Source organism: Engystomops pustulosus, chromosome 3 (assembly GCF_040894005.1).
Source record: "Engystomops pustulosus chromosome 3, aEngPut4.maternal, whole genome shotgun sequence".
NCBI lineage: Eukaryota > Metazoa > Chordata > Amphibia > Anura > Leptodactylidae > Engystomops > Engystomops pustulosus.
In genome coordinates this window covers 234,088,328-234,340,640 of record NC_092413.1, presented here as the reverse complement: position 1 = coordinate 234,340,640, position 252,313 = coordinate 234,088,328, and the positions used below count along the sequence as shown (strand labels likewise).

At 50.1% G+C, this 252,313-nt stretch overlaps 4 protein-coding genes across 9 annotated transcripts; 3 read left to right on the top strand and 1 right to left on the bottom strand.

Annotated features, from left to right (window-relative positions):
- The first annotated feature begins 81,386 nt into the window (after positions 1-81,386).
- Positions 81,387-201,058, top strand: LOC140122800 (uncharacterized). Of its 4 annotated transcripts, none has more exons than XM_072144003.1 (5): positions 81,387-81,571; positions 126,056-126,244; positions 189,935-190,456; positions 190,541-190,664; positions 197,810-201,058. In XM_072144003.1, the coding sequence occupies exons 2-5, from the start codon at positions 126,173-126,175 to the stop codon at positions 199,798-199,800; spliced, it is 2,709 nt and encodes a 902-aa protein (XP_072000104.1). In that variant the 5' UTR covers positions 81,387-81,571; positions 126,056-126,172; the 3' UTR covers positions 199,801-201,058. The 4 variants fall into 4 exon arrangements, with proteins under 4 accessions (XP_072000104.1, XP_072000103.1, XP_072000101.1 ...); XM_072144002.1 differs by lacking the exon at positions 81,387-81,571 and adding an exon at positions 114,300-114,437; XM_072144000.1 differs by lacking the exon at positions 81,387-81,571 and adding an exon at positions 114,300-114,437 and having other exon boundaries at positions 126,029-126,244.
- LOC140122809 (uncharacterized) lies at positions 96,807-107,626 on the top strand. 2 transcript variants are annotated; one of them, XM_072144033.1, is made up of 3 exons: positions 96,807-96,946; positions 103,416-103,466; positions 105,689-107,626. In XM_072144033.1, the coding sequence occupies exon 3, from the start codon at positions 105,754-105,756 to the stop codon at positions 106,993-106,995; it is 1,242 nt and encodes a 413-aa protein (XP_072000134.1). In that variant the 5' UTR covers positions 96,807-96,946; positions 103,416-103,466; positions 105,689-105,753; the 3' UTR covers positions 106,996-107,626. The 2 variants fall into 2 exon arrangements, with proteins under 2 accessions (XP_072000134.1, XP_072000132.1); XM_072144031.1 differs by lacking the exon at positions 96,807-96,946 and adding an exon at positions 97,021-97,148.
- LOC140122816 (uncharacterized) lies at positions 134,436-136,064 on the top strand. Its single transcript, XM_072144046.1, has one exon. The coding sequence runs from the start codon at positions 134,468-134,470 to the stop codon at positions 135,662-135,664; it is 1,197 nt and encodes a 398-aa protein (XP_072000147.1). The 5' UTR covers positions 134,436-134,467; the 3' UTR covers positions 135,665-136,064.
- Positions 201,059-210,581: 9,523 nt separating the features above from the next.
- LOC140122805 (uncharacterized) lies at positions 210,582-238,704 on the bottom strand. 2 transcript variants are annotated; one of them, XM_072144020.1, is made up of 9 exons: positions 238,518-238,704; positions 230,306-230,407; positions 229,996-230,220; positions 229,788-229,911; positions 217,781-217,857; positions 217,627-217,702; positions 217,431-217,528; positions 217,197-217,305; positions 210,595-214,726 (listed from the first exon to the last, which is right to left on the bottom strand). In XM_072144020.1, the coding sequence occupies exons 2-9, from the start codon at positions 230,375-230,377 to the stop codon at positions 213,492-213,494; spliced, it is 2,016 nt and encodes a 671-aa protein (XP_072000121.1). In that variant the 5' UTR covers positions 230,378-230,407; positions 238,518-238,704; the 3' UTR covers positions 210,595-213,491. The 2 variants fall into 2 exon arrangements, with proteins under 2 accessions (XP_072000122.1, XP_072000121.1); XM_072144021.1 differs by lacking the exons at positions 217,627-217,702; positions 217,781-217,857 and having other exon boundaries at positions 210,582-214,726.
- Positions 238,705-252,313: the final 13,609 nt, after the last annotated feature.

The window sequence follows — 252,313 nt, the reverse complement described above, 5'->3', positions numbered from 1 at the left end:
GGGGCTCTGGGGTTTCATCATGGGGGAGGTGCTGGTGCTATGGGGCTTTATCATGGGGGGGTGCTCTGGGGCTTCACTTCATCATGGGGGGGCTCTGGGGCTTCATCATGGGGGGGCTCTGGGGCTTCATCATGAAGGGGGGGGCTCTGGGGCTTCATCATGGGGGGGGGGCTCTGGGGCTTCATCATGGGGGGGGGCTCTGGGGCTTCATCATGGGGGGGGCTCTGGGGCTTCATCATGGGGTGGGCTCTGGGGTTTCATCATGGGGGGGCGTTTGGGGTTTCATCATGGGGGGGGTTTGGGGTTTCATCATGTGGGGTCCTCTTGTGCAGATGTTTCCAGGCGCTGATGCCATTCATCCCTGCTCTTCATACATCCATTGTACCGGCCTGTACCCCTCCCCCACACACAAAGTCATCGCTCGCTATATATGAAGTAAACTCTCTGTGCCCTTCTCCTGCGCCGATGATTTGTAGGACTTTCCGGTGTTTGTACACGTACGGTGCAGAGACGGACCCCGCGCCACATTTATCATGCAGGCTCTATGATATAGTGATGGGAAGTCCGGCTCTTCTTAGCGAGCTGGATCATTAGGCTCTGCTCACTAGGAAGAGCCGGTTCTATAACTTGAATAATAGGGAGTCTCCCCACACCGCTCCACTACTAATCCGATTATATCTGGCTAAAGTGGGTGTGGTGAGCCGATCAGGCACGGGGTTAATGAGCTATCGCCCCACAGAAGTGAGCCGACTTCTGTCATTCACACCGCGCTCCGTGACCCAGCACTACTATGGTAAAGGTGCACCAAAAAAACTGTTGGATTTGGAGCAGTGCAGAAGGAGCCAGATACATGCAGAATGTGCAGTACAATTCACGAATCTGTCGCCCCTGCACATAGTACACAGGACACTGCACATAGTACACAGGACACTGCACATAGTACACAGGACACTGCACATAGTACACAGGACCCTGCACATAGTACACAGGACCCTGCACATAGTACACAGGACACTGCACATAGTAAACCCCCTGCACATAGTACACACTGCACATAGTACACACCACAAGTAATACACACCCCTGCACATAGTACATCCCCTTCACATAGTACACACCCCCTGCACATATTACACCCCCTGCACATAGTACACCCCCTGTACATAGTACACACCCTGCACATGGTACACACCCTGCCCATAGTAAACCCTGCACATAGTAAACCCTGCATATAGTACACCCTGCATATAGTACACCCCTTGCACATAGTACACCCTGCACATAGTACATAACCTGCACATAGTACACAGGACCCTGCACATAGTACACAGGACCCTGCACATAGTATACCCCCTGTACACAGTACACAAGACCCTGCACATAGTACACAGGACACTGCACATAGTACACAGGACCCTGCACAAAGTACACACTGCACATAGTACACAACCTGCACATAGTACACACCTCCTACACATAGTACACACTGCACATAGTACACACCCTGCACATAGTACACAGGACCCTGCACATAGTGCACACCCTGCACATAGTACACATCCTACACATAGTACACATCCTGCGCATAGTACACAGGACCCTGCACATAGTACACCTCCTACAAATAGTGCACACACTGCACATAGTACACCCCCTGCACATAGTACACAGGGCCCTGCACATAGTACACAGGACCCTACACATAGTATACCCCCTGCACACAGTACAAAGGACCCTGCACATAGTACACAGGACACTGCACATAGTACACAGGACCCTGCACATAGTACACAGGACCCTGCACATAGTACACAACCTGCACATAGTACACATGACACTGCACATAGTACACAGGACCCCTGCACATAGTACACACTGCACATAGTACACACCTCCTACACATAGTACACACTGCACATAGTACACACCCTGCACATAGTACACAGGACCCTGCACATGTACACACTACACAGGTCCCTGCACATAGTACACACACCCTGCACATAGTACACACTGCACATAGTACACAGGACACTGCACATAGTACACACTGCACATAGCACACAGGACACTACACATACTACACCGGACCCTGCACATAGTACACAGGACACTGCACATAGCACACACTGCACATAGCACACACTGCACATAGTACACACTGCACATAGTACACAGGACCCTGCACATAGCACACAGGACCCTGCACATAGTACACAGGACCCTGCACATGGTACACAGGACCCTGCACATGGTACACAGGACCCTGCACATAGTACACAGGACCCCTGCACATAGTACACAGGACCCTGCACATAGCACACAGGACGCTGCACATAGTACACAGGACGCTGCACATAGTACAGAGGACGCTGCACATAGTACACAGGACGCTGCACATAGTACACAGGACCCTGCACATAGTACACAGGACACTGCACATAGTACACAGGACACTGCACATAGCACACAGGACGCTGCACATAGTACACAGGACGCTGCACATAGTACAGAGGACGCTGCACATAGTACACAGGACGCTGCACATAGTACACAGGACCCTGCACATAGTACACAGGACACTGCACATAGTACACAGGACACTGCACATAGTACACACTGCACATAGCACACAGGGCCCTACACATAGTACACACTGCACATAGTACACAGGACACTGCACATAGTACACAGGACCCTGTACATAGTACACAGGACCCTGTACATAGTACACAGGACCCTGCACATAGTACACAGGACACTGCACATAGTACACAGGATCCTGCACATAGTACACAGGACACTGCACATAGTACACAGGACACTGCACATAGTACACACTGCACACAGGACACCCTGCACATAGTACACAGGACCCTGCACATAGTACACACTGCATATAGTGTACACAATGCACATAATACACACATTGCACATAGTACACACTGCACATAGTACACAGGACACTACACATACTACACCGGACCCTGCACATAGTACACAGGACACTGCACATAGCACACACTGCACATAGCACACACTGCACATAGCACACACTGCACATAGTACACAGGACCCTGCACATAGCACACAGGACCCTGCACATAGCACACAGGACCCTGCGCATAGTACACAGGACCCTGCACATGGTACACAGGACCCTGCACATGGTACACAGGACCCCTGCACATAGTACACAGGACCCTGCACATAGCACACAGGACGCTGCACATAGTACACAGGACCCTGCACATAGTACACAGGACCCTGCACATAGTACACAGGACCCTGCACATAGCACACAGGACCCCTGCACATAGTACACAGGACCCTGCACATAGCACACAGGACCCCTGCACATAGTACACACTGCACATAGTACACAGGACACTGCACATAGTACACAGGACACTGCACATAGTACACACTGCACATAGCACACAGGACCCTACACATAGTACACACTGCACATAGTACACAGGACACTGCACATAGTACACAGGACCCTGTACATAGTACACAGGACCCTGTACATAGTACACAGGACCCTGTACATAGTACACAGGACACTGCGCATAGTACACAGGATCCTGCACATAGTACACAGGACACTGCACATAGTACACAGGACACTGCACATAGTACACAGGACACTGCACATAGTACACAGGACACTGCACATAGTACACCCTGCACATAGTACACAGGACACTGCACATAGTACACACGACACTGCACCTAGCACACAGGACACTACACACTACAAAGGACAGTGCACATAGTACAAACTGCACATAGTACACAGGACACTGCACATAGTACACACTGCACACAGTACACAGGACACCCTGCACATAGTACACAGGACCCTGCACATAGTACACACTGCATATAGTGTACACAATGCACATAATACACACATTGCACATAGTACACACTGCACATAGTACACAGGACACTGCACATAGTACACAGGACACTGCACATAGCACACCCTGCACATAGTACACAGGACATTGCACAAAGTACACACCCTGCACATAGTACACAGGACCCTGAACATAGTACACCCCCCTGCACATAGTACACACTGCACATAGTACACACCCTGCACATAGTACACACTGCACATAGCACACACTGCACATATTATACACTGCACATAGTACACAGTACCCTGCACATAGTACACACCCTGGTCCTAGTACACAGCACCCTGCACATAGTACACACTGCACATAGTACACACTGTGCTGGTTCTGATAATTTGGACCTCTCTGTGTGCCTTTCCCCTTCTATCCTTCTGTTTCTTTCTCTGAGACAGCTCTAGAGCTTCCAGTTCATGGACCTCTGATCCAGAGCTGGGGAGAGTCCACACTTTATGGGAAGGTTGTCCAGTTCAGTGTCTAGTATGTGGAAAGGCGCCTCTAGAGGAGGACAGGAGGTCCCTGGGCAGGTGCTGACAATAAAGCATCATGGAGCTTTGGGGGTGCTGCACATCACAGGCTGCAGACGCCCCTCGCCCTCTCCTTTTATCCCGATCACATGCGGCCCCAGTATGTGCCACAGGCCGCCCTCCAGAGCAGTCTGGACTGGACAAGGGAGGGAATAGAGGTCTCTAGAGGAGGACACATGATTCTGGGGACATATATGGTAGGGTAGTGCCGGCTCTCCCCATACTTCATGGTTACTGAGCTGCACCTCTTTACCTCTAAGTATTACCAGCTCTCTGAGAGCTGTGATAAGGTCCCTGATGTGTGGCTGCAGCTCCTGACATGAAGGACACAAGTGGCTGCTGGAGGAGCTTTGATCTTGGAGTGGATGGAGGATGGGGAGCAATGCTGGTCCTGTGATGTCGGAGAGATAAAAAGGGAGGAAAACAAAGAGCTGGAGATGATGTGACCCAGGGATGGTGGGACCACAGAGCCGGAGATAAAGGAGTCATGTGAGATATGGAGGCTGGAGAGCCCACACATCACTGAGGACCGAGGGGGCACCTACCGACACCCTCCAGATGGTGGTCTGTGTGACAGAGGGCAATGGGAGAGCAGCGGACTTACTAGTGCATGAGCCTCGGACGTTTCTCCAAACCTTCATCCCTCGACTGCTAAGGAATCCCCATCTTCCAGTGGCAGCTATTCTCCAGTCACAAGGCCACTCACCGGCAGTCACCATCCTCCTCCTCCTGGGCAATAACATAGCCCCTGCCGAAGGGCGGACTTTCTCTTTACCTTCCCAACCTCCCAGGCCACCATGATGACTTCCCCGGATTCCTTGCTCCTTACTCCTGCAGCCGCTCCCATGTTCTTTAACCACATGAGTTCAGACCCCAGACCAGACCCCTAATAACTGTCCTACCAGCCTCAAGCCCTAGAAGACAGAACTAAATCTCCCTAATCCGTCATATTGTTGGGCCAGACTTGAGAATGTGTTGTGATTCCTAGACTAGACCGACCACAGACCGGATCACTGACTAAACTCACAATCCCTAAACCGGTCCTGCAAGAACAGAACCAGGGACACCCCAGACCGGACATCTCCACAGCTGCGACTATCTACCCCTCTGCCTCCTGGTTACTGCCCTCTAGGATATCCAGTAGTAAGGTTAGGTGAAGGACCTCTACACAAATGGTCCTGTAGCCTCTTACAGGTCCTGAGAATCACTGAACAATCACTAAAAACACTACAGAACCACAAGATGCATGAAGCCTTTGACGACTTTGGTTGACCATGTTTCCCCTTGGAACGCCAGGATTTGGGTGGAGACTCGAAACACCGACATTATAATCCACCACTGCACACATGCAGACAGAAACAGAGACCTAGCGTCAGGAAGCTGCTGCCAAGGCAAATAAGGTCCTGGAATGTATGAAAGGTGGTGGAGAATCAGGATTATGGACAGAAATAATTGAGCCATCAAGTGGCAGACATTAGCACCATACAGGACCCTCATTATACGGCCAGAATTGGTGGTAATGTGACACCATGAAGCAAGGACTAGGGGTTCCGACACAGCGGTGGAGTACAACTGCCTCCATTGTCCATGCTGTCACCCGATCCTCTGTATAGCTAACGGCACATCTGTCACAAGCCCCTGGGAGAGGACATGGTACACCGCTTCATACTTATTTGGTGTTGAGCTGAAGTTCTGGAGATCCTGGAGCCTCTTCACCCTAGAATTCATTTGAGTAGGTGATCCCCAAGTTATTATGTTATGTCTGAAGGGGCTACAGATACAAATATGCAGCAGAGAGCTCAGTGAGATAGACAGCTGCAGAGGTCAGGACCATGGGAGGTCCACAATATGGAGCCAAGCAGAAGGTCAAGACGACTGCATGAGCATAGCAGTGGAAGGCTTAGAGAGGGAAGGGGCTGAAATGTGACATCATCAGTAAAAAGGATGTGAGAAAGACAAGACAATGGTCTAACATAAGTACAGGATCATTTGACTAAAGGAGACATGGCTGCTGAGCATGGGGTGAAGAGAACACAGCAAAAGGATTTATATGGAAAAATATGGAGAAATGGGTAGACAGGGGTCTGACAGAGGAGGACAGGACAGGGTAAGGGAGGAGACGAGGACAGGGTAAGGGAGGAGACGAGGACAGGGTAAGGGAGCAGACGAGGACAGGGTAAGGGAGGAGACGAGGACAGGGTAAGGGAGGAGACGAGGACAGGACAGGGTAAGGGAGGAGACGAGGACAGGACAGGGTAAGGGAGGAGACGAGGACAGGGTAAGGGAGGAGACGAGAACAGGGTAAGGGAGGAGAGGAGGACAGGACAGGGTAAGGGAGGAGAGGAGGACAGGGTAAGGGAGGGAGGAGACGAGGACAGGGTAAAGGAGGGAGGAGACGAGGACAGGGTAAGGGAGGGAGGAGACGAGGACAGGGTAAGGGAGGAGACGAGGACAGGACAGGACAAGGGAGGAGACGAGGACAGGACAAGGGAGGAGACGAGGACAGGGTAAGGGAGGGAGGAGACGAGGACAGGGTAAGGGAGGGAGGAGACGAGGACAGGGTAAGGGAGGGAGGAGACGAGGACAGGGTAAGGGAGGAGACGAGGACAGGGTAAGGGAGGGAGGGAGGAGACGAGGACAGGGTAAGGGAGGAGACGAGGACAGGGTAAGGGAGGAGACGAGGACAGGGTAAGGGAGGAGACGAGGACAGCGTAAGGGAGGAGACGAGGACAGGGTAAGGGAGGAGACGAGGACAGGGTAAGGGAGGAGACGAGGACAGGGTAAGGGAGGAGACGAGGACAGGGTAAGGGAGGAGACGAGGACAGGGTAAAGGAGAAGACAGGGCAGGGTAAGGGAGGAGACGAGGACAGAGTAAGGTAGGTCATCAGGACAACGTAAGGGACGATAACAAGAAAGAGCAAAAGTAGCAAACCAGGACAGAGTAAGGTAGGTCACCAGGAAAGTGTAAGGGAGGACACCAGGACAGAGTAAGGTAGGTCATCAGGACAGTGTAAGAGATTATACCAGGACAGAGTAAGGTAGGTGACCAGGACAGGGTAAGGTCGGTCACCAGGACAGTGTAAGGGAAGATACCAGGGCAGAGTAAAGTAGTTTATCAGTGTCAGGGGTGCCCCTGAGATCCACTTCTTGGATTGCAGGGGCCCTCTCCCCGATCCGGGATCACTTACCTCTCCACGTTCCTGCTCCTGTCCCGGCTGGTTCCCTGCTCCCTAGGGCCTGCTGGCACTCGCAGATTTGATTGGTGCTGGCCACTTCCAGGATTCTTGAAAGGCCGGCTTCTTCCAGCATCCCCCACCGGATCCAGATTGTTGCCTATGTTCTGACCTCCCGTTGGGACCCTGGAACTTTCCTTTACTTTGCTCCTCTGCTCTTGGCGCCTGTGGAAGGACCTGGGGACACCACGCCGCAGAAAGACCAACCCGCGTTGCGGCAGCTCTGGTGAAGACCAGGTGGCACTTAGACTTCACTGTGTGATATTTGTGGTACTTGTGGCTGAGAGAGGCTAAAGGAGGAGGGCGAGAGAAGGTTAAGGAGGAGGCCGAGAAAGGGTAAAGGAGGAGGCCGAAAGAAGGTTAAGGAGGAGGCCGAGAGAAGGTTAAGGAGGAGGCCGAGAGAAGGTTAAGGTGGATGCTAAGAGTGAAGGACTCGGCACACAATAATAATAATCTTTATTAAAAAATCAGGATGTAGTAAAACGTGTTGGATGAGGGTCGCTGGAAGGGTTCACTTACTTCCACACTCAACTTTATTTCTTGGACAATGATTAAAACTTATAAAAGATAACGGAGGCTTTGAAAGGGTTAAACACAGAACAGCTGCAAAGTTTTTGGGAAAGAGATGAAGAACCTGTCCCATCCCTGACCAAGAGCTTGAGGTAAGTCAGCGAGATAACTGCCCCCCAATGCTGATGGCTGATAGTGTTCCTCCCTCTGGGGGTGTCACTGCGGGGGCTCATGTCCTTATACATAACAAATACAATAATCCCACCTGACCCGATATTCTGTGAGGTCCATTTCATCATCATAATGATACTGATTCACGGCTCTGGGACTGCAGAAGGTCCACATTCCATGTAGCGATGGATCTATCAGGTCCACTCCACCGCCATGATCATATCCATTTCAGGTTCTATATTGGATGTCTACGTAGTGATAGATGTATGAGCTGTACTCCACCAGTGTGAGGTCATCTATATCAGGCAGATAGACGAGCACAATCCTATGGACCACGATATCTATATCAGGTCCTGCAGCAGGTCCTGCAGCAGGTCATCCCCTGTCTCCTTCCCTCATGGATCTGTACTGTGGATTTTGGCCAGTCTCCTGGCAGCTGTAGACTGTTATGAGGCCGGACTTGGCAGTGAGTCAGGTGCATATTTCTGGTTCTATATTTAGCGCTGTAATGGAGGGTGTTATGGGTGCCCTGTAATAGATCTGATCCTCTGGAGCGGAGGCCACTGCTTCTCATCACAACATTTAGAAGAATTTCTGGAACAATTAGGAAGGATTACCAGGCGAGGGGTCAATGAGCAGAAAATGCCAGATGATATGAGTGTGAAGGATGTGAGGCCGGGGACCTTCTCACTGCAGCAGGACTCAGCAGGACTCCATGACTAGGACCTCAGGGATCTGCTAAGACCTACAGCGGCCCAGTGTTTTGATGCTGTGGATGTCATGAACATCTCTACTCTTCCTATTCAGGGATTCTCATGGACACCTCCAAAATAACTGCATTCATATAATACATAAGTGTGGGAAAGCAGCACATCCATCCACATTCTGGTGGGCAGGCCGACCTCTACAAGCAGGTGGGCAGGCCCAAGCTACACAAGTACCTGACATGTTCTATCCTCCTATACACATGTGATACACAGACATCAGCTACACAAGTACCTGACATGTTCTCTCCTGCTATACACATGTAATAGACACAGACATCAGCTACGCAAGTACCTGACATGTTCTCTCCTCCTATACACATGTGAGAAACACAGACATCAGCTACACAAGTACCTGACATGTTCTCTCCTCCTATACACATGTGAGAGACACAGACATCAGCTACACAAGTACCTGACATGTTCTCTCCTCCTATACACATGTGATAGACGGACATCAGCTACACAAGTACCTGACATGTTCTCTCCTCCTATACACATGTGAGACACAGACATCAGCTACACAAGTACCTGACATGTTCTCTCCTCCTATACACATATGAGATACAGACATCAACTAGACAAGTACCTGACATGTTCTCTCCTCCTATACACATGTGATACACAGACATCAGCTACACAAGTACCTGACATGTTCTGCTATACACATGTGAGAGGCACAGACATCAGCTACACAAGTACCTGACATGTTCTCTCCTCCTATACACATGTGAGAGACACAGACATCAGCTACACAAGTACCTGACATGTTCTCTCCTCCTATACACATGTGAGAAACACAGACATCAGCTACACATGAATCTGACATGTTCTCTCCTCCTATACACATGTGATACACAGACATCAGCGACACAAGGACCTGACATGTTCTCTCCTCCTACACACATGTGATACACAGACATCAGCTACACATGAATCTGACATGTTCTCTCCTCCTATACACATGTGATACACAGACATCAGCGACACAAGGACCTGACATGTTCTCTCCTCCTATACAAATGTGATACACAGACATCAGCTACACAAGTGCCTGACATGTTCTCTCCTCCTATACACATGTGAGAGACACAGACATCAGCTACACAAGTACCTGACATGTTCTCTCCTCCTATACACATGTGAGAGACACAGACATCAGCTACACAAGTACCTGACATGTTCTCTCCTCCTATACACATGTGATACACAGACATCAGCTACACAAGTACCTGACATGTTCTGCTATACACATGTGAGAGGCACAGACATCAGCTACACAAGTACCTGACATGTTCTCTCCTCCTATACACATGTGAGAGACACAGACATCAGCTACACCAGTACCTGACATGTTCTCTCCTCCTATACACATGTGATACACAGACATCAGCTACACATGAATCTGACATGTTCTCTCCTCCTATACACATGTGATACACAGACATCAGCGACACAAGGACCTGACATGTTCTCTCCTCCTATACACATGTGATACACAGACATCAGCTACACATGAATCTGACATGTTCTCTCCTCCTATACACATGTGATACACAGACATCAGCTACACAAGTGCCTGACATGTTCTCTCCTCCTATACACATGTGATACACAGACATCAGCTACACAAGTAACTGACATGTTCCCTCCTCCTATACACATGTGATACACAGACATCAGCTACACAAGTACCTGACATGTTCTCTCCTCCTATACACATGTGATACACAGACATCAGCGACACAATGACCTGACATGTTCTCTCCTCCTATACACATGTGATACACAGACATCAGCTACACAAGTGCCTGACATGTTCTCTCCTCCTATACACATGTGATACACAGACATCAGCTACACAAGGACCTGACATGTTCTCTCCTCCTATACACATGTGATACACAGACATCAGCTACACAAGTGCCTGACATGTTCTCTCCTCCTATACACATGTGAGAGACACAGACATCAGCTACACAAGTACCTGACATGTTCTCTCCTCCTATACACATGTGAGAGACACAGACATCAGCTACACAAGTACCTGACATGTTCTCTCCTCCTATACACATGCGATACACAGACATCAGCTACACAAGTACCTGACATGTTCTCCTATACACATGTGAGAGGCACAGACATCAGCTACACAAGTACCTGACATGTTCTCTCCTCCTATACACATGTGAGAGACACAGACATCAGCTACACAAGTACCTGACATGTTCTCTCCTCCTATACACATGTGATACACAGACATCAGCTACACATGAATCTGACATGTTCTCTCCTCCTATACACATGTGAGAGACACAGACATCAGCTACACAAGTACCTGACATGTTCTCTCCTCCTATACACGTGTGAGAGACACAGACATCAGCTACACAAGTGTCTGACATGTTCTCTCCTCCTATACACATGTGATAGACACAGACATCAGCTACACAAGTAACTGACATGTTCTCTCCTCCTATACACATGTGATACACAGACATCAGCTACACAAGTTCCTGACATGTTCTCTCCGCCTATACACATATGAGAGACACAGACATCAGCTACACAAGTACCTGACATGTTCTGCTATACACATGTGAGAGACACAGACATCAGCTACACAAGTACCTGACATGTTCTCTCCTCCTAAACACATGTGATAGACACAGACATCAACTACACAAGTAACTGACATGTTCTCTCCTCCTATACACATGTGATACACAGACATCAGCTACATAAGTAACTGACATGTTCTCTCCTCCTATACACATGTGATACACAGACATCAGCTACACAAGTACCTGACATGTTCTCTCCTCCTATACACGTGTGAGACACAGACATCGGCTACACCAGTGCCTCACATGTTCTCTTCTCCTATACACATGTGAGACACAGACATCGGCTACACAAGTACCTGACATGTTCTCTCCTCCTATACACATGTGAGAGACACAGACATCAGCTACACAAGTACCTGACATGCTCTCTCCTCCTATACACATGTGAGACGCAGACATCAGCTACACAAGTACCTGACATGTTCTCTACTCCTATACACATGTGAGAGACACAGACATCAGCTACACATGTACCTGACATGTTCTCTCCTCCTATACACATGTGAGAGATACAGACATCAACTAGACAAGTACCTGACATGTTCTCTCCTCCTATACACATATGATAGACACAGACATCATCTACACAAGTACCTGATATGTTCTCTCATCCTATGTACATGTGAGAGACACAGACATCAGCTACACTACTACCTTACTTGTTCTTCCTCCTATACACATGTGATAGACAAAGACATCAGCTACACAAGTACCTGACATGTTCTCTCCTCCTATACACATGTGAGACACAGACATCAGCTACACAAGTACCTGACATGTTCTCTCCTCCTATACACATGTGAGAGACAGACATCAGATAGACAAGTACCTGACATGTTCTCTCCTCCTATACACATGTGAGAGGCACAGACATCAGCTACACAAGTACCTGAAATGTTCTCTCCTCCTATACACATGTGAGACACAGACATCAGCTACACAAGTGCCTGACATGTTCTCTCCTCCTATACACATGTGAGAAACACAGGCATCAGCTACACAATTACCTGACATGTTCTCTCCTATTATACACATGTGAGAGACACAGACATCAGTTACACAACTACCTGACATGTTCTCTCCTCCTATAAACATGAGAGAGACACAGACATCAGCTACACAAGTACCTGACATGTTCTCTCCTCCTATACACATGTGAGAGACAGACATCAGCTACACAAGTACCTAAAATGTTCTCTCCTCCTATACACATGTGAGAGACACAGACATCAGCTACACAAGTGCCTGACATGTTCTCTCCTCCTATACACATGTGGGAGACACAGACATCAGCTACACAAGTGTCTGACATGTTCTCTCCTCCTATACACATGTGAGAGACACAGACATCAGCTTCACAAGTACCTGACATGTTCTCTCCTCCTATACACATGTGAGAGACAGACATCAGCTACACAAGTACCTGACATGTTCTCTCCTCCTATACACATGTGAGACACAGACATCAGCTACACAAGTACCTGACATGTTCTCTACTCCTATACACATGTGAGAGGCACAGACATCAGCTACACAAGTACCTGATGTTCTCTCCTCCTATACACATGTGAGACACAGACATCAGCTACACAAGTGCCTGACATGTTCTCTCCTCCTATACACATGTGAGAGACACAGGCATCAGGTACACAATTACCTGACATGTTCTCTCCTATTATACACATGTGAGAGACACAGACATCAGTTACACAACTACCTGACATGTTCTCTCCTCCTATAAACATGTGAGAGACACAGACATCAGCTACACAAGTACCTGACATGTTCTCTCCTCCTATACACATGTGAGACATAGACCTCAGCTACAAAAGTACCTGACATGTTCTCTCCTCCTATACACATGTGTGACACAGACATCAGCTACACAAGTACCTGACATGTTCTCTCCTCCTATACACATGTGGGACACAGACATCAGCTCCACAAGTACCTGACATGCTCTCTCCTCCTATACTTATGTGGTAGACACAGGCATCAGCTACACAAGTACCTGACATGCTCTCTCCTCCTATACACATGTGATAGACACAGGCATCAGCTACACAAGTACCTGACATGTTCTCTCCTTCGATACACATGTCAGAGACACAGACATCAGATACACAAGTACCTGACATGTTCTATCCTCCTATACACATGTGTGAGGCAAAGACATAAGCTACACAAGTACCTGACATGTTCTCTCCTCCTATACACATGTGAGAGGCACAGACATCAGCTACACAAGTACCTGAAATGTTCTCTCCTCCTATACAGATGTGAGGCACAGACATCGGCTACACAAGTGCCTCACATGTTCTCTCCTCCTATACACATGTGAGAGACACAGACATCAGCTACACAAGTACCTGACATGTTCTGTTATACACATGTGAGAGACACAGACATCAGCTACACAAGTACCTGACATGTTCTCTCCTCCTATACACATGTGATACACAGACATCAGCTACACAAGTACCTAAAATGTTCTCTCCTCCTAACACATGTGAGACACAGACACTGGCTACACAATTGCCTGATATGTTCTCTCCTCCTATACACATGTGAGAGACACAGACATCAGCTACACAAGTACCTGACATGTTCTCTCCTCCTATACACATGTGAGAGACACAGACATCAGTTACACAACTACCTGACATGTTCTCTCCTCCTATAAACATGTGAGAGACACAGACATCAGCTACACAAGTACCTGACATGTTCTCTCCTCCTATACACATGTGAGAGACAGACATCAGCTACACAAGTACCTGACATGTTCTCTCCTCCTATACACATGTGAGAGACAGACATCAGTTACACAAGTACCTGAAATGTTCTCTCCTCCTATACACATGTGAGAGACACAGACATCAGCTACAGAAGTACCTGACATGTTCTTTCCTCCTATACACATGTGAGAGACAAACATCAGCTACACAAGTACCTGACATGTTCTTTCCTCCTATACACATGTGAGAGACACAGACATCAGCTACACAAGTACCTGACATGTTCTGTTATACACATGTGAGAGACACAGACATCAGCTACACAAGTACCTGACATGTTCTCTCCTCCTATACACATGTGATACACAGACATCAGCTACACAAGTACCTAAAATGTTCTCTCCTCCTAACACATGTGAGACACAGACACTGGCTACACAATTGCCTGATATGTTCTCTCCTCCTATACACATGTGAGAGACACAGACATCAGCTACACAAGTACCTGACATGTTCTCTCCTCCTATACACAAATGAGACACAGAAACTGGCTACACAATTGCCTGATATGTTCTCTCCTCCTATACACATGTGAGAGACACAGACATCATCTACACAAGTACCTGACATGTTCTCTCCTTCTATACACATGTGAGACACTGACATCAGCTACCTAAGTACTTGACATGTTCTCTCCTCCTATACACATGTGAGACACAGACATCAGCTACACAAGTACCTGCCATGTTCTCTCCTCCTATACACATGTGTGAGACAAAGACATCAGCTACACAAGTACCTGACATGTTCTCTCCTCCTATACACATGTGAGAGGCACAGACATCAGCTACACAAGTACCTGAAATGTTCTCTCCTCCTATACACATGTGAGACACAGACATCAGCTACACAAGTACCTGACATGTTCTCTCCTCCTATACACATGTGATACACAGACATCGGCTACACAAGTACCTGACATGTTCTCTCCTCCTATACACATGTGAGACACAGACATCAGCTACAGAAGTACCTGACATGTTCTCTCCTCCTATACACGTGATACACAGACATCAGCTACAAAAGTACCTAAAATGTTCTCTCCTCCTATACACATGTGAGACACAGACACCGGCTACACAATTGCCTGACATGTTCTCTCCTCCTATACACATGTGATAAACAGACATCAGCTACACAAGTACCTAAAATGTTCTCTCCTCCTATACACATGTGAGACACAGACACCGACTACACAATTGCCTCACATGTTCTCTCCTCCTATACACATGTGAGAGACACAGACATCAGCTACACAAGTACCTGACATGTTCTGCTATACACATGTGAGAGACACAGACATTAGCTACACAAGTACCTGATTTGTTCTCTCCTCCTATACACATGTGATACACAGACATCAGCTACACAAGTACCTAAAATGTTCTCTCCTCCTATACACATGTGAGACACAGACACCGGCTACACAATTGCCTGACATGTTCTCTCCTCCTATAAACATAAAAGATACAGACATCAGCTACACAAATACCTGACATGTTCTCTCCTCCTATACACATGTGAGAGACACAGACATCAGCTACACAAGTACCTGACATGTTCTCTCCTCCTATACATATGAGAGACACAGACATCAGCTACACAAGTACCTGACATGTTCTCTCCTCCTATACACATGTGAGACACAGACATCAGCTACACAAGTGCCTGACATGTTCTCTCCTCCTATACACATGTAAGAGACACAGGCATCAGCTACACAATTACCTGACATGTTCTCTCCTATTATACACATGTGAGAGACACAGACATCAGTTACACAACTACCTGACATGTTCTCTCCTCCTATAAACATGTGAGAGACACAGACATCAGCTACACAAGTACCTGACATGTTCTCTCCTCCTATACACATGTGAGAGACAGACATCAGCTACACAAGTACCTGACATGTTCTCTCCTCCTATACACATGTGAGAGACAGACATCAGTTACACAAGTACCTGAAATGTTCTCTCCTCCTATACACATGTGAGAGACACAGACATCAGCTACACAAGTACCTGACATGTTCTTTCCTCCTATACACATGTGAGAGACAAACATCAGCTACACAAGTACCTGACATGTTCTTTCCTCCTATACACATGTGAGACACACAGACATCAGCTACACAAGTACCTGACATGTTCTCTCCTCCTATACACATGTGAGACAGAGACATCAGCTAAACAAGTGCCTGACACGTTCTCTCCTCCTATACACATGTGAGACACAGACATCAGCTACACAAGTACCTGACATGTTCTCTCCTCCTATACACATGTGAGAGAGACAGACATCAGCCACACAAGTACCTGACATGTTCTGCTATACACATGTGAGAGACACAGACATCAGCTACACAAGTACCTGACATGTTCGCTCCTCCTATACACATGTGAGACACAGACATCAGCTAAACAAGTGCCTGACACGTTCTCTCCTCCTATACACATGTGAGACACACACATCAGCTACACAAGTACCTGACATGTTCTCTCCTCCTATACACATGTGAGAGACACAGACATCAGCTACACAAGTACCTGACATGTTCTCTCCTCCTATACACATGTGAGAGACAGACACCAGCTACACAAGTACCTGACATGTTCTCTCCTCCTATACACATGTGAGAGACAGACACCAGCTACACAAGTACCTGACATGTTCTCTCCTCCTATACACATTAGAGAGACACAGACATCAGCTACACAAGTGCCTGACATGTTCTCTCCTCCTATACACATGTGAGACGCAGACATCAGCTACACAAGTACCTGATATGTTCTCTCCTATACACTTCTGAGAGACACAGACATCAGCTACACATGTACTTGACATGTTCTCTCCTCCTATACACATGTGAGAGACACATACATCAGCTACACAAGTACCTGACATGTTCTCTCCTCCTATACACATGTGATAGACACAGACATCAGCTACACAAGTAGCTGACATGCTTTCTCTTCCTATACACATGTGACAAACACAGACATCAGCTACACAAGTACCTGGCATGTTCTCTCCTCCTATACACATGTGAGAGACAGACATAAGCTACGCAAGTACCTGACATGTTCTCTCCACCTATACACAAGTGAGAGACACAGACATCAGCTACACAAGTATCTGACATGTTCTCTCCTCCTATACACATGTGAGACACAGACATCAGCTACACAAGTACCTTACATGTTCTCTCCTCCTATACACATGTGAGAGACAGACACCAGCTACACAAGTACCTGACATGTTCTCTCCTCCTATACACATTAGAGAGACACAGACATCAGCTACACAAGTGCCTGACATGTTCTCTCCTCCTATACACATGTGAGACACAGACATTACGCTCACAATTGCGCTCACATTACACAAACAGCACTGCAGCCCTCAAGTTACACACATGCAGCACTGTAGCACTCACAGGCTGCAGGGGGCGCCAGCACCAGGAGGTTTACATAATTATACATGCTGTCAGTCATGTGTATAGGAGTATCTCATACACATACAGGCTTCAGGGGGCGCCAGCACCTGGAAGCACATGGAGGAGCCATTATACCTCACACCATTATACAGGCTTTTAGTCATGTGTATAGGAGCATCTCATACACACAGGCTGCAGGGGGCGCCAGCACCAGGAGTGTCACATCATTATACAGGCTGTCAGTCATGTGTATAGGAGTATCTCATACACACAGGCTGCAGGGGGCACCAGCACCAGGAGTGTCATGGAGGAGCCATTACACTATTATACCTCACACCATTATACAGGCTGTCAGTCATGTGTATAGGAGTATCTCATACACACAGGCTGCAGGGGGCGCCAGCACTAGGAGTGTCACATCATTATACAGGCTGTCAGTCATGTGCATAGGAGTATCTCATACACACAGGCTGCAGGGGGCACCAGCACCAGGAGTGTCATGGAGGAGCCATTACACTATTATACCTCACACCATTATACAGGCTGTCAGTCATGTGTATAGGAGTATCTCATACACACAGGCTGCAGGGGGCGCCAGCACTAGGAGTGTCACATCATTATACAGGCTGTCAGTCATGTGTATAGGAGTATCTCATACACACACAGGCCGCAGTGGGCGCCAGCACCAGGAAGCACATGGAGGAGCCATTACACCATTATACCTCACACCATTATACAGGCTGCCAGTCATGTGTATAGGAGTATCTCATACACACAGGCTGCAGGGGGCGCCAGCACCAGGAAGCACATGGAGGAGCCATTACACCATTATACCTTACATCATTATACAGGCTGTCAGTCATGTGTATAGGAGTATCTCATACACACAGGCTGCAGGGGGCGCCAGCACCAGGAAGCACATGGAGGAGCCATTACACCATTATACCTTACATCATTATACAGGCTGTCAGTCAAGCACTGGGGGTGTGGCTGTACCTCTAACTCAAGGATAAGATGGACAGCTGAATATGATAATGACTCATTGGACATCTCACAGGTCATTTGCATACAGCTTTCAGACGTGAATGGTTTAGTTTTCAGGGCCGGAAAAGGGATGATGAAGGGACAGGGGCAATGGAGGTTTATTATTTCTATTGGAGGTTTATTAAATATGTTTAGTTTTGGGGGTTAATTTGCCTGACAGGTTCTCTATATAACCAGTGCGGATAGGATGGTGATTTGAAAATTCACAAGGCAGAGGTAGAAGTGACCGATGTAGGAGGCCGGTGAGGGTCACTGTACATGGTGATGGTATATGCCAGTGACAATCCAGAGCGATCTGTGTATTAGTAAGGGGAGACGTGTCACATATTTACATACTCTGAATTTTTCCTTTTGACAGAACATCTGCTCCTGCAGAGCCCCCCAGGCACCGGACCCCCTGCTAACAAAGAGGACATAGAGGGTATTAATTATAATACAGATGGTGGGGGGCGACCCCCAGTAATGACAGGGCACCACAGCTGGGCGATGCATCATGTGCTGGGGTGCTCCGTCCCATGATTCAACCTGGGGTGAGAAGGCACCCATCTCTGATCAATAACACATACCGCGCTCCAACACTCGCATTACACACAGTGCCGCAGCTCTCCCAATACACACACACACACTGGAGGAGGACAGAGGAGCCTGGAGGAGGAGGAGGACAAAGGAGCCTGGAGGAGGAAGAGGACAGAGGAGTCTGGAGGAGGAGGACAGAGGAGTCTGGAGGAGGACAAAGGAGTCTGGAGGAGGAGGAGGACAAAGGAGCCTGGAGGAGGAAGAGGACAGAGGAGCCTGGAGGAGGAAGAGGACAGAGGAGCCTGGAGGAGGAAGAGGACAGAGGAGTCTGGAGGAGGAGGACAGAGGAGTCTGGAGGAGGACAAAGGAGTCTGGAGGAGGAGGAGGACAGAGGAGTCTGAAGGAGGAGGAGGACAGAGGAGTCTGAAGGAGGAGGAGGGCAGAGGAGTCTGGAGGAGGAGGAGGGCAGAGGAGTCTGGAGGAGGAGGAGGGCAGAGGAGTCTGGAGGAGGAGGAGGGCAGAGGAGTCTGGAGGAGGAGGAGGACAGAGGAGTCTGGAGGAGGAGGAGGGCAGAGGAGTCTGGAAGAGGAGGAGGGCAGAGGAGTCTGGAAGAGGAGGAGGACAGAGGAGTCTGGAAGAGGAGGAGGACAGAGGAGTCTGGAGGAGGAGGACAGAGGAGTCTGGAGGAGGAGGAGGAGGACAGAGGAGCCTGGAGGAGGAGGAGGCAGAGGAGTCTGGAGGAGAAGGACAGAGGAGTCTGGAGGAGAAGGACAAAGGAGTCTGGAGTAGGAGGAGAACAGAGGAGTCTGGAGGAGGAGGACAGAGTAGTCTGGAGGAAGAGGAGGACAGAGGAGTCTGGAGGAGGAGGACAGAGTAGTCTGGAGGAAGAGGAGGACATAGTGGTCTGGAGGAGGAGGAGGACAAAGGAGGAGGAGCACAGAGGAGTCTGGAGGAGGAGGAGGACAGAGGGGTCTGGAGGAGGAGGAGGACAGAGGAGTCTAGAGGAGGGGGACAGGGGGGTCTGGAGGAGGAGGACAAAGTAGTCTGGAGGAGGGGGAGGACAGAGGAGTCTGGAGAAGGAGGAGGACAGAAGAGTCTGGAGGAGGAGGAGGAGAACAGAGGAGTCTGGAGGAGGACAGAGGAGGAGGACAGAGGAGTCTGGAGAAGGAGGAGGACAAAGGAGTCTTTAGGAGGAGAAGCACAGAGGAGTCTGGAGGAGGAGGATGACAAAGGAGTCTTTAGGAGGAGGAGGACAGAGGAGTCTGGAGGAGGAGGAGGACAGAGGAGTCTTGAGGAGGAGGAGGACAGAGGAGTTTGGAGGAGGACAGAGGGGTCCAGAGGAGGAGGAGGACAGAGGAGTCTGGAGGAGGACAGAGGAGTCTGGAGGAGGAGGACAGAGAAGGAGGAGGACAAAGGAGGACAAAGGAGGAGGAGGACAGAGGAGTCTGGAGGAGGAGGAAGACAGAGGAGGAGGAGGACAGAGGGGTCTGGAGGAGGAGGAGGAAGACAAAGGAGTCTTGAGGAGTAGGAGGAGGAGGACAGTGGAGTCTGGAGGAGGAGGACAGGAGGTGTATAATAATAGTGATTAGCTCCTGTTACATTATATAGTATTAGCGATGCGCCCGCTGGGGGTCTCCCTGTGTGGAGGGAAGGGGTTAATGGGCTGCACATGTGACCTCCCCATCTCCCCTTATTTTGGGCCTGAACTCTGCGGCTCCTCATATTTTCCATGTACTGGGATTAACTATGTCAGTGCTGGAGCTGCTGCTGCACCTTCATGACACCAGCTGGAAACAAGGCAGAAAGGGGCCCAACCTCACCCAAGGGACCCAACCTCACACCAGGGGCCCCATTCTCTGATTACACACAGGCTCTGCTACTAGAGGTGATGCCAAGAACAGAGACTACTGGAGGTCAGTGATGATAGAAACCGCTTATTACCGAGGCCACTGATGGCAGCAGCAATGATGGAAGGGCCCTCTAATATTAGATTTCACACACAGAGACTTTCAAACGTTCTGAGGGGGTGACATCAGGTGGCGATAGTGAGGTCACCTCCCAAAAGCTGCTGAGATGGAGTAGCCTCCAGCGGTGGGGACCTCTTCTGTCCTATCATTTCCCTCTCCCCGGTTATCACCGGATCCTCAGGCCGCAGTCACACGTTCAGCCGTGATCTGCCCATCCACCTTCTGCCATCTCCTGTGGCAAGTCTCATGTTCCTGCATTTCCCCAGTCTCTCGGATACCTGGAGATAAGTAATGGACGTGCGGCTGGAAAAACTTAACGTTCCTCTACGCCTGAGATGACGAACACATCTGAGAACAAAGGAGGCCTTGTACCTCAGGAGAGCCGGGTCAGCGAGCAAGAACCGCTCAGGAAGCGCGAAACATCTGCTCAAAGCCAGGAAAACAGAGAAAATGTGTAACACAACTACAGGAGACGTGTCCATATACAGGAGAGGAGACGCGTGTAGTGCGGGGTACGCCTGACTATGTAAGGAAGGTGCCTCTAGACTGGTGGCTGCGTTTTTTCCTGGGGTTATTTCAAGTTTCAGGTCAGGGATATGTGGCACTTTAATTAGGGGTGGGTTAGTAGCTTATCTCCACCCTTGCTACCTCAGCACTTTTCCACGCACACAGGCGCATGTGGATTTAAGCCGGGAAAAGGGGGTGGGTTCCCTCTCTTCTTGTCAAGCCTGGCACGAAGCGGTGAGAGTTGCTGTGTCCAGGTCTGACGCCTGTGTATAATGTAGGACACTCTTGCAGCGGCCTTCCGTGCCTGCATGCAAACGGAGGGTGAAGGCTGGCTGCATCAGTTTTTGGCGGCCGTCCAAGCTCATGATGCGGCACCCGCAGTAGGTCCCAGTGGCGGGCGGCCGGCTCAGCCCCTCTCCCTCCCCCCTGGGTTCCCACGGATCCTTACCGGGTCTGGCGGCTCCCGTCGGTCGGGCAAGTCTGCGCGCCTCCGCGACGATGCTCCGGCGCGCGCCAGCTCTGCAGGTGTGAGCATGCCCCAGGTTTGTAGCGTGGCTCCGCTCCAGTCTCTCCTCCCCGCCCCCTTCCGGTCACCTGAGCCACGAGCGGAAGCACTTGCTGAACTGTCCACCATTTTGACTGTGACACGCGGCCCCCAGCCAGGCATGGGCAATAACGCCAGCTCCGCTCCTTCCTCTTCGGAGACCTCCGCACATTCACAGCTGGATGGCGGGATCTCAGCGCCAGGGCAGCTTGTGGTGGCGGGTCCGGTGCCGACTGCCCCTCCTCTTCAGAACCCCCCCCCCCCGACGGCACTCTCCCTTCGGTCGCGCAGGTGTCACTCCAGACCTGCGGCCCCCACAATCCTGCCCCGGTATGTCTCCTCAGCCCCACAGGTGCCGACATCGGCTGCATTGGCAGTACAGTCCCTTCGGCCCCCATAACAGCCCCAGGGGCCAGTAGTCATGCACCTTGAAGTACAGCCTGCTGCTGAGCTATGCATCCCACCTCCCCCTCCGGGCACTCCCTTGTCCCTTCCGGGGTTTTTTTGTTCGTGGGACCAGCTGCGTCCCTGGTTTGTTCCCACCTTTTGAAGTCCTTCCAGTTTTTCATGGCACGTTTCGGGGTCCCATTGTCGGCGGAAAAGACAGAGGGCCCTTGCATGGTCTTGTGCAACAACCCCCACCGGGGCCTAGCCCTTGAGGTGAGGCCTGGAGACAGCCGGGCCCGCGGTACCGGAGTGGCTGGCGGTTGCGGCCTAAGCACGCTAGTGTCACGGTGCTTGGTACGGGGGAACCGGAGGGCTGTCCTACAGCCTGGCAGGTCTCCAGCAGGGTGGTGTTGGCAAGAAAAGATGAGGGAGAGGCTACTATAGCGGATCTCCCTGGGGCAACCCCTTGATGTCCCGAGTATGAGTCTCTGGGTGATGGACAGGGTGCCGGTGATGAAGGCAGCCGTATTAGCAGGGACCAGACGGAGACAGAAGTTGAAGAAAACAACTTACAGTTCTTTATTTGAACCGGCAGGAACCGCAGCAACGTGCCTTTAACAGGTAGATGGAGTGCTGAGATGTGAGTTGGAGGGAGCCTCAGGAGATAGTTCGCCAGCCTGGAAGTAGAGGGCAGGCTGGGAAGGCAGCTGTGTCCTGGTAGGAAGCTTCAGCTTGTCCTGTAGGGCTTCAGGTATCACCTTTAAAGGTAAGATGATACCCCTTTTCCTCACTACACTAACTCTAGTCTTAGACTCCACTCTTCAGAGGCAGGGGCTAGGCTCTTCCTGCTCTGGTATGGGCTAGACAGAGATTACTCACTCACTCACTGATCTCTAGGATTCTCCTACACTTGAATGTCTCTGAAAGAAGATCTCATCCCTTCTCATCTGGGAGAGACTTCTCTGAGATCTGAGACCTCTCTAGGATTCCTTGGCCAGGGGTTTTATTAACTCCCCTTGGTCAGGTGGTGGCTGCTCCTCCAATTACCTCTCAGCTCACAGAGACAGGATGTAACACAGATCATTGGATACTATACTCTTACATCATACACAGATTAACTTCTGCCTTGCCAGGCAGGATTAACCACTGCAATGTCCCCTGTGTAATGTGATAACATGCTGTGGGGCTTATTCGCAAGCACTCCTTCGCCATTGCATCGGCGAGGGTGTTGCACTTGTCTTTTCTGGGTATAGAGCTTGATTCCGAGGCGATGGTGTTCCGTTTGCCTAGGGAGAAGCTTGACAGGCTCTTGGTGCTTGTGGAGGGTTTTTGCTCAGTTAAAAAGGTTACACTGAGGCAAATGCAATCCTTATTGGGTTTGCTGGTCTTTGCATGTCGGTTCATGTCGAGTTTTTTCTCGGCGTTTGTCTTTGGCCACAAAAGGGGCTCTCCTTTTTTGGATACATTTCAAAAAATTGTTACGGATGATGTCATGAAGAATTGGGACGCGTGTAAAGAAGTTAGACGCAATAACCTATCGAGACAAGAACGTGGTGCATTATCTAATTTAAAAAAAGATCCATCGATCATTGTGAAAAAAGCCGACAAAGGCGGTGCTACCGTGGTTATGAATAAAGAAGACTATTGCAATGAAGCTCTTAGTCAACTGGCAGATCAGTCAGTATATAAAAAATTAGAAAGAGATCCAACCACTGAGTTTAAAACATATATCGATGGTGTACTGGAAGAAGCCCTAAATTCTGGAATAATCACGGATGACATATATAAAGCTTTGATTGTTGACCTCCCCAGGGTCCCTATCCTTTATTTGCTTCCGAAAATACATAAGGGGCTAAGCCCCCCCCCGGGAAGACCGATCGTGTCAAGTGTCAGCTCTATTCGTCAGCCTTTGTCTGTTTATGTAGATTCGTTTCTGCAAAAAATCGTTACTAAATTGCCAAATTGCTTGAAAGATACTAACGGTTTCCTGATAAAACTTGACACTGTGAATTGTTCAGAGGTTACATGGCTATGCACACTGGATATAAAAAGTCTATACACCAACATACCCTATGAAGAAGGGACTACAGCTGTCCTGGAAGCCTTGAAGAAAGAAAGCTCCCTGAATAATAGAGACATTAGATTCATCATGTCATTGCTTGACATTATCCTTAAGAAAAATTATTTTAGATTTGGCAGTGATTTTTACTTGCAGCTACAGGGATCCTCGATGGGGGCCCCTGTGGCTCCAAGTTACGCCAATATTTTTATGGCGTTTTTTGAAGAGAATTTTGTTCTACACAGTCAATGGTCCAGACATATTGCTTTATGGACCCGTTATGTGGACGACGTCTGCTTAATGTGGACAGGTCCCGAAGAAAGTCTAGATGAATTTATTTCATATTTGAATCAGTGTCATACTCTTAGTAAGTTTGCAGCAGAAAAGAATAATAGTATATTGCATTATCTAGACGTGGAAATTAGGAGATCTCAGGACCGCTTCATTACTACACTTTACACAAAGGAGACCGACCGCAATAACTTACTTGCATTTGACAGTCATCATTCCCCACAGACCTTTAAGGGCATCCCCAAAAGCCAATTTATTAGGGCTCGTAGAATATGTAGCAATAATGAGGAATATGAAGTACAGAGAAAAAAACTCGTGAATAAATTTGTAGAACGGGGGTACCCACCGGAAGAAGTAGAACAAGTGGGATTAGAGGTGGCGAATATTCCACGTGATGAAGTTAGGGTATCCAAGACGAATAAAAAAGTGTATGACGATCGCCCTGCCTTTATTTCTAAATACGACAAACATGCACAGTTAATTAAAAGATCAATTGTAAAAAATTGGAGCATTTTGACTCATGACCCCAAATATGGTAAATTGTTTAAAGACCCCCCTAAATTCATTTATAGGAAAGGTAAATCTATAGCTAATGAATTAATCAGATCCGATTTTGTAGACAAAAAAACATCCCGTCAAACTTTTCTGGCCGCAAGGAGGAATGGTACTTTTCCATGCCTCTCCTGCCAGAACTGTACCGGCATCATTAAAGGTGATTCATTTTGTCACCCCAGCAAAGGGACCAAAATTCTGATAAAAGGTTTCTTTACGTGTAACACCTCCTCTGCCATATATATGCTTAAGTGCCCATGTGGGCTAGCGTATGTTGGCCAAACTTCTAGACCTATAAAGACTAGGCTTAACGAACACAAATCTGTCATTAGACAATTTTTGTCTCTTAGTGCTGAGGAGGTTAAGAAGAACGTTGAAAAAGCTAAACACGAAACGGGTGTAGCTAGGCACTGTTACGAATTTAAACACAAAGTATGTGACATGCGATGGTTAATCTTAGAAGAAATCCCACAGGGTAATGATATGAAAAAGAGGCTGCTACAACGAGAAGTATACTGGATTACTAGATTAGATACGTTACAACCTCGAGGTCTTAATGAGCAGTGTAGTTTTAATGTATTTTTGTAAAGAGTAAATGTATTTTCTGTAATGAATAATGTAGGTTTGTGCAATATGTATTTGTGAAGTTTTTGTGCCTTTCGTACGGTATTGGTGATAGGGAAGAGGTTTGTACTGCCATGGGTTAATTGTGGAGTACTGAAGATTTAAAACCCACACCTAGGCGCTACCGCGCATGTCTGAGGAAGGAGGGTTCCCCTCCGAAACGTCATAGGACTCACCTGGTGCTCGTTGTCTCAGTGAAGCCATGGAAGTTTGAGTGTGGACTGTGCAATACTACTACGGCATACTACAACCGAAGAGGGGTGAAGTACTTATGCCAAATGTACCATTGTATATATGCTGTTGAACGATAAAAAATGTTTGTTCTGCAAAAGAATCTTTGTGGTCTAGAATGTAATTACTGAATGTCGACTGCTAGGAGGGTGAGAGACTCCGAACCATAGACCAGTGTACACACTCAGGAGAAAAGAAGGAGCGTTACATGTTCTAAAAGTTTGTCACAAAAGGGGCTTGCCACCCCGAACACCGGATCCGGATTTCCGCCCCGCTTCAGGCGGATTTGCAGGTATGGAAAAGTTTTTTGCTAACATATAACGGCATAACGTGCTGGCAGGCCCCAGGGGTCCCTAACTCCGAAATCTCGCTGTTCACTGATGCCGCGGGCGCCCACGGTTTTGGCACAATTTTTGGGTCGGAATGGTGCGCGGAGCCCTGGCCGCCTGAATGGTCGGCTTCTGTGTTGGTTCGCAATTTGACTTTGTTGGAGCTCTTCCGGTTGTAGTGGCAGTCGGCTATGGGGACCTTCATTTGCAAATAGGCGTATTTGTTTTTGGACTGATAATTCGGGGGTTGTGTTTGCTGTTAACAAACTGACTTCTTCTTCCCTCCCAGTGTTGGCGTTGCTGAGGCATCTGGTCCTGAGATGTCTGGAATGGAACATAATGTTCAGGGCCCAGCATGTTCCAGGCGTTGACAATGTACTTGCTGACCCATTATCTCGACTTGATTTCCAGGTTTTCCGGCAGCGGTTCCCGGGAGTGACATTGGAGGGGAGTCGGTGCCCTCCCCATATGTGGAATCTGATCCGCGTTTGATGGCGATGGTGCGATCCTCGGTTGCACCTGCAACATGGCAGCAGTATGGTAAGGCGTTGCAGGCAGCTGGGGGCAGGGGCGTTTGGCGGGATCCTGCTATGAGAACGAGGGTTACACAGGATTACTTGTTGAGCATGAGGGATGCAGGTTTGTCGGGAGCGGTAGAGCAACGTCGCTTAGCCAGGGTGTCTTTCTTTCTGCAATTTTTCGGGTTGGCTGACCCTGCAAAACCTTTTGTCATTAAACAGGCCTTGAAGGGTTGGCGGAGGGAGCATATCCTTGCCGAATCACGACGGCCGGTATCCTTTGCCCTGCTGTGTGACCTGATTAGAGGATGTTCCGTAGTTTGCTCCTCTCCCTTTGAGTCATTACTTTTTTCGACGGTGTTTAGCTTGGCCTTTTTCTGAGCTTTCCGGGTTGGCGAATTAGTCCCTCCTTCCGCTTCTAGACCGGGTGGGCTCCTGAAGGCTGACGTGGCTTTGGGTTCGTTTGCCTACGCATACGACATTCTAAGACTGGTGTTTTCGGTAGGGGCGCCTGGATTCGCTTAGTGTCAGTCGAGGGTCCCTCGTGCCCTGTTTCGTTAGTTCGCGAGTTTTCATCAGTTGCGACATCGGGCACACATTTTCTGGTCCACGAGGGCAGTTCCCCCCTTACACGTTACCAGTTTCAGGCTATTTTTTGGAAGTACCTCGGGGTTTTGGGGGTGGATCAAAGGAGTTATGGCACTCACTCATTCTGTATCGGGGCAGCGACGGAAGCAGCCAGGGCAGGCCTCCCCGATTCTGAGGTGATGAAAATCGGCCGGTGGAATTCGGCGTGTTTTTCGCGCTACATACACCCACATTTATTGTAATGGGTTTGTTCATTTCTTATTTTGCAGGAATTGCTTTTACGGTGTGTCCAAGGCCGGCAGTTTGGTTACTGGGCCATTCCTATGTTTTCTGGGTGGGCCAGAGGGCCGCATGTTGTCCGGGAGGCCGCAGCCTCGGGTTTCATCAAGCAGACGTGTGTTGGAGAGGCATTCAGGGTTTGAGATGGGTGCTCCCAGAAGCGGTGTCAATCAGCAGATCTACCTCTGGCCCAGTGGTGTTGGTATTACATGCGGGTGGCTGAGTTGCTTACATTATGGGTGGCTGAGTTGCTTACATTAATGCGGCAGGACCTTGAGCGTATATACAGGAGCGGAGGAGACATGTGTAGTGTATATACAGGCAGTAGATGGGACATATGATGGGATATTTGTCTCTCGCCTTGATACAAGATGGTGTCCTCATGTTTGCACTGATCCCATCACTTCCAGAATGACCAAAATCACAACAATTTGTGTTAATTGTGCAACACCCATGCCAATGCATGGGCAGAGGAGGCCATTTATCTGTATCTCCCCAGCAGGTAAGACTGTGAAACTCACCTTAGGGATAGTACAGTTATTGTTAGGCATCAGCAGCTGTAGATACTGCCTGGACAGGCAAGGGTTAAGAGATGTGTGATGTCATCCAATTATATTCCTTTATGTGAACTGGAGTGTGATTGGAGAGTGAGCCACCACCTGACCAGGAGTAAGCAAAACCCCTGGACAGGGAGGAGCAAAAGGTCTTTTACCACAGGTCTGCTCTCTGGACCGACCTCATGAGGTCTTAGGCCGAGCCTTGCTTCTGAGCACATGCTCCCACCACATGAGGTCTTAGACCCGAGCCTTGCTTCTGAGCACATGCTCCCACCTCATGAGGTCTTAGGCCCCAGCCTTGCTTCTAAGCACATGCTCCCACCACATGAGTAGCTCTTAGGCCCGAGCCTTGCTTCTGAGCACATGCTCCCACCACATGAGGTCTTAGGCCAAGCCTTGCTTCTGAGCACATGCTCCCACCACATGAGTAGCTCTTAGGCCCGAGCCTTGCTTCTGAGCACATGCTCCCACCTCATGAGGTCTTAGGCCTGAGCCTTGCTTCTGAGCACATACTCCCACCACATGAGTAGCTCTTAGGCCCGAGCCTTGCTTCTGAGCACATGCTCCCACCACATGAGCAGCTCTTAGGCCCCGGCCCTCCTAGAGAGCAGATCTTCCAGAACAACCACTGAGAGGAGACAATGGGGCACATTTATTTACCCGGTCCTGTTACGGTCCCCGATGCGGACGGTCCAACGAAGATGAAGTCCGGCGTGATACACCAAGATCATGCGCCCGAGATCCTGTGTCGCTTCCCAGCTGAGGTCCCCCAGAGTTCACCTTCTTCTTCCCGGTGTATGTGAGCGCATGTCTTGTAACACAATTTGAGATGTTAAATCCTGCGCATTGTCCGAATGTCCAACGGGGCGGCCCTCGATTTGTGTCGCGTGAAAGCAGGCGGCAATGCGCCAAAATCCAATCGCGTGTGCCAATTCAATGTGGCGCGAAACACAAAAATTTTGGGATACCCGACGGAAATGCGTTGCGCGGACTCTTAGTAAATGTGCCCCAGTGTCTGTGCACATTTAGCACAGACACACAGCAAAACCGAGGACAAGGGCTGCAGCATCCACATCTGGACACAGCTACCTCCCAGCTGGCATCTACCACCAGGCTGGTGAATCTACTCCTGAGGATCACTCTCCATGACCACTCCAGTAATCCGGAATCTCAAACAACCCAGCATCTGTTCGGAGATCATTTTGGCCCTTTGCCTGCAGTTGTTCTAATAAAGAACCGCGAGTTATTTTGCACAACGTTACCTCCGTCTGATCCCTGAATGCGGCTGTTACCACCACGGGTTTCCCATCCATTACCCAGGGACTTATCTTACAGACACTCAGGGGCTGCCCCAGAGAGATCCAGTACATCAGCTTCTACCTCCATATCTCTTGCACACACCACCTGCTGGAGAGCTGCCTGACTGTAGGACAGTCCTCCGGTCCCCATACCAAGCACCCTGACATCAGCGTGCCCTAGGCCACAACCGCCAGCCACTCCGGTATTCTGGGCCCCAGCTATCTCCAGGCCCCAAGAAAAGCCCCAGTGGGGGATGCTGCAATTATAATCTTGATTCTCTCTGTCACATGAACAAAACATCTTTTTGTTTGTCATGGAGGCTTCTCGAGCAGTCATTGATCTCTCACCAGGAGGCAAATTACCAAAAAATAGCCCCGAGAACCTTTTGTATAGGGCAGAGGGGGAATCTCTGTCACATTTTGCCTGATCACATCTCATTGTCATCACTAGAAGGGATGTTCCTGGTCTTGTAGATGGAGCTCATCTTCTGATCACGACCTGGTTGGCCCCTTTGGACGGCTCCAGGGCCCCTGGGCCTGATATTCCTACGCTGGGATACATTCTGGTGCATTCCATCTTCTGTGAGGAAATGTGCTATATGAGGCGTTTGCCCCGTATTCTTCATCCAATATGAGGCCATTGACGGCTCGTTTATCAGTAAATTAAGTAAAAAGACATTAACCCCTTGCGTGGTGCTGATCATGTGTTCATCATATCTGGTAGTTGTGGCCTGTGCGATGGGACTGACATCTAATCATACGTTTCTATTCCTGGTGGTTGTGGTCAGTATGATGGCGGTTACTTTCCCCTCCATACATACCACCATCTATGTACCCCCATCTATACATACCACCATCTATGTACCCCCTCTATAAATACCACCATCTATGTACCCCCATCTATTAATTACCACCATCTATGTACCCCCCTCTATAAATACCTCCATCTATGTACCCCCCTCTATAAATACCACCATCTATGTACCCCCCTCTATAAATACCACCATCTATGTACCCCCTCTATAAATACCACCATCTATGTACCCCCCTCTATAAATACCACCATCTATGTACCCCCCTCTATAAATACCTCCATCTATGTACCCCCCTCTATAAATACCACCATCTATGTACCCCCCTCTATAAATACCACCATCTATGTACCCCCTCTATAAATACCACCATCTATGTACCCCCATCTATTAATTACCACCATCTATGTACCCCCCTCTATAAATACCACCATCTAAGCGTCCCCTCCAAATACCACAAAGCAGCTGGCCTCCACTACAAATGTCACCAGCCTGTAGGGCTCCTTTTAGGACCACTGGATGTTGCATAGGAACGCGGTGATTCGAGTACCTGTACAATCAGATAGTCTCTAGTTCTGACCATCAGTGCTGATCCGATTAGGACCATGCTGCCCTGCACAAGGTGCGGAGGCCCCATCACAGTTGTCACATCCCCCTGCAGGTGGAGGCTCAGTGGAAGCTTTCATCTGCCAGTAGTAGGTGGTGGAGGAATCCCTCGCGAGTCCCTCACCTCCATCTGATTCATAACCCGGTGCTACTGCTGGGCAGGAGAATGAATGATCTGGTCGCAGACTAAATATTATTATTAGGGGCATAACATTCACAAGACGTCTTTCCATCTATGGACAGGAGAGTGAGGGATCTTCTACAAATCTTCTCCCGCAGAGCAGGAGACATTCTGTTATAACGATTGTTATCAATGACTATGGGTGACCTTCTCTTGTGTACAGGCCACGGTAACTCTAGTGGTAGAACCTTTTGTGGCCCTCACGTCTTACAGTCTACAGATTGGAAGGCAATGACCGGGGATGTGGTTATATACAGGGAGGGGTTGTCTTCATTGTTGCAGGTGCAGACATAGTTTCAAAAACATATTGGGGTGGACGTATGTCACTATGGTTTAGATTGGAGAACTGGCTCAACGCTGAGGTCATCAATGATGGCCACATGGACCTGGCTGTGAGGCAGAAGATACGTCTGCAGGATTGAGGCCTGGTGACCGTGACATGGAGTGCAGAGCTCCCACCAGATCCCATCACACATAAACACTGAGCTGCTATTCCCAGAGGGAGGCCTGAGGAGCCATAAATACCAAGATCTGGAGATAGAGCAGATCCGCCTAAGCCTACAGGGTCCCATCCCCCAGACTCAGATAAATCACAGCAACATCTGTTCCCGGGCAGGATGAAAGGCCACAATTCTGGAGCTCAGGCTGGAAGGGCTTGGGTCAGTGTAGGCCTCGGGCTATTTACCAAGGAGAGGTCTCCAGAGCCAGGAGCCGCAGATCATAAACAATCAGACACATTCCTCAGCACAAGGCTCCGTATCCTACACAGCCCACGACCCCAGGGTCACGCACAGAGGTGTCACACAAGGCAGAGAGGAAACATATGTGCAGGCAGGACCCCCAGACAGCCCGGAGGCTCCATGTTACCCAGATATTCCTCCTCTGGGGCGCCAGCTCCACGGGCTCTGCACGTTTTTGATTGGTTTATCTCAATGTTTACAGATCTCCTATCTAGCGATTTATACGTCACTTTGGGGATCAGTTCTCATCCAGGGTCTGTACCTTCCCCACATTTCACCCATCAATAATACCCAAGACTGTCCCCATGTCGCCTGAAATCCTGCAGTGTCACACACCCCGTGTTATAGGTGCACCAACAAAAAAAATTGGTGAACTCTGTTGGAACAGTGCAGAACCAGATTCATGAAGAATGTGCACCAGAAATCCTGAATCTGGTGCCCCCTACACAACACACTACAAACAGTACACCCCCTGCACATAGTATACCCCCCCCCACCGCACATAGTCCACCCCCCCTGCTCATAGTACACAGGACCCTGCACATAGTACACACCCTGCACATAGTACACAGGACCCTGCACATAGTACACAGGACCCTGCACATAGTACACAGGACCCTGCACATAGTACACACCCTGCACATAGTACACAGGACACTGCACATAGCACACAGGACACTGCACATAGCACACAGGACACTGCACATAGTACACAGGACACCCTGCACATAGTACACAGGACACTGCACATAGTACACAGGACACTGCACATAGTACACAGGACACTGCACATAGTACACACTGCACATAGCACACAGGACACTGCACATAGTACACACTGCACATAGTACACAGGACCCTGCACATAGTACACACCCTGCACATAGTACACAGGACCCTGCACATAGTACACACCCTGCACATAGTACACACCCTGCACATAGTACACAGGACCCTGCACATAGTACACAGGACCCTGCACATAGTACACAGGACCCTGCACATAGTACACACCCTGCACATAGTACACACTGCACATAGTACACAGGACCCTGCACATAGTACACAGGACCCTGCACATAGTACACAGGACCCTGCACATAGTACACAGGACCCTGCACATAGTACACAGGACACTGCACATAGTACACAGGACACTGCACATAGTACACAGGACACACTGCACATAGTACACAGGACACTCTGCACATAGTACACAGGACACCTGCACATAGTACACAGGACCCTGCACAGAGTACACAGGACACCTGCACAGAGTACACAGGACCCTGCACATAGCACACAGGACACTGCACATAGTACACACTGCACATAGTACACAGGACCCTGCACATAGTACACATCCTGCACATAGTACACAGGACCCTGCACATAGTACACAGGACCCTGCACATAGTACACACTACACATAGTACACAGGACCCTGCACATAGTACACACTACACATAGTACACAGGACCCTGCACATAGTACACACTACACATAGTACACAGGACACTGCACATAGTACACAGGACCCTGCACATAGTACACAGGACCCTGCACATAGTACACAGGACCCTGCACATAGTACACAGGACCCTGCACATAGTACACAGGACCCTGCACATAGTACACCCTGCACATAGTACACAGGACACTGCACATAGTACACGTCCTGCACATAGTACACACTGCACATAGTACACAGGACCCTGCACATAGCACACAGGACACCCTGCACATAGCACACAGGACACCCTGCACATAGCACACAGGACACACTGCACATAGTACACAGGACACACTGCACATAGTACACAGGACACACTGCACATAGTACACAGGACACACTGCACATAGTACACAGGACACCCTGCACATAGTACACAGGACACCCTGCACATAGTACACAGGACACCGCACATAGCACACAGGACACTCTGCACATAGCACACAGGACACTGCACATACTACACAGGACCCCTGCACATAGTACACCCTGCACATAGTACACAGGACACTGCACATAGTACACCCTGCACATAGCACACAGGACACTCTGCACATAGCACACAGGACACTCTGCACATAGCACACAGGACACACTGCACATTACACACAGGACACTGCACATACTACACAGGACTCCTGCACATAGTACACCCTGCACATAGTACACAGGACACTGCACATAGTACACGTCCTGCACATAGTACACCCTGCACATAGCACACAGGACACCCTGCACATAGCACACAGGACACCCTGCACATAGCACACAGGACACCCTGCACATAGCACACAGGACACCCTGCACATAGCACACAGGACACCCTGCACATAGTACACAGGACACCCTGCACATAGTACACAGGACACACTGCACATAGTACACAGGACACACTGCACATAGTACACAGGAAACCCTGCAAATAGTACACAGGACACCCTGCACATAGTACACAGGACACCGCACATAGCACACAGGACACACTGCACATAGTACACAGGACACTGCACACAGCACACAGCACCCTGCACATAGCACACAGGACACTGCACATAGTACATAGGACACCCTGCACATAGTACACAGGACACTGCACATAGTACACAGGACCCTGCACATAGTACACAGGACACTGCACATAGTACACAGGACACTGCACATAGTACACAGGACACTGCACATAGTACACAGGACACTGCACACAGCACACAGCACCCTGCACATAGTACACCCTGCACAAAGGACACTGCACATAGTACATAGGACACTGCACATAGTACAGATGACACAGCACACAGCACCCTGCACATAGTACACCCCCTGCACATAGTACAAAGCACCCTGCACATAGTACATAGGACACTGCACATAGTACACAGGACCTGCACATAGTACACCCCCTGCACATAGTACACAGCCCCCTGCACATAGCACCCTGAACATAGTACACACTGCACATAGCACACATGACCCTGCACATAGTACACAGGACACTACACATAGTACACCCTGCACATAGTACACAGGACTCTGCACATAGTACACCCCCTGCACATAGTACACAGCACCCTGCACATAGTACACCCCCTGCACATAGTACACAGCACCCTGCACATAGTACACACTGCACATAGTACACAGGACACTACACATAGTACACCCCCTGCACATAGTACACAGGACTCTGCACATAGTACACCCCCTGCACATAGTACACAGCACCCTGCACATAATACACCCCCTGCACATAGTACACAGCACCCTGCACATAGTACACACTGCACATAGTACACAGGACCCTGCACATAGTACACAGGACCCCTGCACATAGTACACAGGACAATGCACATAGTACACAGGACACTGCACATAATACACAGGACACTGCACATAGTACACACTGCACATAGTACACTCTGCACATAGTACACACTGCACATAGTACACACTGCACATAGTACACACTGCACATAGTACACACTGCACATAGTACACAGGACCCTACACATAGTACACACTGCACATAGTACACACTACACATAGTACACTCTGCACATAGTACACAGGACACACTGCACATAGTACACAGGACACTGCACATAGTACACAGGACACTGCACATAGTACACTGCACATAGTACACAGGACACTGCACATAGTACACACTGCACATAGTACACAGGACACAGCACACAGCACCCTGCACATAGTACACCCCCTGCACATAGTACACAGAACCCTGCACATAGTACATAGGACCCTGCACATAGTACACAGGACCCTGCACACAGTACACAGGACCCTGCACATAGTACACAGGACCTCTGCACATAGTACACAGGACACTACACATAGTACACAGGACCCCTGCACATAGTACACAGGACACCACACATAGTACACAGGAAACTGCACATAGTACACCCTGCACATAGTACACAGGACCTCTGCACATAGTACACATGACTCTGCACATAGCACACAGGACACTGCCCATAATACACAGGACACTGCCCATAGTACACACTGCACATAGTACACAGGACACAGCACATAGTACACCCCCTGCACATAGTACACAGCACCCTGCACATAGTACATAGGACCCTGCACATAGTACACAGGACCCTGCACATAGTACACAGGACCCTGCACATAGTACACAGGACCTCTGTACATAGTACACAGGACACCTGCACATAGTACACAGGACACTACACATAGTACACAGGACACCACACATAGTACACAGGACCCTGCACATAGTACACAGGACAATGCACATAGTACACCCTGCACATAGTACACAGGACCTCTGCACATAGTACACAGGACACTGCACATAGTACACACTGCACATAGCACACACTGCACATAGTACATAGGACCCTGCACATAGTACACAGGACACTGCACATAGTACACAGGACCCCTGTACATAGCACACAGGACCCCTGCACATAGTACACAGGACACTGCAGAGAGCACACAGGACACTGCACATAGTACACACTGCACATAGTACACAGGACCCTGCGCATAGTACACAGGACCCCTGCGCATAGTACACAGGACCCCTGCGCATAGTACACAGGACCCCTGCGCATAGTACACAGGACCCCTGCGCATAGTACACAGGACCCCTGCGCATAGTACACAGGACCCCTGCGCATAGTACACAGGACCCCTGCGCATAGTACACAGGACCCCTGCGCATAGTACACAGGACCCCTGCGCATAGTACACAGGACCCCTGCGCATAGTACACAGGACCCCTGCGCATAGTACACAGGACCCCTGCGCATAGTACACAGGACCCCTGCACTTAGTACACAGGACACTGCAGAGAGCACACAGGACACTGCAGAGAGCACACAGGACACTGCACATAGTACACACTGCACATAGTACACAGGACCCTGCACATAGTACACAGGACCCCTGCGCATAGTACACAGGACCCCTGCGCATAGTACACAGGACCCCTGCGCATAGTACACAGGACCCCTGCGCATAGTACACAGGACCCCTGCGCATAGTACACAGGACCCCTGCGCATAGTACACAGGACCCCTGCGCATAGTACACAGGACCCCTGCGCATAGTACACAGGACCCCTGCACTTAGTACACAGGACCCTGCACTTAGTACACAGGACCCTGCACTTAGTACACAGGACCCTGCACTTAGTACACAGGACCCTGCACATAGTACACAGCCCCCTGCACATAGCACCCTGAACATAGTACACACTGCACATAGCACACATGACCCTGCACATAGTACACAGGACACTACACATAGTACACCCTGCACATAGTACACAGGACTCTGCACATAGTACACCCCCTGCACATAGTACACAGCACCCTGCACATAGTACACCCCCTGCACATAGTACACAGCACCCTGCACATAGTACACAGGACCCCTGCACATAGTACACACTGCACATAGTACACAGGACACTACACATAGTACACCCCCTGCACATAGTACACAGGACTCTGCACATAGTACACCCCCTGCACATAGTACACAGCACCCTGCACATAATACACCCCCTGCACATAGTACACAGCACCCTGCACATAGTACACACTGCACATAGTACACAGGACCCTGCACATAGTACACAGGACCCCTGCACATAGTACACAGGACAATGCACATAGTAAACACCCTGCACATAGTACACAGGACACTGCACATAATACACAGGACACTGCACATAGTACACACTGCACATAGTACACACTGCACATAGTACACACTGCACATAGTACACACTGCACATAGTACACACTGCACATAGTACACAGGACCCTACACATAGTACACACTGCACATAGTACACACTACACATAGTACACTCTGCACATAGTACACAGGACACACTGCACATAGTACACAGGACACTGCACATAGTACACAGGACACTGCACATAGTACACTGCACATAGTACACAGGACACTGCACATAGTACACACTGCACATAGTACACAGGACACAGCACACAGCACCCTGCACATAGTACACCCCCTGCACATAGTACACAGAACCCTGCACATAGTACATAGGACCCTGCACATAGTACACAGGACCCTGCACACAGTACACAGGACCCTGCACATAGTACACAGGACCTCTGCACATAGTACACAGGACACTACACATAGTACACAGGACCCCTGCACATAGTACACAGGACACCACACATAGTACACAGGAAACTGCACATAGTACACAGGACCTCTGCACATAGTACACATGACTCTGCACATAGCACACAGGACACTGCCCATAATACACAGGACACTGCCCATAGTACACACTGCACATAGTACACAGGACACAGCACATAGTACACCCCCTGCACATAGTACACAGCACCCTGCACATAGTACATAGGACCCTGCACATAGTACACAGGACCCTGCACATAGTACACAGGACCCTGCACATAGTACACAGGACCCTGCACATAGTACACAGGACCCTGCACATAGTACACAGGACCCTGCACATAGTACACAGGACCTCTGTACATAGTACACAGGACACCTGCACATAGTACACAGGACACTACACATAGTACACAGGACACCACACATAGTACACAGGACCCTGCACATAGTACACAGGACAATGCACATAGTACACCCTGCACATAGTACACAGGACCTCTGCACATAGTACACAGGACACTGCACATTGTACACATGACTCTGCACATAGTACACACTGCACATAGCACACACTGCACATAGTACATAGGACCCTGCACATAGCACACAGGACCCCTGCACATAGTACACAGGACACTGCAGAGAGCACACAGGACACTGCACATAGTACACACTGCACATAGTACACAGGACCCTGCACATAGTACACAGGACCCCTGCGCATAGTACACAGGACCCCTGCGCATAGTACACAGGACCCCTGCGCATAGTACACAGGACCCCTGCGCATAGTACACAGGACCCCTGCGCATAGTACACAGGACCCCTGCGCATAGTACACAGGACACTGCACATAGTACACAGGACCCTGCACATAGTACACAGGACACCCTGCACATAGTACACAGGACACTGCACATAGTACACAGGACACTGCACATAGCACACACCCTGACCAGGTTCCATCCAGTGCCGTAAATACTGGGGCCAGTACTGACCAGGTTCCATCCAGCACCGTATGTACTGGGGCCGGTACTGACCCGGTTTCATCCAGGGCCGTAAATACTGGGGCCAGTACTGACCAGGTTCCATCCAGTGCCGTATATACTGGGGCCAGTACTGACCAGGTTCCATCCAGGGCCGTATATACTGGGGCCGGTACTGACCAGGTTCCATCCAGTGCCGTATATACTGGGGCCGGTACTGACCAGGATCCATCCAGTGCTGTATATACTGGGGCCAGTACTGACCAGGTTCCATCCAGGGCCATATATACTGGGGCCGGTACTGACCAGGTTCCATCCAGTGCCGTATATACTGGGGCCGGTACTGACCAGGGTCCATCCAGTGCCGTATATACTGGGGCCAGTACTGACCAGGTTTCATCAAGTGCCGTATATACTGGGGCCGGTACTGACCAGGTTCCATCCAGTGCCGTATATACTGGGGCCGGTACTGACCAGGGTCCATCCAGTGCCGTATATACTGGGGCCGGTACTGACCAGGTTCCATCCAGTGCCGTATATACTGGGGCCGGTACTGACCAGGATCCATCCAGTGCTGTATATACTGGGGCCAGTACTGACCAGGTTCCATCCAGGGCCATATATACTGGGGCCGGTACTGACCAGGTTCCATCCAGTGCCGTATATACTGGGGCCGGTACTGACCAGGGTCCATCCAGTGCCGTATATACTGGGGCCGGTACTGACCAGGTTCCATCCAGTGCCGTATATACTGGGGCCGGTACTGACCAGGTTCCATCCAGTGCCGTATATACTGGGGCCGGTACTGACCAGGTTCCATCCAGTGCCGTATATACTGAGGCCGGTACTGACCAGGATCCATCCAGTGCCGTATATACTGGGGCCAGTACTGACCAGGGTCCATCCAGTGCCGTATATACTGGGGCCAGTACTGACTAGGGTCCATCCAGTGCCGTATATACTGGGGCCAGTACTGACCAGGGTCCATCCAGTGCCGTATATACTGGGGCCGGTACTGCCCAGGATCCATCCAGTGCCGTATATACTGGGGCCGGTACTGACCAGTTCCCTCCAGTGCCGGTGGGCCCCACCGGGGAGATGCCAGGGGGCCCACCGGGGAGATGCCAGGGGGCCCCACCGGGGAGATGCCAGGGGGCCCCACCGGGGAGATGCCAGGGGGCCCCACCGGGGAGATGCCAGGGGGCCCCACCGGGGAGATGCCAGGGGGCCCACCGGGGAGATGCCACAAGAGCTTCCAGTCTATGAGGATGAGGGGGGGGCACAAGAGCTTACAGTCTATGAGGATGAGGGGGGGACACAAGAGCTTACAGTCTATGAGGATAAGGTGAGGGCACAAGAGCTTACAGTCTATGAGGATGAGGAGGACACAAGAGCTTACAGTCTATGAGGAAGAGGGAGGACACAAGAGCTTACAGTCTATGAGGATGAGGGGGTGACACAAGAGCTTACAGTCTATGAGGATGAGGGGGTGACACAAGAGCTTACAGTCTATGAGGATGAGGGGGTGACACAAGAGCTTACAGTCTATGAGGATGAGGGGGTGACACAAGAGCTTACAGTCTATGAGGATGAGGGGGGGGCACAAGAGCTTACAGTCTATGAGGATGAGGGGGGACACAAGAGCTTACAGTCTATGAGGAAGAGGGAGGACACAAGAGCTTACAGTCTATGAGGAAGAGGGAGGACACAAGAGCTTACAGTCTATGAGGATGAGGGGGGGGGGCACAAGAGCTTACAGTCTATGAGGATGAGGGGGGGGCACAAGAGCTTACAGTCTATGAGGATGAGGGGGTGACACAAGAGCTTACAGTCTATGAGGATGAGGGGGTGACACAAGAGCTTACAGTCTATGAGGATGAGGGGGACACAAGAGCTTACAGTCTATGAGGATGAGGGGGGACACAAGAGCTTACAGTCTATGAGGATGAGGGGGGACACAAGAGCTTACAGTCTATGAGGAAGAGGGAGGACACAAGAGCTTACAGTCTATGAGGATGAGGGGGGGACACAAGAGCTTACAGTCTATGAGGATGAGGGGGGACACAAGAGCTTACAGTCTATGAGGATGAGGAGAACACAAGAGCTTACAGTCTATGAGGATGAGGGGGGACACAAGAGCTTACAGTCTATGAGGATGAGGGGGTGACACAAGAGCTTACAGTCTATGAGGATGAGGGGGGGGGGCACAAGAGCTTACAGTCTATGAGGATGAGGGGGGGGGGCACAAGAGCTTACAGTCTATGAGGATGAGGGGGGGGGGGCACAAGAGCTTACAGTCCTATATACAGAATCATGGAGCCTGGTATCTGGTGGTTGCTGGATAACAGACGGGAGGAGGACACAATGTTGGTTAGTTAAGAGACAGTTGACATTTCATGCAGTTAGCGGGTGATAGATTTGTCTAAAGATTTGGGTTTTAATCTTCAGAGGTTGGGTATCAGTGATGACAGCAGGAGAGAGAGAGAGAGAGAGAGAGAGAGAGAGAAAAAGAAAGAAAGAAAGAAAGAAAGAAAGAAAGAAAGAAAGAAAGAAAGAAAGAAAGAAAGAAAGAGGCAATGAACAATATACATCTCTATAGACGGCCGTCTGAATAAGCCCTCGTCCTGTGCCCCATTGCCTCCTCCCTCCTTCACTCCGTTACATGGCAGACTTATCTTGTGCTGCTGTGTCTCCTACCTCCTGTAATGTATAACTGCAGCAGCATACTTGTCAGAATATTATACTGCAATGTATAACTGCAGCAGCATACTTGTCAGAATATTATACTGCAATGTATAACTGCAGCAGCATACTTGTCAGAATATCATACTGCAATGTATAACTGCAGCGGCATACTTGTCAGAATATTACACTGCAATGTATAACTGCAGCGGCATACTTGTCAGAATATTACACTGCAATGTATAACTGCAGCGGCATACTTGTCAGAATATTACACTGCAATGTATAACTGCAGCGGCATACTTGTCAGAATATTACACTGCAATGTATAACTGCAGCGGCATACTTGTCAGAATATCATACTGCAATGTATAACTGCAGCGGCATACTTGTCAGAATATTACACTGCAATGTATAACTGCAGCAGCATACTTGTCAGAATATTATACTACAATGTATAACTGCAGCAGCATACTTGTCAGAATATTACACTGCAATGTATAACTGCAGCAGCATACTTGTCAGAATATCATACTGCAATGTATAACTGCAGCAGCATACTTGTCAGAATATTACACTGCAATGTATAACTGCAGCAGCATACTTGTCAGAATATTATACTGCAATGTATAACTGCAGCAGCATACTTGTCAGAATACCATACTGCAATGTATAACTGCAGCAGCATACTTGTCAGAATACCATACTGCAATGTATAACTGCAGCAGCATACTTGTCAGAATATTATACTGCAATGTATAACTGCAGCAGCATACTTGTCAGAATATCATACTGTAATGTATAACTGCAGCGGCATACTTGTCAGGATATTACACTGCAATGTATAACTGCAGCAGCATACTTGTCAGAATACTATACTGCAATGTATAACTGCAGCAGCATACTTGTCAGAATATCATACTGTAATGTATAACTGCAGCGGCATACTTGTCAGAATATTACACTGCAATGTATAACTGCAGCAGCATACTTGTCAGAATATTACACTGCAATGTATAACTGCAGCAGCATACTTGTCAGAATATTACACTGCAATGTATAACTGCAGCAGCATACTTGTCAGAATATTATACTACAATGTATAACTGCAGCAGCATACTTGTCAGAATATTATACTACAATGTATAACTGCAGCAGCATACTTGTCAGAATATTATACTGCAATGTATAACTGCAGCAGCATACTTGTCAGAATATTATACTACAATGTATAACTGCAGCCTCATACTTGTCAGAATATTATACTGCAATGTATAACTGCAGCAGCATACTTGTCAGAATATCATACTGCAATGTATAACTGCAGCAGCATACTTGTCAGAATATTATACTGCAATGTATAACTGCAGCAGCATACTTGTCAGAATATTATACTGCAATGTATAACTGCAGCAGCATACTTGTCAGAATATTATACTGCAATGTGTAACTGCAGCAGCATACTTGTCAGAATATCATACTGCAATGTATAACTGCAGCAGCATACTTGTCAGAATATCATACTGCAATGTATAACTGCAGCAGCATACTTGTCAGAATATTATATTGCAATGTATAACTGCAGCAGCATACTTGTCAGGATATTATACTGCAATGTATAACTGCAGCAGCATACTTGTCAGAATATTATACTGCAATGTATAACTGCAGCAGCATACTTGTCAGAATATTATACTGCAATGTATAACTGCAGCAGCATACTTGTCAGAATATTATACTGCAATGTGTAACTGCAGTAGCATACTTGTCAGAATATTACACTGCAATGTATAACTGCAGCCACATACTTGTCAGAATATTATACTGCAATGTGTAACTGCAGCAGCATACTTGTCAGAATATTATACTGCAATGTGTAACTGCAGCAGCATACTGATCAGAATATCATACTGTAATGTATAACTGCAGTCTCATACTTGTCAGAATATTATTATACTGCAATGTAACAATCTAAGAATGCAAGCTTCTTCTGCCTTTGTTTTTAAGAATAAAAAACTTTAAAAATTGTGTAAATGAAAAACCAATGGAGGCTGGAGGCCCTCAGGCTTTTTTGTATCATTTTAAAATAATTTTTTGTATAAACCAGAGAATAGGAAGCTTAATGAGCAGCAGATCCTGCTACAGAGAGCACGCACCAGTAGAAAAGGGTCACATGATAAAGAATAGACCCCTGCAATACAAAGGTAATTACCAAATATATCCCGGAGTAGGGTCACTGTTTGTAGGGTTAGTATGAAAGTCAGTTCTTTACTCTTAATATAAGGGTAAGAGTTCTCTGGGGAGTTTTCTGGGGGGGGGGGGGGGTCACGGCTTGTAACGTTAATATTAGGGTCTATTCTCAGTTCTGGGGGGTCACGGCTTGTAAGGTTAATATTAGGGTCTATTCTCAGTTCTGGGGGGGTCACGGCTTGTAAGGTTAATATTAGGGTCTATTCTCAGTTCTGGGGGGGGTCACGGCTTGTAAGGTTAATATTAGGGTCTATTCTCAGTTCTGGGGGGTTACGGCTTGTAAGGTTAATATTAGGGTCTATTCTCAGTTCTGGGGGGGTCACGGCTTGTAAGGTTAATATTAGGGTCTATTCTCAGTTCTGGGGGGGTCACGGCTTGTAAGGTTAATATTAGGGTCTATTCTCAGTTCTGGGGGGGTCACGGCTTGTAAGGTTAATATTAGGGTCTATTCTCAGTTCTGGGGGGGTCACGGCTTGTAAGGTTAATATTAGGGTCTATTCTCAGTTCTGGGGGGGTCACGGCTTGTAAGGTTAATATTAGGGTCTATTCTCAGTTCTGGGGGGGTCACGGCTTGTAAGGTTAATATTAGGGTCTATTCTCAGTTCTGGGGGGGTCACGGCTTGTAAGGTTAATATTAGGGTCTATTCTCAGTTCTGGGGGGTCACGGCTTGTAAGGTTAATATTAGGGTCTATTCTCCGTTCTGGGGGGGTCACAGCTTGTAAGGTTAATATTAGGGTCTATTCTCAGTTCTGGGGGGTCACGGCTTGTAAGGTTAATATTAGGATCTATTCTCAGTTCTGGGGGGGTCACGGCTTGTAAGGTTAATATTAGGGTCTATTCTCAGTTCTGGGGGGGTCACGGCTTGTAAGGTTAATATTAGGGTCTATTCTCAGTTCTGGGGGGGTCACGGCTTGTAAGGTTAATATTAGGGTCTATTCTCAGTTCTGGGGGGGTCACGGCTTGTAAGGTTAATATTAGGGTCTATTCTCAGTTCTGGGGGGTCACGGCTTGTAAGGTTATTATTAGGGTCTATTCTCAGTTCTGGGGGGGGTCACGGCTTGTAAGGTTAATATTAGGATCTATTCTCAGTTCTGGGGGGGGTCACGGCTTGTAAGGTTAATATTAGGGTCTATTCTCAGTTCTGGGGGGGTCACGGCTTGTAAGGTTAATATTAGGGTCTATTCTCAGTTCTGGGGGGGGGTCACGGCTTGTAAGGTTAATATTAGGGTCTATTCTCAGTTCTGGGGGGGGTCACGGCTTGTAAGGTTAATATTAGGGTCTATTCTCAGTTCTGGGGGGGGGTCACGGCTTGTAAGGTTAATATTAGGGTCTATTCTCAGTTCTGGGGGGGGTCACGGCTTGTAAGGTTAATATTAGGGTCTATTCTCAGTTCTGGGAGGTTACGGCTTGTAAGGTTAATATTAGGGTCTATTCTCAGTTCTCGGGGGTCACGGCTTGTAAGGTTAATATTAGGGTCTATTCTCCGTTCTGGGGGGGTCACAGCTTGTAAGGTTAATATTAGGATCTATTCTCAGTTCTGGGGGGGTCACGGCTTGTAAGGTTAATATTAGGATCTATTCTCAGTTCTGGGGGGGTCACGGCTTGTAAGGTTAATATTAGGGTCTATTCTCAGTTCTGGGGGGGTCACGGCTTGTAAGGTTAATATTAGGGTCTATTCTCAGTTCTGGGGGGGTCACGGCTTGTAAGGTTAATATTAAGGTCTATTCTCAGTTCTGGGGGGGGGGTCACGGCTTGTAAGGTTAATATTAGGGTCTATTCTCAGTTCTGGGGGGGGGGTCACGGCTTGTAAGGTTAATATTAGGATCTATTCTCAGTTCTGGGGGGGTCACGGCTTGTAAGGTTAATATTAGGATCTATTCTCAGTTCTGGGGGGTCACGGCTTGTAAGGTTAATATTAGGGTCTATTCTCAGTTCTGGGGGGGTCACGGCTTGTAAGGTTAATATTAGGGTCTATTCTCCGTTCTGGGGGGGTCACGGCTTGTAAGGTTAATATTAGGGTCTATTCTCAGTTCTGGGGGGGGGGTCACGGCTTGTAAGGTTAATATTAGGGTCTATTCTCAGTTCTGGGGGGGGGGTCACGGCTTGTAAGGTTAATATTAGGATCTATTCTCAGTTCTGGGGGGGTCACAGCTTGTAAGGTTAATATTAGGGTCTATTCTCAGTTCTGGGGGGGTCACGGCTTGTAAGGTTAATATTAGGGTCTATTCTCAGTTCTGGGGGGGTCACGGCTTGTAAGGTTAATATTAGGGTCTATTCTCAGTTCTGGGGGGGTCACGGCTTGTAAGGTTAATATTAGGATCTATTCTCAGTTCTGGGGGGGTCACGGCTTGTAAGGTTAATATTAGGGTCTATTCTCAGTTCTGGGGGGGGTCACGGCTTGTAAGGTTAATATTAGGGTCTATTCTCAGTTCTGGGGGGGTCACGGCTTGTAAGGTTAATATTAGGGTCTATTCTCAGTTCTGGGGGGTCACGGCTTGTAAGGTTAATATTAGGGTCTATTCTCAGTTCTCGGGGGTCACGGCTTGTAAGGTTAATATTAGGGTCTATTCTCAGTTCTGGGGGGGTCACGGCTTGTAAGGTTAATATTAGGGTCTATTCTCAGTTCTGGGGGGGGTCACGGCTTGTAAGGTTAATATTAGGGTCTATTCTCAGTTCTGGGGGGGGTCACGGCTTGTAAGGTTAATATTAGGGTCTATTCTCAGTTCTGGGGGGGTCACGGCTTGTAAGGTTAATATTAGGGTCTATTCTCAGTTCTGGGGGGGTCACGGCTTGTAAGGTTAATATTAGGGTCTATTCTCAGTTCTGGGGGGGTCACGGCTTGTAAGGTTAATATTAGGGTCTATTCTCAGTTCTGGGGGGGTCACGGCTTGTAAGGTTAATATTAGGGTCTATTCTCAGTTCTGGGGGGTCACGGCTTGTAAGGTTAATATTAGGGTCTATTCTCAGTTCTGGGGGGGTCGAGGCTTGTAAGGTTATTATTAGGGTCTATTCTCAGTTCTGGGGGGGGTCACGGCTTGTAAGGTTAATATTAGGGTCTATTCTCAGTTCTGGGGGGGGTCACGGCTTGTAAGGTTAATATTAGGGTCTATTCTCAGTTCTGGGGGGGTCACGGCTTGTAAGGTTAATATTAGGGTCTATTCTCAGTTCTGGGGGGGTCACGGCTTGTAAGGTTAATATTAGGGTCTATTCTCAGTTCTGGGGGGTCACGGCTTGTAAGGTTAATATTAGGGTCTATTCTCAGTTCTGGGGGGTCACGGCTTGTAAGGTTAATATTAGGGTCTATTCTCAGTTCTGGGGGGGTCACGGCTTGTAAGGTTAATATTAGGATCTATTCTCAGTTCTGGGGGGGTCACGGCTTGTAAGGTTAATATTAGGGTCTATTCTCAGTTCTGGGGGGGTCACGGCTTGTAAGGTTAATATTAGGGTCTATTCTCAGTTCTGGGGGGGTCACGGCTTGTAAGGTTAATATTAGGGTCTATTCTCAGTTCTGGGGGGGTCACGGCTTGTAAGGTTAATATTAGGGTCTATTCTCAGTTCTGGGGGGGGGGTCACGGCTTGAAAGGTTAATATTAGGGTCTATTCTCAGTTCTGGGGGGGTCACGGCTTGTAAGGTTAATATTAGGGTCTATTCTCAGTTCTGGGGGGTCACGGCTTGTAAGGTTAATATTAGGGTCTATTCTCAGTTCTGGGGGGGTCACGGCTTGTAAGGTTAATATTAGGGTCTATTCTCAGTTCTGGGGGGGTCACGGCTTGTAAGGTTAATATTAGGGTCTATTCTCAGTTCTGGGGGGGTCACGGCTTGTAAGGTTAATATTAGGGTCTATTCTCAGTTCTGGGGGGTCACGGCTTGTAAGGTTAATATTAGGGTCTATTCTCAGTTCTGGGGGGTCACGGCTTGTAAGGTTAATATTAGGGTCTATTCTCAGTTCTGGGGGGTCACGGCTTGTAAGGTTAATATTAGGGTCTATTCTCAGTTCTGGGGGGGTCACGGCTTGTAAGGTTAATATTAGGATCTATTCTCAGTTCTGGGGGGGTCACGGCTTGTAAGGTTAATATTAGGGTCTATTCTCAGTTCTGGGGGGGTCACGGCTTGTAAGGTTAATATTAGGGTCTATTCTCAGTTCTGGGGGGGTCACGGCTTGTAAGGTTAATATTAGGGTCTATTCTCAGTTCTGGGGGGGTCACGGCTTGTAAGGTTAATATTAGGGTCTATTCTCAGTTCTGGGGGGTCACGGCTTGTAAGGTTATTATTAGGGTCTATTCTCAGTTCTGGGGGGGTCGAGGCTTGTAAGGTTAATATTAGGGTCTATTCTCAGTTCTGGGGGGGTCGAGGCTTGTAAGGTTAATATTAGGGTCTATTCTCAGTTCTGGGGGGGTCGAGGCTTGTAAGGTTATTATTAGGGTCTATTCTCAGTTCTGGGGGGGTCGAGGCTTGTAAGGTTAATATTAGGGTCTATTCTCAGTTCTGGGGGGGGGGGTCACGGCTTGTAAGGTTAATATTAGGGTCTATTCTCAGTTCTGGGGGGGGGTCACGGCTTGTAAGGTTAATATTAGGGTCTATTCTCAGTTCTGGGGGGGGTCACGGCTTGTAAGGTTAATATTAGGGTCTATTCTCAGTTCTGGGGGGGGTCACGGCTTGTAAGGTTAATATTAGGGTCTATTCTCAGTTCTGGGGGGTCACGGCTTGTAAGGTTAATATTAGGGTCTATTCTCAGTTCTGGGGGGGGTCACGGCTTGTAAGGTTAATATTAGGGTCTATTCTCAGTTCTGGGGGGGGGTCACGGCTTGTAAGGTTAATATTGGGGTCTATTCTCAGTTCTGGGGGGTCACAGCTTGTAAGGTTAATATTAGGGTCTATTCTCAGTTCTGGGGGGTCACAGCTTGTAAGGTTAATATTAGGGTCTATTCTCAGTTCTGGGGGGGGTCACGGCTTGTAAGGTTAATATTAGGGTCTATTCTCAGTTCTGGGGGGGGTCACAGCTTGTAAGGTTAATATTAGGGTCTATTCTCAGTTCTGGGGGGGGGGTCACGGCTTGTAAGGTTATTATTAGGATCTATTCTCAGTTCTGGGGGGGGTCACGGCTTGTAAGGTTAATATTAGGGTCTATTCTCAGTTCTGGGGGGGGGTCACGGCTTGTAAGGTTAATATTAGGGTCTATTCTCAGTTCTGGGGGGGGGGTCACGGCTTGTAAGGTTATTATTAGGATCTATTCTCAGTTCTGGGGGGTCACAGCTTGTAAGGTTAATATTAGGGTCTATTCTCAGTTCTGGGGGGGGTCACGGCTTGTAAGGTTAATATTAGGGTCTATTCTCAGTTCTGGGGGGGTCACGGCTTGTAAGGTTAATATTAGGGTCTATTCTCAGTTCTGGGGGGTCACGGCTTGTAAGGTTTTTGTTAGTGTTGGGTCTGATGTTGGAGTTTTCTTGCAGACATCTAGGACTCTGCTTGGAGACATCTGGATCCCATCATGGGAGGCCCAGGCCTGACTTCTGGGAAGCGTGTGGGATCCCTTTGGGAAGTTTGCGGTGTGAGGAGCAGCGTCCCGCTCTGTGTGCATCATGTCCCTCCAGGCAGGACGTCACACTTCTGCTTGGATGGGCACATCAGTGCGTTTAGGCATAATTTTCTTGCACAATGTACCGTACTATTTATGAGGCTGCGGTCATGGAGAGATTTATGGGGCATCTGATACAAGGAGACAGATACCACAGTGGGAAGTCATCCATTTTATCCTGCATATGGAGCATAAGATCCATAGGGACCGGAACGGGGTCAAGCAATGGCCGGAGGTGGAGACATCTCAATCCTGGTCTCCCCATAGACTGTGGAGGACTGGGACCCTCTGGATCCGGGGCACAGAAAGTAAATTGAGGGGTAAAGACAACTGACTCGCATGTCTACTCTACTGACTATGTTATGTCTCACTATGCCTGAGCCTCTGCCTCCAAAACTCCTGGGATTAAGTCCCCATAGAGTCTAAGAAGACATGAAGATTCCCAGGAGACCGCTGACCCCCAATATATACACTAGATCAGTGATGGCTAACCTATGGCACTGGTGCCAGAGGTGGCACTCAGAGCCCTTTCCGTGGGCACTCAGGCCATCACCAGAGATGACTCCAGGTATCTTCCTGCAGTCCCAGACAGCCCAGGACTTGCTGTGCACAGAGCTATTATAAAGTGACAGAGCTACGTGGGACTATTTCCTGCTTTATTGGTGTCCTCAGGTGCTGGTATCAATGAAAACTGTGACAGAGAAGGGAGTATAAATCACAAATTACATTTCTGTGTTGGCACTTTGCGATAAATAAGCGGGTCTTTGTTGTAGTTTGGGCACTCGGTCTCTAAAAGGTTCGCCATCACTGCACTAGGACATGGGATCCCATATAATACATTGGGACATGGGTGTCAGAGGATTATGGGGTGTCCATCACAATGTACATACCTGCATCTACTCACGTGTTGGTCCACATCCCCAGGGTCCGTCACGTCAGCTTAACACAGTTTTCATAGACAATCCCTGGATGCACGGGCTCAGGATGTGAGAGAGATAATGGCCGCCCACATGACCTCCGGGGTGACAAAACACTCACAACCCTGAATGGCTGAGAGACTCTGATCCCCATCCCTGGCAGGTCCTCGATAGGTTTAGGTCCAGTCTAGGACCAGAAACCAGCCAAGGTAACTTATAATGTCAATCCAAGATTATGAATGTGTGGAAGAGATAAATGAGCAGCCCAGGTCACATTTGGCACTAGACATAGCACCATGTACACACTATATACAATGGAGTGGGGCGAGCAGCTTACAGGTTTCCTCCACCGTGATCTCCTCACCAAGAGAATAACAGCTACAAGACTGATGGGAACTTAACCCCTTGCAGACAACCTATCTGCCCTTAGGAAGGTCCTAGTTTCCCTCCCCTGAAACTTCTCAAACCGAAAATGGATCACAATTCTTTACCTGAAGGTCATAGGGTGGAGGGACTGGTGCTATTGAATACGTGCGACCAAACAAGGCTCCACTACTGCCCTGAGGAGTTCCTGGGGCTGATTGAGACCCAGGTGAACATTTGTCTGACTGTCCAGTTCTTGGAGACAGAACTGATACACAGCTCCAAGGTTTCATAGCTCCATCACCCTTATACCATTACGGTGCCATCCCTCTAGATCAGTGGTGGCGAACCTATGGCACGGGTGCCAGAGGTGGCACTCAGAGTCCTTTCTGTGGGCACCCGGGCCATCACACAAGCACATCAGACAGGACTCGAAGAATCTTCCTGCAGTTGCAAGCAACTTAAAAGATGCTACTGTCATTTATATATTTAAGTGATACTTTGCTACTTGGGTATGTATGAAGAGGGCGAATGAGTAGACAGGGCCGAATAATCTTTGGAAGACCTTCTGCTGGCCCCACGATTCTCTGTCTACAGAGAGACACTGGCAAGAAGCTAAAATGATAAAAAAATTACCTTCTTGTCCTCAGGAGGCTAATATGATCAAAAGTTGTTGAAGAACAGGGAGCAATCAGTTACTGCTTTTCGGTTGGCACCTCGCAATAAATAAGAAGGGTTTTGGGTTGCAGTTTGGGCACTCGGTCGCTAAAAGGTTCGCCATCACTGCTCTAGATGAACAGCATGGACCTCTTACAGGTGCCCTGGTCTTCTGGAGGCTTGCACATAAGACCACATGACCTGACAGAATGTTATAATCTCATTTTATCCTCAAGGGAAAAAACTAAATGGAGAAGACGGATACCAGAAAACAACCCTGGCCAACCCCAATGGTACCTGAAATTCGGATATCAGAAGGTTAGAGTTCTGTTGGTGGGTTACGCCCCAGAAGGCGTCTGCTCCCCGGGGCCCCCAGCATAAATCCTATGGGGGACCTCACACTCGTTTCTCAGCATACGGCTGCAGATCTCTCCCTTTCTACATGAGATTTATTTCCAGGATTCCTGTCTTCTGAATTCCACCAAGAGGGAAACATTTGGTTTTGTTTAACTGGAAACAGAGAAGAAAAGATTAATTCTGAAAATTAGGGACCGAGGCGAGAGCAGTAGCAGCCAGAAGATGAAGGAAAACAGGAAATGTGGCGGCTTTACCCGGCTACCAGGAGAGGGAGGAGGAACCTGGGCTGTGTATCCAGAGACACGGCCAGAAATAGCAAGAAATAGAAAGGACTCCCCACTGCCGACATGGCCTCTAAAAGGGGGAACCTGGCCAACGAGTGACCCCAACACTAAAACAACAGGACATTGTGCCCTAGGCAGGCAAGCACCATCCACCACCCCAAACCAAGTAGAGAAGAGGTTAAAGAAAACCATTTTCATAGGGTTCTAACCATTGCAGTAGTGAAATAAAAATCCAGCACACAGCTGTCATAGTGACTGAGGTAGAGCTTCCGCTTGCTTCTCCGAGAAGACATTGGCAAAAGTCCATATATGGAGCAGGTAGACCCATCAGAGGCTTGGAGGACATCGGAGAAGAAATGGTAGACACAGGACAAGGTACCACCAAACAGCGTGACTGGAATTCCAGTCCCCAATGGACAACTTCCCCAGTCTGCCAGCTGAACACGGGTGCGTGGTGCTGCAAACATGGAAGAGCAAGAAGTATGGAAGACGTGGACCAGGGTAGTGTCAAGGCTCAGGGTCAGTGAACCCCCTGGACCACCAAGGGAGGTGGTACTGGCTGACACCTGGGACCGGAATCTAAATGGCACCTGGTCTTCACCTGAGCCTGCCGCAAATTAGGATGGTCTTTAAGTGGCGGGGTTCCACCAGGTCGTTCCACAGGTGCGACTAGCCCGTGGTGGCAGCCAGGGTCGAAGTACAGAAACACAATCCATGCTCGAGGTCAGACACAGGCGGGCAGTCAGGGCAGGTGGCAGAGATGCAGAGGTCAGGTCTGGAGTCTCAACAGGAGATCAACGCAGGAAAGGAACCCAGGAGCAAGGGATTCACAAAGGAAGCTTTCTCTAAGTATGGTAGCTCAAAGATCCGGCAGGGAATGATGGGAACAGCCGGCCTTTAAGGAAAACCCGGAATTGCCAGCACCAATCAGCAGCACGCTGGCCCTTTAAATCTTCAAGAGCCGGCGCGCGTGCGGTCCCGGCCTAGGGATGGGAACAGGAGTGTGGAGAAGTGAGTTCGGGCCGGAGGGCACAGCGCCACAGAGAGGGGCACGGGTGTGACAGTACCGTGACATGGATCGCAGGGGCACACGTGACAGTACCCCTCCCCCCCACACCTTCGGCCTCCCCCTCTTCTTGGTCCCAAGAAATCACTTTCTTGGGCTACGGTTCAGAATATTCTCCTCTGGCTCCCAGGATCCCCCTTTGGGTCCGAACCCCTTCCAGTCTGCAAGATAGAACTGCGTACCTCCCACAGTCCAACACATCCTTAACCTCATAAACATCTGGGGAGTCAGCCTCAGGAGCAGGAGGAGAAGATTGCTGAGAGACATGGAAGGAGTTCTGGATGTGCATAGATGGAGAGAGCCGGAGTTTGTAGGCCACAGGGTTGATGCGCTTGATAATTTCAAAAGGACCAAGGAAGTGAAGCCCAAGCTTGTAGCTAGGTATCTTTAGCCGGACGTATCTGGGAAATAACCCCACCTTGTCACCTGGAGAGAAGACAGGCTTCTTGTCAGCCTGGGTCTTGGTGCAGTCTGTGGCTCAAAGAAGAGACTGGCGGGTCGGATCCCAAATTGATTTGAGGTCCTGCACCAGATCCTCTACCGCAGGGACATCAGAGGGAGTAGACAGCAGAATAGGAGGTCAAGGGAATGTCCGTAGACCACAAAGAACGGAGCAGCACCAGCAGACCCAGAGTCCAGGGAGTTATAGGAAAACTCAGCCCATGGTAGCAAATCAGCCCACTTATCTTGACAGGCTGAGACAAAGTGGCAGATGTAACAGCCCAAAGTCTGATTCACCCTTTCTACTTGACCATTCGACTGTGGGTGGTACGCAGAAGAAAAGTCCAGATTAACTTGCAGCTGGTTACACAAGGAGCACCTGTTGGACACGATGTGCAGCGGGAAGATATGCTGGAAGAACAAACTGGCAAGCTGTGGAGAAGACGGAAGACCTGGAAGGGGAACAAAATGGGACATCATGGAAAACCGGTCCGTCACCACCCAAATGACGGTATTGCCAGACAAGAAAGGAAGACCAGTGACAAAAGTCCATGGCCGCGTGAGACCACGGGTGACTAAGTATCAGCAACAGAAGTAACAGTCTGGTCGGTTTGAAACTTTGTTATGGCCACAGGAGGAGCAGGAACCCACGAAATCCCGGACGTCTTTGGCCAGGTCTGGTCACCCGTGGGTGCCCAGCCAATCGTGAAGAATGTGGAGGTAGCTGCTGAAGATCCACCAAAGCTGCAACAACAAGTTGTTCAGGAGAGATGATATCCCGAGGGACCGGCTCTTCTCCAACTACATCCAAAGCACGGGACAGGGCGTCAGCCTTGATATTCTTGTCTGCAGGACGGAAATGGATCAGCAGTTTGAAGTGTGAGAAGAACAACGACCAAATGGGCTTGCCTGGGATTTAGGTGCTGGGCTGTCTGGAGGTACAGTAGGTTCTTGTGGTCGGTGTACACTCAAACAGGATGGAGAGCTCCCTCCAGTAGATACCGCCACTCCTCCAGAGCGACCTTGGCTAACAGCTCTCTGTCACTAATAGAGGAATTTCTCTCTGCAGGAGCAAAAGTCCTGGAAAAGAAGCCGCAGGTGAGACTTCGGCCCTTAAACCCTTTCATCTTGAGTTTGATGCATCCTCTGTAGGAGCTGGAGCAGTGCTCACCAAGAAAGGGGCTCTCTGTGCAGGCCTAGTGAGAACAGGAGCCGAGGCAAAGGCAGACTTCAACCTGGAGAAGGCGTCCTAAGCCAATATATAAATAGACAAAGCTTTGTGGAGGGAAACAGATAGGTAATTGGTCTAGGACTAGAGAGTCTCCATAACCTCACAAAAACGCATCAATGAATAGTGTCCTACAATTAGACCATGGGCGGAGTTATCTTCTTTAGGCATAAATTTATTAAATACACAATATTTACACTTCAGTTATTTTAGTCTTCATACTTTTGTGACAGACAATAAGATTGCAAAAAGTCTTCATAACCTTGTACACATAGCAATAAAGGCTTGTTTAGATTGTATCCAAGGGTGTCACTATAACAACATCATTCCGTTTATTTAGCGTAGACTCAGTCTTCAGACCTCGGGCAGAGACGTATACTCACGAGACCGCTAAGAGCAGCAGTATCAACTGCATGACCTAAGGTTTTGTAATGTAACGTATTTCTTCTATCACCATCCATCTTGGGTCGGAAACATTGGGGATCATTTACTGAGGGCCCGAATCGTGTTTTTACGAAGGGTTACCAGAATTTTACCATTTTGCACCGATTTTCCCTGAATTGCCCCGGGATTTTGGTGCATGCGGTCGGATTGTGGCGCATCGGCGCCGGCATGCAAGCGACGGTAATTGGGGAGCGTGGCTGAACGAAAACACAATGGATTCGGAAAAACCCGCGCTTACCTGCACCCAGCAATGGATCGTGAACTCCAGCGGACCTCGGCGGATTTCAGCGCAGCAGCGACACCTGGTGGACATCGGAGGAACTGCCTTAGTGAATCGCCAGAAGATCCGAATCCACCGGGTAAGTAAATCTGCCCCAATGTGTTTACATTCAGTAGTTTCACCATATTTTTTAATCGCAGTAGCTTTTTCCTCTTCCTTGTGTGAGCCAGTGTCACGTCTGCCAGTCTCATCGCAGACCTGTGCTCATTAGGTGGGATTTTTACTGCTCTTGATGTCTGTCCAATATATATTTTGCCACAAGGGCATCGGTGCGTACAGATGACATTTTTACTATTCCATGAATATCTGTAGCTTTCGTGGGATGAGGAAATTTACCGCCTTTCATGATTGACACGACGGGCAGAGGCGCCATCATGTTGTGCTTCCAGAAAAGTTTATTAGGAGCCTTTTTCCTCACATCTGCTCTAATCAAAAGATTTCCCCTCTTCTATATACAAAGCGTGGATTATCTTTACATAAAACTCCATATTTAGGGTCACAATGAAGTGAACCCCAGTGTTCCAATATGGTGTATTTTACCATTGTAGAGCGATTATCTGAAGTAGAGACAAAGAGAAAGTCATTCTTCTCATCCTTCTGGCGACGGTCCAGTCGATTCTCTCTCAGTTTTTTTCCCATCTTGTTGTGCTTCATCTCCAACTTTAACTATTTTCTGACTGTAGCCCTTTTCAGTACATTTTCTATTCATTTTATTCTTATTCTTCTCCTATTCTTCATCACTATTGCATATACAACGGGCCCTAAGGAATCTGCAGGTTTAGAGTATAGTGTAGTAATAAGGTTTTCCTTCTCTAATAATTTCTACATCAAGATAATGGATCTTATTAATGTGCTATTCTACTGTAAAATCAATAAGTGGATGACACTGGTTCTAAAATACAACCCATTGTACAAGCTCGGTGTCGCTGCCCCATAGGATGGCCTGTCCACTGAGGGGGTGTTCTTCAAACACTGACATAAAAATATTAGCATAACTAGGTGCCACAGAGATCTCCTGAAGTGGCAGAAAAAATTCGCTGTCAAATCGGAAATTGTTTTTCTTAAGTACGATCTTTAGGAAAAAGGCTCCTAATAAACTTTTCTGAAAGCACAACATGATGGCGCCTCTGCCCGTCGTGTCAATCATGAAAGGCGGTAAATTTCCTCATCCCACGAAAGCTACAGATATTCATGGAATAGTAAAAATGTCATCTGTACGCACCGATGCCCTTGTGGCAAAATATATATTGGACAGACATCAAGAGCAGTAAACATCCCACCTAATGAGCACAGGTCTGCGATGAGACTGTTTGGCAGACGTGACACTGGCTCACATAAGGAAGAGGAAAAAGCTACTGCGATTAAAAAATATGGTGAAACTACTGTAGCAAAACATTTTTCTGAATGTAGACCTGGGGGTCATTTACTTACCCGATCCAGTCGCGATCCAGCGGCTCGTTCTCCGACGAGGATTCGGGTCTTCCGGGATTCACCAAGGTCGTGCCTCCAATATCCAGCAGGTGTCGCTGCTGCCCTGAGGTCCGCCGGAGTTCACCTTCTCCCCTGTGCATGTAAGTGCTGATCTTGTGACACAAATAATTTTTTAAAGTCCACGTTTTTCCCGAATCTGTCGGGTTGTTCGACGGCCACGCCCCCGATTTCTGTCGCGTGAAAGCCGGCGCCGATGCGCCAAAATCCGATTGCGTGCGCCAGAATCCCAGGGCAATTCAGGGCAAATCGTAAATCGTAGGGAAACCCGACGAAAGTGCACGATTCGGACCCTTAGTAAATGAGCCCCAATATTTCCGAACCAAGATGGATGGTGATAGAAGAAATCGGAGGTGTCAATAAGGAAGATACATCATTACGTTTATTACAAAGAGAAGTTTCCTGGATTAACAGACTTGAGTCCATGAGTCCAAAAGGGTTAAATGAGGATTGTAACTTTAATGTATTTTTGCGATAGGTTCATAGTGATGCTTATAATATATCATATTTATATGAAACATTGATGTTATATTCTCTATATGTATGTAAGTGACTTCTTCCCCCAAGGACTATACTTTATAGTGATTTTATGATAAAGATGCATAATTGTATGTGTTTATGATGCTTTAGATAGTAAGGCTAATATCGTACTTGTAGTACTTCCGGTGACCTCCGGAAGGAGGGATAAAATTAGTCCAAGTAGGTGTGTGCCGGGCATGTCAGAGGAAGGGGCCGTTTCCCCCCGAAACGTTACGTCATGCAGTTGATACTGCTGCTCCTAGCGGTCTCGTGAGTATACGTCTCTGCCCGAGGTCTGATCCAAAGGGAGTCACTAGGTACTCAAAGTGCCCATCACAAGGGTTAAATGCCGTCTTCTCCTTCCGGGAGAGTTACCCGGAAGGAGATCCACGGGGCAATGATAAGGACGATGCGGTGGCAAAGTCTCTGCCTGTGTTTTGGACAAAACATGGGCAAAGTCCCAATAGCATGCCGGAGACACTCCAGAGACTTGGGAGACACAGAAGAAGTCCGGACAAGTAGAAGTGTCACCATGCACCGTGACATTCTGCTCTCCGTCGCAGGATCTCCCCAGTCCTCCAGTTGAGGATAGGGGTGTGAAGTTGCAGCCATGGAAGACCCATGAGAAGAGATGAGGTGCAGCATGGCAATAGAAGAACAGTCGTTCCTTGTAAAGAGGTCCAACTTGAAGACGGGCTCAGTGTGGTACCGCGTCATTCCAGGAGAGCTCAGAAGCCAGGGTAAGGAACTTCAAAGCATATTCACCCACGGACGAGTCCCCTTAGCGCAGGTTCAGAAGCGTTGTTTCAGCTGAGGAGGCTCATGGGGGTCCCTCGAATATGGACCGAAATTCAGGCTTTCCCCGAGAGAAGACGGAGGACAAATGCCATCAGGCATGGAGAGTCTGAGCCATGGTTCAGCCGCCGGTAGACAAGCCGGTGTGACTGGAGAAGTCGCAGACTTTCTCTAAGGCCCGTAGCTCAAAGATCCGGCGGGGAATGATGGGAACAGCCATTAAAGGAAAACCCGGAAGTGCCAGCCCCAATCAGTGGCGCGCTGGCCCTTTAAACCTTCGAAAGTTGGCGCGCGTGCCCTAGGAAGCGGGACTGCGCAAGTGGCCTAGGCAGGACTGGAGAAGGAGCATGGAGAGGCGAGTGCGGGCCGGGGAGCGGAGCACCATGGAGAGGGGCACGGGTGTGGCCGCAATCCATAACATGGATCACGGGGGCACACGTGACGGCAGTCTGTGACAAAGATGTAGATGAGGTTCTAGAGACTTTTGAACAAATCACTAGATATAATAAAACCTCTAGGTACAGGTAATAGATGGAGTAACCCTCTAGGTACAGGTAATAGATGGAGTAACCCTCTAGGTACAGGTAATAGATGGAGTAACCCTCTAGGTACAGATAATAGATGGAGTAACCCTCTAGGTACAGATAATAGATGGAGTAACCCTCTAGGTACAGGTAATAGATGGAGTAACCCTCTAGGTACAGATAATAGATGGAGTAACCCTCTAGGTACAGATAATAGATGGAGTAACCCTCTAGGTACAGATAATAGATGGAGTAACCCTCTAGGTACAGGTAATAGATGGAGTAACCCTCTAGGTACAGGTAATAGATGGAGTAACCCTCTAGGTACAGATAATAGATGGAGTAACCCTCTAGGTACAGGCAATAGATGGAGTAACCCTCTAGGTACAGGCAATAGATGGAGTAACCCTCTAGGTACAGATAATAGATGGAGTAACCCTCTAGGTACAGATAATAGATGGAGTAACCCTCTAGGTACAGATAATAGATGGAGTAACCCTCTAGGTACAGGTAATAGATGGAGTAACCCTCTAGGTACAGGTAATAGATGGAGTAACCCTCTAGGTACAGGTAATAGATGGAGTAACCCTCTAGGTACAGGTAATAGATGGAGTAACCCTCTAGGTACAGGTAATAGATGGAGTAACCCTCTAGGTACAGATAATAGATGGAGTAACCCTCTAGGTACAGGTAATAGATGGAGTAACCCTCTAGGTACAGATAATAGATGGAGTAACCCTCTAGGTACAGGTAATAGATGGAGTAACCCTCTAGGTACAGGTAATAGATGGAGTAACCCTCTAGGTACAGGTAATAGATGGAGTAACCCTCTAGGTACAGGTAATAGATGGAGTAACCCTCTAGGTACAGATAATAGATGGAGTAACCCTCTAGGTACAGATAATAGATGGAGTAACCCTCTAGGTACAGATAATAGATGGAGTAACCCTCTAGGTACAGGTAATAGATGGAGTAACCCTCTAGGTACAGGTAATAGATGGAGTAACCCTCTAGGTACAGGTAATAGATGGAGTAACCCTCTAGGTACAGGTAATAGATGGAGTAACCCTCTAGGTACAGATAATAGATGGAGTAACCCTCTAGGTACAGGTAATAGATGGAGTAACCCTCTAGGTACAGATAATAGATGGAGTAACCCTCTAGGTACAGGTAATAGATGGAGTAACCCTCTAGGTACAGGTAATAGATGGAGTAACCCTCTAGGTACAGGTAATAGATGGAGTAACCCTCTAGGTACAGGTAATAGATGGAGTAACCCTCTAGGTACAGATAATAGATGGAGTAACCCTCTAGGTACAGGTAATAGATGGAGTAACCCTCTAGGTACAGATAATAGATGGAGTAACCCTCTAGGTACAGGTAATAGATGGAGTAACCCTCTAGGTACAGGTAATAGATGGAGTAACCCTCTAGGTACAGATAATAGATGGAGTAACCCTCTAGGTACAGGTAATAGATGGAGTAACCCTCTAGGTACAGGTAATAGATGGAGTAACCCTCTAGGTACAGGCAATAGATGGAGTAACCCTCTAGGTACAGGCAATAGATGGAGTAACCCTCTAGGTACAGATAATAGATGGAGTAACCCCTCTAGGTACAGGTAATAGATGGAGTAACCCTCTAGGTACAGGTAATAGATGGAGTAACCCTCTAGGTACAGATAATAGATGGAGTAACCCTCTAGGTACAGGTAATAGATGGAGTAACCCTCTAGGTACAGGTAATAGATGGAGTAACCCTCTAGGTACAGATAATAGATGGAGTAACCCTCTAGGTACAGATAATAGATGGAGTAATCCTCTAGGTACAGATAATAGATGGAGTAACCCTCTAGGTACAGATAATAGATGGAGTAACCCTCTAGGTACAGATCATAGATGGAGTAACCCTCTAGGTACAGGTAATAGATGGAGTAACCCTCTAGGTACAGATCATAGATGGAGTAACCCTCTAGGTACAGATCATAGATGGAGTAACCCTCTAGGTACAGATCATAGATGGAGTAACCCTCTAGGTACAGGTAATAGATGGAGTAACCCTCTAGGTACAGATAATAGATGGAGTAACCCTCTAGGTACAGATAATAGATGGAGTAACCCTCTAGGTACAGGTAATAGATGGAGTAACCCTCTAGGTACAGATAATAGATGGAGTAACCCTCTAGGTACAGATAATAGATGGAGTAACCCTCTAGGTACAGGTAATAGATGGAGTAACCCTCTAGGTACAGATAATAGATGGAGTAACCCTCTAGGTACAGGTAATAGATGGAGTAACCCTCTAGGTACAGGTAATAGATGGAGTAACCCTCTAGGTACAGATAATAGATGGAGTAACCCTCTAGGTACAGGCAATAGATGGAGTAACCCTCTAGGTACAGATAATAGATGGAGTAACCCTCTAGGTACAGATAATAGATGGAGTAACCCTCTAGGTACAGATCATAGATGGAGTAACCCTCTAGGTACAGGTAATAGATGGAGTAACCCTCTAGGTACAGATAATAGATGGAGTAACCCTCTAGGTACAGATAATAGATGGAGTAACCCTCTAGGTACAGGTAATAGATGGAGTAACCCTCTAGGTACAGATAATAGATGGAGTAACCCTCTAGGTACAGGTAATAGATGGAGTAACCCTCTAGGTACAGATAATAGATGGAGTAACCCTCTAGGTACAGGTAATAGATGGAGTAACCCTCTAGGTACAGATAATAGATGGAGTAACCCTCTAGGTACAGGCAATAGATGGAGTAACCCTCTAGGTACAGATAATAGATGGAGTAACCCTCTAGGTACAGATAATAGATGGAGTAACCCTCTAGGTACAGGTAATAGATGGAGTAACCCTCTAGGTACAGATAACAGATGGAGTAACCCTCTAGGTACAGATAACAGATGGAGTAACCCCTCTAGGTACAGATAATAGATGGAGTAACCCTCTAGGTACAGATAATAGATGGAGTAACCCTCTAGGTACAGGTAATAGATGGAGTAACCCTCTAGGTACAGGTAATAGATGGAGTAACCCTCTAGGTACAGGTAATAGATGGAGTAACCCTCTAGGTACAGGTAATAGATGGAGTAACCCTCTAGGTACAGATAACAGATGGAGTAACCCTCTAGGTACAGATAACAGATGGAGTAACCCTCTAGGTACAGGCAATAGATGGAGTAACCCTCTAGGTACAGATAACAGATGGAGTAACCCTCTAGGTACAGATAACAGATGGAGTAACCCTCTAGGTACAGATAACAGATGGAGTAACCCTCTAGGTACAGAAAATATGAGCAGCCAGGTTCTTGAGGGCACCTTGCAGGGGTGTGGAGACTTCTAGCCATTGATGCTTCACTAGAAGATCCTGGGAAATATGCTAATAAGTTTTCCAGAATGCGATAAGGAAAACAATTTGACAGCTAAAGTTTCCCAGGAAGCAGTAACGAGAGCCTCATTATTCTAGGTCAGGTAAGTGGCCAGGGTGCCAAACTAAATAACTAACTACTGTCCATGTCCCTACAACTGTAATAATTAGCACAGAGCAGAGGAAACTCTACCACCCGATATGATGGAGGTTCTCGTCTTTCCGTGTCTTGAGGGGGGGGTAATTCTCGTTCTGCAGAGGAGGAGATGTCTGCATAGTAATGTGCTCTGCTTTCCTCATCATGTACCGTGTCCTCAGTGCCGAGGCTCCGATGGAATGTTCTGCAGCACACGATGATGTCAGCGCAATGGTCGCGTCTTGTCAGATTTGGCTCCATGTGGTCGCCATGACGGATGGGAAAGAGATTAACAAAATAAATCCAAATCTGGACAGAGATAGAAGGGCCCTTCCTGGATGGGGGTTATCTCGTAATGGAGGGGGTGGGCTCCCACTGAGCCCGATCTGTGCAGAAAAAGTATGTGCCCCCTGTGTGAAGTCTCTTGTATTACTAATCAGGACATAATAACCATTCACACATCAGATTATCTTATAATAATCTTATAACAACCCGCAACATATTCTGTAGCATGTGGGAGAAACTAAGCGCCTTGAGAATTAGGGATTTGGTTCTCTTTTCTCATTTCCTATTAGTTCCATTCAACTCAAGCTACATTCATACTGCCGCTGCCCGCTGTACCGTAGCACGGCCGTGCTGGGGAGACGAGGAGGGGGAGAGCGCCACCCCTCTCCATAGGAATATATGACGCCCAACGCCGTATGCCTGACAAAGATAAGACATGTCCCAACTTTCTACGGGTCACAGAGCGGTACGGTGCCGCACGTGTACCTCTCCCATTGGGCACCGTGCGCCCATTGACATCCGGCATTGTGTATGTAGCCATAAGTGTCTCGCTCCTTCATATATCACCGGAGTAACAAACATCCCTCGCTGATACTGATACCTCCTCGCCCCTGGCAGCAGCACCAGCACTTCCTCGCGCAGGCGACAGCCCAACCACCTCCTCGCCCCTGGCCGCAGCACAACCGCCCCCTCGCCCCTGGCAGCAGCACAACCGCCCCCTCGCCCCTGGCAGCAGCACAACCGCCCCCTCGCCCCTGGCAGCAGCACAACCACCTCCTCGCCCCTGGCCGCAGCACAACCGCCCCCTCGCCCCTGGCCGCAGCACAACCGCCCCCTCGCCCCTGGCAGCAGCACAACCGCCCCCTCACCCCTGGCCGCAGCACAACCGCCCCCTCACCCCTGGCCGCAGCACCTCCTCTGTGGGAGCTACACCTCCTCACCCCTGGCAGCAGCACCTCCTCACCCCCGGCCCCAACACAAACGCCCCGGGCCGCAGCACAACTCTCTCCTCACCCCTGGCAGCAGCACCTCCTCGCCCCGGGCCCCAACACAAACGCCCCGGGCCGCAGCACAACTCTCTCCTCACCCATGGCAGCAGCACAACCCCCTCCTCGCCCCTGGCCGCAGCCCAACCCCCTCCTTGCCCCTGGCCGCAGCACAACCCTTTCCTCGCCCCTGGCCGCAGCACAACCCCCTCCTCGCCCCTGGCCGCAGCACAACCCTTTCCTCGCCCCTGGCCGCAGCACAACCCCCTCCTCGCCCCTGGCCGCAGCACAACCCCCTCCTCGCCCCTGGCCGCAGCCCAACCCTTTCCTCGCCCCTGGCCGCAGCACAACCCCCTCCTCGCCCCTGGCCGCAGCACAACCCCCTCCTCGCCCCTGGCCGCAGCACAACCCCCTCCTCGCCCCTGGCCGCAGCACAACCCCCTCCTCGCCCCTGGCCGCAGCACAACCCCCTCCTCGCCCCTGGCCGCAGCACAACCCCCTCCTCGCCCCTGGCCGCAGCACAACCCCCTCCTCGCCCCTGGCAGCAGCACAACCCCCTCCTAGCCCCTGGTAGCATCACAACCCCCTCCTCGCCCCTGGCTGCAGCACAACCCCCTCCTCGCCCCTGGCAGCAGCACCTCCTCTGTGGGAGCACCACGGCACCACTTTGTAACCATGTTCTTTAGCAAAACTTGCATCCTCCACCCATGCTACTTTCTCACAAGCATATGGCCAACCATCACTTTCCTATTTGGCAGATTCTTGTGTTACACATCCCTGCAACACCATGAATGTCCTCTGTGTGGCGCCACTGTAAACTCAAGATGGCCTTGGTGTCCCTGAACAGACTGAACATTAATATTTTAGTGTCCTCCCGCTGCACTAGCTACAAAACTACACACACCTTTGCCAAGGCCAGCATCTGCCTGCCCCCCGCCCCCAGAGTGCATTGGTGGTCCACGTGGCCAAATAGGGACAGCTTATATGCTATGATGATGGAGGCGATGAGAGCCATGTGTTTCCTGCCCTCTCACTTCTCACCGGATGGTCGCACCCCATGTTACAATATCCAGTGCTATAAATTCAGGTCTTTGTCCTTGTCCAGGCCATCAGCACCATGGAGCAGACACTTGTCAGGACCATTATGTATCACGGCCGTCAGACGGATGGAAGTCATGAATCATGGCATGGCATGCTGGATCAGTCACTCCGTATGTTTCCTGTTGGGCCCCAAACACCTGAGCGCAGTGACGTCATGTAGATAAACATAGAGAGGATCCTGGAAATGGAGCCAGAAGATCTGCTGGAGGAAGCGGGATGAGGCCGGAGCTTCCTCCCGTCTATTCCTGTCTCCACGGACATCTGTGCTATTCCCATACTCAGCGTCTTGTGGGAAGCTGTCAGGTTTTGCTGGTGACGGGTTTGGGTCACATGGACATCACAAGGATCATTTCATCGATTTGTAACATTTAGTGAGACATGTTCTGCAGCGAGTGAAGTGGTCGATTTCCTATTACAACAGACCAGTTCACGAGACTCCAGTTCATTGCCCTGCGTTGGCCTCTGTCAGTGAGGAGATCTGTCACCCTGTCCGGCAATGTCCTGCTTCACTTCATGGCCAGACACGTAGTCACCAGAGGCTTCTCTGAACTCCATAATCCCCCAGTCCTGGCAGATCCCGTCCCCAGGGACATCAGACTCCAGGCCTTGGATAAGTCGCACATGTTCTTAACATCTGGGCACAGTGTCAGCAGCTTGGCTTACATGGTGTCTCTGTGGTCGCGCTCTTCTCAGGTCCTAATGCTGCGGCTGTCTAATCTCCTCCTGATGTGCACATGATGTGCTGGGCCTCCAGCTCCTGAAATCATCCAGCCTGCAGCTCACAGCCCTAATACACTAGGGTTACATGCACTTCTAGGTGTAAATATATCGATGGTCAATCCCTACATCACAGGTCAACAAGATATATTTCTCAGAAAAATTCTTTAAATCCAAACACAGCTGAATGTTATGGTCACTTTGCCCATCTTGTCCACCATGACCGCGTCTTCCAAACCTGCTGCTTAGACTTCTCTAAGATCTAGATTCTGAAATAGTAAAGGGCTATTGTTGGTATAACACCAGATTTCTGCCACTTCTTGCCCATCTGTCTCTTGCCTGAGAGGTAACAGTATATCCCCCTGACACTATCACAACCTTATGACCCCTAAAAATTCTCCTTCCCACTACAGAACCCCCAACAATTCCCCATTGTGCCCCAATTATTAGTCTTGTGTACTTTCTTTTTGAGGTCCCTCATTCTCGATTTACTTTCGCGCGTCCTGCTAACAGTCTGCCCACTAGTCCTTCCAGAGCAGTCCTCCTCCTCCTTCTAGTCCTGTCCTCCTCCTCCTTCTAGTCCTGTCCTCCTCCTGCTCCATTACTCTGCCTCGAAAAGGACAAATATTTAAAATTTCTAATTTATCACCAACCAACAGAGCGTGTCAGGTCCCCTCACTGCCAGTACCGTCTAGATCACATCTCCCCTAATCTCCTGATATATATCACATGTAATCTCCAGTCCTCCCCCTGTCCTCTCCATACATCTCTCCTAATCTCCTGATATATATCACATGTAATCTCCAGTCCTCCCCCTGTCCTCTCCATACATCTCTCCTAATCTCCTGATATATATCACATGTAATCTCCAGTCCTCACCCTGTCCTCTCCATACATCTCTCCTGATCTCCTGATATATATCACATGTAATCTCCAGTCCTCACCCTGTCCTCTCCATACATCTCTCCTAATCTCCTGATATATATCACATGTAATCTCCAGTCCTCCCCCTGTCCTCTCCATACATCTCTCCTAATCTCCTGATATATATCACATGTAATCTCCAGTCCTCTCCTGTCCTCTCCATACATCTCTCCTAATCTCCTGATATATATCACATGTAATCTCCAGTCCTCCCCCTATCCTCTCCATACATCTCTCCTAATCACCTGATATATATCACATGTAATCTCCAGTCCTCCCCCTGTCCTCTCCATACATCTCTCCTAATCTCCTGATATATATCACATGTAATCTCCAGACCACACCCTGTCCTCTCCATACATCTCTCCTAATCTCCTGATATATATCACATGTAATCTCCAGTCCTCCCCCTGTCCTCTCCATACATCTCTCCTAATCTCCTGATATATATCACATGTAATCTCCAGTCCTCCCCCTGTCCTCTCCATACATCTCTCCTAATCTCCTGATATATATCACATGTAATCTCCAGTCCTCCCCCAGTCCTCTCCATACATCTCTCCTAATCTCCTGATATATATCACATGTAATCTCCAGTCCTCCCCCTGTCCTCTCCATACATCTCTCCTAATCTCCTGATATATATCACATGTAATCTCCAGTCCTCCCCCTGTCCTCTCCATACATCTCTCCTAATCTCCTGATATATATCACATGTAATCTCCAGTCCTCCCCCTGTCCTCTCCATACATCTCTCCTAATCTCCTGATATATATCACATGTAATCTCCAGTCCTCCTCCTGTCCTCTCCATACATCTCTCCTAATCTCCTGATATATATCACATGTAATCTCCAGTCCTCCCCCTGTCCTCTCCATACATCTCTCCTAATCTCCTGATATATATCACATGTAATCTCCAGTCCTCCCCGTGTCCTCTCCATACATCTCTCCTAATCTCCTGATATATATCACATGTAATCTCCAGTCCTCCCCCTGTCCTCTCCATACATCTCTCCTAATCTCCTGATATATATCACATGTAATCTCCAGTCCTCCCCCTGTCCTCTCCATACATCTCTCCTAATCTCCTGATATATATCACATGTAATCTCCAGTCCTCCCCCTGTCCTCTCCATACATCTCTCCTAATCTCCTGATATCTCCTCACATGTAATCTCATGTCCTCACCCTGTCCTCTCCATACATCTCTCCTAATCTCCTGATATATATCACATGTAATCTCCAGTCCTCCCCCTGTCCTCTCCATACATCTCTCCTAATCTCCTGATATATATCACATGTAATCTCCAGTCCTCACCCTGTCCTCTCCATACATCTCTCCTAATCTCCTGATATACATCACATGTAATCCCCAGTCCTCCCCCTGTCCTCTCCATACATCTCTCCTAATCTCCTGATATATATCACATGTAATCTCCAGACCACACCCTGTCCTCTCCATACATCTCTCCTAATCTCCTGATATATATCACATGTAATCTCCAGTGCTCCCCCTGTCCCCTCCATACATCTCTCCTAATCTCCTGATATATATCACATGTAATCTCCAGTCCTCCCCCTGTCCTCTCCATACATCTCTCCTGATCTCCTGATATATATCACATGTAATCTCCAGTCCTCACCCTGTCCTCTCCATACATCTCTCCTAATCTCCTGATATATATCACATGTAATCTCCAGTCCTCACCCTGTCCTCTCCATACATCTCTCCTAATCTCCTGATATATATCACATGTAATCTCCAGTCCTCCCCCTGTCCTCCCCATACATCTCTCCTAATCTCCTGATATATATCACATGTAATCTCCAGTCCTCCCCCTGTCCTCTCCATACATCTCTCCTAATCTCCTGATATATATCACATGTAATCTCCAGTCCTCCCCCTGTCCTCTCCATACATCTCCCCTAATCTCCTGATATATATCACATGTAATCTCCAGTCCTCCCCCTGTCCTCTCCATACATCTCTCCTAATCTCCTGATATATATCACATGTAATCTCCAGTCCTCTCCCTGTCCCCTCCATACATCTCTCCTAATCTCCTGATATATATCACATGTAATCTCCAGTCCCCCCCTGTCCTCTCCATACATCTCTCCTAATCACCTGATATATATCACATGTAATCTCCAGTCCTCCCCCTGTCCTCTCCATACATCTCCCCTAATCTCCTGATATATATCACATGTAATCTCTAGTCCTCCCCCTGTCCTCTCCATACATCTCTCCTAATCTCCTGATATATATCACATGTAATCTCCAGTCCCCCCCTGTCCTCTCCATACATCTCTCCTAATCTCCTGATATATATCACATGTAATCTCCAGTCCTCCCCCTGTCCTCTCCATACATCTCTCCTAATCTCCTGATATATATCACATGTAATCTCCAGTCCTCCCTCTGTCCTCTCCATACATCTCTCCTAATCTCCTGATATATATCACATGTAATCTCCAGTCCTCCCCCTGTCCTCTCCATACATCTCTCCTAATCTCCTGATATATATCACATGTAATCTCCAGTCCTCCCCCTGTCCTCTCCATACATCTCTCCTAATCTCCTGATATATATCACATGTAATCTCCAGTCCTCCCCCTGTCCTCTCCATACATCTCTCCTAATCTCCTGATATATATCACATGTAATCTCCAGTCCTCCCCCTGTCCTCTCCATACATTTCTCCTAATCTCCTGATATATATCACATGTAATCTCCAGTCCTCCCCCTGTCCTCTCCATACATCTCTCCTAATCTCCTGATATATATCACATGTAATCTCCAGTCCTCCCCCTGTCCTCTCCATACATCTCTCCTAATCTCCTGATATATATCACATGTAATCTCCAGTCCTCCCCCTGTCCTCTCCATACATCTCTCCTAATCTCCTGATATATATCACATGTAATCTCCAGTCCTCCCCCTGTCCTCTCCATACATCTCTCCTAATCTCCTGATATATATCACATGTAATCTCCAGTCCTCCCCCTGTCCTCTCCATACATCTCTCCTAATCTCCTGATATATATCACATGTAATCTCCAGTCCTCCCCCTGTCCTCTCCATACATCTCTCCTGATCTCCTGATATATATCACATGTAATCTCCAGTCCTCACCCTGTCCTCTCCATACATCTCTCCTAATCTCCTGATATATATCACATGTAATCTCCAGTCCTCCCCCTGTCCTCTCCATACATCTCTCCTAATCTCCTGATATATATCACATGTAATCTCCAGTCCTCCCCCTGTCCTCTCCATACATCTCTCCTAATCTCCTGATATACATCACATGTAATCTCCAGTCCCCCCCCCCCTGTCCTCTCCATACATCTCTCCTAATCCCCTGATATATATCACATGTAATCTCCAGTCCTCCCCCTGTCCTCTCCATACATCTCTCCTAATCTCCTGATATATATCACATGTAATCTACAGTCCTCCCCCTGTCCTCTCCATACATCTCTCCTAATCTCCTGATATATATCACATGTAATCTACAGTCCTCCCCCTGTCCTTTCCATACATCTCTCCTAATCTCCTGATATATATCACATGTAATCTCCAGTCCTCCCCCTGTCCTCTCCATACATCTCTCCTAATCTCCTGATATATATCACAGGTAATCTCCAGTCCTCCCCCTGTCCTCTCCATACATCTCTCCTAAGCTCCTGATATAAATCACATGTAATCTCTAGTCCTCCCCCTGTCCTCTCCATACATCTCTCCTAATCTCCTGATATATATCACATGTAATCTCCTGTCCTCCCCCTGTCCTCTCCATACATCTCTCCTAATCTCCTGATATATATCACATGTAATCTCCAGTCCTCTCCCTGTCCTCTCCATACATCTCTCCTAATCCCCTGATATATATCACATGTAATCTCCAGTCCTCACCCTGTCCTCTCCATACATCTCTCCTAATCTCCTGATATATATCACATGTAATCTCCAGTCCTCACCCTGTCCTCTCCATACATCTCTCCTAATCTCCTGATATATATCACATGTAATCTCCAGTCCTCCCCCTGTCCTCTCCATACATCTCTCCTAATCTCCTGATATATATCACATGTAATCCCCAGTCCTCCCCCTATCCTCTCCATACATCTCTCCTAATCTCCTGATATATATCACATGTAATCTCCAGTCCTCCCCCTGTCCTCTCCATACATCTCTCCTAATCTCCTGATATATATCACATGTAATCTCCAGTCCTCACCCTGTCCTCTCCATACATCTCTCCTAATCTCCTGATATATATCACATGTAATCTCCAGTCCTCCCCCTGTCCTCTCCATACATCTCTCCTAATCTCCTGATATATATCACATGTAATCTCCAGTCCTCACCCTGTCCTCTCCATACATCTCTCCTAATCTCCTGATATATATCACATGTAATCTCCAGTCCTCCCCCTGTCCTCTCCATACATCTCTCCTAATCTCCTGATATATATCACATGTAATCTCCAGTCCTCACCCTGTCCCCTCCATACATCTCTCCTAATCTCCTGATATATATCACATGTAATCTCCAGTCCTCCCCCTGTCCTCTCCATACATCTCTCCTAATCTCCTGATATATATCACATGTAATCTCCAGTCCTCCCCCTGTCCTCTCCATACATCTCTACTAACCTCCTGATATCTCCTCACATGTAATCTCCAGTCCTCCCCCTGTCCTCTCCATACATCTCTCCTAATCTCCTGATATATATCACATGTAATCTCCAGTCCTCCCCCTGTCCTCTCCATACATCTCTCCTAATCTCCTGATATATATCACATGTAATCTCCAGTCCACACGCTGTCCTCTCCATACATCTCTCCTAATCTCCTGATATATATCACATGTAATCTCCAGTCCTCCCCCTGTCCTCTCCATACATCTCTCCTAATCTCCTGATATATATCACATGTAATCTCCAGTCCTCCCCCTGTCCCCTCCATACATCTCTCCTAATCTCCTGATATATATCACATGTAATCTCCAGTCCTCCCCCTGTCCTCTCCATACATCTCTCCTAATCTCCTGATATATATCACATGTAATCTCCAGACCACACCCTGTCCTCTCCATACATCTCTCCTAATCTCCTGATATATATCACATGTAATCTCCAGTCCTCACCCTGTCCTCTCCATACATCTCTCCTAATCTCCTGATATATATCACATGTAATCTCCAGTCCTCACCCTGTCCTCTCCATACATCTCTCCTAATCTCCTGATATATATCACATGTAATCTCCAGTCCTCCCCCTGTCCTCTCCATACATCTCTCCTAATCTCCTGATATATATCACATGTAATCTCCAGTCCTCCCCCTGTCCTCTCCATACATCTCTCCTAATATCCTGATATATATCACATGTAATCTCCAGTCCTCCCCCTGTCCTCTCCATACATCTCTCCTAATCTCCTGATATATATCACATGTAATCTCCAGACCACACCCTGTCCTCTCCATACATCTCTCCTAATCTCCTGATATCTCCTCACATGTAATCTCCTGTCCTCCCCCTGTCCTCTCCATACATCTCTCCTAATCTCCTGATATATATCACATGTAATCTCCAGTCCTCCCCCTGTCCTCTCCATACATCTCTCCTAATCTCCTGATATATATCACATGTAATCTCCAGTCCTCCCCCTGTCCTCTCCATACATCTCTCCTAATCTCCGGATATCTCCTCACATGTAATCTCCAGTCCTCCCCCTGTCCTCTCCATACATCTCTCCTAATCTCCTGATATATATCACATGTAATCTCCAGTCCTCCCCCTGTCCTCTCCATACATCTCTCCTAATCTCCTGATATATATCACATGTAATCTCCAGTCCTCCCCCTGTCCTCTCCATACATCTCTCCTAATCTCCTGATATATATCACATGTAATCTCCAGTCCTCCCCCTGTCCTCTCCATACATCTCTCCTAATCTCCTGATATATATCACATGTAATCTCCAGTCCTCTCCCTGTCCTCTCCATACATCTCTCCTAATCTCCTGATATATATCACATGTAATCTCCAGTCCTCACCCTGTCCTCTCCATACATCTCTCCTAATCTCCTGATATATATCACATGTAATCTCCAGACCACACCCTGTCCTCTCCATACATCTCTCCTGATCTCCTGATATATATCACATGTAATCTCCAGTCCTCGCCCTGTCCTCTCCATACATCTCTCCTAATCTCCTGATATATATCACATGTAATCTCCAGTCCTCCCCCTGTCCTCTCCATACATCTCTCCTAATCTCCTGATATATATCACATGTAATCTCCAGTCCTCCCCCTGTCCTCTCCATACATCTCTCCTAATCTCCTGATATCTCCTCACATGTAATCTCCAGTCCTCACCCTGTCCTCTCCATACATCTCTCCTAATCTCCTGATATATATCACATGTAATCTCCAGTCCTCACCCTGTCCTCTCCATACATCTCTCCTAATCTCCTGATATATATCACATGTAATCTCCAGTCCTCTCCCTGTCCTCTCCATACATCTCTCCTAATCTCCTGATATATATCACATGTAATCTCCAGTCCTCCCCCTGTCCTCTCCATACATCTCTCCTAATCTCCTGATATATATCACATGTAATCTCCAGTCCTCCCCCTGTCCTCTCCATACATCTCTCCTAATCTCCTGATATATATCACATGTAATCTCCAGTCCTCACCCTGTCCTCTCCATACATCTCTCCTAATCTCCTGATATATATCACATGTAATCTCCAGTCCTCCCCCTGTCCTCTCCATACATCTCTCCTAATCTCCTGATATATATCACATGTAATCTCCAGTCCTCACCCTGTCCTCTCCATACATCTCTCCTAATCTCCTGATATATATCACATGTAATCTCCAGACCACACCCTGTCCTCTCCATACATCTCTCCTAATCTCCTGATATATATCACATGTAATCTCCAGTCCTCCCCCTGTCCTCTCCATACATCTCTCCTAATCTCCTGATATCTCCTCACATGTAATCTCCAGTCCTCACCCTGTCCTCTCCATACATCTCTCCTAATCTCCTGATATATATCACATGTAATCTCCAGTCCTCCCCCTGTCCCCTCCATACATCTCTCCTAATCTCCTGATATATATCACATGTAATCTCCAGTCCTCCCCCTGTCCTCTCCATACATCTCTCCTAATCTCCTGATATATATCACATGTAATCTCCAGTCCTCACCCTGTCCTCTCCATACATCTCTCCTAATCTCCTGATATATATCACATGTAATCTCCAGTCCTCCCCCTGTCCTCTCCATACATCTCTCCTAATCTCCTGATATATATCACATGTAATCTCCAGTCCTCCCCCTGTCCTCTCCATACATCTCTCCTAATCTCCTGATATATATCACATGTAATCTCCAGTCCTCCCCCTGTCCTCTCCATACATCTCTCCTAATCTCCTGATATATATCACATGTAATCTCCAGTCCTCACCCTGTCCTCTCCATACATCTCTCCTAATCTCCTGATATCTCCTCACATGTAATCTCCAGTCCTCCCCCTGTCCTCTCCATACATCTCTCCTAATCTCCTGATATATATCACATGTAATCTCCAGTCCTCCCCCTGTCCTCTCCATACATCTCTCCTAATCTCCTGATATATATCACATGTAATCTCCAGTCCTCCCCCTGTCCTCTCCATACATCTCTCCTAATCTCCTGATATATATCACATGTAATCTCCAGTCCTCACCCTGTCCTCTCCATACATCTCTCCTAATCTCCTGATATATATCACATGTAATCTCCAGTCCTCCCCCTGTCCTCTCCATACATCTCTCCTAATCTCCTGATATATATCACATGTAATCTCCAGTCCTCCCCCTGTCCTCTCCATACATCTCTCCTAATCTCCTGATATATATCACATGTAATCTCCAGTCCTCACCCTGTCCTCTCCATACATCTCTCCTAATCTCCTGATATATATCACATGTAATCTCCAGTCCTCCCCCTGTCCTCTCCATACATCTCTCCTAATCCCCTGATATATATCACATGTAATCTCCAGTCCTCCCCCTGTCCTCTCCATACATCTCTCCTAATCTCCTGATACCTCCTTACGTAATAACACAGTAGGTCTACACATTGGCTGTACGGCCTGTAATCTGCTCCGGGGGGGTATTTATTTTGCCTCGTAGATGTAAGATGCTTCAGTCTCTTGATGTATCTGGTGGGGTCTTGTATCTCTATGTCAAGCCCTGCCTTTTATTTCACACCCGAAAAGTCCGTGCCCGGCCGCCCCCCCCCCCCTCCCAGGTCTCGAGGTTTTAGTCGGTTCAGTCCGCATTTTCCTTCTGTCTGGACTTTCTAGTACTCGTTCTCCTCCGCAGCACCTGGACTTTATTATTCTGACAGCTGCTCTGATTTCCAGGGAACTTGGTTTTCCCCGGATTATATATTCCCTTATATGGAGAAAATGATAAAGTAACAAGAGGCTGGAGAACGTCATAGACCCAGAATAATACAGCGAGGAGGAAGAGGGGGGCCGGACCGTGTATACAGAGGAGGAGGAGGAGGGGGGCCGGACCGTGTATACAGAGGAGGAGGAGGAGGAGGAGGAGGAGGAGGGGGGCCGGACCGTGTATACAGAGGAGGAGGAGGAGGAGGGGGGCCGGACCGTGTATACAGAGGAGGAGGAGGGGGGGCAGGACTGTGTATACAGAGAAGGAGGAGGGGGGGCAGGACTGTGTATACAGAGGAGGAGGAGGGGGCAGGACTGTATATACACGGTATAAATGGCAGCACTCAGGGGCTCCGCATTGTCCTTTAGTCCTTTCCCCTACTATGTGGAAAGGTCTTCGTGTTCAGAGAGAAATTGTCACTGCCCATCCGCCGCAGGCAGGGACCGGCTCAGCCTCAGAGTAGGGACAGATTTCCCTCCTGGTTTCTCTAGTTCTTGCTGCTTAATGTGACAGTACGCAGCCCAAAATACGCTGTTACACCACGGAAACCTGGAGGTTCTGGAGGTTTAAGTGTGAAGGTCGAGCACCTGGAGCAGCTAGTGATCCACGTCTGCACCTCACAGAGCAGTGGCACAAAGGCGGGACCCGCGGGGACCTTCTACCGGGGACCGGCGGGGACCTTCTACCTTCTTGGGGATGACCCGGGGTATAAGTGATGGTCCTTGCGTCAGGGTAAGATGGACGCTGAACCCTCTTGTGCTGAATGCTGCAGGTGCTCGGTAGATGCAGCTTGGAATTCCTCTGCAATAAAAAGTTGTTTCCTGAAAGGGTTAAGTAATACAAGTCTCATGGTCGCTTTTCCTAGATCGGTACCTCTGGAGGACGCCATGACATCAGCTATTCGGCGTCTTAGACAGAGGATTCTGGACCGACCTGCCCAGCGGACTCTGCGGAGCCCATGCAGCTCGGAGGTGAGGAAAGTCGCTCTGCAGTCCAGGAGGGAATGTAGAAGACTCTTCCCAGGGATGTAATCCGGTTATAAAATCTTCTGGAGTTTGTTATCTGCCAGATCTCACCCGTGTAGTAACAGGAGGAGACTGTATAGGTATAGGGGGGCCTAATCTACCTGCCGGTATAGTATAGGGGGGCCCCAATCTACCTGCCGGTATAATATAGGGGGGGCCTAATCTACCTGCCGGTATAATATAGGGGGGGCCTAATCTACCTGCCGGTATAGTATAGGGGGGCCCCAATCTACCTGCCGGTATAGTATAGGGAGGGCCTAATCTACCTGCCGGTATAGTATTAGGAGGGCATGATCTTCCTGGCGGTATAGTATTAGGAGGGCATGATCTTCCTGCCGGTATAGTATTGGGACTGTATAATCTACCTGCCGGTATAGTATTGGGAGGGCCTAAAATACCTGCCGGAATAGTATTGGGAGTGCCTAATCTACCTGCCGGTATAATATAGGGGGGGCCTAATCTACCTGCCGGTATAGTATTGGGAGGGCCTAATCTACCTGCCGGTATAGTATTGGGAGGGCCTAATCTACCTGCCGGTATAGTATTGGGAGGGCCTAATCTACCTGCCGGTATAGTATTGGGAGGGCCTAATCTACCTGCCGGTATAGTATTGGGAGGGCCTAATCTACCTGCCGGTATAGTATTGGGAGGGCCTAATCTACCTGCCGGTATAGTATTGGGAGGGCCTAATCTACCTGCCGGTATAGTATTGGGAGGGCCTAATCTACCTGCCGGTATAGTATTGGGAGGGCCTAATCTACCTGCCGGTATAGTATTGGGAGGGCCTAATCTACCTGCCGGTATAGTATTGGGAGGGCCTAATCTACCTGCCGGTATAGTATTGGGAGGGCCTAATCTACCTGCCGGTATAGTATTGGGAGGGCCTAATCTACCTGCCGGTATAGTATTGGGAGGGCCTAATCTTCCTGCCGGTATAGTATTGGGAGGGTCTAATCTACCTGCCGGTATAGTATTGGGAGGGCCTAATCTTCCTGCCGGTATAGTATTGGGAGGGTCTAATCTACCTGCCGGTATAGTGTTGGGAGGGCCTAATCTACCTGCCGGTATAGTATTGGGAGTGCCTAATCTACCTGCCGGTATAATATAGGGGGGGCCTAATCTACCTGCCGGTATAGTATTGGGAGGGCCTAATCTTCCTGCCGGTATAGTATTGGGAGGGCCTAATCTAACTGCCGGTATAGTATTGGGAGGGCCTAATCTACCTGCCGGTATAGTATTGGGAGGGCCTAATCTACCTGCCGGTATAGTATTGGGAGGGCCTAATCTACCTGCCGGTATAGTATTAGGAGGGCCTGATCTTCCTGCCGGTATAGTATTGGGAGGGCCTAATCTACCTGCCGGTATAGTATTGGGAGGGCCTAATCTACCTGCCGGTATAGTATAGGGGGGGCCTAATCTACTTGCCGGTATAGTATTGGGAGGGCCTAATCTACCTGCCGGTATAGTATTGGGAGGGCCTGATCTTCCTGCCGGTATAGTATTGGGAGGGCCTGATCTTCCTGCCGGTATAGTATTGGGAGGGCCTGATCTTCCTGCCGGTATAGTATTGGGAGGGCCTAATCTACCTTCCGGTAAAGTATTGGGAGGGCCTAATCTACCTGCCAGTATAGTATTGGGAGGGCCTAATCTACCTGCCGGTATAGTATTGGGAGGGCCTAATCTACCTGCCGGTATAGTATGGGGAGGGCCTAATCTACCTGCCGGTATAGTATTGGGAGGGCCTAATCTACCTGCCGGTATAGTATTGGGAGGGCCTAATCTACCTGCCGGTATAGTATGGGGAGGGCCTAATCTACCTGCCGGTATAGTATTGGGAGGGCCTAATCTACCTGCCGGTATAGTATTGGGAGGGCCTAATCTACCTGCCGGTATAGTATTGGGAGGGCCTAATCTAACTGCCGGTATAGTATAGGGAGGGCCTAATCTACCTGCCGGTATAGTATTGGGAGGGCCTAATCTACCTGCCGGTATAGTATTGGGAGGGCCTAATCTACCTGCCGGTATAGTATAGGGAGGGCTTAATCTACCTGCCGGTATAGTATTGGGAGGGCCCAATCTACCTGCCGGTATAGTATTGGGAGGGCCTAATCTACCTGCCGGTATAGTATTGGGAGGGCCTTATCTACCTGCCGGTATAGTATTGGGAGGGCCTAATCTACCTGCCGGTATAGTATAGGGGGGGGCTTATCTACCTGCCGGTATAGTATAGGGGGGGCCTAATCTACCTGCCGGTATAGTATTGGGACTGTATAATCTTCCTGCCGGTATAGTATTGGGAGGGCCTAATCTACCTGCCGGTATAGTATTGGGAGGGGCCTTATCTACCTGCCGGTATAGTATCTCTTCCTGATGGAATATCCGGCTTCCATGATGCGATTAGTGAAACCTTTGCCGCCCCATCGGGAGTCCGACTCTTCTATCGGGTTTGTCCCTGGCGCGTCTGTGCCCAAGAGTCGCCTCTTTCACCCGTCTGCACCTGAACGTGAGGCATTAGACTATTCAGCCAAAACTTTGGAGGGGGTAGAGGTTTCCTTTGTAAGGATGAAGGTCGGAGGCCTCTATGTCCGTCTTTGGATTTCCAGGAAATCGCTGCCTTTGTCTCCGATCTCGGGCTCTGGGGTTCGTGTCCCGGATCTTTTGGCTTGTGCCACGGATGTCTCAGTGTAAGGGCAAATTTTCTCACTCCTCTCACTATCTACATCCTCAGCGATAGACAGCGATGAGCCCTGATTGGGGACATTACTGGGGGCTGTCACATGATCATATATGGAGCCGCCCTGGCTGTGGCATAGCATGTGCACATTATTAGGAAGGGCCTTACCGGGGGGGGTTTGGGGTAGCAGCAGGATTACATTGTTAGGGGACCGAGATGATGGGGACAATGAAGAACAGAAGGGAGGACATGAGGCTGGAGATGAGCCGGCGCTGGAGGCAGCACATAGGGATTTCTCCTGTGTTTCCGGTGGCTGTACGTGTTGTGTACAAGGGGGGGGGGTCATTACTGTAAGTGTGATACATATACATTGGGGCTTGGGCCCAACCCTAATAAAAAAAAAAAAAAATTGAGCCGTCACATTTGTGTGAAGATCACGTGGTCCCTAGGACGGAGGGGTGGGGTAACGGCTCAGCCGGCGCCTTCTTACGGACTCTGCGCAAGGACACGGCTGCTGTGGAGGACGGGGCGAGCCGTGACGGACTCTGCGCAAGGACACGGCTGCTGTGGAGGAAGGGGGCGAGCCGTGACGGACTCTGCGCAAGGACACGGCTGCTGTGGAGGACGGGGCGAGCCGTGACGGACTCTGCGCAAGGACACGGCTGCTGCGGAGGACGGGGCGAGCCGTGACAGACTCTGCGCAAGGACACGGCTGCTGCGGAGGACGGGGCGAGCCGTGACGGACTCTGCGCAAGGACACGGCTGCTGTGGAGGACGGGGCGAGCCGTGACGGACTCTGCGCAAGGACACGGCTGCTGTGGAGGACGGGGCGAGCCGTGACGGACTCTGCGCAAGGACACGGCTGCTGTGGAGGACGGGGCGAGCCGTGACGGACTCTGCGCAAGGACACGGCTGCTGTGGAGGACGGGGCGAGCCGTGACGGACTCTGCGCAAGGACACAGCTGCTGTGGAGGACGGGAGCGAGCCGTGACGGACTCTGCGCAAGGACACGGCTGCTGTGGAGGACGGGGCGAGCCGTGACGGACTCTGCGCAAGGACACGGCTGCTGTGGAGGACGGGGCGAGTCGTGACGGACTCTGCACGAGGACACGGCTGCTGTGGAGGACGGGGCGAGCCGTGACGGACCCTGCACGAGGACACGGCTGCTATAGAGGACCGGGCGAGCCGTGACGGACCCTGCACGAGGACACGGCTGCTGTGGAGGACGGGGCGAGCTGTGACGGACTCTGCACGAGGACACGGCTGCTGTGGAGGACGGGGGGAGCTGTGACGGACTCTGCATGAGGACACGGCTACTGTGGAGGACGGGGCGAGCCGTGACGGTTTCCTCTTGTGGATTTGCATGTGAGGTCCACAGGTCTGAGCATCAGTCGGAGCGCACGGCCTCATACACAAGTCTGAGTGTAATGTGAACGCCGCTCAAATCCTTCTCCCCACCAGAACTTACCCAACATCCTAGTCACTTCCTGTCTGCTGTTACTTCACACTGATTGGCTCACAGAAGCCGCCAATCATCAACTGCTCGCTCTTATAAACTGGTCACAAGTGGTGACATCATCACAAGTCTTCAGACTCTACTCTCACTACTGAGCTCCGCCCCCTTGTACTGGTCACATGGTGATGACATCATCACAGGCCCTTCAGCCTCCCCTGTCACTGCTGAGCTCCGCCCCTGTACCGGTCACATGGTGGTGACATCATCACAGGTCCTTCAGCCTCTCCTGTCACTGCTGAGTTCCGCCCTGTGTACTGGTCACATGGTGGTGACATCATCACAGGTCCTTCAGCCTCTCCTCTCACTTCTGAATTCCGCCCCCCCCCCCCCCCCCCGTGTACTGGTCACATGGTGGTGACATCATCACAGGTCCTGCAGCCTCTCCTCTCACTGCTGAGCTCCGCCCCCTGTACTGATCACATGGTGGTGACATCATCACAGGTCCTTCAGCCTCTCCTCTCACTGCTGAGCTCCGCCCCCTGTACTGGTCACATGGTGGTGACATCATCACAGGTCCTTCAGCTGTTGCAGTGCAGGTCCTGGTGGGTGGTCGGGGCTGTTGTCTCTCTGTTATCAGCCATTATCAGAGGATATATATACACATATACAGCACTGGCTGCCGGCGCCACTCACACCCACACCTGCCCCCAGTGACCCCGCTATAAGGTAAGAAGACACCGGGGGAGGGGATATTATACACCGGGGAGGGGCTGGAGGTTATTATACACCGGGGAGGGGCTGGAGGATATTATAGACCGGGGAGGGGCTGGAGGATATTATAGACCGGGGAGGGGCTGGAGGGGGAGGATATTATAGACCGGGGAGGGGCTGGAGGGGGAGGATATTATAGACCGGGGAGGGGCTGGAGGGGGAGGATATTATACACCGGGGAGGGGCTGGAGGGGGGGGATATTATACACCGGGTTGGGGCTGGAGGATATTATACACCAGGGGAGGGGGGAGGATATTATACACCGGGGAGGGGCTGGAGGGGAGGATATTATACACCGGGGAGGGGCTGGAGGGGAGGGTATTATACACCAGGGAGGGGCTGGAGGGGAGGATATTATACACCAGGGAGGGGCTGGAGGATATTATACACCGGGGAGGGGCTGGAGGGGAGGATATTATACACCGGGGAGGGGCTGGAGGATATTATACACCGGGGAGGGGCTGGAGGGGGGGGATATTATACACCGTGGAGGGGGGAGGATATTATACACCGGGGAGGGGCTGGAGGGGGAGGATATTATACACCGGGGAGGGGCTGGAGGATATTATACACTGGGGAGGGGCTGGAGGGGGAGGATATTATACACCAGGGAGGGGCTGGAGGATATTATACACTGTGGAGGGGGGGGGATATTATACACCGGGGAGGGGCTGGAGGATATTATACACTGGGGAGGGGCTGGAGGATATTGTACACTGGGGAGGGGCTGGAGGATATTATACACTGGGGAGGGGCTGGAGGATATTATACACTGGGGAGGGGCTGGAGGATATTATACACTGGGGAGGGGCTGGAGGATATTATACACTGGGGAGGGGCTGGAGGATATTATACACTGGGGAGGGGCTGGAGGATATTATACACTGGGGAGGGGCTGGAGGATATTATACACTGGGGAGGGGCTGGAGGATATTATACACTGGGGAGGGGCTGGAGGATATTATACACTGGGGAGGGGCTGGAGGATATTATACACTGGGGAGGGGCTGGAGGATATTATACACTGGGGAGGGGCTGGAGGATATTATACACTGGGGAGGGGCTGGAGGATATTATACACCGGGGAGGGGCTGGAGGATATTATACACTGTGGAGGGGGGGGGGGATATTATACACCGGGGAGGGGCTGGAGGATATTATACACCGGGGAGGGGCTGGAGGATATTATACACTGGGGAGGGGCTGGAGGATATTATACACTGGGGAGGGGCTGGAGGATATTATACACTGGGGAGGGGCTGGAGGATATTATACACTGGGGAGGGGCTGGAGGATATTATACACTGGGGAGGGGCTGGAGGGGGAGGATATTATACACCGGGGAGGGGCTGGAGGGGGAGGATATTATACACCGGGGAGGGGCTGGAGGGGGGAGGATATTATACACTGGGGAGGGGCTGGAGGGGGAGGATATTATACACTGGGGATGGGATGGAGGGGGAGGATATTATACACCGGGGAGGATATTATACACTGGGGAGGGGCTGGAGGGGGAGGATATTATACACCGGGGAGGGGCTGGAGGGGGGAGGATATTATACACCGTGGAGGGGGGAGGATATTATACACCGGGGAGGGGCTGGAGGGGGGAGGATATTATACACTGGGGAGGGGCTGGAGGGGGAGGATATTATACACCGGGGAGGGGCTGGAGGGGGGAGGATATTATACACTGGGGAGGGGCTGGAGGGGGAGGATATTATACACTGGGGATGGGATGGAGGGGGATGGATATTATACACCGGGGAGGGGCTGGAGGGGGGAGGATATTATACACCGGGGAGGGGCTGGAGGGGGGAGGATATTATACACCGGGGAGGGGCTGGAGGGGGGAGGATATTATACACCGGGGAGGGGCTGGAGGGGGGAGGATATTATACACCGGGGAGGGGCTGGAGGGGGGAGGATATTATACACCGTGGAGGGGCTGGAGGGGGGAGGATATTATACACCGGGGAGGGGCTGGAGGGGGGAGGATATTATACACCGTGGAGGGGCTGGAGGGGGGAGGATATTATACACCGTGGAGGGGCTGGAGGGGGGAGGATATTATACACCGGGGAGGGGCTGGAGGGGGAGGATATTATACACCGGGAAGGGGCTGGAGGGGGGAGGATATTATACACCGTGGAGGGGCTGGAGGGGAGGATATTATACACCGGGGAGGGGCTGGGAGGGGAGGATATTATACACCGTGGAGGGGGAGGATATTATACACCGGGGAGGGGCTGGGAGGGGAGGATATTATACACCGGGGAGGGGCTGGAGGGGGGGGATATTATACACCGGGGAGGGGCTGGAGGGGGGAGGATATTATACACCGGGGAGGGGCTGGAGGGGGAGGATATTATACACCGGGAAGGGGGGAGGATATTATACACTGGGGAGGGGCTGGAGGAGGGGAGGATATTATACACTGGGGAGGGGCTGGAGGGGGGAGGATATTATACACCGGGGAGGGGCTGGAGGGGAGGATATTATACACTGGGGAGGGGCTGGAGGCGAGGATATTATACACCGGGGAGGGGCTGGAGGGGGAGGATATTATACACCGGGGAGGGGCTGGAGGGGGAGGATATTATACACCGGGGAGGGGCTGGAGGGGGAGGATATTATACACCGGGGAGGGGCCGGAGGGGGAGGATATTATACACCGGGGAGGGGCTGGAGGGGGAGGATATTATACACCGGGGAGGGGCTGGAGAGGGGAGGATATTATACACCGGGGAGGGGCTGGAGGGGGAGGATATTATACACCGAGGAGGGGCTGGAGGGGAGGATATTATACACCGGGGAGGGGCTGGAGTGGGCGGATATTATACACCGGGGAGGGGCTGGAGGGGGAGGATATTATACACCGGGGAGGGGCTGGAGGGGGAGGATATTATACACCAGGGAGGGGCTGGAGGGGGAGGATAATTTATACCAGGGAGGGGCTGGAGGGGGGAGGATATTATACAACGGGGAGGGGCTGGAGGGGGAGGATATTATACACCGGGGAGGGGCTGGAGGGGGAGGATATTATACACCGGGGAGGGGCTGGGAGGGGAGGATATTATACACCGGGGAGGGGCTGGAGGGGGTGGATATTATACACCGGGGAGGGGCTGGAGGGGGGAGGATATTATACACCGGGGAGGGGCTGGAGGGGGAGGATATTATACACCGGGAAGGGGGGAGGATATTATACACCGGGGAGGAGCTGGAGGGGGGAGGATATTATACACCGGGGAGGGGCTGGAGGAGGGGAGGATATTATACACCAAGGAGGGGCTGGAGGGGTAGGATATTATACACCAAGGAGGGGCTGGAGGGGGGAGGATATTATACACCGGGGAGGGGCTGGAGGGGAGGATATTATACACCGGGGAGGGGCTGGAGGGGAGGGGATATTATACACCGGGGAGGGGCTGGAGGAGGAGGATATTATACACCAGGGAGGGGCTGGAGGGGGAGGATATTATACACCAGGGAGGGGCTGGAGGGGGGAGGATATTATACACTGGGGTGGGACATGCGGGGGGAGGATATTATACACCGGGGAGGGGCTGGAGGGGAGGATATTATACACCGGGGAGGGGCTGGAGGGGAGGATAATATACACCGGGGAGGGGCTGGAGGGGGAGGATATTATACACCGGGGAGGGGCTGGAGTGGGGAGGATATTATACACCGGGGAGGATATTATACACCGGGGAGGGGCTGGAGGAGGGGAGGATATTATACACCGGGGAGGGGCTGGAGGGGGGAGGATATTATACTCCGGGGAGGGGCTGGAGGGGGAGGGGATATTATACACTGGGGAGGGGCTGGAGGGGGGAGGATATTATACACCGGGGAGGGGCTGGAGGGGAGGATATTATACACTGGGGAGGGGCTGGAGGGGGGAGGATATTATACACTGGGGAGGGGCTGGAGGGGGGAGGATATTATACACTGGGGAGGGGCTGGAGGGGAGGATATTATACACTGGGGAGGGGCTGGAGGGGGGAGGATATTATACACTGGGGAGGGGCTGGAGGGGGGAGGATATTATACACCGGGGAGGGGCTGGAGGGGGAGGGGATATTATACACTGGGGAGGGGCTGGAGGGGAGGATATTATACACCGGGGAGGGGCTGGAGGGGGGAGGATATTATACACCGGGGAGGGGCTGGAGGGGGGAGGATATTATACACCGGGGAGGGGCTGGAGGGGGAGGATATTATACACCGGGGAGGGGCTGGAGGGGGAGGATATTATACACCGGGGAGGGGCTGGAGGGGGAGGATATTATACACTGGGGAGGGGCTGGAGGGGGAGGATATTATACACCGGGGAGGGGCTGGAGGAGGAGGATATTATACACTGGGGAGGGGCTGGAGGGGGAGGATATTGTACACCGGGGAGGGGCTGGAGGGGGAGGATATTATACACTGGGGAGGGGCTGGAGGGTGAGGATATTATACACCGGGGAGGGGCTGGAGGGGGAGGATATTATACACCGGGGAGGGGCTGGGAGGGGAGGATATTATACACCGGGGAGGGGAGGATATTATACACCGGGGAGGGGAGGGGAGGATATTATACACCGGGGAGGGGCTGGAGGGGGAGGATATTATACACCGGGGAGGGGCTGGAGGGGAGGATATTATACACCGGGGAGGGGCTGGAGGGGGAGGATATTATACACCGGGGAGGGGCTGGAGGGGAGGATATTATACACCGGGGAGGGGCTGGAGGGGGAGGATATTATACACCGGGGAGGGGCTGGAGGGGGAGGATATTATACACCGGGGAGGGGCTGGAGGGGAGGATATTATACACAGGGAAGGGGCTGGAGGGGATGGATATTATACACCGGGGAGGGGCTGGAGGGGGGAGGATATTATACACCGGGAAGGGGCTGGAGGGGAGGATATTATACACTGGGGAGGGGCTGGAGGGGAGGATATTATACACCGGGGAGGGGCTGGAGGGGAGGATATTATACACCGAAAGGGGCTGGAGGGGAGGATATTATACACCGGGGAGGGGCTGGAGGGGATGGATATTATACACTGGGGAGGGGCTGGAGGGGGAGGATATTATACACCGGGGAGGGGCTGGAGGGGGGAGGATATTATACACTGGGGAGGGGCTGGAGGGGGGAGGATATTATACACTCGGGAGGGGCTGGAGGGGGAGGATATTATACACCGGGGAGGGGCTGGAGGGGGGAGGATATTATACACTGGGGAGGGGCTGGAGGGGGGAGGATATTATACACTCGGGAGGGGCTGGAGGGGGAGGATATTATACACCGGGGAGGGGATGGAGGGGAGGATATTATACACTGGGGAGGGGCTGGAGGGGAGGATATTATACACTGGGGAGGGGCTGGAGGGGAGGATATTATACACCGGGGAGGGGCTGGAGGGGAGGATATTATACACTGGGGAGGGGCTGGAGGGGAGGATATTATACACCGGGGAGGGGCTGGAGGGGGAGGATATTATACACCGGGGAGGGGCTGGGAGGGGAGGATATTATACACCGGGGAGGGGAGGATATTATACACCGGGGAGGGGAGGGGAGGATATTATACACCGGGGAGGGGCTGGAGGGGGGGATATTATACACCGGGGAGGGGCTGGAAGGGGAGGATATTATACACCGGGGAGGGGCTGGAGGGGGAGGATATTATACACCGGGAAGGGGCTGGAGGGGATGGATATTATACACCGGGGAGGGGCTGGAGGGGGTGGATATTATACACCGGGAAGGGGCTGGAGGGGAGGATATTATACACTGGGGAGGGGCTGGAGGGGGAGGATATTATACACTGGGGAGGGGCTGGAGGGGGGAGGATATTATACACTGGGGAGGGGCTGGAGGGGAGGATATTATACACCGGGGAGGGGCTGGAGGGGAGGATATTATACACCGGGAAGGGGCTGGAGGGGGGAGGATATTATACACCGGGGAGGGGGGAGGATATTATACACCGGGGAGGGGCTGGAGGGGGGAGGATATTATACACTGGGGAGGGGCTGGAGGGGGAGGATATTATACACCGGGGAGGGGCTGGAGGGGGGAGGATATTATACACTGGGGAGGGGCTGGAGGGGAGGATATTATACACCGGGGAGGGGCTGGAGGGGAGGATATTATACACCGGGGAGGGGCTGGAGGAGGAGGATATTATACACCGGGGAGGGGCTGGAGGGGGAGAGGATATTATACACCGGGGAGGGGCTGGAGGGGGGAGGATATTATACACCGGGGAGGGGCTGGAGGGGGAGGATATTATACACTGGGGAGGGGCTGGAGGCGAGGATATTATACACCGTGGAGGGGCTGGAGTGGGCGGATATTATACACCGGGGAGGGGCTGGAGGGGGAGGATATTATACACCGGGGAGGGGCTGGAGGGGAGGATATTATACACCGGGGAGGGGCTGGAGGGGGAGGATATTATACACCGGGGAGGGGCTGGAGGGGGAGGATATTATACACCGGGGAGGGGCTGGAGGGGGGAGGATATTATACACCGGGGCAGGGGATATTATACACCGGGGAGGGGCTGGTGGGGGAGGATATTATACACCGGGGAGGGGCTGGAGGGGGAGGATATTATACACCAGGGAGGGGCTGGAGGGGGGAGGATATTATACACTGGGGAGGGGCTGGAGGGGGGAGGATATTATACACCGGGGAGGGGCTGGAGGGGGGAGGATATTATACACTGGGGAGGGGCTGGAGGGGGAGGATATTATACACCGGGGAGGGGCTGGAGGGGGAGGATATTATACACTGGGGAGGGGCTGGAGGGGGAGGATATTATACACTGGGGAGGGGCTGGAGGGGGAGGATATTTTACACCGGGGAGGGGCTGGGGTTGTTGAATTATACGTCACATGACCGCGGCCCCGCCCCCTCTCCTCTGGTTTGCAGGTTAATGATGTCACATTCAGAGCATTAAAATTGTAATAATAAAACCTTTTACATAGAAATGATAAAATAACTGATCAGATTACATCAAAACCAAAAGATATCCCAGTCCTAAGCTTAGTACATACGCACCGGGCCGGAACCAGGCCTGCCACGTATATACACCGGGCCGGAACCAGGCCTGCCACGTATATACACCGGGCCTGGAACCAGGCCTGCCACGTATATACACCGGGCCGGAACCAGGCCTGCCACGTATATACACCGGGCCGGAACCAGGCCTGCCACGTATATACACCGGGCCGGAACCAGGCCTGCCACGTATACACCGGGCCTGGAACCAGGCCTGCCACGTATACATCGGGCCGAAACCACGCCGGACCCACCAATGGAGAGGGTCCACCCACAGGGACAGGGTGCCTCCGGTGGTTGCTCTCACCGCCTGGGGCGAGGTGCTCTGGAGCCTTTGGTATAGTCTTTTTGGGGTGCTGGCAGTGTCCTATGTGTCCCCCAGCAGTTCTGGTCTGAACCCAGAAGTTTGGCGTCACATGCGCTGCAGCTCAGGAGTCGTCTTCCAGTTGGATTGTCTCGGACCAGTCATCTCCTGCCCGGGGCTCCTCCCCTGGTCATAGCCGTCCCCTGAGGATCGGGTGATGTCATATGGGGCCGGGCTCCGGGTGCCACCTCCCTCCAGAGCACGGATGGGGCGGCAGAATTACGAGCTCCGCGCTGCTGATTATACGTCTGTCACAGTTAGCACCGGACAGCGCCGGGATGAAGACGCAGAGGAGCCGAGGATTTCTACGTTTTATATGTGGTTGATTTCCTCTAAACCTGATCCTGCCTTTCCATGAAAAGAGGTCCCGGGGTGTCGCAGGTCTCGGGGCGTCGAAGGTCCCAGGATATCGCAGGTCTCGGGGCGTCGCAGGTCCCGGGGTGTCGCAGGTCCCAGGATATCGCAGGTCCCGGGGCGTCGCAGGTCCCGGGGCGTCGCAGGTCCCGGGGTGTCGCAGGTCCCGGGGTGTCGCAGGTCTCAGAATATCACAGGTCCCAGAATATCGCAGGTCTCGGGGCGTCGCAGGTCCCGGGGTGTCGCAGGTCCCGGGGTGTCGCAGGTCCCGGGGTGTCGCAGGTCTCAGAATATCGCAGGTCCCGGGGCGTCGCAGGTCTCGGGGCGTCGCAGGTCTCGGGGTGTCGCAGGTCCCAGGGCGTCGAAGGTCCCAGGATATCGCAGGTCTCGGGGCGTCGCGCTCCTGTTCTTTAATTGTGTTGTAATATCTGGATGGGTCAAGTCTCTGGAGAAAGTTGTTTGTCTTTGGAGCTTCTTCCTGTACTGTGCCTCTTCTCATGGCCTATTCCTCTGTCGGGCTTCTTCTCCCTGTAACGTTCATGCCCAGGACCACAAGGACCATGGCAGCATCTCAGACCTGTACCCGATCTACACCTCACATCACACCTGTACCCGGTCTACACCTCACATCACACCTGTACCCGATCTACACCTCACATCAGACCTGTACCAGCTCTACACCTCACATCACACCTGTACCTGGTCTACACCTCACATCACACCTGTACCCGGTCTACACCTCACATCACACCTGTACCCGGTCTACACCTCACATCACACCTGTACCCGGTCTACACCTCACATCACACCTGTACCCGGTCTACACCTCACATCACACCTGTACCCGGTCTACACCTCACATCACACCTGTACCTGGTCTACACCTCACATCACACCTGTACCCGATCTACACCTCACATCAGACCTGTACCTGGTCTACACCTCCCATCACACCTGTACCCGGTCTACACCTCACATCAGACCTGTACCCGATCTACACCTCACATCACACCTGCACCCGATCTACACCTCACATCACACCTGTACCCGGTCTACACCTCACATCAGACCTGTACCCGATCTACACCTCACATCACACCTGTACCAGCTCTACACCTCACATCACACCTGTACCCGGTCTACACCTCACATCACACCTGCACCCGATCTACACCTCACATAACACCTGTACCTGGTCTACACCTCACATCACACCTGTACCCGGTCTACACCTCACATCACACCTGTACCTGGTCTACACCTCACATCACACCTGTACCCGGTCTACACCTCACATCAGACCTGTACCCGATCTACACCTCACATCACACCTGCACCCGATCTACACCTCACATCACACCTGTACCCGGTCTACACCTCACATCAGACCTGTACCCGATCTACACCTCACATCACACCTGTACCTGGTCTACGCCTCACATCACACCTGTACCCGATCTACACCTCACATCACACCTGTACCTGGTCTACACCTCACATCACACCTGTACCTGGTCTACACCTCACATCACACCTGTACCCGATCTACACCTCACATCAGACCTGTACCCGGTCTACACCTCACATCACACCTGTACCCGGTCTACACCTCACATCACACCTGTACCCGGTCTACACCTCCCATCACACCTGTACCAGCTCTACACCTCACATCACACCTGTACCAGCTCTACACCTCACATCACACCTGTACCCGGTCTACACCTCCCATCACACCTGTACCCGGTCTACACCTCCCATCACACCTGTACCCGATCTACACCTCACATCACACCTGTACCTGGTCTACACCTCACATCACACCTGTACCTGGTCTACACCTCACATCACACCTGTACCTGGTCTACACCTCACATCACACCTGTACCTGGTCTACACCTCACATCACACCTGTACCTGGTCTACACCTCACATCACACCTGTACCTGGTCTACACCTCACATCACACCTGTACCCGATCTACACCTCACATCACACCTGTACATGGTCTACACCTCACATCACACCTGTACATGGTCTACACCTCACATCAGACCTGTACCCGGTCTACACCTCACATCAGACCTGTACCCGGTCTACACCTCACATCACACCTGTACCCGGTCTCCACCTCACATCACACCTGTACCCGGTCTACACCTCACATCAGACCTGTACCCGATCTACACCTCACATCACACCTGTACCAGCTCTACACCTCACATCACACCTGTACCCGGTCTACACCTCCCATCACACCTGTACCCGGTCTACACCTCCCATCACACCTGTACCCGATCTACACCTCACATCACACCTGTACCTGGTCTACACCTCACATCACACCTGTACCTGGTCTACACCTCACATCACACCTGTACCTGGTCTACACCTCACATCACACCTGTACCTGGTCTACACCTCACATCACACCTGTACCTGGTCTACACCTCACATCACACCTGTACCTGGTCTACACCTCACATCACACCTGTACCCGATCTACACCTCACATCACACCTGTACATGGTCTACACCTCACATCACACCTGTACATGGTCTACACCTCACATCAGACCTGTACCCGGTCTACACCTCACATCAGACCTGTACCCGGTCTACACCTCACATCACACCTGTACCCGGTCTCCACCTCACATCACACCTGTACCCGGTCTACACCTCACATCAGACCTGTACCCGATCTACACCTCACATCACACCTGTACCCGATCTACACCTCACATCACACCTGCACCCGATCTACACCTCACATCACACCTGTACCCGGTCTACACCTCACATCAGACCTGTACCCGATCTACACCTTACATCACACCTGTACCTGGTCTACGCCTCACATCACACCTGTACCCGATCTACACCTCACATCACACCTGTACCTGGTCTACACCTCACATCACACCTGTACCTGGTCTACACCTCACATCACACCTGTACCCGGTCTACACCTCACATCACACCTGTACCCGATCTACACCTCACATCACACCTGTACATGGTCTACACCTCACATCACACCTGTACATGGTCTACACCTCACATCAGACCTGTACCCGGTCTACACCTCACATCAGACCTGTACCCGGTCTACACCTCACATCACACCTGTACCCGGTCTCCACCTCACATCACACCTGTACCCGGTCTACACCTCACATCAGACCTGTACCCGATCTACACCTCACATCACACCTGTACCCGATCTACACCTCACATCACACCTGCACCCGATCTACACCTCACATCACACCTGTACCCGGTCTACACCTCACATCAGACCTGTACCCGATCTACACCTTACATCACACCTGTACCTGGTCTACGCCTCACATCACACCTGTACCCGATCTACACCTCACATCACACCTGTACCTGGTCTACACCTCACATCACACCTGTACCTGGTCTACACCTCACATCACACCTGTACCCGGTCTACACCTCACATCACACCTGTACCCGATCTACACCTCACATCAGACCTGTACCCGGTCTACACCTCACATCACACCTGTACCCGATCTACACCTCCCATCACACCTGTACCAGCTCTACACCTCACATCACACCTGTACCAGCTCTACACCTCACATCACACCTGTACCCGGTCTACACCTCCCATCACACCTGTACCCGGTCTACACCTCCCATCACACCTGTACCCGATCTACACCTCCCATCACACCTGTACCTGGTCTACACCTCATATCACACCTGTACCTGGTCTACACCTCACATCACACCTGTACCTGGTCTACACCTCACATCACACCTGTACCCGGTCTACACCTCACATCACACCTGTACCTGGTCTACACCTCACATCACACCTGTACCTGGTCTACACCTCACATCAGACCTGTACCTGGTCTACACCTCACATCACACCTGTACCTGGTCTACACCTCACATCACACCTGTACCCGGTCTACACCTCACATCACACCTGTACCCGATCTACACCTCACATCACACCTGTACATGGTCTACACCTCACATCACACCTGTACCCGGTCTACACCTCACATCACACCTGTACCCGGTCTACACCTCACATCACACCTGTACCCGGTCTACACCTCACATCACACCTGTACCAGCTCTACACCTCACATCACACCTGTACCAGCTCTACACCTCACATCACACCTGTACCCGGTCTACACCTCACATCACACCTGTACCAGCTCTACACCTCACATCACACCTGTACCCGGTCTACACCTCACATCACACCTGTACCCGGTCTACACCTCACATCACACCTGTACCCGGTCTACACCTCACATCACACCTGTACCCGGTCTACACCTCACATCACACCTGTACCCGGTCTACACCTCACATCACACCTGTACCAGCTCTACACCTCACATCACACCTGTACCAGCTCTACACCTCACATCACACCTGTACCCGGTCTACACCTCACATCACACCTGTACCAGCTCTACACCTCACATCACACCTGTACATGGTCTACACCTCACATCACACCTGTACCCGGTCTACACCTCACATCACACCTGTACCCGGTCTACACCTCACATCACACCTGTACATGGTCTACACCTCACATCACACCTGTACCCGGTCTACACCTCACATCACACCTGTACCCGATCTACACCTCACATCACACCTGTACCAGCTCTACACCTCACATCACACCTGTACCCGGTCTACACCTCACATCACACCTGCACCCGATCTACACCTCACATCAGACCTGTACCAGCTCTACACCTCACATCACACCTGTACCCGGTCTACACCTCACATCACACCTGTACCAGCTCTACACCTCACATCACACCTGTACCCGGTCTACACCTCACATCACACCTGCACCCGATCTACACCTCACATCAGACCTGTACCAGCTCTACACCTCACATCACACCTGTACCCGGTCTACACCTCACATCACACCTGTACCCGGTCTACACCTCACATCACACCTGCACCCGATCTACACCTCACATCACACCTGTACCAGCTCTACACCTCACATCACACCTGTACCCGGTCTACACCTCACATCACACCTGTACCTGGTCTACACCTCGCACTTTCCTATTTTCAGTATCAAAGTTTATTGACAAAGAAAATGACAGATAATGGGAAACAATACAAAGTACAACAATGTAAAGGCCGTATAAAGTCTGCGTAGAATATTACCACTCGGAAAGGAAACCTCATAGTCCTGTTTGTTATGAAGGAGAATAACACTAAGCCACCTTGGCAAGTCTTCTCCTTTCTTAAAGCCTGCCCCAGCCATGGAGCCACCTAGGTGGTGCTCGGATCAGGAGCTGGACGCACCTTCGCCAGAGTTTCTTCTTTCCATAACCCTGGTACAGGTTTGCATTGACGAGGTCACCAGCGTGTTCTTTCTAATGAACCAAATTGTAGAATTTGCACCCCCTCCCCATATTGTAGCATTTTTTCGGGTGGGTTTATTTTGTATGCACAGGGCGGCTTGTTTTATCTGCATGGAAAACTCCTGACCCCATGTTTTCTTCACAGCAAAATCTTCCAAATACAAGCAGCGCCCCCCAAACCTACCCCCGGCCTTTTATCTGCTTAATGGAGAATGACATAATGAAGGAATTGCCCTCCCAGGTCCATGAAACAGCCCAGGAGTCAGTTATATAGAGGAGTCTCCATTATATAACCTGAAAGGAGCAGATTTCTGGTGTTAGACCATCGTCATTAGCGGCTCGTTGCACCTGTGGGATGGGGCAGTGGATTTTATTAGTTATACATTTTCCAAATTCACAAAACAATAACCATTCGTCTGCAGATCTCGCAATAACTTTCCTTGTGCTGCCAGCAGTGCACAGTGCGGCTGCGCATACAACGATGTTCTTGTGCATGCGCGAGATTTGTAGACAACCGACTGACGTTGCCGGCCGTGAGGAGCCGGGGTTGGGGGAGCGCATAATCTGTGGACAGCGGAGCCAAGAGGAGCTCAAGTGACGTCACACTGAGGGCCTCGGCCTCATTTACATAGTTTTACAAAGTTATTTTCTCGGAAATTCGGAAAAGGTGTAAAAAAACACTTCCCGCATCCCCCCGAGGTAACGAGCAAGAGAATGAGGCCCGTGTACCACCAGTGATCTGGCTGTAGATTTACTTTAAGTAAAAAGGTAAAAAACTACTTTTGTGTAAGTTTCCAAACGTGGCGTGAAATTTCCTTTAACCCCTTAATGCCAAGGCCCTTTTCCATTTTTTGAATTTTCATTTTTCACTCCCCACCTTCATAATTCCATAACCTGTGCTGAGCCGTGTTTGGGCGTGTTTTCTGCGTCACACATATTATTCCGCACCGTTTATTGGGACGCGGGAAAATATTCCAAATGCAGTGAAATTGGTTAATAAAACGCATTTGCTCAGTTTTTTCGTGGGCTTTTACGGATTTCACTGTGACTTGTATACTTTATTCTTTGGGTCGGTGCGATGGCGGGGATGACACATTTATAGGTTTTATAATGTTTTATACATTTACATAAATTCAAACCTCCTGTATGAAAAACATTCCCTGTATTTTGCCATTTTCTGGCGCTAATAACTTTTTCTCCAGTGCCGGAGCTGTGGGCGGGGTCATTTTTTTTTCAATGCTGCCATTTTGTGGACCTACGTAATGGTCCTAGTCATGGTCTACCCGTTACCATTGCCATTTAGACAACATTTAAAAGACTAAAGAGGTTACGTCATGTTGAAAAGTGGCGTGAATACCGGAAATGACATTGTATCTGTGCTAGAAGTTGTATTCGTTACCTTTGCATATAAGTTCTAATAGAAATACACGGTATCAGTTCTCTTATCCAGTATATCTCCCTGTTTCTCAATTTGGGTAGCTTGTCTCCGCCTCTTGCAGGGGCGGTATTTTTTTCTATTGCCGCAACTTGTAAACCCGATTAGTTGTGTAACGGGGTAAATGGCTGGTGATGCATCCTTTGAATAGGTTTTTCAGTTTTCCTCTTTGATCTTCTGGATCTACTAAAGATTCCAGATCCTTCCACATCCAATCAGTGGGAGAGACACAACCGTCTTCCCATTACCACAAGACTGTGACCAGGAGGATGGAGGGAGGGTAAGAGCCGCCTGCAGTACTAGACCCTCCAGCTCATCCAGTTTCCTCATCTTCTCCTCCAGACGCTCCTTATCCTGAATGACCACCAAGGATGGACCAGGACGAGATCACCAGAAGAATATTAAACTTCAGCCTGGAGATCATCTACCTGCTCAGCGGAGAGGTAATCGTCTCCAGAATTCTAACATAGTCTGAAAGAGACCCGGATGTGTGGATTCCCCTCCCCCATAAATGTCCTTTCCCATACACAGGCTTATACATTAGTGCAGAAGACATCAGATGACCCTGAGGCTCCCAGTAGCCATCTCCAGGAGTCAGGAGGATGGAGTTGGAGCCCAACCACAAAGCTTCCTCCTCACCCCCAGATCCATGAGCAGAGGATCCTAGAACTGACCATGAAGATGACTGCGCTGCTGTCTGGAGAGGTGACACTGCTGGGGATGCTGGGAAATGATCCGGCACTGGGGGGGTCTGGGTGATGACTGTGTCATTGTGTGTGTCAGGTTCCTATAAGGAGTCAGGACATCGCTGTGTATTTCTCCATGGAGGAGCGGGAGTATATAGAGGGACACAAGGATCTATACCAGGACGTCATGATGGAGGACCCCCGGCCCCGCACATCACACGGTAAGAGGAGAATTAGATCCTCTCTCCATATATACAAACACTCACCGGCCACTTTATTAGGTACACCTGTCCAACTTCTCGTTAACACTTAATTTCTAATCAGCCAATCACATGGCGGCAACTCAGTGCATTTAGGCATGTAGACATGGTCAAGACAATCTCCTGCAGTTCTCCCGAGCATCAGTATGGGGAAGAAAGGTGATTTGTGGCCTGTGAACGTGGCATGGTTGTTGGTGCCAGAAGGGCTGGTCTGAGTATTTCAGAAACTGCTGATCTACTGGGATTTTCATGCACAACCATCTCTAGGGTTTACAGAGAATGGTCCGAAAAAGAAAAAACAAGTGAGCGGCAGTTCTGTGGGCGGAAATGCCTTGCTGATGCCAGAGGTCAGAGGAGAATGGGCAGACTGGTTCGAGCTGATAGAAAGGCAACAGTGACTCGAATCGCCACCCGTTACAACCAAGGTAGGCAGAAGAGCATCTCTGAACGCACAGTACGTCCAACTTTGAGGCAGATGGGCTACAGCAGCAGAAGACCACACCGGGTGCCACTCCTTTCAGCCAAGAACAGGAAACTGAGTCTATAATTTGCACAAGCTCCTGGAAATTGGACAGTAGAAGATTGGAAAAACGTTGCCTGGTCTGATGAGTCTCGATTTCTGCTGCGACATTCGGATGGTAGGGTCAGAATTTGGTGTCAACAACATGAAAGCACGGATCCATCCTGCCTTGTATCAGCGGCTCAGGCTGGTGGTGGTGGTGTCATGGATCCATCCTGCCTTGTATCAGCGGCTCAGGCTGGTGGTGGTGGTGGTGTCATGGATCCATCCTGCCTTGTATCAGCGGCTCAGGCTGGTGGTGGTGGTGGTGTCATGGATCCATCCTGCCTTGTATCAGCGGGTCAGGCTGGTGGTGCTGGTGTCATGGATCCATCCTGCCTTGTATCAGCGGCTCAGGCTGGTGGTGGTGGTGTCATGGATCCATCCTGCCTTGTATCAGCGGGTCAGGCTGGTGGTGGTGGTGTCATGGATCCATCCTGCCTTGTATCAGCGGCTCAGGCTGGTGGTGGTGGTGTCATGGATCCATCCTGCCTTGTATCAGCGGCTCAGGCTGGTGGTGGTGTCATGGATCCATCCTGCCTTGTATCAGCGGCTCAGGCTGGTGGTGGTGGTGTCATGGATCCATCCTGCCTTGTATCAGCGGCTCAGGCTGGTGGTGGTGGTGTCATGGATCCATCCTGCCTTGTATCAGCGGCTCAGGCTGGTGGTGGTGGTGTCGTGGATCCATCCTGCCTTGTATCAGTGGGTCAGGCTGGTGGTGCTGGTGTCATGGATCCATCCTGCCTTGTATCAGCGGCTCAGGCTGGTGGTGGTGGTGTCATGGATCCATCCTGCCTTGTATCAGCGGCTCAGGCTGGTGGTGCTGGTGTCATGGATCCATCCTGCCTTGTATCAGCGGCTCAGGCTGGTGGTGGTGGTGGTGTCATGGATCCATCCTGCCTTGTATCAGCGGCTCAGGCTGGTGGTGGTGGTGTCATGGATCCATCCTGCCTTGTATCAGCGGCTCAGGCTGGTGCTGGTGTCATGTATCCATCCTGCCTTGTATCAGCGGCTCAGGCTGGTGCTGGTGGTGTCATGGATCCATCCTGCCTTGTATCAGCGGCTCAGGCTGGTGGTGCTGGTGTCATGGATCCATCCTGCCTTGTATCAGCGGCTCAGGCTGGTGCTGGTGGTGTCCTGGATCCATCCTGCCTTGTATCAGCGGCTCAGGCTGGTGGTGCTGGTGTCATGGATCCCTCCTGCCTTGTATCAGCGGCTCAGGCTGGTGGTGGTGGTGTCATGGATCCATCCTGCCTTGTATCAGCGGCTCAGGCTGGTGGTGGTGGTGTCATGGATCCATCCTGCCTTGTATCAGCGGCTCAGGCTGGTGCTGGTGGTGTCCTGGATCCATCCTGCCTTGTATCAGCGGCTCAGGCTGGTGGTGGTGGTGTCATGGATCCATCCTGCCTTGTATCAGCGGCTCAGGCTGGTGGTGGTGGTGTCATGGATCCATCCTGCCTTGTATCAGCGGCTCAGGCTGGTGGTGGTGGTGTCATGGATCCATCCTGCCTTGTATCAGCGGCTCAGGCTGGTGGTGGTGGTGTCATGGATCCATCCTGCCTTGTATCAGCGGCTCAGGCTGGTGGTGCTGGTGTCATGGATCCATCCTGCCTTGTATCAGCGGGTCAGGCTGGTGGTGGTGGTGTCATGGATCCATCCTGCCTTGTATCAGCGGGTCAGGCTGGTGGTGGTTGTGTCATGGATCCATCCTGCCTTGTATCAGCGGCTCAGGCTGGTGGTGGTGGTGTCATGGATCCATCCTGCCTTGTATCAGCGGCTCAGGCTGGTGGTGGTGGTGTCATGGATCCATCCTGCCTTGTATCAGCGGGTCAGGCTGGTGGTGGTGGTGTCATGGATCCATCCTGCCTTGTATCAGCGGCTCAGGCTGGTGGTGGTGGTGTCATGGATCCATCCTGCCTTGTATCAGCGGCTCAGGCTGGTGGTGGTGGTGTCATGGATCCATCCTGCCTTGTATTAGCGGGTCAGGCTGGTGGTGGTGGTGTCATGGATCCATCCTGCCTTGTATCAGCGGGTCAGGCTGGTGGTGGTGGTGTCATGGATCCATCCTGCCTTGTATCAGCGGGTCAGGCTGGTGGTGCTGGTGTCATGGTGTTGTTGCTGCCCATGCCCATCCCTTTATGAGCACAATGTACCCTGTAACATCTGATGGCTACTATCAGCAGGATAATCCGCCATGTCATAAAGCTGGAATCATCTCAGGCTGGTTTCTTGAACATGACAATAAGGTCACTGGACACAAATGGCCTCCACAGTCACCAGATCTCAATCCAATAGAGCATCTTTGGGATGTGGTGGAACGGGAGATTCGCATCATGGATGTGCAGCCAACAAATCTGCGGCAACTGTGTGATGCCATCATGTCACTATGGAGCAAAATCTCTGAGGAGCTTCCAGCACCTTGTTGTATCTATGCCACGAAGAATTGAGGCAGTTCTGAAGGCAAAAGGGGGTCCAACCCGTTACTAGCATGGTGGACCTAATAAAGTGGCCGGTGAGTGTATATACGACTTGTTCTACATGTCTGGAGGAGAAGGTGAGATCCCCAGGCAGTTCTCCATATACGTCATATACATGTATGTGTCTGGTATTAGCTGTACGTCCAGGGGCTCCGACAGGATCCAGCATCTAGTACACTTACACTATTTGTGGGTAGCATGATGACGTGGAGGTGCGATAAATTACAACAGTAGGCTCACAAGAGGGGGGCAAAGACGCCACCAAAATATCCACAAAAATGTTTTCCTTGGATTTGGTGGTTATAAATGAAATAAAAGCCAAACTCCGTATATCCACCCCCCCCCCTCTCCCCTCCTCTCCCCTCGGGTGGGAAACTCCCGGCAGTGACCTGATGTATGGTGCCAGTGCACGTGTCCTTAATCTCCATTCAGGTTCTAGCATCAGTAACATCTTTTGACGATCTCTTCTAGAAAATCTTATTGACACATTAAATCCCTGTAAATCTCCGAGTAGTGGGGTCTCCATTCTGGGCTTCTCTTATAAATTGACCTAATACAGAAGGAGCACATGTACCTACCTAGTCCTGTCGCGATCCCCGCTGTGCGACAATGTGGTGCAGTATAAGAGGCCTGTAGCTGTAAAGTGATTACTGCCTCCCCAGTGGTCGCATAATCCCTCACTCATCTAAGATTTAGTGCATGAAAATAGTAATAGAACAAAACCTCCTACATAACTATAACATAAATGTATTACTTGAGGACAGCATCAAAGCCCATTTTACTACATACATGCAGCAACGGAATCAAGCTTACTACATAGATAGGTTACCAGAACAAAGATTACTAAATGGATACAGAACTGGAAACAAATTACTACATAAAAACAGCACCAGAACAAAGATTACTGCATAGATACATAACCAGAACCAATGTTACTGAACTGATACTGTAAGAGAACTAAATAGAGACTGCGCCGAACAAGCTTCCTCCTAAGTACATGACCAGAACCAAGCTTCCTCCCGAGTGCAGGGCCGGGACCCAGCTTCCTCCCGAGTGCAGGGCCGGGACCCAGCTTCCTCCCGAGTGCAGGGCCGGGACCCAGCTTCCTCCCGAGTGCAGGGCCGGGACCCAGCTTCCTCCCGAGTGCAGGGCCGGGACCCAGCTTCCTCCCGAGTGCAGGGCCGGGACCCAGCTTCCTCCCGAGTGCAGGGCCGGGACCCAGCTTCCTCCCGAGTGCAGGGCCGGGACCCAGCTTCCTCCCGAGTGCAGGGCCGGGACCCAGCTTCCTCCCGAGTGCAGGGCCGGGACCCAGCTTCCTCCCGAGTGCAGGGCCGGGACCCAGCTTCCTCCCGAGTGCAGGGCCGGGACCCAGCTTCCTCCCGAGTGCAGGGCCGGGACCCAGCTTCCTCCCGAGTGCAGGGCCGGGACCCAGCTTCCTCCCGAGTGCAGGGCCGGGACCCAGCTTCCTCCCGAGTGCAGGGCCGGGACCCAGCTTCCTCCCGAGTGCAGGGCCGGGACCCAGCTTCCTCCCGAGTGCAGGGCCGGGACCCAGCTTCCTCCCGAGTGCAGGGCCGGGACCCAGCTTCCTCCCGAGTGCAGGGCCGGGACCCAGCTTCCTCCCGAGTGCAGGGCCGGGACCCAGCTTCCTCCCGAGTGCAGGGCCGGGACCCAGCTTCCTCCCGAGTGCAGGGCCGGGACCCAGCTTCCTCCCGAGTGCAGGGCCGGGACCCAGCTTCCTCCCGAGTGCAGGGCCGGGACCCAGCTTCCTCCCGAGTGCAGGGCCGGGACCCAGCTTCCTCCCGAGTGCAGGGCCGGGACCCAGCTTCCTCCCGAGTGCAGGGCCGGGACCCAGCTTCCTCCCGAGTGCAGGGCCGGGACCCAGCTTCCTCCCGAGTGCAGGGCCGGGACCCAGCTTCCTCCCGAGTGCAGGGCCGGGACCCAGCTTCCTCCCGAGTGCAGGGCCGGGACCCAGCTTCCTCCCGAGTGCAGGGCCGGGACCCAGCTTCCTCCCGAGTGCAGGGCCGGGACCCAGCTTCCTCCCGAGTGCAGGGCCGGGACCCAGCTTCCTCCCGAGTGCAGGGCCGGGACCCAGCTTCCTCCCGAGTGCAGGGCCGGGACCCAGCTTCCTCCCGAGTGCAGGGCCGGGACCCAGCTTCCTCCCGAGTGCAGGGCCGGGACCCAGCTTCCTCCCGAGTGCAGGGCCGGGACCCAGCTTCCTCCCGAGTGCAGGGCCGGGACCCAGCTTCCTCCCGAGTGCAGGGCCGGGACCCAGCTTCCTCCCGAGTGCAGGGCCGGGACCCAGCTTCCTCCCGAGTGCAGGGCCGGGACCCAGCTTCCTCCCGAGTGCAGGGCCGGGACCCAGCTTCCTCCCGAGTGCAGGGCCGGGACCCAGCTTCCTCCCGAGTGCAGGGCCGGGACCCAGCTTCCTCCCCTGTGAGCTCATGGGTAATACCAGCACTTACTATAAATCTGGTAACAGATGACGTCTGTAGGATTTCTGTTTGTCTCATATAGTCAGTGTAGTCACAGGCCACCTCTTGGCATCGTCTTCCCTCTGGAGCGTTGCAGATGACACTTCGTCAATGGACCTTGGTGTCCTTTGACCCGTCCCAGGTCATCACACATCACCAAAACTGCCATCTCCCAGTGTGCACGGGCATCCGTTGAGAGGGATGTGAAGCAGTGAACTCCAAATTAGTTCACTCCATCCAGAGGTAGCGCAAAACTGAGTCTCTGGGGCTCATTCCCCCTATTATGGTGGGGCCATCGACAGTCACAAAATCTTCCCCCACCACTCCCCTCCATAGTGGCCCTGTCCATACAACAAAGGCTTTGTAGACACAAAACCGATCTCTTGTCTTCTAAAGCTTCTAAACATTTTCCTGAGGTTCATGATGGCTTCTTTTTCAAGAGGGGATTGACCTCAGAAACTACCATTCCTATTCCCAAATCTGACAAACTGTCCATATGTTACGGATAGAAACATCCAATTCATCCATGCTCCATGATTCACAGGAAGCTATTGAACTTGTATATTTCCTCAAACATAGCTAAAATAGTTTCCAGTGTAAAAGTGACCGGCAGACCCAATGCAGAACCACTTTTTTGCTGAATTTTTGTGAGGAACTGCCCATTGGGATTTTGAGTCTGAGCCGTTCTGAGAGCTACTCATTTTCATTTGCTTCTTAACAGAGTCTGAAGTCTTGTCTGAAGATTCACAGTCCAGTCCATATTCCATCTCTGGTAAGTGTCTCCTGACCTCTGTCATGTATCATCAGTACCATGCACCCCCCTCCCCCTCCATAACCCTCTACCTCCAGGATATGGAGAACAGATGGGGCTGAGCACCTCATTTCATTAATTTCCCACACCCCACAATCTTCCCATTTCTGAAGGAATATGGTAATTTCTTGAAGATAATGGATCATCAATCCCTTTAACATATATGTTGTACCCCTATTAGCTAGAATGGGGTACACACCAGAACCAGAAGCTCCTTCTATAGGTGGTATCTCATCCATATCGATCACATTTTGTGCACCTCGTGAGAGGATGACATGAGGAAGTAAGTGTCAGAGAATTGAGCAGTCACAGAATGTTTTGGACATTTCTGGTCTGGGTACCTAAGCTCTGCACACCGGATAATAATCTGATAAAGCTTTCTACAATCTTTTACAAAGATGCCCCCGGGGGGGCTGTATAATCTCCATTATCTGTGGGCCATTGCTAGATGGAGACTCTCAATTGTCAGAATGTATGACAACTTCTCCTCTGCTAACAATGAACCCAAATGGGACCTTAATCTTCTGCCTAGTAGATTGTGTGGTACAATTCACCGGTAACATAGTTTGGCTAGTTCAGGGTGTCTGGGTTTTTTCTCACACACTGGCGCTGAGGTGGCTGGTTGGGCGCTGAGGTGGGTGATTGGGTGCTGAGGTGGCTGGTTGGGCGCTGAGGTGGCTGGTTGGGCGCTGAGGTGGCTGGTTGGGCGCTGAGGTGGCTGGTTGGGCGCTGAGGTGGATGGTTGGGCGCTGAGGTGGATGGTTGGGCGCTGAGGTTGATCTTGCCATAATTCTGGCACAACACAATCTGCCAACTCCACATGTGCCGCATATCAGATATTGTGGCTCCTGACATGGCTTCCAGTTCTCACAATGTGAACACATGTATTAAGGACTTGCTGTCCCATAAGAGAAGTCACTTCCATTGTGGACAAGAAGGGACACCTCTGTAATCCGAGTGATGAGACTGTTTGGTCTCTGTAGCATTTTGTGGAACAGCAGGGACATGGTAAGAATTGAGAACTTGCAGTGACATGTCAGGTCATAAAATGTGTCCTTATGAAAGCGAAACAATGGAGGCAAAAGCGAGGAGCCATATTTGTTATACAAATGTGATGGGGGCCAGGCCAGAACGCATGTCGCCAGTACTGTCACTCTATGATCGTCTGGTGAGAAGTTCTGATCTGCCATTGGTTTAGGAATATCCAAGGACTCTACTCAAGAAGAGGGAAAATCGTAACCTACCGGGGCGGGCAGGTAGTGTCCACAAAGGGGGTTAAATGCCCAAGTGAGACTTGTTATTCTCTGTTGTCTTTTGGGGAGAGCGGTAACGGCTTGTCCACTCTTCTCCCAGTGGCACAGCACAAGACCTGGTCACTTACACATGGATTCTGCTCACTTGCTTGTCCACTGTTCATGAATGTCAAAATCCATCCTGATAATCCAACCAGGGACAGTTACTCATTGATCCAGGCACCGAATAGAAGTTCCCCCGGTTTATCATGGATTCTGATGGTAGATTTCCTTTTAAGGCAAGTTTATATCTGAATCTACCTTGGGCAGCTCTAGTCTATTGCTCCCTGAACCCTCACGTCCATGTTCCTGGTCTAACCTTATACCTTGTACGCTACCTGGGCTGCTTTCTAGCCTTATCAACCTACCCCGTCCAATGAGAAGCTGGTGGTAATTGTACCGGGTGACTGGGGCTGGTGATGGGGGTCTCCGGACTATTACACAATGCTGGACTTGTCCTTCTTGTTCATCCAGGGGGCGTCTGTGAGCTGACCGAGTGTTCCCCTGGGGGAGGGGATGTCACAACGTGTCATATGAAGTTTGATCATAACTCTAGATATCATTTCTTGATGATATGAAGATGTTGTGCGGTGATGTTGTGGCTGATTATAGACTTGTGGGAAGTGAAGACGTTCTACACGAGAGCAGTAGGAGCGTCAGGACTCCTCAGCCCCGGATCACTGCTGTAAATAAACGTCAGCCATGATATCCGAGGCTTGATCACACTTCATGCTAATGTTGTAGAGAATAGTGAAGATGTGACTGAGCCGGAGACACGATCTGCCCACCACAAGCTCTAGGAAGTAGACAGCGACTTACAATATAAGAACATTGGGTCACATAGGAACGTGGCAAATGTATCAACACTTGTTTGTTTTCTCATTCCAACAGAAAATCCCAATGATAAATGTGGAGAAGATGTTATAGTAGTTGTGAAAGTAGAAGATGAAGATCTCATGGAGGACTCTGCGGGAGAATATTATAACAACGAACCTCTGGGACCTCTCAATATGGATCCTTCATATGAATTTCCTATGTATGAGGAATCTTCTCCTGACCCGTCACACATTGTCACCACAAGTGCAGGGCAGGAAGGGGGTAAGAAGCTTCAATGCGGAGAATGTGGACTACAGTTTACCAAAAGATCAATTCTTAAAACACACAGAAGAACCCACACAGGAGAGAAGCCATATTCATGTTCAGAATGTGGGAAAGGTTTTACTCAGAAAGCAGATCTCGTGTCACATGAGATAATTCACTCGGGGGAGAAGCCATATCCATGTCCAGAGTGTGGCAAATGTTTTGCAGACAGATCAAGTGTTTACATACACCAGAGAATTCACACAGGAGAGAAACCATTCCAATGCTTAGATTGTGGGAAAAGCTTTACATATAAATCAGGTTTTATTAAACATCAGCGGAGTCACACAGGAGAGAAACCATACCAATGCTCCGAATGTGGAAAGTGCTTCATAAGTAAATCCGATCTTGTGAGACATCAGAGAATTCACACAGGGGAGAAGCCGTATCCATGTCCAGAATGTGGGAAAAGTTTTATAAGCAAATCAGATCTTGCCACACATGAAAGAATTCACACAGGGGAGAAGCCGTATCCATGTTCTGTGTGTGAAAAATGTTTTTGTACCAAAACAAAACTGAAAAACCATCAGAGAATTCACACGGGAGAGAAGCCATTTAAATGTTCAGAATGTGGAAAGTGTTTTACTGATAATGCAAATCTGGTTACACATAAGAGAATTCACATAGGACAGAAACCGTATTCATGTTCAGAATGTGGAGACCGCTTTCTGTATAAATATGAATTTGTTATGCATCAGAAAAGTCACAGCGGAGAGACGCCGAGTGCGTGTCCTGAATGTGGGAAGTTGTTTATATGTAAATCAGATCTTGATAAACACATGAGAATTCACACAGGAGAGAAGCCACATTTATGTTCAGAATGCGGAAAATGTTTTACAAATCGATCAGATCTTGTGAGACATCGGAGAATTCACACAGGGGAGAAGCCTTATGTGTGTTCAGAATGTGGCAAATGTTTTGCAGATAATTCAAATCTGGTCATACATCAGAGGATTCACACTGGAGAGAAGCCGTATTCATGTTCACAATGTGATAAGAGCTTTGCTACAAAAAGTAGTTTTTCTTATCATCAGAGAATTCACACAGAAGAAAAGTAGTATTGGAGCTGAACGAGTAGAAATTCATCAGCAGCTCATCCCGAGTAGAAGCCGCATTCCTGTTTGAAAAGTAGAAAATCCTGTATCTAGGAAGAAAAATGTATTCGACGCATCAGTTTAATCACAGACAATGAGACCAATTGCCCAATTTAATAAAAGACCGATGAGAGGGTTTAGATTTGGCTGCAATCGACCCGGATCGGCAAGACCCACAAATCCAATTTCCTTTGTGTCAGCAATGAGCGGGTCCATGGAGGAGAAGTCTTGTGGATGGATGGAAGGAAGAAGAGAAGAGCCTCGATCACTAGCGATTGTCCCCGGCAGCTTCTTATTCCTGGTGTCACACGTTCCCCGCAGGAGAGGAAGGACTCAGCGAGGAGATTGTTCCACCATCTGGGCCCTACATCTGATCTTCACTCACACAAGATACAAAGATAAAGCTACAATGTCTCTAGTTTAATGAATAAATAAAATATCTTGAATATACAATTTCCTTCCGTCTCTTCTTAATTTTCTGCCTTTTATCTTAAAAATATCCAGAAAATATTTTACATAAAACCTTGTTCACGCTTTTGCCTTGTTCACGCTTTTGCCTTGTTCACGCTTTTGCCTTGTTCACGCTTTTGCCTTGTTCACGCTTTTGCCCTGTTCACGCTTTTGCCCTGTTCACGCTTTTGCCCTGTTCACGCTTTTGCCTTGTTCACGCTTTTGCCCTGTTCACGCTTTTGCCCTGTTCACGCTTTTGCCCTGTTCACGCTTTTGCCCTGTTCACGCTTTTGCCCTGTTCACGCTTTTGCCCTGTTCACGCTTTTGCCCTGTTCACGCTTTTGCCCTGTTCACGCTTTTGCCCTGTTCACGCTTTTGCCCTGTTCACGCTTTTGCCCTGTTCACGCTTTTGCCCTGTTCACGCTTTTGCCCTGTTCACGCTTTTGCCCTGTTCACGCTTTTGCCCTGTTCACGCTTTTGCCCTGTTCACGCTTTTGCCCTGTTCACGCTTTTGCCTTACAACTCTGTACTTCACCTTGGCCGCTACCGTGGACAAAGTCATGCCTGTGGAGCAACCTGGTGGTACCACGCTGCAGCAAGTCCAACACGCTTTGTGGAGGGCTCTGGTGAAAACCGGTTACCACTCAGACTTCACTTCCAAGTATCGGCTCAAGTCATTGTCCACGGTGGTCAAGTGGGTCCACTACCCCTGGTGCCTGCCAGTAAGATTACGCCATGGATCCCGCCAAGGTTCCGCAACCTGACCTGGCTGATCTTACCATCATTATGGCTCAACCGTCTCAACAGCTCTGTTCAAGGTCAGCAATTTGAACCAGTCACCGCCATGTTGCAGCAGTTATCTACCCAGCACCAGCGTGCGGTACCTCCCGTTTCCACAGCTGCATTGTCTACTCCTGAACCCAGGCTGCATCTTTCCATGCCCTCCAAGCCTGACGGTGAAGCCAAGTTATGAAGGGGCTTCATTACCCAGTGCTGCTTACATATCAAACTGATCCCTTCCTACTTCGCCACAGAAAGGGCTAAAGTGGCTTTCGTGATCAGCCTTCTTTCTAGCAAAGCCCTGGCATGGGCTACCCCCCACTGGGACAGAAACGATCTAGTTCTAGCTACTCTCATCATGTTCCTCACTGAATTCCGGTCTGTCTTTGTACTTCTTCTTGCCCGCCACCATGGACAAAGTCACACCTGTGGATCGACCTGGTGGTATCGCACGGCAGCAAGTCCAACCCGCTTTGCGGTGGGCTCTGGTAAAAACCCGGTACCACTTTGACTCCACTCCCTGGTGTCAGATTATGCCATCAGCTGCGGTGGTTCTGTGGGTCCACTACCCCTGGTGCCTGACAGATCCCTGCAAACATCATGATAAGGTTTATTCTGTATTGAACAGGGATAAGAAGAGCTTTGCTGACTATAATTGACTGCATTATGGATTCTAGTAGGCAATGAACTTAAAGATGACCTGTCAGGGCAATTTTGGACACTAAACCACCCATTAGTCCTAACGGACCAGTGGTCTAGTGTCCCAAATTAAGTCCCTAAGTGGGCGCTAATATATAAAAAACATTTATACTTCCCTTGTTCAAGTGCCCCATGTGCAGTGAAGCCGATGTACTACAGTTATGGCGCTTGTGTGATGAACCAGCGGTGTAGTGCTCTGGCTTCACTGAAGAACTACGCAGGTGCGGGGAGCACAAGAGATGGGTCCGATGCACCTTATCGGACTCATCTCTAGGTAAGTATAAAGTTTTTTATTTTTGATAGCAGCCACAGAGGGACTTGGTAAAAGAGCGATTTGGGACACTAAACCATCCAAAGCACGGGAAAGGGCATGAGCCTTGACATTCTTGTCAGCCGGGCGAAAATGGATCAGCAGGTTGAAGCGGGAGAAAAACAATGACCACCGGGCTTGCTTAGGATTCAGGCACTGGGCTCTCTGGAGGTACAGTAAGTTCTTGTGATCAGTGTACACACTAATGGGATGGAGAGCTCCTTCCAGAAGATACTGCCATTCTTCCAGAGGAAGCTTGATGGCCAACAGATCTCTGTCTCCAATCGAAAAATTTCTCTCAGCTGGAGAAAAGCTCTTGGAAAAGAAGTCACAAGTGAAAGTTCGGCCCTTGGGCCCTTTCTGGGTGAGCACTGCTCCAGAACGTATCTACCTCAAGATGAAAGGGTTAATTCATGTCAGGCCTAGTACTGGAGCCGAGGCAAAAGCGGACTTGAACTTGGAGAAGGCCTCTTCAGCTGTAGGAGACCAGGTACGTGGATTGGCACCCTTCTTGGCGAGTGCCACGATGGGAGACACCAGAGTGGAGAAATGCAGAATAAACTGCCGGTAATAGTTTGCAAAACCCAGGAGCTTCTGTACGGCTCAAAGGCCTTCTGGGCGTTGCCACTGAAGAACTGCAGACAGTATTGCAAGGTCTCTGTCGGAAATTATGTAACCGAGGAATGGAAGGCTGTGCTGGTGAAACGCATTTTCCCAGCTTGGCATAGAGATGGCACAAAGTCGACCAAGAACTTGATGTTTATGTGTCTGGTGGGAATCAAGGTCCGGAGAGTACACCCAGATGTCATCTAGGTAGATCACGACACCCGTATAGAGATGGTCCCGGAAAATGTCAATGACAAACTCCTGAAAGACAGCAGGAGCATTACACAGTCCAAAGGGCATCACTAAGTATTCAAGGTGCCTGTCATGGGTATTAAATGCCATCTTCCACTCGTCACCTTTGCAGATCCAGATAAGATTGTGAGCACCACGGAGATCCAGCTTGGAGAACACCCTGGAACCGCGCATAGGCGATCAAAGAGTTCTGTAATCAATGGCAGAGGGTAGCGATTTTTAACCGTGATCTTGTTCACCCCATGATAGTCTATACAGAGAGGTAAGGAGCCGTCCTTCTGGGTGACAAAGAAGAAACCTGTACCAGCCAGTGAGGAGGACTTGCGTATGAAACCTCTCTGCGTGTTCTCCTTGATGTATTTTGACATGGTAGGCTAGACCCGACCTCTGGGAAGAGTGGCACCCAGAAGGAGATCCACAGGGCAATCATAGGGACAATGCGGTGGCAAAGTCTCCGCTTGTCCCGGTAACAAGCTGCAAGACACAGAAGAGATTGGCATTCAGGGCTCCAACGCAGGATCTCAAAAGTCTTCCAATTGAGGACCAGCATGGAGTTGACGCCAAGGAAGACCCAGAAGAAGAGCTGGCAGGATATAGAACGCCAGTCTTTCTTGTGTAGGACTCCAACTTGAAAACAGGTTCCGTGTGGTACCAGACCGGAAAGAAGCTGTCCGCTTACTGAAGAAATAACTAGGGGTGACTTGAGGGGAACCACCGGAATGAGTTGCTGGGAGACCAGAGCAGCATCCACAAAGTTCCTTGCGGAACCAGAGTCTAGGAATGCTGAGACCTGCATGGGAGAGCCAGTACCGACACTGAGGAGCACTGGAACAGTCAGGCGTGGAGAAGCTGAATTCACACCTAAGGACACTTCTCCCAGAAGCCCTAGGTGATTCAACTCTTTAGCTCATTCCAAGAAGCGCTCGTCTATCCGAGTGGCCAGGGTGATAAGACCACTCAGAGTAGCCGGCAGCTCACGGGGGCCAATGCATCTTTAACCCGTGAAGACAGTCCTTTTTTAAAGGTCCCAGATAAGGCTACGTCATTCCAGGAGGGCTCAGACGCCAAGGTGAGGAACTTGACAGCGTATTCACCCACAGATGAGTCTCCTTGGCGTAGGTTCAGTAGCGCTGTTTCTGCAGAGGAGGCTTGTGCGGGTTCCTCAAACACAGACTGGAATTCAGCCAGGAAGGTAGTATGGGTGGCCGTAACTGGATTGTTCCTGTCCCACAGGAGTAGCCCAGGCCAGGGTCTTCCCGGAGAGGAGGCTGAGGAGGAATGCCACCTTGGAGCACTCTGTGACAAACTGAGATGGCATTAACTCTATATGCAGCAAGCACCGTGTGGTGAATCCTCTGCACAGTTTGGATCTCCATCGTATTTATCAGGCATAGATAGTCTTAGTCTAGGTTCTGGTGCCGGTGGACAAGCCGGGATGACAGGAGAAGTCGCAGGGGCAGTCATGGGAACTGCCACAGGAGAAGTCACAGGAGCCTGATGCTGAGGCCGAGAGTCAAGCAGCTGTTGAAGGGCGGTAGCAACTTGGCCTAGAAGTTCTCCTTGCGACACAATCTGCTGAGACTGCCGGGCGACAATACCGGAAAGTCCAGCTAGTATCTGACGTGGCTCCTTGGTGGGGTACATGGCCGGATCTTACTGTCAGGGTTTTGAGTCTGTGGACCCACTGGACCACCGAGGGAGATGGTACTAGGCGACACCTGGGACTGGAGTCTAAGTGGGTACCACCAGGTCGTTCCACAGGTGCGACTAGCCCGCGGTGGCAGCCATGGTAGCCATACAGTCAGTACCCAGGGTGACAGCGGGAGAACAGCACAGGAAGGAACACTAGGACTCACGTCAGGAACACAGGAGCTGGCACACGGAACAGGAATGCAGGAGCAGGATCAAGGGAACACAGGAGGAGGAACTGGCACGCAGGATACATGGGAACAAAGGGGGAGGAACTGGAAAGCAGGAGACACAGGAAGGCTGTGGGGAATGATGGGAGCGACTGGATTAAATACAGACCTGGAAGTGGCAAGCGCCAATCACCTGTGTGCTGGCCCTTTAAATCTCTGAGCACTGTCGCACACGCCCTAGGGAGCGGGGATGAGCGGGGCCTAGTCCGGATGGGAGCAGGAGAATGGAGAGGTAAGTCCAGAGCCAGGGCAGCAGGGCCAGCTATCCATGACATGGATCCCGGAGGTGCCCGTGACATGTAAATCGCTATTAAAATAATTTATAATACTTCATGCTAGACACTGTACAGTATACAGGGGGGACATATTCTATAATCCAGACATAAATGAGTGTCTCTAATATTTTTCATTTGGTGAGGGCGGTTTATGCTACAACTGAGATACATTGTATATATTTTTTGAGGAGGAGCTTTATGTACTAAATTGTGCATCTCTCTAGCGCAAGGGACCTGAGAGCGAGGATTTGTCACCGTTATCTTTGTTTTCTTCTGGGGAAACATTTGCATTTGAGGAAACCTGGTATCAGGCCCGATATGTGGTATCCTGCCGCAGCAAGTACAACCCGCTTTGCTGCGGGCTCTGGTGAATACTGGGTGCCACTTAGACTCCGCTCCCAGGTGTCGGCTTATGTCATTGTTGGCGTAGGATTTAGGACATCCCCTTTTAGTGTGCATTGGCTGCGTGTTTCTAATCAATAAGCATGTGTGCACATCGTAAGAAATAATTCAGACAACATTTGCTCTTGCCCCGGGCAGGTTGGCACTGCGTAAGCTTTATTTGGTTTCACAAGTCTATATAGAAATTAGGAAGAAGTAGAAGGGGGCGGAGAATTCCCAGCTCGTGTGGTCTCTTGATTGGAGAACTTCCTTGATGTCAGGATAATGCATTTCTGAAATTCTTTAGCTTTGATTGTTTTGGTTATGATCACGATGCCGGCGCCATCTTATAATGAAGTCTCTGTTACAATGCTTTTAGGAAAATAAGACAAGTAGAAATGACAGGGTTTGATCTATCAGCGAGGTTTACCTTAACATCATAACTGGCGGTGGTTCAGTGGGTCGTCCACCTCCGAGCCGCTCACCTGTCTTTGTTTCATGTGTTTTTCACTTGTTTTTTGGACTGTTATAGTCCGCTTGTATTATTATGGGACACTTATGTTTGTTCCTCTGGTAGTGTGCAGCTCTGCCTGTTCTTCGGATTTCGTGGAGCCCCTCCCTGTTATTTGGATAATTTGCTCATCTCCCTCATGGCCGATGTTGTGACCTGCATTGTTTCAATGATAATGGGTCGTGGACACACCAATACCTTCATTGTGGATAATTCCTAAATTATACGAGTGTTTGGGACGTTTGGTAGAAGACATTGAGCTTGGATTGATCATTGATGGACTGGTGCGGGGTGGTCAGTAGTCACGGCCCCCTCTACCCCCTCGTTACTTGTCAGTCATTGACTGTTCTCGATTCTTTATTTGATACGGACACTGACAAAACACACGGCGGAGCTTTGCTTTATGGTTCTCCTTCTCTTCTTGTGTCCTATATTACGGTTTGCCTTGTGCCGTAGATGAGGATTGCGGGTTTTCCCGTCAGTATTGAGGCAGATATATATATACACGTCTTTCTTGGGCGGTGATTATTCGTGGTGCTGGCGGCCGCTGCTCGGTGATTCCTTTGTTACTTTTTCAGTTGCTCCTGTCATTGCTTTACCTGTATAATAGATCAATCTATATCCAGGGATCCAAATCCTTCTATTCTCTCCTGTCACTGCTGAGCTCCGCCCCTTGTACTGGTCACATGGTGGTGACATCATCACAGGTCCTTCAGCCTCTCCTCTCACTGCTGAGCTCCGCCCCCTGTACTGGTCACAAGGTGGTGACATCATCACAGGTCCTTCAGCCTCTCCTGTCACTGCTGAGCTCCGCCCCCTGTACTGGTCACATGGTGGTGACATCATCACAGGTCCTTCTGCCTCTCCCCTCACTGCTGAGCTTCGCCCCCTGTACTGGTCACATGGTGGTGACATCATCACAGGTCCTTCAGCCTCGCCTATCACTGCTTAGCTCCGCCCCCATGTACTGGTCACATGTTGGTGACATCATCACAGGTCCTTCAGCCTCTCCTCTCACTGCTGAGCTCCGCCCCCTGTACTGGTCACTTGGTGGTGACATCATCACAGGTCCTTCAGCTGTTGCTGTGCAGGTCCTGGTGGGTGGTCGGGGCTGTTGTCTCTCTGTTATCAGCCATTATCAGAGGATATATATATACACATATACAGCACTTGCTGCCGGCGCCACTCACACTCACACCTGCCCCCAGTGACCCCGCTATAAGGTAAGAAGACACCGGGGGAGGGGATATTATACACCGGGGAGGGGCTGGAGGATATTATACACCGGGGAGGGGCTGGAGGGGGAGGATATTATACACCGGGGAGGGGCTGGAGGGGGAGGATATTATACACCGGGGAGGGGCTGGAGGGGGAGGATATTATACACCGGGGAGGGGCTGGAGGATATTATACACCGGGGAGGGGGGAGGATATTATACACCGGGGAGGGGCTGGAGGATATTATACACCGGGGAGGGGCTGGAGGATATTATACACCGGGGAGGGGCTGGAGGATATTATACACCGGGGAGGGGCTGGAGGATATTATACACCGGGGAGGGGCTGGAGGATATTATACACCGGGGAGGGGCTGGAGGATATTATACACCGGGGAGGAGCTGGAGGATATTATACACCGGGGAGGGGCTGGAGGATATTATACACCGGGGAGGGGCTGGAGGATATTATACACCGGGGTGGGGGGAGGATATTATACACAGGGGAGGGGCTGGAGGGGGAGGCTCGCTAGCTCCACTTCGGGGAGGGTATTCAGGGGGCGCTGGGGCATTTTGTTTGTGTACATTCCTTTGTGTTCTGGCATCCAATAGTATTAGACTTCCGGGGTCGGGACACCCAGTAGCAGCGGCCGCCGCCTGTGTACTTACACCCCATGTGATTCTCTATATGAGGGTCCGGTGAGTGAATCCTCAGTGAGGACTGAGCGTCTCCTCTGTGTTACTCCGCTCCAGCGCTGGAAACAAAGACTCATATAATCCGGAAGTCGCCTACAAACCGGACGGACGGGGGCCAAAGCCTCGGGGATCCGCACATCCTTCTGGTCGTCCTTAATAATCCATTCTCAGATCGCGTTAAGGAGTTCATAGACGGAGACGACGTTTCTTATAAATTGCAGAACAATTTGTGGTCCCTCCTCCTCAATGTAACGTCCCGAAGCCGCGGTCACATGTTCTCCTCATGAATCAATCATCAAAAAGTCACTAAAACAGAAATGACCATCACAGTGATTTCAAACATCAAAAAGTAAGTGCACCCCTGAAACCTCCCTCCCCCTCACTCCTCAGGCCCCTCCTTCCTCAGAGCTTTCCCGCCTCTGCAGATGGCGCAGCATAGATTAGGGCCAAAATTATCCGATAATCCCTGCGGCAAATATAAAGGTATAAAGACTACAAAAAGTGTCAGAAATGTGCAGCCGATTCACCCACAAGCTCCTCCCACCTACAGCGGGGGGGGGGGGGGGGTCAGGATATTCTGTCCTATGGGGTGAGGCTGGAGGGTATTTTATTCCAGGAGGGAGGGGGGTATAGTATGGAAAATAAGACTGGAGAGGTCTCTAACTTTCATTATCACTTCAAGTGTAAAAAGTCTTTGATCACCAACCCACAAGAACTGTCTCTCTCAGACCTGAAGCTCCTCCTACTCTGCACTCATTACCTGTATAAAAGCCACCTGTCCACACACTCCAACCTCTGCACTATGGCCTGAAGCCCAGAACTACACAGGAGGACCCGGTCACTGACCTGAAGCCCAGAACTACACAGGAGGACCCGGTCACTGACCTGAAGCCCAGAACTACACAGGAGGACCCGGTCACTGACCTGAAGCCCAGAACTACACAGGAGGACCCGGTCACTGACCTGCAGCCCAGAACTACACAGGAGGACCCGGTCACTGACCTGAAGCCCAGAACTACACAGGAGGACCCGGTCACTGACCTGACCCCCAGAACTACACAGGAGGACCCGGTCACTGACCTGACCCCCAGAACTACACAGGAGGACCCGGTCACTGACCTGACCCCCAGAACTACACAGGAGGACCCGGTCACTGACCTGAAGCCCAGAACTACACAGGAGGACCTGGTCACTGACCTGAAGCCCAGAACTACACAGGAGGACCCGGTCACTGACCTGACCCCCAGAACTACACAGGAGGACCCGGTCACTGACCTGACACCCAGAGCTACACAGGAGGACCCGGTCACTGACCTGACACCCAGAACTACACAGGAGGACCCGGTCACTGACCTGACACCCAGAACTACACAGGAGGACCCGGTCACTGACCTGACCCCCAGAACTACACAGGAGGACCCGGTCACTGACCTGACACCCAGAACTACACAGGAGGACCCGGTCACTGACCTGACACCCAGAGCTACACAGGAGGACCCGGTCACTGACCTGACACCCAGAACTACACAGGAGGACCCGGTCACTGACCTGACACCCAGAACTACACAGGAGGACCCGGTCACTGACCTGAACCCCAGAACTACACAGGAGGACCCGGTCACTGACCTGAAGCCCAGAACTACACAGGAGGACCCGGTCACTGACCTGAAGCCCAGAACTACACGGGAGGACCCGGTCACTGACCTGAAGCCCAGAACTACACGGGAGGACCCGGTCACTGACCTGAAGCCCAGAACTACACGGGAGGACCCGGTCACTGACCTGAAGCCCAGAACTACACAGGAGGACCCGGTCACTGACCTGACCCCCAGAACTACACAGGAGGACCCGGTCACTGACCTGAAGCCCAGGACCACGCGGGAGGACCCGGTCACTGACCTGACCCCCAGAACTACACGGGAGGACCCGGTCACTGACCTGAAGCCCAGGACCACGCAGGAGGACCCGGTCACTGACCTGAAGCCCAGAACTACACAGGAGGACCCGGTCACTGACCTGACGCCCAGAACTACACAGGAGGACCCGGTCACTGATTAGAATCCCTGAACTACGCAGGAGGACCCGGTCACTGACCTGACCCCCAGAACTACACAGGAGGACCCGGTCACTGACCTGACCCCCAGAACTACACAGGAGGACCCGGTCACTGACCTGAAGCCCAGGACCACGCGGGAGGACCCGGTCACTGACCTGAAGCCCAGGACCACGCGGGAGGACCCGGTCACTGACCTGAAGCCCAGGACCACGCGGGAGGACCCGGTCACTGACCTGAAGCCCAGGACCACGCGGGAGGACCCGGTCACTGACCTGAAGCCCAGGACCACGCGGGAGGACCCGGTCACTGACCTGAAGCCCAGGACCACGCGGGAGGACCCGGTCACTGACCTGAAGCCCAGGACCACGCGGGAGGACCCGGTCACTGACCTGAAGCCCAGGACCACGCGGGAGGACCCGGTCACTGACCTGAAGCCCAGGACCACGCGGGAGGACCCGGTCACTGACCTGAAGCCCAGGACCACGCGGGAGGACCCGGTCACTGACCTGAAGCCCAGGACCACGCGGGAGGACCCGGTCACTGACCTGAAGCCCAGGACCACGCGGGAGGACCCGGTCACTGACCTGAAGCCCAGGACCACGCGGGAGGACCCGGTCACTGACCTGAAGCCCAGGACCACGCGGGAGGACCCGGTCACTGACCTGAAGCCCAGGACCACGCGGGAGGACCCGGTCACTGACCTGAAGCCCAGGACCACGCGGGAGGACCCGGTCACTGACCTGAAGCCCAGGACCACGCAGGAGGACCCGGTCACTGACCTGGGAGAGAACTTGCACTCAACGTTACCCAGAAATGGACGGAAACCTGAAAGATCTGGAGAAGATCTGTATGGAGCAGTGGGACAAATTACTAAAGGAAATCGTTGACCTTCATGCAAACAAAGCTCTGAACAAAATATTGGTTTCTGTTTTTCCATTTTATGACATACGTCATGCATTAAAATGAATTGGGATTTTCTGGATGTTTCTTCAGCTTCTGTCCCTCACAGGAGAAGTGTAACCTACAATCCACATTTATAGATCTATTCACTCTTTGTAGGTTTTAAAACTTGCAAAAATCTGCCTCTGTTTGGCGAATGCGAGAGAACGCGGCATCTGGTCATGTGATCTGAGCATGTGACACATCGCGTTCCACGAGCGGCAGCATAAAAATATAGCACAACGTTCCGTCTTTCCAATAGACAATTGTCGCTAAAACTAAACGACAAATAACAATAACGATTGATATGTAAAATAGGTGGTGACATCATTTATAGTGACAGCAATAACCTGCACAGTTCAAGGAGCTTATACACGGGACCAACATAAAAGTTATCGGTGAAAGGTGTAAAACGACGAAGAATAAATAATTTGTACTAAAAATAGACAAGTGGGAACCAATAACTAAACACAGAATGGAATAAAGGACCGAGCGTCAGACGTCCAGCAATTCCTCATCTGCAATCTATATACGGGTTACCTACAGGATCGGTGCTGTAGGTTTGTTCTTAAGTTGAGTTTGTATGTAAGTCGAAACTGTATATTTTGTAATTGTAACTATAGAAAGAATTTTTTTGGTGACAATTGGATTTTAAAAATGTTGGGTTGTCATAAGAACCAGGATTAAGACTAAAGCTTCATTGCAGTCGCCTGTGAAAATTGTTATAGATGATTATTGTAGTCTAAGGCTCAAGTGCAGGAAATTACCAACATCCAGAGGTCCATTTGTAACTAGGGGTCATTTGTTCTTAAGTAGGGGACTGTCTGTATACAGGGTGTGTGTATACATATAGCAGTGATATAATAGTGATGTCCAATATTCAATGCAAAGTGTAGTGCGGCAAACGCTCCTATAGAGGGAATGTATATGCAACACCCCTGCCGATGCAAGGCAGAGCGGTTTTTGCAAATACGTCCCAATATGTAGCTCGCAACCTGTGTGGAGTCTGATCAACCCCACAGCAGGTCACTACACAACACGGGGAAGACCGCAGCGGTAGATCCTGCCTGGTAAGGCAGGAGTTAATTGTTTAATGTGATGTCTTTCCACCCGCCAATCACATCTGTTCTAATATTGTATTGTAAGCTGGGATGCCATTGGAAGAGTAACCACCACCTGACCAGCGGAAGTAATAAAACCCCTGGTCAGGAAAGTTCTAGAGACAAGTTAGTCTGAAAAGGAGACCCAACTCTCCACACAGAGCAAGCGGGAGAGAGCAGTCAGTCAGAGTAGGGAGACAAAGTAGAGCAAGAGAGCTCAGCTCACTGCTGAGCAGCTCTGATGAGTTAGTGAGAGGAAAGGGGTATCATCCTACCTTCCAGGGTGGTATCTGAAGTAACCCAGGACAAGCTGAAGCATCCTACTAGGACACAGCTACCTCCCAGCCTGCCCTTGCATCCAGGCTGGTGATCAATCCCAGTGCATCCCCAGCATTCTACCATTGTCAAGATTCATTTGGCAAGTTATCCACTTTTCCTGTTGGTTCCAATAAAGAACTGTAAGTTACTTTTGTACAACCTCTGCCTCCGTCTGGTCCCTGCTACTACGGCTGTCACCATCACGGGCACCCTGTCTACCACACAGGGACTCATACTCCAGACCCCAAAGGGTTGCCCCAGGGAGAACCGCTATAGCAGCCTCTCCCTCATCATTTCTTGCCAACACCACCCTGCTGGAGACCTGCCAGGCTGTAGGACAGTCCTCCGGTTCCCCAGACCAAGCACCGTGACACCAGTGTGCCTAGGCCGCAACCGCCAGCCACTCCGGTACTGCGGGCCCCGGCTGTCACCAGGCCCCAAGAAAAAGGCTAGGCCCCGGTGGGGGGATGTTGCAAGTGGCGTCACGAACAGGATTTCTACTTCTGTGCCTTATTCTGGCACTATAGACTGTACTTTATTACAAATCTACTGTGCTGCCTAACCCTGCTTCCATTCGGGTTTAGGCCCAAGTGACTTTGTGCTTTTCCACATTGATATCACATTGTGATATACTGCTGCCACATGCTGTCGAGCTCTGCTCCAGCACTCCAGAGGTTAATCCCTGTCACAGAACTCTGCCAGCTCTGCTACATCCGGACCTGCAGTGCCCGAAGCCTTTACCTCAGGGGATTGTGGCGCAGCAAGTAATTCCAGCCTGCCACTGGCTGGAACCCACAGTCTGCACGGGCTAAGCTCCGCCCCCTGCGCACATGGCGCGAATCCTGCCTCAGACCGCTGTGGCGCATGAGAAAATTCAGCACGCCACAGCTCCTGACGGGAACGACTCAAGCTCCGCCCTCTAGCGCGAAACTCTCCCGCGCTGCAATGCCAGTGAGAGCCCATGAAGTACCTCAGAGTCAGCGCAGCCGCCATCCAGCATCAGAGGGGTTAATCGGCCATCTTGGATTTCCCCACATGCTGTCTCCTGTCCTGCCGACATTCCACACAGCCGCCGAAGTGAGGAACCAAGTGTCGCTCACGAGCCTCGGGCACCTCCATCTGCTGCACCACTTACTGCTGTCTCCCGTACGCAGTCTCCAATGGCGGATTCTCCACAGCGGCTGCCTCCTCCGATTCCGGCGCTCCAGAGGACCACCACAAATGTGAGTACCATGGCCCCCAGGGCCTATATCACAGTGACTCTCACTATATCTCCCTTAGCCCCGGCTGGGGTACAGTCCAGCTGCCCTGCAGAGGGACAACATCTCCCCATTAGGAGGCCCGGCTACAAAAGGGATTCTTAAAGGGGCCTGACCCCTTACCTAATGAGACTGACCAGCCTGCTGAGTATCCAGGACCACCTGCTAAGAGGCCCAGGCTGTCTGGTGAGAACGCCCTGCCAGCTACAGAGGTTACCAGCGCAACAGCGCCCCCAAGAGCTACAGGTCAGTCCAGGAACAACAATCCTTCAGCTGTCAACAATGAAGAAGTTCCAACTCCTGCAGTAATCATCATGTGCTCCACAGCGCCCCCAGCTATTGAAGGTCAGTCAGAGAAGTGCCTGCCTCCTTCCTTTGCTGAGATGCCTATCACCGCAGATGACCTCCCTGCTGTTCCAGCTCCAGCTCCTGGGTGTTCCATGTCAGCAGTTCCAGTTTCTACCACCAGATGTCTTCAGGTGACAGATTTCAACACTGCTTTCTTCACCCAGGCTGATGATGTCCCTGCTGCAGTTTCTGCTCCCATGCCTGCAGCCATTGCTCTTGAGCAGCAAGAATAGTAACCCTGATGGGCTGTAGCCCTTACCAGGCACTGTGTATTTATTGTAAATAATACTTTATATTTCTTCTACTACTCCCAGTTGGGCTGAGTGCCCATATACCTTGTAGAGCCAGAGACTCTTTCCCCTATTTATTTATCTCAGTCAAGAGACTCTCCTTGAACTGCTCACCAGTATTATGTGCAACATTAGCATCCACCTCTGCTGAAGCCGAGATAACTACCAAAGGATTCTGTCCCTTTACACCCAGAGGAGACCCTTTGTTTGCTGCACTTTTCCCCACATCAAGGGCTGTACCCAGAAGATGGACTTTTCTTCAAAAGCCTTCTGAGAGACTTAGCCGGTTACTTCACAGAAAAGTTGCTATTCATTTTATCGTATTGCACTTAATGCCTTCCTTTTTAGGTACGGACATTTTGCTTGCATTTTTCTATGCCTTTCCCTTTTTATATAGGAAAAGAGACATCTTGTATCCTGCTACTCAAAGTAGCCTGTTCCTGTAACGTTTGCACCGTTAATGTTAGAAGATGTGTACCCATTGTGCTCCTAAGCCAATGAGCGTTTACAAATATGTTTGCACCACTGTCAATGTTATGCCAGTAGTTTGCACTAACCTTTTATAGGCTTTTCAGATTGTAGTGTGGCTGTGTCGGACCGTCTCTATGTAAACCCTGACCGCTATCTTATGCCTCAAACCGAAGCTTCGTAAGTGGGGGTAGTCCGTAAACTGCGGGTCCTTAGGGAACCGGGGGTGCTAAAGCTGTTGCACCTGGTGCCACTCACACAGGTGTAAGAATGTCAGTCGGCAGGTACCTTGTACAATGTCTTATTGTGTCACATATGCCAATGTAATGCACATATACTATATATTTGTCGCCAGGGAAGAAGTGTTCATAAACAAATATACAGGCCTTGGTGCAAGGAGTGGATTACAGTACATGACACCACGCCTTTCATACTGTACAAATGTGTTTAATGGCGTCAGCGACCAACTGTCGTACTTAGAATACGCATGTCCTTGTCTTAGTCCGACAACAACCCAGGTGCCTGTCTCCAGGACCATGGGCGGCTTGTCCGTACAGATCACTTAGCCTACACTTCATGGAAGTGTAGGCTAAGTGCCCCAGGGAGAGCTACTCTAGCAGCCTCTCCCTCATCATTTCTTGCCAACACCACCCTGCTGGAGAGCTGCCAGGCTGTAGGACAGTCCTCCGGTCCCCATACCAAGCACCATGACACTAGCGCGCCTAGGCCGCAACTGCCAGCCACTCCGATATCCCGGGCCCCGGCTGTCACCAGGCCCCAAGAAAAAGGCCCCGGTGGGGGATGTTGCATATACAACGACACGGCGTATAACAAAGCTCCTATAGAGGGAATGTATACAATGACACGGCGTATAACAATGCTCCTATAGAGGGAATGTATACAGTGTCATGGCGTAAAAAAATTCTCCTATAGAGGGAATTATACAGCGACACGGCGTATAACAATGCTCCTATAGAGAGAATGTATACAGCGACACGGCTTATAACAACGCTCCTATAGAGGGAATGTATACAATGACACGGCGTATAACAATGCTCCTATAGAGGGAATGTATACAGCGACACGGCGTATAACAATGCTCCTATAGAGGGAATGTATACAGCGACACGGCGTATAACAATGCTCCTATAGAGGGAATGTATACAACGACACGGCATATAACAACGCTCCTATAGAGGGAATTATACAGCGACACGGCGTATAACAATGCTCCTATAGAGGGAATGTATACAACGACACGGCATATAACAACGCTCCTATAGAGGGAATTATACAGCGACACGGCGTATAACAATGCTCCTATAGAGGGAATGTATACAACGACACGGCGTATAACAATGCTCCTATAGAGGGAATTATACAGCGACACGGCGTATAACAATGCTCCTATAGAGGGAATGTATACAGCGACACGGCGTATAACAACGCTCCTATAGAGGGAATGTATACAGCGACACGGCGTATAACAATGCTCCTATAGAGGGAATGTATACAACGACACGGCATATAACAACGCTCCTATAGAGGGAATGTATACAACGACACGGCATATAACAATGCTCCTATAGAGGGAATGTATACAGCGACACGGCGTATAACAACGCTCTTATAGAGGGAATGTATACAATAACACGGCGTATAACAACGCTCCTATAGAGGGAATGTATACAACGACACGGCGTATAACAACGCTCCTATAGAGGGAATGTATACAACGACACGGCGTATAACAACGCTCCTATAGAGGGAATGTATACAGCGACACGGCGTATAACAACGCTCCTATAGAGGGAATGTATACAGCGACACGGTGTATAACAATGCTCCTATAGAGGGAATGTATACAATGACACGGCATATAACAATGCTCCTATAGAGGGAATGTATACAATGACACGGCATATAACAACGCTCCTATAGAGGGAATGTATACAATGACACGGCGTATAACAATGCTCCTATAGAGGGAATGTATACAGCGACACGGCGTATAACAATGCTACGCACCACCACCGCCATAACTATAGTGTAACCTGAATGGAGCGTCCAATCCGTGGTGGAAGCAAATGCTTGAAACTTGTCTCATGATTTCCCATATCGGTCATTATTGGAAGGAAGTTCCTATGAGTCCTTCACGTATATGTAAGAAAAATACTTGGAGATCTGGGGGAGAGGGTCACAGGAATGGATAGCACCCTGCTATACATGGTGTCTGCAGGACGGGGCGATGCGTCCTTATCTCAGGACCACATGTTCTCACCCAGCGAGCACTGCACAAGTTACACAAAATGGCTGACGGGGGACAAGATGGACGCCCAGCACATTCATTAAGTCCAGAGGGGCTGAGTGTACGTAAGGTCCACTTCCATGTGGTTGAGCTATAGGACCTCCTGTGATGTTGGTTCTCATGTGTTGTGTAACCGTCATCTCCCTGGACGTGAGGCTGATATGGATTGTGTTGCTAGGACGTATAAGATACCGTAGGTTTTGGTGACCTTGTGATGTAATTACAATTTCCTTCTGATTTGTGGAGTCTACAAATCTGTCATCTGAACCTATATTGGGGCGGCTTCCACAAGCATCACACCCCCAATGGCCCCGGGGGATTTCCTCCTCCTCCTCAAAGGGACTTCAAACCGAAAAACCCGTCAGGTTCTTAGTCTATCCTCAGCCTTTCTACCACCTTTCACCTATAACTTTATGTTGGTCCCGTGTATTGTGCAGGTTACTGCTGTCTCTATAAATGATGTCACTACCTATTTTCATATGAATCATTATTGTTATTTGTCGCTTAGTTTGTATATTGGAAAGACGTCACATTATATTTTTATGCTCCCCCTGTACAGCCAGACTCTGATTTATGTGGATGCCGCCTGTTTACACCTATCGGAAGCTCCAGTCTGTTATCTGCCCCCACTCGGTGGGCTGGCGCTGGTGCGCATGCGCGGACGTGGATGCGCCTCCTTGTTCCTATATCAGGTCACATGGTGCATTGTGTATGTGGTGTGGTGTGATGTGTCACATGCTCGGATCACATGACCGGAGCGCCCAATATAGAGGCTTCAGCCATTATTTCTTATATCTGGTGAGAACAATTCTCCTTATTGTCTGTTTCTACCTCTGCCTGGTTGACGTTACCACGTGTTGGGGTGTCGTGGGCACCCAGCATTATAGGTAAATGCATGGGGCACTTCAATGTTGGAGCAGCTGAAAAAGACGATATGTTTAATGGTTGTATACGTGCCCTGTCTTCAGCCTCAGCTCACCCGACCCTCACACGGCCAAAGCGGGTGCCAAAATATAGAAACAAGACCATTGCGTTGGCTGACGTAGTGTATGCTCTATGGATTCTAACAAATAACCCAATAAAGATTTTCTGCACTCGTCTGTTGGAGCGCGGGAGAGCGTTGCTTACATTGCAGCCGCACATTTGTATTAGTAATAATAACTATTGGATGCTCCGTGCCCATTACTGGGGATTGTCCTGTCCCTCCAATGTTTGTGTCCCTCCAGCACAATGCACTTGTTTTTTATGGGTAAATCAGTTTTTATTAAAAATCCTGTTCATCTAATGACAACATGCACACAACAGGCGCTGGTTTTGGATGATCATAACACTCTATATGAATTAGAGCATCATGTAAGCACAGTAATAAACATATGAACAAGGACTAAGGATAAGAACATCAGGGAAACACATAAGGGACTGGGGGGGGGGGGGGTAAAAAGGACAAGACATTGGTAATAAGGCATCTCCGGAAGAAAGCCAGGAAGTCATGGCTGCTGTGGTCTGAAACATGGACCAGGTAGACCCAACTTTATGAAAAGTGCTGACTTAATCATTATCTGAGCTGTAAGTTCTTCCATTCTCATGATGTGGTTTAGACAATCAACAAATTCTGCCTAAACAGGAGTTAGGGGGGGGGGGGTGAGACCTCGAAGGTAAGTCTGGAGATGGCGACGCCACTTCCCCACTCACTTTCGTGTATTTATGTTTTTTAAACGTCTGTTCCTATTTTAGTGTCATATTGAATACAATAGTTGTTTTGGAAACAACTTTTTGGTTGAAGTCTTTTAAGCTTGGGTATTTGATCTTCTTTAGGTTTCAGATCCTTCCACATCCAATCAGTGGGAGAGACACAACCGACCTTCCCATTACCACAAGACTGTGAGCAGGAGGAGATGGAGGGTGAGAGCCGCCTGCAGTACTAGATCCTCCATCCAGGTTCCTCATCAACCACCAAGGATGGACAAGGACGAGATCTCCAGAAGAATATTCAGCCTCGCCCTGGAGATCATTTCCCTGCTGAGCGGAGAGGTAATCGCCTCCACATTTCTATCATCTTTACTGGATGATAGAATCCATATCTTAGCCAGGACTCTCCATACATCAGGGATATATTGTGTATATACTAATATATCATTGTGTCTCACATACACAGGTTTACACATTAGTGAAGAAGACATTGGGAAAGTGTGTGGCTCCTAGGTGCCATCTCCAGGAGTCAGATGGATATAGGAGCCAGGGCCCCATCACAAAGCCAGTAGGAGAATGGAGCAGGAGTTGGGGCCCCATCACAGAGCCAGGCGGAGGATGGAGCAGGAGCCGGGGCCCCATCACAGAGCCAGGTGGAGGATGGAGCAGGAGCCGGGGCCCCATCACAGAGCCAGGAGGAGGATGGAGCTGGGGCCCCATCACAGAGTCAGGCGGAGGATGGAGCTGGGGCCCCACAGAGCCAGGAGGAGGATGGAGCTGGGGCCCTATCACAGAGCCAGGAGGAGGATGGAGCAGGAGCCTTGGCCCCATCCCAGAGCCTCCCCCTCTCTCCCTGATCCATGAGCAGAGGATCCTAGAACTGACCATGAAGATGACTGCGCTGCTGACTGGAGAGGTGACACTGCTGGGAATGCTGGGAAATGATCCAGTAACGGCACTGGAGGGGTCTGGGTGATGACTGTGTCATTGTGTGTGTCAGGTTCCTATAAGGTGTCAGGATGTGGCTGTGTATTTCTCCATGGAGGAGCGGGAGTATATAGAGGGACACAAGGACCGGTACCAGGACGTCATGATGGAGGACCCCCGGCCCCGCACATCACACGGTAAGAGGAGAGCGAAACCAGAAGACTTCACTTGCAGCATCAGACTGCTCAACCGTAACAAAATGTAATGCTCTGCCTACTGTATGTTGGAAGGTTCTGTCACATGTCTTTATACTAGGGAGACATCATGAGTGAATCTATCTGTTAGTTTGAAGGTTCGGTACTGATCTAGCAAATCAAAGTGAAGCCAAATGTTTCCGGCTTATCTTTGGAAAAATCTGGTAAGAAGGTTGGACAGGGCAGTTCTACCGGTGTTCGGGATACGGCTGAAGGCAGCGTGTGAGTGTGAGCTGCTCAGCTTCTCTCCTTTTAGCCCAGCATTCTGTTGCCAAAAAGAATCCCTAGAGACTAACAAAAGATAACGGGACAGTCTTCATAGTCAGCAGGAGATTAAGGGGTGGTCTGTGCACTGTTCACACTCCAGTGCTTCTGCTCCGTAATTACAGGAAGGAGTTTCTTCATGTCAGCTCTAGCCTCTCCACAGTCTGCCCTCATGTTCCCACACAGTCCACCTCCTTCACCTGCAGCCGGTCTGTTTTTATAAAGAATAAGCCTATTCTACACAACCCCCTTCTCTCTGAGCTTTGACAAGGTTACAGTCTGGTCAGTGAGGAGAGTGTCACAGCAGTCTGATACACATGATGAAGATTATTTACCTCTGTGTGTGCTCTGTATCCTCCTGCATGTCAGCAGCTGCTTTCTTATCCTTTTCTGTACTCCCCATCTCCACTGTCCTAGCCTGCTGAACAGCCTGGATAACACAAATACCTTAGTAGGTTGTGTGTAAAGACGTCATAAGCCTGTATAGGTCTGTGTAACAGTGCATAGGTGTACATGTGTGTCAATTTTTGAGGTTAACTGACTATATTTCAAGTATACTGGAAACAAACGGAGTCCACGTGAAATAATATCATTGCATTTTATTGGACAACTTTAGAACAGGTTGTAGCACAGCATGTGGACATGGATAAGTGCATAGGGTTGTGATATCCATGTCCACATGCTGTGCTACAACCTGTTCTAAAATTGTCCAATAAAATGCCATGTTTCCATGACGTCCTCCCATGACGGCCCACCTGGAGGATGCCCCTTGATCTCTGTAGGGACAGGAAGAAGAGAGGTTAAAGGGCCTCCACGCGCATCCTCCCGCCAGTGTTCTTCCTGTCCCTACAGGGGTCAGGTCAAGAGAGGTTCTCTCTCTCTCCTCCAGGGAGGGGGGGATGTCTCACTTACCGGGGTTACGCCGGCCTATTGCAGGCTTTAGTTCCCCTCTGGATCGGGTCCGTGGTCGGAGCTGGTTGTGACACTTCCTTCCCTGGGCCTGGAGGATCCAGATTGCCTCCTCTCCAGCGGCGTGCGGATGTGGCCTATGCAAAGGGGGATGGGCTCCCCGATAAGGTATTTATTCGACTACTCAGCGGCAGGTTATGCTGATCTGAGGTCTATTAGGTGTGCAGCTTGTACCTTTGCCGTCCCAGACGTCGTTATGGATGATGAGGCAGACTTGGGCCTACTCCACCCTCCTGGTCATGTAAGTGGTGCTGTATGGCATGTTCTAACTATGTTACTATTGTGTATTAGAACCCCAAGGAGGATAGATCAGAAAGATCTGAAAAATCTAGCAAGTCTGATCATTCTGTGAAGAGTAAGACTGCTGCTAAGAAGTGTAACATGTATCTTCACCCTATGCTCATCTCCTACGTGAAGGCCATATGCAGACCCTGTATAGAAGGGTTTATGCATGAAGAAAAAACGTCCTTTATGGACCAATTAAAATCTTTTATCGGAGAAAAAGTGGTCGCATCCGTTGCCTCAGCAATGCAAAGGGATCCTCCTTCCAAAAAACCCAGACTGACAGTAGTTTCTTTATTAGATGAAGAAAATTATGATTCCCAGACTCCATCCTGCTCTCTAGTGGATACAGAGGATCAGGATTCCCAGGATTTCAGTCAAAAGCTTGAACTGGATAATCTATTAAAGGCTTTACGTGAGACCCTCAAGATTGAAGAAGAGGTTCCCTCTATGTCTAGGGAGGACGAGCTTTTTGGTGGCCGGTTAATGACACATTGATGGGACTAATTACTGAAGAGTGGAAGGACCCAGAAAAGAAGGTCATTATCTCTAAAAGTTTTAGAAGACGTCTTTTTTGCGACCAGGAGGTCTCTAAGGTTTGGGACACGGTTCCTAAAGTGGATGTTCAGGTGACCAAAGTAGTCAAAAAGACGGACCTTCCCTTTGAAGACTCGGCGCAGCTCAGAGATCCTATGGACAGGAAGTCTGATGCCCTTCTTAAAAAAGCATGGGAAACTTCCATGACTACCTTGAAGTCTAATTTATCCACTACTTCGGTAGCAAGGACCCTCTTCTTCTGGCTGAATGAACTTGAATCACACATCAGGGAAGGTACTCCCATAGTGGCTCTACTGGAAAGCATCCCGTTACTGAGATCCGCCACTGTCTTCTTGGCTGATGCTTCTGCCGCAGGTGTTCATTTTGCGGCTAAAGAGGGGGCCTTAACTAATGCGACATTCGTTCAAAATCTAAGCTTTGTACCATTCCCTTCACAGCGGGCTTTGTTTTTGGGTTCAGAACTGGACACTATTTTGGAAAAAGCCTCCGATAAAAAGAAAGGATTTCCTGAAAACAGAACAGCCTATAAGAAACCTTCCTTTCGTCCCTTCAAGAACCCCAAAGATTCCTTTCGTGGGAAAGGTAAACAGGGATGCTGGAGCTATCCCAAGGGAGGTAGAGGAAGGGGATTCCTTTTTTCCTATTCATCTGACAACGCCGGGGGGAAGAAGCAGTGATGCCAGAGAGGGGGGGGGGGTTCTTCTAGGGTTCATGTCTCATTGGGAACATATAACCTCAAACCCTTGGGTCCTGAACATAATCAGATCTGGATACAATATAGAATTCAGTGCCCCCCCCTCCTTCAAGATTCCTTCCCCCTCATACTCTACCTCTTCTTCTACTCACTCTCTCATCGGGCAGTAAGTCCCTTCCCTCGTTCATTCAGGAGTGGTGATTCAGGTTCCCCAACACCAAGAAAAGACCGGATTTTATTCTCCGCTGTTCCTGGTCAAGAAACCCAACGTATCATAAACTTAAAGTCACTAAACAACTTCATCACCTACAGGAAGTTTTGCATGGAGTCGGTAAGATCCGCTACCCAACTCATCTACACCAATTACTGTATGTGAACGATAGATCTCCAGGGTGCTTACTATCACGTCCCGATTCACTCCTCATCTCAAAAATTTCTCAGGTTCTAGGTCTTTTCTCCAGAGGGTTCTATCCTCCATTTTCAGTTTCAAGCACGCCCTTTCGGTATCTCCTCAGCTCCAAGAGTTTTCACAAAAATCATGGTGGAGGTTGTAGGCTTCTTAAGTCTACAGAATGTCTCCATCATTCCTTACCTAGACGATCTTTTTATTATAGGGAAAGACAGATCAAATCTAATTGCTGCAAGAGACATTACTATCAAGAAACTCTCAGATATAGGGTGGTTAATCAACACCCAGAAATCAGATTTATCACTCACAAGAAATTTTTGGGAGTAATGTTGAATTCTGAATTCTGCTTACCAGATGTCTTTCCTTCCCCAGGAAAAAGTGGAGAACTTAAGACGTCAAGTTCATTCCTTCAGGAGAAGGACTTCCATTTCGGTCCGAGGGGCAACGAAGATCCTGGGTCTCCTTACAGCCTGCCTTTCATTGGTAGCTTGGAGCCAAAACCACTCTCGCACCCTACAAAACTGGATCCTCAGATCTTGGAATCTAAGTACCTCGGGTCTAGAGAAAAAAGTCACCATTCACTCCTCAATAAAGAGAGACCTACAGTGGTGGTTAAAGATGTAAAATCTGGAAAAAGGGGTTTCTTGTCACTGCCTTCCGTGTCTTACCATCACAACCGACGCAAGCAGTGTGGGTTGGGGAGCAGTCTTCCCTTATCACTACACCCAAGGATCATGGACCCCTTCCCAATCAAAGAGCCTGTCCAACTATCGGAAGCTGAGAGCAGTCTGGGAAGCCATGAGAACAAATACCATTCTCCTAAAAGATCGTCACGTCCACATATTGTCGGACAATACTACGGCAATGTCCTATTTGAGAAGACAAAGACAAGATCTCCAGTCCTCCATAAAATTTGGAAGAGGTTTGGATGTTCTGTGGGGATAATCCTCCCTCTCAACTTAACCCCAATATTTTTCAGATCCTGGACTTCCTACAGGGGGGCTTGAAACTAGGGCTATCTATTAGCACCCTGAAAGTACAAGTTTCTGATCTCAGCACATTCTTCGATTTTCCCCTGGCAGAGCACAGGTGGGTCAAGCGATTTATCTTAGCCACCTCCAGGATCAGACCCCAGATCCTTAAAAAGGTTCCAACCTGGGATCTCTCTTTAGTTTTAGACGTACTTTCCAAGCTTCCATTTGAACCCTTGGACTGCACTAGCATTAAAAATTTAACACTGAAGACCACTCTCCTTATCGCAGTTCCTACGGCCAGGCTATCTCCATCAAAGAGAACCCTACATGCGTATCCTCTCTGATTGTATCATCCTTACTTTAGATCCAAGCTTTACCCCCAAAGTGGTATCCAAGTTCCACAGAGACCAGGAGATTACCCTTCCATCCTTCTGTGAGCACCCTTCCTCAAGCAGGGAATCCTCGTGGCATTCTCTTGAGGTAAGATGCTCAGTGTTAGCCTACCTTCAGGCCACGAGTCCTTGGCGCATAGACCATAACCTGTTTGTTCAATTTCAGGGAAGGAATAAGGGGAAAAAGGCTTCAAAAACTTCTATAGCAAGATGGCTTAAGTCAGCTATCACCACCTGCTATTCCAAACAGGGGAAAGAAGCTCCTACCAATTTGAAGGCTCACTCCACTCGGGCCATGTCGGCTTCCTAGGCCGAGTGAAGAGGCGCATCTTTGGAGAAAATCTGCAAGGCAGCCACTTGGGCTTCACCGTCTACTTTCATCAAACATTATTGTTTGGACTTGCCAAGTTCTCAGGACCTCTCCTATAGAAGGAAGGTTCTGCAAGCGGTCATCCCACCGTAACACACTCTACTTATCTTGTAAATCTCCAGGTGGGCCGTCATGGGAAGACGTCATGGAAATGGTGAATTAACACTCACGGGTAATTCGGTTTCCATCTAGTCCTCCATGACTGCCTATATATTGCCTCCCTATTTTTCTGTTTCTAGTTGCCTTAAATGTATGTGAATTTATAACATATGAAATAAAAACTTCCACCGGTGTAGTTATTTGGTAGACCACTGGCGGGAGGATGCAGGTCGGGGCTTTAAACCTCTCTTCTTCCTGTCCCTACAGAGGTCAATGGGCATCCTCCAGATTGGCCGTCATGGAGAACTAGATGGAAGCCGAATTACCGGTGAGTACTAATTCACCATTTTTATTTCACGTGGACTTTGATTGTATCCTGTGTCTAAACATACTCGGAGCTGAGAATTGTGCGCTCCACGGAAGATGAGCGTCCAGGAGAGCTGACATGATGTTATGTTATGCCTGTCTTTTAGAGTAATATACCAATTGTCAGACCAATTGAAGCAACCAAGTAGATGTGGGCCCAAAACATTTGAAAGATTTGGTGAATTTTAAGCGAGGCCTACATTGGATGAATCGCTTGTCTCTGCTCCTAATGTAAGAGGAGAGGCTGTTGTGTAGATATAAGGGTGATGTGACACATAGAATTGATGGACGGGGCAGGAGAGGCTGTTGTGTAGATTTAAGGGTGATGGGACACATAGAGGTGATGGATGGGGCAGGAGAGGCTGTTGTGTAGATAAGAGGGTGATGGGACACATAGAGGTGATGGACGGGGCAGGAGAGGCTGTTGTGTAGATATAAGGGTGATGGGACACATAGAAGTGATGGATGGGGCAGGAGAGGCTGTTGTGTAGATATAAGGGTGATGGGACACATAGAAGTGATGGACGGGGCAGGAGAGGCTGTTGTGTAGATAAGAGGGTGATGGGACACATAGCGGTGATGGATGGGGCAGGAGAGGCTGTCGTGTAGATATAAGGGTGATGGGACACATAGAGGTGATGGACGGGGCAGTAGAGGCTGTCGTGTAGATATAAGGGTGATGGGACACATAGAGGTGATGGACGGGGCAGGAGAGGCTGTTGTGTAGATATAGGGGTGATGGGACACATAGAAGTGATGGACGGGGCAGGAGAGTCTGTTGTGTAGATATAGGGGTGATGGGACACATAGAAGTGATGGACGGGGCAGGAGAGGCTGTCGTGTAGATATAAGGGTGATGGGACACATAGAGGTGATGGGCGGGGCAGGAGAGGCTGTTGTGTAGATATAAGGGTGATGGGACACATAGAGGTGATGGACGAGGCAGGAGAGGCTGTTGTGTAGATATAAGGGTGATGGGACACATAGAGGTGATGGACGGGGCAGGAGAGGCTGTTGTGTAGATATAGGGGTGATGGGACACATAGAAGTGATGGACGGGGCAGGAGAGGCTGTCGTGTAGATATAAGGGTGATGGGACACATAGAGGTGATGGACGGGGCAGGAGAGGCTGTTGTGTAGATATAGGGGTGATGGGACACATAGAAGTGATGGACGGGGCAGGAGAGTCTGTTGTGTAGATATAGGGGTGATGGGACACATAGAAGTGATGGACGGGGCAGGAGAGGCTGTCGTGTAGATATAAGGGTGATGGGACACATAGAGGTGATGGGCGGGGCAGGAGAGGCTGTTGTGTAGATATAAGGGTGATGGGACACATAGAGGTGATGGGCGGGGCAGGAGAGGCTGTTGTGTAGATATAAGGGTGATGGGACACATAGAGGTGATGGACGGGGCAGGAGAGGCTGTCGTGTAGATATAAGGGTGATGGGACACATAGCGGTGATGGATGGGGCAGGAGAGGCTGTCGTGTAGATATAAGGGTGATGGGACACATAGAAGTGATGGACGGGGCAGGAGAGGCTGTCGTGTAGATATAGGGGTGATGGGACACATAGAAGTGATGGACGGGGCAGGAGAGGCTGTTGTGTAGATATAAGGGTGATGGGACACATAGAGGTGATGCTCGGGGCAGGAGAGGCTGTTGTGTAGATATAAAGGTGATGGGACACATAGAAGTAATGGGCGGGGCAGGAGAGGCTGTTGTGTAGATATAAGGTTGATGGGACACATAGAAGTGATGGGTGGGGCAGGTGAGGCTGTTGTGTAGATATAAGGGTGATGGGACACATAGAGGTGATGGATGGGGCAGGAGAGGCTGTCGTGGGGTAGTAGACGGGATTCGTAGCTCAATAACATAAAGCTGATCTGTGTTTAGCGTAATAGGAAGTTACTTAAATATTTTTACATTTTGTTGTTTGATAATTCATGGGAAATCCATTTCTAATCTTTACAGAAAATCCCAGTAATAATCCTGGAGAAGATTTCATGTTGTCGGTAAAAGTAGAAGATGAAGATGTGATGGAAGATTGGAGAAGGGAAGACCTGGACAATGAACCTCCAGGACCTTACAGTCCAGATCCATCATACAATCCTCCTCATCCTGAGGGACCTTCTCCTGACCCGCCACACGTGGTCACCACAAGCACCGGACACAAAGGGGGGAAAAGGTTCCAGTGCGGAGAATGCGGGAAACAGTTCACACACAAATCAAGCCTCGTTACACACAGAAAAATCCACTCGTCGGAGAGGCCGTATTCATGCTCACAATGTGGGAAAGGTTTTATTCAGAAATCGTATCTTCTGTCACATGAGAGAACTCACACAGGGGAGAAGCCATATCCATGTCCAGTATGTGGGAAATGTTTTGCAGATAAATCGAGTTTTAATATACATCATAGAACTCACACAGGAGAAAAACCATATCCATGCTCCGAGTGTGGGAAAAGCTTTATATGTAAATCTGTTCTTGTTAGACATCAGAGAAGTCACACAGGAGAGAAGCCATATCCATGCCAACAATGTGGGAAAGGTTTTATAAGTAAATCAGATCTCGTTACACATGAAAGAATTCACACGGGGGAGAAGCCCTATTCATGCTCCGTGTGTGCAAAATGTTTTTGTACTAAAACAAAACTGAGAAATCATCAAAGAATTCACACGGGAGAGAAGCCATTCAGATGCGCAGAATGTGGTAAATGCTTCACAGATAATGCAAATCTTCTTACACATAAGAAACTTCACACAAGAGAGAAGCCAACATATTCATGTTCAGAATGTGGGAAATGTTTCACTAGTAAATCCGATCTTGGCCGACATAAGAGAATTCACACAGGGGAGAAGCCATATTTATGTTCAGACTGTGGAAAATGTTTTACAGAAAAATCTAATCTCCATGCACATAAGAGAATTCACACAGGAGAGAAGCCCTATCCGTGCCCAGAATGCGGGAAATGTTTTACAATACGATCTGATCTCGTCAGACATCGGAGAATTCACACGGGGGAGAAGCCTTTCTTTTGCCCAGAATGTGGAAAATGTTTTTCGGATAAATCAAATCTTGTTGCACATAAGAGAAGCCACACAGGAGAGAAGCTGTTTTCATGCTCAGAGTGTGGGAAAAACTTTGCTTCTAAAAATAGTTTTACTTATCATCAGAGAAGGCACTTGGCAAAGAAATATTGATATAGAATTCCTGTGGGTTTAGTAAATGTTGGAAATTTTGTACCAAAAGAAAATGTTTTTAACCTATCAGATTATTCCCAGACAATATCGAGGCTATAAAAGGGTTTATTTTTGTGTGGAATGGACCTAGTGGTGAGTGGGATCCGAGGAGGAGAAGTCGTGAGGCTGAATTGTCCCGGCGGCTTCTTATTCCTGGAGTCGCACGTTCCCGCACTACAGGAGAGGCCGGAGGGACCTCGGGACAGGAAGGACTCAGCGAGGAGACCATCACTTCTACCATCTGTGGACACTTCTCATCTTCACTCATAGAAAGATAAACCTGATGGAAAACACGGAGCAAAAAACATTTTCTGTAATTTGTTTGGAAAAATTCTCAGACGTCCTGTTATAAAACCTTGTGCACACGAATGTATTGTAGTCAGTATCTGTGAAGCAATGCGATGAACGCTGCACCCGCTGGGGGGGGGGGGTCCTGGATTCTGCTAAATATTTACAAGAAAGCACAAGACGAGTGACACTCGCACTTCTATCAATAGGCAGCGGGGGAATTGTGAGTCTCCTGGCTCCGTGGCTGCTGCCGGCATAATACTAGCAGCGAGCACAAGGCCGGAGAACGCTGGAAACTCTTTAGAATCGACCTGGAAATAGTTTTCTCGCAGACGTGTAAGTACTTACCTCTGCCAGCCCCCGGCATCACAATCCCTTCTGTATTTTATGTGCATAGACAATAACTCACTGCAATACAACATTACTTCAGTGTATTAGTGAGAACATTCATAGAGTCCTCAACTCTGCTGGTGACCCACACACCAATATATGGGGGTCCTCTGAGGGCACCTACAGTGGCTGGAAGTTTATTATCCGGATCAGCTCCAGGACTCCAGCCAGTGACTCCATGAGTCTCACAGATACAACGAAACATCTTCTCCGCTCCTAGTGTCAGGGTCTACGTTGCTCTGCCAATGTCTCCACAGCAATAATACATAGGAGGCGACCCTGGTGAATGCTCTGCATAGAGGCATCGAGGTGCCTAGAGAGGACAACAAGGATGAGCACTCCATGGAGGCGACCCTGGTGAATGCTCTGCATAGAGGCATCGAGGTGCCTAGGGAGGACAACATGGATGACCACTCCATGGAGGCGACCCTGGTGAATGCTCTGCACAGAGGCATCGAGGTGCCTAGAGAGGACAATGAGGATGAGCACTCCATGGAGGCGACCCTGGTGAATGCTCTGCATAGAGGCATCGAGGTGCCTAGTGTGGACAACAAGGATGAGCACTCCATGGAGGCGACCCAGGTGAATGCTGTGCATAGAGGCATCGAGTTGCCTAGAGAGGACAACAAGGATGACCAGTCCATGGAGGCGACCCTGGTGAATGCTCTGCACAGACGCATCGAGGTGCCTAGAGAGGACAACAAGGATGAGCACTCCATGGAGGCGACCCTGGTGAATGCTCTGCATAGAGGCATCAAGGTGCCTAGAGAGGACAATGAGGATGAGCACTCCATGGAGGCGACCCAGGTGAATGCTCTGCACAGAGGCATCGAGGTGCCTAGAGAGGACAACAAGGATGACCACTCCATGGAGGCAACCCAGGTGAATGCTCTGCACAGAGGCATTGAGGTGCCTAGAGAGAACAACAAGGATGAGCACTCCATGGAGGCGACCCAGGTGAATGCTGTGCATAGAGGCATCGAGTTGCCTAGAGAGAACAACAAGGATGACCAGTCCATGGAGGCGACCCTGGTGAATGCTCTGCACAGACGCATCGAGGTGCCTAGAGAGGACAACAAGGATGAGCACTCCATGGAGGCGACCCTGGTGAATGCTCTGCATAGAGGCATCAAGGTGCCTAGAGAGGACAATGAGGATGAGCACTCCATGGAGGCGACCCTGGTGAATGCTCTGCACAGAGGCATCGAGGTGCCTAAGGAGGACAATGAGGATGAGCACTCCATGGAGGCGACCCAGGTGAATGCCCTGCACAGAGGCATCGAGGTGCCTAGAGAGGACAGCAAGGATGAGCACTCCATGGACGCGACCCTGGTGAATGCTCTGCACAGAGGTATCAAGGTGCCTAGAGAGGACAATGAGGATGAGCACTCCATGGAAGCGACCCTGGTGAATGCTCTGCACAGAGGCATCGAGGTGCCTAGAGAGGACAACAAGGATGAGAACTCCATGGAGGCGACCCTGGTGAATGCTCTGCATAGAGGCATCAAGGTGCCTAGAGAGGACAATGAGGATGAGCACTCCATGGAGGCGACCCAGGTGAATGCTCTGCACAGAGGCATCGAGGTGCCTAAGGAGGACAATGAGGATGAGCACTCCATGGAGGCGACCCAGGTGAATGCTCTGCACAGAGGCATCGAGGTGTCTAGAGAGGACAACAAGGATGAGCACTCCATGGAGGCGACCCTGGTGAATGCTCTGCACAGAGGCATCAAGGTGCCTAGAGAGGACAATGAGAATGAGCACTCCATGGAAGCGACCCTGGTGAATGCTCTGCACAGAGGCATCAAGGTGCCTAGAGAGGACAATGAGGATGAGCACTCCATGGAAGCGACCCTGGTGAATGCTCTGCACAGAGGCATCGAGGTGCCTAGAGAGGACAACAAGGATAAGCACTCCATGGAAGCGACCCTGGTGAATGCTCTGCACAGAGGCATCGAGGTGCCTAGAGAGGACAACAAGGATGAGCACTCCATGGAGGCGACCCTGGTGAATGCTCTGCACAGAGGCATCAAGGTGCCTAGAGAGGACAATGAGGATGAGCACTCCATGGAAGCAACCCTGGTGAATGCTCTGCACAGAGGCATCGAGGTGCCTAGAGAGGACAACAAGGATGAGCACTCCATGGAGGCGACCCTGGTGAATGCTCTGCATAGAGGCATTGAGGTGCCTAGAGAGGACAACAAGGATGACCAGTCCATGGAAGCGACCCTGGTGAATGCTCTGCACAGAGGCATCGAGGTGCCTAGTGTGGACAACAAGGATGACCAGTCCATGGAGGCGACCCTGGTGAATGCCCTGCATAGAGGCATTGAGGTGCCTAGAGAGGACAACAAGGATGACCAGTCCATGGAGGCGACCCTGGTGAATGCTCTGCATAGAGGCATCGAGGTGCCTAGAGAGGACAATGAGGATGAGCACTCCATGGAGGCGACCCTGGTGAATGCTCTGCACAGAGACATCGAGGTGCCTAGAGAGGACAATGAGGATGAGCACTCCATGGAGGCGACCCTGGTGAATGCTCTGCATAGAGGCATCGAGGTGCCTAGAGAGGACAACAAGGATGAGTACTCCATGGAGGCGACTCTGGTGAATGCTCTGCACAGAGGCATCGAGGTGCCTAGAGAGGAAAATGAGGATGAGCACTCCATGGAGGCGACCCTGGTGAATGCTCTGCACAGAGGCATCGAGGTGCCTAGAGAGGACAACAAGGATGAGCACTCCATGGAGGCGACCCTGGTGAATTCTCTGCACAGAGGCATCGAGGTGCCTAGAGAGGACAACAAGGATGAGCACTCCATGGAGGCGACCCTGGTGAATGCTCTGCACAGAGGCATCAAGGTGCCTAGAGAGGAAAATGAGGATGAGCACTCCATGGAGGCGAACGCTTTGGCTGTGTCTCGCAAAAACAAGATACTAGAGCCATGATATCATCTAACCTACCAGAGAAAAAGCCAGAATTTCACAGATATAGATTTTACAAAAATATCAAAGTTTTTATTGAAAACATTTATTAAAATTCCAATGGAACAAAGGTTTTACAGAAATGCAGCTTATGCTGGAAGAAAACATAAACCCCAGGGGTCGCGGTTGTGATCGAAATAGTTTATGGAGATTTCTGTGTCTATTTCTTTGTAGAGTTTTTCTAGATGCCATTTATTAACGCCTCGTCCTGCCTGACCATGGACATTACAGTATCCGGTATTATCGTTACCTGGCACAGGAATTCTCACGTCCTCCCAGATGACTGACACCCCGCCGCACGTTTCGGCACGCTGCCTTGGTCAAGGGGTAACGTCAGACAGGGGACGCTATGTAGAAGCCAATAACCAATGGGAACTGAAATTGTGCTATACACGTGAGATCCGATGGTGACGAAATCAGTTATGTGATCGGATCACGTTAACGGCGCAGCGTGGGAGCTGGAACCGGAGGTGGCGTCCATAGCATGCGCCCGATAGAAGAGCATTGTGCGCCATTCATTATATACCAGTGAATATCCTAAACTCCCATTGGTTATTGGCTTCTACATAGCGTCCCCTGTCTGATGTTACCCCTTGACCAAGGCAGCGTGCCAAAACGTGCGGCGGGGTGTCAGTCATCTGGGAGGACGTGAGAATTCCTGTGCCAGGTAACGATAATACCGGATCCTGTAATGTCCATGGTCAGGCAGGACGAGGCGTTAATAAATGGCATCTAGATAAACTCTACAAAGAAATAGACACAGAAATCTCCATAAACTATTTCGATCACAACCGCGACCCCTGGGGTTTATGTTTTCTTCCAGCATAAGCTGCATTTCTGTAAAACCTTTGTTCCATTGGAATTTTAATAAATGTTTTCAATAAAAACTTTGAAATTTTTGTAAAATCGATATCTGTGAGATCCTGGCTTTTTCTTGGATTGGTGCCAGTGATAGATAAACAGTCCTTATACAGAGGTCACTGAGTTATTATCTATTACCCAGACGGAAGTTTCAGGCCTATTGACTTTACCTGCCAGGAGTCCATGGGGCGGGTTATAGACAAAACCGAGCAGGATCCGAGCAGGATTCACACCATGTCGGAGTGGGTGGAGCCGCACCATAAAGGCGCTCAAGTATTTTTAGGTTTTTAATAGGACATTTTCAGTTGTGTCCAATCCTCTGATTTTCCCTGTAAGGATTCTGATCTCCTGATCTGTACAGCCCCAGTCCTTGAACATCTTGACCTTGATAAACCTTCTGCTGCGGTGACCAGTCTTAGCTCTTGTGCATTTGTCTCTCGTACTGTAATGAGGGGACTGGGTTCAAGAAGGACAAACGAGACAGTGAGCCCTAAGCTCCAGCCCCCGGCAGCTCTGCGGACACCACAAAGACAGTCCCTACCTATCCAGAGTGCAGACCCAAAACAAGACAAATGGATAAACACAATAACAATCCGGGTCACAGCTAAGATCGCCCATAAGGAACAGAATCGCACACACTAAAGGATAGTCACAGAACAATAGCTGCAGAAAAATGAGAAAACCACAAGTAGCCAGAGGCAGGAAATATAACCAGCCATCCGCTCGCTGTGGGCAGGATATGTTTGGGTGGCCACGGATTATTGGAGCAGAGGTTTATCCATCACTGCCGGACCAGTGCAGGACCGGTGCAGGACCAGTGCAGGACCAGTGCAGGACCAGTGCAGGACCAGTGCAGAGATGCAGGGGAGCCCGGGAGTGATCCACACAAGGAAAGTCATGCAAGACCAAAAAGAGAAAATCACGCATCCTGTGGACAGATAATTTTGTACGGATGTTACACTTCTCTAGTGCGGAGAAAAACGCTGATGCTCCTCGTCACGTGACCTGGGGTGCATCTGTACGGGTTCATTTAGCCGACTCAAACTTGCGCTCACCTTTCACTCAGGACACAAATTGAGCCTAAATCACACCTCATACAGAACCAGCACCAGAACCTGACCCGCTGCCCCCACTTATTACATCTATACCGGGACCAATAAGTATACCACTCTACAACAACTCTTGCTATCAAGCAGTCACCTTGTCACACCACTAGACAAGCACGCTCAGCACTGTAGCAGTCACCTTGTCACACCACTAGACATGCACGCGCAGCTCTCTAGCAGTCACCTTGTCACACCACTAGACATGCACGCTCAGCTCTCTAGCAGTCCCTTGTTACACCACTAGACATGCACACTCAGCTCTCTAGCAGTCCCTTGTCACAGCACTAGACATGCACACTCAGCTCTCTAGCAGTCCCTTGTCACACCACTAGACATGCACGCTCAGCTCTCTAGCAGTCCCTTGTCACAGCACTAGACATGCACACTCAGCTCTCTAGCAGTCCCTTGTCACAGCACTAGACATGCACACTCAGCTCTCTAGCAGTCACCTTGTCACACCACTAGACATGCACACTCAGCCCTCTAGCAGTCACCTTGTCATATCACTAGACATGCACACTCAGCTCTCTAGCAGTCACCTTGTCACACCACTAGACATGCACGCTCAGCTCTCTAGCAGTCCCTTGTTACACCACTAGACATGCACACTCAGCTCTCTAGCAGTCCCTTGTCACAGCACTAGACATGCACACTCAGCTCTCTAGCAGTCCCTTGTCACAGCACTAGACATGCACACTCAGCCCTCTAGCAGTCCCATGTTACACCACTAGACATGCACACTCAGCTCTCTAGCAGTCCCATGTTACACCACTAGACATGGGGTGGGGGTGTAGATTGCTTTTCTAAGAGGTCACTTTATATGACTTGTTTCAGAAGATTAATATCCTCAGACTCCATGGGGTGCCTGTGTCTAAGTGTCTGACCGCCGTGTAGGGTTTTTCATTTTTTAAGAGACTGTGAGTTGTTATTCTCCTCAGCCGAGCTGGTCACAATGAGTCGGGAGAGCTGGTGAATAGTAATTATACAGTCCTTATACTATACCGGCAGGTAGATTAGGCCCCTCCCTATACTATACCGGCAGGTAGATTAGGCCCTCCCAATACTATACCGGCAGGTAGATTAGGCCCTCCCAATACTATACCGGCAGGTAGATTAGGCCCTCCCTATACTATACCGGCAGGTAGATTAGGCCCTCCCTATACTATACCGGCAGGTAGATTAGGCCCTCCCAATACTATACCGGCAGGTAGATTAGGCCCTCCCAATACTATACCGGCAGGTAGATTAGGCCCTCCCTATACTATACCGGCAGGTAGATTAGGCCCTCCCTATACTATACCGGCAGGAAGATTAGGCCCTCCCAATACTATACCGGCAGGTAGATTAGGCCCTCCCAATACTATACCGGCAGGTAGATTAGGCCCTCCCTATACTATACCGGCAGGTAGATTAGGCCCTCCCTATACTATACCGGCAGGTAGATTAGGCCCTCCCTATACTATACCGGCAGGTAGATTAGGCCCTCCCAATACTATACCGGCAGGTAGATTAGGCCCTCCCTATACTATACCGGCAGGTAGATTAGGCCCTCCCAATACTATACCGGCAGGTAGATTAGGCCCTCCCCATACTATACCGGCAGGTAGATTATACAGTCCCCATACTATACCGGCAGGTAGATTAGGCCCCTCCCTATATTATACCGGCAGGTAGATTAGGCCCTCCCAATACTATACCGGCAGGTAGATTAGGCCCTCCCTATACTATACCGGCAGGAAGATTAGGCCCTCCCTATACTATACCGGCAGGAAGATTAGGCCCTCCCAATACTATACCGGCAGGAAGATTAGGCCCTCCCTATACTATACCGGCAGGAAGATTAGGCCCTCCCAATACTATACCGGCAGGTAGATTAGGCCCTCCCAATACTATACCGGCAGGTAGATTAGGCCCTCCCAATACTATACCGGCAGGTAGATTAGGCCCCTCCCAATACTATACCGGCAGGTAGATTAGGCCCCTCCCAATACTATACCGGCAGGTAGATTAGGCCCCTCCCAATACTATACCGGCAGGTAGATTAGGCCCTCCCAATACTATACCGGCAGGTAGATTAGGCCCTCCCAATACTATACCGGCAGGTAGATTAGGCCCCTCCCAATACTATACCGGCAGGTAGATTAGGCCCTCCCAATACTATACCGGCAGGTAGATTAGGCCCTCCCAATACTATACCGGCAGGTAGATTAGGGCCTTCCAATACTATACCGGCAGGTAGACTATACAGTCCCCATACTATACCGGCAGGTAGATTATACAGTCCCCATACTATACCGGCAGGTAGATTAGGCCCCTCCCTATATTATACCGCCAGGTAGATTAGGCCCTCCCAATACTATACCGGCAGGTAGATTAGGCCCTCCCTATACTATACCGGCAGGTAGATTAGGCCCTCCCTATACTATACCGGCAAGGAGATTAGGCCCTCCCAATACTATACCGGCAGGTAGATTAGGCCCTCCCAATACTATGCCGGCAGGTAGATTAGGCCCTCCCAATACTATACCGGCAGGTAGATTAGGCCCTCCCTATACTATAGCGGCAGGTAGATTAGGCCCTCCCAATACTATACCGGCAGGTAGATTAGGCCCTCCCAATACTATACCGGCAGGAAGATTAGGCCCTCCCAATACTATACCGGCAGGTAGATTAGGCCCCTCCCAATACTATACCGGCAGGTAGATTATACAGTCCCAATACTATACTGGCAGGTAGATTATACAGTCCCAATACTATACCGGCAGGTAGACTATACAGTCCCCATACTATACCGGCAGGTAGATTAGGCCCCTCCCTATATTATACCGTCCGGTAGATTAGGCCCTCCCAATACTATACCGGCAGGTAGATTAGGCCCTCCCAATACTATACCGGCAGGGAGATTAGGCCCTCCCAATACTATACCGGCAGGTAGATTAGGCCCTCCCTATACTATACCGGCAGGTAGATTAGGCCCTCCCTATACTATACCGGCAGGTAGATTAGGCCTCCCAATACTATACCGGCAGATAGATTAGGCCTTCCCAATACTATACCGGCAGGTAGATTAGGCCCTCCCAATACTCTACCGGCAGGTAGATTAGGACCTCCCAATACTATACCGGCAGGTAGATTAGGCCCTCCCTATACTATACCGGCAGGTAGATTAGGCCCTCCCTATACTATACCGGCAGGTAGATTAGGCCTCCCAATACTATACCGGCAGGTAGATTAGGCCCTCCCAATACTATACCGGCAGGGAGATTAGGCCCTCCCAATACTATACCGGCAGGTAGATTAGGCCCTCCCTATACTATACCGGCAGGTAGATTAGGCCCTCCCTATACTATACCGGCAGGTAGATTAGGCCTCCCAATACTATACCGGCAGATAGATTAGGCCTTCCCAATACTATACCGGCAGGTAGATTAGGCTACCCCAATACTCTACCGGCAGGTAGATTAGGCCCTCCCAATACTATACCGGCAGGTAGATTAGGCCCTCCCAATACTATACCGGCAGGTAGATTAGGCCCTCCCAATACTATACCGGCAGGTAGATTAGGCCCTCCCTATACTATACCGGCAGGTAGATTAGGCCCTCCCTATACTATACCGGCAAGGAGATTAGGCCCTCCCAATACTATACCGGCAGGTAGATTAGGCCCTCCCAATACTATACCGGCAGGTAGATTAGGCCCTCCCAATACTATACCGGCAGGTAGATTAGGCCCTCCCTATACTATACCGGCAGGTAGATTAGGCCCTCCCAATACTATACCGGCAGGTAGATTAGGCCCTCCCAATACTATACCGGCAGGTAGATTAGGCCCTCCCAATACTATACCGGCAGGAAGATTAGGCCCTCCCTATACTATACCGGCAGGTAGATTAGGCCCCTCCCAATACTATACCGGCAGGTAGATTATACAGTCCCAATACTATACTGGCAGGTAGATTATACAGTCCCAATACTATACCGGCAGGTAGACTATACAGTCCCCATACTATACCGGCAGGTAGATTAGGCCCTCCCAATACTATACCGGCAGGTAGATTAGGCCCTCCCAATACTATACCGGCAGGTAGATTAGGCCCCTCCCAATACTATACCGGCAGGTAGATTAGGCCCTCCCAATACTATACCGGCAGGTAGATTAGGCCCTCCCAATACTATACCGGCAGGTAGATTAGGGCCTTCCAATACTATACCGGCAGGTAGACTATACAGTCCCCATACTATACCGGCAGGTAGATTATACAGTCCCCATACTATACCGGCAGGTAGATTAGGCCCCTCCCTATATTATACCGCCAGGTAGATTAGGCCCTCCCAATACTATACCGGCAGGTAGATTAGGCCCTCCCTATACTATACCGGCAGGTAGATTAGGCCCTCCCTATACTATACCGGCAAGGAGATTAGGCCCTCCCAATACTATACCGGCAGGTAGATTAGGCCCTCCCAATACTATGCCGGCAGGTAGATTAGGCCCTCCCAATACTATACCGGCAGGTAGATTAGGCCCTCCCTATACTATAGCGGCAGGTAGATTAGGCCCTCCCAATACTATACCGGCAGGTAGATTAGGCCCTCCCAATACTATACCGGCAGGAAGATTAGGCCCTCCCAATACTATACCGGCAGGTAGATTAGGCCCCTCCCAATACTATACCGGCAGGTAGATTATACAGTCCCAATACTATACTGGCAGGTAGATTATACAGTCCCAATACTATACCGGCAGGTAGACTATACAGTCCCCATACTATACCGGCAGGTAGATTAGGCCCCTCCCTATATTATACCGTCCGGTAGATTAGGCCCTCCCAATACTATACCGGCAGGTAGATTAGGCCCTCCCAATACTATACCGGCAGGGAGATTAGGCCCTCCCAATACTATACCGGCAGGTAGATTAGGCCCTCCCTATACTATACCGGCAGGTAGATTAGGCCCTCCCTATACTATACCGGCAGGTAGATTAGGCCTCCCAATACTATACCGGCAGATAGATTAGGCCTTCCCATTACTATACCGGCAGGTAGATTAGGCCCTCCCAATACTCTACCGGCAGGTAGATTAGGACCTCCCAATACTATACCGGCAGGTAGATTAGGCCCTCCCTATACTATACCGGCAGGTAGATTAGGCCCTCCCTATACAATACCGGCAAGGAGATTAGGCCCTCCCAATACTATACCGGCAGGTAGATTAGGCCCTCCCTATACTATACCGGCAGGTAGATTAGGCCCTCCCTATACTATACCGGCAGGTAGATTAGGCCTCCCAATACAATACCGGCAGGTAGATTAGGCCCTCCCAATACTATACCGGCAGGGAGATTAGGCCCTCCCAATACTATACCGGCAGGTAGATTAGGCCCTCCTTATACTATACTGGCAGGTAGATTAGGCCCTCCCTATACTATACCGGCAGGTAGATTAGGCCTCCCAATACTATACCGGCAGATAGATTAGGCCTTCCCAATACTATACCGGCAGGTAGATTAGGCCCTCCCAATACTCTACCGGCAGGTAGATTAGGCCCTCCCAATACTATACCGGCAGGTAGATTAGGCCCTCCCAATACTATACCGGCAGGTAGATTAGGCCCTCCCAATACTATACCGGCAGGTAGATTAGGCCCTCCCTATACTATACCGGCAGGTAGATTAGGCCCTCCCTATACTATACCGGCAAGGAGATTAGGCCCTCCCAATACTATACCGGCAGGTAGATTAGGCCCTCCCAATACTATACCGGCAGGTAGATTAGGCCCTCCCAATACTATACCGGCAGGTAGATTAGGCCCTCCCTATACTATACCGGCAGGTAGATTAGGCCCTCCCAATACTATACCGGCAGGTAGATTAGGCCCTCCCAATACTATACCGGCAGGTAGATTAGGCCCTCCCAATACTATACCGGCAGGAAGATTAGGCCCTCCCTATACTATACCGGCAGGTAGATTAGGCCCCTCCCAATACTATACCGGCAGGTAGATTATACAGTCCCAATACTATACTGGCAGGTAGATTATACAGTCCCAATACTATACCGGCAGGTAGACTATACAGTCCCCATACTATACCGGCAGGTAGATTAGGCCCCTCCCTATATTATACCGGCAGGTAGATTAGGCCCTCCCAATACTATACCGGCAGGTAGATTAGGCCCTCCCTATACTATACCGGCAGGTAGATTAGGCCCTCCCTATACTATACCGGCAGGTAGATTAGGCCTCCCAATACTATACCGGCAGGTAGATTAGGCCCTCCCAATACTATACCGGCAGGGAGATTAGGCCCTCCCAATACTATACCGGCAGGTAGATTAGGCCCTCCCTATACTATACCGGCAGGTAGATTAGGCCTCCCAATACTATACCGGCAGATAGATTAGGCCCTCCCAATACTATACCGGCAGGTAGATTAGGCCCTCCCAATACTCTACCGGCAGGTAGATTAGGACCCCCCAATACTATACCGGCAGGTAGATTAGGCCCTCCCAATACTATACTGGCAGGTAGATTAGGCCCTCCCAATACTATACCGCTGGTAGATTAGGCCCTCCCAATTCTATACCGGCAGGTTGATTAGGCCCTCCCTATACTATACCGGCAGGTAGATTAGGCCCTCCCAATACTATACCGGCAGGTAGATTAGGACCTCCCTATACTATACCGGCAGGTAGATTAGGCCCTCCCCATTCTATACCGGCAGGTAGATTAGGCCCTCCCAATACTATACCGGCAGGTAGATTAGGACCTCCCTATACTATACCGCTGGTAGATTAGGCCCTCCCAATACTATACCGGCAGGTAGATTAGCACCTCCCTATACTATACCGGCAGGAAGATTAGGCCCTCCCAATACTATACCGGCAGGTAGATTAGGCCCTCCCTATACTATACCGGCAGATAGATTAGGCCTCCCAATACTATACCGGCAGGTAGATTAGGCCCCCCCTATACTATACCGGCAGGAAGATTATACAGTCCCAATACTATACCGGCAGGTAGATTACACCCTTCCTATACTATACCGGCAGGTAGATTAGGCCCTCCCAATACTATACCGGCAGGTAGATCAGGCCTCTCTATACTATACCGGCAGGTAGATTAGGACCCTCCCAATACTATACCGGCAGGTAGATTAGGCCCTCCCTATACTATACCGGCAGGTAGATTATACAGTCCCCATACTATACCGGCAGGTAGATTAGGCCCTCCCAATACTATACCAGCAGGTAGATTATACAGTCCCCATACTATACCGGCAGGTAGATTAGGCCTCCCAATACTAAATCGGCAGGAAGTTTAGGCCCTCCCTATACTATACCGGCAGGTAGATTAGGCCTCCCAATACTATACCGGCAGATAGATTAGGCCCTCCCAATACTATACCGGCAGGTAGATTAGGCCCTCCCAATACTCTACCGGCAGGTAGATTAGGACCTCCCAATACTATACCGGCAGGTAGATTAGGCCCTCCCAATACTATACTGGCAGGTAGATTAGGCCCCTCCCAATACTCTACCGGCAGGTAGATTAGGCCCTCCCAATACTATACTGGCAGGTAGATTAGGCCCTCCCAATACTATACCGCTGGTAGATTAGGCCCTCCCAATACTATACCGGCAGGTAGATTAGGCCCTCCCAATACTATACCGGCAGGTAGATTAGGACCTCCCTATACTATACCGGCCGGAAGATTATACAGTCCCAATACTATACTGGCAGGTAGATTATACAGTCCCAATACTATACCGGCAGGTAGACTATACAGTCCCCATACTATACCGGCAGGTAGATTAGGCCCCTCCCTATATTATACCGGCAGGTAGATTAGGCCCTCCCAATACTATACCGGCAGGTAGATTAGGCCCTCCCTATACTATACCGGCAGGTAGATTAGGCCCTCCCTATACTATACCGGCAGGTAGATTAGGCCTCCCAATACTATACCGGCAGGTAGATTAGGCCCTCCCAATACTATACCGGCAGGGAGATTAGGCCCTCCCAATACTATACCGGCAGGTAGATTAGGCCCTCCCTATACTATACCGGCAGGTAGATTAGGCCCTCCCTATACTATACCGGCAGGTAGATTAGGCCTCCCAATACTATACCGGCAGATAGATTAGGCCCTCCCAATACTATACCGGCAGGTAGATTAGGCCCTCCCAATACTCTACCGGCAGGTAGATTAGGCCCTCCCAATACTATACTGGCAGGTAGATTAGACCCTCCCTATACTATACCGGCAGGTAGATTAGGCCCTCCCAATACTATACCGGCAGGTTGATTAGGCCCTCCCTATACTATACCGGCAGGTAGATTAGGCCCTCCCAATACTATACCGGCAGGTAGATTAGGACCTCCCTATACTATACCGGCAGGAAGATTATACAGTCCCAATACTATACTGGCAGGTAGATTATACAGTCCCAATACTATACCGGCAGGTAGACTATACAGTCCCCATACTATACCGGCAGGTAGATTAGGCCCCTCCCTATATTATACCGGCAGGTAGATTATGCCCTCCCAATACTATACCGGCAGGTAGATTAGGCCCTCCCAATACTATACCGGCAGGTAGATTAGGACCTCCCTATACTATACCGGCAGGAAGATTAGGCCCTCCCAATACTATACCGGCAGGTAGATTAGGCCCTCCCAATACTATACCGGCAGGTAGATTAGGCCCTCCCAATACTATACCGGCAGGTAGATTAGGACCTCCCTATACTATACCGGCAGGAAGATTAGGCCCTCCCAATACTATACCGGCAGGTAGATTAGGCCCTCCCAATACTATACCGGCAGGTAGATTAGGCCCTCCCAATACTATACCGGCAGGTAGATTAGGCCCTCCCAATACTATACCGGCAGGTAGATTAGGCCCTCCCTATACTATACCGGCAGGTAGATTAGGCCTCTCTATACTATACCGGCAGGTAGATTAGGCCCTCCCAATACTATACTGGCAGGAAGATTATACAGTCCCAATACTATACCGGCAGGTAGATTAGGCCCTCCCAATACTATACCGGCAGGTAGATTAGGCCCCCCCTATACTATACCGGCAGGTAGATTAGGCCCCCCCCTATACTATACCGGCAGGTAGATTATACAGTCCCAATACTATACCGGCAGGTAGATTAGGCCCTCCCTATACTATACCGGCAGGAAGATTAGGCCCTCCCTATACTATACCGGCAGGAAGATTAGGCCCTCCCAATACTATACTGGCAGGTAGATTAGGCCCTCCCTATACTATACCGGCAGGAAGATTAGGCCCTCCCAATACTATACCGGCAGGTAGATTAGGCCCTCCCTATACTATACCGGCAGGAAGATTAGGCCCTCCCTATACTATACCGGCAGGTAGATTAGGCCCTCCCTATACTATACCGGCAGGAAGATTAGGCCCTTCCTATACTATACCGGCAGGAAGATTAGGCCCTCCCTATACTATACCGGCAGGAAGATTAGGCCCTCCCTATACTATACCGGCAGGTAGATTAGGCCCTCCCCATACTATACCGGCAGGTAGATTAGGCCCTCCCTATACTATACTGGCAGGTAGATTAGGCCCTCCCTATACTATACCGGCAGGTAGATTAGGCCCTCCCCATACTATACCGGCAGGTAGATTAGGCCCTCCCTATACTATACTGGCAGGTAGATTAGGCCCTCCCTATACTATACCGGCAGGTAGATTAGGCCCTCCCCATACTATACCGGCAGGTAGATTAGGCCCTCCCTATACTATACCGGCAGGAAGATTAGGCCCCCCCTATACTATACCGTCAGGTAGATTAGGCCCTCCCTATACTATACCGGCAGGTAGATTAGCCCCCCCCCTATATCGGGGCTGAACCACAGTCACTCCCAGCATTAGTCTCCTCCTGTTACTACACGGGTGAGATCTGGCAGATAACAAACTCCAGCAGATTTTATAACCGGATTACATCCCTGGGAAGAGTCTTCTACATTCCCTCCTGGACTGCAATGTTCTTGCCTCTTCTGCAGAGCGACTTACCTCACCTCGGTCCAGAATCCTCTGTCTAAGACACCGAATAGCTGATGTCATGGCGTCCTCCACAGATACCGATCTAGGAAAAGCGACCATGAGACTTTTATACGATAAGGAAGATAAACGGGCCAAAACATGAAGGACACAAAATAGCAGAAAAATTCTTTTTCACAAAATTCTGTCATGTAGTATAAGTACAATTCTCAGCCAGAAAATGTCCAGATGCAATATGCATGCTTTATATGATCTCTAGAACATAATAATTTTACCAACTATCTCTAGATCAGACTATATTCTCCATTTTAAATATGGAAATATGCTCTCTATGGGCACACCAGCCCTATATGCACCATATATGCACCATAATATGCACCATAATATAATACAATAACCACAGGTCACAACAACTGACCGCAATGGCATTCTCTCTTATACTGTTGACAGACTTTTCAATAAACCTCTAATAACTACTGTTTTTTCCGACATACGGGACATCCGGGTGTAATTTGATTTTTACCTTTCTGTGCATCCGGATATAGCTTACCTATGCTTGTATACCTGAATCGCCTCGCTACTTACATAAAGAGCCATGCAGGACGTCCGCGATGTAAACATTGTCGCACGCTGCATTAGTGGTTGCTATGCAACCTCTGTAACTAACTCCGGCCGCCACCCCGGAAGTGACGTGGGACACTTCCGGTTCGGCAACCAGTGCGCTGTATACACGGGAACCAGAGTGAGATGTGACAGACGCACTGGGGGACCTATCGGTAAGTCCACCATGAACGGAAACGTCACGAGGGGGCGTGGCCGGTTGGATTTAAACCCCGCGCACACCACACATTGGGTCACACACCAAGCTACCGGTGTGAACATGAGGTATGGCAGGTTTGAGAGGGCACTCCCTCCCTACTTAGCACCTCTCTGGGACTTGACCACGGACTTATGTGGTGAGTAATGCAACCCCTTGTAGGTTTTTGGTTGGAGGCACTAACTCTGAATACTAAAACTGGTGTCCCCATATATCTCTTCTGTTCATAGGGCCACTTGTCCATGTCAGTATATACTCTCCCTCTGATGAAGCTTGATTGTGGAAACGCGTCAGGGAGGTGTGCTTTTTGTTTGAATAAGTATTAGGGACAGGATATTGGTACTGTCCTTGTTAGGACGGGAGTCTTGTTTTGGGGGATAGGGTGTATGTAGAACATAATTCACACCTCCCCCATCGGATCCACGAAAATACAAGTATCTACCCCCTCCTACCGCAGGCCCTCTCAACCCGGCTAGACAAGGAGTGGTAAGTGTATATCCAAGAGGGTTTTTACACAGTACGTGGTCCCTCAAGGTATGTAACCAATCCAACCTGCCACCCTCTAACCGGCTTGAGATTTTGAGCATGTTTTCAACTGTTCACATGTTATTGTATCGGCACTAGGGTGTAGTGCTTTGGTGTGTTTACTTATTGATTACTGATAGTGTGTGTGTTTGGTACGTCAGGTACCTTTTTAAAGGACTATAATTAAACTTATACCTTTTTAACTGTCATTTTTTCTGGCTGAGAATTGTAAAACATGAAGGAAGAGAAGTGTCGGACACGCCTCAGAGCGAAGGACTGTTTTGGTTTGTATATAATCACCATGGTAACACATAAAAGACGTCGCTCTGCCTTACTCATGATGTCACAGGCTTGAGAATGCGCATTCATGCTGCCGCCACCTCCCGGATTACTGTTTTATCGGTGAGTGCCGCTTATCTTTTATTGTATGGACAAATATTACAAAGGAAATGTCACGGGCACCCCCACGACCCGTGCCTCCCGCCGCTGCCCCGGTCCCGCTCCGGTGCACTCACCTCTCCTGGCTCCCGTCCAGACTAGGTCTCGCGCGCGGCCCCGCTCCCTAGGGTGCGCGCGGCACTGTCTCAAGATTTAAAGGACCAGCGCACAGGTGATTAGTATTGGTCATTTCCTGTTTTGTATATAACCCTTTGTTTCCCATCATTCCCTGCCGGATCTTTGTGCCTCTTAGCCTTAGAGAAAGCTTCCTAGCGAGTATTCCTGTATTCCTGCGTATTCCTCTATTCCTGCGTATTCCTGTATTCCTGTGTTCCTGCGTTCCAGTGTATTCCTGTGTGTTCCCGTTCCTGAGTCCTGTGTTGCCGTGTTACCTGTGTTCCTCCCTGTTGCTGTGTGCCTGTGTTCCCGTTCCCACCTGCCTGGACCTCCTGTTGCTGACCCCGGACTTGAACCTGACGTTGCATCTCTGCCGCCTGTCCTGACCCTGTGCCTGGACCTGACTACGAGTTTGTCATCCGTTAAGGTACCTCGACCTCGGCTGCCACCGTGAGCTAGTCACACCTGGGAACGACCTAGTGGTATCCTGCCGCAGCAAGTCCAACCCGCTTTGCGGCGGGCTCTGGTGAAAACCAGGTGCCGCTAGGCTCCGGTTCCGGGTGTTGGCTAGTTACATCTCCCGCGGTGGTCCAGAGGATCCACTGATCCTAACAGGAAATTAAAGATAATTATTTTACAAATATATAAATAGTAAAATAACATAAGTGTGGGGCCATGAGGAATAACACGGGGTCATGGTGGAAGGAGATGAGGAAAGGGACAATATATTGAATGTCGCCTTCTTGACTCGTGGGAAATGATGAGGAATAATGTAAATTCTTTACTAAATCTCAGCTGCTTAATCCAGGAAGAAGTGCGGTGAAGCCTTAAAGCCACTGAAGTAGACAAATCCCCTGTGGCCTGTGTGGCGCACACCCCCGGGTTCTGCATGAATTATGTACCGTGATAGACAGACCGTTATTATTAATATTTGAAGATTCACTGAGGACTGGTTATGTTCCACAGGAATGGCGCATAGCAAATGTGGTACCAATATACAAAAAAGGATCAAATAGCGATCTTGGAAACTACAGACCTGTGAGTCTAACTGCTGTGGTGGGGAAAATATTTGAGGGGTTTGTTAGAGATGCTATCCTGGAGTATCATAGTATTATAGTATATAAGGCTGGAAGGAGACGCAAGTCCATCACGTCCAACCTTTAAGAATTAAATAAATGTTTTATCCCCATAACCTGTGATATTTTTTCTCTCCAGAAAGTCATCCAGGCCTCTCCTGCACATGTACATAGAGTCCTCCATAACAACCTCCTGCGGCAGAGAGTTCCATAGTCTCACTGCTCTTACAGTAAAGAACCTTTGTCTATGGTGATGGTAGAACCTCCTCTCCTCTAGGTGTAGAGGATGTCCCCTGTCTATGGTGATGGTAGAACCTCCTCTCCTCTAGGTGTAGAGGATGCCACCTGTCTATGGTGATGGTAGAACCTCCTCTTCTCTAGGTGTAGAGGATGCCCCCTGTCTATGGTGATGGTAGAACCTCCTCTCCTCTAGGTGTAGAGGATGCCTCCTGTCTATGGTGATGATAGAACCCCCTCTCCTCTAGGTGTAGAAGATGCCCCCTGTCTATGGTGATGGTAGAATCTCCTCTCCTGTAGGTGTAGAGGATGCCCCCTGTCTATGGTGATGGTAGAACCTCCTCTCCTCTAGGTGTAGAGGATGTCCCCTGTCTATGGTGATGGTAGAACCTCCTCTCCTCTAGGTGTAGAGGATGTCCCCTGTCTATGGTGATGGTAGAACCCCCTCTCCTCTAGGTGTAGAGGATGCCCCCTGTCTATGGTGATGGTAGAACCTCCTCTCCTGTAGGTGTAGAGGATGCCTCCTGTCTATGGTGATGGTAGAACCTCCTCTCCTCTAGGTGTAGAGGATGCCCCCTGTCTATGGTGATGGTAGAACCTCCTCTCCTCTAGGTGTAGAGGATGTCCCCTGTCTATGGTGATGGTAGAACCTCCTCTCCTCTAGGTGTAGAGGATGCCCCCTGTCTATGGTGATGGTAGAACCTCCTCTCCTCTAGGTGTAGAGGATGCCTCCTGTCTATGGTGATGGTAGAACCTCCTCTCCTCTAGGTGTAGAGGATGCCCCCTGTCTATGGTGATGGTAGAACCTCCTCTCCTCTAGGTGTAGAGGATGTCCCCTGTCTATGGTGATGGTAGAACCTCCTCTCCTCTAGGTGTAGAGGATGCCTCCTGTCTATGGTGATGGTAGAACCTCCTCTCCTCTAGGTGTAGAGGATGCCCCCTGTCTATGGTGATGGTAGAACCTCCTCTCCTCTAGGTGTAGAGGATGCCTCCTGTCTATGGTGATAGTAGAACCTCCTCTCCTCTAGGTGTAGAGGATGCCCTCTGTCTATGGTGATGGTAGAACCTCCTCTCCTCTAGGTGTAGAGGATGCCTCCTGTCTATGGTGATGGTAGAACCTCCTCTCCTCTAGGTGTAGAGGATGCCCCCTGTCTATGCTGATGGTAGAACCTCCTCTCCTCTAGGTGTAGAGGATGCCCCCTGTCTATGGTGATGGTAGAATCTCCTCTCCTCTAGGTGTAGAGGATGCCCCCTGTCTATGGTGATGGTAGATCCTCCTCTCCTCTAGGTGTAGAGGATGCCCCCTGTCTATGGTGATGGTAGAACCTCCTCTCCTCTAGGTGTAGAGGATGCCCCCTGTCTATGGTGATGGTAGATCCTCCTCTCCTCTAGGTGTAGAGGATGCCTCCTGTCTATGGTGATGGTAGAACCTCCTCTCCTCTAGGTGTAGAGGATGCCCCCTGTCTATGGTGATGGTAGAATCTCCTCTCCTCTAGGTGTAGAGGATGCCCCCTGTCTATGGTGATGGTAGATCCTCCTCTCCTCTAGGTGTAGAGGATGCCCCCTGTCTATGGTGATGGTAGAACCCCCTCTCCTCTAGGTGTAGAGGATGCCTCCTGTCTATGGTGATGGTAGAACCTCCTCTCCTCTAGGTGTAGAGGATGCCCCCTGTCTATGGTGATGGTAGAATCTCCTCTCCTCTAGGTGTAGAGGATGCCCCCTGTCTATGGTGATGGTAGAACCTCCTCTCCTCTAGGTGTAGGGGATGCCCCCTGTCTATGGTGATGGTAGATCCTCCTCTCCTCTAGGTGTAGAGGATGCCCCCTGAATATGGTGATGGTAGAACCCCCTCTCCTCTAGGTGTAGAGGATGCCCCCTGTCTATGGTGATGGTAGGACCTCCTCTCCTCTAGGTGTAGAGGATGCCCCCTGTCTATGGTGATGGTAGAACCTCCCCTCCTCTTGGTGTAGTGGATGCCCCCTGTCTATGGTGATGGTAGAATCTCCTCTCTTCTAGGTGTAGAGGATGCCCCCTGTCTATGGTGATGGTAGATCCTCCTCTCCTCTAGGTGTAGAGGATGCCCCCTGTCTATGGTGATGGTAGGACCTCCTCTCCTCTAGGGGTAGAGGATGCCCCCTGTCTATGGTGATGGTAGAACCTCCTCTCCTCTAGGTGTAGAGGATGCCCCCTGTCTATGGTGATGATAGAACCTCCTCTCCTCTAGGTGTAGAGGATGTCCCCTGTCTATGGTGATGGTAGAACCTCCTCTCCTCTAGGTGTAGAGGATGCCCCCTGTCTATGGTGATGGTAGAACCTCCTCTCCTCTAGGTGCAGAGGATGCCCCCTGTCTATGGTGATGGTAGATCGACCTCTCCTCTTGGTGTAGAGGATGCCCCCTGTCTATGGTGATGGTAGAACCTCCTCTCCTCTAGGTGTAGAGGATGCCTCCTGTCTATGGTGATGGTAGAACCTCCTCTCCTCTAGGTGTAGAGGATGCCCCCTGTCTATGGTGATGGTAGAATCTCCTCTCCTCTAGGTGTAGAGGATGCCCCCTGTCTATGGTGATGGTAGAATCTCCTCTCCTGTAGGTGTAGAGGATGTCCCCTGTCTATGGTGATGGTAGAACCTCCTCTCCTCTAGGTGTAGAGGATGCCCCCTGTCTATGGTGATGGTAGAATCTCCTCTCCTCTAGGTGTAGAGGATGCCCCCTGTCTATGGTGATGGTAGAATCTCCTCTCCTGTAGGTGTAGAGGATGCCCCCTGTCTATGGTGATGGTAGAACCTCCTCTCCTCTAGGTGTAGAGGATGTCCCCTGTCTATGGTGATGGTAGAACCTCCTCTCCTCTAGGTGTAGAGGATGTCCCCTGTCTATGGTGATGGTAGAACCTCCTCTCCTCTAGGTGTAGAGGATGTTCCCTGTCTATGGTGATGGTAGAACCTCCTCTCCTCTAGGTGTAGAGGATGTCCCCTGTCTATGGTGATGGTAGAACCTCCTCTCCTCTAGGTGTAGAGGATGCCACCTGTCTATGGTGATGGTAGAATCTCCTCTCCTCTAGGTGTAGAGGATGCCACCTGTCTATGGTGATGGTAGAACCTCCTCTCCTCTAGGTGTAGAGGATGCCCCCTGTCTATGGTGATGGTAGAACCCCCTCTCCTCTAGGTGTAGAGGATGCCCCCTGTCTATGGTGATGGTAGAACCTCCTCTCCTCTAGGTGTAGAGGATGCCCCCTGTCTATGGTGATGGTAGAACCCCCTCTCCTCTAGGTGTAGAGGATGCCCCCTGTCTATGGTGATGGTAGAACCTCCTCTCCTCTAGGTGTAGAGGATGCCCCCTGTCTATGGTGATGGTAGAACCCCCTCTCCTCTAGGTGTAGTGGATGCCCCCTGTCTATGGTGATGGTAGAATCTCCTCTCCTCTAGGTGTAGAGGATGCCCCCTGTCTATGGTGATGGTAGAACCTCCACTCCTCTAGGTGTAGAGGATGCCCCCTGTCTATGGTGATGGTAGAACCTCCTCTCCTCTAGGTGTAGAGGATGCCCCCTGTCTATGGTGATGGTAGATCCTCCTCTCCTCTAGGTGTAGAGGATGCCCCCTGTCTATGGTGATGGTAGAACCCCCTCTCCTCTAGGTGTAGAGGATGCCCCCTGTCTATGGTGATGGTAGAATCTCCTCTCCTCTGGGTGTAGAGGATGCCCCCTGTCTATGGTGATGATAGAACCTCCTCTCCTCTAGGTGTAGAGGATGTCCCCTGTCTATGGTGATGGTAGAACCTCCTCTCCTCTAGGTGTAGAGGAAGCCCCCTGTCTATGGTGATGATAGAATCTCCTCTCCTCTAGGTGTAGAGGATGCCCCCTGTCTATGGTGATGGTAGAACCTCCTCTGCTCTAGGCGTAGAGGATGCCCCCTGTCTATGGTGATGGTAGAACCTCCTCTCCTCTAAGTGTAGAGGATGCGCCCTGTCTATAGTGATGGTAGAACCTCCTCTAGGTGTAGAGGATGTCCCCTGTCTATGGTGATGGTAGAACCTCCTCTCCTCTAGGTGTAGAGGATGTCCCCTGTCTATGGTGATGGTAGAACCTCCTCTCCTCTAGGTGCAGAGGATGCCCCCTGTCTATGGTGATGGTAGAACCTCCTCTCCTCTAGGTGTAGAGGATGCCCCCTGTCTATGGTGATGGTAGAACCTCCTCTCCTCTAGGTGTAGAGGATGTCCCCTGTCTATGGTGATGGTAGAACCTCCTCTCCTCTAGGTGCAGAGGATGTTCCCGGTCTATGGTGATGGTAGATCCTCCTCTCCTCTAGGTGTAGAGGATGCCCCCTGTCTATGGTGATGGTAGAACCTCCTCTCCTCTAGGTGTAGAGGATGCCCCCTGTCTATGGTGGTGGTAGGACCTCCTCTCCTCTAGGTGTAGAGGATGCCCCCTGTCTATGGTGATGGTAGAACCTCCTCTCCTCTAGGTGTAGAGGATGTCCCCTGTCTATGGTGATGGTAGAACCTCCTCTCCTCTAGGTGCAGAGGATGTTCCCGGTCTATGGTGATGGTAGATCCTCCTCTCCTCTAGGTGTAGAGGATGCCCCCTGTCTATGGCGATGGTAGAACCTCCTCTCCTCTAGGTGTAGAGGATGCCCCCTGTCTATGGTGATGGTAGGACCTCCTCTCCTCTAGGTGTAGAGGATGCCCCCTGTCTATGGTGATGGTACAACCTCCCCTCCACTTGGTGTAGTGGATGCCCCCTGTCTATGGTGATGGTAGAACCTCCTCTCCTCTAGGTGTAGAGGATGTCCCCTGTCTATGGTGATGGTAGAACCTCCTCTCCTCTAGGTGTAGAGGATGACCCCTGTATATGGTGATGGTAGAACCTCCTCTCCTCTAGGTGTAGAGGATGCCCCCTGTCTATGGTGATGGTAGAACCTCCTCTCCTCTAGGTGTAGAGGATGCCCCCTGTCTATGGTGATGGTAGAACCTCCTCTCCTCTAGGTGTAGAGGATGTCCCCTGTCTATGGTGATGGTAGAACCTCCTCTCCTCTAGGTGTAGAGGATGCCCCCTGTCTATGGTGATGGTAGAATCTCCTCTCCTCTAGGTGTAGAGGATGCCCCCTGTCTATGGTGATGGTAGAACCTCCTCTCCTCTAGGTGTAGAGGATGCCTCCTGTCTATGGTGATGGTAGAACCTCCTCTCCTCTAGGTGTAGAGGATGCCCCCTGTCTATGGTGATGGTAGAACCTCCTCTCCTCTAGGTGTAGAGGATGTCCCCTGTCTATGGTGATGGTAGAACCTCCTCTCCTCTAGGTGTAGAGGATGCTCCCTGTCTATGGTGATGGTAGAACCTCCTCTCCTCTAGGTGTAGAGGATGCCCCTGTCTATGGTGATGGTAGAACCTCCTCTCCTCTAGGTGTAGAGGATGCCTCCTGTCTATGGTGATGGTAGAACCTCCTCTCCTCTAGGTATAGAGGATGCCCCCTGTCTATGGTGATGGTAGAACCTCCTCTCCTCTAGGTGTAGAGGATGCCTCCTGTCTATGGTGATGGTAGAACCTCCTCTCCTCTAGGTGTAGAGGATGCCCTCTGTCTATGGTGATGGTAGAACCTCCTCTCCTCTAGGTGTAGAGGATGCCTCCTGTCTATGGTGATGGTAGTAGTTCCTCTCCTCTAGGTGTAGAGGATGCCCCCTGTCTATGGTGATGGTAGAACCTCCTCTCCTCTAGGGGTAGAGGATGCCCCCTGTCTATGGTGATGGTAGAACCTCCTCTCCTCTAGGTATAGAGGATGCCCCCTGTCTATGGTGATGGTAGAACCTCCTCTCCTCTAGGTGTAGAGGATGCCCCCTGTCTATGGTGATGGTAGAACCTCCTCTCCTCTAGGTGTAGAGGATGTCCCCTGTCTATGGTGATGGTAGAACCTCCTCTCCTCTAGGTGTAGAGGATGCCTCCTGTCTATGGTGATGGTAGAACCTCCTCTCCTCTAGGTGTAGAGGATGCCCCCTGTCTATGGTGATGGTAGAACCTCCTCTCCTCTAGGTGTAGAGGATGCCCCCTGTCTATGGTGATGGTAGAACCTCCTCTCCTCTAGGTGTAGAGGATGCCTCCTGTCTATGGTGATGGTAGAACCTCCTCTCCTCTAGGTGTAGAGGATGCCCCCTGTCTATGGTGATGGTAGAATCTCCTCTCCTCTAGGTGTAGAGGATGCCCCCTGTCTATGGTGATGGTAGCACCTTCTCTCCTCTAGGTGCAGAGGATGCCTCCTGTCTATGGTGATGGTAGAACCTCCTCTCCTCTAGGTGTAGAGGATGCCCCCTGTCTATGGTGATGGTAGAATCTCCTCTCCTCTAGGTGTAGAGGATGCCCCCTGTCTATGGTGATGGTAGAACCCCCTCTCCTCTAGGTGTAGAGGATGCCCCCTGTCTATGGTGAAGGTAGGACCTCCTCTCCTCTAGGTGTAGAGGATGTCCCCTGTCTATGGTGATGGTAGAACCTCCTCTCCTCTAGGTGTAGAGGATGCCCCCTGTCTATGGTGATGGTAGAACCTCCTCTCCTCTAGGTGTAGAGGATGCCCCCTGTCTATGGTGATGGTAGAACCTCCTCTCCTCTAGGTGTAGAGGATGCCTCCTCTCTATGGTGATGGTAGAGCCTCCTCTCCTCTAGGTGTAGAGGATGCCCCCTGTCTATGGGGATGGTAGAACCTCCTCTCCTCTAGGTGTAGAGGATGCCCCCTGTCTATGGTGATGGTAGAACCTCCTCTCCTCTAGGTGTAGAGGCTGCCCCCTGTCTATGGTGATGGTAGAACCTCCTCTCCTCTTGGTGTAGAGGATGCCCCTGTCTATGGTGATGGTAGAACCTCCTCTCCTCTAGGTGTAGAGGATGCCTCCTGTCTATGGTGATGGTAGAACCTCCTCTCCTCTAGGTGTAGAGGATGCCCCCTGTCTATGGTGATGGTAGAACCTCCTCTCCTCTAGGTGTAGAGGCTGCCCCCTGTCTATGGTGATGGTAGAACCTCCTCTCCTCTTGGTGTAGAGGATGCCCCTGTCTATGGTGATGGTAGAACCTCCTCTCCTCTAGGTGTAGAGGATGCCTCCTGTCTATGGTGATGGTAGAACCTCCTCTCCTCTAGGTGTAGAGGATGCCCCCTGTCTATGGTGGTGGTAGAATCTCCTCTCCTCTAGGTGTAGAGGATGCCCCCTGTCTATGGTGATGGTAGATCCTCCTCTCCTCTAGGTGTAGAGGATGCCCCCTGAATATGGTGATGGTAGAACCCCCTCTCCTCTAGGTGTAGAGGATGCCCCCTGTCTATGGTGATGGTAGAACCTCCCCTCCTCTTGGTGTAGTGGATGCCCCCTGTCTATGGTGATGGTAGAATCTCCTCTCCTCTAGGTGTAGAGGATGCCCCCTGTCTATGGTGATGGTAGAACCTCCTCTCCTCTAGGTGTAGAGGATGCCCCCTGTCTATGGTGATGGTAGGACCTCCTCTCCTCTAGGGGTAGAGGATGCCCCCTGTCTATGGTGATGGTAGAACCTCCTCTCCTCTAGGTGTAGAGGATGCCCCCTGTCTATGGTGATGGTAGATCCTCCTCTCCTCTAGGTGTAGAGGATGCCCCCTGTCTATGGTGATGGTAGAACCCCCTCTCCTCTAGGTGTAGAGGATGTCCCCTGTCTATGGTGATGGTAGAACCTCCTCTCCTCTAGGTGTAGAGGATGCCCCCTGTCTATGGTGATGGTAGAACCTCCTCTCCTCTAGGTGCAGAGGATGCCCCCTGTCTATGGTGATGGTAGATCGACCTCTCCTCTAGGTGTAGAGGATGCCCCCTGTCTATGGTGATGGTAGAATCTCCTCTCCTCTAGGTGTAGAGGATGCCCCCTGTCTATGGTGATGGTAGAACCTCCTCTCCTCTAGGTGTAGAGGATGCCCCCTGTCTATGGTGATGGTAGAACCTCCTCTCCTCTAGGTGCAGAGGATGCCCCCTGTCTATGGTGATGGTAGATCGACCTCTCCTCTAGGTGTAGAGGATGCCTCCTGTCTATGGTGATGGTAGAACCTCCTCTCCTCTAGGTGTAGAGGATGCCCCCTGTCTATGGTGATGGTAGAATCTCCTCTAGGTGTAGAGGATGCCCCCTGTCTATGGTGATGGTAGAATCTCCTCTCCTGTAGGTGTAGAGGATGTCCCCTGTCTATGGTGATGGTAGAACCTCCTCTCCTCTAGGTGTAGAGGATGCCCCCTGTCTATGGTGATGGTAGAACCTCCTCTCCTCTAGGTGTAGAGGATGCCCCCTGTCTATGGTGATGGTAGAACCTCCTCTCCTCTAGGTGTAGAGGATGCCCCCTGTCTATGGTGATGATAGAACCTCCTCTCCTCTAGGTGTAGAGGATGTTCCCTGTCTATGGTGATGGTAGAACCTCCTCTCCTCTAGGTGTAGTGGATGCCCCCTGTCTATGGTGATGGTAGAACCCCCTCTCCTCTAGGTGTAGAGGATGCCCCCTGTCTATGGTGATGGTAGAACCTCCTCTCCTCTAGGTGTAGAGGATGCCCCCTGTCTATGGTGATGGTAGAACCTCCTCTCCTCTAGGTGTAGAGGATGCCCCCTGTCTATGGTGATGGTAGAACCTCCTCTCCTCTAGGTGTAGAGGAAGCCCCCTGTCTATGGTGATGGTAGAATCTCCTCTCCTCTAGGTGTAGAGGATGCCTCCTGTCTATGGTGATGGTAGAACCTCCTCACCTCTAGGCGTAGAGGATGTCCCCTCTCTATGGTGATGGTAGAACCTCCTCTCCTCTAGGTGTAGAGGAAGCCCCCTGTCTATGGTGATGATAGAATCTCCTCTCCTCTAGGTGTAGAGGATGCCCCCTGTCTATGGTGATGGTAGAACCTCCTCTCCTCTAGGTGTAGAGGATGCCCCTGTCTATGGTGATGGTAGAACCTCCTCTCCTCTAGGTGTAGAGGAAGCCCCCTGTCTATGGTGATGATAGAATCTCCTCTCCTCTAGGTGTAGAGGATGTCCCCTGTCTATGGTGATGGTAGAACCTCCTCTCCTCTAGGTGTAGAGGATGCCCCCTGTCTATGGTGATGGTAGAACCTCCTCTCCTCTAGGTGTAGAGGATGCCCCTGTCTATGGTGATGGTAGAACTTCCTCTCCTCTAGGTGTAGAGGATGCCCCCTGTCTATGGTGATGGTAGAACCTCCTCTCCTCTAGGTGTAGAGGATGCCCCCTGTCTATGGTGATGGTAGAACTTCCTCTCCTCTAGGTGTAGAGGATGTCCCCTGTCTATGGTGATGGTAGAACCTCCTCTCCTCTAGGTGTAGAGGATGTCCCCTGTCTATGGTGATGGTAGAACCTCCTCTCCTCTAGGTGTAGAGGATGCCCCCTGTCTATGGTGATGGTAGAACTTCCTCTCCTCTAGGTGTAGAGGAAGCCCCCTGTCTATGGTGATGGTAGAACCTCCTCTCCTCTAGGTGTAGAGGATGTCCCCTGTCTATGGTGATGGTAGAACCTCCTCTCCTCTAGGTGTAGAGGATGCCCCCTGTCTATGGTGATGGTAGAACCTCCTCTCCTCTAGGTGTAGAGGATGTCCCCTGTCAATGGTGATGGTAGAACCTCCTCTCCTCTAGGTGTAGAGGATGTCCCCTGTCTATGGTGATGGTAGAACCTCCTCTCCTCTAGGTGTAGAGGATGTCCCCTGTCTATGGTGATGGTAGAACCTCCTCTCCTCTAGGTGTAGAGGATGCCCCCTGTCTATGGTGATGGTAGAACCTCCTATTCCTCTAGGTGTAGAGGATGCCCCCTGTCTATGGTGATGGTAGAACCTCCTCTCCTCTAGGTGTAGAGGATGCCTCCTGTCTATGGTGATGGTAGAACCTCCTCTCCTCTAGGTGTAGAGGATGCCCCCTGTCTATGGTGATGGTAGAACCTCCTCTCCTCTAGGTGTAGAGGATGTCCCCTGTCTATGGTGATGGTAGAACCTTCTCTCCTCTAGGTGTAGAGGATGCCCCCTGTCTATGGTGATGATAGAACCTCCTCTCCTCTAGGTGTAGAGGATGTCCCCTGTCTATGGTGATGGTAGAACCTCCTCTCCTCTAGGTGTAGAGGATGTCCCCTGTCTATGGTGATGGTAGAACCTCCTCTCCTCTAGGCGTAGAGGATGCCCCCTGTCTATGGTGATGGTAGAACCTCCTCTCCTCTAAGTGTAGAGGATGCGCCCTGTCTATAGTGATGGTAGAACCTCCTCTCCTCTAAGTGTAGAGGATGCCCCCTGTCTATGGTGATGGTAGAACCTCCTCTCCTCTAAGTGTAGAGGATGTCCCCTGTCTATGGTGATGATAGAACCTCCTCTCCTCTTGGTGTAGAGGATGCCTCCTGTCAATGGTGATGGTAGAACCTCCTCTCCTCTAGGTGTAGAGGATGCCCCCTGTCTATGGTGATGGTCGATCCTCCTCTCCTCTAGGTGTAGAGGATGCCCCCTGTCTATGGTGATGGTAGAACCTCCTCTCCTCTAGGTGTAGAGGATGCCCCCTGTCTATGGTGATGGTAGGACCTCCTCTCCTCTAGGTGTAGAGGATGCCCCCTGTCTATGGTGATGGTAGAACCTCCTCTCCTCTAGGTGTAGAGGATGCCCCTGTCTATGGTGATGGTAGATCCTCCTCTCCTCTAGGTGTAGAGGATGCCCCCTGTCTATGGTGATGGTAGAACCTCCTCTCCTCTAGGTGTAGAGGATGCCCCCTGTCTATGGTGATGGTAGGACCTCCTCTCCTCTAGGTGTAGAGGATGCCCCCTGTCTATGGTGATGGTACAACCTCCCCTCCACTTGGTGTAGTGGATGCCCCCTGTCTATGGTGATGGTAGAATCTCCTCTCCTCTAGGTGTAGAGGATGTCCCCTGTCTATGGAGATGGTAGAACCTCCTCTCCTCTAGGTGTAGAGGATGCCTCCTGTCTATGGTGATGGTAGAACCTCCTCTCCTCTAGGTGTAGAGGATGCCCCTGTCTATGGTGATGGTAGAACATGCTCTCCTCTAGGTGTAGAGGATGCCCCCTGTCTATGGTGATGGTAGAACCTCCTCTCCTCTAGGTGTAGAGGATGCCCCTGTCTATGGTGATGGTAGAACCTCCTCTCCTCTAGGTGTAGAGGATGCCCCCTGTCTATGGTGATGGTAGAGCCTCCTCTCCTCTAGGTGTAGAGGATATCCCCTGTATATGGTGATGGTAGAACCTCCTCTCCTCTAGGTGTAGAGGATGCCCCCTGTCTATGGTGATGATAGAACCTCCTCTCCTCTAGGTGTAGAGGATGCCCCCTGTCTATGGTGATGGTAGAACCTCCTCTCCTCTAGGTGTAGAGGATGTCCCCTGTCTATGGTGATGGTAGAACCTCCTCTCCTCTAGGTGTAGAGGATGCCCCCTGTCTATGGTGATGGTAGAACCTCCTCTCCTCTAGGTGTAGAGGATGTCCCTGTCTATGGTGATGGTAGAATCTCCTATCCTCTAGGTGTAGAGGATGCCCCCTGTCTATGGTGATGGTAGAACCTCCTCTCCTCTAGGTGTAGAGGATGCCTCCTGTCTATGGTGATGGTAGAACCTCCTCTCCTCTAGGTGTAGAGGATGTCCCTGTCTATGGTGATGGTAGATCCTCCTCTCCTCTAGGTGTAGAGGATGCCCCCTGTCTATGGTGATGGTAGAACCTCCTCTCCTCTAGGTGTAGAGGATGCCCCCTGTCTATGGTGATGGTAGAACCTCCTCTCCTCTAGGTGTAGAGGATGCCCCCTGTCTATGGTGATGGTAGAACCTCCTCTCCTCTAGGTGTAGAGGATGCCCACTGTCTATGGTGATGGTAGAACCTCCTCTCCTCTAGGTGTAGAGGATGCCCCCTGTCTATGGTGATGGTAGAACCTCCTCTCCTCTAGGTGTAGAGGATGCCTCTGTCTATGGTGATGGTAGAACCTCCTCTCCTCTAGGTGTAGAGGATGCCCCATGTATATGGTGATGGTAGAACCTCCTCTCCTCTAGGTGTAGAGGATGTCCCCTGTCTATGGTGATGGTAGAACCTCCTCTCCTCTAGGTGTAGAGGATGCCCCCTGTCTATGGTGATGATAGAACCTCCTCTCCTCTAGGTGTAGAGGATGTCCCCTGTCTATGGTGATGATAGAACCTCCTCTCCTCTAGGTGTAAAGGATGCCCCCTGTCTATGGTGATGATAGAACCTCCTCTCCTCTAGGTGTAGAGGATGCGCCCTGTCTATGGTGATGGTAGAACCTCCTCTCCTCTAGGTGTAGAGGATGTCCCCTGTCTATGGTGATGGTAGAACCTCCTCTCCTCTAGGTGTAGAGGATGTCCCCTGTCTATGGTGATGATAGAACCTCCTCTCCTCTAGGTGTAGAGGATGTCCCCTGTCTATGGTGATGGTAGAACCTCCTCTCCTCTAGGTGTAGAGGATGTCCCCTGTCTATGGTGATGATAGAACCTCCTCTCCTCTAGGTGTAGAGGATGCCTCCTGTCTATGGTGATGGTAGAACCTCCTCTCCTCTAGGTGTAGAGGATGCCCCCTGTCTATGGTGATGGTAGAACCTCCTCTCCTCTAGGTGTAGAGGATGCCTCCTGTCTATGGTGATGGTAGAACCTCCTCTCCTCTAGGTGTAGAGGATGCCCCCTGTCTATGGTGATGGTAGAACCTCCTCTCCTCTAGGTGTAGAGGATGTCCCCTGTCTATGGTGATGGTAGAATCTCCTCTCCTCTAGGCGTAGAGGATGCCTCCTGTCTATGGTGATGGTAGAATCTCCTCTCCTCTAGGTGTAAAGGATGCCCCCTGTCTATGGTGATGGTAGAACCTCCTCTCCTCTAGGTGTAGAGGATGCCTCCTCTCTATGGTGATGGTAGAGCCTCCTCTCCTCTAGGTGTAGAGGATGCCCCCTGTCTATGGGGATGGTAGAACCTCCTCTCCTCTAGGTGTAGAGGATGCCCCCTGTCTATGGTGATGGTAGAACCTCCTCTCCTCTAGGTGTAGAGGCTGCCCCCTGTCTATGGTGATGGTAGAACCTCCTCTCCTCTTGGTGTAGAGGATGCCCCTGTCTATGGTGATGGTAGAACCTCCTCTCCTCTAGGTGTAGAGGATGCCTCCTGTCTATGGTGATGGTAGAACCTCCTCTCCTCTAGGTGTAGAGGATGCCCCCTGTCTATGGTGGTGGTAGAATCTCCTCTCCTCTAGGTGTAGAGGATGCCCCCTGTCTATGGTGATGGTAGATCCTCCTCTCCTCTAGGTGTAGAGGATGCCCCCTGAATATGGTGATGGTAGAACCCCCTCTCCTCTAGGTGTAGAGGATGCCCCCTGTCTATGGTGATGGTAGGACCTCCTCTCCTCTAGGTGTAGAGGATGCCCCCTGTCTATGGTGATGGTAGAACCTCCCCTCCTCTTGGTGTAGAGGATGCCCCCTGTCTATGGTGATGGTAGAACCCCCTCTCCTCTAGGTGTAGAGGATGTCCCCTGTCTATGGTGATGGTAGAACCTCCTCTCCTCTAGGTGTAGAGGATGCCCCCTGTCTATGGTGATGGTAGAACCTCCTCTCCTCTAGGTGTAGAGGATGCCCCCTGTCTATGGTGATGGTAGAACCTCCTCTCCTCTAGGTGCAGAGGATGCCCCCTGTCTATGGTGATGGTAGATCGACCTCTCCTCTAGGTGTAGAGGATGCCCCCTGTCTATGGTGATGGTAGAACCTCCTCTCCTCTAGGTGCAGAGGATGCCCCCTGTCTATGGTGATGGTAGATCGACCTCTCCTCTAGGTGTAGAGGATGCCCCCTGTCTATGGTGATGGTAGAACCTCCTCTCCTCTAGGTGTAGAGGATGCCTCCTGTCTATGGTGATGGTAGAACCTCCTCTCCTCTAGGTGTAGAGGATGCCCCCTGTCTATGGTGATGGTAGAATCTCCTCTCCTCTAGGTGTAGAGGATGCCCCCTGTCTATGGTAATGGTAGAATCTCCTCTCCTGTAGGTGTAGAGGATGTCCCCTGTCTATGGTGATGGTAGAACCTCCTCTCCTCTAGGTGTAGAGGATGCCCCCTGTCTATGGTGATGGTAGAACCTCCTCTCCTCTAGGTGTAGAGGATGCCCCCTGTCTATGGTGATGATAGAACCTCCTCTCCTCTAGGTGTAGAGGATGTTCCCTGTCTATGGTGATGGTAGAACCTCCTCTCCTCTAGGTGTAGTGGATGCCCCCTGTCTATGGTGATGGTAGAACCTCCTCTCCTCTAGGTGTAGAGGATGCCCCCTGTCTATGGTGATGGTAGAATCTCCTCTCCTGTAGGTGTAGAGGATGTCCCCTGTCTATGGTGATGGTAGAACCTCCTCTCCTCTAGGTGTAGAGGATGCCCCCTGTCTATGGTGATGGTAGAACCTCCTCTCCTCTAGGTGTAGAGGATGTCCCCTGTCTATGGTGATGGTAGAACCTCCTCTCCTCTAGGTGTAGAGGATGCCCCCTGTCTATGGTGATGGTAGAACCTCCTCTCCTCTAGGTGTAGAGGATGCCCCCTGTCTATGGTGATGATAGAACCTCCTCTCCTCTAGGTGTAGAGGATGTTCCCTGTCTATGGTGATGGTAGAACCTCCTCTCCTCTAGGTGTAGAGGATGCCCCCTGTCTATGGTGATGGTAGAACCTCCTCTCCTCTAGGTGTAGAGGATGTCCCCTGTCTATGGTGATGGTAGAACCTCCTCTCCTCTAGGTGTAGTGAATGCCCCCTGTCTATGGTGATGGTAGAACCCCCTCTCCTCTAGGTGTAGAGGATGCCCCCTGTCTATGGTGATGGTAGAACCTCCTCTCCTCTAGGTGTAGAGGATGCCCCCTGTCTATGGTGATGGTAGAACCTCCTCTCCTCTAGGTGTAGTGAATGCCCCCTGTCTATGGTGATGGTAGAACCCCCTCTCCTCTAGGTGTAGAGGATGCCCCCTGTCTATGGTGATGGTAGAACCTCCTCTCCTCTAGGTGTAGAGGATGTCCCCTGTCTATGGTGATGGTAGAACCTCCTTTCCTCTAGGTGTAGAGGATGCCTCCTGTCTATGGTGATGGTAGAACCTCCTCTCCTCTAGGTGTAGTGAATGCCCCCTGTCTATGGTGATGGTAGAACCCCCTCTCCTCTAGGTGTAGAGGATGCCCCCTGTCTATGGTGATGGTAGAACCTCCTCTCCTCTAGGTGTAGAGGATGCCCCCTGTCTATGGTGATGGTAGAACCTCCTCTCCTCTAGGTGTAGAGGATGCCCCCTGTCTATGGTGATGGTAGAACCTCCTCTCCTCTAGGTGTAGAGGAAGCCCCCTGTCTATGGTGATGGTAGAATCTCCTCTCCTCTAGGTGTAGAGGATGCCTCCTGTCTATGGTGATGGTAGAACCTCCTCACCTCTAGGCGTAGAGGATGTCCCCTGTCTATGGTGATGGTAGAACCTCCTCTCCTCTAGGTGTAGAGGATGTCCCCTGTCTATGGTGATGATAGAATCTCCTCTCCTCTAGGTGTAGAGGATGCCCCCTGTCTATGGTGATGGTAGAACCTCCTCTCCTCTAGGTGTAGAGGAAGCCCCCTGTCTATGGTGATGGTAGAACCTCCTCTCCTCTAGGTGTAGAGGATGCCCCCTGTCTATGGTGATGATAGAATCTCCTCTCCTCTAGGTGTAGAGGATGCCCCCTGTCTATGGTGATGGTAGAACCTCCTCTCCTCTAGGTGTAGAGGATGCCCCTGTCTATAGTGATGGTAGAACCTCCTCTCCTCTAGGTGTAGAGGATGCCCCCTGTCTATGGTGATGGAAGAACCTCCTCTCCTCTAGGTGTAGAGGATGCCCCCTGTCTATGGTGATGGTAGAACTGCCTCTCCTCTAGGTGTAGAGGATGCCCCCTGTCTATGGTGATGGTAGAACCTCCTCTCCTCTAGGTGTAGAGGATGTCCCCTGTCTATGGTGATGGTAGAACCTCCTCTCCTCTAGGTGTAGAGGATGCCCCCTGTCTATGGTGATGGTAGAACCTCCTCTCCTCTAGGTGTAGAGGATGCCCCCTGTCTATGGTGATGGTAGAACTTCCTCTCCTCTAGGTGTAGAGGATGTCCCCTGTCTATGGTGATGGTAGAACCTCCTCTCCTCTAGGTGTAGAGGATGCCCCCTGTCTATGGTGATGGTAGAACCTCCTCTCCTCTAGGTGTAGAGGATGCCCCCTGTCTATGGTGATGATAGAACCTCCTCTCCTCTAGGTGTAGAGGATGCCCCCTGTCTATGGTGATGGTAGAATCTCCTCTCCTCTAGGTGTAGAGGATGCCTCCTGTCTATGGTGATGGTAGAACCTCCTCACCTCTAGGCGTAGAGGATGTCCCCTCTCTATGGTGATGGTAGAACCTCCTCTCCTCTAGGTGTAGAGGAAGCCCCCTGTCTATGGTGATGATAGAATCTCCTCTCCTCTAGGTGTAGAGGATGCCCCCTGTCTATGGTGATGGTAGAACCTCCTCTCCTCTAGGTGTAGAGGATGCCCCTTTCTATGGTGATGGTAGAACCTCCTCTCCTCTAGGTGTAGAGGAAGCCCCCTGTCTATGGTGATGGTAGAACCTCCTCTCCTCTAGGTGTAGAGGATGCCCCCTGTCTATGGTGATGATAGAATCTCCTCTCCTCTAGGTGTAGAGGATGCCCCCTGTCTATGGTGATGGTAGAACCTCCTCTCCTCTAGGTGTAGAGGATGCCCCTGTCTATAGTGATGGTAGAACCTCCTCTCCTCTAGGTGTAGAGGATGCCCCCTGTCTATGGTGATGGAAGAACCTCCTCTCCTCTAGGTGTAGAGGATGCCCCCTGTCTATGGTGATGGTAGAACTGCCTCTCCTCTAGGTGTAGAGGATGCCCCCTGTCTATGGTGATGGTAAAACCTCCTCTCCTCTAGGTGTAGAGGATGTCCCCTGTCTATGGTGATGGTAGAACCTCCTCTCCTCTAGGTTTAGAGGATGCCCCCTGTCTATGGTGATGGTAGAACCTCCTCTCCTCTAGGTGTAGAGGATGCCCCCTGTCTATGGTGATGGTAGAACTTCCTCTCCTCTAGGTGTAGAGGATGCCCCCTGTCTATGGTGATGGTAGAACCTCCTCTCCTCTAGGTGTAGAGGATGTCCCCTGTCTATGGTGATGGTAGAACCTCCTCTCCTCTAGGTGTAGAGGATGTCCCCTGTCTATGGTGATGGTAGAACCTCCTCTCCTCTAGGTGTAGAGGATCCCCCTGTCTATGGTGATGGTAGAACCTCCTCTCCTCTAGGTGTAGAGGATGCTCCCTGTCTATGGTGATGGTAGAATCTCCTCTCCTCTAGGTGTAGAGGAAGCCCCCTGTCTATGGTAATGGTAGAACCTCCTCTCCTCTAGGTGTAGAGGATGTCCCCTGTCTATGGTGATGGTAGAACCTCCTCTCCTCTAGGTGTAGAGGATGTCCCCTGTCTATGGTGATGGTAGAACCTCCTCTCCTCTAGGTGTAGAGGAAGCCTCCTGTCTATGGTGATGGTAGAACCTCCTCTCCTCTAGGTGTAGAGGATGCCCCCTGTCTATGGTGATGGTAGAACCTCCTCTCCTCTAGGTGTAGAGGATGTCCCCTGTCTATGGTGATGATAGAACCTCCTCTCCTCTAGGTGTAGAGGATGTCCCCTGTCTATGGTGATGGTAGAACCTCCTCTCCTCTAGGTGTAGAGGATGTCCCCTGTCTATGGTGATGGTAGAACCTCCTCTCCTCTAGGCGTAGAGGATGTCCCCTGTCTATGGTGATGGTAGAACCTCCTCTCCTCTAAGTGTAGAGGATGCGCCCTGTCTATAGTGATGGTAGAACCTCCTCTAGGTGTAGAGGATGTCCCCTGTCTATGGTGATGATAGAACCTCCTCTCCTCTAGGTGTAGAGGATGCCTCCTGTCAATGGTGATGGTAGAACCTCCTCTCCTCTAGGTGTAGAGGATGCCCCCTGTCTATGGTGATGGTAGATCCTCCTCTCCTCTAGGTGTAGAGGATGCCCCCTGTCTATGGTGATGGTAGAACCTCCTCTCCTCTAGGTGTAGAGGATGCCCCCTGTCTATGGTGATGGTAGGACCTCCTCTCCTCTAGGTGTAGAGGATGCCCCCTGTCTATGGTGATGGTAGAACCTCCTCTCCTCTAGGTGTAGAGGATGCCCCTGTCTATGGTGATGGTAGATCCTCCTCTCCTCTAGGTGTAGAGGATGCCCCCTGTCTATGGTGATGGTAGAACCTCCTCTCCTCTAGGTGTAGAGGATGCCCCCTGTCTATGGTGATGGTAGGACCTCCTCTCCTCTAGGTGTAGAGGATGCCTCCTGTCTATGGTGATGGTACAACCTCCCCTCCACTTGGTGTAGTGGATGCCCCCTGTCTATGGTGATGGTAGAATCTCCTCTCCTCTAGGTGTAGAGGATGTCCCCTGTCTATGGAGATGGTAGAACCTCCTCTCCTCTAGGTGTAGAGGATGCCTCCTGTCTATGGTGATGGTAGAACCTCCTCTCCTCTAGGTGTAGAGGATGCCCCTGTCTATGGTGATGGTAGAACATGCTCTCCTCTAGGTGTAGAGGATGCCCCCTGTCTATGGTGATGGTAGAACCTCCTCTCCTCTAGGTGTAGAGGATGCCCCTGTCTATGGTGATGGTAGAACATGCTCTCCTCTAGGTGTAGAGGATGCCCCCTGTCTATGGTGATGGTAGAACCTCCTCTCCTCTAGGTGTAGAGGATGCCCCCTGTCTATGGTGATGGTAGAACCTCCTCTCCTCTAGGTGTAGAGGATGTCCCCTGTCTATGGTGATGGTAGAATCTCCTCTCCTCTAGGTGTAGAGGATGCCCCCTGTCTATGGTGATGGTAGATCCTCCTCTCCTCTAGGTGTAGAGGATGCCCCCTGAATATGGTGATGGTAGAACCCCCTCTCCTCTAGGTGTAGAGGATGCCCCCTGTCTATGGTGATGGTAGGACCTCCTCTCCTCTAGGTGTAGAGGATGCCCCCTGTCTATGGTGATGGTAGAACCTCCCCTCCTCTTGGTGTAGAGGATGCCCCCTGTCTATGGTGATGGTAGAACCCCCTCTCCTCTAGGTGTAGAGGATGTCCCCTGTCTATGGTGATGGTAGAACCTCCTCTCCTCTAGGTGTAGAGGATGCCCCCTGTCTATGGTGATGGTAGAACCTCCTCTCCTCTAGGTGTAGAGGATGCCCCCTGTCTATGGTGATGGTAGAACCTCCTCTCCTCTAGGTGCAGAGGATGCCCCCTGTCTATGGTGATGGTAGATCGACCTCTCCTCTAGGTGTAGAGGATGCCCCCTGTCTATGGTGATGGTAGAACCTCCTCTCCTCTAGGTGCAGAGGATGCCCCCTGTCTATGGTGATGGTAGATCGACCTCTCCTCTAGGTGTAGAGGATGCCCCCTGTCTATGGTGATGGTAGAACCTCCTCTCCTCTAGGTGTAGAGGATGCCTCCTGTCTATGGTGATGGTAGAACCTCCTCTCCTCTAGGTGTAGAGGATGCCCCCTGTCTATGGTGATGGTAGAATCTCCTCTCCTCTAGGTGTAGAGGATGCCCCCTGTCTATGGTAATGGTAGAATCTCCTCTCCTGTAGGTGTAGAGGATGTCCCCTGTCTATGGTGATGGTAGAACCTCCTCTCCTCTAGGTGTAGAGGATGCCCCCTGTCTATGGTGATGGTAGAACCTCCTCTCCTCTAGGTGTAGAGGATGCCCCCTGTCTATGGTGATGATAGAACCTCCTCTCCTCTAGGTGTAGAGGATGTTCCCTGTCTATGGTGATGGTAGAACCTCCTCTCCTCTAGGTGTAGTGGATGCCCCCTGTCTATGGTGATGGTAGAACCTCCTCTCCTCTAGGTGTAGAGGATGCCCCCTGTCTATGGTGATGGTAGAATCTCCTCTCCTGTAGGTGTAGAGGATGTCCCCTGTCTATGGTGATGGTAGAACCTCCTCTCCTCTAGGTGTAGAGGATGCCCCCTGTCTATGGTGATGGTAGAACCTCCTCTCCTCTAGGTGTAGAGGATGTCCCCTGTCTATGGTGATGGTAGAACCTCCTCTCCTCTAGGTGTAGAGGATGCCCCCTGTCTATGGTGATGGTAGAACCTCCTCTCCTCTAGGTGTAGAGGATGCCCCCTGTCTATGGTGATGATAGAACCTCCTCTCCTCTAGGTGTAGAGGATGTTCCCTGTCTATGGTGATGGTAGAACCTCCTCTCCTCTAGGTGTAGTGAATGCCCCCTGTCTATGGTGATGGTAGAACCCCCTCTCCTCTAGGTGTAGAGGATGCCCCCTGTCTATGGTGATGGTAGAACCTCCTCTCCTCTAGGTGTAGAGGATGCCCCCTGTCTATGGTGATGGTAGAACCTCCTCTCCTCTAGGTGTAGAGGATGCCCCCTGTCTATGGTGATGGTAGAACCTCCTCTCCTCTAGGTGTAGAGGAAGCCCCCTGTCTATGGTGATGGTAGAATCTCCTCTCCTCTAGGTGTAGAGGATGCCTCCTGTCTATGGTGATGGTAGAACCTCCTCACCTCTAGGCGTAGAGGATGTCCCCTGTCTATGGTGATGGTAGAACCTCCTCTCCTCTAGGTGTAGAGGAAGCCCCCTGTCTATGGTGATGATAGAATCTCCTCTCCTCTAGGTGTAGAGGATGCCCCCTGTCTATGGTGATGGTAGAACCTCCTCTCCTCTAGGTGTAGAGGATGCCCCTGTCTATGGTGATGGTAGAACCTCCTCTCCTCTAGGTGTAGAGGAAGCCCCCTGTCTATGGTGATGGTAGAACCTCCTCTCCTCTAGGTGTAGAGGATGCCCCCTGTCTATGGTGATGATAGAATCTCCTCTCCTCTAGGTGTAGAGGACGCCCCCTGTCTATGGTGATGGTAGAACCTCCTCTCCTCTAGGTGTAGAGGATGCCCCTGTCTATAGTGATGGTAGAACCTCCTCTCCTCTAGGTGTAGAGGATGCCCCCTGTCTATGGTGATGGAAGAACCTCCTCTCCTCTAGGTGTAGAGGATGCCCCCTGTCTATGGTGATGGTAGAACTGCCTCTCCTCTAGGTGTAGAGGATGCCCCCTGTCTATGGTGATGGTAGAACCTCCTCTCCTCTAGGTGTAGAGGATGTCCCCTGTCTATGGTGATGGTAGAACCTCCTCTCCTCTAGGTGTAGAGGATGCCCCCTGTCTATGGTGATGGTAGAACCTCCTCTCCTCTAGGTGTAGAGGATGCCCCCTGTCTATGGTGATGGTAGAACTTCCTCTCCTCTAGGTGTAGAGGATGTCCCCTGTCTATGGTGATGGTAGAACCTCCTCTCCTCTAGGTGTAGAGGATGCCCCCTGTCTATGGTGATGGTAGAACCTCCTCTCCTCTAGGTGTAGAGGATGCCCCCTGTCTATGGTGATGATAGAACCTCCTCTCCTCTAGGTGTAGAGGATGCCCCCTGTCTATGGTGATGGTAGAATCTCCTCTCCTCTAGGTGTAGAGGATGCCTCCTGTCTATGGTGATGGTAGAACCTCCTCACCTCTAGGCGTAGAGGATGTCCCCTCTCTATGGTGATGGTAGAACCTCCTCTCCTCTAGGTGTAGAGGAAGCCCCCTGTCTATGGTGATGATAGAATCTCCTCTCCTCTAGGTGTAGAGGATGCCCCCTGTCTATGGTGATGGTAGAACCTCCTCTCCTCTAGGTGTAGAGGATGCCCCTGTCTATGGTGATGGTAGAACCTCCTCTCCTCTAGGTGTAGAGGAAGCCCCCTGTCTATGGTGATGGTAGAACCTCCTCTCCTCTAGGTGTAGAGGATGCCCCCTGTCTATGGTGATGATAGAATCTCCTCTCCTCTAGGTGTAGAGGATGCCCCCTGTCTATGGTGATGGTAGAACCTCCTCTCCTCTAGGTGTAGAGGATGCCCCTGTCTATAGTGATGGTAGAACCTCCTCTCCTCTAGGTGTAGAGGATGCCCCCTGTCTATGGTGATGGAAGAACCTCCTCTCCTCTAGGTGTAGAGGATGCCCCCTGTCTATGGTGATGGTAGAACTGCCTCTCCTCTAGGTGTAGAGGATGCCCCCTGTCTATGGTGATGGTAGAACCTCCTCTCCTCTAGGTGTAGAGGATGTCCCCTGTCTATGGTGATGGTAGAACCTCCTCTCCTCTAGGTGTAGAGGATGCCCCCTGTCTATGGTGATGGTAGAACCTCCTCTCCTCTAGGTGTAGAGGATGCCCCCTGTCTATGGTGATGGTAGAACCTCCTCTCCTCTAGGTGTAGAGGATGTCCCCTGTCTATGGTGATGGTAGAACCTCCTCTCCTCTAGGTGTAGAGGATGTCCCCTGTCTATGGTGATGGTAGAACCTCCTCTCCTCTAGGTGTAGAGGATGTCCCCTGTCTATGGTGATGGTAGAACCTCCTCTCCTCTAGGTGTAGAGGAAGCCTCCTGTCTATGGTGATGGTAGAACCTCCTCTCCTCTAGGTGTAGAGGATGCCCCCTGTCTATGGTGATGGTAGAACCTCCTCTCCTCTAGGTGTAGAGGATGTCCCCTGTCTATGGTGATGATAGAACCTCCTCTCCTCTAGGTGTAGAGGATGTCCCCTGTCTATGGTGATGGTAGAACCTCCTCTCCTCTAGGTGTAGAGGATGTCCCCTGTCTATGGTGATGGTAGAACCTCCTCTCCTCTAGGCGTAGAGGATGCCCCCTGTCTATGGTGATGGTAGAACCTCCTCTCCTCTAGGTGTAGAGGATGTCCCCTGTCTATGGTGATGGTAGAACCTCCTCTCCTCTAGGTGTAGAGGATGTCCCCTGTCTATGGTGATGGTAGAACCTCCTCTCCTCTAGGTGTAGAGGATGTCCCCTGTCTATGGTGATGGTAGAACCTCCTCTCCTCTAGGCGTAGAGGATGCCCCCTGTCTATGGTGATGGTAGAATCCTCTCTCCTCTAGGTGTAGAGGATGCCCCCTGTCTATGGTGATGGTAGAACCTCCTCTCCTCTAGGTGTAGAGGATGCCCCCTGTCTATGGTGATGGTAGAACCTCCTCTCCTCTAGGTGTAGAGGATGCCCCCTGTCTATGGTGATGGTAGAACCTCGTCTCTTCTAGGTGTAGAGGATGCCCCCTGTCTATGGTGATGGTAGAACCTCCTCTCCTCTAGGTGTAGAGGATGCCCCCTGTCTATGGTGATGGTAGAATCTCCTCTCCTCTAGGTGTAGAGGAAGCCTCCTGTCTATGGTGATGGTAGAACCTCCTCTCCTCTAGGTGTAGAGGATGCCTCCTGTCTATGGTGATGGTAGAACCTCCTCTCCTCTAGGTGTAGAGGATGCCCCCTGTCTATGGTGATGATAGAACCTCCTCTCCTCTAGGTGTAGAGGATGTCCCCTGTCTATGGTGATGGTAGAACCTCCTCTCCTCTAGGTGTAGAGGATGTCCCCTGTCTATGGTGATGGTAGAACCTCCTCTCCTCTAGGTGTAGAGGATGTCCCCTGTCTATGGTGATGGTAGAACCTCCTCTCCTCCAGGTGTAGAGGATGTCCCCTGTCTATGGTGATGGTAGAACCTCCTCTCCTCTAAGTGTAGAGGATGCGCCCTGTCTATAGTGATGGTAGAACCTCCTCTAGGTGTAGAGGATGTCCCCTGTCTATGGTGATGATAGAACCTCCTCTCCTCTAGGTGTAGAGGATGCCTCCTGTCAATGGTGATGGTAGAACCTCCTCTCCTCTAGGTGTAGAGGATGCCCCCTGTCTATGGTGATGGTAGATCCTCCTCTCCTCTAGGTGTAGAGGATGCCCCCTGTCTATGGTGATGGTAGAACCTCCTCTCCTCTAGGTGTAGAGGATGCCCCCTGTCTATGGTGATGGTAGGACCTCCTCTCCTCTAGGTGTAGAGGATGCCCCCTGTCTATGGTGATGGTAGAACCTCCTCTCCTCTAGGTGTAGAGGATGCCCCTGTCTATGGTGATGGTAGATCCTCCTCTCCTCTAGGTGTAGAGGATGCCCCCTGTCTATGGTGATGGTAGAACCTCCTCTCCTCTAGGTGTAGAGGATGCCCCCTGTCTATGGTGATGGTAGGACCTCCTCTCCTCTAGGTGTAGAGGATGCCTCCTGTCTATGGTGATGGTACAACCTCCCCTCCACTTGGTGTAGTGGATGCCCCCTGTCTATGGTGATGGTAGAATCTCCTCTCCTCTAGGTGTAGAGGATGTCCCCTGTCTATGGAGATGGTAGAACCTCCTCTCCTCTAGGTGTAGAGGATGCCTCCTGTCTATGGTGATGGTAGAACCTCCTCTCCTCTAGGTGTAGAGGATGCCCCTGTCTATGGTGATGGTAGAACATGCTCTCCTCTAGGTGTAGAGGATGCCCCCTGTCTATGGTGATGGTAGAACCTCCTCTCCTCTAGGTGTAGAGGATGCCCCTGTCTATGGTGATGGTAGAACATGCTCTCCTCTAGGTGTAGAGGATGCCCCCTGTCTATGGTGATGGTAGAACCTCCTCTCCTCTAGGTGTAGAGGATGCCCCCTGTCTATGGTGATGGTAGAACCTCCTCTCCTCTAGGTGTAGAGGATGTCCCCTGTCTATGGTGATGGTAGAATCTCCTCTCCTCTAGGTGTAGAGGATGCCCCCTGTCTATGGTGATGGTAGAACCTCCTCTCCTCTAGGTGTAGAGGATGTCCCCTGTCTATGGTGATGGTAGAATCTCCTATCCTCTAGGTGTAGAGGATGCCCCCTGTCTATGGTGATGGTAGAACCTCCTCTCCTCTAGGTGTAGAGGATGCCTCCTGTCTATGGTGATGGTAGAACCTCCTCTCCTCTAGGTGTAGAGGATGTCCCTGTCTATGGTGATGGTAGATCCTCCTCTCCTCTAGGTGTAGAGGATGCCCCCTGTCTATGGTGATGGTAGAACCTCCTCTCCTCTAGGTGTAGAGGATGCCTCTGTCTATGGTGATGGTAGAACCTTCTCTCCTCTAGGTGTAGAGGATGTCCCCTGTCTATGGTGATGGTAGAACCTCCTCTCCTCTAGGTGTAGAGGATGTCCCCTGTCTATGGTGATGGTAGAACCTCCTCTCCTCTAGGTGTAGAGGAAGCCTCCTGTCTATGGTGATGGTAGAACCTCCTCTCCTCTAGGTGTAGAGGATGCCCCCTGTCTATGGTGATGGTAGAACCTCCTCTCCTCTAGGTGTAGAGGATGTCCCCTGTCTATGGTGATGATAGAACCTCCTCTCCTCTAGGTGTAGAGGATGTCCCCTGTCTATGGTGATGGTAGAACCTCCTCTCCTCTAGGTGTAGAGGATGTCCCCTGTCTATGGTGATGGTAGAACCTCCTCTCCTCTAGGCGTAGAGGATGCCCCCTGTCTATGGTGATGGTAGAACCTCCTCTCCTCTAAGTGTAGAGCATGCGCCCTGTCTATAGTGATGGTAGAACCTCCTCTAGGTGTAGAGGATGTCCCCTGTCTATGGTGATGATAGAACCTCCTCTCCTCTAGGTGTAGAGGATGCCTCCTGTCAATGGTGATGGTAGAACCTCCTCTCCTCTAGGTGTAGAGGATGCCTCCTGTCTATGGTGATGGTAGATCCTCCTCTCCTCTAGGTGTAGAGGATGCCCCCTGTCTATGGTGATGGTAGATCCTCCTCTCCTCTAGGTGTAGAGGATGCCCCCTGTCTATGGTGATGGTAGAACCTCCTCTCCTCTAGGTGTAGAGGATGCCCCCTGTCTATGGTGATGGTAGGACCTCCTCTCCTCTAGGTGTAGAGGATGCCCCCTGTCTATGGTGATGGTAGAACCTCCTCTCCTCTAGGTGTAGAGGATGCCCCCTGTCTATGGTGATGGTAGAACCTCCTCTCCTCTAGGTGTAGAGGATGCCCCCTGTCTATGGTGATGGTAGGACCTCCTCTCCTCTAGGTGTAGAGGATGCCCCCTGTCTATGGTGATGGTACAACCTCCCCTCCACTTGGTGTAGAGGATGCCCCCTGTCTATGGTGATGGTAGGACCTCCTCTCCTCTAGGTGTAGAGGATGCCCCCTGTCTATGGTGATGGTAGAACCTCCTCTCCTCTAGGTGTAGAGGATGCCCCCTGTCTATGGTGATGGTAGGACCTCCTCTCCTCTAGGCGTAGAGGATGCCCCCTGTCTATGGTGATGGTAGATCCTCCTCTCCTCTAGGTGTAGAGGATGCCCCCTGTCTATGGTGATGGTAGAACCTCCTCTCCTCTAGGTGTAGAGGATGCCCCCTGTCTATGGTGATGGTAGGACCTCCTCTCCTCTAGGTGTAGAGGATGCCCCCTGTCTATGGTGATGGTAGAATCTCCTCTCCTCTAGGTGTAGAGGATGTCCCCTGTCTATGGAGATGGTAGAACCTCCTCTCCTCTAGGTGTAGAGGATGCCCCCTGTCTATGGTGATGGTAGAACCTCCTCTCCTCTAGGTGTAGAGGATGCCCCCAGTCTATGGTGATGGTAGAACCTCCTCTCCTCTAGGTGTAGAGGATGCCCCTGTCTATGGTGATGGTAGAACATGCTCTCCTCTAGGTGTAGAGGATGCCCCCTGTCTATGGTGATGGTAGAACCTCCTCTCCTCTAGGTGTAGAGGATGCCCCTGTCTATGGTGATGGTAGAACATGCTCTCCTCTAGGTGTAGAGGATGCCCCCTGTCTATGGTGATGGTAGAACCTCCTCTCCTCTAGGTGTAGAGGATGCCCCCTGTCTATGGTGATGGTAGAACCTCCTCTCCTCTAGGTGTAGAGGATGTCCCCTGTCTATGGTGATGGTAGAATCTCCTATCCTCTAGGTGTAGAGGATGCCCCCTGTCTATGGTGATGGTAGAACCTCCTCTCCTCTAGGTGTAGAGGATGCCCCCTGTCTATGGTGATGGTAGAACCTCCTCTCCTCTAGGTGTAGAGGATGCCTCCTGTCTATGGTGATGGTAGAACCTCCTCTCCTCTAGGTGTAGAGGATGTCCCTGTCTATGGTGATGGTAGATCCTCCTCTCCTCTAGGTGTAGAGGATGCCCCCTGTCTATGGTGATGGTAGAACCTCCTCTCCTCTAGGTGTAGAGGATGCCTCTGTCTATGGTGATGGTAGAACCTCCTCTCCTCTAGGTGTAGAGGATGCCCCATGTATATGGTGATGGTAGAACCTCCTCTCCTCTAGGTGTAGAGGATGTCCCCTGTCTATGGTGATGGTAGAACCTCCTCTCCTCTAGGTGTAGAGGATGCCCCCTGTCTATGGTGATGATAGAACCTCCTCTCCTCTAGGTGTAGAGGATGTCCCCTGTCTATGGTGATGATAGAACCTCCTCTCCTCTAGGTGTAGAGGATGCCCCCTGTCTATGGTGATGATAGAACCTCCTCTCCTCTAGGTGTAGAGGATGCGCCCTGTCTATAGTGATGGTAGAACCTCCTCTCCTCTAGGTGTAGAGGATGTCCCCTGTCTATGGTGATGATAGAACCTCCTCTCCTCTAGGTGTAGAGGATGCCTCCTGTCTATGGTGATGGTAGAATCTCCTCTCCTCTAGGCGTAGAGGATGCCTCCTGTCTATGGTGAAGGTAGAATCTCCTCTCCTCTAGGTGTAGAGGATGTCCCCTGTCTATGGTGATGGTAGAACCTCCTCTCCTCTAGGTGTAGAGGATGCCCCCTGTCTATGGTGATGGTAGAATCTCCTCTCCTCTAGGCGTAGAGGATGCCTCCTGTCTATGGTGATGGTAGAATCTCCTCTCCTCTAGGGGTAGAGGATGCCCCCTTGTCCTGGTCACAGGCCGAGGTATAAAAAGATCTTTGGAGAGATCCTTGTACTGTCCGTTCAGGTACTTGTACATTGTAATGAGGTCTCCCCTCAGTCGTCTTTTTTCTAAACTGAATAATCCCAAATTTTGTAATTTGTCATTGTATTCTAATCCCCCCATTCCCCTAATAATCCTGGTTGCTCTCCTCTGCACCCGTTCCAGCTCTACTATATCCTTTTTATACACTGGTGCCCAAAACTGTACACAATATTCCATGTGTGGTCTGACCAGGGATTTGTATAAGGGCAAATCTATGTCTTTATCATGAGAATCTATTCCTCTCTTGATACATCCCATTATTTTATTTGCTTTAGCAGCAGCCGCCTGGCTCTGGTCACTAAAATTAAGTTTACCATCCACCAATACCCCCAAGTCCTTTTCAGCTTCAGTTTTACTAAGTAATTGACCGTTTAGAACATAATTATACTTTTTGTTTCCATGGCCCAAGTGCATAACTTTACATTTATCTACATTAAACCTCATCAACCATTTCTCTGCCCATCCCTCAAGCTTCCACAAATCCCTCTGTAATGCTAGACTATCGACCCCAGTATTTATTACTTTACACAGCTTAGTATCATCTGCAAATATTGAAACTTGACTGTGTAAACCCACTACAAGGTCATTAATAAAAATATTAAAAAGAAGTGGTTCCAATACTGACCCCTGTGGCACTCCACTGGTAACATCAACCCAATCTGAGAATGTGCCATTAATGACCACCCTCTGTTTTCTATCACTAAGCCAATTACTTACCCAAATACACAGATTTTCCCCTAGTCCCAGCAGTCTCATTTTATATGCCAACCTTTTATGTGGCACGGTGTCAAATGCCTTTGAAAAGTCCAGATATACAACATCCACAGCGTCCCCCAGATCCAGTCTTGAACTTACCTCCTCGTAAAAACCAATCAGATTAGTCTGACAGGACCGATCTCTCATAAACCCATGCTGACGCTGGGTTATAAGGTTGTGCACAGTGAGATACTCCAGGATAGCATCTCTAATAAACCCCTCAAATATTTTCCCCACCACAGCAGTTAGACTTACGGGTCTGTAGTTTCCAGGATCGCTATTTGATCCTTTTTTGTATATTGGTACCACATTTGCTATGCGCCAGTCCTGTGGAACATAACCAGTCCTCAGTGAATCTTCAAATATTAAAAATAACGGTCTGTCTATCACGGTACATAGTTCATGCAGAACCCGGGGGTGTATGCCATCTGGCCCCGGTGATTTATCTATCTCAGTGGTTGCGAGGCGGCGCCGTACCTCTTCCTGGGTTAAACTGTTGACATTATAAAAAGAATTTACATTATTCCTCATTGTGTCTCCACCAGGGGATTTTCCTGGGTAAAGACAGTTGAGAAGGCGACATTCAGTAGACTGGCCCTTTCCTCATCTCCTTCCACCATGACCCCCATGTTATTTCTAAGGGGACCCACACTCTCTGTCTTTAGTTTCTTATCATTTATATACTTGATGAATAATTTGGGATTATTTTTGCTCTCCCTGGCAATATTTCTCTCAGTCTCTATTTTTGCGGCCTTTATCTGCTTTTTACAGGATTTATTTTTCTCTCTATAATCCTGTAATGCCTCATCGCTACCTTCACGTTTTAGCACCTTAAACGCTTTATCTTTCTCGCTTATTGCTTTCCTTACAAGACTAGTTAGCCACATAGGGTTTTTCTTGTTCCTTTTATGCTTTTTCCCATAAGGTATGTGTTTCTCACAGGACTTTTTCAGAATATATGAGAAAAAGTCCCATTTTTGGGGGGGGCTTTTGTCTTTGAGAACATTATCCCAGTCTATGCCTTTAAGGTCTTCCCTTAGTTGCTGAAAATTTGCCCTCCTGAAGTTTAGAGTGTTGGTTGCCCCTTCACTAACGTGCTTAGTAAAGCGTAATACAAAGTCAATGATATTATGATCACTATTCCCCAGGTTCCCCCCAACTTGTAGTTTTGATACCCTATCAGGTCTGTTGGTAAGGATAAGGTCCAGCAGTGTCCCCCCTCTTGTTGGCTCCAGGACTAGTTGCGACAGGTAATTGTCTTTTGTTGTTGACAAGAACCTGCTGCCTTATAAGGACCTGCAGGTTTCTGCCCCCCAGTCAATATCTGGGTAATTGAAGTCCCCCATGATAAGTCCTTCCTTGTGCTTTGAGGCCGCATCCATTTCACTTATCAGCATTTCCTCTGCTGCCTCCATTATATTTGGAGCCTTATAACAAACCCCTAGTAATATTTTATTATTCTTTTTCCCTCCCCTTATCTCCACCCATAGGGACTCCACATTTGCGTTACTGATGTCATCTCGCAGGACGGGCTTGAGGCAAGAATTCACATATAAACAAACCCCTCCCCCTTTTTTATTTATACGATCCTTTCTAAAAAGACTATAACCATCTATAGTAACAGCCCAGTCATAGCTACTGTCCAGCCATGTCTCGCTGATACCCACTATATCAGATTTCCGCTCCAACATCAAGAGTTCCAGTTCCTCCATTTTGTTTGTGAGGCTTCTGGCATTTGTGTACATACACTTTATATGGTTTTCCCTGTCCGTATTCCTTTTGTCCTTATTCCCCAATCTCATTCCAGCCCCCCTTCCTCCCCCATGCACTATGACTCTTCCCAGCTCTCTATGTACACTGTCTATTTGCCCTGCACAAGTGTAGTTGCCCTCCCCCCAGGTCTCTAGTTTAAACACTCCTCCAACCTTCTAGCCATTTTTTCCCCTAAAACAGCGGCCCCCTCCCCATTGAGGTGCAGCCCATCCCTACTGTAGAGCCTGTAGCCGACAGAAAAGTCAGTCCAGTTCTCCATGAACCCAAAACCCTCCTTCCTACACCAACTTTTGAGCCACTTATTTACCTCCCTGATCTCCCGCTGCCTTTCTGGTGTGGCACGTGGTACAGGCAGTATTTCAGAGAAAACTACCCTTGAGGTCCTTGCCCTGAGCTTATGGCCTAAATCTCTGAAATCATTTTTAAGGACCTTCCACCTACCTGTTACTTTGTCATTAGTGCCAATGTGGACCATGACCGCTGGTTCCTCACCAGCCCCTCCCAGTAATCCATCAACCCGATCCGCAACATGCCGAACCCGAGCACCCGGCAAACAACACACTGTTCGGTATGCACGGTCTTTGTGACAGATTGCCCTGTGTGTTCCCCTAATAATGGAATCTCCCACTACCAGCACCTGTCTGACCTTGCCTCTGCTCCCATTACCCTTCTTACTGGAGCACACATTCCCCTGGTTGCTAGCGGCCACGTATTACTGCAGCATTGCTACCCCAGAGCTGATATCCCCCTCATCCGCCAGCCTGGCAAACTTATTGGGGTGCACCAGATCAGGACTAGACTCTCTACAACTCTTCCCTCTACCCCGCCTTCTACATGTTACCCAACTAGCTGCCCCCTCACTCTGCACCTCCATACTTCCCTCCCCACACCCATCTGCCCCCTCACTCTGCACCTCCATACTTCCCTCCCCACACCCATCTGCCTCCTCACTCTGCACCTCCATACTTCCCTCCCCACACCCATCTGCCTCCTCACTCTGCACCTCCATACTTCCCTCCCCACACCCATCTGCCCCCTCACTCTGCACCTCCATACTTCCCTCCCCACACCCATCTGCCCCCTCACTCTGCACCTCCATACTTCCCTCCCCACACCCATCTGCCCCCTCACTCTGCACCTCCATACTTCCCTCCCCACACCCATCTTCCCCGGAGAGTTTGTGCTCCAGGAGCAGCAAACTACGCTCCATATTATCAATTGCCCGCAGCCTTGAAACTTGCTCATTCAGATCCAGAATCTGGGCTTCCAGATGAGCAATTTTCACACACCCCACACAGCAGTATATACCCCTCACACAGCAGTATATACCCCTCACACACCCCACACAGCAGTATATACCCCCTCACACACCCCACACAGCAGTATATACCCCCTCACACATCCCACACAGCAGTATATACCCCCTCACACATCCCACACAGCAGTATATACCCCCTCACACATCCCACACAGCAGTATATACCCCCTCACACATCCCACACAGCAGTATATACCCCCTCACACATCCCACACAGCAGTATATACCCCCTCACACTCCCCACACAGCAGTATATACCCCCCCCCCTCACACATAGCAGTATATACCCCCTCACACATCCCACACAGCAGTATATACCCCCTCACACATCCCACACAGCAGTATATACCCCCCCCTCACACATAGCAGTATATACCCCCTCACACATCCCACACAGCAGTATATACCCCCCCCACACATAGCAGTATATACCCCCTCACACATCCCACACAGCAGTATATACCCCCTCACACATCCCACACAGCAGTATATACCCCTCACACACCCCACACAGCAGTATATTCCCCCTCGAACGGCTGTTCAAGGAAAGCATACATGGCACAGGATGTACACTGTGTAGCAATGCCACTTATGGAGTCCATAATTCTAATGGGGATTACAATAGAAATATGCACAGAAAGAAGAATTTACAGTCAGAGTAACACAAAACACAGCAGTTACCTGCTAAAGCCCCTCAAACTCAAGTCCCTTAAACCTAAGTCACACTTAGGACTCTGCACACACTTCGGATCAATGCACACTCGCTGCCAAGCTCACACACTCGCTTTTCTGATGCTTTTTTTAAAGGTAATGTGCCACAAAAATCTGCAGAGCTCACTGCAACAAGATCTGGCTGCAAAACCCTATCCTGGAGCATCTCACTGAGCACAACCTTATAACCCAGCGTCAGCATCGGGTTTATGAGAGATCGGTCCTGTCAGACTAATCTGATTGGTTTCTACGAGGAGGTAAGTTCAAGACTAAAAAGAAATATAGTTCATTGTCCGCTCACTGGAGAACGCTGTGTCTTGTAGTTCCTCTGTGGATCCATGAGCACGGACAGCTCCAAGTATACAACTCAAAACCAATAAGTCCAGCTTCAAACAACGGAATCCAGGGTGAGGAATACGGGAGCGACCGGCACAGACTGGAGGCCCCCCAGGGGCAGAGACGGGCGCAGACTGGAGGCCCCCCAGGGGCAGAGACGGGCGCAGACTGGAGGCCCCCCGGGGCAGAGACGGGCGCAGACTGGAGGCCCCCCGGGGCAGAGACGGGCGCAGACTGGAGGCCCCCCAGGGGCAGAGACGGGCGCAGACTGGAGGCCCCCCAGGGGCAGAGACGGGCGCAGACTGGAGGCCCCCCGGGGCAGAGACGGGCGCAGACTGGAGGCCCCCCGGGGCAGAGACGGGCGCAGACTGGAGGCCCCCCAGGGGCAGAGACGGGCGCAGACTGGAGGCCCCCCAGGGGCAGAGACGGGCGCAGACTGGAGGCCCCCCAGGGGCAGAGACGGGCGCAGACTGGAGGCCCCCCAGGGGCAGAGACGGGCGCAGACTGGAGGCCCCCCGGGGCAGAGACGGGCGCAGACTGGAGGCCCCCCGGGGCAGAGACGGGCGCAGACTGGAGGCCCCCCAGGGGCAGAGACAGGCGCAGACTGGAGGCCCCCCAGGGGCAGAGACGGGCGCAGACTGGAGGCCCCCGGGGCAGAGACGGGCGCAGACTGGAGGCCCCCCAGGGGCAGAGACGGGCGCAGACTGGAGGCCCCCGGGGCAGAGACGGGCGCAGACTGGAGGCCCCCGGGGCAGGAGGCTGTAGGACACGTCTGAGGCATAAATTGACCTAATAAAAGAAAAGAATAAAGGCCCAGAAAACCTCAAACGTCCATAACTAAGAGAAGGACAAACTAATGGAAGAGGAAAAGTCTGGAAAAGCTCAGGGGTCACAGGTCACTGCTAAGCTCCGCCCCCTGTACTGGTCACATGGTGGTGACATCATCACAGGTCCTTCAGCCTCTCCTATTACTGCTGAGCTCCGCCCCCTGTACTGGTCACATGGTGGTGACATCATCACAGGTCCTGCAGCCTCTGCTCTCACTGCTGAGCTCCGCCCCCTTTACTGGTCACATGGTGGTGACATCATCACAGGTCCTTCAGCCTCGCCTCTCACTGCTGAGCTCCGCCCCCTGTACTAGTCACATGGTGCTGACATCATCACAGGTCCTTCAGCCTCATCTGTCGCTGCTGAGCTCCGCCCCCATGTACTGGTCACATGGTGGTGACATCATCACAGGTCCTTCAGCCTCGCCTCTCACTGCTGAGCTCCGCCCCCTGTACTGGTCACATGGTGCTGACATCATCACAGGTCCTTCAGCCTCTCCTCTCACTGCTGAGCTCCGCCCCCTGTTCTGGTCACATGGTGGTGACATCATCACAGGTCCTTCAGCCTCTGCTCTCACTGCTGAGCTCCGCCCCCTGTACTGGTCACATGGTGGTGACATCATCACAGGTCCTTCAGCTGTTGCAGTGCAGGTCCTGGTGGGTGGTCGGGGCTGTTGTCTCTCTGTTATCAGCCATTATCAGAGGATATATATATACATATACAGCACTGGCTGCCGGCGCCACTCACACCTGCCCCCAGTGACCCCGCTATAAGGTAAGAAGACACCGGGGGAGGGGATATTATACACCGGGGAGGGGCTGGAGGATATTATACATCGGGGAGGGGCTGGAGGATATTATACACCGGGGAGGGGCTGGAGGGGGAGGATATTATACACCGGGGAGGGTCTGGAGGGGGAGGATATTATACACCGGGGAGGGGCTGGAGTGTATTATACACCGGGGAGGGGCTGGAGGGGGGAGGATATTATACACCGGGGAGGGTCTGGAGGGGGAGGATATTATACACCGGGGAGGGGCTGGAGGATATTATACACCGGGGAGGGGCTGGAGGATATTATACACCGGGGAGGGTCTGGAGGGGGAGGATATTATACACTGGGGAGGGGCTGGAGGGGGAGGATATTATACACCGGGGAGGGGCTGGAGTGTATTATACACCGGGGAGGGGCTGGAGGGGGAGGATATTATACACCGGGGAGGGGCTGGAGGGGGAGGATATTATACACCGGGGAGGGGCTGGAGGGGGAGGATATTATACACCGGGGAGGGGCTGGAGGGGGGGATATTATACACAGGGGAGGGGCTGGAGGGGGAGGGGATATTATACACCGGGGAGGGGATATTATACACCGGGGAGGGGCTGGAGGGGGGGATATTATACACAGGGGAGGGGCTGGAGGGGGAGGGGATATTATACACCGGGGAGGGGAGGAGGATATTATACACCGGGGAGGGGCTGGAGGGGGGAGGATATTATACACTGGGGAGGGGGGTTATTTTTTTATGGGGGCCCTCAGTGAAGATTGTTTTATCTTTCATCCTTACACTTTTCTCATTTGAATCATCTATAAATTCCACATCCAATCAGTGGGAGAGACACAACCGCCCTTCCCATTACCACAAGACTGTGAGCAGGAGGAGATGGAGGGTGAGAGCCGCCTGCAGTACTAGATCCTCCATCCAGGTTCCTCATCAACCACCAAGGATGGACAAGGACGAGATCTCCAGGAGAATATTCAGCCTCGCCCTGGAGATCATTTCCCTGCTGAGCGGAGAGGTAATCGCCTCCAGATTACCAGAGTCCAGAAGAGACCCGGATGTGTGGAATGATCTTAACCCCTAAATGTCTTTTCCTCTACACAGGATTATACGTTAGGAGGATGGAGCTGGGGCCCCATCACAGAGCCAGGAGGAGGAGGGAGCCGGGGCCCCATCACAGAGCCAGGAGGAGGAGGGAGCCGGGGCCCCATCACAGAGCCAGGAGGAGGAGGGAGCAGGAGCCAGAGCCCCATCACAGAGCCAGGAGGAGGAGGGAGCAGGAGCCGGGGCCCCATCACAGAGCCAGGAGGAGGAGGGAGCAGGAGCCAAGGCCCCATCACAGAGCCAGGAGGAGGAGGGAGCAGGAGCTGGGGCCCCATCACAGGGCAAGGAAGAAAATGGAGCAGGAGCCGGGGCCCCATCACAGAGCCAGGAGGAGGAGGGAGCAGGAGTCGAGGCCCCATCACAGAGCCAGGAGGAGGATGGAGCTGGGGCCCTATCACAGAGCCAGGAGGAGGATGGAGCAGGAGCCTTGGCCCCATCCCAGAGCCTCCCCCTCTCTCCCTGATCCATGAGCAGAGGATCCTAGAACTGACCATGAAGATGACTGCGCTGCTGACTGGAGAGGTGACACTGCTGGGAATGCTGGGAAATGATCCAGTAACGGCACTGGAGGGGTCTGGGTGATGACTGTGTCATTGTGTGTGTCAGGTTCCTATAAGGTGTCAGGATGTGGCTGTGTATTTCTCCATGGAGGAGCGGGAGTATATAGAGGGACACAAGGACCGGTACCAGGACGTCATGATGGAGGACCCCCGGCCCCGCACATCACACGGTAAGAGGGGATGTATATACAGGCACAGGATGGCACTGCAGGGCTACATGACTAATCTCCATGTCTAGGCTTGGGGTGGGGCTGTCCTCATGTCCTATGATCTGTGTAAATCATGGAGCAGATTCTGTAGAACCTCCTGTCACATGGGACACTGGGCGATGCTATTGTATGTATTATGTAATGACACGACCATAGAGGGTGAAATATCTGGAGAAGATCAGAGCGGCTCCTCAGCATCCGGACACCCACAGGACCCGGCAGCTCGCTGTGCACAGGGTGCACCTCCTGTAAGAGAGATGACAATAAGGGTCTTTGGATACACGAGGCTTTATCCGTCCTCGTCCGCGTTGTAAAGGTGAGTTTGGAATTATTTGAGTCTGGTTTCCAGCTCTGGAATGGAGTAACACAGGAGAGACGCACTGTCCTTTCTGAAGATTAGCTCAAGACTGCTTTATTCTCCTGGCACTGAAACTCTTATATGGAAACTCATAACACACTCTGAAAGGGGCGTGCAAGTACACAAGTGGGCGATACTATTGGGTGGTGTGACCCTGGAAATGCAACACTATTGGATGTAAGCACACAAAGGAATGTAGAACCATTGGCTGTCTTCATAAACAAAATGCCCCGGTGCTCCCCTGGATACCTTCCCCTAGGTGGTGCTAGCGAGCGCTAAGTCTTTGGGGCAGATTTACTTACCCGGACCTGTCGCGATCCCATGGTGCGTTGTCCGACGCGGATTGGGGTCCGGCGCTATTCATTAAGATCGTGCGTCCGAGTTCCTGTGTCGCTGCTGTGCCGAGGTCCGCTGGAGTTCACCTTCTTCTTCCCGGGGCATGTGAGCGCTGATCTTGCGACACATTTCCTTTTTTAAATTCTGTGGTTTGTCCTTTGCCACGCCCCTCGATTTCTGTCGCGTGCAAGGCGGTGCCGATGCGCCAAAATCTGATCCCGAGCGCTAAAATCCCAGGGCAAATCCACGCAAAACGGAAATATTCTGGAAAGTGCGACGTTCGGACCCCATTGTGTTTTGTACTTCCCTCGCTTGAATAGAAACTCCACCCAAACTTTAGTTTTCACTACAGAAAGTTATGTGAAATGAATGCTGAGTCTTTAAAATGTCTGACAGTATGTAAAATAGCGTCCAAGACCAGTGTGATATCCTTAACACTCCCAACATCAGGGATAACTTCAGGTTCCACAAATCTGTAGGAGATTATGAATCAGCAGCTCCATGTATCTACGAAAGGTCCATGGATACCACCGGCGCCTGCAGATTGGGGAGTCCACGACCTCATAGTGGAGGTAATGTTATAAGGCAGGAGGGGAGACCTAATGACCACATTTATCAGTAGCAGGGGGTGTACTATGTGCACAGGGGGGTTACTATGTGCGCCGGGGGGTGTATTAGGTGCGCCTGGGGGGGTTGTACTATGTGTCCCGTGTGTGTAGCGAGTGCACACGCGGGGGTGGTTGACACCACAGGTAGGTAATGATGGAGAAAGAGGTTCAGGGGTTGGTTCCTCCTTAGTGACGTTACATAGCACTCCAGCAGTGATATATGTTTCATGTATAGTGCAGGGGCGATCGGGGATGATGGGTGTGTCTGCAGCAGAAGGAAATGGTGGAATTGTAGTTTCAGAACGTCAGTGTGAGTCGAAGAAGTGACCAGCAGCCGCACTTCACCACCAACAACTGGGCCTCCATGCGGGGCCTTTGTGCCAGTCTAGAATGCCACTGGTTGTGGTGAAACGTGTTGGGGGCTACAGTGAGAACTTATTCCACTAGCTGCAATCTGAAGGAATTGTATGTTGTAGCCAAAATAATAAGGGATGGCTGGAGCATTGTGGTTGGGTCCTGCTGTACAATATATCGGCCGCATATCCAGCAGTGTTAGGCCACATCTACACATTCTGGTTTACAGATGCAATTTTTCATGTCCAAACCAGGGGTGGTGTGAAAAAGGAGGAGGAGCCTCTTGTTATGTGTTCTCACCCGTTATCATCCACATCTGCTTTTGGCTGAATGAATATCAGGATTCCAAATACAGAGATTATCGCTCCGTATCCTGACAGTGTGAGTGAGGAGGGCACCTGGTGCTCCGTATAGGTCTGAACAATAAAAAATAAGTAACAAACAGACAAACAAAGAGAGTGGAGACCTGTGAAATGAGAGAATAAGGTAAGTAGTTACCCATGAGTGGTATTCAGGTGAGTCCCTAAAGCATATCTAAGGAGGCCATTAAAGATGACACGTGTGCATCGCACCTGGCGTGATAAACTCCTCCAGTCACATGATAGTTATATCATCTAAAGCGGTTACAGGGATTGTCCGACAGAAGACAAGATTCCTAAATGGACTCGTGGCATAGTAACCAACACATTTATAAAAAGCATTCTTAACAATAAATTAAATACAATAAAACTCCTGCTGGGTGTAAAAATTGGTTGAAGCTTTATTACAAAACCCATCAATCTAACAAAAAGGCACATAAATATCTCGCTCAGCCGCTGTCTGCCAGCTGGACTCCCAACTGGAAAGTCGTCCAGCTGAGCATCCACACTCCAATACTCTGCATCCACCACTAGCAGTGTAACCACCACTCCTCGGGAAGAAAGCTTCCTCTATCCCATCCTGGAGGCCGTACAGAAAGATAACCCAATATCATTAAAGTGCACACCGTCTGCATCAAATTGGCATTGTTGCCCCCAATTCACTGTGATGGACCACCACACCACGCCTGCACATGTGCGGGTATTGATGGTACGGCCTGCTCCACTGGTGTTGAGTCCCTAGCCCCTTTCCACACAACCCGGGGAACAATTTCTGACAATGAAATGATCCGTTCTAGATACTGACGTATAAGCGTCAGCAACTCAGCTATCCTAGCGGAGCATGGATCGTTCCCCCCAACATGTAAAACTAAGATGACAGGTCCAGGAGAAGATCTACTTAAAGCAACCACATCCAGAAGGACTTGCACCCATCAAAGCCCATGAATACCCCTCCAAAAAACTTTCAATCTGCTTGATGAAAACCTAAGCTCCAACCACCCAGGGACATGATAAACACTGGCCCACCCTGAAGATATGAGTGGCCTAGGAGCCGTCTTCGAGCGGTGTTTCTGGATATCCAGTATTTTCTCTCTTTGTTAACCCATCCGGACATGCTGCAGAAGGAGGGACCAAAAAAGGACAGGGAGAAGAACCGTGTTTCATAACCAGAGGAGCAGACTACTGAACAACCTCTGATCAAATTGCACAGCAGTGCGAAGGAAACCAGGCAACGGGCGGCAGAAGGAGTATGCTCTCGCCTCCTGTCCTTGAGGGCTTGCTTAATCACAAAAGACTTGGTGACATCAGCTAAACCGTGAAACTGCAAGAAAAAAGAAACACCCACCTTTGAGCTACAGACCCTGAAACTCCAGCGCTCCTCAGTGCTAACAAGTAGTCATGTGTAGCCCCCACCCTCTCCGGCAAGCTGCCAAGCACATCTATATCCCTGGCTACTGACAACCATGCCTATCTATATTGCTGCCACGTAGATGGGGTCACCTGCGAGGGTTAGGGGTCTGTGGACCACCGCGGGAGGTGGTACTAGCCGACACCTGGGACCCGAATCTAATTGTCACCTGATCTTCACCAGAACCTGCCACAAAGTGGGATGGTCTTGCTGCGCAGGTTGCCACCAGGTTCCACAGGTGCGACCGCCCGCGGTGGCAGCCAAGTGTGAAGTACAGAATCACAATCTAAGCTCGAGGTCAGGTACAGGCTGGTAGTCAGGGCTGGCGGTGGAGATGCAGACTCAAGGTTCAAGTCCGGAGTCAGCAACAGGAGATCAAAGCAAGTTGGGAACGAGGAACAAATGCAAGGAACACGAGAATCACAGAGGAAGGTTTCTCTAATCGCTAGGTAGCTTAAAGATCCGGCAGGGAGTGATGAGAGTCTCCGGTCTTTTTGGGAAACCAGGAAGTTCAAGCGCCAATCAGAGGTGCACTGGCCCTTTAAATCTTCAAATGCCGGTGCACGGATGCCGTAGGGAGCCGGGACAGGACCGTGGAGAGGTGAGGGCGGACCAGGGGGAGAAGCGCCATGGAGAGGGGCACGGGTGTGCCCGCAAGCCGTGACATGTATTGGTGGGGCACCAATGACATTAACCCCACCTTTGGCCTCCCTCTCTTCTTGGTCCCAAGAAACCTCTGGAGGAGACTTCGATCCAAGATATTCTCTTCGGGCTCCCAGGTTCTCTTTCCCAAGAACCGCTTCCCCCTCACGGTCTTCATGTCCAACGCCTCCTTAACCTTGTAGACATCTGTGGAGTCAGCCTCAGGAGGAGGAGATTGCTGAGAGAAGTGGTTCAAGATGACAAGCTTCAGGAGGGAGACATTTAAGGAGTTTGGGATGCACATAGATGGAGGAAGGCGGAGTTCGTAGGCCACTGGATTCATGCGCTTGATTACCTCAAAAGGACCAAGGGAGCAAGACCAAGCTTGTAGCTAGGTATCTATAGCCGGACGTATCTGGAGGATAACCACACCTTGTCGCCTAGAGAGAATACAGGAGGAGTCCAACGCTTCTTATCAGCCTGAGTCTTGGTGCGGTCAGTGGCTCGAGGAAGATACTGATGGGTCTGGTCCAAGATAGATTTGAGGTCCCGCAACCAGATCCTCAGGGACATTGACGGGAGTGGGCAGCGGAAGAGTAGGATGAGGGATTTGTCCATAGACCACAAAGAAAGGAGCTGCCCCAGCAGACCTAGAGTCAAGGGAGTTAAAGGAAAACTCAGCCCATGGTAGCAAATTAGCCCAGTGATCTTGACGGGCTGAGACGAAGTGGCGAAGGTAACAGTCCAAAGTCTGATTCACTCTTTCTACTTGACCATTCGACTGAGGGTGGTAAGAAGCAGAAAAGTCCAGATTAACTTTCAGCTGGTTACACAAGGAACGCCAGAACTTGGACACAAACTGGACCCAACGGTCGGACACGATGTGCGGCGGAAGTCCATGCAGCCAGAAGATATGCTGGAAGAACATGGAGAAGACGGAAGACCTGGAAGGGGAACAAAATGGGACATCTTGGAAAACCGGTCCATCACCACCCAGATGGTATTGCCAGAGAAGCGAGGAAGTGACAAGGTCATAGCTATGTGAGACCACGGGCGACTGGGTATCGGCAACAGCAGTAACAGTTCAGCTGGTTTGAGACAAGAGGCTTTCTTACGGGCACAGGAGAGGTAGAATCCCACGAAATCCTGAACATCCATACCTGGTCTGGCCAACAGTAGTTGCGGGAGATGAGGGCCACGGAATGTTGCAGCCCTGGGTTCCCAGCCAATTGCGAAGAATGACAGAATCCTCTTCCAGAGTGCAGGTCTAACATAGGTCTTGCCAGGAGGTAACTACCAAAGATCCACGGGAGCTGCAACAACAAGTTGTTCAGGAGAGATGATATGCCGAGGGAACGGCTCCTCTCCAACTACATTCAAAGCACTGGACAGGGCATCAGCCTTGACATTCTTCACAGGATGGAAATGGATCAACAGGTTGAAGTATGAGAAGAACAACAATCAAAGGGTTTGCCTAGGATTTAGGTGCTGGGCTGTCTGGAGGTACAGTAGGTTCTTGTGGTCAGTGTACACTCAAACAGGATGGAGAGCTCCCTCAAGTTTGATAGCTAACAGTTCTCTGTCACCAATTCCTCTCTGCGGAAGAAAAAGTCCTGGAAAAGAGACCACATGTGAGAGTTCGGCCCTTAGCGCCTTTCTTGGTGAGCACTGCTCCTGCTCCTATGGAGGATGCATCAAACTCAAACTGAAAGGGTTTCTCTGTGTCAGGCCAAGTGTGAACAGGAGCCAAGGCAAAGGCGGATTTCCACCTGGAGAAGGCCTCTTCAGCCGCAGAGGGCCAGGCACGGGGATTGGCGCCTTTCTTGGTAAGTGCCACGATAGGAGATACCAGAGTAGAAAAATGCAGAATAAACTGCCGATAATAGATCTACTGGGCAATCATAAGGGCGATGTGGAGGCAAAGTCTCTGATTGTTTGTTTTTTTTGGCAAAACATCAGCATAATCCAGGTAACACATTGGTAGCCCCTCCAGGGACTTGGGAGTCACAGAGGAAGTCAAGACAGGTAGAGGGACCACCAACAGCGGGACTGACATTATGTCTGTAGTGTAATAATATCACATGTTATGGATGATACATGGTACAGGGTCAGGAGGGGCCGGGATGTCTGCAGTGTAATAATATCACATGTTATGGATGATACATGGTACAGGGTCAGGAGGGGCCGGGATGTCTGCAGTGTAATAATATCACATGTTATGGATGATACATGGTACAGGGTCTGGAGGGGCCGGGATGTCTGCAGTGTAATAATATCACATGTTATGGATGATACATGGTACAGGGTCAGGAGGGGCCGGGATGTCTGCAGTGTAATAATATCACATGTTATGGATGATACATGGTACAGGGTCAGGAGGGGCCGGGATGTCTGCAGTGTAATAATATCACATGTTATGGATGATACATGGTACAGGGTCAGGAGGGGTCGGGATGTCTGCAGTGTAATAATATCACATGTTATGGATGATACATGGTACCGGGTCAGGAGGGGCCGGGATGTCTGCAGTGTAATAATATCACATGTTATGGATGATACATGGTACAGGGTCAGGAGGGGATGTCTGCAGTGTAATAATATCACATGTTATGGATGATACATGTTACAGGGTCAGGAGGGGGCGGGATGTCTGCAGTGTAATAATATCACATGTTATGGATGATACATGGTACAGGGTCAGGAGGGGCCGGGATGTCTGCAGTGTAATAATATCACATGTTATGGATGATACATGGTACAGGGTCAGGAGGGGCCGGGATGTCTGCAGTGTAATAATATCACATGTTATGGATGATACATGGTACAGGGTCAGGAGGGGTCCGGGATGTCTGCAGTGTAATAATATCACATGTTATGGATGATACATGTTACAGGGTCAGGAGGGGCCGGGATGTCTGCAGTGTAATAATATCACATGTTATGGATGATACATGGTGCAGGGTCAGGAGGGATAATAGTGTAATAGGAATGTCAGAGATTTATCTGTTTTATTTCATGAAATCCTTTTCTAATCCTTACAGAAAATCCCAGTAAAATTTCTGAAGATGTTATTTTATTAGTCAAGATAGAAGATGAAGATGTCACTGAGGACTCTACAGGAGAAGATCTCAGTCCAGATCCATCATCTAATCCTCCTCATCCTGCGGAACCTTCTCCTGACCCGTCACACGTGGTCACCACAAGCACCGGACAAGAAGGGAGTAAGAAGTTCCAATGTGATGAATGTGGAAAACAGTTTGTAAAAAAATCAAGTCTTTATATCCACAGAAGAACCCACACAGGAGAGAAGCCCTATTCATGTGCAGAGTGTGGGAAATCCTTTACTCAAAAATCTAGCCTTGATCTACATGAGAGAACTCACACAGGGGAGAAGCCATACTCTTGTTTAGAATGTGGGAAGCATTTTATAAGCAAATCAAAACTTGCTGCCCACAAGAGAAGCCACACAGGAGAGAAACTGTATTCCTGCTCAGAATGCGGGAAATATTTTACAAATAATTCAAATCTTGTGACACATCAGAGAATTCACACAGGAGAGAAGCCATTTTCTTGTTCAGAATGTGAGAAATGTTTTATTAATAAATCCAAACTGAGGGATCATCAGCGAATTCACACAGGGGAGAAGCCCTATTCCTGTGCAGAATGTGGGAAAGGTTTTTCTTCACGACCAACTCTTGTTAAACATGAGAGAATTCACACAGGAGAGAAGCCCTTTTCATGCTTGGAATGTGGGAAAGGTTTTAAAGATAAAGCGACGGTATTGAAGCATGAGAGATGTCACTCAAAAGAGAAACCATTCTTCTGTTCCGAGTGTGGAAAAGGTTTCACAAATAATTCTAATCTTGTAAGTCATCAGAGAACTCACACGGGAGAGAAGCCATTTCCATGTTCAGAATGTGAAAAATGTTTTATTACTAAATCCAAACTGAGAGATCATCAGCGAATTCACACAGGAGAGAAGCCCTATTCATGTGCAGATTGTGGGAAATGTTTTACAGCTAGAACAACACTTGTTAAACATGAGAGAATCCACACAGGGGATAAACCGCATTCGTGCTTAGAATGTGGGAAATGTTTTTCCTATAAGTCAGGACTTGAGCTGCACGGGACCAGTCACACCAAGGAGAAGCTGTTTTCATGCTCAGAATGTGGGAAAGGTTTTTCAACTAAAGACATCCTAAAACATCACCAGAAAATCCACACGGGGGAGAGACCTTATCCATGTTTATTTTGTGGGAAATCTTTCATCGAGAAATCACATCTCGTTGCACATGAGAGAATTCACACAGGAGAGAAGACCTTTTCATGTTCTGAATGTGGAAAATGTTTTGCTCATAAAACAAGTTTTGTTAACCATCAGAGAACTCACACGGGAGAGAAACCGTATTCATGTCCAGAATGTGGGAAATGTTTTACTACTAAATCCAAACTGAAGGCTCATGAGCAAATTCACACGGGGGAGAAGCCATTTTCCTGTTTGATATGTGGTAAAGGTTTTATAACCAGATCAAATCTTGTTGAACATGAAAAGATTCACTCTGGCCAGAAGCCGTACTCGTGCTCGCACTGCGGGAAATGTTTTATGACAAAATCAAATTGTGCTGCACATGAGAGAATTCACACAGGAGAGAAACCGTTCTCGTGCTCAGAATGTGGGAAATGTTTTATCACTAAAGCTAAACTTAAAATTCATCAGCGAGTTCACAACGTAGAGAAGCCACATTCATGTTCACATTGTGGGAAATGTTTCATAAAAAAATCAGGTCTGGTTATACACGAGCGCATTCACACAGCAGATCAGCCGTATCCTGGGAGAGTGGTCATTGCTGAAGCCGGGCCTGAGGATCACCAGAGAAGTCACACAGGAGATCAGCCCTATCCTGGGAGAGTGGTCATTGCTGAAGCCGGGCCTAAGGATCACCAGAGAAGTCACACAGGAGATCAGCCGTATCCTGGGAGAGTGGTCATTGGTGAAGCCGGGCCTAAGTATCACCAGAGAAGTCACACATGAGATCAGCCGTATCCTGGGAGAGTGGTCATTGCTGAAGCCGGGCCTAAGGATCACCAGAGAAGTCACACATGAGATCAGCCGTATCCTGGGAGAGTGGTCATTGCTGAAGCCGGGCCTAATGATCACCAGAGAAGTCACACATGAGATCAGCCGTATCCTGGGAGAGTGGTCATTGCTGAAGCCGGGCCTAATGATCACCAGAGAAGTCACACAGCAGATCAGCCGTATCCTGGGAGAGTGGTCATTGCTGAAGCCGGGCCTAAGGATCACCAGAGAAGTCACACAGGAGATCAGCCATACCCTGGGAGAGTGGTCATTGCTGAAGCCGGGCCTAATGATCACCAGAGAAGTCACACAGGAGATCAGCCATACCCTGGGAGAGTGGTCATTGCTGAAGCCGGGCCTAAGGATCACCAGAGAAGTCACACAGGAGATCAACCATTCCCTGGGAGAGTGGTCATCACTGAAGCCGGGCCTAATGATCACCAGAGAAGTCACACAGGAGATCAGCCATACCCTGGGAGAGTGGTCATCACTGAAGCCGGGCCTAAGGATCACACATGACAGAAGCCGGAGATTGACCACTTTAATCTCACCAGAGATTTCATGCAGAAGAAATGTTATTGAAACACTTTAGAAAGATGATAAAAGGGTGAAACCACTGAGGAGACGTGTCATAGGTAGAAGGAAGTGACACATTCCCCACACTGCAGGAGAGGCCGGAGGGACTATGACTTCTACCATCTATGGCCACTTGTCCACCAGCAGTTATAAAAGTATTCACCCCAAATTATGTGGAAATGCAGATAGTAAGGAATTACAAGTGCTGCTCAGGCGGGACCTCTCCAGGCGTCTGTCTGTCTGGGACCTCTCCGGGGGCGTCTGTCTGTCTGGGACCTCTCCGGGGGCGTCTGTCTGTCTGGGACCTCTCCGGGCACTCTTCAGTATGGCTGTTGTACGTGGCTACGGACCGTCCTACCACTCGAGGAGCCCAGGAGTCACTTCTTCTGTATCTGTGGAAGCGTCGATGTCTCAGGATCTTCTTCTTCTTTTGTGCCTTTTATTTTCTACACAAATTTATTCATTTTTCATGTTAATCAGAGAACAAAATACAGGAAATTGTAAAACATAAAAAAAAGCAAATAAAACGTGAATCAGACAAATCGTGTCCAATAACGTCTGATGTATTTCCCACTTACCTGGTGGATAATAGAAGAACCGGTAACGAAGGAAAAGAGATCCACAAACTGACCTGAAAACCGGACCTGGTCGTATCCCCCCCCCCCCCCCGCTCTATATATCCTCCCCCCGTTCTATATATCCTCCCCCCCGTTCTATATATCCACCCCCCCGCTCTATATATCCCCCACGCTCTATATCTCCTCCCCCCGTTCTATGTATCCACCCCCCCCCCCGCTCTATATATCCTCCCCCCTCTATATAAACCCCCCCTCTATATATCCCCCCTCCCCCATTCTATATATCCACCCCCCCCCCGCTCTATATATCCTCCCCCGCTCTATATATCCATCCCCCCCGCTCTATACATCCTCCCCCCAGCAGACTCCAGTTCTAAGGTCTTGTAGGATTAGATTCCAATCATGGAGGACGTGTAGATCTTTCCCTTTGTTCCGGTCTTAGTTTGGTCCTCACTGTCTTCTACAGGAAGGTAGGTTCTAGTTTCTGGTGGACATCGTGTACCGGCAGCTCCTCCGTGTCTCGGCTGTGACTCTGACCCCTCTCCCGGCTGTTCCCTGCTGGTATCCAGGAAAGTTCTGGATGTTTTCATCTAAATATTAGGGGGGACATTAATCATAGGGGGTCTCCGGTTTTTGCGCCTGGTTTGTTCTTCTTTTTGGCTCCTGATCTATGATGGATCTGGTTCTGCCTTAGTAAATGCGTTTTGGATTTGTCTCAGGTCCCATTCATTTGGGCCTAAATTAGCGCCAAATTTGGTGCAAATTGTTAGATCTCATTTGTGAGCAATAATGAAAGGAGACTGAGAAAAGATGACGGAACGTTCAGGGCTTCATCTCCTTGTGATGTAACTGCAGGGACTAAAAGTGACAGAGATGGAAGAAAAAATAAATTCTTGCTGAAATGGGTCTTTTCCTTTGTTATTATAATTTACAGTAAATGGCGTCTGATAATATTCTCCGATCTGTACAATAAGACAATAATCACTCCCAGAGATGATCCCGGAGACAATGGTGAAGTCGTTACATTATAAAACTGCTCCGGAGTATTTTCCATGTTGCATAGAGGGAATTCTTCATTTGGGAACCTAAAATGTATGTTTTTAGTAATGAAAAGGGAAGTTTTTTGGAGGTGCAGCTGCTCGGAGGAGGAGCATTCTCTGCGCCTATTTTGCACCTTTTTAGGCGCAGATTAGTGATAGATCCGAGCAAACATCTGTATAGGACGCACTCACTATGTCAGATAAGACGCAGGGACTCAAAGCCACTAAGTGCCGGACTCTGCCGTGCGCCAGAAAATGCACCAAATTAACGAGATGCACCAGATTTTTGCGCTAAAAGATGCTCAAAACAGTCTAACAGACTATGATTAATGTCCCCCTAGGTCTACTTTACAATGAGCCTCAGTCTTTCTGAAAGGGAACCCGTCACCATGACTTTCAGTAATCCAGCTAGTGACAGGTTCCTATAGAGCAGTGGTGGCGAACCTATGGCACGGGTGCCAGAGGTGGCACTCAGAGCACTCTTTGTGGGCACCCGGGCCATTACTTCCTCCTGCAGTCCCAGGACATACTCTGATCGGGGCTGTGATAAAAGCTACAGGAGGAGCAGGGAGGGGCAGGCAAGGCTGCGTTATTATTGGAGCTCCTGCTCTGGGCCCCACAATTCATCCTGATTAGGGGCCCCTGGAAGTAAACTACAATGATATTTCTCCTCTGAATTTCTCCTCTTTCTTGCAAATGTTTTGGTGTCCTCAGGACGCTGATACAATTAAAAGCCGTGACAAAACAGGTAGCGACATGTTACTGCTTAAATTGCTATGTTTTCACTTTGCGATAAATAAGAAGGTTTGGTTGTAGTTTGGGCCATCACTGCTCTAGAGCAATAGTCACCATCTGACCTCCTGCTTGTAGCCAATAATAGTTTCCCTCAGATCCCTATAAAATCAGAGCTATAATCTTGCCTGGTATCTAGGCATCTTTGGAGCGAGTCGAGGGGGCGTGGCCTAATGTCATGTGACCAGGGGGACATAATCAAAGGTCCTTAGGCTACTTAAAATTAGCAAACTGTACCCCATGTACATATCTGACCACATAAAACAATCACAGCCGCCTCCATGGACTTCTCCTGCTGCTGTGATTTCATGTGATATATGTTTGGTGTACAGTTTTCTAATGCTACAAAAGCTGTAGCACCTGCAATGATGTCACCCTGGTCACATGACATTATAGCTGCACACAGATATAGAATGGGGAGGAGCTGCTTGATTCAGCCAGAGGAGGCCACGCCCACCTGGACTCGCTGTAGCCATGCCCACCTGGACTCGCTGTAGCCATGTCCACCTGGACCACTGTAGCCAAGTCCACCTGGACTCTATGTAGCCACGCCCACCTAGACTCGCTGTAGCCACGCCCCCTGGCCATTCATACACCAGACGCCGTCCATACACCAGACGCCGTCCATACACCAGACGCCGTCCATACAGCAGGCGCCGTTCATACACCAGACGCCATTCATACACAAGACGCCGCTCATACACAAGACGCCGCTCATACACCAGACGCCGCTCATACACCAGACGCCGCTCATACACAAGACGCCGTCCATACACCAGACGCCGTTCATACACCAGACGCCGTTCATACAGCAGGCGCCGTCCATACACCAGACGCCGTTCATACACCAGACGCCGTTCATACACCAGATGCCGTTCATACACAAGACGCCGCTCATACACAAGACGCCGCTCATACACCAGACGCCGTTCATACACCAGACGCCGTTCATACACCAGACGCCGGTCATACAGCAGGCGCCATTCATACAGCAGGCGCCAATCATACACCAGGCGCCGTTCATACACCAGACATCATTCATACACCAGACGCAGTTCATACACCAGACACCGTTTATACACCAGACGCCGTTCATACACCAGACGCAGTCCATACACCAGGGTGATCAGGGCTGTCCTTAGGCATCATCAAAGGTCCTTAGGCTACTTAAAATTAGCAAACTGTACCCCATGTACATATCTGACCACATAAAACAATCACAGCCGCCTCCATGGACTTCTCCTGCTGCTGTGATTTCATGTGATATATGTTTGGTGTACAGTTTTCTAATGCTACAAAAGCTGTAGCACCTGCAATGATGTCACCCCGGTCACATGATATTATAGCTGCACACAGATATAGAATGGGGAGGAGCTGCTTGATTCAGCCAGAGGAGGCCGCGCCCACCTGGACTCGCTGTAGCCACGCCACCTGGACTCGCTGTAGCCATGTCCACCTGGACCGCTGTAGCCACGCCCCCTGGCCGTTCATACATCAGACGCCGTTCATACACCAGGCGACGTCCATACACCAGGCGACGTCCATACACCAGGCGACGTCCATACACCAGGCGACGTCCATTCACCAGGCGCCGTTCATAGACCAGACGCCGTTCATACACCAGGTGCCGTTCATACACCAGACGCCGCTCATACACCAGGCGCCGTTCATACACCAGGCGCCGTTCATACACCAGACGTCGTTCATACACCAGGCGCCGGTCATACCCCAGACGGCGGTCATACACCAGACGGCGTCTATACACCAGACACCATTCATACACCAGGCGCCGTTCATACACCAGGCGCCATTCATACACAAGACGCCATTCATACACAAGACTCCGTTCATACACAAGACGGCGGTCATACATCAGGCGCCATTTATACACCAGATGACGTTCATACACCAGGCGCCGTTCATACACCAGACGCCGTTCATACACCAGACGCCGTTCATACACCAGATGCCGTTTATACATCAGGCGCCGTTCATACACCAGGCGCCGTTCATACACCAGATGCCGTTCATACACCAGGCGGCGTTCATACACCAGACGGCAGTCATACACCAGGTGCCGGTCATACACCAGACGGCGGTCATACACCAGACGGCGTCCATACACCAGACACCATTCATACACAGGGTGTTTGTGTCCTGGGTCCGTGCCAGGTATTTGTGATGGGCGACCAGCTGTTAGCGGCTCTTAGAGCCCGCATACAACAGGAGGGCACCAGATGGTTAGCGGAGCTTTTTTCTCCCCCTGGGGTGAACTCACCAGCTACAGCTGCTGGGTTAAGCCTTCGCTCGGGTCAGGTGTAGCGGCCGCCTGACAGGCTTACCCCGGGGGCCGCAACTCGGGGTGACGGGAGGAATGTTCGTGCACGGTCAGCCGCACCTGAGTCAGCGCATCGGGTTACAGCCCCGCCCCCTGTTCAGCCCAGGAGTTCTACTTCCGGGCAATCAGTATTTCAGCTGCTCGGTGCAGCAAGCGCCTCCTCCCTTCCTGTAGCGGCGTCTTCCAGCGCCTCCTCCCTTCCTGTAGCGGCGTCTTCCAGCGCCTCCTCCCTTCCTGTAGCGGCGTCTTCCAGCGCCTCCTCCCTTCCTGTAGCGGTGTCTTCCAGCGCCTCCTCCCTTCCTGTAGCGGCGTCTTCCAGCGCCTCCTCCCTTCCTGTAGCGGCGTCTTCCAGCGCCTCCTCCCTTCCTGTAGCGGCGTCTTCCAGCGCCTCCTCCCTTCCTGTAGCGGCGTCTTCCAGCGGCTCCTCCCTTCCTGTAGCGGCGTCTTCCAGCGCCTCCTCCCTTCCTGTAGCGGCGTCTTCCAGCGCCTCCTCCCTTCCTGTAGCGGCGTCTTCCAGCGCCTCCTCCCTTCCTGTAGCGGCGTCTTCCAGCGCCTCCTCCCTTCCTGTAGCGGCGTCTTCCAGCGCCTCCTCCCTTCCTGTAGCGGCGTCTTCCAGCGCCTCCTCCCTTCCTGTAGCGGTGTCTTCCAGCGGCTCCTCCCTTCCTGTAGCGGCGTCTTCCAGCGCCTCCATTCTTCCTGTAGCGGCGTCTTCCAGCGCCTCCATTCTTCCTGTAGCGGCGTCTTCCAGCGTCTCCTCCCTTCCTGTAGCGGCATCTTCCAGCGCCTCCTCCCTTCCTGTAGCGGCGTCTTCCAGCGCCTCCTCCCTTCCTGTAGCGGCGTCTTCCAGCGCCTCCTCCCTTCCTGTAGCGGCGTCTTCCAGCGCCTCCTCCCTTCCTGTAGCGGCGTCTTCCAGCGTCTCCTCCCTTCCTGTAGCGGTCTCTTCCAGCGTCTCCTCAGTTCCTGTATCGGTGTCTTCCAGCGTCTCCTCCCTTCCTGTATCGGTGTCTTCCAGCGCCTCCCACGTGGGGCTGTCAGGTATCATGGGTGGTCATCATAGCTCTTCTTCTTCAGAGGATACTTCCTCTGTGTCACAGGATATGCCCTTATCTGCCCCTTTGCCGGCAGTAACACTACCAGAGGAGTCACTACCACAGGCTAATGCTGGGCAGGTGACGGTTCCTCCCTCACCATCAGTAATAGGGGCTACTCCCCCTCCCCCAGCTGGGATTGAGAAGCCTTTTTTAAAATACCATTTCCTCCGGTTCCTTCATTTCCTATGCCCCTGGAATGCCAGCCAGTATCAGTATTGCCAGCCGCGGGAGGGGCAACAGGTCATCATCCTCGCCCGCGTGGGATGCCCGCAGGCGGACGCGCCGCGGCTCTGTGGTGTATTGCCATGGACATGAGAGCAGGGGTTCAAGGTCCTTGTGCCGGTCAAGAAGGTCCAGGTCGTCTAGATGGCGCTCCCCATCATCCTCAGACGGTTCATCGGGTGCATTGGCGGTGCCTGGTAGACGTGGCCGTGTACGTGGCCGTGTAGGTCTTCCAGGGGCGGCGGCCTGGTTTCTTCTCCGGTGGTTCCAGCAGTGAATGCGTCGCCAGCGGTTCCTCCTGGTGCAGCGGCTGGTGAGTTTACGTTTACCAATGCTTGGGTTGCTGGAGAGCAAGGGAATAATGTGGGGTCTGAGATTTTATTGTCATTGAAGCAATTGTTGAATAAATTCCCTGATTCAGCGGCCCCGTCTCCAGTGCCTGCGCCTTCCCTGTCCCATCCCCCTCTCCCTCCCCCGGGCGTTCATAAAGACTCAGTTTTTTGTGCAGTTAGCCCCTTGGGATCCCATTTAGATATGGAAGATAAGGAGAACATATGTGCTAATTCATATGCTGATATATGGTCATTGGTGTCATAGACCTCCATACGATTGATAAGGAGAGGAGAGTGTGGTCAGAGCGTTCTCAGGATAAGGGTTTGAAGGTAGCTAAGACAATTAATAATTGGCTTCAGGCCTTTATGGTTCTTGGGGGAGTTATGGGTCAGAAACATCCTGAGCGGTGCGGGGAGATATTTTCTTATGTGGATATGAATTAAGCATGTATCCACTTTGTGTTAAATGACACTAGCGCTTATTAGCCCTCTCTTTTAATACCATGTCTCTCCGGTTTTCGTCACCGCTATGCATTAAGAGACACCGCATAACATTGACTATGCATCACTCTTTTCTGTTTACCTGCCGACGGGTTCTGTCATACCGAGTAGTGGTTTAAATGGCCCATAAGGGGACGGGCTTCACTAGCGTCACTTAGGCGACGCGTCTACTGAATCATCCAGCGTCTTCCACGCATGCGCACCTCCGCTGTGCCGGGGACCTGGTAGGTTTACACTGCAGTCCGCTCCCGCAGGTGATCTCATTAAGGATCACCTTGCCGGACTGTGGCTTGCCATTGATTATCCTATAGGAAGGTAAGGCTAAGGAGGTGTGCCCAATCATGGGCAAGTGGAGGCGGGTCTAATGATTTTAAAAAGGCGGAAGTGCTTGGTTACTGGCGCGACACATACGGCCAGCCTGCACATCAGATCTCCGGGTCCACCACAAGGACAGGAGATATGCAGCTTTATCTTATTTGTGAAGTTTGCCGCACTAGGAACTTCACCCTACCTGCATGTCACTTTATGCTAATTTTACAACACCAACCAGACGAAAGGACGGCGAACTCCATTATTTATCCCTCTGATGAGTCAAGAGACGAAATGCATCAGGGAAGGTGACGCCGACAGGGGGCATGCTTTATATGTTTCCAGCAGGGGTAGTTGTGGACTGCTCTTGTAAGGGCGGGAGATAAGGGGTTTGACATAGGGACAGAAAAATTTCCGTGTACCCCTCACACCCACCCGGCGAAGCTGAATTACGTCTGAACCATTCTTTGGGTAGGATAGTAGGTCCTTTTCGTTCCCCTCCTTTTAGTAACCTAAGGGTTTCCCAGCTTGGTGTTGTTCCCAAGAAGGAACAAGGTAAATATAGGCTCATTCACCATCTTTCTTTTCCAAAAGGTTATTCTGTCAATGATGGCATCTCCCATGAGGAATCGTCAGTGTCGTATGTATCATTGGACAGGGCAGTTGTATTGCTTCGCAAGGCGGGCCAGGGCGCCCTTATGGCTAAGTCAGACATTGAATCCGCTTTCCGCCTTCTCTCTATTCACCTTCTGGGTTGTTGTGTTGATAGTTTGTTTTATTATGACACTTGTCTTCCGATGGGGTGTTCCATTTCTTGTAGGTACTGTGAAATGTTTAGTTCTTTCTTGGAATGGTCAACGCGTTATGAGACAGGTTGTAATTCCATTATTCATTATTTGGTAACATTGCGTCAAATGCAGTCTCTTCTTGGTTTACTGATGTTTGCTTGCAGGATCATGCCGATGGGTCATGTTTTTTCAAGGCGCCTTTCCCTGGCAACCAGGGGGGCATCCAGGCCCTATCACCATATACGCGTTACTTCTCAGCTTAAGTGAGATTTGCGTGTGGCAGCAGTTTCTCTGTCAGTATAATGGCCGTACTTGATGGTTGTCAGCTGAAGTCAGTAATTCGTGGGGTTTTTTTCTGGGCTGCACAGAGGGCCGAGTCTCGGCCCGGTGGAAAGAACCTGGGTTTTTTTGGGGCGGATTTCTTTTGGAGGGGCATTAGGGGGTTACAGTGGCAGCAGGTGCTTCCGGAGGTAGTGGATATCAGCAGATTATCGCCCGGTTATTTTAGTAGTCCACGCGGGTGGTAATGACCTCGGTTTCTTAAGGGTGGCTGAGCTTCTTACAATGATGCGATCAGACGTTGATCGATTTGCCTCCTTTTTTCCTCACCCTTGTTTGGTTGGAAATGGTACCGAGGTTAGTTTGGCAAGGTGCTAGAGACTCAGGAGCAATGGACAGGGTCAGGAAGACCATTAATTTCCGCATGGCCCGATTTATCAGATCAAAAGGGGGTGTGGTGGTTAGGCATAGGGAATTAGAAGGTCCCTCTAGCGGCAGGACGGGGCACATTTGAATGACATAGGACATTTTTCTTTCAGGCATTCAGGATGGTGTGGAACAAGCGTTATTCTTGTTGGGTGGAGGCCGGAGCTCAGTATAGGGGTATGCTGTGCTCCCAGTGGCGGTTTAAGGGGAGATCATCGCCTGGAAGTTCGCAGTGTCGGGTGGGAGTCCATCCGGGCCGTCCGCTTCAGGCAGAAGGACTACGTTACATGTGTCTTTATGCTGTTTTATTCACGGTTGTAAAGATTGATTTAAGAGATATTTAAAATAGCTTTGGCCTTTATCACCCAACATGTTGTCTTTCTCCCTTTTTATTCAGGCAAAGTCTGCCTTGAAGGTTTGGTTATTCATGCAATAATATGTGATTTGTATATCTTAAAGTGCCTTCGTTTTATAAATGTTTGGTGATGTTTCCTGCCCACAGTCTTCAAACACCAGACGCCGTTTATACGCCTCCTCATACACATGTACCGTACAGTGTCCTCTATCCCTCCTGCCTCCCTCGTACACATGTACCGTACAGTGTACTCTATCCCTCCTGCCTCCCTCGTACACATGGCCGGATCATAGGGGGGCACCCAGGGTGTGCGCCCCAGGGCCACCACCACTGTGCCCTTAAAGGGGCCCTCACTAAATTTGGGCAATTTGGGGCAGTCGCATGACCATCCGAATTGTCCATAGTATATTTGGGTCCGGGCTCCCCGGGCCATACATAATACACTGCTGGAATACAGTCTTTGTCAGAGTGAGGGACCAATAAGTTCCGATCGGAACTTCAGCAAGATGGCGGGGCGGAAGGGCGCTGCCATTTTTTTTTTAACCTCCGATGTCCACCCGAGGGAAGATGAGGACAGCGAGTGCTGGGGGAGCTGTGTACGGCGGTTGCTGTTCCCTGTCTGGACTACATTCAATGGGGGCCGCCACCAACTTTAATCAAGTCCTGTCCACAGCCACTTACAAAGAGGGCCACACACTTGACCTCATCTTCACCCGCCTGTGTTCCCTATCCAATCTGTCTAACTCTATTCTCCTCCTATCCAACAACAACTTACTCACTTTCTCTACCACTCTGGCTTCAACCACTCCTGAAGTCCACAGGAATCTCAAACATCTGGACCCCTGAAACCTCTCCGAGATTCTCCTTCCTCTCTTCCATATCCTCATTGGAGGAGGTAGAAACTGCTGCCACCTTCTACAACAGCACAGATTCTTCAGCCCTGGAAGCCCCCCCCCCCAAACACTCACTATCACTACAACTAGACAACCCAACCGGACACCCTGGTACCAACCTCACAAAACACAAAGAGCGCCTCTGGAACTTTTACAAAGTTATCATTTCGACAATAAAAACGCTGATTTACATGTAAAACCCTGTCGTCGCCCCCCCATCCCCTCGATTAACTCAGTGGTGGGAAACCCTGTAGGGAGGGAGACTGCCGGCCACATGTCATGAAGAGAAGGAAGGGAAGGATGCGCAGCTGCCAGATTCTTCTAGGCCCATGTCACTCCTTAAGTCCGGTGTCAAAATAGCAGCCAAAGTGTTGACGACTGGGCTAAGCTCGGTGCTAGGATCTGGAGTACATGGTGATCAATCAGGGTTTATCCCTCTAATCTCGGGAGATTATGTCTCATCTTGCAGGCTACAGGGGCGGAGAAAACGGCAGTCATTTTTCTAGATGCTGCAAAAGCCTTGGGTCGATCTGCGGGCTGTGCTTCTAGGATTTGGGCCCAACTTTATTAAGTGGGTGCAATTGATGCATGTGACCGCATCAGCCAGAGAGGTGAATGGGTGGTGGTCGGCACAAGACATCTATCTATGGCTGTTCGCATTCCCGATAGAGCCATTAGGACATACAAGGGGTTAAATATAATGGGGGGGGGGGCGCATAGCCTTTTATGCTGTTATATTGCTGTTCCTCTCGGATGCAGGCCAGTGGTGGAGGCCATTTTTTCCAGGTTAGGGGACTATTCAGGACTGCAAATTAATTGGGTGAAATCTGCAGGGATTCCCCTTACTCCTAGTGCTCCCTTACAAATACCGGGAGGGGAGATCCCAAGGGGGGACAAGTTATGTTAAAAGTGTCAGAATGTACATTTATGTTGGATGTATTTCATATGTATCGCTGGAATTGTTCTCATCTGAGATGCAGCTGTCACCCCAATCCTGGAGAAGCATCTCTGGACCCATCCACTCCGCTGAACTATCGCCCGATCTCACTACTTACATTTGCTTCAAAACTCATGGAACAACTTGTCCACCTGGAACTATCCTCCAATTGCTCCCTGACAAACTACAATTTGGCTTTTGACAATCATTTCACAGAGACGGCCCTGACCAAAGTCTCTAATGACCTACTGTCAGCTACTCTGCTCTCCTCCTCCTTGACCGCTCCTCTGCCTCTGACAGCGGTGACCATTCTGCCGCAGACGCTTTCTTCTCTTGGTATCACTGACCGTGCCCTCTCCTGGATAGTTGAGTGTCCATCACTCTTGCACCACCTCTTCACCTCGCTCCCTCTCTGCTGGCGCCCCTCAAGGTCCTGTCCGGGGATCCCTACTCCTTACCATCTACACCTCTGGCCTGGGATCCCTACTCCTTACCATCTACACCTCTGGCCTGGGATCCCTACTCCTTACCATCTACACCTCTGGCCTGGGATCCCTACTCCTTACCATCTACACCTCTGGCCTGGGATCCCTGCTCCTTACCATCTACACCTCTGGCCTGGGATATACATTAGGTCCCATGGCTTCCAATACCTCTCCTATGCCGATGACACAGATCTAGATTTCTGGTCCAGATATCTCCTCTTCTAGCCAGAATTGCAGAATATCCATCAGCGATAATCTCCTTCATCTCTTCCCATTTTCTAAAACTTAATAAGGACAAAACAGAACTCATAGGGGACTAAGGGTCCCACGGCCTCATTTCCATGAGGTTTTCCGACTTTTCGGGGTTTGTGCCGCCAGGACTGGTATTTAAAACAGCATTGTGTCCCTGCGCTGCGTTCATTTGAAACAAATCGGGGGGGGGGGGGGTAAGGACGGGCCGCGTCGGACGATCCAACAGATTCGGACAAACTGCAGGATTTAACTTTAAATTTGTGTTGCAAGATCAAGCACTTACATAAAGCCTGGACTCAACTTTGACTCTGCCTTATCCTTTAAGCCTCACATCCAGTCCCTTACTACAACCTACCGCCTCCATCTCAAGAACATCTCTCACATCCGATCCTTCCGCATCCCGGAGTCTACAGAATTACTCGTCCATGTCCTCCTCATCTCCCGCTTGGATTACTGCAACATTCTCCTCTGTGGTCTCCCTGCTGCCTCTCTTATGCATTTGCTTTTGTCTTAATGTATGTGAACCCCAGGGAATTCATGCTGCTCTATAGATAATAATAATAATCAGCTGTGAAGAAGAGATCATTCGATGTGAAAATCAAAAGCATTTACTGTAATCAGGACTCCGACACTCCTGCTCTAGTCGAGTGACTATCCATAGAACAAGGGTCAGGAAAGCCTGTGAGAGGTCAAATGTCCCGAAACAGCTACCCAGGCTCAGTTATAGTCTCTGGTGAAGGTAAGTGACAGGGCGATGCCGCGCTTTTTCTTATGGTCCAGTAAGTCTGAGGCTGCTGGTGACCACCATATTATCTGTGGATTCTGTTTTCTTGTATTTCTAGTCTGAGCTGAGGCTAAACTTTCAATAAAACATCTGCAATTACATTTTTTGAAATTCATTATTTATTTCCATCAGGTTTATCTTTCTATCTTGTATGAGTGAACATGAGAAGTGTCCACAGATGGTAGAAGTGATGTCTCCTCGCTGAGTCCTTCCTGTCCCAAGGTCCCTCCGGCCTCTCCTGCAGTGCAGGGAACGTCTGACTCCAGGAATAAGAAGCCGCCGGGCGAGGCTCTTCTCTTCTTCCTTCTCTCCATAATACTTCTCCTCCATGGAGACGTTTAGGTGATGTCTGTTGGACTGCGGACTGAGCCTACAACCTAACCCTGAGCTGCCAGCTGTGAACGTTCCACCGCTCCTGGTTTTCTCTCACAACTGATGCAAATAACTGAATGGAAACTTGAACTTGGACTCGCATTCACTTTTCAATATTCATTAAAAGAAACTCTCCAGTCACCACCGATTCCCTGAATATTGCCTGGAGCAGGGCCTGAGAGGAGGAGCAGGACTCATTCTCATTGTATCCCCGGATCCGGGAGTCCTGCTCCTCCATTCAGGCCCTGCACAAGGTAGAATTCAATGAATGGAATTTATTGCAAAGGTCCAGAACATCAACTTGTCTTCTCTCTTGTATGAATTTTCTCGTGTTTTACAAGTTGAGCTTTAACTGGAAAACCTTTCCCACATTCAGAGCATGAAAATGGCTTCTCCCCTGTGTGACTTTTCTGGTGATAATTGAGATTGGACTTAGTAATAAAACCTTTCCCGCATTCTGGGCAGGAGTATGGCTTCTCCCCTGTGTGACTTCTCTGATGCGCAACAAGAACAGAGTTTTTGGAAAAACACTTCCCACATTCTGGGCAGGAGTAGGGCTTCTCCCCTGTGTGAGTTCTTAGATGTTTAACAAGATCAGACTTGAATGTAAAGCATTTGCCACACTCAGAACACGAATGAGGCTTCTCTCCTGTGTGGATTTTTTCATGCACGGCCAGACGCCATTTATCGGGGAAGTGCTTCCCACAGGTGGAGCACGCGTAGACTTTGGCCTCTCTGTGAAGCCTCTCATGTCTGATAAGATCTGATCTACATGTAAAAAGTGTCCCGCATTCTGAGCAGGGATATGTGCTCCCTACATGAGACAGCTCATACATGGCGAGACTCGACGTATCCGCACTGTATGTCCCACATTGGGGATAGGACTGAATCTTCATCCCTGCGTCTCGTGTGTGCATCCGCTCATGTTTCGCCAGAAGCCACTTCTCCTTAAAGGATTTCCCACACAGGGAGCATGAATAGGGCTTCTCCCCTGTGTGTGTTTTCTGATGGTCTCTCAGTTTGGTTTTAGTAACAAACCCTTTGCCACATTGCAGGCACGGATACGGCTTCTCTCCCGTGTGATATCTCTGATGTTTTATAAGATCCGATTTATTTGTAAAACTCTTCCCACATTGTGAACAGGAAAATGGCTTCTCTCCTGTGTGAGTTCTCTCGTGGACCACTAGACTTCCTTTACTTGTAAAACACTTTGCGCAGAATGAACATGAAAACGGCTTCTCCCCTGTGTGAATTCTCTCATGTAAAGAAAGACGAGATTTACTTATAAAACATTTCCCGCAGAGGGAGCAGGAAAACGGCTTCTCCTCTTGGTGAATTCTTCGGTGGGTATAAAGTTTTGATTTGTGTGTAAACCGTTTCCCACATTCTCCGCACTGGAACAATTTTCCCCCTTTGTGTCCGGTGCTCGTGGTGACCACGTGTGACGGGTCATATAATGGATCTGAACTGTGCGGCAGGACAGCGTCTTCCTCTCCGGTGTAGATTACGGTCACTATGGAATAGGGATCATCTGTGAGGAGGAAAATTGGATTTCATGATTTTATTTTCATCAAACTACAAATTAAAGAAAACACATTGACAATAATCTTAACATGCTGGAAACAGACAAGCAGTGTAAGTCATTGACCACAATAAGGTGCAGACAACGTTGGATATAGACCCCGGAGAGCCGTGTCATCTTCCTGTGTGTGCAGTAAGTAGCAACAGGACTGTAAAAGATTAATTTTTAATCCAGGTTTGCAGCTCCTGCTAGTCCAGGTTTGCAGCTCCTGCTAGTCCAGGTTTGCAGCTCCTGCTAGTCCAGGTTTGCAGCTCCTGCTAGTCCAGGTTTGCAGCTCCTGCTAGTCCAGGTTTGCAGCTCCTGCTAGTCCAGGTTTGCAGCTCCTGCTAGTCCAGGCTAGTGTTATAGAGCTTTCTGCTCCTTGCAATGAACTGTTCCACAGCCACCCCCTCTGCTCTCAGTGACTGCTCTAAGTATCCAACTAAAATCCTGATACAGCTCTACTCAGATGCGAGAGGGGCAGCTCAGTGCAGAGAGAAGAAAGCCCTCCAGACGAAAGCCCCGCCCAGAGCTCATGCAGAGCTGGATGCACAGTCCTGTCACTACTAACAACATACAAAATGGTCTGGTTACACAGATCTCCAACGAAAATACCGAACACTGGCTGAAACTTTGGATGGTCAAAACGGCTGCAAGGCCAGAAGAGGATTAGGGGATATCAGCTGTATCTCGTCTACAGGTGATATGTATCCAGGACTTTACTGCAAAATAGAATGGCCAAGGGTTAGACGCAAAAGAATTCATAGTCGAAAACTCATCATGATTTAATTCGGGGTGTTCTGTATTGAGAACTTCTGAAGAGGAAGAATTAGGAGAGTGACAGGTTCACAGGTCACGGTGTGGCAGGTGAGGTGCTACCACACGTCAGGAAGCATGAACTCGGATATTCATGCTGACATATACCATTCATCTCTACACAGAGGTGGAAGCTCTGACCAGGTATGAGGTGTATGCAGTCATTCCACGCCTAGAATATTACATCTTACAACATCACAAACTCTTTTAAGTCCCCCAAGAAGACCGGTCACCCCGAAAGATAAATGCAAGAGAGGACCGGATAACCAGGACCTCACTCAATCGGCCACAATTTCTCATGCAGGACAATGCCCCCCCGTCACACAGCACAAGGTGTAAAGCAGCTGAACCACAAAATATTGAGGACCTGCAGAGCCGTGTGAGAGACCAGTGATGTCCTGGGGCCGGGGCGGAGGTCCTGTGCTCTCCCCACTGACTGGTGACTGCTAGGACCTGCAGAGCCGTGTGAGAGACCAGTGATGGCCGGGGGGCGGAGGTCCTGTGCTCTCCCTACTGACTGGTGACTGCTAGGACCTGCAGAGCTGTGTGAGAGACCAGTGATGTCCTGGGGCCGGGGCGGAGGTCCTGTGCTCTCCCCACTGACTGGTGACTGCTAGGACCTGCAGAGCTGTGTGAGAGACCAGTGATGTCCTAGGGCCGGGGCGGAGGTCCTGTGCTCTCCCCACTGACTGCTAGAGAATGTCATTATAATATGATGATCTGATACTGTTACCCTGATGGTTACCACGATACATCATGCACTAAAAATCCCCTTAACACAGAACCTTGACAGTTTACCGTCACCAGGGTGACACATGGACAGGGGCCGGTAGAGATGGAGCAGTTTTAGAGGCCACGGTCCTAAAATTTGTTTTATGTTCCCAATAAACATGGATTCTGCAAATCAGGAACACAAAATGTATTAAAACTATTTTTTGATGAAATTCCATAGATTTGCTATGGCCCAATCCGGTCATTAGATCAATGTTCAAATATTTCTAGTTTGGAAACAAAATGTTCTAAAAAGTGCATGACCCTCAGCATTGTGTCTTGTGCATTCCCCAAAACTGCATCACAAACAAAGCAACAAATACTGAAGAATCCCACAGCTGCAACGTCCAAGTCCACACCCCAACCCAATGGTATTGGCAGGACCTTAAGAGTGTGGAGAAGAAAGCACTGATCTAACTGCAAGGACCTGAAGCCACATGGTAAGAAGGAGCGAGTGCCATCCCTGCACATCAACATGAGAAACTGATAAATCAACCACAAACCAGGACTACAAGGCACCTACACTATATGCAGTCACGGGGCCCTTGTTTATCACTACCTCAAGGTCCTGTACCCCTGTATATGGCTATGGGTAACACATCATAGCTGGTGCCACCAAACAACCTGTTTAACACATTGCAACGTGGGAGTTTTAAGCATAAAATAAAATCTTATTGGAAATCAGTAAAAGATAAGAAACTTCCACCATCACATGAATTTCCATCCATCCATCCGTCCATCCATACTGATCATTTCGTGTAGATAGAGCTACTACAGTTTTTGTGAGTCGGGAGAACCTGCAAACCCCCTTTAAGAGACCCCCGAATACTCTTCTCCCTCCATTATCACCTACCTGTGGTATCATCTCCTGAAATGTCCTCCTCCACTTCCCTGTTACACGGGTGATCGCCCATAATCCTCTCTTCTTCAGCCTCCACTTTAATATAAGTCCCATCTTCTCCCTGATTTGTCAGTACATTACAGGAGACAGGAGGAACAGATGACACAAGAGCCCCCACAATCTATGAGCACAGGACAGACCCTCCACCCCCTGTATAGATGAGGTCCCGGGCTCTGCTCCATCTACCTGATGACTCTCTGGGACATTGGGCGTCTCCTCTGGACCGTCCTGGGGATACAGAAGACTGGGACATCTCTCTGGTGGATTTCCATCAATGATTCCATCTGTAGGTGACACAGTGATGGGATAGATGATCTGCATGTAATAGGGAGATGATGGTAATAGTATCTAGATGACTCCGACATAGAAGTCCCCTCCTTACATTGGTGATGAGTCCATGGGTCCGGCTCTTCTTCTTCATCTATAACCTCAACCTTAATGTCGATCAGATCTTCAGCCTAAACAGAGAAGAAGAAAATATGAAACGACTCAATCACTTTATGGTGAGATGTTGATGAGACTTTAGCTCCATCTACCTGGTGACTCTCTGGAACACTGGGTTTCTCCTGGGAATAGAGACGTCTGGCACATGGATTTCTCCTCCTGGATCCATCTTTAGGAGACATAAGCATGCAGTCATGGATACACAAGCAACACATATGAAATACAAAGATTTGTCTTTCTGTATGACACCAGGCGTCCCGCTCATGAATAGAACCCATCTCATTGGAATCGCGGTGGATGCTTGGAGTAACACAATGACCCCCATGTCGTTCTCTTGGGATGTCACACACATTTTTCTCTACGGTGTTCATGTCCTGGTACTAAACACCTGGGAATCTTATTTACTCAGTAACGGCAAAAACTTTGTAGTAGCTACAAGACAGAAGGAGACGAGTCCAAGGAATTTCAGCAATTCGACAGAAGAAACATTGAGTCCCAGAGGTATTTAGGAAAATGGCGCCCTGTAAATAGAAACTGTACATCGCAATCCACAGACATTGAGCCCTAGTACATTACTACAATATGTCGGAAGAATACTTATCACTGCATGTACAATCCTGGTGGGAAACAGAGAACCAGCACATTACAACTTTAAAGAGGTTTCCTGCATCAAAGAGTTTTGAGTGCCTTAGATATGAGACCTGAAGGCATCAAAACTATAAATTAACACGTGGAATTATTTACTTAACAAAAAAGTGTGAAACACCTGAAAATCTGTTTTATACTCCAGGTCCTTGTGCTGTGGTCACTGCTCTGCACAGTCTCTTATATTCCAGGTCCTTGTGCTGTGATCACTGCTCTGCACAGTCTGGGCTTCTCTTGGTGAGATACAAGAGGTAGTCACCTGGAATGCTCTCCACAGTCTTGCAGGAGCTCCCAGAGATGCTTAGCACTTGTTGGCCCTTTTGCCTTCACCCTGTGGTCCAGCTCACCCCAAACCACCTGGATTGGGTTCAGGTCTGGTGACTGTGGGGGCCGGGTCATCTGGTGTAGCCCCCATCACACTCCTTCTTGGTCACATAGTCCTTACACAGCCTGGAGGTGTTTGGGGTCATTGTCCTGCCGAAAAATAAATGATGGTCCAACTAAACGCAAACCGGAAGGAATAGCAGCCACTGCAAGATGCTGTGGTCACCCTGCTGGTCCAGTATAACCCCCAACAGTGTCACCAAAGCCCCCTCCCATACCATCACACCCAACAGTGTCACCAGCCCAGCCCCCCACACCTTCACATCCATCAGTGTCACCAGCAAAGCCCCCCCCCCACCATCACACCCAACAGTGTCACCAGCAAAGCCCCCCCCCCCACCATCACACCCAACAGTGGCACCAGCAAAGCCCCTCACACCCAACAGTGTCACCAGCATAGCCCCCCCACCATCACACCCAACAGTGTCACCAGCACAGCCCCCCCCCCTACACCCACCATCACACCTCCTCCAGGCTTCACGGTGGAAAACAGACATGTAGAGTCCATTCCTTCACTTTTTCTGGTGGTTGGAACCAAATATCTAAAATTTTGACTCATCAGACCAAAGCCCAGATCTTCCCTGGTGTAAGGACCATTCCTTGTGTCTCTGGTGCTGGTCCTTACCAGTGGTTTCCTAGCAGTGATGTTACCATGAAGCTGCTGTACACAGTCTCCGCTTACCAGTTGTGGTAGAAATGAGTCTGCTTCTAGACCTCTGTGCGGCAGTGACCTGCTCTCCAATCTGAGCTGCTGTTACCTGTAATGTCTGAGGCTGGTGACTCAGATGAACTTCTCCTCCACAGCAGAGACGATTCTTGGTCTTCTTTCCCTGGGGTGTCACCATGTCACCCAGTTTCTTTGTAGCGCTTGATGGTTTTTGTTCTTGGGGACACTTTCAAAGTTTTCCCAATGTTTCGGCCCGACTTACCTTCATTTCTTAAAGTAATGATGGCGGCTGCTTTTTCTGGCCATAATACAAATTCTACCAGTCAAGTATCTAGTATCAGTAGGGCCATCAGCCTTGAATCCCCCTGACTCCTGCACAACTGATGCTCCCAACCTCATCTATAAGGCAAGAAATGGCCCTTATAACCCCAGACAGGGCACTTGTGATGTGATGAACTTTCCAGGTGACTACCTCTTGTATCTCATCAAGAGAAGCCAAGACTGTGCAGAGCAGTGATCACAGCACAAGGACCTGGAGTATAAGAGACTGTGCAGAGCAGTGATCACAGCACAAGGACCTGGAGTATAAGAGACTGTGCAGAGCAGTGACCACAGCACAAGGACCTGGAGGATAAGAGACTGTGCAGAGCAGTGATCACAGCACAAGGACCTGGAGGATAAGAGACTGTGCAGAGCAGTGACCACAGCACAAGGACCTGGAGTATAAGAGATTCTCCGGGGTCTCACACTGTTTGCTCTATAATTCCACATGTCAAGTCAGATGCCTTCAGTGCGAATCTACAATTATTATAGTCATGTAAATACAGAAAACTCTTTGAAAACACAGACACACACACACACACACACACACATAAATACATATAATGCAATCAATGGGATCTGAAAGCCCCAAGAGACTCCAATACATGGAACAATACATGATATCCCAGATGTGCTAAATTCAGGTCTGGGGAATGGGTAGTCCAGTCCTTAACATGAATGCCTTCACATGGAGGGTTGTGAGGTCAGGCACAGGCAGTAAATCAGGGCTGGCGGCAGAGATGCAAGGTCAGAGGTCAAGGTACGAGGTCACAACAGGAGATCAATGAGAAACAGGAACGGGAACACAGCAAGGAACTCAAGGAAGCTTTCTCAATGGCAATGAGCACAAAAATCGGGCAGGGAATCCTGGAAACATCCGGCCTTTAAGGAAACCCGGAAGTACCAGCCAATCAGGGGTGTGCTGGACCTTTAAATCCTCGAGTGTGGGGACGCGCATAGGCCAGGCCGGACGGAGTAGGAGCGTGAAGAGGTGAGTTTGGTGCGGGGACCTGGGCTGCGTAACGGGTGTGCCCGCAATCCGTGATGTGGATCGGGGGGGCACCCGTGACAATGAAATTTATGTTGTGGACCCTGCCACCCTGGGAACAGAATATAAGTGGAAGGACATTTTTGGAGGGTTAAAAGGGTTTTCCCTCGAAAGAAAATTCCCACATCTCAATCCCCTAGTGATGTAAAGATAATAAATATCATTTTATCCCCTTACTCTACAATATTATTGCTGTTTTACCTCCTATCACTCTCTAGGCTGGCCAGTGGCCTCTCTAAGCAGACACATTATAATCCATCTAGTTCTGTGGGGTGACAATGTGGTTAGATTATCAGGGTACAGGTGTATATACACTTTCATCTGTTGTCTGACATTGCACTAACACACTGACACATAGAGAGAGAGAGAGATGAGAGATGCATGAGATTACACAGAGGCTGATAGACCATTACACTATTACACTGTGAGCTCTGCTACCTCTCACAGATATGTGCCTGCCTCCCCATTCCCCAGGATCACTTATCTCCTTGTAACTTGCAGTTTCTCTCGGATCATGATGTGACGGCAGGAAGTGAATCAGTGTATGTGTAAGTGTGAGCTCCGCCCTGGCTGCAGGGGGGGAGGGGCTACAGCCACAGAGCAGTGAGACAGAAATCTCATCTGCACGCTGTCACATACAAATCAAAGATGGCGCTTGACCACAAGTGAGAAGTTACAGGGTCGTGTCTAGGGGCAACTGAAATTGTGTCCAGCAGGACTGATAGAGACAGGCTGGACTTCTATCTGTGAGATGCTGGATTTTTGTTAATAACAGTGAATTAGAGAATGTGATATTTTGTAATCCGGAGGACATAAAAGAAACTTCTCCTCGAGGGAGGAAATCCCCTTTAACATGACCTATTCTAGAAATATAGCAGACAGGGAACACAACAGCGCTCATAGGGTGATATCGTTTTGATTCAGGGTATATGACGTGGTTGGACAGTCACTTACCTGGTAGAGTTGTGCTTCGAAGTAAGGCACAACTCTCTTGTTGGCATGAAAGGGTTTTTTAGGTCAGGGTGCAGCCGGTGTCTTTTGGTTTTCCAGGCACGAGTTGCTAGTTCGGCTGGAGTCAGAGAATAGGTGCAGGGAAGTCAAGAGCGGATGGCGCACAACAAGACCGGGTGATGGTTCCAATAGGTTTTCTTTTTATTTAAATCATAAAAGGTACACGGAAGACAGACAACGCGTTTCGGGGATCTGTGGTCCCCTTTTTCAAGTGGATTAGTGATCGAGCCCTGGAGAACCATCACCCGGTCTTGTTGTGCGCCACCCGCTCTTGACTTCCCTGCACCTATTCTAGAAATATGATACCGTCACAATTATAATTGTGTATTCTAATATCTGGTGGAATCTTTTTCTCTTTATGGACCAGTTATGTAAATGAATCCTGTCCCCCCTTAGTCATCTATTTTCGAGACTAAATAAATCTAATTCTTTTAATCTTCCCCCTAACGGAACTTCATTGCACCCTCTCCAGCTCCAGGAGATCCTGCAGACTCAAGGTGAGGCCGAGTGTTGAATTTATGGACTATGCTGGATGACAAGACGTGGGCAATGGGCTGGCACGTGTCACATCTCTAGTGGAGATAAGGAGAACACGTCTGACTCGGGGATCCCTCTAGTTCGTTGGATACGGCAGGTGAAATAAGTATGGAATAAATCTCCAATTTTCCATACAAATATATTTCTAAAAGAACTATGGATATGGAGTCGGCTAATGGACAAAGCTTCTGAAAATTCTTCTCAATCACGTAGGGAGCTCCTGGCCATAGACAACAGCAGTCCTCACTAGAACCTTCATTAGTTTATCGTTTGTTATGTAACCAATGTCATCAGTTTTGCAATAATAATCTTTGTCAACTCCGTTCTCCAATGTATGAAAAAGTTATTGTAGTCAGAATGTGGTAAAAGTAAAGGTTTTGATTTTTGGTAAAATCTATCAACACCTAATAAATCCTATTGTCAGGGCTCTGGGTCTGTGGACCCTCTGGACCACCGGGGGAGTTGGTACTAGTCAACATCTGGGACCGGAGTCTAAGTGGCACCTGGTCTTCACCAGAGCCCACCGCAAAGCAGGATGGTCTTTCTGCGGCATGGTGCCACCAGGTCGTTCCACAGATGTGACTAGCCCACGGTGGCAGCCAAGGTAGTAATACAGGAGACAGCGGGAGAATTGCACAGGAAGGCACACGAGGATTCACGTCAGGGACAGAGAAGCTGGCACACAGGACAGGAACGCAGGATACACAGGAACGCAGGATAAAAATGAGGGCTTTCTCTTCAGGGAAATGGCTTGAATATCCGGCGGGGAATGATGGTAGTCCTTTAAATCTTGAAGTACTGCCGCGCGTGGCAGAGAGGAATAGATTCTCATGATAAAGGCATAGTTTTGCCCTTATACAAATCCCTGGTCAGACCACACATGGAATATTGTATACAGTTTTGGGCACCAGTGTATAAAAAGGATATAGTAGAGCTGGAACGGGTGCAGAGGAGAGCAACCAGGATTATTAGGGGAATGGGGGGATTAGAATACAATGACAGATTACAAAATTTGGGATTATTCAGTTTAGAAAAAAGACGACTCTCCAAAGATCTTTTTATACCTCGGCCTGTGACCAGGACAAGGGGGCATCCTCTACACCTGGAGGAGAGGAGGTTCTACCATCACCATAGACAGGAGGCATCCTCTACACCTAGAGGAGAGGAGGGTCTACCATCACCATAGACAGGGGGTATCCTCTACACCTAGAGGAGAGGAGGTTCTACCATCACCATAGACAGGGGGCATCCTCTACACCTAGAGGAGAGGAGGTTCTACCATCACCATAGACAGGGGGCATCCTCTACACCTAGAGGAGAGGAGGTACTACCATCACCATAGACAGGGGGCATCCTCTACACCTAGAGGAGAGGAGGTTCTACCATCACCATAGACAGGGGCATCCTCTACACCTAGAGGAGAGGAGGTTCTACCATCACCATAGACAGGGGGCATCCTCTACACCTAGAGGAGAGGAGGTACTACCATCACCATAGACAGGGGGCATCCTCTACACCTAGAGGAGAGGAGGTACTACCATCACCATAGACAGGGAACATCCTCTACACCTAGAGGAGAGGAGGTTCTACCATCACCATAGACAGGGGGCATCCTCTACACCTAGAGGAGAGGAGGTTCTACCATCACCATAGACAGGGGGCATCCTCTACACCTAGAGGAGAGGAGGTTCTACCATCACCATAGACAGGGGGGCATCCTCTACACCTAGAGGAGAGGAGGATCTGCCATCACCATAGACAGGGGACATCCTCTACACCTAGAGGAGAGGAGGTTCTATCATCACCATAGACAGGGGGGCATCCTCTACACCTAGAGGAGGGGATGTTCTGCCATCACCATAGACAGGGGACATCCTCTACACCTAGAGGAGAGGAGGTTCTATCATCACCATAGACAGGGGGGCATCCTCTACACCTAGAGGAGGGGATGTTCTACCATCACCATAGACAGAGGGAATCCTCTACACCTAGAGGAGAGGAGGTTCTACCATCACCATAGACAGGGGACATCCTCTACACCTAGAGGAGAGGAGGTTCTACCATCACCATAGACAGGGGACATCCTCTACACCTAGAGGAGAGGAGGTTCTACCATCACCATAGACAGGGGACATCCTCTACACCTAGAGGAGAGGAGGTTCTACCATCACCATAGACAGGGGACATCCTCTACACCTAGAGGAGAGGAGGTTCTACCATCACCATAGACAGGGGACATCCTCTACACCTAGAGGAGAGGAGGTTCTACCATCACCATAGACAGGAGGCATCCTCTACACCTAGAGGAGGGGAGGTTCTACCATCACCATAGACAGGGGGCATTCTCTACACCTAGAGGAGAGGAGGTTCTACCATCACCATAGACAGGAGGCATCCTCTACACCTAGAGGAGGGGAGGTTCTACCATCACCATAGACAGGGAGCATCCTTTACACCGAGAGGAGAGGAGGTTCTACCATCACCATAGACAGGGGACATCCTCTACACCTAGAGGAGAGGAGGTTCTACCATCACCATAGACAGGGGAAATCCTCTACACCTAGAGGAGAGGAGGTTCTACCATCACCATAGACAGGGGACATCCTCTACACCTAGAGGAGAGGAGGTTCTACCATCACCATAGACAGGGGACATCCTCTACACCTAGAGGAGAGGGGGTTCTACCATCACCATAGACAGGAGGCATCCTATACACCTAGAGGAGAGGAGGTTCTACCATCACCATAGACAGGGGGCATCCTCTACACCTAGAGGAGAGGAGGTTCTACCATCACCATAGACAGGAGGCATCCTCTACACCTAGAGGAGGGGAGGTTCTACCATCACCATAGACAGGGGGCATCCTCTACACCTAGAGGAGAGGAGGTTCTACCATCACCATAGACAGGGGCATCCTCTACACCTAGAGGAGAGGAGGTTCTACCATCACCATAGACAGGGGACATCCTCTACACCTAGAGGAGAGGAGTTTCTACCATCACCATAGACAGGAGGCATCCTCTACACCTAGAGGAGAGGAGATTCTACCATCACCATAGACAGGGGACATCCTCTACACCTAGTGGATAAGAGGTTCTACCATCACCATAGACAGGGGGCATCCTCTATACCTAGAGGAGAGGAGGTTCTACCATCACCATAGACAGGGGACATCCTCTACACCTAGAGGAGAGGAGGTTCTACCATCACCATAGACAGGGGGCATCCTTTACACCTAGAGGAGAGGAGGTTCTACCATCACCATAGACAGGGGGCATCCTTTACACCTAGAGGAGAGGAGGTTCTACCATCACCATAGACAGGAGACATCCACTACACCTAGAGGAGAGGAGGTTCTACCATCACCATAGACAGGGGGCATCCCCTACACCTAGAGGAGAGGAGGTACTACCATCACCATAGACAGGGGGCATCCTCTACACCTAGAGGAGAGGAGGTTCTACCATCACCATAGACAGGGGGAATCTTCTACACCTAGAGGAGAGGAGGTTCTATCACCACCATAGACAGGGGACATCCTCTACACCTAGAGGAGAGGAGGATCTACCATCACCATAGACAGGGGACATCCTCTACACCTAGAGGAGAGGAGGATCTACCATCACCATAGACAGGGGACATCCTCTACACCTAGAGGAGAGGAGGTTCTACCATCACCATAGACAGGGGGCATCCTCTACACCTAGAGGAGAGGAGGATCTACCATCACCATAGACAGGGGACATCCTCTACACCTAGAGGAGAGGAGGTTCTACCATCACCATAGACAGGGGGCATCCTCTACACCTAGAGGAGAGGAGGTTCTACCATCACCATAGACAGGTTTTCTTTGCTGTAAGAGCAGTGAGACTGTGGAACTCTCTGCCGGAGGAGGTTGTTATGGTGGATTCTATGTGCATGTTTAAGAGAGGCCTGGATGACTTTCTGAAGAGCAAAAACTTCACGGGTTATGGGGAAAAATTTATAAGTCTTCAAGTTTGGACTTGATGGAGTTTTCCCAGCCTTATATAGCATGATAAATATTACTCTATGAATATATACCTTGCCATCAAAGTCCAGGTAAGGACGGGTATACTCCTCAGTTTTTTTCCCCTGTATTCAATTTTATTAATTTTTCGAAAGTTTTAACAAACGGTGCTGTATGGGAGCGGCAACAAGACGAAAGACAAACACACATTCCCAATACGGGCCAGGTCAACCGAGATCGGACCAAATATTAAACACTTATCAAATACAGTAACGGAATCGGTGTACCCTCAGTAAGATATAACAGGTGATTAATCAAAAATATGTAAGAAAGCAGGATGGGGGGGGGGTGAAAAGGGTGAAGATAGGGAAGGGAAATCGGGTAGAATAAGGGAAAAAAAATTATAAAGAGGAGGGAGAGGAAGGAACAGGAAGGGTGCGTGTGTGTGTGTGTGGGGTAGCCCGCCACCTGGTGGCCCAGTCCACCCTGCTCAAGTCAGCTTTATCCCCTATGGCAGTGATGGCGAACCTATGGCACGGGTGCCAGAGGTGGCACTAGGAGCCCTCTCTGTGGGCACCCAGGCCATCTCCCACACAAAGTTCACCATTCAGGAATCAAGAAGCAAGGAGGAGTGGACAGAGCTGCATTATGATTGTAGAGCCTTCTTCGGACCCATGATTCACCCTGTTAAGGAGACCTTAGAGGGAAACTACAATAATAATCCAAATTTCTCCTTCTTTCGTTTGAGACCAGTGAGTTACTTTAGTTACTTTACATTGGCATTTGGCACTTTGTGAAAAATATGTGGCTTTTGGTTGAAGTTTCGGCACTCAGTTTCTAAAAGGTTTGCCATCACTGCCCTATGGGAAGGTGGAGATAATATGCTAACCTTCTCCATCTTACGTCACGTTCAGTCCGTGGGGAAGCTTTTGGTCCTGCTTTTGTTAGATTCTGAGAAGGCTAATGACAGGGTGGACTGGGGGTTCCTAGAAGGGGCCTTAAGTATTGGTTATACTATGCTACTACATATTAAAGCTTTATACCATGAGGCCTGGGCCAGAGTTAGAGGTAACAGTACACTCTCTCCACCCTTCATTATTAGGTACGAGACAAGGGCGCCCGTTGCCTGAATTGCTCTGTGCTCTAGGTGTTTGTGGGGTTCAGGCCAGCTCCCACCAGTCCAGCTTTTGGCGATGATGTGCTGCTATATATTACCAATCCCCTGGTCCCCTCGCCTGCTCTTCTGCCATCCTGGCTTCATCAGTAATTATTAAGTCAATGTTTCAGAGCGTGTTGCTATGGGAGTCGGCCCGGACCATGCGCTCTGGACTGACCTCTGATCCATGACCGGTCACTCACATCTATGCTTTGCATTATGCCCCTCTCTGAGTTCACTGACAAAGTACCTGAATTCTGGTGCACAAAACAAATCTCTTGGCTGGGGCATATTAATAGAGGACTGCCCTTCCGCGCCGGTTTTCCCTTATTATATTTTATACTCCCTTATGTCTATTACCTTCATCCATTTTCACCTTTTTGGCCTCACTTTTCTCTATATTCATATGGGCCTTCGCAGCCCCTAGGATCACGAAATCCATTCTGATCCGCAGGAAGGACAAGGGTGGAATAACGGTACCGGACTTTAGGGCGTACTTCATTGGATCCTAGATGCTTCCATAATGCCGATTCTAAGTTCTGTGTATCTGGAGGCGGCACTGCCACCACCGCACTTACTGCTCTTCCTTGCTCTCTACTGCTAGTTGTAAGACTTTGTTATTTCTCAGACAATGTCCAGTCAAAGGCCAAATCTCTCCTTATTCACTTCTGATGGCCCTCTTGTCCCCATTTCCCCCCTGGACTGAGTAGTAACTTCACTCGATATTGTGCTAGCGGATGGTGATAGTCCCACGAATCTCTAGCGGACCCATCAACAGCTATGCCCAAGGCCGCCTCTGCTTACATCGGGACCTCACCCCCTTAGAAGAGTTATGTGTCCCCACACCCTTACCCAAAGGTCGGGGGTGCTTGCCATTTATCATATAGCTTTTGCTCCTCCACTCCCATTTCATTTTCCAGGGTTGGGAGCATCATCTGGGTAAGACCTACCCAATTGCTGTCTGGCATCTCTCTTGAATTATGGATTCTCAATGTCCTGCAAAGCCCAATCATAATATTCCCTCCCAGAGGTACGCGGTTCCATCTAAGCTGCATCACATCTATGCATCAGTATCAGAGCGGTGCCGATACTCCCACCATGCTCCACGTCTGGTCGGAGTGTCCCCCAATAAGGGCTGTTTGGGACACGGTGCTTGAACTTGATAATGATGACACAGTAGCACCGCTGTCGCTTCTTCCATAGATATCCGGAAACCTTCTTGTGATGATTGTTATCCCCAGGCTAAGGAAAACCATCCTGGCCCCCTCCATGTCCAATTGGTTTGACGAGATCGCTCATATTCAAAGTATGGAGGATCTGACAGCTGGTCTTCATTACACGTCTCCCCCATGCCCCCCCCCCCCCAAGAGTTCCCGGAATACAGATACATCATTTACTTGATACATCAGCGTGTTAGGCACCGGATACCCTCTCTATCCTCTTCATCTCCCCTACCGTCATTTTCTTCTTTCCTCCTTTGGCTTCCTTTAGGTCTTTTCATCTTCCCGCTTTTGGTTTTCTCCCTTCTGCTCTCTTCTCCACTGACACTGGCAGTGTAGTCTCTCTTTCCACAGATGGAACGCTACTAAAACTACGGTGACCGGTAAGGGTCAACATTGGAAGAGGCGGTTGCGGAGGATGTCCTGTTCCGCTTTCTTTGTAGGGCTTTCCACAAAAGAGATGGAGAGGGATGAAGACGCTCCAATGGAACTTGAGGCACTTTGCAATGTAATTGACCAAAGCTTTCACTTGTTATGTACTTTCCTAAACCCATTGTGGTCAGAGCCAATGCCCTGTGAATCTCACCATTTTTCAGGCCTCTGGCCCTTATTAGCCCCATTTTACAACCATTTTTGGGTGTTATATTTGTATACTCATTGACATCAATGGGGTTCGCTTTCGGGTCAAAGTTCAGCCAGACCAAACCAAAGCAAATTATTGGGTCCCAAACCACATTTTGATTTGACAATCAGACAAACTTGTCCAACCCAAATTGTAACCAACTTGCTCGTCTGTAGTACTGACTACTTGGGTGTTGCATGCAGAAAGTAAAGCTTCTACATGGTACACCTAGTATAGCCCCCCCCCCCGACTTACATCTTCTAGGACCCCCCCCCCACACACACACACAGTAGCATCAAAGAGAATTCAAAATTCCTTTCAACTCTAGTAGTCCCATATCTAGTCCCTCAGATAAAATATGGTACAATGTGAATAAAACTTATACTGCAGAGCTCCTACATGACTGGTCAGTGTGCACGGGGGGCTATGACCGTCATAGGATGGTGCGAGGCTTCACCACATCCTGCAGTGCCATCCTGTGTCTGCAAGTCTCCTCTTACCGTGTGATGTGCGGGGCCGGGGGTCCTCCATCATGACGTCCTGGTACCGGTCCTTGTGTCCCTCTATATACTCCCGCTCCTCCATGGAGAAATACACAGCCACATCCTGACACCTTATAGGAACCTGACACACACAATGACACAGTCATCACCCAGAACCCTCCAGTGCCGTTACTGGATCATTTCCCAGCATTCCCAGCAGTGTCACCTCTCCAGACAGCAGCGCAGTCATCTTCATGGTCAGTTCTAGGATCCTCTGCTCATGGATCAGGGAGAGAGGGGGAGGCTCTGGGATGGGGCCCCGGCTCCTGCTCCCTCCTCCTCCTGGCTCTGTGATGGGGCCCCGGCTCCTGCTCCCTCCTCCTCCTGGCTTCTGGAGATGGCTGCTGAAGGCCACATAGTCTCCCAAAGCCTTCTTCACTAATGTATAGGCCTGTGAGTGGGGAAAAGACATAGGGGTTAAGATCATTCCACACATCTGGGTCTCTTCTGGACTCTGGTAATCTGGAGGCCATTACCTCTCCGCTCAGCAGGTAGATGATCTCCAGGGCGAGGCTGAATATTCTTCTGGTGATCTCGTCCTTGTCCATCCTTGGTGGTCACTCAGGAGAAGGAGCGTTCTGGAGGAGTAGATGAGGAAACTGGATGAGCCGGAGGATCTAGTACTGCAGGCGGCAGCATGGAGAGACTGTGGGCGCTAACCCATCCCGGAACCACATCGTCTGTCATACATGGGACCTCATGGCTTCTGAGATCCTCCATTAAAAACTTTGAACTGGCTAAATCTAGATACTGCAGTGTGAAATGGAAATCTTTCTGGATTCAAGGTCCTAGGAACAATCTTATTGGGAGAGAAAGCCTGCGCTCAGCGATCTCCATCAGCTCCATAGAGATTAACGGCGCAGAATGCTGAAGCGCGGCCATCTGCTCCATTAATCTGCCGGAGTGACGAGGGGTCTGATGGACCTCTGCGGGGTCTCAGCCCTGATCAGCAAGTTAACTTTGCTTTGTGGGAAAACATTTTATCTATTCAAATTTTTTAGATTTTTGTACAATTACAAGACGGCCGGCGACATCCCAGCAGTAACACATGTAATGAGATCTGCAATGGTCAGTGGGGGACATGTGGGGTGCAGGTTATGTATCAGGAAGGATCGCAACCAGTCCACTTGTAGTAACACAAATTAATCAGACGCTCACAGGCGAATAAATGGGAACCAGAGAGATTTATAAAGCGATATGGGGACTCACACAACATCTGGACCAGATGAGCTCAAATCTCTGGGGGCCCTTCCTGTTGACATATAGCGAGCGGTAGTGAGGAATAACACTGTTAATAAGTAGTATCCATCATTTAAGGTGGGGGGGATCCTGGTCCTGCCATGACATCATCACCACAGGGTGAACCTAAGAAAGATCTTATCCTAGTGGCCATTGATAATCTCATTCATAATGCCAAGGAGACACACAGAGGGGGACATTAAGCCTGGGAAACTCCAGGACTTCAGACCAGAGAACATGAATCTTAGGACAGGTCCAAACACAGTGTAAGAAGGATCCAACTTCAGCCTGACAGCGGAAACACGAATCATTGGGCATTGCTCCCATGTGGAATAGTTCGGCTAGGGTGAAATACACTCGGGGTAGAAATTTAGACTGTATTAGGAAGTCCCTGGCACTCACCACTCAGGGATGTCGCCTCTTCAAGGGCTTTATCTAATGGTCGGGTCCTTTGAGATACATCTAGGTGAGTGCTCATCAGAGTCTCCACTTTTGAGAATTTCACTGTCAGTCTGGAGAAACCAAACTGTCCCTAATGGCCACAATGCCGTAATTGTGTAATGGAAACCGGCAGTAATGGGTCCAGCATCTCACTAAAGCTAAGCAGTTCTGCATCTGTAGACAGGATCTGACAATGAACTTTATACCTGCTGCCCCCCACATCGTCCATCCCGAGAGGGAGAGGAGGTGAGAGAGCCAAGGATTGAGCCATAACAGAGTCCTAGACGAAAGAGGAGGAGAACTGTTCTCTCCTACCAGAATGTCCTGCGCCAGCGCACGGCTACCATACACATAGGAAGGGGAGTATCAGATCATCAAATTCGCAAGGGCTTCATAAGAACCCGTTATAGCCCCTGCCAGTGCAGTAGCGGCGTTGCCCCTGTCAGGATCTAATGTTTTTGCTAATATTTAAATATCAGAATTTAGAAGGGAGAGTCGGGGAGCAGAGGGTCCTTGCCTGGCTTAGGTAGGACTACAATAAGAGTCTCCCGCATGGAATCAGGGAGGGAACCACGTTCCAGCGCAGCGGAGTACAGGTTTAGGAGGGTCTCGCAGTTGTCCTTATACCACTCTTCCCTCCAACCAGCCAAGGCCAGGTGTCTTACCAGAGGGAAGGGATTGTATAGCAAGTTCTGCCTCCTCCGTCGAGATCGGGACAAAAAGCTCAGACAACTGTGCCGCTGTAAGCTCCCAGAGGGGAAGATTATACAGAAAACGGGTCATCTCAACGGAAGAGGTGGACAACCTGGAACTGTAGAGAAGAAAAGAATTTGCTGAAAACCTTGTTTATAGACTGGGATTCGGAGACCAGGGCTCCGCCGCCATCAAAGATGGAAGAAACAAGGCACAAGGTCGCTCAGCCCGTGAGAGATGTGCCAACAGTTTCCCGCTTCCATCTCCAAATTCGAATATGGATGCTTTCCTGACAAGTAAGCGCTCACTGGTGCCTTCTTTTACCACAGCTAGACGGCTCCTTTGTGCCTGCGCCCAAGCTCTTTTCCTACCCGGAGGAGTTCAGGGTAATCCTTCTCTGTGGTAACCAGTGTAGCTGTTAGCATTTAGTGACTTTCTATGCCCTGCTACATCTGAGATAAATGGGCCCCTGACCTGAAGACTTGTATGAGCCCCATAGCAGGGGAGGGTCAGAATAAGCTGAGTGCGCTGTGCGATTCCTTAACCGCTGGGGATAGGAGCCAAGCCACGTGCAGGCACCACGGGCGGGAGTCGCTAGGAGGGCCTACAAGGAGACGGAGGAGCATGGCAGAATGGTCCGAGGCGCCGCCCGGGCAGTATGAGGGGGTTTACTACGCCATATGTCAGTTAGGTCCATCCAGATCTAAGGAGGGATTGGGGATCACATTAAAATCTCCAATGCAGATGACCTGATCTGGAGGCATAGCTGACGGTTTACCGGATACCAGGTGCAGGGTAGCTGGATCTAAGGTGGGTGGGAGGGACATAAATTAAAGCTATTGTGAAAGCAAATCCCCACAGGGCACAATGCAGGACCATGTATCGGCCAAAATGGTTCAGCGGGGGGGGGGGGGGAGGAGAAAAGGAGCAGAGAGTAGGGGGGGGGACTAGGTCCATATGACATACAACAGGCCAGGTTATCCTGAAAAGAGGCAAATCAGCTTTAGAAACAGGAGCAATTCATTCAGGAGGTGGGGGCCTCCCAGCAGATGCCCGGTGCAGCACTGCGGTCAGTAGGATCCTCATAGCTTACAAGCTGTGGCGGGCTCTGGGAGCCATCAAAGAGAGGAGATGAGTTAGGGGCCCCCGAAGAAAACAGGGTTGTGTGCAAGAGAATTTCCCCCGTTTCTGAGCTGCCTCTGACTGTATTTGTGCCAGAAGAGCCTGGGAGGTGGAATATTCCTGAGCATCTAGGGGCTCCAGAGAATGGAACAGAAGCACTTGGTGTCGCTTTGGGCCGTTTAGCTGTCTTCCTCCTGTTACCTATAGTGATCGTCAGGGCAGAGGGGGGTTGGCAGTAAAACGAGCCAGGGGCCATGGTCACCAGTATTTTGCAGAGATGAGATCCGTAGCACACCTGGAGTGGTGCAGTGGCTGTCTTCAAACACAGTCCTGCCCCTGGAGGGCCCAGCAAAGAGAGGGGTTCACGGGGCTTATGGAGGATCAGTGGCAGGTGGGGTGCAGAGCATGGGAGCCCCTGGTGTAGAGTGGGCCAATGCAGCGTATAGTCCTACCTCCTCCTATATAGCGACCCGCAGTGGAGAGGGTTAAATCCACGCCCTGGAGCTGCAGGCAACAGTGGCCGAAGGAATGTGTCCTAGATGGCGCCTCCGGCGGCACACAACACAGAGCGGAGGAGGGCCGTGGAGCGCCTCAGCAGCAGTGAGTGGAGGCTTGGGCTGCAGGCCTCACCACGCGTTATAGACGGCGCACGCTGCAAAAGAGGGAAATGTCTGTAACGCGATCACAGCGCTCAGCGCGACACGTGACACAGTGATGCGTGTCAGCAGCACTCCGGAGCGAGAGCGCAGGCCCCGGGAGACCTGTGGACAGCAAGCCCGCAGCTGCCTGCGTTTGTGATCCCGACTTAAGAGCAAGGCCGGATGTGTGCAGTGTACTGTGTGCGCAGTGTGCGTGTTCTGTGTGCGTGTTCTGTGTGCGCAGTGTGCGTGTTCTGTGTGCGCAGTGTGCGTGTTCTGTCCTCTCTGTAGTGTCCGGCACTTGTCCCCCGGTCCCTGGTGGTGACTCCTCTCTGTAGTGTCCGGCACTTGTCCCCCGGTCCCTGGTGGTGACTCCTCTCTGTAGTGTCCGGCACTTGTCCCCCGGTCCCTGGTGGTGACTCCTCTCTGTAGTGTCCGGCACTTGTCCCCCGGTCCCTGGTGGTGACTCCTCTCTGTAGTGTCCGGCACTTGTCCCCCGGTCCCTGGTGGTGACTCCTCTCTGTAGTGTCCGGCACTTGTCCCCCGGTCCCTGGTGGTGACTCCTCTCTGTAGTGTCCGGCACTTGTCCCCCGGTCCCTGGTGGTGACTCCTCTCTGTAGTGTCCGGCACTTGTCCCCCGGTCCCTGGTGGTGACTCCTCTCTGTAGTGTCCGGCACTTGTCCCCCGGTCCCTGGTGGTGACTCCTCTCTTTAGTATCCGGCACTTGACCCCGGGCCCTGGTGGTGACTCCTCTCTGTAGTGTCCGGCACTTGTCCCTGCTCCCTGATGGTGACTCCTCTCTGTAGTGTCCGGCACTTGTCCCCGGGCCCTGGTGGTGACTCCTCTCTGTAGTGTTCGGCACTTGTCCCCGGTGGTGACTCCTCTCTGTAGTGTCCGGCACTTGTCCCCGGTGGTGACTCCTCTCTGTAGTGTCCGGCACTTGTCCCCGCTCCCTGGTGGAGACTCCTCTCTGTAGTGTTCGGCACTTGTCCCCGGGCTTTGGTGGTGACTCCTCTCTGTAGTGTCCGGCACTTGTCCCCGGTCCCCGGTGGTGACTCCTCTGTACTTTCCAGAACATGTCCCCAGTCCGGGTGGCGACTCCTCTCTGTAGTGTCTGGCACTTGTCCCCGGTGGCGACTCCCCTGTACTTTCCAGAACATGTCCCCAGTCCGGGTGGCGACTCCTCTCTGTAGTGTCTGGCACTTGTCCCCGGTGGCGACTCCTCTCTGTAGTGTCCGGCACTTGTCCCCGGTGGCGACTCCTCTCTGTAGTGTCCGGCACTTGTCCCCGGTGGTGACTCCTCTCTGTAGTGTCCGGCACTTGTCCCCGGTGGTGACTCCTCTCTGTAGTGTCCGGCACTTGTCCCCGGTGGTGACTCCTCTCTGTAGTGTCCGGCACTTGTCCCCGGTGGTGACTCCTCTCTGTAGTGTCCGGCACTTGTCCCCGGTGGTGACTCCTCTCTGTAGTGTCCGGCACTTGTCCCCGGTGGTGACTCCTCTCTGTAGTGTCCGGCACTTGTGCCTGGTGGTGACTCCTCTCTGTAGTGTCCGGCACTTGCCTGGTGGTGACTCCTCTCTGTAGTGTCCGGCATTTGTCCCCGCTCCCTGGTGGTGACTCCTCTCTGTAGTGTCCGGCTCTTGTCCCTCGCTCCCTGGTGGTGACTCCTCTCTGTAGTGTCCGGCACTTGTCGCCCCGGTCCTGGTGGTGACTCCTCTTTGTAGTGTCCGGCACTTGTCGCCCTGGTCCTGGTGGTGACTCCTCTCTGTAGTGTCCAGCACTTGTCCCCGGGCCCTGGTGGTGACTCCTCTCTGTAGTGTCCAGCACTTGTCCCCGGTGGTGACTCCTCTCTGTAGTGTCCGGCACTTGTCCCCGGGCCCTGGTGGTGACTCCTCTCTGTAGTGTCCGGCACTTGTCCCCAGTGGTGACTCCTCTCTGTAGTGTCCGGCACTTGTCCCCGGTGGTGACTCCTCTCTGTAGTGTCCGGCACTTGTCCCCGGTGGTGACTCCTCTCTGTAGTGTCCGGCACTTGTCCCCGGGCCCTGGTGGTGACTCCTCTCTGTAGTGTCCGGCACTTGTGCCTGGTGGTGACTCCTCTCTGTAGTGTCCGGCACTTGCCTGGTGGTGACTCCTCTCTGTAGTGTCCGGCATTTGTCCCCGCTCCCTGGTGGTGACTCCTCTCTGTAGTGTCCGGCACTTGTCGCCCCGGTCCTGGTGGTGACTCCTCTTTGTAGTGTCCGGCACTTGTCGCCCTGGTCCTGGTGGCGACTCCTCTCTGTAGTGTCCGGAACTTGCCTGGTGGTGACTCCTCTCTGTAGTGTCCGGCATTTGTCCCCGCTCCCTGGTGGTTACTCCTCTCTGTAGTGTCCGGCTCTTGTCCCTCGCTCCCTGGTGGTGACTCCTCTCTGTAGTGTCCGGCACTTGTCGCCCCGGTCCTGGTGGTGACTCCTCTTTGTAGTGTCCGGCACTTGTCGCCCTGGTCCTGGTGGTGACTCCTCTCTGTAGTGTCCAGCACTTGTCCCCCGGTCCCTGGTGGTGACTCCTCTCTGTAGTGTTCGGCTCTTGTCCCTCGCTCCCTGGTGGTGACTCCTCTCTGTAGTGTCCGGCACTTGTCGCCCCGGTCCTGGTGGTGACTCCTCTTTGTAGTGTCCGGCACTTGTCGCCCTGGTCCTGGTGGTGACTCCTCTCTGTAGTGTCCAGCACTTGTCCCCCGGTCCCTGGTGGTGACTCCTCTCTGTAGGGTCCAGCACTGTGTGTTGATTGTATAAGTGTTTCTGCGACCTCTGATCTGCACACTATATTTTCTCTAGGAAAAGGACAGGAACCTCTAACAGCTGAAGGCAACGTGACCCACATTTAGTTTTCTGTCTGACTTTGCACAATCTTTTCAGTGCAAAATTATAGTGTCCTGTATCTCTATGGCAGGTGGAGGATGGGAGTAGTAATCCTCGTCATAAAAAACATGAAATAATTTAGAGCCTTATGTCAGGGGAAACCCTGGGAAATGTAGAGAATGATGATATATTCTGCATGACATGGCTCCGCCTCTCCCCAAAACACCTGTACACAGGATTCCCCGGCCGCACACACCTATACAGAGGATTCCCCCGACCCCTCACACCTATACAGAGGATTCCTCCGACCCCTCACACCTATACAGAGGATTCCTCCGACCCCTCACATCTATACAGAGGATTCCCCCGACCTCACACACCTATACAGAGGATTCCCCCGACCCCTCACATCTATACAGAGGATTCCCCGACCCCCCCACATCTATACAGAGGATTCCTCCGACCCCTCACACCTATACAGAGGATTCCTCCGACCCCTCACATCTATACAGAGGATTCCCCCGACCTCACACACCTATACAGAGGATTCCCCCGACCTCACACACCTATACAGAGGATTCCTCCGACCCCTCACATCTATACAGAGGATTCCCCCGACCTCACACACCTATACAGAGGATTCCCCCGACCTCACACACCTATACAGAGGATTCCCCCGACCCCTCACACCTATACAGAGGATTCCCCGACCCCACACACCTATACAGAGGATTCCCCGACCTCACACATCTATACAGAGGATTCCCCGACCTCACACATCTATACAGAGGATTCCCCGACCCCACACATCTATACAGAGGATTCCCCGACCCCACACATCTATACAGAGGATTCCCCGACCTCACACATCTATACAGAGGATTCCCCTGACCCCACACATCTATACAGAGGATTCCCCCGACCCCACACATCTATACAGAGGATTCCCCCGACCCCACACATCTATACAGAGGATTCCCCCGACCCCACACATCTATACAGAGGATTCCCCGACCCCACACATCTATACAGAGGATTCCCCGACCCCACACATCTATACAGAGGATTCCCCGACCCCACACATCTATACAGAGGATTCCCCGACCCCACACATCTATACAGAGGATTCCTCCAACCTCACACACATCTATACAGAGGATTCCCCCGACCCCACACGTCTATACAGAGGATTCCCCCGACCCCACACATCTATACAGAGGATTCCCCCGACCTCACACATCTATACAGAGGATTCCCCGACCCCACACATCTATACAGAGGATTCCCCCGACCTCACACATCTATACAGAGGATTCCCCCGACCCCACACATCTATACAGAGGATTCCCCCGACCCCTCACACCTATACAGAGGATTCCCCCGACCCCTCACACCTATACAGAGGATTCCCCGACCTCACACATCTATACAGAGGATTCCCCCTCCTCTCCCCGGTGTATAATATCCTCCCCCTCCAGCCCCTCCCCGGTGTATAATATCCTCCCCCTCCAGCCCCTCCCCGGTGTATAATATCCTCCCCCTCCAGCCCCTCCCCGGTGTATAATATCCTCCCCGGTGTATAAAATCCTCCCCCTCCAGCCCCTCCCCGGTGTATAATATCCTCCCCCTCCAGCCCCTCCCCGGTGTATAATATCCTCCCCCGTGTATAATATCCTCCAGCCCCTCCCCGGTGTATAATATCCCCTCCCCCGGTGTCTTCTTACCTTATAGCGGGGTCACTGGGGGCAGGTGTGAGTGTGAGAGGCGCCGGCAGCCAGTGCTGTATATGTGTATATATATCCTCTGATAATGGCTGATAACAGAGAGACAACAGCCCCGATCACCCACCAGGACCTGCACTGCAACAGCTGAAGGACCTGTGATGATGTCACCACCATGTGACCAGTACAGGGGGCGGAGCTCAGCAGTGACAGGAGAGGCTGAAGGACCTGTGATGATGTCACCACCATGTGATCAGTACATGGGGGCGGAGCTCAGCAGTAAGAGGAGAGGCTGAAGGACCTGTGATGATGTCACCACCATGTGCCCAGTACATGAGGGGCGGAGCTCAGCAGTGAGAGGAGAGGCTGAAGGACCTGTGATGATGTCACCACCATGTGACCAGTACATGGGGGCGGAGCTCAGCAGTGAGAGGAGAGGCTGAAGGACCTGTGATGATGTCACCACCATGTGACCAGTACAGGGGCGAAGCTAAGCAGTGAGAGGAGAGGCTGCAGGACCTGTGATGATGTCACCACCATGTGACCAGTACAGGGGCGGAGCTCAGCAGTGAGAGGAGAGGCTGAAGGACCTGTGATGATGTCACCACCATGTGACCAGTACAGGGGGCGGAGCTCAGCAGTGAGAGGAGAGGCTGAAGGACCTGTGATGATGTCACCACCATGTGACCAGTACAGGGGGCGGAGCTCAGCAGTGAGAGGGGAGGCTGCAGGACCTGTGATGATGTCACCACCATGTGACCAGTACAAGGGGCGGAGCTCAGCAGTGACAGGAGAGGCTGAAGGACCTGTGATGATGTCACCACCATGTGACCAGGAGGGTGTTTTCTCGCTCTCCACCTTCTATAATCCATCACTTTCCCGGTCTCCGTTTCCTGCGCTGTGTGCGGATTATTTTGTGTGTCACTTTCCCGTGATGTTATTTATTATTCCGCGCCGTGTTCCGAGAAGCCGGAAAAAATTCCAAATGTGGAAAAATTGGAAATAAACCGTGTGTGCGTCTCATTTTTGTGGCTCGGTTTCTGTGACTTTCCCCTGCGCTGCACGTAACGCGTTCGCTTTATTCCGTGGTTCGCTGCGATCGCGGTGTCTCCGGATTTATCGGTTTTATTGTTTTAAAACATTTTCAAAAATTAAAACCTTGTGTACGAAAAAGAAAACGTGTTTCGCCATCTTCTGGCGCTAATAACTTTTTCGTACTTCGCTGCACGGAGCTGGGGGAGGGGTCATCTTTTGCAGAACGAGCCGGCGGTTTCATTTCTGCCATTTTGAGGTCTGTGCGACATCTTGATCACTTTTTTATGTCACGTAAAATGGTGTAAAAGTCGCGTTTCGGACATTTGGGCGCCGTTTCCTGTTATGGGGTCACCGCCAGCAATAACTCGTTACATTTTCATTGATCGGCCGTTATCATCTCTGATGTGTCTGTGATTTTCACTGTTTATTTAGTTTTATATCAGTTTTAGGAAAGGGGGGGGGGGGATTAGAATTTTTAATATTTATTAATTTTGAACATTTTTTCAAATAAAATGATTTCACTATTTCTTGGACCCTCTCAGGTGCTCTAACCCTGGATGGTCCGCTCAGTCCTACCATATACGGCAACGCTCCTGTGACACCCTGTTATTCCCTGTTACACCCTGTTATACCCCTCTTATAGATTTTTATCTGGGGCTCAAACCCCTAATCATTGTAAGGTGACTTTCAAATTAAATGAGTCTGTGTCCAGCGCTGGAATTTGACTAAGTTGAATGAAAAGACAAGACCTGTCCTTGCAGGAAGTTAGCAACAAGACTGCTACTTTATTGTGGGACTGACACATTTATAGAAAACCATAAGGCACTTTACATAAGGCGTGTAATTAGGAAAGCAGCAACTATAATTGGGTGTTCTCACCCAGGAAATGTAACACTATTGGATGTAAGCACACAAAGGAGTCTGATACTATTGGCTACATGCAAATACTGAAACTTCCCAGATGTGCACCTGGATAACTTCCACTAGGTGGTGCTAGTGAGCACTAAGCCTTTGTTCAGAGAGGGAAACACCCAAACTTAGTTATCATTACACAAAGTTATATGAAATGAATGCTGAGTCTTTAAAATGTCCAACAATATGTAAGATGGCGTCTGAGTCCAGTGTAATATCTTTAACACCCCGTCACACCCTGTTATTCCCCGTCACACCCTGTTACACCCGGTCACACCCTGTTACACCCGGTCACACCCTGTTACACCCGGTCACACCCTGTTATACCCTGTTATTCCCTGTTACACCCTGTTATACCCTGTGTGGGAGATTTGGCCCAGTAGAGACCGTGGTAGCAGGGTTTTGTGATGCAGTTCAAGACAGTGACACCAAGGTACAGTCCAAAACAGGTCTCGCCTGCGTTTATTGCAGCAGCAAAATAAAACAGCCTTTACATTCAGGCAATAAACAAACAAAATCCTACCCGTCAGGGCACTAACTAAACAGAGTTTCTCTAACTCACCACTAGTACATAAAATAAGTCGCTGCTCCAGGCACAGAGGTCAGGGCTGTGTGCGCTCTCCAGCCTCCTTTCAGAGAGACAACACTCTCAGCTCTGCTGAGCAGCTTTATGCAGACTGATTAGGCTGCTCCCATCACCTGTGTCCAAGGTGCTGGACAACACAACGTCAGCACTCAGGCCTCGCATAGTATGAAAACCCTTCAGTGTCTCACATACCCTCCCCCTCTGTTTGACCCTGTGGGGGCGAACACTTTTGGCCATCAGACAGTGGGTACGAGACAGGGCATCGGCATTCCCATGCAGCTTTCCTGCTCGATGTTCTACCGTGAACTTGAAATTTTCTAACATTAGGAACCACCTTGTGACCCTGGCGTTCCTCTCTTTGGCCTGACTCATCCAGGTGAGGGGAGAGTGATTGGTCACTAGTGTAAACTGTCGCCCTACCAAGTAATACCTCAGGGATTCCAGAGCCCATTTTATCGCCAAGCACTCCCTCTCAACTATACTATAGTTCTTCTCAGGAGATGTGAGCTTGCGGCTCAGGAATGTCACGGGATGTTCCTCACCCTCCACTACTTGGGACAGGACAGCCCCTAAGCCCACGTCAGAAGCGTCAGTCTGCACAATAAAGGTCTTAGTGAAGTTAGGGGTGATCAGTACCGGTCCCTCGCACAAAACCGTCTTAAGTTGCTGAAACGCCCCCTCAGCCTCTTCACTCCACTTTACCATTACCGACCTGCTACCCTTGGTCAGGTCAGTCAGGGGTGCCGCTACTGTCGCAAAATCGGGGATAAATCGGCGATAATAGCCCACTATGCCTAGGAAAGCCCTCACTTGCTTCTTGCTCACAGGTCGTGGCCACTGCTGTATCGCCTCCACTTTATTTACTTGGGGTTTGATGACACCTCGCCCAATATGGTACCCCAGGTAACGGGCCTCTTCCAGACCAAGTGCACATTTTTGGGGGTTCGCTGTCAACCCTGCTGCCCTCAGGGAGTCTATCACTGCTTGTACTTTGGCTAGATGACTCTCCCAATCGTTACTATAGACTATGATGTCATCCAGGTAGGCCGAGGCATATCTCCGGTGAGGTTTTAGCACGAGATCCATTAACCTCTGGAATGTGGCGGGAGCCCCATGTAGCCCAAAGGGGAGTACCACATACTGAAAAAGCCCATCAGGAGTAACAAAAGCTGTCTTCTCTCTAGCCCTGTCAGTAAGGGGTACCTGCCAATACCCTTTCATCAGGTCAAGGGTGGAGAAGAACCTAGCCTGTCCAAGTCGTTCTATCAACTTGTCAACTCTAGGCATAGGGTAAGAATCAAATTTGGATACCTCGTTCAACTTCCTAAAGTCATTGCAGAACCGTAGGGAACCATCAGGTTTGGGAATCAACACAATGGGACTCGACCAGTCACTTTTAGACTCCTCGATAACCCCGAGGTCTAACATCTGCCTGACTTCTTCGGATATGGCAAGCCGGCGCGCTTCAGGGACCCGGTAGGGTTTTTGGTGTACCCGGATGTGGGGTTCGGTTATGATGTCATGCTTGATGACTGAAGTACGTCCCGGTAACTTAGAGAACACATCCACATTTCGGAGCACAAATTCCTTCGCTTCCTGAATCTGGGCCCTGGAGAGGGACTCCGAGATCCGTACTTCAGGCACCTTGGCATCGGGTACACCTACCTCCGGTGTCCCCTTCTTGGGGACAGACGCCTTCTCTACTCCCATGGCCATCAGGGACTCTCTTTCCCTCCATGGCTTTAGGAGGTTCACGTGGTATATCTGTTCGGGTTTCCTCCTCCCCGGCTGAGATACCCTGTAGGTTACCTTCCCCATTCTCTCCATGACCTCATATGGTCCTTGCCATTTTGCCAAGAACTTGCTCTCCACGGTGGGCACCAGAACTAGCACTCTGTCGCCTGGGTTAAAGGTCCTGAGTCTGGCTGACCTATTGTAGACCCTAGACTGGGCCTCTTGTGCCCTGGTCATGTGCTCCTTTACAAGGGGCATTACCGCCGCTATGCGGTCCTGCATAAGGGAGACGTGTTCTATCACACTACGGTGGGGGGTCCTCTCCTGTTCCCAGGTCTCCTTGGCTACATCCAAAAGCCCACGTGGGGAACGGCCATATAACAGCTCAAAGGGTGAGAAACCCGTGGAGGACTGGGGAACTTCACGTATGGCAAACATCAAATAGGGCAACAAACAATCCCAGTCCTTCCCATCTTTGCTGACCACCCTCTTAAGCATCCCCTTCAAGGTCTTATTAAACCTCTCGACCAGGCCATCTGTCTGAGGATGATACACAGAGGTGCGGAGCTGTTTTACCTGTAGTAACTTGCACATCTCCTTCATTACCCTAGACATGAATGGGGTACCCTGGTCAGTCAAGATTTCCTTGGGGAGGCCTGTGCGTGAGAACACCTGGAACAGCTCCCTAGCAATATTTTTGGAGGAGGTGTTCCTTAATGGAATCGCCTCGGGATACCGCGTAGCATAGTCCAGGATAACTAGGATGTATTGGTGCCCCCTGGAGGATTTGACTATGGGGCCAACCAGATCCATTGCAATCCGTTCAAAGGGCACTTCTATGATCGGTAGCGGGACCAAAGGACTCCTGAAGTGGGAGACCGGGGCAGTAAGTTGACACTCAGGGCAGGAGCTACAATACCGGTTTACCTCCTCCCATACCCCGGGCCAGAAAAATCGCTGCAGGATCCTCTCTCGGGTCTTCTCAGCACCTAAGTGCCCTCCCAGCACATGTTTGTGTGCCAACTCTAGCACCAGCCTACGGTGAGATTGGGGTACTACAAGTTGCTCAACCTCCTCACCCCGTATCTGGTCGACCCTGTACAACAGTTCCCCAATAATCACCATTCGGGGGTATATTTTATGAGCCCCTGGTATTTGGAGCACCCCATTTATCACCTTGACATTCTTCCGTGCTTTAACCAAGGTAGGGTCCTGTAGCTGTGCAGCCCCAAAATTGTCACGGGAAATCTCAAGGTCCAGCATGTCGGCCACCTCCTCGTGGCCCTCGACCTCACCAGCTAGGACCTCTAGGTGAGAGAATTCATCACATGGGGTCACCCCTACTGCTGGTGTGTGTACATCGGCCTCAAAGGGTTCAGGGGCCAAGGCCGGACATACCTGATGTCCATTATCTGCAACAGCACCTGAGATGGGTCTTCGTCTCCAGAGGTCCCAAAACACCGGTAAGTCTCTGCCGATAATAGCCTCATGAAAAAGGGTCCCCACCACCCCCACTTCATGGGTAACAGTACCACAAGGGGTATGTAGGTTGATGACAGCAGTGGGATATTCGCGAGTGTCCCCATGTATACACAACACTCCCACTCTCCGCCCACTGTATAGTCCAGGATCAACCAAAGTTCCCCGCACCAGGGTGACCAGACTCCCTGAGTCTAGCAAGGCTTCCACTGTGTGACCACCGATTGTGACCATGCATACTTGGGGTTCTGCATCCGTGACTGACTCAGCCGCCAGAACTGGCCGGGCAAACAGTGACACTCGCCGGGTCTGGTTGCAGTCCATTGGCTCCACTGACAGTGGACAGTTGGCAGCAATATGGCCCATTTCATGGCACCGCCAGCACTGGATACGGCCATGACCTCTGTCACGAGCCTCACTGGGTTTCTGGGTATCCACGCCCCCCAATGAACCCCCTCCCAACCTGACATGTCTCCCCTTTTCCGCAGTAGCAGTCTTACCAGCTGGTTTGGTGACCCTGTCACTGGCACTGCTTCGTGTCGGAGAGGTAAGTAGAAGGTCCTCCGTAGCCCGATACCTCTCTACTAGGGACACAAGCTCCTCAGCTTTTGTGGGACCGGCCTGTCCAACCCACCGCTGGAGCCGAGAGGGCAGAGAACGGGTGAATTTGTCGAGGACCACTCTCTCTACCATCTGTGCGGGGGTGCAGTCCTCTGGTTGTAGCCACTTCCGGACAAGATGGATCAGGTCATGCATTTGGGAGCGTGGGGGTAATTTTTCTGAGTAAGCCCACTGGTGGACCCGGCTGGAGCGAACTTGAACGGTGACCCCAAGACGAGCAAGAATCTCCGCCTTTAGCTGGGGGTACTTACGGGCCTCCGTTTCACTCAGGTCGTAGTAAGCCTTCTGCGACTCGCCGGTCAGGAACGGTGCCAGGACATCTGCCCACTGCTCAGCCGGTAACTCCTCTCGCTCAGCTACTCGCTCGAACACTGTGAGATACGCCTCCACGTCGTCGGTCGTCGCCATTTTTTGTAAAGCCTTTTGTACTGCAGCCCGTGCGGAACGCTGGACAACCGGGTACCCTTGTAGACCAGTATGGGACCCCTCAGTAGTCGTCGCTTGCGGTGCTGCCATAATGCCAGAAAACTTCTCCATCATCAGCTGGAACATGGCTCGGGACTCCTCCTGCTGTTGCTGGAGCATGGCTTGCTGCTGTCGGGACCTCTCCTCCTGCTGCTGGAACATGGCTTGCTGCTGTCGGGACCTCTCCTCCTGCTGCTGGAGCATGGCTTGCTGCAGCTGCCGATTAGCCAGGGACTCTTCCTGCTGCTGCTGCCGATTAGCTCTGGCCTCCTCTTGCAGGTATTTAATAAAGTCCTCCATCTTGGCTTTATCCTGCACTTTGCCTGCTGCTTTCACCCAGGCCATGCAATGTTGCAGGATGTAGCGAGCCTTTCAGGTGTATGTCTTTTTGAACTGCCCGCATCCTCCACCATATGTGGGGATTTGGCCCAGTAGAGACCGTGGTAGCGGGGTGCTGGGATGCAGTTCAAGACAGGGACACCAGGGTACAGTCCAAACAGGTCTCGCCTGCGTTTATTGCAGCAAAATTAAACCAGCCTTTACATTCAGGTATTTGAATAAACAAAAGAAAACCTACCCGTCAGGGTGCTAACTATACAAATAGTCCACTAGCTCACACTAAACAAAGATCACGTGGCTGCTCCAAACACACAGGTCAGAGCTGTGTCCTCTCAGCCTCCTTCCACAGAGAGACAACCCACTCAACTCTGCTGAGTCATTTTATCCAGGCTAATTAGGCTGTTCCCATCACCTGTGTCCAAGGTGCTGGACAAACCCACCTCAGCACTAAGGCCTTGCATAGAAGCAAAACCTAGGGGAAACATACCGCCCATCCACAGTTAACCCCTTCAGTGTCTCACACCTGTTACACCCTGTCATACCCTGTTATTCCCCGTTATTCCCCGTTATTCCCCGTTATTCCCCGTTATTCCCCGTTATTCCCCGTTATTCCCCGTTATTCCCCGTTATTCCCCGTTATTCCCCGTTATTCCCCGTTATTCCCTGTTATTCCCTGTTATACCCCGTTATTCCCTGTTATTCCCTGTTATTCCCCGTTACACCCTGTTACACCCTGTTACACCCTGTCACACCCTGTTATTCCATGTTATACCCCGTTATTAACAAAGAGAATTTTATCCCAGCTCACCTCCGAGATCACATAAGTGTCGGCACGGAACCCGCCTTGTTTGCAAAGGCAAAAACACCTCGAGTAATAAAGTTGATGGTCCAGCCAGCAAAGGTGATCTTTTTTAGACTTTTATTTCGTCAAACATTCATTTGTCCATAGTGTTACTCCAAAATTCCTACGCGTTTCAAGCGAAGTGGTCGCTCTTAGTCATGGAATATCAGTTTACAATTGTGTTAGTCCTTTTAAGCATTTCCTAAAGTGAACACCTGTAGGTGGGCGTGTACAAATCAGAGTATCACGTATTATCATTATAAAGGAAATGCACAAAAAGGAGTAAAACATACAAATAATCCAAATACATAGTACATAATACAAATACAGATATATCTTAATACAAGAACACAATTTAAAACAATTTGTTTTCAAATTCGAAAGAAAGAACCTTTCTCTGTGCCTCCGGTTCCCAGGGCAACGCAGACTCCTCTGCAAGGGTCATGTGATGTCACGTGATCTACGTCACGTGAATCCCATCACGTGAACCATGTCACGTGGACCAAAGGTCGAGGATCAGAGAAGAAACTCAACCACTGGTAAGTAACGATTTAAAATTGGAAAAAGCTTTTTGGTCGTCAAAATTGCTCACGACAGTCCCTTTTAATATTGATATCCGGTATCGATATAATTATTTTGGAGTAAAAGCGTTGCCGTGGACATCCCGGAACTTCAGTGGAAAGATTCTTCATGATGCTGCATATATTCTATATGAGAGAAGGATGAAAAAGACAGCAATTACTTTCTCGAACCAACAATAATTATTAATATTTTAATGTTGGTTCGAGAAAGTAATTGCTGTCTTTTTCATCCTTCTCTCATATAGAATATATGCAGCATCATGAAGAATCTTTCCACTGAAGTTCCGGGATGTCCACGGCAACGCTTTTACTCCAAAATAATTATATCGATACCGGATATCAATATTAAAAGGGACTGTCGTGAGCAATTTTGACGACCAAAAAGCTTTTTCCAATTTTAAATCGTTACTTACCAGTGGTCGAGTTTCTTCTCTGATCCTCGACCTTTGGTCCACGTGACATGGTTCACGTGATGGGATTCACGTGACGTAGATCACGTGACATCACATGACCCTTGCAGAGGAGTCTGCGTTGCCCTGGGAACCGGAGGCACAGAGAAAGGTTCTTTCTTTCGAATTTGAAAACAAATTGTTTTAAATTGTGTTCTTGTATTAAGATATATCTGTATTTGTATTATGTACTATGTATTTGGATTATTTGTATGTTTTACTCCTTTTTGTGCATTTCCTTTATAATGATAATACGTGATACTCTGATTTGTACACGCCCACCTACAGGTGTTCACTTTAGGAAATGCTTAAAAGGACTAACACAATTGTAAACTGATATTCCATGACTAAGAGCGACCACTTCGCTTGAAACGCGTAGGAATTTTGGAGTAACACTATGGACAAATGAATGTTTGACGAAATAAAAGTCTAAAAAAGATCACCTTTGCTGGCTGGACCATCAACTTTATTACTCGAGGTGTTTTTGCCTTTGCAAACAAGGCGGGTTCCGTGCCGACACTTATGTGATCTCGGAGGTGAGCTGGGATAAAATTCTCTTTGTTTCTTTTAAATGGTTTGCTTACCGTGCTCATCTCCCAGTGAAGAATCAAGTCCATGATAGTGCTTCTCCTAAAAGCTATGAAGACTGGCAACTTTTCTTTTCTCAACTAGCTCTCCATGACAAATTGATTGTGTGATATACAAATTCTGACAATGAATCGCATGGAAAGAGCGGCGGCAGTTTTTTCCACTACCGCACAAGAAGTGGAACCTGTTCACACAGAAGTTAATAATGAAAAAGGTTTATACAAGCTGCTGGAAACGGAAACCATTATCTGGTGGGACAGGACAACTTTACAAACGTATGTAGACAAGTCGATGATACCACGTGGTTTGAGGATCAAAAAAATTCCTTCCACGGTTTACTCCGATACTTTTGTGAAAAAATGGAACGAGATTTTGTCGCAGTGTTCACTAGACCTCATGAAGTTAATTATAGAAGAAGAGGATATCAAATTACAAGAATTACAATCTGAAATTAAACTTATAAAAGACAAATTACCACCTGATAACGCAGAAATCATTTGCACTGAATTAGACAGACGCATAATGCAATTAGAAGAAAAAATTTCAATCAATAAAAAGTCTAAATTTCAACGAGATTTACAGGATTACAGTAAAGATGAAGTGTATGAGTGGGGGAGATGGGACAAAACTGTCCATACACCGAAGTCTATTCTCAAACACCCACAAAGAAGAAAACAACAACAAAAAAATCAGGAACAGGTGATACCACATGTTAATTTTACTTCTTCGGATCAGAAGGTCAGACCCAAGAATCGGAGGAGGATTCTCCTGAGAGAGCTACTCATAAACCAACTTATTATAAAAAGTCTCGCAATAAGAAGAAATCAAAAAACGTCGAGGGGGGCGTAAACACCATAGAAGGCATCCCCAAAAGGAGATTACGAAGCCAGAAGAACAACTAAAGGTATTTGACGTTATGAATCTTTCTAATCACATTATGACTAAAAATCAAGAAGAACTTCTCTCACGAGGTCTTAGCTTTGTTCCTACTAGAGACTTTGACTTATACTCTACATTATGTGATATCAACAAATTTGTACGTGATATGACAGTCAAAAGACATTTTTTCAATACAGAATTGACGGACGATCCTGTCATTTGTACTGAACCCATGAAGCAAGCAAATGTATATGAGAATATGTCTTTTTTAGAACAAATGACTTTATCTACTCTATATGACCTGGATGAAGGAACTTCTCAGAAAATAGATTTGAGTCAAGTCACTGACTTTAACATTAAAAATCCCAGGTTTTACCCAATACAATCGAGGTGTGAATCCATGGACCTTTTTCAGGAACGGGTTGAGAGAGATTTAAAAGATCTAAAAAAGTCAAGAAATCTTCGACATGATAATCTCTCGCCCAACCTTAAAAAGGCCCTTGGAGAACTTAATAGTTGGGAAGATGTGACCATAAAAATGGCAGATAAAGGGGGTATGGTGGTAATTATGAATAAAGAAGACTATAAGAATCAAATTTACTCACTTTTAAATGATACCACCACTTATCGGAAGTTACAACATAATCCCACTTCTGTCTTTCAACAAAAATTAACTAAACTACTGCAGGATGGCTTTACCATGGGGGTTTTAACACAGGCACAAATAGACCAACTTAATACCAAGGATCCTATAATTCCCATTATGCATGCTCTCCCTAAAGTACACAAGGGGGTCACACCACCACCAATGAGACCGATAGTGTCCGGCATAGGGTCTCTTAATGAAAACCTTTGTGGATGGGTTGATACACTGCTTCAACCCCTCGTCCAGCGTGTACCAGGTTTCTTACAGGATACTACTGATGTCTTAACATCTTTGAAAAATACTATTTGGAATAAGCATTTTCATTTTTAAGCTGTGATGTGGTCTCTCTTTACACTTCAATCCCCCATGAGATTGCTATTAAAGCTTTACAATTTCACCTAAATGAATATAGTGATTACAGTTTGGATTTAAAGGAGTTTATAGTTGATGTCTGCATATACTTATTAAATCATAATTACTTTATGTTTGACAATGTTTTCTTTCTACAGATTCGAGGTGTCAGTATGGGGGCAAAATTTTCCCCCTCACTGGCAAACCTTACGATGTCATGGTGGGAAGGACAATTCATCTTCACCGATGACAATCCTTTTTTTGAGTCTCTGGAGTGGTATGGCAGGTATATAGACGATCTGTTGATCATATGGAAGGGCAGTGTACCTGCCATACCACTCTTCTTGGAATATCTTAATGGCAATCACTACAATCTGGGTTTCACATCATATAGTCATCCACAGGAAATAGTGTTTTTGGATTTGATACTTAAAGGTAGTGACAAATGAATTTATCCAGTTTGTCCCGTACCGGAAACCAACAGCAGGTAACACTATATTACATGCGGATTCACAACATCCCCAACACACTATTAAAGCCATTCCGGTTTGTGAATTTACAAGATTAAAACGTAATTGTAGCCAAAAAAATGTATTTGAACAAGAAGTTGCCAAATCTGTCAGTAGACTTAAAAATCGACGTTATCCGAACTGGATGCTGTCACGTGCAAAAAATCTAGTTGATAAAAAGGAACGAGAAAAACTCTTAAATAAGAAATCGTCTATGTCAAAACAGTCACTCCCTAAAAAACCTACATTAGTTGTCAGCTACAGTCCTCAATTTAAGGACATAACTAATATTATTCATAAACATCTTCCCCTTTTGAAAGCAGATCCAATATTGGAGAAAATCTTATCCCCGGGATATAGAATTGTTTCACGCAGAGGAACCACCTTAGGTAACCTCCTTTCACCTTCATTGTTTACAACCCGCACTAAATCTACCTGGTTGTCTCAAAAAGGTTTCTTTAAATGTGGCAGCAAACGATGTGTTACATGTAGCTTTGTTCAAAAAACCGGTACATTTAAAAATAGCACAGGGGATAAATCATTTCCAATAAAAAATTTTATTAATTGTAACACCTCAAAAGTTGTTTATGCTATCATGTGTGTTGAATGCGATCTCATGTACATTGGACAAACTAAACGTAAATTTAAAACAAGGTTTTTAGAACATCTTAATGGGATAAATAGGACTGACATTAGAGGGTTATCAGGAGCATCCAGACATTTTATTGACAAACACCAGAGAAACATAGACAATTTACGTACCTTTGCGTTTGAAAAAGTGGAGACACCATTGAGAGGAGGAAATATAAGTAATAAATTACGCAGCCGTGAGGCATTTTGGATATTGAACCTGGATACACGGTATCCAAAAGGCATGAACTTCAGAAGTGACTTCTCATATCATTATTAATTTGGAAGCTTATACATGTTCTTGTTAGTACAGTCGCCTGATATTTACTTATATAGGTTCATTAGCCTCTAAGACTCGTCTGTCTATTAGTTTTATATATCGACTTATGTCTATATCAAAGTTGTCATATTTATATTGCCACTATTCATAGCTTTTGTTTTTAATCCATTATTAATATTTTAATGTTGGTTCGAGAAAGTAATTGCTGTCTTTTTCATCCTTCTCTCATATAGAATATATGCAGCATCATGAAGAATCTTTCCACTGAAGTTCCGGGATGTCCACGGCAACGCTTTTACTCCAAAATAATTATATCGATACCGGATATCAATATTAAAAGGGACTGTCGTGAGCAATTTTGACGACCAAAAAGCTTTTTCCAATTTTAAATCGTTACTTACCAGTGGTCGAGTTTCTTCTCTGATCCTCGACCTTTGGTCCACGTGACATGGTTCACGTGATGGGATTCACGTGACGTAGATCACGTGACATCACATGACCCTTGCAGAGGAGTCTGCGTTGCCCTGGGAACCGGAGGCACAGAGAAAGGTTCTTTCTTTCGAATTTGAAAACAAATTGTTTTAAATTGTGTTCTTGTATTAAGATATATCTGTATTTGTATTATGTACTATGTATTTGGATTATTTGTATGTTTTACTCCTTTTTGTGCATTTCCTTTATAATGATAATACGTGATACTCTGATTTGTACACGCCCACCTACAGGTGTTCACTTTAGGAAATGCTTAAAAGGACTAACACAATTGTAAACTGATATTCCATGACTAAGAGCGACCACTTCGCTTGAAACGCGTAGGAATTTTGGAGTAACACTATGGACAAATGAATGTTTGACGAAATAAAAGTCTAAAAAA

Bases quoted from the DNA above. Each gene is read 5' to 3' on its own strand.
- LOC140122805 (XM_072144020.1), bottom strand. From the start codon at position 230,377: ATGGACAAGGACGAGATCACCAGAAGAATATTCAGCCTCGCCCTGGAG. The intron at 217,306-217,430 runs GTAGATGGAGCA...CTGACAAATCAG, and splicing joins ATGTCCCAGAGAGTCATCAG to GGAGAAGATGGGACTTATAT. The intron at 214,727-217,196 runs GTAGGTGATAAT...TCCTCCTCACAG, and splicing joins TTCAGGAGATGATACCACAG to ATGATCCCTATTCCATAGTG.
- LOC140122800 (XM_072144003.1), top strand. From the start codon at position 126,173: ATGGACAAGGACGAGATCTCCAGAAGAATATTCAGCCTCGCCCTGGAG. The intron at 126,245-189,934 runs GTAATCGCCTCC...TCCTCTACACAG, and splicing joins TTTCCCTGCTGAGCGGAGAG to GATTATACGTTAGGAGGATG. The intron at 190,457-190,540 runs GTGACACTGCTG...TGTGTGTGTCAG, and splicing joins CTGCGCTGCTGACTGGAGAG to GTTCCTATAAGGTGTCAGGA.
- LOC140122816 (XM_072144046.1), top strand. From the start codon at position 134,468: ATGTTGTCGGTAAAAGTAGAAGATGAAGATGTGATGGAAGATTGGAGA.
- LOC140122809 (XM_072144031.1), top strand. From the start codon at position 97,064: ATGGAGGAGCGGGAGTATATAGAGGGACACAAGGATCTATACCAGGAC. The intron at 97,149-103,415 runs GTAAGAGGAGAA...GCTTCTTAACAG, and splicing joins CCGGCCCCGCACATCACACG to AGTCTGAAGTCTTGTCTGAA. The intron at 103,467-105,688 runs GTAAGTGTCTCC...TCATTCCAACAG, and splicing joins CAGTCCATATTCCATCTCTG to AAAATCCCAATGATAAATGT.